This window comes from Erythrolamprus reginae, chromosome 1 (assembly GCF_031021105.1).
Source record: "Erythrolamprus reginae isolate rEryReg1 chromosome 1, rEryReg1.hap1, whole genome shotgun sequence".
NCBI classification, from domain to species: Eukaryota; Metazoa; Chordata; class Lepidosauria; order Squamata; family Dipsadidae; genus Erythrolamprus; species Erythrolamprus reginae.
This window is the reverse complement of record NC_091950.1, coordinates 28,350,835-28,639,192: the sequence shown is the minus strand read 5'-3', so window position 1 is coordinate 28,639,192 and position 288,358 is coordinate 28,350,835. Positions and strand designations below refer to the sequence as shown.

At 42.9% G+C, this 288,358-nt stretch overlaps 9 protein-coding genes and 1 long non-coding RNA gene across 25 annotated transcripts in view; 4 read left to right on the top strand and 6 right to left on the bottom strand.

The window, feature by feature from the left end:
- Nucleotides 1–55,337: 55,337 nt before the first annotated feature.
- Nucleotides 55,338–61,562, top strand: KLF2 (KLF transcription factor 2). 2 transcript variants are annotated; one of them, XM_070748400.1, is made up of 3 exons: nt 55,338–55,614; nt 58,316–59,159; nt 59,972–61,562. In XM_070748400.1, exons 1-3 carry the CDS (start codon nt 55,603–55,605, stop codon nt 60,145–60,147), a joined length of 1,032 nt encoding a protein of 343 aa, XP_070604501.1. In that variant the 5' UTR covers nt 55,338–55,602; the 3' UTR covers nt 60,148–61,562. The 2 variants fall into 2 exon arrangements, with proteins under 2 accessions (XP_070604501.1, XP_070604493.1); XM_070748392.1 differs by lacking the exon at nt 55,338–55,614 and adding an exon at nt 57,124–57,932.
- Nucleotides 61,563–72,290: 10,728 nt separating this feature from the next.
- On the bottom strand, nt 72,291–161,683 carry EPS15L1 (epidermal growth factor receptor pathway substrate 15 like 1). Of its 5 annotated transcripts, XM_070748452.1 has the most exons (25): nt 161,613–161,681; nt 148,880–148,921; nt 146,246–146,335; nt 143,137–143,184; nt 142,713–142,808; nt 142,449–142,505; nt 139,797–139,922; nt 138,700–138,759; nt 138,120–138,356; nt 136,056–136,213; nt 134,842–134,998; nt 130,054–130,139; nt 129,749–129,821; nt 125,782–125,943; nt 124,786–124,983; nt 121,697–121,861; nt 119,366–119,477; nt 119,047–119,097; nt 114,934–115,070; nt 111,615–111,678; nt 108,662–108,750; nt 106,077–106,124; nt 102,908–103,037; nt 86,595–86,800; nt 72,299–72,950 (listed from the first exon to the last, which is right to left on the bottom strand). In XM_070748452.1, the coding sequence occupies exons 1-25, from the start codon at nt 161,652–161,654 to the stop codon at nt 72,804–72,806; spliced, it is 2,781 nt and encodes a 926-aa protein (XP_070604553.1). In that variant the 5' UTR covers nt 161,655–161,681; the 3' UTR covers nt 72,299–72,803. The 5 variants fall into 5 exon arrangements, with proteins under 5 accessions (XP_070604524.1, XP_070604515.1, XP_070604544.1 ...); XM_070748423.1 differs by lacking the exons at nt 86,595–86,800; nt 106,077–106,124 and having other exon boundaries at nt 72,291–72,950; nt 161,613–161,683; XM_070748414.1 differs by lacking the exons at nt 86,595–86,800; nt 102,908–103,037; nt 106,077–106,124 and having other exon boundaries at nt 72,291–72,950.
- Nucleotides 161,684–163,728: 2,045 nt separating this feature from the next.
- On the bottom strand, nt 163,729–181,004 carry CALR3 (calreticulin 3). 2 transcript variants are annotated; one of them, XM_070748370.1, is made up of 9 exons: nt 180,858–181,004; nt 176,811–176,912; nt 174,337–174,540; nt 173,871–173,965; nt 173,173–173,382; nt 167,138–167,251; nt 165,939–166,082; nt 165,189–165,281; nt 163,729–164,007 (listed from the first exon to the last, which is right to left on the bottom strand). In XM_070748370.1, exons 1-9 carry the CDS (start codon nt 180,937–180,939, stop codon nt 163,870–163,872), a joined length of 1,182 nt encoding a protein of 393 aa, XP_070604471.1. In that variant the 5' UTR covers nt 180,940–181,004; the 3' UTR covers nt 163,729–163,869. The 2 variants fall into 2 exon arrangements, with proteins under 2 accessions (XP_070604471.1, XP_070604479.1); XM_070748378.1 differs by lacking the exon at nt 165,189–165,281.
- C1H19orf44 (chromosome 1 C19orf44 homolog) lies at nt 180,840–188,888 on the top strand. 2 transcript variants are annotated; one of them, XM_070748355.1, is made up of 8 exons: nt 180,840–180,925; nt 181,796–182,410; nt 183,350–183,635; nt 184,867–184,934; nt 185,237–185,669; nt 185,779–185,874; nt 186,293–186,459; nt 188,488–188,888. In XM_070748355.1, the coding sequence occupies exons 2-8, from the start codon at nt 181,874–181,876 to the stop codon at nt 188,569–188,571; spliced, it is 1,671 nt and encodes a 556-aa protein (XP_070604456.1). In that variant the 5' UTR covers nt 180,840–180,925; nt 181,796–181,873; the 3' UTR covers nt 188,572–188,888. The 2 variants fall into 2 exon arrangements, with proteins under 2 accessions (XP_070604456.1, XP_070604447.1); XM_070748346.1 differs by lacking the exon at nt 180,840–180,925 and adding an exon at nt 181,054–181,650.
- CHERP (calcium homeostasis endoplasmic reticulum protein) lies at nt 188,875–210,576 on the bottom strand. Of its 7 annotated transcripts, none has more exons than XM_070748308.1 (18): nt 210,444–210,576; nt 208,288–208,461; nt 207,324–207,505; nt 206,414–206,551; nt 204,717–204,868; nt 202,879–202,990; nt 202,693–202,782; nt 198,819–199,056; nt 196,126–196,304; nt 195,548–195,977; nt 194,353–194,591; nt 193,904–194,037; nt 193,037–193,123; nt 192,007–192,156; nt 191,191–191,301; nt 190,868–190,962; nt 189,972–190,157; nt 188,875–189,437 (listed from the first exon to the last, which is right to left on the bottom strand). In XM_070748308.1, exons 2-18 carry the CDS (start codon nt 208,388–208,390, stop codon nt 189,433–189,435), a joined length of 2,631 nt encoding a protein of 876 aa, XP_070604409.1. In that variant the 5' UTR covers nt 208,391–208,461; nt 210,444–210,576; the 3' UTR covers nt 188,875–189,432. The 7 variants fall into 7 exon arrangements, with proteins under 7 accessions (XP_070604409.1, XP_070604400.1, XP_070604391.1 ...); XM_070748299.1 differs by having other exon boundaries at nt 208,255–208,461; nt 210,444–210,463; XM_070748290.1 differs by lacking the exon at nt 210,444–210,576 and adding an exon at nt 209,595–209,862.
- A 2,028-nt stretch (nt 210,577–212,604) lies between these two features.
- On the bottom strand, nt 212,605–235,751 carry SLC35E1 (solute carrier family 35 member E1). Its single transcript, XM_070748251.1, has 6 exons — nt 235,224–235,751; nt 228,545–228,615; nt 227,828–227,965; nt 225,598–225,723; nt 221,129–221,374; nt 212,605–217,227 (listed from the first exon to the last, which is right to left on the bottom strand). The coding sequence occupies exons 1-6, from the start codon at nt 235,636–235,638 to the stop codon at nt 216,988–216,990; spliced, it is 1,236 nt and encodes a 411-aa protein (XP_070604352.1). The 5' UTR covers nt 235,639–235,751; the 3' UTR covers nt 212,605–216,987.
- Nucleotides 235,752–235,754: 3 nt separating this feature from the next.
- On the top strand, nt 235,755–248,482 carry LOC139165199 (uncharacterized). 3 transcript variants are annotated; one of them, XR_011558762.1, is made up of 4 exons: nt 235,755–235,875; nt 236,939–237,075; nt 237,851–237,917; nt 248,366–248,482. It is a non-coding gene; the product is annotated as an uncharacterized lncRNA (long non-coding RNA). The 3 variants fall into 3 exon arrangements; XR_011558761.1 differs by lacking the exon at nt 248,366–248,482 and adding an exon at nt 240,537–240,692; XR_011558760.1 differs by lacking the exon at nt 248,366–248,482 and having other exon boundaries at nt 237,851–238,032.
- Nucleotides 243,317–254,687, bottom strand: MED26 (mediator complex subunit 26). The gene is made up of 3 exons (XM_070748240.1): nt 254,218–254,687; nt 249,192–249,266; nt 243,317–246,165 (listed from the first exon to the last, which is right to left on the bottom strand). The coding sequence occupies exons 1-3, from the start codon at nt 254,290–254,292 to the stop codon at nt 244,483–244,485; spliced, it is 1,833 nt and encodes a 610-aa protein (XP_070604341.1). The 5' UTR covers nt 254,293–254,687; the 3' UTR covers nt 243,317–244,482.
- Nucleotides 254,688–264,771: 10,084 nt separating this feature from the next.
- On the bottom strand, nt 264,772–272,938 carry SMIM7 (small integral membrane protein 7). Its single transcript, XM_070748228.1, has 5 exons — nt 272,793–272,938; nt 272,283–272,324; nt 270,180–270,232; nt 266,681–266,771; nt 264,772–266,293 (listed from the first exon to the last, which is right to left on the bottom strand). Exons 1-5 carry the CDS (start codon nt 272,816–272,818, stop codon nt 266,278–266,280), a joined length of 228 nt encoding a protein of 75 aa, XP_070604329.1. The 5' UTR covers nt 272,819–272,938; the 3' UTR covers nt 264,772–266,277.
- Nucleotides 272,939–276,478: 3,540 nt separating this feature from the next.
- TMEM38A (transmembrane protein 38A) overlaps nt 276,479–288,358 on the top strand; it is a 21,027-nt gene continuing 9,147 nt past the window's right edge. Inside the window, exons 1-2 of the mRNA XM_070732882.1 lie at nt 276,479–276,672; nt 287,055–287,211. Coding sequence (XP_070588983.1) covers nt 276,549–276,672; nt 287,055–287,211 — 281 coding nt within the window. The 5' untranslated portion in view covers nt 276,479–276,548. The remainder of the gene's footprint in view (nt 276,673–287,054; nt 287,212–288,358) is intronic.

Genomic DNA, 288,358 nt, shown 5'->3' with positions numbered 1-288,358 from the left:
CCTCATTTAAAAAAAAAAAAACAGCCCAAAAAATGGCGATAGCATGCACAGGGCTGGAAATTTGGCTTCTGGCAGCGGGAGTGGACGCACGTCTGGCGTGAGGTTCGGTTTCCGCGCATGTGTGCAGAAGCGAAATCTCACGTGAGGACGCTTGCACGCCTGAGATTTTGGCAATTTTCGCCGATTTCTTTGCTTCCGTGCATGTGCAGAAGCAAAAAAAAGGCTGGAAATTGCTGAAATCTCACACATGTGAGATTTCGCTTGCTGCGCATGCGCAGAAGCCAAATCCGTGCAGGGGTTCATGTGTGCGCATCAGGCACGCTCAGATACGTGCGCATTGCCATTTCCCCTACCAGAATGGCAATCCCGACCATTCTGGGATCGGTCCATTACTGTGCTTATTTGTGTGTGTGTGTGTGTGTGTGTGTGTGTGTGTGTGTGTGTGTGTGTATCTATGCTAAAATCAATATGGCTTACAAAAAAGCCCATGTATCCAACTGATAGTTTGCTTAGTGTAGAGTGTAAATCCAATCAAAGCCATAGCTGAATTAATAACAATAATAATAATATTGTCTGGAACCAGCTCCCCCCGGAGATTAGAACTGCCCCCATCCTCCTTGCCTTCCGTAAACTCCTTAAAACTCACCTCTGCCGTCAGGCATGGGGGAATTGAGGCATTCCCTCTCCCTCCCCCGGGCCTATATAATTTATGTATGGTGTGACTGTGCACATGACTGGTTTAATAATGGGGTTTTTAAATGTTTTTTAAATTTATTAGATTTGCTATGAATTGTCTTATTGTATGCTGTGAGCCGCCCCGAGTCTGCGGAGAGGGGCGGCATTCAAATCTAATGAATGAATGAATGAGTGAATGAATGAATGAATGAATGAATGAATAATATATTAGATTTGTATGCCGCCCTCCTCCGAGGACTCTTTGAATTGCTTTGCGGGTGAAGGAGATCCTGAAATGGAAATATATATTTATTTATTTATTTGTTTGCTTGCCTGCTTGAATTCTGCCTTTACTGTTTTTAGAAATAACTCAAGGTGGTGAATGTGTCCAGCACACGCTCCTTCTCCTATTTTCCCCCCAGCAACAACCCTGTGAGGTGGGTTGGGATGAGACAGAGAGACTGGCCCGAAATCATCCAGCTGGCTTTCATGACTAAGGAAGGACTTGAATCCACTGTCTCCTGGCTCTCCAATATATAATTTGTGTGTGATTATAAATTCTAATTTTAAGCGTTGTTTTGCATAACACCATGTGTAATTAAATTAATAGTAATAGCTCTTAGACATGTACTGCTTCACAATGCTTTTCAGCCCGCTCGAAGCAGTTTACAGAGTCAGCCTATTGCCCCCAACAATCAGGGTCCTTATTTTTCCAACCCTGGAAGGATGGAAATCTGAGTCAATCTTCAGCTGGTCAGAATCAAACTATTGGCAGTGGGCAGAATTAGTTTGCTATACAGTGATCCCCCGATTATCGCGAGGGTTCCGTTCCAAGACCCCTTGCGATAATCGATTTTTCGGGATGTAGTGGTGCGGAAGTAAAAACACCATCTGCGCATGCGCGCCCCTTTTTCCATGGCCGCGCATGCGCAGATGGTGTTTTTACTTCCGCACCTGGGAAGACCCAGCAGCTGAGGAGCCGCCTGCCTGCCCGCTTGTCCGCCGCTTTTCCGCTTGTCCGCCGCTTGTCCACTTTTCCGCCCGCTGCTTTTTTGCCCGCCGCTTGTCCGCCGCTTTTCCGCTTGTCCGCCCGCCGCTTTTCTTGTCCGCCCGCCGCTTGTCCGCCGCTCTGGGAGTTGAAGACCCAGGGAAGGTTCCTTCGGCCGCCCACCAGCTGATCTGCTCGGCAGCGCAGTAGCAGCAAGGAGCCGAAGATGGGGTTTCCCCGTTGCCCACGCAAAGGGGAAACCCCATCTTCGGCTCCTCGCTGCTACTGCGCTGCCGAGCAGATCAGCTGGTGAGCGGCCGAAGGAACCTTCCCTGGGTGCCGCCCGCCGCTCGAGAGCAAGAGGGGGAGAGATAGAGAAAGAGAGAGAAGGAAAGAAAGAGATGAGAGAGGGAGGAAGAGAGTGTGAGAGAGGAAGAAGCAAGATAGAGAAAGAGAGAGAGAAAGAAAGATGAGAAAGGAAGGGAGTGACGTCATCGGGTGGAAAAATCGCGGTATAGCGTTTCGCAAAGATCGAGATCGCGAAACTCGGGGGATCACTGTACTGCATTCTAACCATTGCACCACCACAACTCTTAATAATTGAGTTTCCTACACACAGGGGTAGGCTGATGGGGGTTCACAGGGGTTTGGGAGAATCTCTAGCTAAAATTCTGTGCAGTTCGGAGAACCCCCAAATCCTACTACTGTCTAGCCCCACCCAGTGAAGGGCTACCAAAAATTTTACTACCACACTGTGGGCGTGGGTTATGCAGGACTCTCTGCATTTTTTTTCAACACCTTCTGCCACATGAAACCCAGTGGCTGATTAAGTCTCAAAGAGTTGGTCTTCTCTGGGTCCCGTCGACTAAACAATGTCGTCTGGTGGGGCCTTGGGGCAGAGCCTTCTCTGTGGCAGCCCCGGCCCTCTGGAATCAACTCCCCCCAGAGATTCGAACTGCCCCCATCCTCCTCGCCTTCCGCAAGACCCTGAAGACCTATCTATGTCGCCAGGCATGGGGCAACTAATGTATCCCTCTGACCATTAAGAGTTATGTGTGGTTGTGACTGTATAGTATTGATTGTTTTTTAAGATAGCGGGTTTTTAGTTATAGTTTTAACCATTAGATTTGTATCGTATTGTTTTATTGCTGTTTTGAGCCGCCCCGAAGCTTTGCAGAGGGGTTGCATACAAGTCTAATAAATTATTATTATTATTATTATTATTATTATTATTATTATTATTATTATGTCAATACAACACAGCAAAGGAGATCACTATGCTGGATTTCATATTTCATCACCAGTCAGGCGCTTCCCAAGCACCTAGGACTGCGTGATGTAGCGGCAAATTATGTTTGGCGATCCCAGTAAAGTGGCCTTTTGCAATTGACAGATGGAGATTTTGTCAATTCCAATGTTTTCGAATGTCCGCTGAGATCTTTGGTACTGCACCCAGCGTGCCAAGTACCACTGGAACCACTTTACTGGCTTATGCCAGAGTCGTTGCAGCTCAATTTTTAGATCTTCGTATTTCACTAATTTCTCTAGCTGCTTCTCCTCAATTCTGCTGTCTCCTGGGATTGCGATGTCGATGATCCATACTTACTTTTTCTCCACGATCACAATGTCTGGTGTGTTATGCTTCAGAATTCGGTCAGTCTGAAGTCGGAAGTCCCACAGTAGTTTTGCTTGCTCATTTTCGACCACTTTTTCGGGCTTATGATCCCACCAGTTCTTTGCCACTGGGAAATGGTAGTTTTGGCACAGGTTCCAGTGGATCATCTGTGCCACAGCATCATGTCTATGCTTGTAGTCAGTCTGTGTGATCTTTTTGCAGCAGCTGAGTATGTGATCAATTGTTTCATCTGTTTCTTTACAGAGTCTGCACTTTGGATCGTCTGTTGATTTTTCAATTCTGGCTTTGATAGTATTTGTTCTAATGGCCTGTTCTTGTGCCGCCAGTATTAGTCCTTCTGTCTATTATTATTATTATTATTATTATTATTATTATTATTATTGTCGTCATTGTCGTTGTTTGTTGTTTGTTGTTGTTATTGTTGTTATTGTTATGTCAGTACAACACAGCAAACGAGATCATTATTATTATTATTATTATTATCATCATCATCATCATCATCATCATCATCATCATCTTTCAGTGCAAATTGGGTGCTCTGGGGGGGAGCTCCATTTTTGCTACCCCACTGCATTTCCCCCCCCCCCAAGCAGCAGCCCACCCCTGGCCCCACCCCACCCACCCCTCCCCTCCAGGAGTCCCCACGTGGCCTGTTTTGGGTAGTCTTTGGTTTTAAGTACCATCTGTGTGATGTAAATTAGTGCTGGCTTTTGGGATACTGATAATCCCAGTGGCCAATAGAGGGCAGCAGAGACAACCACTTAAAATGGAATACTGTACTGTACAGTTAAAAGGTCTCCTTTTAAGTTTCCATGATTTCCTACTTTAAAAAAAAGAAAAGTTTTGCCAAATGAAAGCAGGTAGTTACATAAATCCAATATATATAACAGAGTCGGCCTATTCCAGGTCCAGTCAGCCAGACAATATCGACTGGCAGGGACTAGGGGAAGAGCCTTCTCTGTGGTGGCCCCAGCCCTCTGGAACAAACTCCATCCGGAGATACGTACCCCCCCTCCCCCCTGGTCTTTCACAAAGCCTTAAAAACCTACCTTTGCGGGCAGGCATGGGGGCCGTGAGTGATGAGACTGTCTCCGTCCGATATGAGATACAATTGGATTGGATGAATGTATGCAAGTGTTCATGGGGTCTTTTAACTGTTTGTTAGTAAATTTTTATATTTTAGAAATATTAGATTTCTTATATATTGTTATATTAATGTTGTACGCTGCCCTGAGTCGCCTCGAGAAGGGCGGCATAGAAATCTAATAAATATATAAATATTTAGGTCCCACAGAGTGGGTCTTCTTCGGGTCCCGTCAACCAAACAATGTCGCTTGGCGGGACCCAGAGGAAGAGCCTTCTCTGTGGCGGCCCCGACCCTCTGAAACCAACTCCCCCCAGAGATTAGAATTGCCCTCATCCTCCTTGCCTTTTGTAAGCTACTTAAAACCCACCTCTGCCGTCAGGCATGGGGGAATTGAGACCCTCTTCCCCCTAGGCCTTTACAATTCTATGCATGGTATGTATGTATGTTTGGTTTTTATATTAATGGGTTTTTAATCGTTTTTAACATCAGATTACTATTGTACATTGTTTTTATTATTGCTGTTAGCCGCCCTGAGTCTCCGGAGAGGGGCGGCATACAAATCCAATAAATGAATGAATAAAATAAAATAAAATAAAATAAAATAAAATAAAATAAAATAAAATAAAATAAAATAAAATAAAATAAAATAAAATAAAATAAAATAAAATAAAATAAAATAAAATAAAATAAAATAAAATAAAATAAAATAAAATAAAATAAAATAAAATAAAATAAAATAAAATAAAATAAAATAAAATAAAATAAAATAAAATAAAATAAAATAAAATAAAATAAAATAAAATAAAATAAAATAAAATAAAATAAAAAAAATAAAATAAAATAAAATAAAATAAAATAAAATAAAATAAAATAAAATAAAATAAAATAAAATAAAATAAAACAAACAAACAAACATAGAGAAAAAGATCAAAAAGAATATATATATATATAGAAAGTACCCAAGGGATCTATATGCAGTGTGAATAGACAGGTACCATGTAGGTTACAGATATCAAACTCTGCTCATAACGTTGCTGTCACAATAAATGCCCTTTTCCTGCAAAACAAAACAAAAAAACAACCCAGTTATAAATCCTGTCATGTGACTGTGGGACGCTGCAAAGGGTCATAAATCTGGGTTGCTTGCTGAGAGTGCAAAATTCAATCACATGACTGCAGATGACGCAACTGTCGGAACTTGGAATCCATGTCGCAAGGACCTTTGGGGGAATTCATTGGAATTTTGAACAGTGACTGGTCGTAAGTCGAGAACAATCCATATTAAAAATTTCAGGTGATTTTCTAATGACTTAATACCCACACCCATGTCCGTGCAATTTTTTGGCCAAAGACACAGGGATACATTTACTGCTTCCTTTGTGCTGGGATGTGAGGCAGTGAAAATATATACAGACCCCTCGCATCCTAGACACAAACTGTTTCAACTCCTACCCTCGAAACATCACTACAGAACATTGCCCACCAAGACAACTAGACACAAGAACATTTTTTCCCCAAACGCCATCACTCTGCTAAACAAATAATTCCCTCAACACTGTCAAACTATTTACTAAGTCTGCACTACTATTACTACTAGGTTTTTTCCATCATTCCTATCACCCTTTTCCTCCCACTTAGGACTGTATGGCTGTAACTTGTTGCTTGTATCCTTAAGATTTTTATTAATATTGATTGTTTCCTCATTGCTTATTTGACCCCTATGACAATCATTAAGTGTTATACCACATGAAACATAGAAGACTGACAGCAGAAAAGACCTCATGATCCATCTAGTCTGCCCTTATACTATTTTCTGTATTATATCTTAGGATGAATATATGTTTATCCCAGGCATGTTTAAATTCAGTTATTGTGGATTTACCAACCACGTCTGCTGGAAATTTGTTCCAAGCATCTACTACTCTTTCAGTAAAATAATATTTTCTCATGTTGCTTTTGATCTTTCCCCCAACTAACTTCAGGTTGTGTCCCCTTGTTCTTGTGTTCACTTTCCTATTAAAAAACACTTCCCTCCTGGACCTTATTTAACCCTTTAACATATTTAAATGTTTCGATCATGTCCCCCCTTTTCCTTCTATCCTCCAGACTATACAGATTGAGTTCATTAAGTCTTTCCTGATACGTTTTATGTTTAAGACCTTAAACCATTATTGTAGCCCGTCTTTGGACCCGTTCAATTTTGTCAATATCTTTTTGTAGGTGAGGTCTCCAGAACTGAACACAGCACTCTATATAGCGAGATCATAATCTCCCTCTGCCTGCTTGTTATACCTCTAGCTATGCAGCCAAGCATCCTACTTGCTTTCCCTACCGCCCGACCAACTGCTCACCCATTTTGAGATTGTCAGAAATCACTACCCCTAAATCCTTCTCTTCTGAAGTTTTTGCTAACACAGAACTGCCAATACAATACTCAGATTGAGGATTCCTTTTCCCCAAGTGCATTATTTTACATTTGGAAACATTAAACTGCAGTTTCCATTGCTTTGACCATTTATCTAGTAAAGCTAAATAATTTATCATATTACATGATTCTTGACAAATGTATATTTTTTCTTTTATATACACTGAGACATAGTTCCCTCTAAGCTGAGCAGTGAGCAATCGCTCACTTAAAAATCATCATCAACTCAGAGTTTTCCAAACCTGCCCAGAAGCCGAGAGGGAAAGAGTGAGAGGGAAGGAGAGAGAGAGGAAGAGAGGAAGAGAGAGAAACAGAGAGAAAAAAGAGAGGAAGGAAAAGAGAAAGAAAAAGAATGGGAGTAAGGAAGAGAGAAAGAAAATCAAAATCTAGTTTGAAACTAGCTCAACTATTTAAGTGGCATTTTGATATTGATAGAGTTGCCCTATTATGAGCTCACTGTTATAGAGACACAGTACAGTATTTTATTTTGAAATTCTCTGAGGCAAAACAGGGTGGGTTTTTTGTTTGTTTGTTTGTTTATTTATTTAATATTTCTGTGCCGCCCAGTCCCAAAGGGACTGCCGCTCAGACACTATACTTTTCCGCCCACCCCCCAAAAAATTAGAGGGAACACTGCACTGAGACCATATGTACCAAAGACAAATTGCTTGTGTGTCCAATCACAATAAAATTCTATTCTATTCTATCTATTCTATTTTTCCCTGATTTCCCTGTTCAGTCTTAAACAGGCTCCCCAATGATAACTTTGCTTCCCAGCCCCATTGGCCACCTGCTGAGAGACCAGATGGCCTAAAGCCTAAATCCTGCCCTACTATTAGACTAAAAACTGGATTAGCTGCTTTAAAATTGGAATACTGGATTTTGTTATGAATTTTGGATTGTAGCTTAATGCATTTATTTTATGCTGCTGGGTTACCGCATCCCTGAACTGGCAATAAGACTCCTGCCGTTCGCCGCTCCGATCTATTTGCATGAGTCAATCGTGTTGTTTTAAGGATTGGAGGATTTCTTTTGAAAAAACAGGTAGGAAAAGAAAACAAATAGAGCTCCATACAACAAAGAGAGCAGAGTGCTTTGAAATCTGCAAGATCCTATAAGCCTGATTGCTTTAATGGCCTCAGTCAGGTTCAATTTGTGATAAAAGCCTGGTCAGAGAATAGTTTGGGTTGATTTAATCCAGATTGCGAGAGCAACAGATTTGCAGCGTCTCAGGGACATTTGCTCCAAATACCGATACAAAATAAAAAAGCTTTGCAATTTATTCCGTAAGCAAATGTCAGTTATAAAACCCATTCCTTGGGGTCCCTATTCTTCTCCCTTGAGCCGGGGTGGTGCAGTGGTTAGAGTGCAGCACTGCAGGCTACACTTCAGCTAACTGCTAGCTGTAGTTCAGCAGTTCAAATCTCACCGCCATCTCAAGGTTGACTCAGCCTTCCATCCTTCCGAGGTGTGCAAAATGAGGACCCAGATTATTGGGTGCAATATGCTGATTCTGTAAACCATTTAGAGAGGGCTGTAAAAACACTATGAAGCGGTCTATACTGTAAATCTAAATTTATTTATTTATTATTTATTAAATTTGTATGCCGCCCCTCTCCGCAGACTCGGGGCGGCTCACAACAGCAACAGAAAACAATATATAATACAAATTCAATGATTAGAAAGCTAAAAACCAATAATTTGAAAAAAAATGCACACAACATACCATACATAAACAGCATCGGACCAGAATACCGCCGGGACCGCCTTCTGCCGCACGAATCCCAGCGACCGGTTAGGTCCCACAAAGTTGGCCTTCTCCGGGTCCCATCGACTAAACAATGTCGTTTAGCGGGACCCCGGGGAAGAGCCTTCTCTGTGGTGGCCCCGACCCTCTGGAACCAGCTTCCCCCGGAGATTAGAACTGCCCCCACCCTCCTTGCCTTTCGTAAAGTTCTTAAGACCCATCTCTGCCGTCAGGCATGGGGGAATTGACACATTTCCCCCGGGCCTATACAGTTTATACATGGAATGTTTGTGTGTGTGTTTGCTTTTAATAATGGGGTTTTTAGTGTTTTTTTAATTATTAGATTTGTTTTTTACATTGTTCTTGTTATTGTTGTGAGCCGCCCTGAGTCTACGGAGAGGGGCGGCATACAAATCTAATAGATAGATAGATAGATAGATAGATAGATAGATAGATAGATAGATAGATAGATAGATAGATAGATAGATAGATAGATAGATAGGCCTGGGGAAGATATTTCAGTTCCCCCATGCCTGATGGCAGAGGTGGGTTTTAAGGCGTTTGCGGAAGGCAAGGAAGGTCGGGGCAGTTCTAATCTCAGAGGGGACCAGGTTCCAGAGGGTCGGGGCCACCACAGAGAAGGTTCTTCCCCTGGGACCCACCAAACGACATTGTTTAGTCGACGGGACACGGAGAAGGCCAATTCTGTGGGACCTAATCGGTCGCTGGGATTCGTGTGGCAGAAGGCGGTCCCGGAGATAAATGCTACTGCTATTTCTAATCTCCTATGATTCAGCTATTTCATTTTACAAATGTTATTTGCATCCTTTTCAGCACAGACCCTGTTATCAAGCTGAATTTCGGTGTTGTGTGTAAAGAGAGAGTTAGCACTTGTCTGGCACTTTGGGGGCCAGTGAAAAGAAAATTTGATTTCCACCTTCAGGGTCCATCCCAAATTATTTCTGCCTTTGTCCTCCTTCGGAAAGAAATCAGTGCATTTTCCAATAGAGATTAAACTAAACTTGCAACAATTCAACCCAAGTCTATAGCAGCAAAATACAGGATGAACATCCACCCAATGCAAATGTACAAACAGGAGATAAGCAGTTAGTGAAGCAGAAAGGTTTTTCTAAAAAAAAGTTCTTTTTCTTGTTTTGGTGCAATTATTCGAAGTTCCTGGGGAGGGGGGGGGGGGAGGACATTTTCAAAAGATTGAACCGCACCCAAGACGGTGCTTTTTTCTTAGTAATTGATCAAAGAGTGGGAAAATCTAAAGCGTTTCTTCAGAGGGTGAGTGACTGTTTGAGGTGGGTTGAGGAAATACAGATTAATGTTATTCTTTAAATTGCTCACCACACTTTGCCCCTGCAAGGAATGTTGTTGACAATGCCTCAGGAGCAGGAAGTTGAATCTGCATGTACTTTATACCCTGCAAGAAACAATCAATGGAAACTAGACGATGAGAGAATAAACCTAGAACTGAGGAATACAGTGGTCCCTCGATTTCAGCAGGGGATGCGTTCTGAGACCGCCCGCGAAAGTCGAATTTCCGCAAAGTAGAAATGCGGAAGTAAATACACTATTTTTGGCTATGAACAGTATCCCAAGCCTTCCCTTAACACTTTAAACCCCTAAATTACAATTTACAGTACCCCCTAGCAACCATTTAGATTACTACTCACCATGTTTATTTATTAAAGTTTATTAAAAAAAATGTTTTTTAAAGGCAGACGAAAGTTTAGCAATGACATATGACGTCATCGGGCGGGAAAAACCATGGTATAGGGGGAAAAAACAGCGAAGTATTTTTTAATTAATATTTTTGAAAAACCGTGGTATAGATGTTTTGCGAAGTTAGAACCCGCGAAAATCGAGGGAAAATTGTACAATAGAACAGTGATGGCGAACCAGTGGTGGCACGCGGAGCCATATCTGCTGGCACACGAGTCGTTGCCCTAGCTCAGCTCCAATGTGCATGTAGGTGCCTGCCAGCTGATTTTTGGCTCGCACAGAGGGACCTTGGAGGTCTTTTAGTCCAGCCCCCTGCTTAGGCAGGAAACGCTACAGCAGTGATGGCTAACCTTTTTCTCGTCGTGTGACAGTGCATATGCACAGGGATCAGCACCCGTAATGCTATTTTATTTATTTATTTATTATTTAGATTTGTATGCCGCCCCTCTCCGCAGACTCGGGGCGGCTCACAACAAAGTGAAACAATTTACAACAAATCTAAATTACAGTTTAAAAATATTTTAAAACCCCCATTTTCTAAACAAACATACATACAGACATACCATTCATAAATTGTATATGCCCAGGGGTGATGACTCAGTTCCCCCATGCCTGACGACAAAGGTGGGTCTTAAGGAGCTTACGAAAGGCAAGGAGAGTAGGGGCAGTTCTAATCTCCAGGGGGAGTTGGTTCCAGAGGGTTGGGGCCGCCACAGAGAAGGCTCTTCCCCTGGGGCCCGCCAACCGACATTGTTTAGTTGACGGGACCCGGAGAAGGCCCACTCTGTGGGACCTAATCGGTCGCTGGGATTCGTGCGGCAGCAGGTGGTCTCGGAGATATTCTGGTCCAGTGCCATGAAGGGCTTTAAAGGTCATAACCAACACTTTGAATTGTGACCGGAAATTGATCGGCAACCAATGCAGACTGCGGAGTGTTGGTGAAACATGGGCATACCTAGGTAAGCCCAAGACGGCTCTCGCAGCTGCATTCTGCACGATCTGAAGTTTCCGAACACTTTTCAAAGGTAGCCCCATGTAGAGAGCATTACAGTAGTCGAACCTCGAGGTGATGAGGGCATGAGTGACGGTGAGCAGTGAGTCTCGGTCCAGATAGGGCCGCAACTGGTGCACCAGGCGAACCTGGGCAAACGCCCCCTCGCCACAGCTGAAAGATGGTTCTCTAATGTGAGCTGTGGATCGAGGAGGACGCCCAAGTTGCATACCCTCTCCGAGGGGATCAATAATCCCCCCCCCAGGGTAATGGAAGGACAGATGGAATTGTCCTTGGGAGGCAAAACCCACAGCCACTCCGTCTTATCCGGATGCGATGCGTGCATGACACCCCTTGTGAGCCCCAACCCCACGCATCTTAACACAGCTCCCCTTGCGCTTGCCGGCTCCCCCAAATGCATGACCCCCTCACAAAATACTGCCGTCTTTGGCGCTACCATGAACCCTCCATGGCTGTCACAAATATGTGTTTGGCAGACTTGCATGCACCTGGCGGTGTGAGATTTGGCTTCTGCGCATGCACAGCAAGTGAACCCTCATGGCAATTTTCGCTGACATTTTTACTTTCACGCATGCACAGAAGCAAAAAATTGGTGAAAATTGCTGAAATCTCACTCGCGTGAGTGTCTTCACACAAGATTTCACTTGTTGAGCATGCGCAGAAACCAAATCGGAAACGCACAGTTCTGGGAACAACCCGAAAAACACTACCAGAGCGTACCACATGACTGTTCCAGTAGCGGCCCATCTCTGCCCCACTCTGTTTTGGAACTAGGAAGCCTCCCTGCAGTCTCCTCCTGGGACCAAAAACGGGCTGTAGGGGGCGCTGCTCCCCCATGCCCTCTTTTGGGCCTAGCAGGCCTCCCTGCAGCCTCCTTGGACCAAAAACTGGTTGAAGGGGGCACTGCACCCTCATGCCCTCTTTTGGGCCTAGCAGGCCTCCCTGCAGCCTCCTTGGACCAAAAACGGGCTCTATGGAGCGCTGCTCCCCCATGCCCTCTTTTGGGCCTAGCAGGCTTCTCTGCAGCCTCCTTGGACCAAAAACTGGTTGTAGGGAGCACTGCACCCTCATGCCCTCTTTTGGGCCTAGCAGGCCTCCCTGCAGCCTCCTTGGACCAAAAACTGGTTGAAGGGGGCACTGCACCCTCATGCCCTCTTTTGGGCCTAGCAGGCCTCCCTGCAGCCTCCTTGGACCAAAAACGGGCTGTAGGGGGCGCTGCTCCCCCATGCCCTCTTTTGGGCCTAGCAGGCCTCCCTGCAGCCTCCTTGGACCAAAAACTGGTTGAAGGGGGCACTGCACCCTCATGCCCTCTTTTGGGCCTAGCAGGCCTCCCTGCAGCCTCCTTGGACCAAAAACGGGCTCTATGGAGCGCTGCTCCCCCATGCCCTCTTTTGGGCCTAGCAGGCTTCTCTGCAGCCTCCTTGGACCAAAAACTGGTTGTAGGGAGCACTGCACCCTCATGCCCTCTTTTGGGCCTAGCAGGCCTCCCTGCAGCCTCCTTGGACCAAAAACTGGTTGAAGGGGGCACTGCACCCTCATGCCCTCTTTTGGGCCTAGCAGGCCTCCCTGCAGCCTCCTTGGACCAAAAACGGGCTGTAGGGGGCGCTGCTCCCCCATGCCCTCTTTTGGGCCTAGCAGGCCTCCCTGCAGCCTCCTTGGACCAAAAACGGGTTGTAGGGGGCACTGCTCCCCCATGCCCTCTTTTGGGTCTAGCAGGCCTCCCTGCAGCCTCCTGAGACCAAAAACAGGCCACATCCGGTGCTCTGCCATTCCTCACAAATGCGTGCATGACTTTCCAACCCTGCACATACTGTTTCTGTGAGCAGTCCCGAGTCTGCGGAGAGGGGCGGCATACAAATCTAATTATTATTATTATTATTATTATTATTATTATTATTATTATTATTATTATTATTAATAATAATAATAATAAAACCCGCACATCTCCCACATGCGCACTGCCCTTAGCACATGTGCAGCAGATACCTGAATATCAGCTGGCCGGTGGGAGGTGCGCGCACATACATTGTGCAGCTGAGTTGGGTGACTGCTCACATGCTCACAGAGAGGCCCACCCATTGAGCCTGTCTTTCGTCACCCACAGGCTCCAGAGGCTTTCCTGAAGCCCGGGAATGGCAAAAAAACTTGCCCAACAGGCCTACTGTCCGGAGGCTTCAGTGAGGCCTAAGTGTATGTGGTGGGGGGCAGCACGGGTGGTGGTTGTGAATGCATGCATGTGGGGGAGAGCATTGCCTTATGGATGGGAGCACATGTGTGCTCACTATCGTGTGTGAGTGCGCCCTTTTGGCACCCGAACAAAAAAAGGTTCACCATCACTGGCATATGACATTTCCTACAGAACCTGGTTGTTTTGCATATTCCACTGAAGTGTGCAATACTGGTGCTAAGTCTTACTGTACTTATTTCATATTATTGTTTTAAGCAGTCGCGGTTGCCCTGATTCCCATAGAAACATAGAAACATAGAAGTCTGACGGCAGAAAAAGACCTCCAGGTCCATCTAGTCTGCCCTTATACTATTTTCTATATTTTATCTTAGGATGGATATATGTTTATCCCAGGCATGTTTAAATTATCTACCACGTCAGCTGGAAGTTTGTTCCAAGGATCTACTACTCTTTCAGTAAAATAATATTTTCTCATGTTGCTTTTGATCTTTCCCCCAACTAACTGCAGATTGTGTCCCCTTGTTCTTGTGTTCACTTTCCTATTAAAAACACTTCCCTCCTGGACCTTATTTAACCCTTTAATATATTTAAATGTTTCGATCATGTCCCCCCTTTTCCTTCTGTCCTCCAGACTATACAGATTGAGTTCATGAAGTCTTTCCTGATACGTTTTATGCTGAAGACCTTCCACCATTCTTGTAGCCCGTCTTTGGACCCGTTCAATTTTGTCAATATCTTTTTGTAGGTGAGGTCTCCAGAACTGAACACAGTACTCCAAATGTGGTCTCACCAGCACTCTATATAGCGGGATCATAATCTCCCTCTTCCTGCTTGTTATACCTCTAGCTATGCAGCCAAGCATCCTACTTGCTTTCCCTACCGCCTGACTGCACTGTTCACCCATTTTGAGCCTGTCAGAAATCACTACCCCTAAATCCTTCTCTTCTGAAGTATTTGCTAATACAGAACTGCCAATACAATGAAATCAATACTGTACAATGAAACTGCCATGAAATCTGAAATCTGTTTGGGTTAACACAAAACACTAAAATCACAAACCGCATTATGACTGACCATGTTTTGCGAGACCAGCAATGCAGCATGGCACGTAACCAGGAGGAGGATGGTTAGGTGGGAAGAGGAGAAAAAGGAAAGGTTACAGCAAAACAACGATAAATAACCTACTTCAAAACTCCCAGTAATAAAGCCAGCTAAACAATAGCTGCAACAACCCAGCCCTTTTTATTTTAAAGAATAGCGGCATTACACTTTGTAGCTAAAATTAAAAGCAAATTTAATCATAGGCTGATGGAATGGTTCCAACAACGGAGCGAACCACAGCCTATCAAATGCCAAATATAGAATCAAAGCGACTCTTCCCACTTCTGAATTAGTGTTCCCCCTCTGTTCTTGACTCAGCAGAAAGCTGGGTAAGCGTAAAGTGTGATGATAATAATAATAATAATAATAATAATAATAATAATAATAATAATAATAATACGAAATAAGTGAAATACGAAGATCTAAAAATCGAGCTGCAACGACTCTGGCATAAGCCCGTGAAAGTGGTCCCAGTGGTACCTGGCACGCTGGGCGCAGAGCCAAAGGATCTCAGCGGACATTTGAAAACCATCAGAATTGACAAAATCTCCATCTGTCAATTGCAAAAGGCCGCTTTGCTGGGATCGGCAAACATAATTCGCCGCTTCATCACGCAGTCCTAGGTGCTTGGAAAGCGCCCGACTGGTGATGAAATACGAAATCCAGCATAGTGATCTTGTTTGCTGTGTTGTATTGACATAATAATAATAATAATAATAATAATAATAATAATAATAATAATAATAATTTATTAGAATGGTATGCCGCCCCTCTCCGAAGATTTGGGGCAGCTCACCACATAACAATAGTACAATACATTAGAAATCTAATATTAAAATTTTAAAAGTCAGTTAAAAAACATTAATATAACATAATCAATATAATAAAATCACAACTATGCACTCGTACACACTCAACCCAATTAATCATACTACAGAGATCAGAAAAAACAACGAAGGGGGGAGGTAATCATCCCCACGTCTGGCGACAGAGGTGAGTCTTCAACATTTTACGGAAGGCAAGGGGGGTGGGGGCTGTTCGAATCTCTGGAGGGAGTTGATTCCAGAGGGCCGGGGCCTCCACAGAGAAGGCTCTTCCCCTGGGCCCCGCCAAATGACATTGTTTGGTTGACAGGACCCGGAGAAGGCCGACTCTGTGGGAACCAATCCCTACAGCCAATCCCTATCCTGTCTCTCTTGCCTCTGTTCCCCATGACTACAGTTGGCTGGGTGTATTTTGCACACCTTGAGGTTGTGCTGGATAATGTTGTAATAAATGGGGAAACAATCTTTTAGCATCAGTGCAGCAAGACAATTGAGTGGTGCCACTCATGGACTGACTATCATGGAAGGGTATTGCTGGGATATGTTTCTTTCACAAGAACAGATTTTTTTGTTCCGAACACCATCACTCTGCTAAACAAATAATTCCCTCTCCACTGTCTTCTCATCATTCCTATCACCCATCTCCTCCCACTTATGACTATATGACTATAACCTGTTGCTTGTTTCCTCACAATTTATATTAATATCAATTAGCATTTAGGATTAGCATTTAGACTTATATTCCGCTTCATAGTGCTTTTACGGTCCTCTCTAAGCGGTTTATAGAATCAGCCTCTTGCCCCCAGCAATCTGGGTCCTCATTTTACCCACCTCGGAAGGATGGAAGGCTGAGTCAACCTTGAGCCGGTGGTGAGCTTTGAACTGCTGAACTACAGTTAGCAGTAGTCTGCAGTGCTGCACTCTAAACACTGTGCCACCCCGGCTCTTTCCTGATTGTTTCCTGATTTCTTATTTGTACCCTGTGACAATCATTAAGTGTTGGACCTCATGTTCTTGATGAATGTATGGGGTTTTTTTATGTGCACTGAGAGCAAATGCACCAAAGACAAATTCCTTGTATCCAATCACATTTGGCCATTAAAGAATTCTATCCTGTCCTGTCCTGTCCTACCCTACTCTACTCTATTTCATGTTTACATATGAGAGAGATGTTTATAAAGCATCATTGTGGTTTCCGTTCAATGTTCTCAGTATAGGAATCTATGTTAAAACAGTCCTTAGATACTTGAGGGGTTGTCACGGAGAGGAGGGGGTCACGTCACACTATTTTCCAGGGCACCAGAGAGACACACCATGAGCAACGGATGGAAGCTGACCAAGGAGAGATTCAACCTGGAAAAAAGGAAGAGTGATCAACCAGTGGAACGGCTTGCCGGCGGAGGTTGTGAACACCTCAACACTAGACACATTCAAAAGAGATTGGACTGCCATTTGTCTGGGGTGGTGTAGGGTCTCCTGCTCAAGCAGGGGGTTGGACTAGATGACCTGCATGGTCCCTTACAACTCTAATAATAATTTTTTAAAAATATGATGTCATTACTATTATTTGCTACTTCACGGAGGGCGAGAAAGAGAAAGAGAGAAGTCCAGGAAGTGGAAGAGACCACTGTTTGGTTCAAGCCATAAAACACATTGGGTCTGTTTGGCACAATAGAGCAAGAATTCCCTTGTCGTGAGCCAATGCATTCTGCTCAAGAGAACCGCTTCCCTCCCCCTGTGGCAATGAGTCCTATAGGCTGTGCGATTGCAATTGTCCGAGCTCCGAGAGGTCACAAAAGGTGACCTCGCTTGTGCTTGTGCTGGCAGCTGAAGTATCCCTCACTGCTATCCTTTGCGCTATCAACAGGAAACATCTTTAGCAGGGCAGGAAGTAGCTCTTTGTCATTGGCCAGGAATGAAAACATGACGGGATTCAGTCGTCCTATCAGGGCAGATATATTTTAGGAGCTGTATATAAAGGGGGAAAGAGCTTTGGAGAATGAAGAGAGAGGGCTGGTGGATTGTGCTAATGCTTAGGGAAATAGCACTGCAATGAAACATTGCAGAGGTTCGTGTTAAAGATTTTTATATATGGATATCTATATTAAGATGCATATTATATTAGAAATATATATATACCCTGCTCAAAAAAAATAAAGGGAACACTAATGCAATGCAATATAACTCCAAGAAAATCAAACGTCTATGAAATCAAACTGTCCATTTAGGAAGCAACACTGATTGATAATCAATTTCACATGCTCTTGTGCACATTCAACTTTGTACAGAACAAAGTATTCAATGAGAATATTTCATTCATCCAGATCTAGGATGTGTTACTTGAATGTTCCCTTTATCTTTTTTGAGCAGTATATATTGAGGAATACAGATGTATTAGTGTTTTATCTACCATAAGGTGAAGGACTATAAAACAAAAAAGCAGATATTAGATACTTGTATGTATAAACATAAGAAATTACAAAATATATAAAAAACAAGCCATGAATGGAAAAATGTAAATCAGGATAGATACCGATAATAGAAAGCTGTAAAAGTGGTATTGTGATTTTTAAATGTAAAAAGAACTCAATTAATTTTTTTAAAAGAAACATTGCACCAGGTTTTCCATCACCCACAGGCCTTGAAAAAGCAAGTTAGGTATAGTCAGGGTATTCCACAGCTATATCTCATTTTCAGCAACAATATGACATCCACAGTTTGCTGAATCAAGATACCTTCCCACCAACTCTCTTATTTGAGTTGCACTCAGAGAATATAGATTACTTAAAGGCAAAGAAAAGACACACAAACCACCGGCAGTTTGTTTATATGTGGTTTTAGAAAGTTACTAAAAACCAGAATTCTATGGGATAAATTATGCATATATGAGCAATAGATTTCTGCATCTGAAAAATGAAAAGCTTTCAAAAACAGTTTGATCTGTTGGTTCCCTCTCTCATGGTAAGGCTGTTGTTTTACAGACTGTAAAAAAAACCCTAATCCCATCCCTTTTCCATTTGAGTGTTTTAAAAAGTTAGCTGTTCAAAACTGAATTCTCAGGACTTGGACTTGGAGAAGTTTGTCGGTGTAAAGCAGGTGCGTTGCAAAACTACTGATGTCCCTCTGCTACGTTGGAGGAATGATTTACATTTCCATGAATGGCATCTGATAAATAATCCTTTTTTAAAAATGTCTGCTTCTGGGTGTGTGGTTCTGCTCTGTCCTGCTATGGAACCTGTCTTGATTTTCTGGGTGTTTTTGAGTTTTTGGTGAAAAGAAAATGAATACCAGGCAAGCCCTCTTTCCTTTGACCTTGGCACACATCACTCAAAGCAGGGTTGCGCCACAGGCCTTGGTCTAAAGAGATTGTACCCATTTGTGCTGCTATCTGAAATATCAGTGGTGGGAACTCTAGCACATGTGGTTAAAGTCAGCAGCAGCTCCTAAGATTCTGAGAAGAGAATACTCTCATACGCCTATTGATGCAAACACCTCTTTTCTTTTTGGTTAAATGTTTTTTTTAATTTTCTTTCTTTTTTTCTTTTTAAAGTCCCCCTTATCTTCTCCCGTTATCAAGATGGGAGCGATAACAACCCATCTTACCGCTTTAGTCAGTTGACTTACAGTAAATGCCGCTGCTGCGCCAGGACTTGCTATAGACACCAGGGTTCTGCCTCCAGGAGTTTATTATTCATCTTCAGCTATTTTTTTTAAAAAATACTATCTTTAAATGCTGGTTTAAGTTTATTTATTTATTAATTTTATTTATTTATTAAATGTATGCCGCCCTTCTCCTCAGACTCAGAGCAGCTCACAACAAGGAAACTTCAGATCGTGCAGAATGCAGCTGCGAGAGCTATCATGGGCTTTCCCAAAAATGCCCATGTAACACCAACACTCCGCAGTCTGCATTGGTTGCCGATCAGTTTCCAGTCACAATTCAAAGTGTTGGTCATCACCTATAAAGCCCTTCATGGCACCGGACCAGGGTATATACGAAACCGCCTTCTGCTGCATGAATCCCAGCGACCGGTTAGGTCCCACAGAGTTGGCCTTCTCCGGGTCCCGTCAACAAAACAATGTCATTTGGCGGGGCCCAGGGGAAAAGCCTTCTCTGTGGCGGCCCCGGCCCTCTGGAACCAACTCCCCCCGGAGATTAGAATTGCCCCCAACCTACTTGCCTTTCGTAAGCTCCTTAAAACCCACCTCTGCCGTCAGGTATGGGGGAACTGAGATATTCTTTCCCCCTAGGCCTTTACAATTTATGCATGCTATGTTTGTTTGTAGGGATGTTTGGTTTTACAATAAGGGTTTTTTAGTTGTTTTAGTATTGGATTTATATGATGTTTTTTATTACTGTTGTTAGCCGCCCCGAGTCTACGGAGAGGGGCGGCATACAAATCCAATAAATAAATAAACAAGGAAAAATGCAAAACATCTAGAAATCTAAATTTAAAAACATCCTGAAACCCCAATTTCTAAAACCAGTCGCTCACATTCAGTCAATCATACATATAAATTCATTCAAGTTGAATATAGGTGTCTTCAACTGGATAGATGTAGTTCGGAAAACAGGGAACTTATAAGATTTCTCAAATTAAGCAATAATTCTGCAACTGACGCTTGCAGAAGGATTCAAGAACCTGACAACAATTTGCCACCTTGCCACCCCAGCCACCCATATTTTTAAAACAAAACCTTTGTTCTTGTTTTTAAATTAGGTTTTAAACGTCAAGGATGGATTTGATGAAGCTGATTAGGTAGCACTTGTAAATTGTTTTCATCTATTACCGATCAGCTTCTGAAACCCAGGGCTAAGCTACACTTCCTGCTTGCGTTAGTTTGAGAATGGGGCCCCTAACCGTTTTCAGGAGGGGAAGAAAGGAAAATGTCCTCAATCTCTCCCCCCCCCCTCCAACCACATGGCTGCCGGGAAGGGGACCTCCATCCACATTTCCTTGCTCTACACCAGAAAGAAATGTTTGCGGGTGGAGGGCCCCCAGTTTGTCAGTGCTGTGTCTCACGCCATCTTTTATAAAATGCTGTGATTCAGCTGCTTGGTGTGTGTTGTAGCAGGCTCAGTCTCACTCCTAGGCCTTCGTTATACAGTGATCCCTCGTTTATCGCGTTACGTTCCAGGACCACCCGCGATAAATGGAAATCCGCGAAGTAGGATTACTTCGCTACTTGCTACTTGCCCGCTTCCTCCAAAAGTCCAAGGCAGGTTCCTACCGTTCGCATTTCCCCCAAAGACAGTCGGGCAAGAGAGATTTATTTATTAGATTTGTATGCCGCCCTGAGTCTGCGGAGAGGGGCGGCATACAAAATCAATCAATCAATCAATCAATCAAACAAACAATCAATCAAACAATCAACAAACAAACAAACAAACAAACAAACAAACAAACTGTATGATGAGCCTTCTGCTTCCCCCTCGGTTCCACCACAGCCTCCCGACCCCTGGGCAGCCCTAGAATCCCATCTGCCAAGGCCTATCCCGCCCCCTCAGCCACTCACCTGCAACGGAGACCCATCACTGGCTCTGCACACCTCCTCTTCCCTCCTCCTCCTTGGAGCCACGCCCCCCTGCTTCATTCTGACGTGCCCACCCAGCTTCTGTGCGACACGCCTTCCACAACCCCCTCCTGCGATGCACCGAGTCCGCGAAAAGTGTGCGGAACGCAGCCACGTGAGCAGTCATAATAATAATAATAATAATAATTTATTAGATTTGTATGCCGCCCCTCTCTGAAGACTCAGGGCGGCTCACAACAACGATAAAAACAATATTATAATGGCACAAATCTAATATTAAAAAACTAAAAACCCTATTATAATTAAAAACCAAACAGCACATACATACCAAACATAAATTATAATAAGCCTGGGGGAAAGGTATAGGTGGGTCTTAAGTAGTTTACGGAAGACAAGGAGGATGGGAGCAGTTCTAATCTTCAGGGGGAGTTGATTCCAGAGGGCTGGGGCCGCCACAGAGAAGTCATGGGCTTACCCAGACATGTAACATATATCTCCAACTTTTGTAGAAGAGACTTCTTTATTGACCAATGTTCATTGGACAAGGAATTTGTCTCTGAGTGCTGTGGCTCTCAGTGTACAATGAACGCAAAGCAAGAGAATAATAGTATTCATAGTAATAATAGCAATAAGAGGCAGGAGTAAAGAAAGATAATAGGAAAGATAAGTGATGATGCTACAGCCATACCGCATGGGTAAATAGACACTGCTCAAAAAAATAAAGGGAACACTTAAATAACACAAAATAACTCCAAGTAAATCAAACTTCTGTGAAACTGTCCACTTAGGAAGCAACACTGATTGACAATTAATTTCACATGCTGTTGTGGAAATTGAATAGTTGTGCAAAGGAAATATTCAATGAGAATATTTCATTCATTCAGATCTAGGATGTGTTATTTGAGTGTACCCTTTATTTTTTTGAGCAGTATATAAAGGGAACACTTAAAAAACACAATATAACTCCAAGTAAATCCAACTTCTGTGAAATCAAACTGTCCACTTAGGAAGCAACACTGATCGACAATCAATTTCACATGCTGTTGTGCACATTCAACTTTGTACAGAACAAAGTATTCAATGAGAATATTTCATTCATTCAGATCTAGGATGTGTTGAGTGGTCCCTTTATTTTTTTGAGCAGTATGCATAGATGTTAGATAGCACTGTAAGAATTAAGTGGAAGAATTAAGTATTCAGCACCATGTATTGTTATATTACATTTATTATTCTTTATATTTTTCGCTTCTCTCTTCCTCGTGATCCATGCCCTCTTCCTTCACATATGTTGCTGTTTCGTTCTCATTTCTCTTGTCTTTTACAACCAAATCACAACAGTATACATCTTTCATATTTTTTCTTATTTAATTAGCATACTTTATTCTGGGCTCCACCTCTTATTGTTTTAACTTCTTGTTTCATTTTATTTCTTCTGATCCCTCCAGCACTTACTAGCAAATAGAGTTTTGGAAGGCACAGGCTTCTTTCTAACACACTTCGTCTTTTACACCCATCATCTTTTTACGTGTTAGCTTAAAACAATGACTCAACACCCCAACCCCAGTCTGTAGTCATTCAGCAAGTTGCACGATTTCCCCCAAAACTCACTCTTGGTTCTTCTGTTATCATAATTCATTGGAGCATAATATGAACAATCAGCAACTGGGGCCTTCCTACTTTCACATACACCTACAGCAATTGAGATGGCACAGATTTGTATTTTTGTCACAACTGTGGTCTTCTCATTCATAAATAAAGCTATCCCATATCCTTTCATGTATCCTTCAATTTGTAACAGGCAGAAGGGATACACATAGTCCTTGAGGTACAACTGCAACTGAGCCTGAAATTTATGTTGCTGAGCAAGACATTTGTTAAGTGAGTTTTGCCCCGTTTTATGACCTCTCTTGCCCCAGTTGTTAACAGTGGTTAAATTCCAAGTCACAATTTCCTACATGCCATCCAATCGTCACCAGATGGGCCTTATTGCCGATTGTTGCTGTATTTGGTCAATAAGAACATTTATATAATATTTGCTGGAATAATATACACTGGAGATTTCAGAGTATAAGACGCAACCATTCCTCCCCTAAAAGAGGCTGAAAATTTGGGTGCATCTTATATTCCAAATATAGTCTTTTCCAAGCTTTTTCCCCTGGCCCTAACAAGGTATTAATGATCCTCCTGGCTTGCAGAATTTTTTCATTCCTACTTCCTCCGAAGAAGTTTCTTTTCAGCCTTAAGTCTTTGCAGGCTTGCTTTCATTGCTACTCTCTCTGAAAAAGGTTTTTTTAACCCCTAACGAGGTGTTAGTAATCTTCCCAACTTGCAGCATTTTTTTTATTCCTATTCCCTCCAAAGTAATTTTTTCTAGCCCTTTGAAGACTTGTTTTCATTCCTACTCCCTTCAAATAAGATTTTTTCAGCCCTAAGCTTGGGATAAACTACTCAAGACTCACTTATACTGCCAGGCATGGGGGAGTTGAGACACCTTTCTCCCAGGCTTTTTTTAATACTTTGCTTTATGTTTGGTATGAATGTGCTGGGTTTTTTTTAAAAAAAAATAATGATAGGGTTTTATATGTTTTTTAATATTAGATTTGTTCCACAAATCTAATATTAGATTTGTATTGCTTTTATTACTGTTGTGAGCCGCCCCGAGTCTTCGGAGAGGGGCGGCATACAAACAAACAAACAAACAAACAAACAAACAAACAAAATAGTGTGCTGAAGCTGACCAGACTAATAGCAATAGCATTTAGACTTATATACTGCTTCGTAGTGTTTTTACAGCCCTCTCTTAGCAGTTTACACAATCAACACATTGGCCCCAATAATATACATTCTCATTTTACCCACCTCGGAAGGATGGAAGGCTGAGTCAACCTTGAGCCGGTGGTGAGATTTGAACTGCTGAAGTACAGTTAGCAGTTAACTGAAGTAGTCTGCAGTGCTGCACTCTAACCACTGTGCCACTCCGGCTCATCAGTCAACCACTGGATTATGGATGCTAGCCAGACGAATACCTGTTAAGTAGATGTTGTTTGCCTATTTTCCTTCCCCAAAACTAAGGTGCATCTTGAACTCCAGTGTGTTTTATACTCCAAAAAATACAGTAATCTATAGATCTTTAATGTAGAAAACTACTTTGCAAATGTTGCTCACATTCCACCAATTGAAATAGATGCAGTATACAGTGGTCCCTCGATTTTCGCGGGTTCGAACTTTGCAAAATGGCTATACCACGGTTTTTCAAAAATATTAATTAAAAAATACTTTGCGGGGTTTTTCCCCTATACCGCGGTTTTTCCCGCCCGATGACGTCATGTGTCATCGCCAAACTTTAGTCTGCCTTTAATAAATATTTTTTTAAATAAACTTTAATAAATAAACATGGTGAGTAATAATCTAAATAGTTGCTAAGGGAATGGGAAATTGTAATTTAGGGGTTTAAAATGTTAAGGGAAGGCTTGTGATACTGTTCATAGCAAAAAATAGTGTATTTACTTCCGCATCTCTGTTTCGCGGAAATTCGACTTTCGTGGGCGGTCTTGGAACGCGTCCCCCGCGAAAATCGAGGGAACACTGTATATCAATACAGGCATTCAAGGGCGGGAGAGGTGGAAATATCTGCGGAAGAGCCAGATTTTCTGCAATCCAGATTTTACAAATTTCACTTGGCTGAGAATTTCAGGAGCTGCCGGGTCAACTTATCTGAAGAGTGCCAAGTTGGCAAAAAGGTTGGGGTTTTTTTTGGAGAAACCCAGCAAATCTGGAGGGAAATATATGAACAAAAAACACATTCATCTCCGGGAATCCATGCTTCTGCCTCTCTGCGTAGCAAACCTGCAATATCTGTGATCTGCAGTGCACCGTTGCTGTACAGCGATCCATATCTCAGAAAGCAAAGGAAATTTAAAAAAAATAATTTTTTTTTTTAAAAACCCCAAGCTGAAGCCAAGTCATTTTCGCTTTGGGCACGTGGCTCCAGTTCCAAAACCACTCAACAGCCTCGCTAGAAAACTGCGGCTCTCCACCAACTATCTGAGGTTTACTGATACAACTGTTATGTTAATAACAAGTTTTTTTTTTAAAGGCAAACCACCGAAAGTTATGCACCAGCCCTGCCAGCATGCGGCCCAACTGAATTGTAAACTGTAAGCGACAACGGGTTTCTGAACCCTGAGAAAAAGGCCAAGCCTGAGAGCACAGGAAGGACACTGTAACTCACCCTGCGGAGCACATGTTGTATCCCAAAGCTCTGTTAGGTTAGTATCCCTCCTTTTTTTTGAATTTATAATAATATAATAATAATAATAACAGAGTTGGAAGGGACCTTGGAGGTCTTCTAGTCCAACCCCCTGCTTAGGCAGGAAACCTTACACTACTTCAGACAGATGGTTATCCAACTTCTGCTTAAAAACTTCCAGTGTTGGGGCATTCACAACTTCTGGAGGCAAGCTGTTCCACTGATCAACTGTTCAGACTGTCAGGAAATGTCTCCTTAGTTCTAAGTTGCTTCTTTCCTTGTTTAGTTTCCACCCATTGCTTCTTTAAAAAATTTTAAACATTAATTACATGCATTAAAATGAAACAGAGATAAATATTATACATGGCATGATGATGACCAGATTATCTCTGGGACCGCCTCCTGCCGCACGAATCCCAGCGACCAGTTAGGTCCCACAGAGTGGGCCTTCTCCGAGTCCGGTCAACTAAGCAATGTCGTTTGGTGGGACTTAGGGGAAGAGCCTTCTCTGTGGTGGCCCCGGCCCTCTGGAACCAACTCCCCCCCAGAGATTAGAATTTCCCCCTCCCTCCTCGCCTTTCGTAAGCTCCTTAAAACACACCTCTGCCATCAGGCATGGGGGAACTGAGATATTCTTTCCCCCTAGGCATTTACAATTTACGCATGGTATGTTTGTATGTATGTTTGGTTTTATAATAAGGGTTTTTTAGTTGTTTTAGTATTGGATTGTTACATGCTGTTTTTATCATTGTTGTTAGCCGCCCCGAGTCTGCGGAGAGGGGCGGCATACAAATCCAATAAATAAATAAAATAAAGAAATTAATAATAATAATAATAATAATAATAATAATAATAATAATTTATTAAATTTGTATGCCGCACCTCTCCGAAGACTCATATCATATATATTGTACTGTGACAGAAATGGAAGAAAAGAGGGAAGAAAGAAAGGTAGGAGATAGAAAAGATATAATGGGAAAGGGAGATTCGGGAAAGGAAAGAAGTAAAGGGGATTTAGAAAAAAAGAGGGGGAAAGAGAGAGGGGGTGCCTGCTATTTAGATGGCACTTCCGTTGTATATGACCTCTGATTTAGGTGTGTAGTTGGTGTAAGTTCCTTGTCGTGCCCCCAGGTGCTTTGAGAATAGCCTGACTCCTTTTTTGTGGCAACCCCTGAGATACTGGAACACTGTTATCATGTCTCCCCTGGTCCTTCTTTTCATCGCTTGTTAAAGAATGACTGAAACCCTAGCTGGTACCAGCAGAACAATTTCCTCCAATGCCCTATGATGCCCTTCTAGCCGCATGGCTGATCGGCACCACTGATCCCATGGGGAGGAACAGATGTTTCTGTGATAAACCATGCTAGTACATACACACAGAGAAAAAAACATGCGAAAAGTACAAGATGTCAGGGCCTGATCCCCTGTTATAAGAAGTCCTCACTTTATGACCATAATCAGTATGACCAGTAATAATAGAAAAGAAGGACCACGGGAGAGAGGATAGCAGTCCCCCAGTATCTCAGGGGTTGCCACAAAGAAGGAGTCAACCCAGTGAAGGGCTATCAAAATTTTTACTACCACACTGTGGGCGGGGCTTATGCAGGATGCCCTACATTTGCTTTCAACATCTTCCAGTGCAAATTGGGTGCTCTGGGGTGGAGCTCCATTTTTGCTACCCCACTGCGCCCAGGCAACAGCCCACCCCTGAGTCAGGCTATTCTCCAAAGCACCTGAGGGTAGAACGAGAAGCAATGGGTGGAAACTAAATAATGAGAGAAGCAACTTAGAAATAAGGAGAAATTTCCTGACAGTCAGAACGGTTGATCAGTGGAACAGCTTGCCTCCAGAAGTTGTGAATGCCCCAACACTGGAAGTTTTAAAGCAGATGTTGGATAACCATCTGTCTGAAGTAGTGTAGGATCTCCTGCCTAAGCAGGGGGTTGGACTAGAAGACCTCCAAGGTCCCTTCCAACTCTGTTGTTGTTGTTGTTGTTGTTGTTATTATTATTATTATTATTATTATTATTATTATTATTATTATTAATCAGTGATAGGCTGCTGCCCCCACGGGGGAAGGATGCAGTGGGGGTAGTACGTTTATGGACTATTTATTGAATACTTAATAGCTTTTTATTGTCCTTCCTTCTTTAATACTTTAGTGAATACTTTGGTGAAGCGGTAGAAGTGATGTGTCGGTCACAATTCAAAGTGTTGGTTATGACCTATAAAGCCCTACATGGCATCAGACCAGAATACTTACAGGACCGCCTTCTGCTGCACAAATCCCAGCGGCCGATTAGGTCCCACAGAGTTGGCCTTCTCCAGGTTCCGTCAACTAAACAATGTTGTCTGGCGGGACCTAGAGGAAGAGCCTTCTCTGTGGCAGCCCCGGCCCTCTGGAATCAACTCCCCCTGGAGATTCAAATTGCCCCCACCCTCCCCGTCTTCCGCAAGATGTTAAAGACTCACCTATGCCGCCAGGCATGGGGGGATTAACTCCCCCCTCTCTTTTGACTATAGCACTTGAAAATGGTATGACTCTACAGTATTGATTATTTTTAATATTAAGGGGTTTTAATTCTACTTTTATTAATTGGATTTGTATCATTGTTTACTGTACTTATTGTTGTTGTGAGCCAGCCTCAGTCTTCAGAAAGGGGCGGCATACAAATCTAATAAATTAAATTAAATGATCCTTAATTACTTTTAAAATAGGAAATAATTAAATAGTAAGTTTTTACCCATAAATGCTTTCATCATTTTAGTCATTATCTAGAACTGAACTTTTATAGCAATGAAAGAAAATTGAGCTACTTGCCTAATCTGTTATCATACTGAAGTTTGTGAGTTTGGTACAAAATCTTAAAATGTTACTGTGCTCCTCAACAAGTAATGTTGTCTATCGTTTGTCCTTTTTGTGGCTATTCAAGTAATGTGCCTTAATAAACTGAAAAAGAGTCCAAGCACCTATTTGAAAATTTATCTTGGTGAGTAAGCCATTCCCACTCAGTCACATGACCTTTAAGCCTGGTCACATGATACTCAAGCCACTCCCACATGGTCACATGGTTGGCAAGCAATAGCAGTGAGTATATTACTGTATTTTTATTGCCCTGTATGGCCACCTTAAAGGAGTTTTCTAAGCTGAAAAAGAAATGGATAACACTAAATTATCACAGATAATCCCCACTCGGTTAAAGTCCTTGGTATACTAATAACAAAAGATTTAACTGCCAGAGCCCACTGCAACAATATAGCCAAGAAGGCTTCAAGAGTTGTAAACCTAATCCTACGTAGCTTCTGCTCTGGCAATCTCACACTACTTACCAGAGCTTACAAAACTTTTGCTAGACCCATCCTCGAATACAGCTCATATGTTTGGAACCCATATCGCATCTCACACATTAACACCCTTGAAAATTTCCAAATGTCCAGAAGAGCCCTTCATTCCTCCACTCGAAATAGAATACCCTATGAGACTAGACTTTCAATCCTGGGCCTAGAAAGCCTAGAACTAAGACGCCTTAAACAAGATCTAAGTATTGCCCACAAGCTCATATGCTGCAAAGTCCTACCTGTCGGCGACTACTTCAGCTTCAACCACAACAACACAAGAGCACACAACAGATTTTAACTTAATATTAACCGCTCCAAACTTGACTGTAAAAAATATGACTTCAGTAACCGAGTTGTCGAAACATGGAACTCATTACCGGACTCCATAATGTCATTCCCAAACCCCCAACACTTTACCCTTAGATTATCTACGGTTGACCTATCCAGATTCCTATGAGGTCAGTAAGGTGCGAATACAAGTGCACTAGAGTGCCTTCCGTCCCCTGTCCTATTGCTCTCCTATATCTCCTATACCTTTCTTCTATTCCTATATCTCTTCCTCTATTCTTTCATCGATATGTTCTATTACTATACCTTCTTTTCTATTATTTCTTAGATATATTTTACTGCGAGTATCTCCTCTATAACCTTCGTCATGTATTTTACTATGTGTATATAGATATATACCCACTAAAACCCTCATTGTGTATTGGACAAATATAAACAAACAAACAAACAAATAATTGCCTACTGCTTTACAGGTTGCCCTACTAGGGTATAAGTTCTCGATTCAAGTTGGCTGACTTGCGTTGCTTTCCAAGCCACAATTTTGACTGTTCCAAAGATCAGCAGAAAATATTTTCCAGACAGTTTTCTTTACATTAAAACGATTTGTTTTTAACAAATGTTTTAGGAGCAAAGTCTAGGCCAGGAGGAGGCTTTCTGGCAGAGACCAAAAGTTGGCAATCTTTTCTTTTCCATTCGTTTTCTAGAGCGGCTTTTCTCCCCTGCCAAAATTCTTGCAAATCATACAGCAGGTTCCTCCCCTTGTACAAACCAACAGAAATATCCCAAATCTATTCCAACTCACTGCTCAGTTTCCAAAATATGTGAGTAGGCTCCCACTTGCTAAGCCAGGCCGAACAGAGGAGAGTAAGCTATTCGTCTCCAGACATCTTATAAACTTGGCTCCGTGAGCAGCCTTCTCCTCTTATCACAAATCCCCTTGAACATGTTGTTGGGGTGTGTGGTTTTTGTTTTGCTTTTTACACAGAAGAGGAAAATACACTGTGTACCATTTGATCTGGATGACATGTTTTCTTCTGCCAGCCACATTCCTGGCATTGTCAGGTGAACTCCAACCAAGCACATAACATAGGGTGTTTTAAAAACAGCAACACAGAGTTGAATACTTGACTTGCCCAAGTGTGATTTTTCTCAATTATTTTCTGTTACTCTCCCCGTCCCCCAAGGAAGAAGTAAACATTTCTCGCACTCCCAACTTTCCAATCTGGGCCGCAATGGAATTTTAATGTTAATATTTATTATTTTACTTATTATAAGCTGCAAGCAAACTATTGGCTGGGGAAGGCTGCTCTACCCACATTTTATTTATTTTTATTTTATTATTTATTTATTTTGTCAAGTACTTATTGGTAGTACAGTGTTCCTTCGATTTTCGCAGGTTCGAACTTCGCGAAACAGCTATACCACGGTTTTTCAAAAATATTAATTAAAAAATACTTTGCGTTTTTCCCCCTATACCACAGTTTTTCCCGCCTGATGACGTCATACGTCATGGCCAAACTTTCATCCGCTTTTAATAAATATTTTTTTTAATAAACTTTAATAAATAAACATGGTGAATAATAATCTAAATGGTTGCTAAGGGAATGAGAAATTGCAGTTTAGGGGTTTAAAGTGTTAAGGGAAGGCTTGTGATACTGTTCACAGCCAAAAATAGTGTACAGTGATCCCCCGATTATCGCGAGGGTTCCGTTCCAAGACCCCTCGCGATAATCGATTTCTCGCGATGTAGCGGTGCGGAAGTAAAAACACCATCTGCGCATGCGCGCCCCTTTTTCCATGGCCGCGCATGCGAAGATGGTGTTTTTACTTCCGCACCTGGGAAGACCCAGCAGCTGAGGAGCCGCCTGCCTGCCCGCTTGTCCGCCGCTTTTCCGCTTGTCCGCCGCTCTGGGAGTTGAAGACCCAGGGAAGGTTCCTTCGGCCGCCCACCAGCTGATCTGCTCGGCAGCGCAGTAGCAGCGAGGAGCCGAAGATGGGGTTTCCCCGTTGCCCACGCAAAGGGGAAACCCCATCTTCGGCTCCTCACTGCTACTGCGCTGCCGAGCAGATCAGCTGGTGGGCGGCCGAAGGAACCTTCCCTGGGTGCCACCCACCGCTCGAGAGCAAGAGGGGGAGAGATAGAGAAAGAGAGAGAAGGAAAGAAAGAGATGAGAGAGGGAGGAAGAGAGTGTGAGAGAGGAAGAAGCAAGATAGAGAAAGAGAGAGAGAAAGAAAGATGAGAAAGGAAGGGAGTGACGTCATTGGGTGGAAAAATCGCGATATAGCGTTTCGCAATGATCGAGATCGCGAAACTCGGGGGATCACTGTATTTACTTCTGCATCCCTACTTCGCGGAAATTCAATTTTCGCGGGCGGTCTCAGAACGCATCCCCCGCAAAAATCGAGGGAACACTGTATATAAAAATATAACAATGTTTATATATTATTATTATTATTATTATTATTATTATTATTATTATTTATTGGATTTGCATGTCGCCCCTCTCCGCAGACTCGGGGCGGCTAACAACAACAATAAAACAGTATATAACAAAATCCAATACTAAAAACAGTTAAAAACCCATTATATAAAAACCAATCATACATACAGACATACCATGCATAAAATTGTAAAGGCCTAGGGGGAAAGTATATCTCAGTCCCCCCCATGCCTGGCAGCAGAGATGGGTTTTAAGCAACTTTCGAAAGGCAAGGAGGGTGGGGGCAATTCTAATCTCCGGGGGGAGTTGGTTCCAGAGGGCTGGGGCCGCCACAGAGAAGGCTCTTCCCCTGGGTCCCGCCAAGCGACATTGTTTGGTTGACGGGACCCAGAGAAGATCCACTCTGTGGGACCTGACCGGTCGCTGGGATTCGTGCAGCAGAAGTATACATGATACTAGTAAGAAAGAAACACTAGGACAGGGGACGGAAAGCACACTGGTGCAATTATTCACGCCCCTAAGTGACCTCTTAGGAAATGGGAGAAATCAACAGTAGATAGTCTAAGGGTAAAGTTTGGAGGGGTTAGGTGATGATACTACAAAGAGTCAGGTAGTGAGTTCCATGCAACAACTACTCGGTTACTAAAGTGGTATTTGCTCCAGTCGAGTTTGGAGGGGTTGACTTTAAGATTATATCTGTTGTGTACTCATGTGTTGTTGTGGTTGAAGCTGAAGTAGTCATTGACAGGCAGGACGTTGTAGCAGATGATGAGTAAGTCACATTGAACTCAGTGGAGCCTGTTTTCTGTTAGGTAGGCATAGACTACCATGTTTAGGCCCCTCTTTTGACTAGGGGACAGGTCAGGTTAATCCAGCCGATATTTTGGGGTCATTTGCCTGGCCCAAAAGCACTGACTCTGCCGGGTACTCACAGCGAATGGTGTGGAAGGAGGTTTTTGGGTGCCAGTCAAAGCTTTCGCCCAGCTGCAGAGGATGCCCCTCCTTGTCCAGCAGCAGGTTCGCCACGCCATTCATGACTACTAGAATAGAATAGAATAGAATAGAATAGAATTCTTTATTGGCCAAGTGTGATTGGGCACAGAAGGAATTTTTCTTGGTGCATATGCTCTCAGTGTACATAAAAGAAAAGATACATTTGTCAAGAATCATGAGGTACAATACTTAATGATTGTCATAGGGGTCAAATAAACAATCGGTTTATTTATTTATTAGATTTGTATGCTGCCCCTCTCTGTAGACTCGGGGCGGTTCACAGCATACAATGAAACAATTCATAACAAATCTAATAAACTTAATAAACTTTAAAAAACCTCATTATTAAAACAGACATACACACAAACATACTATACATAAATTGTATAGGCCCGGTTTGTGTGTGTGCCTCAATTCTCCCATGCCTGATGGCAGAAGTGGGTTTTAAGGAATTTACGAAAGGCAAGGAGGGTGGGGGCAGTTCTAATCTCCGGAGGGAGCTGGTTCCAGAGAGTCGGGGCCACCACAGAGAAGGCTCTTCCCCTGGGACCCGCCAGACGACATTGTTTAGTCGACGGGACCCGGAGAAGGTCAACTGTGTGGGACCTAATCGGTCGCTGGGATTCGTGCGGCAGAAGGCGGTCCCGGAAATATTCTGTCTTCTTGGTCAGTTTCTACCCATTATCCCTTGTCTGGCCTGGTGCCCTCCTTCTGATCTGGGCACCCAAATATAAGGCCAACCTGGGGAGAGCTGTTTATTGCCTGAACTTGAACTTAGTAAGACGAAAGCCCCCTAGCTCAGCCTCCAGTTGAAAGAATTTCCACAGAGCAGGGAAGGATGTGATAAAAGAGACGATTTGTAGCTCAGGGTTGAACTATGGGGTTCTTGATGCTTCTTTTTCATGATGTTACCTAGTTTAGCAATAGGAGGTCATCAAGCTCAGCCAGCATCAAGGACCCCACAGTGAAGCATTTGGCTTTTCCCTGTAGCTTGACAAATTTCAGCTGGGCTCAGTAGCCCAAAGATATAAAGCAGCTTTGTAGGCGTTAACTACCAGCGTTAGAATCATAACAACAGGCAGGTCTGCCAGATTCCAGTTGTAAAAACCGAAGCCAACGAAAGCAAGGCAGAATTCACTCTGCAATGTTAAAATAATCATCAAGCAGAAAAGCAAATATTATGTCCATTAACTCTGGATAAAATATGCCCCGCCATGTCCCTCTCTCGTTCTCTCTCCCAACGTTTGAGAAAAGAATTATTTTGCACCTCGACGTTTGCCATTCCAGCCTCTCTCATAGGATTGCCACACGGAGGCTTCAGATACTATGCACCGAAAGCAGGAAAATGCAGGCTCTTCAAAGCACCCATGAAAGAGGAGCCCTTGTGTTTCAAGTCAAGGCCAAGTATTTATGCAGCTGGCACCGTTCAGTGCAGCCTCTACATGCCAAAATTGTGCTTGCGGTCGCCATTGTGTATAAAAATACTGCCGCCTGCTCCTGTTGCCTCTGTCTCCAATAGAACCCTCTGTAATTCTCTTTCCAAATAAAAGGGCAACCTATTCCTGGTGGTTTTCTGAGGCTTCCTGAGTTGTAAGGAGGGAAATTTCTGAAAGGCTAAAATTGGCTCCTTCCATCCCCATTCTCAAAGCAGCACAACTCTCTAGTCTGCCCCGTTCTGGGGCTGGTTTCTGTATTAGCCTGAAATTAAGCCATCCTGATGGCAGAAAGGCCCTTGGGGTTGTTCTTTCTAGGGGTCAAGAGGATTGGTGGACCCTGATCGTCACCTACATCCTCACACCTAAAGTACTGCATTCAATTTTGGTCACCCCACTACAAAAGGGACATTTAAAATATATATATATATATATATATATATTAAATTTTAAACCAAAAAAAAAAATACTTAAAGAAAAAGTGCCCAACACCAATAAACCCCACCACCATTTAGGGGATTAAATTATTTGCAATAAGTTTCAATTTCTTCCTTAGCTCCGGTTTACATTTCTTTACATACAAAAAGTGATTGGAATTTATTTTTCACATTGTCATTATAAATTCTACTTAAGATATAATTTTTCACCTTATTCCATCGTGCCATCAGCTTCTCCAATGTATTTTCATCAAAGTTATTTAATCTTATTTCCATAATTTCGAAGTGGATGTGGTCCACCATGTACCAGTACCAATTCTGGATTGTTCATTTATTGCTCTTCTTCCACCCTAATACTATTACTGCTTGAGCGCTTTCCAAAGCTGCTGTTTTGATTTCTTTAAATTCTCGTAATTCCCCATATTTAACTAGTGTTGCTAATTCTTTCGTGATTATCCAATTAATGTTTAGCATATTGTTAATTTCATTCTGTACTTCCTTCCAAAATTTTTGAACTTCAAAGGGACATTGAAATTCTAGAGAAAGTACAGAAAAGAGCAACCAGAATGATAAGGGGACTGGAAACCAAGACATTCCAAGAGAGGTTGCTGGAACTGGGCATGGATAATTTAGCAAAAAGGAGGGCCATAGGGGGCATGATAGCAGTACACAGATATTTGAAGGGTTGCCACAGAGAGGAGGGGGTCACACTATTTTCCAGGGCACCAGAGGGCTAGACCAGGAGCAACGGAGGGAAACTGAGAGGAGAGATTCAACCAGGAAATAAGGAAGAACTTCCTGACAGTGAGAACGATCAACCAGTGGAACAGCCTGCCAGTGGAGGTTGTGAATGCCCCATCACTCGACACATTCAAAAGAAAATTGGATTGCCATCTGGTTGGGGTGGTGTAGGGTTTCCTCCTTGAGCAGGGGGTTGGACTTGATGACCTGCAAGGTCCCTTTCAACTCTAATAACAAACAAACAAATAAATAAATAAAATAAATAAATCCAGCACATCCAGGAAATCATGGGTTGTTTGGTTGAAAAATCTGAAGGACTCCTAGTCCATAGGACGCTTAAATCAATCGATTTGAATTGGCCTGTTCTCTGGCATGACTGTGAAATTGTAGGTATGCGCTTTGATGTATTTGGAAAATGCAGGATGGAAACCACTTCGTTCATCAAAAACACAGCCAGTATTTTGTCCATGACATGGATTGGTACCCAGCCAGCTTTTTTCCAAGTCAGCTCTTTGAAAAAGAAAATCAGCTAATCTGTATATAACTTTCCATTTTGCATTTTGCAAGGGGGCCTCCCTTTCCTGCGGGAATTTTGCCAGAGGAATGTTTTTGACTCAACATCACGCCAGTCTTCCCAATCTCCTTGTTTGAACAGCATTTTGTAGTATTAAAGGTGGGAAGGGAGCTCAGGAGCTCATCTTATCAAAGAATGTATTCAATTCAGTTTTAGAGAATCAGGTTAAAACCAGAGTTATGACAGTGGGTCTCTTTCCTGTGGATTAACATGTTGTTTGGAAGAGCGTCAGAGATTTACAATCCTTGCTTTATAAAGAGTCAGAAAATAACAGCAACACCAATCCGATTATATTAGAGAGGCAGAGAAATTATGTAGCCTAACCTTGTTCAATGGGATTTCAAATCCCTTTCAAGAATAGAATAGAATGGAGTAGAATGGAATGGAATGGAATAGAATGGAGTGGAATGGAATAGAATGGAGTGGAGTAGAATGGAATGGAATAGAATGGAATGGAGTGGAATGGAGTAGAATGGAATGGAATGGAATAGAATGGAATGAAGTGGAGAATAGAATGGAATGGAGTGGAGTAGAATAGAATGGAATAGAATGGAATGGAGTGGAATGGAATAGAATGGAATAGAATAGAATAATTTATTGGCCAACTGTAATTGATTGGACACACAAGGAATTTGTCTTTGGTGCATATGTTCTCAGTGTACATAAAGAAAAAATAAAATATAGAATCAAGAATCATAAGATACAACACTTAGTGATAGTCATGGGACACTAATTCGGAATCAAATAATTCTAGGAAATAATAAAAACAATATAAGTTGTAAAGATACAAGCAAATTGGATATAGCCATAAGTGGGAAGAGATACTGTAAGTACTACTAAGGATAACAAGAATAATAGTAATACTGTACAGTCTTAGTAAATAGTTTATCAGTGTTGTGGGAATTAGTTTTTTAGCAGAGTGATGGTATTCTGGGAAGAAGAACTGTTCTTGTGTCTAGTTGTTCTGGTGTGCAGAGCCCTATAGTGTCATTTTGAGAGTAGAAGTTGAAGCAATTTGTGTCCAGGATGTGAGGGGTCTGTAAATATTTTCACAGCCCTGTTTTTGACTCGTGCAGTACACAGGTCCCCAATAGAAGGCAGGTTGGCAGCAATTGTTTTTTCTGCAGTTCTGATTGTCCTCTGAAGTCTGTGTCTGTCTTGTCGGGTTGCAGAACCAAACCAAACCAAGTTATAGAGGTGCAGATGTCATATTCAATAATTCCTCTGTAGCTGCATTACCTTGTCATTGTCCAGGTAGTCCTTGCCTTATGACCACAATACAGGCCAACATTTCTGTTGCTAGGTGAGTTTTGCCTCATTTTATGGTATTTCTTGCCACCGTTATTAAGTGTACCACTGCAATTGTTAAGACAGCAACACGGTTGTTTAAGTGAATCTGGCTTCCCCATTGATTTTGCATGTCAGAAGGTTGGAAAAGATGATCACAATACATTATATAGCATGCTGCAACTGTCATGAATATGAGTCAGTTGCCAGGCATCTGAATTTTAAACCATGGAAATGCTGAAATTGACTCATGAGTGTGAAAATCGATCAAGTTGTTAAGAAGTGTGCAGAGTGATCTCTGTTGTCAAAGATGCACAGGCACAAAGGAAACGTGGCATTCCTGCTGATAGCCCAGAGGATATGAGTAATGGTCCAGTCATATAAACCAGATACATTAAAGTGCATAAAATATTATTTACTTTGGCAAATATCTTAGTCAAGTTGAACAGTTCAGTCATACACAGTCAAATCAGTCAATAACTCTCCATTAACAATACTATAAGCCTTAGTTGTTCAGCTTACAAATACACAAGCCATCATTTGAACACAGTTCTTACTACAGCAATCACAGAGGAATAGCAGAGAGAGAGAATTATGCTTCTAGCTCCCTCTTATGGCAATCTGTAAAACTAACTCTTAAAGCTATAGTGTTTCAATACATTTAAGCATGCATTGTTAATTTGTTTTTATATATATTGCCAAACCCAACTAGTTTATTTATTTACAGTATTAGATTTGTATGCTGCCCCTCTCTGTAGACTAGGGGCGGCTAACAACAATAATAAAACAGCATAAGACAAATCTAATATTTAAAATAACTAAAAATCCTTATTAAAAGCTAAACATACACACAAACATACCATGCATAAATTGTATAGGCCTGGGGGAAAGGAATATCTCAATTCCCCCATGCCTGATGACAGAGGTGGGTTTTAAGAAGCTTAATAAAGGCGAGGGGGGGCAATTCTGATCTCTGGGGGGAGCTGGTTCCAGAGGGTCAGGGCCGCCACAGAGAAGGCTCTTCCCCTGGGTCCCGCCAAATGACATTGTTTAGTCGACGGGACCCGGAGAAGGCCAACTCTGTGGGACCTAACTGGTCACGGGGATTCGTGCGGCAGAAGGCGGTCCCAGAGATATTCTGGTCCGATGTCATGAGGGGCTTTATAGGTCATAACCAACACTTTGAATTGTGACCGGAAACTGATTGGCAACCAATGCAGACCTAGGTAGGTAGTTATGTAGATAGTACTAGCAACATTTTTTTCAGTGCTGTTGTAAGTGTGATCACTGTTATAAACTGAAGACTACCTATATTTAAAGTTGGACTTTAAAGAAGTACCATGTTTCCTTGAAAATAAGACCCTGTCTTATATTTTGAACCCTGAAATAAGTGCTTGGCCTTATTTTGGGGGAGGTCTTATTATTTTGGGATGCATGGAGCAAGACAGGGTTCCTCTTGCCATCTTACCTGATTTCCATCTCTGTCTCCCTAACTCTAACCAGAGGAAAAGGAAGGAAGTGGCTGCGCATGCGTCTAACTATTTTCAGGGAGGGATTATTTTCGGGGTGGGGGGTATTTGGGGGGAAGGGGTTATTTTTGGAGGAGGGCTTATTTTCAGCGGATGTCTTATTTTCGGGGAGCTTTGGTATTGGAGAAAGCTCCTGAGAATACCATGGACAGACAAGAAAACGACAGGTGTGTCATCAAACAAAATTCACTTGAGTTCTCACCTGAGCCACAAATGGACAGGCTCAACTTATCATCCTTCAGATACTATTATATGAAGAGCTAACTCTCTGAAAAAGGCTCTAATGCTGGGAAAGGGGGAAGAAAGGAAAGATAAGAGCACCCTGATTGAGACAAAAGTTCCAATCCTGTACAGATTTAAAAAGGAAGCCATTTGTAGCATGATAGAATCCTTTGCCAAGCTTTGCTTCTCTCCCTGCTGTACACTTCAAACAACTTTATTCTCTTGATTTAGTTACAGAGTTTTCTCTCTGGTTTTATGATTCCAAAACATAAATACTCATTGTCGAGTAAACCATTGGTCTAAAATATATCATGTCTTACAAAATAGCAACTGTGTACTGCATGAAGCATTCTTGGCATTCTGTTCCCTGGTTTCCAGATTTAATTCTACCAGCAGTGGATATTTGCTTTTCAGGACAGATTTTGTCCATATCACATACAGCACTATCTTGCACTTGTTTGGTTTGGGCTTAATATTTATCCAATTATGATTTATAAACCACAGTTAAGCAACTAGCAATTAACTAACAACTAACAATCTTTAACCTTAGATTGTCTATAGTTGAACCTCTCCCCTTTTCTAAGAGGTCTGTAAGGGGCGCGTAAGTGCACCATTGTGCCTACCATCCATGTCCTACTGTCCTATCATTACTTTCTACTTATGTTATGCTTATAACATAAGTTATAAGTTAATAGTTTATACAAACTATTATCCTATACTTGTTCAACAAATAGATAGATAGATAGAGATAGATAGATAGATAGATAGATAGATAGATAGATGATAGAACTAAAAGTTTAGTACAATATGTGAAACTAATATCAGTACACAAAAATAGATATTGGGAGATTGCAAGGACTGGGACAGGGACCCTGAAATAGTAAGGTGACCAATCGTCCTCTTTTAGGGAGGACAGTCCTTCTTTTGTAGGTTCTGTCCTTCCTCGAAAAGTGTCCTCCTACCTGTCCTCCTTTTTGATATTTTAAAACTAATCTGTTAATCTCTATATTCAGAGATGCTGCGCCAAACTGTTATGCGTCATGTTACTGTACAGTTCGGGAAAACGTGAGTATGAAACGCATGCGCAGGGCACAGGAGAACTTCATGTCTCATACTTGTCTCCCACCATTGCCTCTATATTATACTTCATGTTTACAGTACTTCTAATGGAAATACAAAATTATTTCTTTCTCAGTGCATATTATATTCAGGTAATTCACGTTTTATTAATTCATCAATTCAATTTTATACAGCCCTGTTTTCAACACAAGTGTAAAATAATGTAAATACAGATTTAGTAAAGTTTTATTGCTTTGGTTATTAAAGTTTTAGTTTTAATTATTAATTTTATTTATTCATAATGGCATAAACGTTTCATTTATTTACGTTGTACTTTTTCCTTCAATTTTTTCATCCTCCTTTTCATTGTAAAAAAATTGGTCACCTTACGAAATAGACACTATTGGAGGTTCAACAGGAACTAGCAGTTTGAATTCTATTGAAGGGCGATATTAATAACTTTTTCTGTACAGTGATTGTAAGCTGCTTTTATTGGTCCAAAAACGTCCGACAAAGAGACTCATGGTCAAATTCCCGCTGAGTCGCAAAGCTAACTGGGTGTCTTTGGACCGATGGTCACTATTTCCTACCGTTATTTACCTCCCAGTCAGGCTTGTTCAAGGAAAGAAAAATTCCAGAGGGGAAAGAGAATTACATCTCGCGGCTTAACCTCATGGAAGAAGGGAGGGATGAATAACTCAATAGAACGTTTGTCGCTTATTTGGGGCCCTCTGAATATTATACGTTTAAATGGAGTGAAAACAAGGAAGCGGAGGGGATGAGAAACGCTGCCGTTTCCTCAAAAGCCGCCTTTCGAAAAAACGTGAAGGGGGGCGGTGGAAAAAAGCAAGCCCCCCTTTCGCCGCCGTCACAAAGGCGGCCTTCATAAACGCAAGGCCCAGGTCGGACAGCAAAGGGCCCATTGAAGCAGGAGCCTTGGCTTCTAGTGTTACCAGAGAGAGGGTCCTCAATGGAGAAGCCACGGCCTTCTAGGCACCCGGTATGCTGGCTGCCTGCCCTCTGAGGCTTTCAAAGGATTTCTGTCAGGTCTCGAGCGCTTGCCAAGGTTTCTTTTTTTTTTTAAATTCCCCTCACCGTGCTGTGTTGTTATAGTACTCCAGATTTTGTGCGCCAGGACCGCGTGTTAGCAGGAAGCAGAGCCAAGCGGGCTTCCTGAACGCCTGGGAGAGGAAACGCTGCCATCAGCAGGGGAGGCCGTGGTTAAAAATAACTTGGGTATATAAAGGTTGCAGAGGTTCCCCTCACATTCGCTGGTGCGGCTGCCTTTGACTTACATGCGCGGCACAGGCTCCGGGCAGGAACCTCCAAGACGCAGGTGCTTGCAAGTGGGAGAAACCAATCGGCTGGGGATGCCCAAAGGAGCAAAAGGCCTGGCAGGGGTGCAGTTGCTTTGTACCCCTATTACATTACAGTAATACACACACACACACACACACACGACAGAAGGGGACCCCATTTCCCTCTCCTAAATTATTTGGCCTTTACAAAATTGAACGGGTCCAAAGACGGGCTACAAGAATGGTGGAAGGTCTTAAGCATAAAACGTATCAGGAAAGACTTAATGAACTCAATCTGTATAGTCTGGAGGACAGAAGGAAAAGGGGGGACATGATCGAAACATTTAAATATGTTAAAGGGTTAAATAAGGTTCAGGAGGGAAGATAAAATACAGGAAATAGTATAAGGGCAGACTAGATGGACCATGCGGTCTTTTTCTGCAGTCAGTCTTCTATGTTTCTATGTTTCTACAAGGCGTGAATTGTTCAAAATGGTGATTTTTCACAGCGCCACTCCCTGTGTAGCATGACTTTTTATTTATTTTTTATTCTTTTATTAGACAATAAATTGGCTTACATTATATGTAAGTCATCAGAGGGGCGGCATACAAATCTAATTTATTATTATTTGTTGTTAGCTGGCAGAACTATTATTATTATTATTATTATTATTATTACATTCAATAAAAAGAAAAGCTATACATAAATAGAACAAAGAAAGGAAAGAAAAGGGACAAAAGAAATGACATTAAAAACATTAGCATCACTTTTTTCCTCCCTCAACACCCTCCCCCAAAATACCTGGCCGTACATGGAGACATCTGCCCTTTTTTTTGGTATAAAGTGCTTATTTTTTATTTTTCTGTACCTCAAAATGTACATTAGTAAAAACATACATGTCATCAGAATCAATCATATCTGTAAATACACTCATACCTTATTATCTAACGGTGTGTTTGTTTATTTATTTATTTATTTATTTATTTATTGGACTTATATGCCGCTCTTCGCCGAGGACCTCATATAATTCGTCATTAAAAAATCTTGTGCAGCTATTGATTGATTGATTGATTGCATTTATATGCCGCTCACTCTGAAACGGACCCTGAGAGGCTTATAAATTAAGATACAGTTAAATTATATCTATCTGTAATTTAAAAAGAAAAAAACTAACCTTAATCTAAAACAGAAAAAGAAAAAATAAGACTAATACACCTAAATATAAAAATATGAAAAATTTGAATACATTGTTTACAATTTCTAAAAGTTCATATTCATACATCTTAACTCCTTTAAGTCTGGGTTGCATCATTTATCCAATACTGCCGCCATTTTGTAAGCCGTCCAGTAGTGTGGTGAGCGGCATATCTCTTTAATAAATAATGAATAAAATGAACTTTAAAAATACAGGTAGTTCACGAGATATGACCATGATTGGAATTAGAATTTTTATTGCTTTAAAAAAATGGTTGTTAAGAGAATTGCACTGACTCTGTTGTTCAGCAAATCAGGTGGTTGTTAAGCGAATCCAATGTGTTTCGTCTATTGAAAGCTGGCTGGGAATGTTGCAACTGATAATCACCTGATTCTGGGATCCCGTTAAAAATGATTGTAAATACATATTGGTTGGTTGCCAACCGTACGAATGTGATTTGTGGAGGCTGTGACAGTCAATCTTAAGGGCAAGGACAGGTCATAAGTCGCTTGGTGCATTTTATTTAATTTATTCAAATATTTCAAATATTATTTATATTATTTCAAATATTTCTACTCCAGAGAGAACTGGATATGAGATGCTCTGCGTGAAGCTGGGCTTAAGGCAGTGGTTCTCAACCTTTCTAATGCCATGACCCCTTAATACAGTTCCTCATGTTGTGGTGACCCCCAACCATAAGTCTAGCAATTCTCCCAACAGAACTTTAAGCTGATTGGCAGGAGGGTCAGAGGGATACACCCCCTGTAAATGCCTGATTGGTTGGATTGTAAACATATGCTCCAAGGCACCAGAATAGAAGCTTTAGTTCCTAACACCATGGGAAATTTGTCTTTTCCCATGGTCTTAGGCGACCCCTGGGAAATAGTTGTTTGGCCCCCAAAGGGGCTGCGACCCCCAGATTGAGAACCATTGGTTAAGGGAATAGTTGGCATGACTTCTAGGATCCTTCCCCCCACTGCCTGGCAGCATCTCTGCCTGGAGTACTGGATTCCATTGCTAGCTTGGTGCTTGGAGTCCCCAGATGGTTGATGTTGTGGTTAGCTCTGGCCCTGCTCCTGCCCTAAGGACTGTGGATGTGGGGGAGACATCCACATGCTGCAGGCCTGTTTTGCCCCCCCCCCGGTGGAATCTGCTGATGAAGGCTCCTCTGACCAAGAAGACATGAGTGACAGGGAGGAGGAGAGTGTGGCAGACAGCTCAGAAGGAGATCAATTATCTAGCTCCTCCTTGGATTCAGAACAAGAGTTAATGATACAGCCATGCATGCGGAGAGCAATGCATAGGCAGCAACAACTGAGAGATTATTATCAAAGAAAATGAGGCCACCTGTGGTTGGGTGGGGCTGTGGTAATTAGTGAGGCTGCTATAAACAGCAGCCTGTGGGTTTGGCCATTGTGGAGGATTATCTGATGGTTGTGTTTTGTGACTGCTTTGCTGACTTTGACCTTTGTGTGCTGATTTTCCCCCGCTTTGAAACTAAACCAGAGCCAAGTGTGTTTCACTTTGTGAAAGAAGAAGGACTGTGAATTGCCTCACAGCTGCAAGCTAAGTATCACAGAACTGATAAGGGACTTGTACAAATCACCAATTTGTTTGGAGACGAGTGCTCTTTGCTATACAAAAAGAGCGTTTAGTTTATTTGAATTTTCGGTATAAAGAACATCTTTTTGAATTTTCAAACGTGTGTGTGTCTGAAATTGTATCTGTGCATTTTCGGTAGGATTCTACCAGAGAGCTCGACAGAACAGTTGATAATGCCATCTATTGAAACCCCGGAAGTGCACTTTCCCATTAGAAACATCTGCCCTCAAGAAGGAGGTTCCATTTGAGATCTGCATTTTGAAGGACCCTTCAAAGGCCTGGATTTTGTTTTCCATTTGGCAAGCATTTGGCACGTTTTAACTTGTGAACCACTCAGAGGACTGGGGTATCGAGCAACTTACAAATTAAATATATAATTGGATAGGAAATTAATTTCATTTTAGTTTTGGTATGGCCCAGTGGTCCATACCAGTTCTGTGGGCCTGGTTTGGTGGTCGTGGCTTGGTGGGTGTGGCAAGGGAAGGATACTGCAAAATCTCCATTCCTAACACACACACACACCTGGGGTAAGCTAGAGGTGGTATTTGCCAGTTAGTCAAACTACTCAAAATTTCCACTACCAGTTCTCCAGAATGGTCAGAACCTATTGATTTCCCTCCTAGTATGGCCTCCATTTTGTTTTGATTTCCCATTTTATTTATTTTTATTTTTATTTATTTATTTATTTTGTCCAATACACAATGAGGGTTTTAGTGGGTATATATCTATATACACATAGTAAAATACATGATGAAGGTTATAGAGGAGATACTCGCAGTAAAATATATCTAAGAAATAATAGAAAAGAAGATATAGTAATAGAACATATCGATGAAAGAATAGAAGAAGAGATATAGGAATAGAAGAAAGGAATAGGACATATTTATTTATTTATTTATTATTTATTTATTATTTAGATTTGTATGCCGCCCCTCTCCGCAGACTCGGGGCGGCTCACAACAAAGTGAAACAATTTACAACAAATCTAAATTACAGTTTAAACATATTTTAAAAAACCCATTTTCTAAACAAACATACATACAGACATACCATTCATAAATTGTATATGCCCGGGGGAGATGTCTCAGTTCCCCCATGCCTGACGACAAATATAGATATAGGAGAGCAATAGGACAGGGGACGGAAGGCACTCTAGTGCACTTGTACTCACTCCTTACTGACCTCTTAGGAATCTGGTAGGTCAACCGTAGATAATCTAAGGGTAAAGTGTTGGGGGTTTGGGGAAGACACTACGGAGTCCTGTAATGAGTTCCACGCTTCGACAACTCGGTTGCTGAAGTCATATTTTTTACAGTCAAGCTTGGAGCGGTTAATATTAAGTTTAAATCTGTTGTGTGCTCTTGTGTTGTTGTGGTTGAAGCTGAAGTAGTCGCCGACAGGCAGGACGTTTTAGCATATTTCTTGGGATGTGACCCCCGCCCCCATTGAAAGGCCACCTACAGCATTCAACCTGAAAAATACCATGCCTCCCCACAATTAAAACACAGGAGCGTTAACGTGCTGGCAAGACATAAGCCTGAAATCTCCTGTGTGGGAACCTCTCATTCAAACAGGACTTGCTTTCCGGAATTGGTTTTTAATTGCTGCAATGAACTAAGGAATAGGAGTCTGCCCTGGGGCATTTATGAAGCAAGACTTCTGAGATAACCTGTCATCTCTTTCCAGAAGGAGGTCAAGACAATAGGATTTACATTTGCATATGATGTAATTAATCCCCTGGCTTCCAAAGCGCCAGAGAGCCATTGGCACCTTCCTTCTGCAAGCAAAGCTGCCTCTGATTCACACTTCCATGAATTCAGCCCAGGAATGCGGCAACCCCAGCAGGTGCTACAATTCAAAGACCGCTGGTTTCTGACTCAGCTTGGAGTGTGACACGGGGCCCTGCGTGACTAGAGATTATCTGGGGGAGAGCCAGCAGGACTTCAACGCTTCCCCCATTGGCAGCATTTGACCATCGGAGCAAGTAGAAGTTTAAGTTTATTGGATTTATATGCCGCCCCTCTCCGAGCACTTACAATATATACCATTGTACACTGTTTCATTGTCGCCGTTAGCCACCCCGAGTCTCTGGAGAGGGGCGGCATACAAATCCAATAAATAAATGAATGAATGAATGAATGAATGAATGAATGAATGAATGAATGAATAAATAAATAAATAAATAAATATAAAAAAGACAATATATAACAAAATCCAAATAATTAAAATTCAGTTACAACTAAAAAACTAAAGAACCAATTAAAATACATACGTAACCATTCAATCAACAAACAAACTATACATTCCTCAGCTGGGGGGAGAATCTAATAACCCCAAGCTTGGCAGCATAGGTGAGTCTTTAGACTCTTATGAAAGGCAAGGAGGGTGGGGGCAGTACGAATCTCTGGGGGGAGCTGATTCGAGAGAGCCGGGGCCCCCACAGAGAAGGCTCTTCCCCCTAGGCCCCGCCAAATGACATTGTTTAGTTGATGGGACCTGGAGAAGGCCGACTCTGTGGGACCTGACCGGTTGCTGGGATTCATATGGCAGAAGGTGATCCAGCAGGTATTCTGGTCCGATGCCATGAAGGACTTTATAGGTCATAACCAACACTTTGAATTGAGTCCGGAAACCAATTGGCAGCCAGTGCAGACCGCAGAGTGTTGGAGAGATGTGGACATGATGGGTAATCTTTGAAGAGGGGCGGAATACAAATCTAATAAATTATTATTATTGTTGTTGTTGTTGTTATTATTATTATTATTATTATTATTATTATTGCTCGCACGGCTGCATTCTGCACAATTTGTAGTTTCTGAACACTCTTCAATGGTAGCCCCATGTAGAGAGCATTGCAGTAGTCAAACCTCGAGGTGATAAGGGCATGAGTGACCATGAGTAGAGACTCCCTGTCGAGATAGGGCTGCAAGCCTTGAGTCACCAGCCAATTCTTCCTGTATCCATCCTTCTAGAACAGGGATCTCCAACTGTGACAACCTTTAAGCCAGCAATTCTGAGCGTTGAAGTCCGCCAGGCTTAAAGTTGCCAAGGAGACTCCTCTTTGAGAATACATCTGGGCATTTTATGATCCTCCTCCCCCAGGCCACATCCATCCCTCTGGCTATCCCTGTCTGATCCACAGGGATCAGAACGGGACAACTCTCCACAGCCAATCCATCATAGCCAATTCGCCATGGTCAACTCATTTTGAGACAATTCTCCATGGCCTACTGTGATGATTGTGAGTACAAGGACTGATCATAAATTCTTCCCCCCCAACTTGTGCCATTGTAACTTAGAAGGGTCATTAAATAAATGGATGTAAAGCCAAGGACTGCTTGTAATGTCACTAACTAACAGCTGATTGGCACTCCGGGTATATCTATGTGGGCCCTTATTGGTGTTTAGTTCATTAACCTGGACATTTAGAAGGGGGGAAATCCACTCTAGAAGGAATATGAAATACAGTGGTATCTCTACCTAAGAACCCCTCTACTTATGAACTTTTCTAGATAAGAACCGGGTGTTCCCTCCAAAACTAACTGGAAAAGGCAGGGAGAAGCCTCCATGGGGCCTCTCTAGGAATCTCCTGGGAGGAAACAGCCTCCACCCTCCCTGTGGTTTCCCCAATCACACACGTTATTTGCTTTTACATTGTTTCCTATGGGAAAAATTGCTTCTTCTTACAAACTTTTCTACTTAAGAACCTGGTCATGGAACGAATTAAGTTCGTAAGTAGAGGTACCACTGTACACTGCTAAAAAAAAAGAGAAGGGAACATTCAAAGACCACATCCTAGATCTGAATGAACAAAATATTCTCATTGAATACTTTGTTCTGTACAAAGTTGAATGTGCTGACGACAAAATGAAATTGATTGTCAATCAGTGTTGCTTCCTAAGTGGACAGTTTGATTTCCCAGAAGTTTGATTTACTTGGAGTTATATTCTGTTGTTTTAAGTGTTTCCTTAATTTTTTTGAATTGTATATAAAACAATAAATAAATACACTCCCAGGATCCCCCAGCCAGCTAGATCTGGAATCCAGGTCTTACGTATAGGAATTACAGCCAATTGGTTCAATTGCCTTATTGTGACCTTGCCAGAATTGCTGGCTATACTGGCTGGGGAATTCTGGGAGTTGAAGTCCATGTATCTTAAAATTGCTGCGATTGAGAAGCACTGATTGTAGGCAGTTCAAAGGCGCGGAACCCGCTTATGCTATTTGCTTATCTCATCTCTGCCCCTTGCAAGAACATCACAAATTCTCGCTAACTCCGGTGCCTGCATTGGTCTTCTGTTGGAAGAGAAAACTGAAAATCACCAAGTTTTCGTCACAGTGTAGAACAGAGAAAACTCAATCACAGGATACCAGTGACATTATGTATAAATACCCAGTAGGGAAACCATGATTCACGGGTATGATGTGCAATGTGAAGTTTCACTTTCATAGCATCCACATTTTTAAAAAATTGTTCATAAGAATTCTGATGAAGCCACCACAAGGCAACTTAACTACTGTATTTTTCAGAATATAAGATGCACCTTAGTGTTGGGAGAGGCAAATAGGGAGAGAAATAAATCTACCTACCAGCAGTGTTCCCTCTACTTTTTTGGGGGGGTGGGCGGAAAAGTATAGTGTCTGAGCGGCAGTCCCTTTGGGACTGGGCAGCACATAAATAATAAATAAATAAATAAACAAACCCCCCCCCCTCTTTTGCCTCAGAGAATTTCAAAATAAAATACTGTACTGTGTCTCTATAACAGTGAGCTCATAATAGGGCAACTCTATCAATACCAAAATGCCACTTAAATAGTTGAGCTAGTTTCAAACTAGATTTTGATTTTCTTTCTCTCTTCCTTACTCCCATTCTTTTTCTTTCTCTTTTCCTTCCTCTCTTTTTTCTATCTGTTTCTCTCTCTTCCTCTCTCTCTCCTTCCCTCTCACTCTTTCCCTCTCGGCTTCTGGGCAGGTTTGGAAAACTCTGAGTTGATGATGATTTTTAAGTGAGCGATTGCTCACTGCTCAGCTTAGAGGGAACTATGCCTACCAGATATTCAGCTGGTTAATGTCCTTAGTCTGGTCAGCTTCAGCACATCATTTTATCCCCTAATTAGGACTGAAAAAAACCTTTTTCCGATGGAATAGCAATGAAAACAAGCCTGCAGAGACTTAGGGCTGGAAAAAAACTTTGGAGTAGCAATGAAAAAAACTCTGTAAACTGGGAAGATCGTTAGCACTTTGTCAGGGCTGGGAGAAAAAATCTTCCCAAAAGCTACATTTGGAGCATAAGACACACCCAAATTTTCGGCCTCTTTTAGTGTGGGGGGGGGGAGGGGGGGAGGTGCGTCTTATATTTTTATTTATTTTATTTATTTATTTATTTATTCATTTGTCCAATACACAATACATATGGAAGAGAATAGACATGAAGTAATATATACACAGACAATATGTAAAAAGAGAGAAGATATATGAAAGGAAGAAAATAGATATGATATATGAGATAAAGGAAAGACAATTGGACAAGGGACGAAAGGCAGGCTAGTGCACTTAGGTACGCCCCTTACTGACCTCTTAGGAACCTGGAGAGGTCAATCGTGGATAGTCTAAGGGAGAAATGTTGGGGGTTAGGGGTTGACACTACTGAGTCCGGTAATGAGTTCCACACTTCAACAACTCGATTGTTAAAGTCATATTTTTTACAGTCAAGTTTGGAGCGGTTAATATTAAGTTTGAATCTGTTGCGTGCTCTTGTGTTGTTGCGGTTGAAGCTGAAGTAGTCATTGACTGGTAGGACGTTGCAGCATATGATCTTGTGGGCAATACTTAAATCGTGTTTTAGGCACCGTAGTTCTAAGCTTTCTAGACCCATATTCTGAAAAATATAGCAATTGGCTGTAATTTCTACAGTCCCAGATGTCATAATTGCATCCCCCCCTACAAGAACTGGAAAATGTTACCCAATTCTGTTTTATCCAATCCAGTATCAAGCCGCAATGTTGGTCTGACTCTCCTAATGCCTTAAGGCAGTGTTTCCCAACCTTGGCAGCTTGAAGATATTTGGACTTCAACTCCCAGAATTCCCCAGCCAGTGAATGCTGGCTGGGGAATTCTGGGAGTTGAAGTCCAAATATCTTCAAGTTGCCAAGGTTGGGAAACATTGCCTTAAGGGACATCATACCTGTCTCTCCTCTGTTCGTTCTGTCAGTTGACCGAATGTTTAAGACACCAGACTAGAACCCAGGAGACTGAGAGTTCTAACCCCACATTCGGCACGAAAGCCAAAGAGTGGGTGACTTTGGACCAATGACCAGGCGACGGTGAGTTCCAGTCCTGCCTCAGATATGAAAGCCGACTGGGTGACTTGGGGTCAATCACCAGAAGATGGTGAGTTGTAGTCCCGCCTTAGATATGAAGGGGGACGCAGCGGCTCAATCGAGACGTGGTAGCTGAGCGGCTTGTCTCTCAGAGCGGTTCGGCAGTTTGAATCCCTAGCGCCTTGTAACGGAGTGAGCTCCCGTTACTTGCCCCAGCCTCTGCCAACCTAGCAGTTTGAAAGCATGAAAAAATGCAAGTAGAAATATCAGGGCCTACCTTGCTGGAAACATAACAGCGTTCTGTGCGCCTTCAGCCTTTAGTCATGCCGGCCACATGATCAGAGAATCAGAGAGCGCTGACTTTCGGCTTAGAAACAGAGATGAGCACCGCCCCCTAGAGTCGGGAATGACTAGCACGTATGTGTGAGGGCAACCTTTACCTTAGATATGAAAGCCAGCTTTGGGACCAGTCACTTTCTCTTAGCCCATCCGGCCCCACAAAGTTCTTCTTGTGGGGAAAAATAGGAGGCGGAAAGGAGTATTGTGAGTGTGTTCGCCATCTTGAATTGTTTATAAAAATAATAAAGGAGGCAGGGGTGAAGTGCTCCCGGTTCGCTTGTGCCTGATAGTTGTTGGAGAGCCAGTCGCAAAGGCAATGCGAGACTCTGCTTACCATATTTTACACAGAGATTTTACCCACTGCATATGCGCAAAGCAGTCACCTCGAGGTTCGACTACTGTAACGCTCTCTACATGGGGCTACCTTTGAAAAGTGTTCGGAAACTTCAGATCGTGCAGAATGCAGCCGCGAGAGCAGTCATGGGCTTCCCGGGGGATGCCCATGTTACACCAACACTCCGCAGTCTGCATTGGTTGCTGATCAATTTCCGGTCACAATTCAAAGTGTTGGTTATGACCTTTAAAGCCCTTCATGGCATCGGACCAGAATATCTCCAAGACCGCCTTCTGCCGCATGAATCCCAGCGACCGATTAGGTCCCACAGAGTGGGCCTTCTCCAGGCCCCGTCAACTAAACAATGTTGGTTGGCGGGCCCCAGGGGAAGAGCCTTCTCTGTGTCGGCCCCAACTCTCTGGAACCAGCTCCCCCCATAGATTAGGATTGCCCCCACCCTCCTTGCCTTTCGGAAACTCCTTAAAACCCACCTCTGCCGTCAGGCATGGAGGAATTGAAACATCTCCCCCTTGCCCATGTATTTTTTGTGTATGATTCGATTGTGTGCTTGTTTTTTATATATTGGGGCTTTTTTGGATTTTTTAACTTAAAACTGTAGTTTAGATTGCAAAATATTAGATTTGTTACTATGTTTTGTTTCCCATTGTTGTGAGCCGCCCCGAGTCTACGGAGAGGGGCAGCATATAAATCCAATAAATCAAATCTAATCTAATCTAATCAAGAAAATATACAAAGACAACAGGGCTCTGAAAAATCAAATGCTGGAGACACAGAAGGGAGGAAAGACAAGAATCTTTATTACTTGGCTTGCGAGCTTCTTAAAGCAATCTGGCTGCTGACCACCATCGTGCTGTTTAAAACAGGATCGCTGAAACATTTATATCAAACGTTAGAAAAAGCAAAAAGTCATAACACTGCTATGAGGCCAACTCAAAATACAGACAAGAGTGCAAACAGCTGAATTCTCCAGAATGCTTCATTGGGAAAAATGGTAAATAAAGGCAAAAAAAAAAAGAGAGAGAGAGAGAAGGAAAAAAGTGAGTAATGCTAAAGCCATGGGATCTGCTCTTCATTACGGTCTTTGACGAATGTGGGAGTAGGCTTAAAGTAAGGTGCATAGGGATTATCAGGAATCTTCCAAGGGCTGCCAATATGAGGACACCAACAACAGTTGACATAGACGTGTAACAGCTATGTGAAAGGGCTGTTGTAGCTTATGGGCTGTCCAACGAAGCAAATATCAGAAGGGATTGTTTCAGAATCGCATAGTTGGATGGGACCTTGAAGGTTTTCTAGTCCAGCCCCTGCTCTGGCAGGAAACTCTCTACAATTTCAGATAAATAGTTCCCGGATTTCTTCTTAAAAACTTAGAATTAGAATTCTTGATTGGCCAAGTGTGATTGCACACATAAGGGATTTGTCTTTGGTGCATAGGCTCTCAGCATACATAAAAGAAAAATATACATTTGTCAAGAATCATGAGGTACAACACTTAATGGTTGTCATAGGGGTCAAATAAGCAATGAGGAACCCCCCCAGGTTGAGAATCACTGCTTTAGTAGACAGAGGCTTTTCTGTAGGCAGGAATCCAGGTTGAAAATCGTTTCTGCAGAAACATCTCTTAGATGGCACCAGGTCAGTCAATCACAGCCCAACCTACCTTACAAGGTTCCTGTTGAGGAGGGCAAAATGAGAATTTGTGTACCTGGATACCATTGGTGCTCCCTGCCCTGTGCATTCAACAGAAAGGCAAGAGATATAGATAGATTAGATGATAGATAGATAGATAGATAGATAGATGATAGATAGATAGATGATAGAGAGATGATAGATAGACAGATAAAATGATAGCTAGATAGATGATAGATAGATATGATAGCTAGATAGATGATAGATAGATAGATAGATGATAGATAGATAGAAAGATAGATAGATAGATAGAGAGATAGATGATAGATAGAGATAGATGATAGATAGATAGATAAATAGATAGATAGATGATAGATAGATAGATAGATAGATAGATGATAGATAGATGATAGATAGATAGATGATAGATAGAAAGATAGATAAATTATAGATAGATAGATGATAGATAGATGATAGACAGATGATAGATAGAGAGATAGATAGATAGATAAATGATAGATTGATGATAGATAGATGATAGAGAGATAGATGATAGATAGATAGCTAGATAAATGATAGCTAGATAGCTAGATAGATGATAGATATGATAGCTAGATAGATGATAGATAGATACATAGATACATAGATGATAGATAGATGAGATGATAGATGATAGATAGATAGATGATAGATAGATGATAGATAGATAGATAGATAGATGATAGATAGATAGATAAATGATAGCTAGATAGATAATAGATAGATGATAGATAGATGATAGATAGATGATAGATAGAGAGATAGATGATAGATAGATAGATAAATGATAGATAGATAGATAGATAGATATGATAGCTAGATAGATGATAGATAGATACATAGATACATAGATGATAGATAGATGAGATGATAGATGATAGATAGATAGATGATAGATGATAGATAGATAGATGATAGATAGATGATAGATAGATAGATAGATGATAGATAGATAGATGATAGATAGATGATAGATAGATAGATAGATAGATAGATGATAGATAGATGATAGACAGATGATAGATAGAGAGATAGATAGATAGATAAATGATAGATTGATGATAGATAGATGATAGAGAGATAGATGATAGATAGATAGCTAGATAAATGATAGATAGATAGCTAGATAGATGATAGATATGATAGCTAGATAGATGATAGATAGATACATAGATACATAGATGATAGATAGATGAGATGATAGATGATAGATAGATAGATGATAGATAGATGATAGATAGATAGATAGATGATAGATAGATAGATAAATGATAGCTAGATAGATAATAGATAGATGATAGATAGATGATAGATAGATGATAGATAGAGAGATAGATGATAGATAGATAGATAAATGATAGATAGATAGATATGATAGCTAGATAGATGATAGATAGATACATAGATACATAGATGATAGATGAGATGATAGATGATAGATAGATAGATAGATAGATGATAGATAGATAGATGATAGATAGATGATAGATAGATGATAGATAGATAGATAGATAGATAGATAGATGATAGATAGATAGATAGATGATAGATAGATGATAGATAGATAGATAGATAGATAGATAGATAGATAGATAGATAGATAGATAGATAGATAGATAGACCCAACACCGAAAATCATGTTATTTTGAGTTCACGGGCAAGGGACTTTTTTTTGCACCGGATGCTTCTGACATTTAGTTAGCTGCAGCTTTTGCAGAGGAGCTAAAACCGTGTTTTGCAACAGCGGCGATTATCTGCAGCTCGGGTTTAAGATGAGGGTGAAAGTTCGTTCTCCGGAGTTTGCGGGTTGGTTTCCGAAGGTTTCGTTACCGGGCTAGGCAAAACCTCTTCAGCGGATCGCACTAAAACTCCGCCGAAGATGTTACCTAGCCAGGTGTAACCAACCCACAAAGCTCGGAGGACGGACCTTCAGCACCACCGCCGTCCCTGGATCGTCTTTGCTCGAGAGAGAGAGTTGTGTGTATGTGTCCCCGTCCCCCCCCAGCAGCCGTTGCAAGGAATGGCCCAAGTGTGAGATGCTGGAGGCATGACTCACGGCGCTTTGTGTACTAGGCAACCGGGCGACTCCGCCCGAAGGCAATCAGTGCTCGCCAGTGAACTCTTCCACGCCAGCCTGACATCACCGCGGGGCAAGTTCACTCCGCGCGGGCGGGGGACGGGCGAGTTTGGCCGTTGCCTTGGAGACCGTGTTTTCGGCGGAGGCCGGAGCCGCGCCGGGGGTTTGCAACGTGGAGCTGGGGGGAAAACAAGGGACGGCGACGTGAAGGAATCGCCCGGCAGCTTCAGGAAAGCTCCCATCCATCCCAGGCGCTGCACACATCCACGCAAGCACACAAACATACACAGAGAATAGGGAGAAGGGTGGAGAGAGAGAAAGAGAGGGAGAGAGAAATAGGAAGAGGGAGGGAGAGGGAGGGGAGGGAAGGAAAGAGAGAGAGAGAGAGAATGGGGAGGGAGGGAGAGGGAGAGAAAGAGAGAGGGAGAGATATTTTATCCTAAGATAAAATACAGGAAATAGTACAAGGGCAGACTAGAACCAAGGTCTTCAAACTTGGCAACTTTAAGACTTGTGGACTCCAACTCCCCAAATCCTCCAGCCAGGAGGAGAGAGATAGAGAGAGAGAAAGAGAGAGGGAGAAAGAGGGATGGAGAGAGGGAGGCGGAGAGAGAAAGAGAGAGGGAGAGAAGAGGGATGGAGAGAGGGAGACGGAGAGAGAAAGAGAGAGGGAGAGAAGAGGGAGAGAGAGAAAGAGGGAGGGAGACGGAGAGAGAAAGAGAAGAGGGAGAGACAGAAAGAGAGAGGGAGAGAAGAGGGAGACGAGAGAGATAAAGAAAGGGAGAAAGAGGGATGGGAAGAGAAGGGGGCATCGTCCAGGGACGGAGGGAGGAGGAAAGGGACCGGGGACTCCGCTCGGTTAGGGGCAGGGAGGAAAGGCGGAGGAGAGAAGATGCAGGAGGAGCATCTGGGGGAAAGGCCAGCGAGAGAGAAGGCAGACGCAGGGGAGAACGGAGAAGCAACCCAGAGGAGCCATTCTTATCAGTGCCAATAAAGGCTCAGCCCACTAGTAGAATGAGATGGGGAGGGGAGGGAAGAGCACGTGCCCAACGCTTTTTTCGAAATGGAAACCCGCAAGAGCCCCCCCCCACTTTCCGCGCCGTTAAACGAAGCCCCTCGTCTGGGTGGGAGGCGGGAGCGCCCACAGAGCCTTGAAAATCGGGGACAGCGATTCCCCCGCCCCGCTTCGGCAAGGGGGCTCGACTAGATGCCCTTTCAGGTAACTTCCGATCCCTGTGCGGCTATAGAAGCGAGGTGGGGCAGGGGGTTAGAGTGCAGCGCTGCAGGGCTACTCCAGCTAACTGCCCAACTCTAGTTCAGCAGTTCGAGTCTCACCACCGGCTCAAGCCTTCCATCCTTCGGAGTTGGGCAAAACGAGGACCCAGAGTGTTGGGGGCAATGGGTGGACTCTGTAAACCGCTTAGAGAGGGCTGTCAAAGCACTACGAAGCGGCATATAAGTTTAAATGCTATTATTATTGTACGGTCCAATTCGTAGACGTCCAAGGGCTCCCTCCCCCCAACCTATTATCTATAGCAGTGTTTCCCAACCTTGACAACTTGAAGATATTTGGACTTCAACTCCCAGAATTCCCCAGCCAGCATTCGCTGGCTGGTGAATTCTGGAAGTTGAAGTCCAAATATCTTCAAGTTGTCACGGTTGGGACACACTGATCTATAGTTTGAGAACGTAACCCTTTTTCTCCAGGACAAAACTACCGTCTCGCCGTCTGAAAAAAGTTCTGGGGCGGGTGGGGAGGGAGGGAGGAGATAACGGAATATTCCCCGTTTCGACTCCCAGGCACAGATTTCGGGTCCGGATTGACATCCGCAGAGATTTGAGTTTGACAGACCGGCCCGATCCCTTCTTTCCTCTCTTCTAACTATCCCCCCCCCCACAAACCTCAGCCCGCGGGCCATATTTTGTCAGGCTGCCCCTCTCCGCACCCCCTTTTTGGCGCGCTGGCAAAACGTTCCTAGATCTGTAGCCTCGGATTTGGCCGGACGGGGCCTCGGGCAAGAATGAATAGCGGTGGCGGCCAGGCATCGCCTCGTACGAGGAGCTCAAACCGCCGCCTCAGCTTTCGAGGACCTGGAAGCGAGGAGGGGGATCATCTCGCCGCCCTTCCCTGTTCTCCCCTCCCCAAAAAAGTTCGCCTCCGTGACATCGCCGCCAAATCACAAATCACCTCAGCGCCCTTTTGTTTACACGCCGCCCGCTCGTTTTCGTTCTCTCCACAACCAAAACAAAACTCTCCCGCCTTTCTCTCTCCCCCCCCCCCCCCAAGCGTTTGCAAATCCAGTCCCGGCCCCATAATTAACATTCCGTTGTTCTGGCCCGTAGCTGAGAGTAGAAGGGGCGGTAAGGGTATCTTGACTCAGCCTTCCATGGTGGGTAAAATGAGGAGCCAGGTTGTTGGGGGGCAATAGGCTGATTCTGTAAAGCATTTAGAGAGGGCTGCAAAGTCTAAATGCTATTATAGGAAAGAAGCGAAGGAGAAGCCCCTTCCAAACCCCAAAGAGACCCATTGGCCGGGATTCCTCTCCCCGCTGAAACTTCGTTCTCTCCCCCCCCCTCCCTCCGGCTTCGTTTCAGGAACCCGATCCAGCCGTTTGAAGCCCCTCGAGACCTCATATTGAAGCGCGGAGGGCTTCCCCCCCCTTTGGGAGGAAAGGCAAGCGGGCGTTTGTTTGTTTGTTTATTAGATTTCCACGCCGCCCTTCAACCGTCCAACAAGCAGCTTTTATTCCATTTTTGCTCCAGGATTTAACCTCCCCAGGACTAGCTGGGTTCCCCTTTAACCCGGGAGGACACGATCACGCTTGCGACGTATCGGGGTCCCCTCTCCCCTCAGCGTTGTTTTTTTGGGGGAGGTTGAAAGACGTCACCTCTTGTCCCCCCCCCCCGCCACGTCAAAATGAAGCTTTCAAGCCGTTGCCGGGGGGATAAAGAGGATAATGGGGTGCCGGTACCTAGAGGCATTTGGGAGCGGTATCGCTTCACACGAGCTCCGAAAAACTTTTCGTTTCGTGGTATCTACATAGAAAACTCTTGCTGATTAACACCTAACACACACACCCTAAACCGGGTGGGGGAGTCTTCCCGTTGCTGAGTCCCGCGCAACTCGAGCCTTTGGTTCGCCCCACCACGGGCGACAAGATCCCGGTGATGCCGGGTAGGGATTAGCCACGGCCCGAAGACCAGCGGCCGGAGCGCCTTCCTCCGCTCCGTCCCAACTCTGGCGATACTCCTTTTATAGGGGAGCTAAATTTAGGCCTCCTCGAAGAGGCAGGAGTGATCTCTGTACGTCCCCCGAGCGCCCCCCCCCCTCGGAGACGTATTTCCTCCGGTCGCGCCATTGGCCTGCCCGCTAGCTCGGCGCGTCTTATAAGCTCTCCGCCGCCGGCCAGGCCTTCCACAGCGCTGCCGGGAAGAGAATTTGGAGAGGGCGATCCCGAGGCAGACATGGCTTTGCCGGCCTCCGGTTTACCGTCGTTCGCCTCTTTCCGCAAGGCGGACAGCCGCCCATTTTCCCAAGTGAGTTGGCTCCACAGATGGTGGGGAGCCGGGGGTGGGGGGAGGGGTGGGGGAACGGCGCGCGCTCTGCACACGCTCAGAGACTCCGCTGCTTCGGGGGAAAAGCTTTGGATTCCCTTCGCCTGGGGGGGGGAGTCCGTTGAAACCCGAGAGATGGCCCCGCTTAACTCTGAGGAGGGGTGACTCCCTTCGTGGGGGGGGGGGTTTCCTCTCGCAGGAGCGTGGTGGGTTTGTGGGAAGGCGCCCTCTGTCACTCCTTTGTGAGGTGAATTTTTGTGAGGTGAATTTTTTTTGGGGGGGGGGAGAGGAGGACCCTCCCTGGGTCAGGCCAGTGTCTCAGGTCAATCCACTAACTGCGGGCTGCTTCTTCTCTCCCCTCCCAGCAATGGTCCTGCGGCTTGGAAGCTGCGATGCCGGTCAGCCACTGCCCCTTGCCCGACCTGCGGTCCAGGATGGAAGGCATCCCCCCAATCAGGGACGAAGAGCTGAGCACCGTGTTGGATCTCGTCCTCTCCATGGGCAGCAGTGACAACAGCCTCTCGGACATGCCACGCGGAGATTACGCCAGGCCGGGCGATTATTTCTCCGTCAATTCCACGGGCTTCTACAGCCCAGTGGAGACTCGCACACCCGCGCCCTACAGCGCCCTTTACCCTTCCGAAGGGGAGCCCTCCGACTTGGACGTGGGGGATTTCCCCCAAGGGTATTACTTCGTGGGCATTGCCTCATGCTTCCAGGACAATATTAAACCGGAACCTGAAGTGGACGCTTACGAGGCTCTGCCAGGCCTGGGCCAGTCCCAGATTTGCACCAACATCAAGCGGGAGAACCCACCGACCCCCTGCATGCTGTCTGGCTCTCCCCAGCTGCCTTGTGCAGAGACCCCTCCCCTGAGCCCCGATGACCTGCTGATGGTCACCAAGCGCCAGGGACAGTTGATGCCTCTCTCCCAGCAGGGCTACTACCCAGACTTTCCCCAGCCTCAGTACCCCCAAGGACCCTCTCCTTATGGACTCTTTGACGAGAGCCTCCCCTGTCAGGCCTCCGCCTCCAGGACCCTCCTCACCCCACCTGCCTCCCCACTGGAAATGCTGGAACCCAAATCAAGGAGGGGACGCCGCTCTTCATCTCGCAAACGGACTGCCACGCACACGTGCACTTATGAGGGCTGCGGGAAAACCTACACCAAGAGCTCCCATCTCAAGGCGCACCTTCGAACACACACAGGTAAGGCATCGCTTTATTGCATCATAGGAGGGAAAGGGAAGGCAAGGATTTGAACCTAAGGGACTGAGAAGTAGTTTGGCCACGCATTTATTTCCATGAAGCTGGTAGGTTTAAAGGGAAGCTGCAGCTCACTTTTCAATTGGAAAGTTTCAGGGGAGTCGCTGCTCCATCGCCCCATTGCCCCCTGAGGTTTGCATACAATTCTGGAGAGGTGAACACAGAAGGAGGGATAGTTATGCTGGGATAGCTGAGGTCATAATGGGGTATTCCACCTGCCCTGTGGGAGTACATGGCAGGAGGGAGCACATCACAATGGTCAGGTGTGAGGTATACAGCTGTCAAAAAGCCACAGGGTTTTTTGACTTTTACAAAAAACGATGCTTTGGCTGCCTTTCCTACTTAGGATAAAAGAGCAAGGTAGATTTATTTATTCGATTTATTTATTCAATTTTTTAATGCCACCCTTCTCCTTAGACTCAGGGTGGCTTACAACATGTTAGCAATAGCACTTTTTAACAGAGCCGGCATATTGCCCCCACAATCCGGGTCCTCATTTTACCCACCTCGGAAGGATGGAAGGCTGAGTCAACCTTGAGCCGGTGGTGAGATTTGAACCGCTGACCTGCAGATCTAGCAGTCAGCTTTAGTGGCGTGCAGTACTGCACTCTACCCACTGTGCCACCTTGGCTCATTTACAGATATATTTAGAAGGCATATAAGTTTAATAAATTAAAGAGAGAGAGATTCCTTCAGAAGGAGGACCAAGTCTGGTGGTCACTCATATCATTTTTTCCCCTCTTCTCCCCAAACAGGTGAGAAACCCTACCACTGCAACTGGGAAGGGTGCGGATGGAAGTTTGCTCGCTCCGATGAACTGACCCGACATTATCGAAAACATACTGGCCATCGTCCATTTGAGTGCCACCTCTGCGACCGGTCTTTCTCCCGCTCTGATCACCTGGCATTGCATATGAAGAGACATCAGTAGCCTTCTAACAACTGTGGCTTGATGCCTGGTGATCAGAGTGGGGGCTGGACGGGGTGGAGGGGGGGGGAATCTAGTAGCTGGTACTACTATGTCCAGAAAATATACTTGGACTGAACCCTGACCCGAGGAAGCCAGCTGGTTTTGGTGCTTCCTAGAGAGCCAAGCACCCGACTGACTTGTTGTTTCCCCGTGGAAAAACAGGGCTTATTATTTATGGAGAAGGACTGCAGAAAGACCACCAGAGCACTTGGAAGAACTGCAAAAATTCCTTGACCCCGACCCTCACCCTACAACAAACAAACAAACAAAAAAAAAATCCTTGACCAACCCTCGCCCTACAATAATACCCCCACCAAAAAAATTCCTTGACTGACCCTTACCCAAAATGTCATTTGAAGCCAAAACCAAGGCTATCATACTTTGGTCTTATCATCAAAACCGACTCATATGAATTGTGCCGAGAATGATTTATAGGATGGAGAAGAGACCAAACTGGGTGACTGCAGCCCTGAGATATAAAGACAACCAGAGTACTTGGAACAACTGCAATGTCTGCAGCCTGACAATCAAATATGCATATTAGTTAAGCCAATAAAGTTAGAATTGTTATTTATGACTGTGAAAACTGGACTTCCAAAAAAAGAAAGCAGATAAAAGTGTGGACACTTTTAAACTGTGGTGCTGGACTTGACTATGCACACAAAAATAACAAAAAAAAACCAAGCAAAAAATTCCTTGGCCAATCCTCACCCTACGATTACTTGAAGTCAAAACCGCGGCTGTCATACTTTGGTCTTATCATCAGAACCGACTCACTTGAATTGAGCTGAGAATGATCGGCAAAAAAAGAAGGGAGCCACCCCAGCACCTGCTGGCTGGATACTATAAAAAATGACTTTGACTTGGCCGTGGCAGGCCTGAAGAATGCAGTACAAAACAAAATGATCCACAGATCACTTCTGGCCTGAGGATCGAAATGGCTGACGACAGAGAAGAGACAAAGGGCTGGCTATATGTAAATAACTGACCATGCCCCAAATATAAGCTGTATTTGAGGTTTACTGCAGCCTAAAAAAAACCAACCTTATTTTCTGAGACAGGACGTTCTCTCTGAGAACATGCCAAAACTATGCTGTACACTCAAAGTGTGCACTCAAGGTGCCTTAAACTATACTAGAACTACTGGGTTACAGGTTCTGTAAATAAACTTGTCTTTGAACCGGAATTGTATATTGTTTGTATATTGTCTTTGGACCAGAATTGTAAATAGTTCTATACTGAAGTTGGACTATAAACAGGAGATAAAATAGGTTTTTGCCCTCTCTGCCTATTCTTTTGTTTTAAATAAATGTTTTCTGAAAACTGTTTTTTTTTTTTTTAAAAAAGACTTTTTTAAAATAAAGAATTTGCATTGATGTGTCTTTCACCCTTATTTGCTGAAAGTCCGAGATGAACCAGATTTGCCTTAAAGCTGCTTTGTGGTTCTACCAATGTCTCAGCTGCACTGTAGGACGGAGCTCGGTAGCAAAACTCTCAAGTTCAAAAGCAATCAAGGCTATAATTTGAGTCTCATGTTTAGTTTACTTGATAGCTATTTTGGTAGCACCCTCAAAACTCTTCCAGATGTAGATACAACTGTGCCAGCAGTAAACCTGGTGGGCGGTTTTGCTTGGTTTTTAATTTTTTTTAACTTTAGAAAGTAAACAACTGCTTTTCAGTAATTATGGATTTTTAATGCACAATCTTTTAATGTGCCCTAAAATGCTTGGAGGCAGGATAATTAAGTCATAAAAATACACCTTTAAAACAAGCCCCGATTTTTAGAGCTCATAGGTGTTTTAATCTGTTTTTTAACTGGATGTTAGTTAACCAAAGTTGTATAACTAGTGGATGGCCACACAAATCAAACTGAACAAATAAGATACTATAACCATTATACAATGCTTCAAGCTCTAGTATTAGAAGAAAGTGCAATATTTATGGACTTTTCTCAGAATTCTCCAAGCTTCAATTTGCCCTCCTTTTCTACATATTTTTCCCTAAAATAAAACAATTAATTGCAACAGCTGATCTCTGGTCATATCTCGGGGGGGGGGGGGGTTGGGGGGAAGGGGGGGTTGAGCTTCTCCATCACCATTATGCTTGTTGAGATGGAATGTCCCAACATGCGTAATATTACACAAATCATTATCTACCTCAACATAGGAACAATACAGAGGCAAAACTATATCTGGGCTGCAAAAATCCAAATGACTGCAAGGTGGCAGCAAAGAGAGGTTCTGTAGCTCTCTGCTACCATCTGGTGCTATTCCAGCTTTTTGCTACCTAGATTTGGAAGTCAAAGGTAAAATAATTTCAGGATCCAAAAGAATGTGGTTCAACCAACCTATTGGTTCTTTGCTACTCTGTTGGATATGTTGTCCCATCAAAGCCAAGTTGTAATGCTGGGCTGGTAATGTTAGGAGTTACAGGACAATTAAAAGGACACTAGGTTGGGAAAGGTCTAGTCCATTGTATATGAAAGTCCTCACTACTATGCCTGAAGATTTTCTTGATATCCCACTCAGTGGTTCTACAGCCAAACTAAAGATAATATATATCTCTGATCCCAGGGATAAGGCATCCCGACTGGTTAAATATCTATTGTATTTCTCTTTTACGCTATTTGAATCCATAGTCAAGTAGGCAATAATTTCCCAACGCAGGGTTTCCAATTTGAGAGGGGAAAAATAGCTCTTTTACCCATTTTATCTACACTGAACATAATTTTATCAATTCCTTCCTCACCGTCCCCTTTAAAACAACAAACCAAAAAACTCTAAATTACATCATATTTTCTCATTAAGGAAACTGCAATATCCCTGAACATTTTTGTTGCCACTTTTTGCTATTTCTGCAATTTTCAGAGGATGTTTCTACACAATATTCCAAGTATGTTTGTACTACAATGCTGTATTGGCAATTCTAGTTCCATCATTACACCAATGCAAATTTGTCCTGTTCTCCCCCCCCCCCCAAACACACACACACACACACACACACACACAGCTGCTGCATTTGGGTTGACATTTCCACTGAATGTTCCACCATAACCACAAAAATCTTTCTTGGTTTAGTCATTTCTAGGTCAGATCTCCTCAATTAACGTCCCCAATACTTAAATGGTTAACTGGTAAAGATAGAAAAGGAAAACAAGTTTAAAATTTGCATGGAGGGATGGGCTGTTGTACACAACATTACTAAAATTAGCACTTCAATTACACACTTGCAGAAAATGACTGGGAAGTTATTTAAAGCAGCTGCAGAAATAACCCCTCTGCTCTGAACAATGAAATCCTGTCATTTCTTTAAAGTGGCAAAACAAAAGTAGATTTCCCTCTTGAAAACACTGCCTAGAGAAGAGATTGTGAATTCTCTCCATGAGATTTGAAACATTTTTAAAGTTCCTGTTGGTTAATGTGTTTTTAATTTTGAGATTTACAGTAAAGTTCAGACACAGATAAAGAGTTGACTAGCTTGTGTGAATCACCTCCTCAAACATATTTGATCTAATCATACTGGGATATAGGTTGATCTCTAAGGGTGCAGAATTTTGGAGTGAGCTTTCCATCTGGTGAGAAAAGGGACTTGTGGTCAAACAAGCCTCTTGAAAGAAGAAGTGTAATTTTTCAAGCACAAATATTGCTCTTGTAACACTCTCTGTGTATTACACCACTACATAAACCCCAAGCTGCTTTTGATGTCTTTGTGCCCCATAGTTGGTGAAAGAGGAGGTGGAGCTGAAACAATTGCAGTAATCGGAATGATCATTTTAGCATATCTTTCATACTTTCTGGAAGGGATTGTGCAATGCTTTCTTTCTGCAGTGAAAACATAGGACCTCCCGCCCACCATCAGAAAAACAGCAAATTCTTTGGAGTTGAAAGTTGACTTGCAATATTTCCCCTGACTCCCTGTTTCAATCATTTAAGTAGTGTTTTTCAATTTTAACAATCTTAAGATTGTGGACTTCAACTCCTAGGATTCCCTAGTCCACATTTTTTTAAAGTTGCTAAGGTTGAAAGACACTGGTTTAAACATTTAAAAACGTTTGTTAGACTAAGTGGGCAAACTTTGGGGCACATTTAATTTTGGGGAATAAGATGATGATGCAAAATGGTGATCCCCCTCACCAATGTCAAAAGCGCCAGAGTTTTAAGATTACTTTTTAAGGATTAGCTGGCTGGGGAATTCTGGGACTTAAAGTTCACAGAGCTCAAAGTTACCAAAGTTGGACATCCCTGTGTTATAGTGTAAGTACAGCATAGTTATTATAAGTATTTCTGTACTCTTTGGACACGCCAAGGCATATTATCCTGCTATCAGTGGAAGAGTACTCATTGTGTTTCACATTTTGGAAATAGGTATTTAAAAGGAAAAACTGGAATGTTGGGCCAATCAAGAGATTATCCACCTCCTATATTCAAAGCTACTTGGTAATTTGCCAATTACTACAGCACCAGTGTGTGCTGGCTGAATCCATGAGTGCCCACTTGGTGGGATTGTTTGACATGGGGCAGCATAAGAAAAATCTTGGGGGGAGGGGGAAGAGAAATTCAATGGAAAGACTAGAAAGAATGGTCTCCCAGACCCAGTCATCTGATGTAACCTCCTCCCATTAGTCATCATGCTGATGGGAGGGTCGGACAGAGCCTCACTTGGAACGTCGGAAAGGGCTAGGCCCTCTGCGCAAAACAGACACTTGAATGGCCTGCCTTGGCTAAATTTTTAGATCTTCCCCCCTGACCGATGAATGTTTTCAGTATAACAGTTGAATGATTGGTTTGATAGGTTCTCTTTTAATTAGAATTTTAATGATTGTTTTAATGTATTATTAATTGGATTCATATTATTGTTCTGTTTTTTTGTACATGCTGTGAGCCGCCCCAAGTCCTCAGAGAGAGGCAGCATACAAATCCAATAAAATAAATAAAATAAATAAATAAATCTGTCAGAACTCTGTTGAGGCTGACCCTCATACTTGTCTTGGGTGTGGGAGAGAACTCTGAGGAATCTGAGGCCCGAAAGAACCGCTTCTGATAGGGCGTGTTGTTGTAATCATCGTTTTTTAGGCACTGAACATTAGAATAGAATATTGCTGATAGCAGAAGGACCCACTCCTGAAGGAGGGCAGGATCTTCCATTTGTCCTTGGACTCAATGAGGATGAGCTGCTGACCCTTTAAGGCAAAAAAGCTGCTGACCCTTAAAGGCCACTTATGGAAGATGTCCGCCTGCCAATGCTGCAACCAAAGCATATCTTTGCTGAAGATGAGTGAAGTATGGGTGAAGAACAATGCCAATGTCAAGGCATGAACTGACCAGGCAGCAGCCTGATGAGTCTTTAAGAGAGGTTGCTCCATCCTCCTGTCCTCGGGGCTTGAGGAATTCATCAGCCACCAGCATGGAGGTACACAAATGGAGGAGCATGATAAGAGCATCCATGGTAGTGATGTGCCGGTGCCTGGAGGCTGTTGGGGCCTGGATGGGTGTCAACAAACTCAAACTCAACCCAGACAAGACGGAGTGGCTGTGGGTTTTGCCTCCCAAGGACAATTCTATCTGTCCGTCCATTACCCTGGGGGGGGGGGGAATTATTGACCCCCTCAGAGAGGGTCCGCAACTTGGGCGTCCTCCTTGATCCACAGCTCACGTTAGAAAAACACCTTTCAGCTGTGGCGAGGGGGGCGTTTGCCCAGGTTCGCCTGGTGCGCCAGTTGCGGCCCTATTTGGACCGGGAGTCATTGCTCACAGTCGCTCATGCCCTCATCACCTCGAGGCTCGACTACTGTAACGCTCTCTACATGGGGCTACCTTTGAAAAGTGTTCGGAAACTTCAGATTGTGCAGAATGCAGCTGCGAGAGCAATTATGGGCTTCTCCAAGTATGCCCATATCACTCCAACACTCCGCAGTCTGCATTGGCTGCCGATCAGTTTCCGGTCACAATTCAAAGTGTTGGTTATGACCTATAAAGCCCTTCATGGCACCGGACCAGAATATCTTCGGGACCGCCTCCTGCCGCACGAATCCCAGCGACCGGTTAGGTCCCACAGAGTTGGCCTTCTCCGGGTCCCGTCGACTAAACAATGTCGTCTGGCGGGACCCAGGGGAAGAGCCTTCTCTGTGGGGGCCCCGACCCTCTGGAACCAGCTCCCCCCTGAGATTAGGATTGCCCCCACCCTCCCTGCCTTTCGTAAACTCCTTAAGACCCACCTTTGCCGTCAGGCATGGGGGAACTAAAACACCTCCCCCTTGCCCATGTTGTTTTGTTGACTGTGTGCCTGTTTTTTTTATATATACTGTTTTTAGGAGATTATTAATTTAAATTGTAACTAGATGGGTGGGCATTGGATTTGGTATTATGTACTGTACTGTTTTTTTATTATTGTTGTGAGCCGCCCCGAGTTTGCGGAGAGGGGCGGCATATAAATCCAATAAACCTAAACCTAAACCGTAGGCCGTTGCAGAGACTCTGCCAATCCCTGCTGTACATTGAAGTACCTCTTGTCCAGTGACGATGGAATGGGGCCTGAAGCAAGAGGTAATGAACTGCATCCAAGAAGAGGGGAGGAGATGGGATAATGTCAAACTCAGCCATGGTTTCCATGAATAACAGATCAGTGATGGAACATGGGACAGCAGTGGAAGGTGGAGGAGGGTCGAGATTGGTGGAAGCCTTGGCCTTGAACAGAAGAGGCTTAAACAGGACTGGATGGAAGAGAGTTGATACCTGAGGCGGTTCAATAATGAGACCCTCATCCTCTGAAAGATCAAGACCCAGGAGACCCTCCTCCTCCAACACATCTGAGGCAGAACCAGCAGAGTGCTCCGAAGCTGCATAGCCAGAGGCCCTGACACTGGTACCTGGAGCAAACCTTTCCCGATCTTCCCCAAAGAGACAAGATCTGCCGGAATACACTGAGATGACCACCCCAACTGATGCATGCTCTCAGCAATGCACTTAATGAGGGCCACTGAGATCACAGCCTACATCTCAGCCGACATTGCCTGACCTTGGAGACCAGAAGGACTAGGTTGATCAGGGTCATGTGAACCTGCAGCAATAGTAGTGCCAGAGGCAGAAAATTCTGCTCTGGGAGGAATGGCAGGCTGAGATACTGAGGATGCCGCCAGAATCCGCCAGACCCCCAAGGGAACTATTTGGATCTGATGTTGGTCCAATCCATAAGGCATTGTAGACATATCTCTGCCAACAGGCTTGGAGCCACTGAAACTTCAATATCCACTCTTGGTTCATGAGTGAAGAATGATGGAATGAATGGGAATGATTTGTTTTTAAATATTTGGGTTTTTTAGAGTATAACATATTTATAAGGGAGACCTCAAAATGGCGACCCAGAAAAAAAAATGTCTCCCTGGGAGCCTTGCTAGGTGCGAATTGGAGCCGAGCAAAAAAAAAAAGCCAAAAGAAACTCCAGGCACCAAATTTCTTTTGAGGGGACTGATTGTTTCAATGAGCTGCTTGAATAAAAGAGCTTTTAAAAATGGCGCCCAATCATAAATAGCCTCCCAAATGATGCTCCCACGCCTGACCACAAGCCAAGCAATAACAAGCATAGCTCCAGTAATATAGACAGTACTCTGTCTGCCATCCCTAGCCAATTTAAACCTGGAGCTGTAAAACTCCAGTAAAATGGTCCTGTAAAATGGTTCTGCTGGGCTTTCATCACTCTTAGCTCTAGACCTATGAGCCAGCTGCAGCACATGTAGCCCTTCATGGCATCGCACCAGGATATCTGCGAGACCACCTTCTCCCGCACGAATCCCAGCGGCCGGTTAGGTCACAGAGTTGGTCTTCTCCGGGTCCCGTCGACTAAACAATGTCGTCTGGCGGGACCCAGGGGAAGAGCCTTCTCTGTGGTGGCTCCGACCCGCTGGAATCAGCTCCCTCCAGAGATTAGAACTGCCCCTACCATCCCTGCCTTTCGTAAACTCCTTAAAACCCACCTCTGTCGTCAAGCGTGGGGGAACTGAGACATCTCCCCCTGCCTATGTAGTTTTTGTGCATGATATGATTGTATGTATGTTTTTTATATTGGGGTTCCTTGCTTTTAGATTTTTAAATGTACAATTGTTATTTTAGATTCTAATTATTAGATTTGTCATTATATATTGTTATGATCACTGTTGTGAGCCGCCCCGAGTCTGCAGAGAGGGGCGGCATACAAATCTAATAAATAATAATAAATAATAATAATAATGTGTTGGGGATTGGGGAGTGTGGAAAAACTCCTTCAGCCACCTTTCAGCCTCCGATTGAAAGCACTTGGCTCCCTCCAACAAGCCACCTGATAAAAATATATCAGCTAATAATCGGAGCTTGAAAACTCTGATGGCAGCACAGAATAGAATTTTTTATTGGCCAAGTGTGATTGGACACACAAGGAATTTGTCTTTGGTGCATATGCTCTCAGAGTACATAAAAGAAAAGACACATTTGTCAATAATCATAATAGTAATAATAATAACAGAGTTGGAGGGGACCTTGGAGCTCTTATAGTCCAACCTCCTGCTTAGGCAGGAAACCTTATACTACTTCAGACATCTGCTTAAAAACTTCCAGTGTTGGGGCAATCACAATTTCTGCAGTCGTTCCACTGATCAACCGTTCTGACTGTCAGGAAATATCTCCTTAGTTCTAAGTTACTTCTCTCCTCGTTTAGTTTCCACCCATTGCTTCTTGTTCTGCCCCCAGGGACTTTGGAGAATAGCCTGAGTGTCTCTTCTTTGTGGCAACCCCTGAGATACTGGAACACTGCTATCATGTCTCCCCTGGTCCTTCTTTTCATTAAACTAGCCATGCCCAGTTCCTGCAACCCTGATTCATGTATTTTTTTAGACTCTAATCTCCTAATCATCTTTGTTGCTCTTCTCTGCACTTTTTCTAGACTCTCAATATCCTTTATGCTTCATGACGACCAAAACTACCTGAGGTACAACACTTAATGATTGTCATAGGGTACAAATAAGCAATCAGGAAACTATAATTATTAATAAAAATTGTAAGGCTACAAGCAACAAGTTACAGTCATGCAGTCATAAATGGGAGGAGATGGGTGATAGGAATGATAAGACTAATAATAATAGTACTGCAGCCCTAGTGAATAGTTTGACAGTGGTGAGGCAATAATTTATTTAGCAAAGTGATGGTGTTGGGGGAAAAGACTGTTCTTGTGTCCAGTTGTCTTGGTGTGCAGTGCTCTATAGTGTCGTTTTGAGGGTAGGAATTGAAACAATTTATACCCAGGATGCGAGGGGTCAGCAAATATTTTCATGGCCCTCTTTTTGCGTCATATAGTATACAGGTCCTGGGCAATATACAGCCCCTCGGGCATAATTAGAACCACCTACAGAGGAAAATACAATCGGCTTTATCCAACTCAAGCCTAAGCTCTGAACAATTAAGAAGAATAGCGATCCCAGCAGAGAGGCAATTGTTAGCAACTCATAGTTTGAAGAAAAAGGTGAAACAAATCAGTGACTGGGACACAAACAACAATTTCTCGATAGACAGAGAGCTAGGAACCACATATGTGTTCTTGTCTGTGGACTGAGGTCCCTGGCACACAAAAAGGAATAATTAGCTTAAAAGACTCAGTCCTATTGGATGAACGGACAAGGACAGCCCATGTCTAGATGCTAGCTCCACCCTCTCTGGAGAATAACAAGGAGAGGCTTAATGCTGTCACTAATGTCAAGGGTGGGAAAACCAGGAGATGAAGAATGGAAATAAAGAAACAATAGTCTCAAAAGGAAATTACAGCATGAATCCAAGGAGGATACCAAGCTGTGCTAGCAAATAATTTTATTCAGGCATAGATAGCTGAAAAATGTAGAGCTGGAAGAGCAATGCTACTGAGAAGATTCTTCAGGATTTTTTTTTTTGGAGGGGGGGGGGAAGGACAGAGAGGCATCTTGGAAGAATAGGTTTAATTCTCTGTGTATAGGTTTAATTCTCCATGTATCCAAGAAAGATGAACGCACAGTGGGATAAAGGGAATCAAGAAAATGAAGGCACATGAATTGGTTCTCTGCACAATTCAAACATCATAACAGAAGAGAGAAACTGTGCTTGGCCACCACATATTCACTCAGGTTGGCTTCTGCTCATGCGCAGCAAGCAGAATTTCATGTGAGGATGCATGCACAAGCAAGATTTCGGCAATGGTCGGTGATATTTTTGCTTCCGCGCATGCGCAGAAGAAAAATATTGGCGAAAATCGCTGAAATCTCGCTTCTGTGATCATCTTCACACAAGATTTCTCTTGCTGCACATGCGCAGAAGCCAAATCTCACGCAGGTGCATGTGCACACATTGGGGATGTGCAGCTGCATGTGCATCCCGAAAATTGCTATCAGAACTTGGCACCTGACAGTTTTAGTAGCGGCCCATGTCTGCTTAGGTTAAAGGGAAAATGAATGTGTTTTCAGAATGTCTCATAGGTATGACAACCACAGAGTCATTGCTAGCTGAGGTGGCACAGTGGCTAGAGTGCAGCACTGCAGGCTACTTCAGTTAAGTGCTAGCTGCAGTTCAGCAGTTCAAATCTCACCACCATCTCAAGGCTGACTCAGCCTTCCATCCTTCCGAGATAGTAAAATGAGGACCCAGATTGTTGGGGGCAATAGGCTGATTCTGTAAATCGCTTAGAGAGGGCTGTAAAAGCATTATGAAGTGGTACATAAGTCTAAATGCTATTGCTATTACAATTTGAGCTGTGGGAATGTGCTGTACTTGTCAGGTTTGAGAAGATGCCATCCTAACCAAAACCACAAAGACAGTTTTCTCTCACAAGTACACAACCAGGAAACATCACCTTGCCATGCCATAATCCAGAAGGTGTGGCACAAGAAATCAAGAACGGAAGACCAAGCAAGCAGAGCATAGTTTACCGTGGAAAAAATCCAGTGATTTGAAAGTGACTTATCTCCATGATAAATAATGCAATTCTTTTTGTGAAGTCAGGAATATTTTCTGAATAAGGCTATGAGCAGAGGAATGAGATGATCAACTGAGAACTGATTACTTTATAAAAACAAGGTAGTGGGTTATATACAGTAGCCATAAATCAAACTTTTAGCACAATCCCAATATTTCAATTCACAAGCCCCTTATCTCCCTTTGTGTGGACTCTCAAAGCCCAAATACATATGCAAGTTCACATGTAACCTTGAAAATTAGCTGAAGTCACCTCACAGAGTAAAGACCCATCTGGATCCTCACTAAATCATTGGGGACCAATAGTTAATAATAACAAGAGAGTTGGAAGGGACCTTGGAGGTCTTCTAGTCCAACCCCCTGCTTAGGCAGGAAACCCTACACTACTTCAGACAGATGATTATCCAACATCTTCTTAAAAACTTCCAGTGTTGGAGCATTCACAACAAAAACAGAAAGGGTGAAGTTAAAACAGAAGTTAAAAGAAAGTGTTCCATTTGCAAAGATAGCAGTCAGTTACGTACACCAATGGTTGCATTGGCATTTCTTCCTATTAACTGAATTCATGCCCCCCCCCACATCTTTCCCAACAACAAAACACATTTTAGAAAGACAGGCAAACACACACAAGGGCAGCCACAGTTCCAAAGATACCAAATTATTATTATTATTTTTCGTTTGTTTTCCAGGTAGTGTACACACAACGGCCCTGCCCTTAGCCGCAACAGTTTCCCCTGGTTTCAATATGATTTGGTATTGGTTAAAAGATGCTCTCGTATGTACAACAAAGCGTTTATGGTTAGAAGCGAAACTTCTTGTTCAACAGAGCGCACTTTTGGTTGTAGAGAGATCCAGGCTCAGAAGGTAACGGACTTTTACGCAACAGGTTTAATCAAAGGCATAAGGAGTCGCTTAATTTTGGCCTTCTCTCCTTACTAGCATCTCAGGAGAGAACTCATATGGAATCTTTTCTCTCTCTTTGACAAGTTGGCTTTCTGTAAATGGGGTAGGCTTTTTCACGGAGAAGCACCCTATCGTCTGAGGTTGCAACTTATGGTTCGGTGAAGGTCTACCCTCTAATTTATAAATATCTTGGGAGCGGGAGTTGTTTTCCTAAGACAAAGCACAAAATGCACAAGAAAGGAACTCTGATGACGAGTTGTATTTCAGGCCACTGACCAACAGAACAAAATTAAAAGTGACTTAACTACAGAATGAAAACAATCAATCTCTTTATGAAGATCACAGTTCTCCTTGAACCCAGAGGTGAGTGGCAGCTTCGGTGACTGCGCTGCCACTCCACACAAAACGGAGTTTCGAGAGGGAGCTCCGTTAATGCTACTGTTTTTCTGCAGCGCAACAAAAATCTGGCAGTTCAGTGTGACGGGGCTTCTGCAAGTTCTCTTACAAACAACATTTTCAGCCTAGAAAGTCTAACTTAATTTAAAAAAAACGAAACGAAGCGAAAAGACTGCCGTGAAGCCAAGCTCATCAAACGCAGTTTGTTCCTCAACAGTCAGCCCCACAGGTAGCTGGAAGTCGTGAAATAAAAATGGGTGGGGTGGGGTGGGGGTGGGAGGAGAAAAATGGCCCAAGGACATCGGGGATCTAGAACAGGTACCGAGAAACAGGTCTGCTTGATGGCCACCCTTGCTTTTAAGAAGTCGGCATGTCGGCCTTACTCAGTGCAATGGCCAACTCCAGGTCTTCCTGCTCTTGTCTTCGCAATCGCGCCATCCTTTCCTGCTCTGCCTTCTCACTCTCCCGTTTGGCCCACGCCAACTGCTGGTCCTCATTGCCAAGCTAAAAAAAGTAACAAAAATGAGACTCGGTTAACAAGATAGAGAGAAAAGGAAAAACCCAGTCCAGGTAGAAGCAGCAGCATTATCACTGGGGACGGATTCACCTCCCACAACCCTCCATACCTGACTTATAGGAACTAGCGGTGGGAAGGGGCCAAGAGTGGTCAGGAAACCTTTCTCTTGGCTTGTTCTACTCAAAATTCTCCACTCATCATTTCTCCTCCCTTCCCCCCCCCTTCTCTGTTCTTTCTAAAACATACATAATTATACATTTTCACCCAATCTATCATGAAATATCCTATTTTTGCAACTATTTTATACTGCTATTTATCAGTCTGTTTTTCCCTCATTTCTTTACACCCCCCCCCCTATTTCAGTGGGTCTCAACCTTTCTAATGCTGTGACCCCTTAAGATAGTTACTCATGTTGTGGTGGCCCCCAACCATAAGTCTAGCACCAATTTTCCCAACAGAGCTTTAAGCTGATTGGTAGGAAGGTCAGAGGGACACCCTTACTGTAAACACCTGATTGGTTGGATTGTAAAAATCTGTACCAAGGTGTCAGAATAGAAGCTTTAGTTCCCAACACCATGGGAAATTTGTCTTTCCCCATGGTCTTAGATGACCCCTTGAAATGGTTGTTTGACCCCCCAAAGGGGTCCCAATCCCCAGGTTGAGAACCACTGCTCTATATCAATCTTTTCCTTCTATCTTCTTTCTCCTTCCTACTTCCCTCCACTCCTTCTCTTCTCACCCATCATTTCTTCAAGGCATCGATTTAACAATTCCACCACCACCCCGTTCCTAGGACTTGCTTTCAGTTTAATCTTGCCTCTATCGCAGTTTATTCTGATCACCAAAACAAATGCTTGATATGGATAATCTAAGTACAGTGATACCTCGTATTACAAACTTAATTGGTTCCGGGACGAGGTTCTTAAGGTGAAAAGTTTGTAAGACGAAACAATGTTTCCCATAGGAATCAATGGAAAAGTGATTAATGCGTGCAAGCCCAAAATTCACCCTTTTGCCAGCTGAAGCACCCGTTTTTGCGCTGCTGGGATTCCCCTGAGCCTCCCCTCCCTGGGAAACCCCACCTCTGGACTTCTGTGTTTTTGCGATGCTGCAGGGGAATCCCAGCATTGCAAAAACGAGTGCTTCGCTGGCAACGGAAGTCCAGAGGTGGGGTTTCCCAGCGAAGGGATCTTCAGTGAAATCGCAGCATCCCAAAAACATCGAAATCCTCGAAACGCCACCTCCGGACCTCTGTGTTTTTGCGCTGCTGGGATTCCCCTGAGGCTCCCCTCGCTGGGAAATCCCACCTCCGGACTTCCGTTGCCAGCGAAACGCCCGTTTTTGCACTGCTGGGATTCCCCTGCTGGGATTCCCCTGCAGCATCACAAAAATACGGAAGTCCGGAGATGCGGTTTTCCAGCGGCGGCAGTGGGTTTGTAAGGTGAAAATAGTTTGTAAGATGAGGCAAAAAAATCTTAAGCCCTGGGTTTGTATCTCGAAAAGTTTGTATGACGAGGCGTTTGTAAGATGAGGTATCACTGTAATTGAATGTTCTCTTTCTGACCCGTTTCTCTATCATTAATCCAATTCACCCTGCAACCAATCAAACCAAAATGTTCTCCGGCCTGGGCTTTTTGACTGAACCCTCTTGCCTACCCATTTTTCATTTCCCCTTATGTCCCCAAACTCTTCTACATATTTTGCTTGATACTAGATCTCCATATCACCTCTGAATATTACTGTTTTTTTAATGTGGAAATTATGTTAAAATCCTGAACTATTATAAGTAAATAAAATAACTATTTTGCATAAAGTAACTTTGAATTATAATAGACTTAACAAACTATTTTAAAAAATTGCAAAACCCATCGTTTATATCTTACAACAGAGAAACCCAATAAGCACCCACATATCTAGGATCAGGCCAAAGGTTGCTCTTAACATTTAGGGCAGGATGGTCCATGGCTTGGGTGGCAATATTGTGCGTATGTTTGGTGTTCTAGCTGTAAGAGCCAGTTTGGTGCAGTGGTTAAGGTGCTGACCTAGAAACAGAAGACTGTGAGTTCTAGTCCCACTTTAGCCATGAAAGCCAGCTGGGTGACTTTGAGCCAATCATTGGAAGATTGAGAGTTCTAGTCTCACTTTTGACATGACTAGTAAGCTGGCTAGATGACTTGGGGCCAGTCACTCTCTCTAAGCCAGTGTTTCCCAACCTTGGCTACTTGAAGATATTTGGACTTCAACTCCCAGAATTCCCCAGCCAGCGAATGCTGGCTGGGGAATTCTGGGAGTTGAAGTCCAGATATCTTCAAGTTGCCAAGGTTGGGAAACACTGCTCTAAGTCCATCCCACAATGTTGTCGTTACGGGGAAAATAGGAGGAAGGAAGGAGTCATTTATCAAATATAAAAGGTGGGATAAAAATCTAACAAATATATAATAAACAAATATGGCTTGTTACAGTTACAGATGATAGGTGATTCCTATTGCAAAGTGTTAGTGGATTCTCATCAATCCTAACCAGAGAGGCTAAGAGCTACACTTAGGGACCCTGCAATTTTTCATCTCTGCTGCATGGGAAGTGCCCCAAAGGGTCTCTTTCAGGCTCAAAATCATATCTGATATGGGCTACAATGATGAGCATTGTTGCTGTCTTCATATTTCATTACAAGCTGGTATTAATGAAAGAAGAAAGAGAAAACGCACACAAAAGTAATTCTAAAAAGGATGCGTGATATAAAAGCTGAGATTTAAAAGGCTCTTCTGGACTTGGTTTTAAGTCTGCTCTCTGAAGAGATACTCTATTTGGCATGTAGAAGTCAAGTTCTGATGAAAGAAAGAAAGAAAGAAAGAAAGAAGGAAAGAAAGAAAGAAAGGAAACAAACAAACAAACAAACAAAAGAAAGGAAGGAAGGAAGGAAAGAAAGAACAGAAAAGAAAGAAAGGAAAGAAAGAATGGAAAGAAAGGAAAGAAAGAAAGAAAGGAAAGAAAGAAAGAACAGAAAGAAAGGAAAGAAAGAAAGAAAGAAAGAAAGGAAAGGAAAGAAAGAAAGGAAAGAAAGAAAGAAAAAATGGAAAGGAAGGAAAGAAAGAGAAAGAAAGAAAGAAAGAAAGAAAGAAAGAAAGAAAGAAAGAAAGAAAGAAAGAAATGGGGAGCATGAGATGAGAAATAGTTTACGGCCTGAGACCAAAATTCTGCCGGAAAGGAAGAACAGGGGATGGATGGATGAATAATCTGGCATAATAAAAGCAGCAGCAGCTCTGAGACAACCAGTGTAGTTCAGGGATTACATTTTTGATGAAACGAGGCCTTTTATTCACCATTGCCCTCAACTCAGTCACACCAATAATTTTCTCTCGGCTCAGTCTATCTCACAAGGGAAAAACTGTGGAGGAAAACTGGAAGAAGGAATGCTCCATATGTCACCTTTGTCTTTGGGAAGGCAGACTACTGTATAAATCTAACCGATACATACAAATAAATGAATGTTGCAATCCTTTGCTAACATACATTGAGGCCACCGCTAATTACAAGGTGAGGAGGGGTCCTTGGCACTTTCTGAATTTGGTTGTTTTCTTGCAAGAAAATAACCAAGCCCAGAGAGCAGCAAGGACTCCTCATGTCAACTCTGTGCCACAAATATTCTCCTTTATTGGTATTTAGAAGGTCTCAGGTCAAATGTGACAGAACTAAAATCATGTGTGTTGCATCCATCCCATGCATAAAAACCACCACTGAAGCTTCTAAGAAGAAACTTCCCGAAACCTGTCAATTTTCTACCCAGTTTAGTGAAAGAAGAGGAACCACTTATCCAGTGCCTCCTTTATATCTTGATATAAGACACACAACTGCTGGATAGTAAGATGACAGCATAAAGTTTTTAAAATGACCCCCTGAAATAAATAAACATAGAAACATAGAAGACTGACAGCAGAAAAAGACCTCATGGTCCATCTAGTCTGCCCTTATACTATTTTCTGTATTTTATCTTAGGATGGATATATGTTTATCTCAGGCATGTTTAAATTCCGTTACTGTGGATTTATCTACCACATTTGCTGGAAGTTTGTTCCAAGGATCTACTACTCTTTCAGTAAAATAATATTTTCTCATGTTGCTTTTGATCTTTCCCCCAACTAACTTCATATTGTGTCCCCTTGTTCTTGTGTTCACTTTCCTATATTTAACCCTTTAACATATTTAAAAATTTCGATCATGTCCCCCCTTTTCCTTCTGTTCTCCAGACTATACAGATTGAGTTAATTAAGTCTTTCCTGATACGTTTTATGCTTAAGACCTTCCACCATTCTTGTAGCCCGTCTTTGAACCCGTTCAATTTTGTCAATATCTTTTTGTAGGTGAGGTCTCCAGAACTGAACACAGTATTCCAAATGTGGTCTCACCAGCACTCTATATAGCGGGATAATAATCTCCCTCTTCCTGCTTGTTATACCTCTAGCTATGCAGCCAAGCATCCTACTTGCTTTCACTACCGCCTGACTGCACTGTTCACCCATTTTGAGACTGTCAGAAATCACTACCCCTAAATCCTTTTCTTCTGAAGTTTTTGCTAACACAGAACTGCCAATACAATACTCAGGTTGAGGATTCCTTTTCCCCAAGTGCATTATTTTACATTTGGAAATATTAAACTGCAGTTTCCATTGCTTTGACCATTTATCTAGTATAGCTAAATCATTTACCATATTACAGATGCCTCCAGGAATATCAACCGTATTGCACACTTTAGAGTCATCGTCAAATGGGCAAATCTTCCCTACCAAAGGTTTGCCTATTTGCCGATGACTCTAAAGTGTGCAATAAAATAAAATAAAACTACACTCTCCCTAAGTATTGTGGATGAAACTACTTTCAATTTTCCAGCTGGAAATAGCACTGAAATAGGAAGTACGGTAAGTAGGATCCTCTCCGGATCGGTCATCAGGACCAAAGTTTTTGCCTTCTGAGTTTTTAGAGAAGTTCCCTGAAATGGGCTCTAGCATGAGTCTGAAAGCTCAGAAGAAAAAACCTCTGGTCCCCGTGACCTACCCATAATGGATCCTGCAATTTTGTCCTAGGGCACATATTTCATTTGTATAGAACAGAGCTCTTCAAACTTGGCAATTTTAAAAGATAATGACAACAACAAAAAAGAACGACTCAACTCTTATTTTGCCTTAGTTTTCTCCAGTAAGAGGAAAAATATGCCATCAGAATGGGATGAAACCGCTGGATTAAAATTGGAATGGAATAGAAAAATAATCAGAACACCCATTTACTTGGAATGAGTTTAAAATTTCTAGGATCAAATGAACTGCATCTGAACAAACTGAGGTCTGCCCAAATCTTTATGTATCTCCTTTGAGAATAGCAATAGCATTTAGATTTATATATCGCTTCATAGTGCTTTTACAGCCCTCTCTAAGCAGTTTTACGAAATCAGCCGATTGCCTCCAACAATCTGGATCCTCATTTTACCCACCTCGGAAGGATGGAAGGCTGAGTCAACCTTGACCTGTGGTGAGATTTGAACTGCTGAACTACAGCTAGCAGTTAGCTGAAGTAGCATGCAGTGCTGCACTCTAACCACTGCAGTGCTGCACTCTAACCACTGTGCCAACCTTGTTGGTTAATTGTTCTGACTAATTTATTAGATGGCACGACTGTTAAATGGATACACTGCTGGCTCAATAAGAATTCACAAAGGATGACTCTCCTCCTTAAATTAGAAGGGAAAATCAGGCAAGATGTCACAAGGTGTAGCTCTAAATTATTATTATTATTATTATTATTATTATTATTATTATTATTATTATTAATTGGATTTGTATGCCGCCCCTATCCGCAGACTCGGGGCGGCATACAAATCCAATAAATAATAATAATAATAATAATAATAATAATAATAATAATAATAATAATAATAATAATATCCCTCCTCCTCCCATACCCACTGCCAATTTAGTCATTTGGATGAAGAAGGGTAAGGTACCCTTATTTAAATTTGCAGATGGATAAACTACGTGCTGTATACAAAGAGAAATAAAATTCAAAACTCTCTTGGTGGGTTAGAAAAAACTGAAACAGACAGAAATGCAAAACCATGCGCTTAGGTAACAAAATTCTTATGCAGAGGCATAGGATGGGGAGTACTACTTTGGCAAAATTATCTATGGGACAAGATATTGGAAAAATAACTATTCTACTTTATTCTGTACAGACCACACCTCCTCCTTGAATATTTCTAATTCTGAGCATCGGATTTGGAAATAAAAAGATTCAGATTACTGGATCAAATTCAGAGCAAGGATGTAAGGACAATGTATGGGGACTGGAGATTAAGTCCTCTTAAAGATTTAGAAGCTGAATGTGTTTAGCCCTGGGAAGCATATGTTAAGAGAAGATATAACAATATTCTAACAGTACCTAAAAGAAATCCATCACTTGTTTTCTAATATCCCAGACAGTGGAACTTGGAATAATGAGGTTATAGGAAAGAGTTTCTAGGTCAGGGATCTCCAACCTTACCAACTTTAAGACTTGTGAACTTCAATTCCCAGAGTTCCTCAGCCAGCTTTGCTGAGGAATTGAAGTCCACAAGTCCATAAGTCTTTCTGGGAATTGAAGTCCACAAGTCTTAATATTGCCAAGGTTGGAGACCCCTATTCTAGGCTGTGAGGTCTGCTCCTCCTAGTGGTCCTGCTGGATACTGCCCATCCATCAGGGTAGTACTGAATTGAACCCAGAGCAAAATAGCCCACCTTGGTGGGTGGACAGCTGACAAGGTTTTGTTGCAACCTATGGATCTACAATCAAATATGTTAAAATGCAGACATGACCTAGATGCTGCTTTTGATCCTGTGTGATGGCATTTGTCAATCCGAGAAATGAACCCTGCACCTGTGGGAATAACGCTAGGAAGATGAAAGGAAGGGGTTTCTAGCTAAACTTTTAGAATAAAACGTCACAAAATTAAACTTTCTAAGAGTACACTGAATTTAACAGTGGAAACAGTTACTCAGAAGAGGAGATTTCCTTCCTTGGAAGTATTTCAACAGAGGCTGGACAGCTGTCATGCAGCTTTAATTTCCATATCTGCACCATTCAGGAACTGTAGTAGCTGTGCATATTGCATGGCTAACTCTGCCCACAGGCAGGAGTTCGACCTGAGTGTCTCAAGGTTGGCTTAGCCTTCCATCCTTTCAAGATCAATAAAATGAAGACCAGAGTATTGGCGGCAATGTGCTGACTCTGTAAACTGCTTAGGGAGGGCAGGAAAACAATATGAACTGGCATATAAGTGCTGTTGCTATTGCTACGCTGCCTCTTCCAATTCTATAAATCTATGGTATTACTAAAACATTTTAAGTGCTTAAATAAATAAAAAAGGAATGAGAGGTTTCAAATAAAATCTTTAAACCAAAGAAACGGAAGTTGCCTTTTCCTGAGAATTAAAATCTGGACTCATTCAATCATGCTGAGCAACAGGTGGTTGAGAATAACTATTTATTCTCCCAAGGACAATTCCATCTGTCCGTCCATTACCCTGGGGGGGGGGAATTACTGACCCCCTCAGAGAGGGTCCGCAACTTGGGCGTCCTCCTCGATACACAGCTTACATTAGAGAACAATCTTTCAGCTGTGGCAAGGGGGGGCGTTGCGGACCTACCTGGACCGGGACTCACTACTCACAGTCACTCATGCCTTCATCACCTTGAGGTTCGACTAATGTAATGCTCTCTACATGGGGCTATCTTTGAAAAGTGTTCAGAAACTTCAGATCGTGCAGAATGCAGCTGCGAGAGCAATCATGGGCTTCCCTTCCCTTGTTACACCAACACTCCGCAGTCTGCATTGGTTGCCAATCGGTTTCCGGTCACAATTCAAAGTGTTGGTTATGACTTATAAAGCCCTTCATGGCATCGGACCAGAATATCTCCGGGACCGCCTTCTGCCGCACGAATCCCAGTGACCAGTTAGGTCCCACAGAGTTGGCCTTGTCCGGGTCCCGTCGACTAAACAATGTCGTCTGGCGAGACCCAGGGGAAGAGCCTTCTCTGTGGTGGCCCCGACCCTCTGGAACCAGCTCCCCCCGGAGATTAGGATTGCCCCCACCCTCCTTGCCTTTCGTAAACTCCTTAAAACCCACCTCTGCCGTCAGGCATGGGGGAATTGAGACATCTCCCCCTGGCCTATGTAGTTTATGCATGGTATGTTTGTGTGTATGTCTTGCTTTTAAATGAGGGGTTTTTAGATATTTTAATTATTAGATATGTTATTGTATATTGTTGTGAGCTGCCCCGAGTCTACAGAGAGGGGCAGCATACCAATCTAAATAATAATAATAATAATAATAATAATAATAATAATAATAATAATAATAATAATAATAATTTGGTCCTACAGTGCAAATTACAGAACTCATTATTGGGAAATACAGTAGTGTAGAAGGAATGGCAGAAGCTGGAGAAGTCAGTTTAGAATCCCTACATAGTCACAAACGAACTAAGTATTATCAGCTTTAAGTGCCATTGCCCCTTATCTAGTTCTAACCAGGTGCTGTTTGTTATGAGATGAATTCCTGCACATAAACCATTAGCAATAAATTAACTGAACTGAACTTTCACATATGGACCTGGTCTTTCAGGCGCCACAATGGTAGCCACCAGGATGAAAAGATTTAAAGTTGATTTATAAAGCCTATGAATGTTGGTAATGAATCCCATATCAAATAGTGCCCCACCTCAATTGTCCTTAGGATCTGGTTGTGTACTTTTCACTACAACTGCTGGATTAAAGGCCAGAATATGTCTGATTCCTCATGTAAATCTATCTAAGCCCAATACCTATCTCATCTCTTCTATAAATCCCTTATGCATTTCATATAATGAAGGATTCACTGCTTGTCTGCCTGAAATCACTTGCCAATTTTCTACACATAATTTAGTTTTTTTTCCTTGTAGGGAACTGGCCTGACCTCCTGATCAAATAGGGTATCCTATTACTTTGACTACATGTTTTCTATCTGTTAAGCAGCTTTGAAAAAATTTCCTCTATTTCCTTTCGCCAGCACAGTGTTTCCCAACCTTGGCAGCTTGAAGATATCTGGACTTCAACTCCCAGAAGTCCCCAGCCAGCATTCGCTGGCTGGGGAATTCTGGGAGTTGAAGTCCAGATATCTTCAAGCTGCCAAGGTCGAGAAACACTGCTCTAGCAAGGCTCTGTGCTTGACACCTGAAAAGAGAGGCATGTTGACAGCTCCAAAGGGTGTGGGAGAATCAGGAATGTACTGAAGCCCATCCCACCTAAAATTGCAAGCAATGGAAAGGTCAATAAGTCCCGGAGGGCTTTTCCCCAGCTTGGAGAAGGAGAAATCCTGCCAGTTGCTGGAGTCACAGCCTTTGCAAAGATTCGTTTTGCATCCTGCAGGTCCTGGATAACCCACAAGGCGTGACAGAAGTTAGCCTAGCCCTCTTCCAGCAGGGTCACCCTTCTCAAGCTGTGGTTGATGGACCTTAGGAGGAAGAGGTGAGGAGTCAAACCAAACATCAAGACAGCGGGAATGCAAAGCTCAGCCCACAAAAACAACATCCTCTATGCTTTCTCGGCGCTCGTATTTCAAAGTAACAGTAGAAGAAAAATCAGAAGCGTCCTTGCTGCTACAGATGCACGCATGCTATGCCCAAAACCGCACACACACGATATGTAAGTGAAATTCAGGGTTCAATGCAAGTAGGAATTAATTGTAAAAACAAAACAAAAAAAAAACCCCCACATGGCAAGCCAATATGATAATAGGGACCCTATTTGGACCGGGAGTCACTGCTCACAGTCGCTCATGCCCTCATCACCTCGAGGCTCGACTACTATAATGCTCTCTACATGGGGCTACCTTTGAAAAGTGTTCGGAAACTTCAGATCGTGCAGAATGCAGCTGCGAGAGCAATCATGGGCTTTCCCAAATATGCCCATGTTACACCAACACTCTGCAGTCTGCATTGGTTGCCGATCAGTTTCCGGTCACAATTCAAAGTGTTGGTTATGACCTATAAAGCCCTTCATGGCACCGGACCAGATTATCTCAGGGACCGCCTTCTGCTGCACGAATCCCAGCGACCAGTTAGGTCCCACAGAGTGGGTCTTCTCCGGGTCCTGTCAACTAAACAATGCCGCTTGGCAGGACCCAGGGGAAGAGCCTTCTCTGTGGCGGCCCCGGCCTTCTGGGGACCAACTCCCCCCAGAGATTAGAATTGCCCCCACCCTCCTTGCCTTTCGTAAGCTACTTAAAACCCACATTTGCCACCAGGCATGGGGGAATTGAGATACTCTTTCCCCCTAGGCCTTTACAATTTTATGCATGGTATATCTGTATGTATGTTTGGTTTTTATATTAATGGGTTTTTAATCGTTTTTATTATTGGATTATTATTGTACGCTGTCTTATTATTGCTGTTAGCCGCCCTGAGTCTCCGGAGAGGGGCAGCATACAAATCCAATAAGTAAGTAAGTAAGTAAGTAAGTAAGTAAGTAAGTAAGTAAGTAAGTAAGTAAGTAAGTAAGTAAGCAAGCAAGCAAGCAAATAAATAAATAAATAAATAAATAATTAGATTTTTAGCATAAGAGGTATAAAAGCACGTACGCCATTGCCCCATTCATGTACATGCACCCAGCCGGATGCAGGAATTATATAAAGCTTTAGGTTAAATGGAGTTAAAACATATTCCAGACCCTGGTGAACCCTTTCTGTATTCTCTGCAATGGACAGGCTGCAGGCAGGCAAGCATATGCAATGCCAAGAGAGAGAGAGAGAAAGAACTGACTGCTTCCACTGAAGGAATTTCACAAGCTATTTCTGAGAAGTGAGCAGGGCTTTGGGTGGAAAGGGTGACTCTGGCTCACACACCCCCATTCAAGGATCCAAGGCTTGTATGAGTTGCCATATCGAAGAGGGCAAACCAAATGGCAGATTCAACACCACAAACTCTTAGAAAGATTGCATAACCAGAAAGGAAACAGGATTTGTGCTTTTAAAAAAAGGGGGGAGGAAAAACAAATGTTCACAGGTGGATTGTGTAGCTCAATTTCTGCTGAGAAACTGAATGCCAAATAAGGAAAGCAAGAAGTGGAAAGACAAAATAAAACCAAAGATTGTGTTACTTAGGTTTTCCTGTTTATCACTTGAACTTCAATCATACCAGCATTCATCTAAAATCTAGTACTAGAAACCAGACCTTTAAATAACCGGATGTTAAACAGATACTCCAAATAGTCTCTATTTCTCAAGGGGTTTAAAAAAAAATCTAATTTCGTAGCTTTAAGGCAGATGTCTTTAAACTTGGCAACTTTAAGACTTGTGGACTTCAACTCCCAGAATTCTCCAGCCAGCATCGCTGGAGAATTCTGGGAGTTGAAGTCCACAAAAGTTGCCAAGTTTGGGGACCCCTGCTTTAAGACATATGGACTGCAACTCACAGAATTCTGGGTGTCGAAGTTCACACATCTTACACGTTGTAGTATAGAGCTTTGATTGCGTAATTGCAACCAATCTCCTGACTTTCAATCTGTCATATGGATGCCCCTGACACCACAGGGGTAACAGTGGGTATACTCTGCAGCTTGAAACAGATATAAGACCAGTTTGTACACCTGGTGGTCCTAACAATGCAGTAAGGTTACTTCTCCATATTTACTCTCAGTGCCTTATGGCTGAGTTCAATATGTTGATTATAAGTTCCCACTTCCACACTTCTAGATATTTTGTACATTTAATCCTACAACAATGGTGTTTGTTAATAATAATAATTAATAATAATAATAATAATAATAATAATAATAATTTATTAAATTTGTACGGCGCCCCTCTCCAAGGACTTGGGTTATTACTACTGTATTCTATTATTCCCATTCCTAAACATTACACTGTTGAGGCAGGTCACTTCATCTCAGCTTGTCCTTCTCTGAACAAGGAAGTCAGCCAGAAGTCGGGTTTTCTCTGTTCCCCTCAAAAGAATTGCCCCCGGAATTGGCACTTTCTAAATAAGTAGCACGATAACATTCTTAATTCTTAGCTGTCCCAGCAATTGGCTGTGGTACTTGGGCATCCTTCTGCTGCACGAATCCCAGCGACCAGTTAGGTCCCACAGAGTGGGTCTTCTCCAGGTCCCGTCAACTAAACAATTCCGCTTCGCGGGACCCAGGGGAAGAGCCTTCTCTGTGGCGGCCCCGGCCCTCTGGAACCAACTCCCCCCAGAGATTAGAATTGCCCCCACCCTCCTTGCCTTTCGTAAGCTACTTAAAAGCCACCTCTGCCGCCAGGCATGGGGGAATTGAGATACCCTTTCCCCCTAGGCCTTTACAATTTTATGCATGGTATGTCTGTATGTCTGTTTGGTTTTTATTATAATGGGTTTTGAATTGTTTTTAGTATTGGATTATTATTATATGCTGTCTTATTATTGCTGTTAGCCGCCCTGAGTCTCCGGAGAGGGGCGGCATACAAATGAAATAAATAAATAAATAAATAAATACATCAATCAATCAATCAATCCTGGGAGTTGTAGTTTAATCATTGCTTGGTGCACACAAGCAGGGGAAGGCTGTTTAAAAACTACCTATGTTCCCACATGGTTTCATTTCAGGGGTGAAATACTTGTACCCGGTTCGCTCGTGTCTTCTGGTTGTCGGAGAGCAGCGCGAGGTTCCGCCACCCACCCGGATGCTGCCATTTGGTTTCTTTTACCCTCTGCGCATGCACAGGATGCTTTGAGCATGCATAGGGGGTAACATAACTCAATTGCAGGTCCAGATGTGTTGGCGGAGCCTTGCACTTCCTTCGCAACTGGCGCTCCGATGACCAACAGGCACGAGCAAACCGGGAGCATTTCACACCTGCATTGTTTGACTATTTATTTCAGGTTTTATAATGTACGTGTCTACTAAATGTGTTAAAATAAAAGTCTGGTGCCTTTGCAAATTATTGGCGGAGATAAAATCCGGGTGGGCACCACTATTAGCCCCCATGTTCATTTGTGGAATACAGACAGGAAGTGCTTGGTTGCAAAAATGCTGAAAACGTTACAATAAGCAGCCTTTTATTTAACTTTTCTGGATTCCAAAAGTTCCCGAAGGAAGCTTCAGGATGTAGTCCCCTCTCAAAGAAGTCTGGAAATTTGGAAGAAAAAGCAGTATTCCACTAGACAAGCAAGCAAACAAACAAACCTCTCTAATTAGCAGCATCAAACTCAAGACTCTCTTTATTGGTATGTCAAGGTGTTGCAAAACAGAAGTAAATACAGAACTACATCAAGTGTGTGTGTGTGTGTGTGAGAGAGAGAGAGAGAGACAGCATGAAAGATTAAGACAGTGTTTCCCAACCTTGGCAACTTGAAGATATCTGGACTTCAACTCCCAGAATTCCCCAGCCAGCATTCGCTGGCTGGGGAATTCTGGGAGTTGAAGTCCAAGTATCTTCAAGTTGTCAAGGTTGGGAAACACTGGATTAAGACACAAAAAGCTGTGGAAAAGAAAAGGAGAAGAGGGGCAGTTGAAACAGAAAAGAGAGCCCAGAGGCAACTGCTGTTAGCAGCTTAGAAAAAGCAGCTGTTGATGCAGAGAGAAGGAACTTAACTTACAGAGCTGAAGTCAGCAAACCCCCGGGAAGAGTCTTTAGGAGGTTTACGTGAAGAGGAAGGAGCAAACAGGACTCTTCCACTAAATAGGTCCCCAAACCCCTTTTTACTCTGAAACGGGTCACTGCTGTCAGCCCCGAATGGCTGAAATGGATCGGGGGGCTTGGCAAAATCGGAAGACCCGACTTGGCTTACAGGAGGACTTTTACCTGGAAAGGGTTGAGAGAGAGAGGGGGGAAAAAAAAGGAGAAGGAAGGAAAGAACAAAAAAAAGGAAGAAAGGGAAAGATTACTTACCATAGGAAAAAAAAAATATCTAACTCTTACCCAGGAAGGTAAAACGTCCACCACTGGCACCATTTTGCCCTACGAGTGAGTTCATGAGTGGCTAAAATTGAGAGAGGCAGGTGGGGGGCATTTGCGTAGCCAGGTTTAAACGAGACCTTGCTTTTAATAACTCTCCCCAATATGTCTGCGTTACTCAAAACCAAGGAAGACCCAAGAGTATTTAAAAGTTTTAGCCCAATCGATAGACTTTTTTCCTCTTGCCTAAGAAGAACAAATGCTTGCTGAATGCTCGCTTTATTTTGGGATTTTTTAAAAAAAATGGTTTAATACTGTCATTGCTTTATTCTTTTTTTGAATGATTATTTATATTGCTATTATTATATTATATTCTTTCTATTACTGTACATCGCCCAGATTCCACAAGGAGTTGGGCGGCTTATATGTCTAATAAATTAAATTAATTTAAAAAAAAAAATCTTATACCATCTGGTATCTTTCAGGGACTGCTTAGGAATTCTGGGACCGGCAAGGGGACGTAAGATTGAGGAAGGCTAGACCTTACCAATATATATAAGTCCCAGTGGGTATGGCTAGCTGATGAGGCCGAAATAAGGCCGAAATACATCTATCCTAGTCTCCCTTAATTTTCAAATTCAGCAAAAAAAAAAAAAAAAGTGACACATACAGATAGAATTGTCGGCTATCAACAAAATTAACTGCCTTGGAAATGGCCCTGAGTTGGGCCGAGAGGCAAATAAGGAGCTGTGATGCTCCTTCAATACACCAGGATGATTCCACACAAAAATATGTAACCCTTCCCTGGTGCAGAGCTGAAGGGATTGGATACTGTAGCCTAGAGGATAATTCTCTGCCTTACAAGGCAAAGGTTGCAGGTTCAAGTCCCAGTGGGTATGGCTAGCTGATGAGGCCAAAATAAGGCCGAAATAGATCTATCCTAGTCTCCCTTAATTTTCAAATTCAGCAAAAAAACAAAAAACAAAAAAACCCTAACATGTGACATATATATATATATATACAGTATATATATATATATATATATATATGTGGAATCCCCCCCCCCCCAACAGATGCAGTTCAAAGAAAACTCGAATAATTTTCGTATGATGATCATTACAAGTGGGCTGCTGTCAAGAATTTGGAAAAACACACACATACTTCGCCGTGCTGATATTTTAAGTACTTCTCTTGTTATCACTGCTTCATGTATTTTCTCTTTCCCCTTCCCTCCCCCCTCTCCCCCCCCAAGTAAAACAGGTCCCTGGGCTAAAAACCGCAAGATTTTCAGCAGTTGCCTAAGTGGTGAACACAAACCACACTGAGGGCTCACTTCAACAAAATGACGATAAACAGCAGTTTTCAATGCAAGGGGAGGGGAAAAAATTAAAACAAGCACCAGCAGTACCCTGTGTCCCCCCCCTCCCCTGTAGCTTTGAGGAAAGACCCACGGGGGCGATGAGGAGGGCCTTCTTCCCATCTGTTTGGGGCTAGAGGAGGAATGCACGGGGCCTTCGGCTAATCTCAGAAGAGCTGCTCGGAGCACCTTCCATGACGGTTCAAACCCCAGGCTCAAAGCGGGAGGCACGTGCAGAGTGGCTTTGCGGCAGCTGCCGCAGCAGAGATTCGCTCAACTTCCCTTTTCTATTCCAGCGAAGCTGCCTTCGATCCAAGTGAGGCCATTGGGGTGAGCTTCCACCCTGCGTTTTCTGCTCGGGCGGGCAAGGGGCTCTCTAGAAGACCCGTTGTACCTACCTGAACGGTCTTCTCGATGCACTGGAAGGAGAGTCCAACATGGGTAATAAACCAATCCTATTGGTAGAGACTGAGTTATAATTAGCATAAAATTAGCTACCGCCCCCTTACTGCTCCCATGAGCCCCAGTTTTAAAAACGAGGAAAAGGTGTAAGAGGATAACCAAATTTTATTAATACAATTAACTGTAACTTCCCATCTCCGACGTTTCTGAACTTCAACTAGTCGGGTGGGTTTGGACTCTCCTTCCAGTGCATCGAGAAGACCGTTCAGGTAGGTACAACGGGTCTTCTCCACTGCATCTGGAAGGAGAGTCCAACATGGGATATACCAAAGATTTACTGCCCATGGGAGGGAGAAGGTCTGAACTGGGACGTTGGAGATGCACACACTTTCTGTAGCACCCGTCTACCGAACGCTGCCTCAGCAGACGCAAATGAGTCCAACTTGTAGTGCTTAATAAATGTCGTAGGTGCCGCCCAGGTAGCAGCTCTGCAAATGTCCTCTATAGAGGCCTGTGTCGTCCAGGCCGCCGATGTGGCTGCACTTCTGGTTGAATGAGCTGTTAAGCCCTGCGGAGGATCGTGACCTCCCGCTCTGTAGGCTTCCATGATGCATTCCTTTAGCCAACGGCTTATCGATTTGGAAGATAGTCCAAGTCCCATCCTGTGTTGTGCAAAGGAGACAAACAAGGTCTCTGACCTCCTGAATTCTGCAGTTCTCCTGATATAAATCTTTATAGCTCGCCGTACATCGACCTTATGCCATCTTAATTCGGATGGATGGTCTCCATGTGCGCAGAAGTCCGGTAATATAAGTTCCTGTTTCCTGTGAAATAGGGTATTCACCTTGGGAACAAACGATGGATCCAGACGGAGCACCACTCTGTCCGGGTAAAATATACATAAGTCCGGTCTTACTGAGAGTGCTGAAATCTCTGACACCCTGCGTGCCGATGTGACCGCTACTAAGAAGGCTGTCTTCAGTGAAAGGAGCCTAAGTGGAATTGATCTCAAAGGCTCAAAAGGTGGTTTTGTCAAGGCCTTGAGTACGAGTGATAGGTCCCAAGAGGGAAATCTGCGTACCGGTGGTGTATGTGCGTTTGAGGCTCCCCGTATAAAGTCTCTTACCCACGCGTGGTGAGCTAGCGAACGAGCCTCTGGTATCTGAATCATGGTAGACAGTGCTGCCACCTGTCTCCTCAACGTGTTAGGAGCTAGGCCCCGGTCTATTCCTGCTTGCAGGAATTCCAGCACCGTGATTACCGATGCTCCCGTGGGATTCTTGCCCTCCTTGTCACAAAAGGTACAGAAGGCCGCCCAAGTGGCCTGGTATATCCTGGAGGTCGAGGGACGTCGAGCAGCCTGAATGGTATCGATGACCTTCTCCGGCAGGTCTTGATGTCTCAATCTGTGCCTTTCAAGTGCCAGACGGTTAGTTGTAGCCACTGAGGATCCGGGTGTAACAGGTTCCCCTGGCTGAGACTGATGATGTTGTCTGGCATCCTCCACGGCGGTTCCAATGACAGAGCCATCAGGTCGGCAAACCACGGCCGGCGTGGCCAGTGTGGCGCCACCATCAGGACCTCTGCTCTTTCCTGGAGAATCTTTTCTATGACCTTTGGTATCAGGTTCACTGGGGGAAATGCGTATAGTAGTCCTGTCGGCCAAGCTGACCGTAGGGCATTGACCCCTTCTGCTCTCGGCTCCGGAAAACGTGAGTAGAACCTTGGGGTCTGCGTATTCCGGTGAGTGGCGAACAGGTCCACAGATGGAGTCCCAAACCTTTGCGATATCTGCTGGAAAAGGGCCGGGTCCAGCCTCCACTCTGATGGGTCCAGGGTAGCCCTGCTGAGCCAGTCCGCCTGGGTGTTGGTGGTCCCGGCTATGTGCTCTGCGGACAAGGACGCTAGGTGAAGTTCGGCCCAATTGAAAAGTTTCGCCGTCTCGTCCATGAGGCGGCGCGACCTGGTACCCCCCTGATGGTTCAGGTGGGCTCTGGTCGCCACATTGTCCGTAAGCACTAGTATGTGTTTGTCCTGGACAATAGTTTGGAAGGTTTGGAGAGCCAGGAAGACCGCTCTTAGTTCGAGGAAGTTGATGTTTACAGGTGTCAATTCCTCTACTGACCACTTGCCTTGCGCCATGTGGGGGCCGATGTGAGCTCCCCAACCGTAAAGGCTGGCATCTGTAGTGAGGGTCATCTTGTCTTGTGTTTGAAAGGAGGAACCTCTGAGTAATGCGGTTGATGTCCACCATCTCAGGGAAACCCTGACTTGTTGTGGGATACGTGTCTGCCGGTGTGAGTGACTCACCTTGGCCCTTTGTGCCGGTAGTAGAAACCACTGTAGGTCTCGGATATGGTGCCTGGCCCAAGGTACAATCCCTATAGTCGAGACTAGAGTTCCCAACACCTTTGACAACAGTGACATGGGAACCCGTCTGCTTTGGTTGAGTTCGGCCATCAACCGTCGTATATTTGCGATTCTTTCTGGGGAGAGTGATACTGAGCTCGTCAAGGTGTCTATGACCGCTCCCAGATGTAAAAGGTTGGTATTGGGGACCAATTGGCTCTTTTCCAGATTGATGGTAAAGCCATGATCCTCCAAGGTTCGTATGGTCAGGTTCAGGTCCTTGGTTGCCTGCGCTGACGACCTGGACAGTATGATGATATCGTCCAGGTACGCCATCAGTCTGATGGATTGAGATCGCAGGTGTGCCGTCAGGGCGTCCAGGAGCTTGGTAAAAGTCCGTGGGGCTGACGAAAGGCCAAATGGCATGGCCTTGTATTGGAAGTGCATCCCTTCTGAACAAAACCGTAGGTACTTCCGGTGTGCTGTGTGTATGGGGACGTGAAGGTAAGCTTCCTTTAAGTCGATAGACGTTAGCAGGTCGTGTGATCTGATGGAGGTCAAAATGGTTTGCAGCGAATGCATGCGAAATCGCCGGTACTTTATGAAGAGGTTGAGTTGTTTTAGGTTGAGAATCAACCTGCAGCCTCCCGAGGCTTTGGGGACAATGAAGATTCTTGAGTAAAATCCTTTCCCCTGCTCGTGTTGTGGAACCGGTTCTATTGCTTGAATTTCCAGCAAATGAGCGATCTCGTTTTGTAGTCGCTGCTTGTCTTGCGGTTTCCTGAGTTGTGGGCAGTGTATAAACCGGCTGGGGGGTAAACCCACAAATTCCAGGCATAGTCCCCCTGCCACCGTGGCCCTGACCCATTGGTCTGTGGTGGTGGCGTACCAAGAGGCGTGGAAGTGCTGGAGCTTCCCGCCGAGAGGGAACTGGGTGGCAGAGTCACTTTGAGCGGCGGTAGCCTCTCTGGTTATTCCCTCGAAAGGGCCGTCTCGAACCCTGGTAGCCTCTGGATCGATCTTGGAATGACCCCCGGTCGCTTCTGAAGGTTTGGCTGGAGTACTGACCCTGTGTGTACGGTCTCTGACTCTGGCCTGCTCCTGCCGTGTTGTCCCAGCGGGGCGTTTGGCGCCTTGAATATGGCGCTGACCTCCGGTCTTGCCGCCTGCCTGCTCTGGGTAGGACCTTCCTCTTGTCCTTGTCCTCAATGAGGACCTTGTCCAGAATATCCCCAAAGAGCATAGATCCCTGAAATGGGGCTGATGCTAGTCTCCATTTGGACTTCAGATCAGCAGGCCAATGACGGAGCCACAGGAGACGGCGGGCCGCAAGTGAGGTGGCCATGCCCCTGCTGGAAAACTTTGCAGCGTGTAGCGTGGCATCTGCGGAGAATTCTGCCGCGGCTCGCAGTTTAGCTAGATCCTGGCGTAGTCTGCCGTCCTCCGGTCCCATGCGAGATTGCATCTCTTGTATCCACCGGAGGGAAGCTCTGTTGATAAACGAAGCAGCCGCTGCTGCCCTGAATCCCCATCCCGCCATCTGGTGTCCCTTCTTCAGGAGTATCTCTGCCTTCCGGTCCTCCGGTTTTAGGCTCTCTCCTGTTTCGGAGGGCACCAGGGCGCTGGAGACCAAAGTCACTACCGGTTGGTCGATGGGCGGGAACTCCAGAAGTTTCTCCACTTCCTCGTCGAACGTGTAAAATCGACGTTCCAGATTGGATGGGCCTTGAGCCGCCGCTGGGTATTGCCAAGGGCGCTTGGCTCCTTGCAGAAATATATTTGATGCCGGGAAATGCTCAGACTCAGGCTGGGATTCCTGTAGCAAAGCATCCGGGGTCTTTTCTGGATCCTCCGGTGTCTTGGTTGTACCTGGTAGGTTCATTACCTGTTTAGCCTTAAACAACAGAGTCCTGAACAAGGCTGGCTTAAACAGGCCTACCGGTTGGGGTTGCTCGGGAGTTGTTTCATCCTCAGAGAGCTCATACTCCCTATCACTGTCCTCTCCCATAAGTGGTTCCTCAGATAAGGACCCCAAGCCTGAGGGGGGCGGTGCTGACCAGACCTGTCCTGGTTGAGGTGGCTGCTGAGCATATCTGTTGGCCCCGGCTGTTATGCCCTGGGAATAGACGTTTGCAATAAGGTCCTGCAAGTCTGGTGGCATGTCCTGCCAGGTGCTTGCCTGTGCCCTCAGTCCCGCCGCTGTGGGGGTGAATGTGGCTGTTGGACCCATGGAACTCCTTCCAGTCTGGCTAGCTGACCCTGGTCTGTTCCATGAGGGGCCTGGGGAAGACATGGTGTGAGGCAATATAGCTGAGTGCCTATCTGGTGACCAGTCCCCTTCAGGTAGGCCAAAACTGAGCGTGGTGGCTTGCTCTGGTGTTGCCTGCCTCTGGCCCAGTGGTACTGTAGATGGGGAGGCCTGTAAGGCTGCTTCCAGCTTCTTTTCCAGGGCCTTAATGCGTTTTTCGGCCTCCCTTATGGATGAGGCCGAAGCAGAGGCCTGTGAAGTTTTAGACTTCTCTTTAGCCTTCCCCTTGGGCTTTTCTTTAGCCATAGTAGGGGAGGTAGCCCGCTCGGTTCCCACTTGTTCTTCCATGTACTCACAGTAGTAGTAACTGAAGAATCCTTTGGGCCTGCAGGCTCGTGCACAATAATTTTGCTGGCTCAGAGTCAAGAAGAAAAATGGCCACCGTCTTTCTGGCCAATTGCACATGCGCACTGGGCATATAGCCTCTTCGCGCCACCAGCTGTCGGAGGACTTCCGGCTCCCGCTCTTTGGGTTGCACAAGTAGCAACCAAGATGGCGGCCCCCATGCCTTTCGCGGCTTTTCCACCCTTCCGGGGGGGGCGCGGGGGGGAGCGCTGCGGCTTCCAGCCCCCAACGTGGCCATAGCAGCCGTCCGCTGCCTCTCCGGTGACCTCGGCACCGATCCCGGCCATCCGAGCGTGCTCTACTCGCCCTGCGGCTTCCTAGCCGGCGGCGGCGGCGGCGGCAGCTTGTTCGGCGGCCGCCGAACAGCTGAGAGGCGCAGCTCCGCTCTCCGCTGGGAGCCTCGCTACAGCGCCTTCAGGCTACCCAGTGGAGGGGGCGGACCCCTCCACCTTCAGCCGACAGCCCTGGTCTGACCACGGAGGTCAGGGACCCCAGGCTGGGTGCTCCTCTACGGGGTGTTCCCACGGAGGGAATACAAAACCCCTAAGGAGTATCGTTGGGGGTGCTGCCCACGGAGGGCAGGGACCCCTTCTCCTGTTCATCTGTCTTCTGTGTTCCTTCTTCCTGAAAGACAAAGCACAAGATTAAACAGGTCAATTTCAATTAATTTATTACAATTTCAATGTTATATATATAAAAAAATTACTAAAACAATAAAACTCCTCAGGAGTAAAACTCAGTATGTCTCTACTCTTAGACTGAGTTTTTAAAACTGGGGCTCATGGGAGCAGTAAGGGGGCGGTAGCTAATTTTATGCTAATTATAACTCAGTCTCTACCAATAGGATTGGTTTATTACCCATGTTGGACTCTCCTTCCAGATGCAGTGGAGAACTCTGTGGTTTCTTCCCCAAAATCTTCAATCTTAGATTGTCTACTGTTGACCTCTCCCCCTTTCCAAGCGGTCTGTAAGGGGCGTGCATAAGCGCACCATTGTGCCTACCTTCCCTGTCCTAATGCCCTATTGTCTTTTTTTTATCATTACTTTCTATGCTATGTTTATATAATATAGAATCTATCCTATACTTAATTGACAAAAATAGATTTAAATTAATTTAAATTAATTTAAATAAATAAATAAATGATCCATCCATCCCATGGCCTGCTTCTAGATGGCACACGGCAGCATCGGAAGTCTGTTTCATCCAAAAGCAGGCCTCCTGCTACAAAACCGAACACATCTTTGGAAGAAGTGTGTCAAGAAGCTCTGGTGGTTCAGAGAGGGATGGCTAAATTTTCAGCCTGCCTCAAACTTTTGGGGAAGCTAAGACAAGTTAGTCTACAGAGAGGGACGGCATACAAATCTAATAAATGAATGAAAGAAAGAAAGAAAGAAAGAAAGAAAGAAAGAAGGAAGGAAGGAAGGAAGGAAGGATGGAAGGAAGGAAGGAAGGAAGGAAGGAAGAAAGAAAGAAAGAAAGAAAGAAAGAAAGAAAGTAAGTAAGTAAGTCTTGGTACAACTCGTGCCCAATCGCCCAGAAGTCTTAAAATGATTTGAATTTGATTATATTTATAGGCTGTCCCAACTCCTGATGAACTCTGGGTGACGAGGAAGATAATAATAAAGAAGGTCAGGAGACAGATCTCGGTTAAAAAAGACTCTTCTGTTTTCTCCACCCCATCTCAAAAAGAAAAGAAAAAAAAGCTATTTTCTCAAACCCCCCCATGTACTTTTGGGAACTTCAATCTACATTTGGGTTTGCCTGAGAAAGCACAGAACAGGTCACAGTCTACACAAGGAACAGTGGGACATGCAGAGGGAGAAATCAGCGCGGGTACATCATCTGCACGTGGGAAGGAAGGAAGGAAGGAAGGAAGGAAGGAAGGAAGGAAGGAAGGAAGGCCTGAATAATTCCAGGTAAGCTGCAACCTACTACACTTATGCTCTGCCCTTCGCTCAAAGCTGACTTGCCAATGGATATTTTTCTAAGGGGAAAACTACCTGAATCTGAAAGAGCGCTGCACTAGCCCCCTACCTCTGGCCCACCCAGAAATAGTTTGAAGTGGCAAATGTGTGCAGGCGAAGACCACAATCGGATTTGCGTTGAGTTAGGCCAGTGATGGCGAACTTTTTTTCCCTTGGGTGCTGAAAGAGTGTGCACCTGCACTATCGCGCACACTCATAACTCAGTGCCTGGAGAGGGAGAAGACAGTTTTCCCTGCCCACCGGAGACCCTCTGGAGGCCGGAAATGGCCTGTTTCCCAACTTCTGGTGGGCCCAGTAGGCTCGTGTTTCACCCTCCCCAGGCCCCAAAGGCTTCCCTGGAGCTGGAGAAGGGGAAAAAGGCCCTCCCCCATTCCCCCGGAGGGTCTCTGGAAGCTAAAAACGCCCTCCCAGAGCCTCTGTGCGAGCACAAAATCAGCTGGCCGGCACACACATGCATGTTGAAGCTGAGCTAGGGCAACCACTCGCGTGCCAGCAAATATGGCTCCATGTATCACCTGTGGCCCCCCCATGCCAGAGGTTCGCTATCGCTAAAATAATAGAAACATAGAAGTCTGACGGCAGAAAAAGACCTCATGGTCCATCTAGTCTGCCCTTATACTACTTCCTGTATTTTATCTTACAATGGATATATGTTTATCCCAGGCATGTTTAAATTCAGTTACTGTGGATTTACCAACCACGTCTGCTGGAAGTTTGTTCCAATGATCTACTACTCTTTCAGTAAAATAATATTTTCTCAGGTTGCTTTTGATCTTTCCCCCAACTAACTTCAGATTGTGTCCCCTTGTTCTTGTGTTCACTTTCCTATTAAAAACACTTCCCTCCTGAACCTTATTTAACCCTTTGACATATTTAAATGTTTCGATCATGTCCCCAATTTTCCTTCTGTCCTCCAGACTATACAGATTGAGTTCATGAAGTCTTTCCTGATACGTTTTATGCTTAAGATCTTCCACCATTCTTGTAGCCCGTCTTTGGACCCGTTCAATTTGATCAAGATCTTTTTGTAGGTGAGGTCTCCAGAACTGAACACAGTCTTCCAAATGTGGTCTCACCAGCACTCTCTATAGCGGGATCACAATCTCCCTCTTCCTGCTTGTTATACCTCTAGCTATGCAGCCAAGCATCCTACTTGCTTTTCCTACCGCCCGACCACACTGCTCACCCATTTTGAGACTGTCAGAAATCACTACCCCTAAATCCTCCTCTTCTGAGGTTTTTGCTAACACAGAACTACCAATACAATAATATCAAGAGGGGGTAAAAATGTCATTGATGCCATTGCTGAGATGGCCAGAGAGGCATCCACTGATCATTTTCAGTGAGAAAGGGCTTTTTTCACCAGCACGGCTGTTCTCCCTCTTCAAAGGGCGCAAGGCAGAACTGTGACTGCATGGCTCCCTCCCCAGAGACTCTGACGCTGATGGGCGCAAGTTGCCCCCATCCTGCCAGATCTCACGGCAGCCTTCAGGTGGGGTTTCCTGCCTATAGTCAAAGAAAAAAAAGAAAAGAAAAAAATTGCAATGCCCTCAGCTTTGCAAACCCGTCCCGGGCAGCCCATCAAAGTACCTGCTGCAAATGCTGGATGTGAAGCTGAACGTGACCACAAGCGGCTCTGTTCGGCTCAATTCAGCTCCATCGGAAAGTTCTCTATGCAATCTAGGAATGGAGAACTTCCTGACGGAGCTGAGCTGAGCTCTTTGTGGGTATGTTTAGCTCCCCCAGCATTTGCAGATACAGTGACATCTTGTCTTACAAACCCCTCGTCATACAAACTTTTCGAGATACAAACCCGGGCTTTAAGATTTTTTTTGCCTATTCTTCCAAACTATTTTCACCTTACAAACCCAAGCTGCCGCCACTGGGATGCCCCGCCTCCAGACTTCTGTTGCCAGCCAAGCGTTCGTTTTTGTGCAGCTGGGATTCCCTTGAGGTTTCCCTCCATGGGAAACACCACCTCCGGACTTCCGCGTTTTTTGCGATGCTGCAGGAGAATCCCAGCAGCGCAAAAACGGGCGCTTTGCTGGCAATGGAAGTCCGGAGGTGGTTTCGAGGACTTCTGTGTTTTTGCGATGCTGCAATTTCGCTGAGGCTCCCCTCACTGGAAACCCCACCTCCGGACTTCCGTTGCCAGCGAAGCATCCATTTTTGCGCTGCTGGGATTCCCCTGCTGGGATTCCCCTGCAGCATCACAAAAACACGGAAGTCCGGAGGTGGGGTTTCCCATGGAGGGAAGCCTCAGGGGAATCCCAGGAGCGCAAAAACAGGTGCTTCAGCTGGCAAAAGGGGTGAGTTTTGGGCTTGCACACATTAATCGCTTTTACATTGATTCCTATGGGAAACATTGTTTCATCTTACAAACGTTTCACCTTACAAACCTTGTCCTGGAACCAATTAAGTTCGTAAGACAAGGTATCACTCTACTTTGATGGGCTCCTTGAGACAGGTTTGCAAGACGCAGGGCACTGCTGGATTCTTTCCCCTTTTCCCTCCCCCTCCCCCCCAACCTTTTTTTGTCTTCTAGACAGCCCAAAACAGGGCAAGCATGAATTTCCCATCAAGCATGCAATCTCTTCTCTCTCCATGTGCAGCCACACTAACCTCTCCAATTTGTAAGGGGTGAAGTGGGGCTAGAATGCTCCCCCAGCGCATAACGAACAATCCCAGACATTTTTTTTTTAAAGAATTCCCCCTGCCATTAAAACAAGGCTAGAGTACAAGTGGATCCCATGAAGCCTGAAAGCTAGATACCACCTTGGAAAGATCAGTAGCTCACAAATGAAAGGTATAATTTAAGTGTCCAAGTAGGTCAACCCAGCTCCCATAAGTCGCCTGGTGATGCATCATGGATTTTTTTGAATATCGCAGCCACAAGAAATGGCTTCCAGTGATGTGAAAAAAACGAGTTTGGGTCCTGAATTCAGAAGCAGAGGCGTTAACCACCGAGGCAAGCAATGGTGCCATCTCTGCAGTTCTCACCAAAGCAAACTTTTCACATTAGTGGAACAGGCTGATGATGTATCTATGCACGCGGGCATTTATTTGTCGTTTGAGGATTCCGTTTCAAAGATGTGCCAACTCTTGCCTCATGTTGGGTCTCTGAAATTTGATTTCCAACATGCAAACATGCACGAGCCTCTTTCTTTTCAACGCTGGTGGCTCAGCGGAGTTAAAGGTCTACAAACAGCCACTGTAATTTCAGGTCGGAGAGAGCACCTGATCCCAAACTGCAATCTCAGCATAACAAATTAATCAGCTAAGCTTACTTAAATTACGGACTCTGAAAACACATCTTAACAGATTAGAAAGCTTAGCTTGCAAATTCCCTTTGAGCCCCTGAAAGCACTTTTACTAGAGCACTGCTTGATATGTCTGATAACATACAGAGAAACACCTCATCCAGGAGAAAACAGCCTCGTTTCTCTTTCCGGCTCATCACCAGAATCTTGCAAGTCTGTTCATCCTATACATCTAGTTCTAGAATCTGCAGAGGAGAAAAATGGCTCTGTTCTCATCCTACTGATAAAAGAGCATCAGCATCTTTGAGAAAAGACTTGCTTCATCTCAAACCGTGCTCGATTACAATTCTGAGAAGCCTCAGCCAAGGTGGTTTTTAAATTAGACTGTGATTGATCTATCAATTAGAAACATAGAAACATAGAAGATTGGCGGCAGAAAAAGACCTCATGGCCCATCTAGTCTGCCCTTATACTATTTCCTGTATTTTATCTTACGATGGATATATGTTTATCCCAGGCATGTTACTGTGGATTTACCAACCACGTCTACTGGAAGTTTGTTCCAAGCATCTAATAGTCTTTTGGTCAAATAATATTTTCTCACGTTGCTTCTGATCTTTCCCCCAACTAACCTCAGATGGTGCCCCCTTGATCTTGTGTTTCGATCATGTCCCCCCTTTTCCTTCTGTCCTCCAGACTATACAGATTGAGTTCATTAAGTCTTTCCTGATACGTTTTATGCTTAAGACCTTCCACCATTTTTGTAGCCCGTCTTTTGAAAGTCATCTAATTTCCTTGCAATGGCTGGACACTGGCTCACAACCAGAGAGCATTCTTGTCTGTGCTCAAAATGTTCCCTGTTTCATTGTCCCTCTTGGCTTTGAGAGAACCCCTTGCAGCTTCTCTAGCATCGTGTCTCTATAACAAAGCGAGGCACTTGCAGCCCAAAGATGCTGAACCAAACCCACCTGGGAAAGAAAGAAAGGGTGGGAATTGTACAAAATTGTGCCTTTGTGCACAACAGCCATTCCACCCAGAAGCCTGAACAGCTTCTTCGAAAACCCCGATTGAGCACCTGATCTATCACATCTCTTGTGGACTTTGCTCAGAAAGGGAAAAAAGCAGGCAAGCCTGCAGCAATGTGAAAGTAATTCCTGGAGGAAGTACATGAGGTCATCTTTCTTGTGCCCAGAAAATATAATCGGAGCAAAGATTCACCAGGTTTTTTTAAAAAAAAAAAAAGATATATTTTTTTTAAACAACCATCTGGAGGAGGCCTCATGAATGTTTTGAAACAATGGCAAGTTTTCTGCACCATTATTTTTCCTTGCAGGCTTATAAGAACACCGGCACTCTAACTCTTTGTGTGTCAACAGGAGAATGTGCTTTCTGATATTGCTGGCGAGCCCTGCTAGTCAAACCGTGTTAAGAGGATGTGAGTCTGGGTGGGGCTGATGCAGCTGGTCTCAGGATCGAAGAACCTACCAAGGCTACACTAAACTGACTTGCAATCACTGACACCCACACAGACATTTCCTGTACTTAGAAAAAAAAAAATCTGTTTCTCTCTTTTGAGGCTCAACAACTTTTACCTAGAAGCTAGATAGCGGTGAGCACTGAAAGATCCCTTATCAGCAGTTGGGTTCCTTTTTTTGTGTTTTTGCACTAATAATCTGTTTGAACTCTTAAGGAGAGGTCTTAACTGACAGTTTTTGGCAGAAATTTAATGAAGGGAGGGGGGGAAAGGGGAGGGGAGTTTTGATGCCCCAAATGACTGAAATGAGCAACCCTGGTGGGGAAATGCTTTGAGATTCTTCATATTAATATGATACCAGTTACACGACTCCTTTCTGGACACTTGAGCAACATAGCATAGCACTGTCTGCAACCTGCGTTAGACCCTTTTGCAGTAAGGTGAGAAGAAGTCTGTGGCGGTCAATGAATCATCTCCAGATTCGGAGAGGTCGGGGAAGCACCATCAGTTCTTACTCATGTCCCTTGCTGGACAAATTGGGAGAATCCAGGATCTCTTTAGCCAAGCCTAAAGCCAAAGAAGTACAGTGGTATCTCTACTTAATGTTGTGGTTAGCTCTGGCCCAGCTCTTGCCCCAAGGACTGTGGATGTGGGGGAGACATCCACATGCTGCAGGCCTGTTTTGCCCCCGGTGGAATCTGCTGATGAAGGCTCCTCTGACCAAGAAGACATGAGTGACAGGGAGGAGGAGAGTGTGGCAGACAGCTCAGAAGGAGATCAATTATCTAGCTCCTCCTTGGATTCAGAACAAGAGTTAATGATACAGCCACGCATGCGGAGAGCGATGCATAGGCAGCAACAACTGAGAGATTATTATCAAAGAAAATGAGGCCACCTGTGGTTGGGTGGGGCTGTGGTCATTAGTGAGGCTGCTATAAATAGCAGCCTGTGGGTTTGGCCATTGTGGAGGATTATCTGATCATTGTGTTTCGTGACTGCTTTACTGACTTTGACTTTTTGTGTGCTGATTTTTCCCCGCTTTGAAACTAAACCAGGGCAAAGTGTGTTTCACTTTGTGGAAGAAGAAGGACTGTGAATTGCCTCACAGCTGCAAGCTAAGTATCTCAGAACTGATAAGGGACTTCTACAAATTACCAGTTTGGTTGGAGACAAGTGCTCTTTGCTATACCAAAAGAGGGCTTGGTTTAAGTGACTTTTCATTATAAAGAACATTGTTTTGAATTTTCAAATGTGTGTGTGTCTGAAATTTGTACCTGTGAATTTTTGGGAGGAGTCTGCCAGAGAGCCCGACAGAACACTTAAGAACTTAATTTGTTCTGTGACCAGGTTCTTAAGTAGAAAAGTTCTTAAGTAGAAGCAATTTTAAATAAAAATAATGCCGGCAAACCTCATTAGGAAAGAAATAAAAGCTCGGAATTTGGGTGGGAGGAGGGGGAGGAAGAAGAGGAGGAGGAGAGTCGCGGCCGACGGAAGAAGGTGAGGTGAGGGCCACCTTTTGCCTTTCCGTACCCAGACGCTCCAGGAGAGAACCTCGCAGTGGGTATATGGGAGGCAGTGTGAGGCAGTCACCACTGCAAAGTGGTTCATTCCCTCTCCAAGTGCCCAGAGAAAGGAAAACGCTCCGTTCGGTCTGGGCTGCCAAAGCCTCCTTAAGTGCCACCGAAAGGCTCATCTGGCAGCCCAGAAAAGCCTGAGATGGCCGGGATTAAAGGGTAAATGGCAGGAAACTGGCTGGGCCTTCGTGTTGCTCTCTAATTTCCTGGGAAATTTTTCCGGGCTTGGAAAATGGTTCTTGAGTTAGAAAAGTTCTTAAGTAGAGGTGTTCTTAAGTAGAGGTACCACTGTACTTATCGATATAGGATAGGAGAACGTGCCAGCCTGATAACATTTCTAAGGGGGATTTTGAATTTTGTGTGTGTGTGTGTGTGTATGCACGCTTGCACTCGTGGGCATGTAAAACAAGATCACCCCAGAGAGAAACATTTGCATGTCATAAAATAATTTTGTGACTTTTCCTGTCGGTGTCGTGCAGGATGAGGGGAGGGTGGGGGGGAAGCAAAGCAAGGGACGAAAGAGAGCAGCTAGCAACTTCGTACAACGCTCGGCCTTTTCAAGTCAGGGTGGAAGAAACAATCACAACATTAAAACCCAACTTTATTTGATTTCTATTCGCCTATTTACTTGGGAAACTTGGGCAGTGAAAACTCAAGCCACCCAACACAGAAACGAATAAGGCAGCTTCCAGAAACCTTGCAATTATTCCCGCAGAGGAACAGAAAGAGCGAAAGGGACAGAAACGGCGAAAGGGAATCAAAGCAAACAAGTGAAAGTATAAGGGCAGGAGGGGGGTTGGCAGAGAGAGAGAAAAGCTACTCCCTGGGGGAAAAAATTGCTTTATAGGAAACTCAGGGAATTTCACCACCCGCTAACCCTCGGAGGGGGAAAAAAAAAAACACCGGCCAACCCGTTGCTGTCATTGGTGAGCAAGCATCCCAAAAGAAATATAACTCACCACTGGGTGGCTCGGGCCTGGGAGGCATATTTTTCTTCGGCGGGAGGGCGGGAGTCTCTGCTTTAGTCTTAAAAGGATCGTCAGAGAATCCAGCTCCTCCAAAGGAGGAGAATGGATCAGAAGCTGGAGGCTGCGTGAGAGAGAGCTGCATTTAGACCATTGCACAGAGAAGCCAAGGGAAAATAAAAACAACGACAATAACCAAGGCGAGGATGCCAAAGACGGGGTAGAGGGGCAGGCTCGGTTGCAAACTTGTTGAGAGGCGAAGGGGTGGGGGAGAAGGACCTTGGGAAGACAACAGAGAAGCTGACAAAAGAAACCATCTGCAACCATCTACTCAGCTGCTTTGGGTGCAATATCAATGTTGGTTTTAAAAGACACCTGTTTAAAATGGTATCAGATCCCATAACTTCGCCCAGAGGCGACTGAAGCAGCAGTTGTACTTTTAAGCTCCCAGTGACCGGCCAGGTCCCACAGAGTCGGCCTTCTCCAGGTCCCGTTAACTAGACCAGTGTTTCCCAACCTTGGCAAACTTGAAGAAATCTGGACTTCAACTCCCAGAATGAATTCTGGGAGTTGAAAATCCAGATCTCTTCAAGTTGCCAAGGTTGGGAAACACTGAACTAGACTATGTTGCTTGGCAGGGCCTAGGGGAAGGGCCTTCTCTGTGTGGGGCCCTGCTCTCTGGAATCGGCTCCCCCCAGGGATTCGTACTGCCCCCATTCTCCTCGCCTTGCATAAGAACTTGAAAACCCATCTAGGCTGCCAGGCTTGGGGTCACTAGACCTTAGCTTCCGGCCAACGAGTGCGATATATGCTTGTTGTCCAATGCGAATGAATGATTTTTAAAGTAGTTAATTATATTAATTGGATTTTAGATTTTGATATTGTATACTTTTTTATTATTATTATTATGTTGCGAGCTGCCCCGAGTCCTCGGAGAGGGGCGACATACAAATCTGATAAATAAATAAATAAACGAAATAAAATTTTGAGAATCACTGGATACATGCGTACACACGCACACACCAAAAGAAACATTGCTTCTTAAGTGAACTAATATAGTCGCGTCCACATCCAAATACAGTGATCCCTCGAGTTTCGCGATCTCGATCTTCGCGAAACGCTATATCGCGATTTAAAAAAAAAATTAATTAAAAAAAACCACTTCCGCGTTTGGCTTCGGGACTCAGCTGGGAAGCGGCGCGGCTGTTTTAAAAGGTCGCAGCCGGCCTGGGGGGCTTCCCAGCACCCCCCCAAACCCCCAACCCGGGTTCGGGGGGGGGGTTGCTGGGAAGCCCCCCAGGCCGGCTGCGACCCTTTAAAACAGCCGCGCCACTTCCCAGCTGAGTCCTGAAGCCAAACGCCAAAGGCGAACTTCCGCGTTTGGCTTCAGGACTCAGCTGGGAAGCGGCGCGGCTGTTTTAAAAGGTCACAGCCGGCCTGGGGGGCTTCCCAGCACCCCCCCGAACCTCCAACCTGCATGCGCAGATGGTGTTTTTACTTCCGCAACCCTACATCGCGAAAAATCGATTATCGCGAGGGGTCTTGGAACGGAACCCTCGCGATAATAGAGGGATCACTGTATTGGGGGGGGAGGGGAGGGGGAGAAGCAAAACTAGACATATAACAACTGCAAAGGATTGGTCATTAGTGGGGAAACAATCCTACACTCGGACACAAGTTGCCATTGCACACAATGTGAAGCTGTGCTTGGGTTCCCCGGGTGGGAGGAGGTCCAGTAAAAGCGATCTTGTGCTGGGATCTCCAACCTTGGCAACTTTTAAGACTTATGGATTTAAAAGTCTTAAAGGTTGCTAAGGTTGGAGAGCCCTAATCCAGAGTGGACTATCCTGGCATTTAGTGTAGGAAGAAATTCGGAAGTCACTAACTTGGATTCGTGACCCGGGAATGGGTTTATCTGAGGAATTGCCTCTCCCTTACATCAGCCCATCCCAACCAGATAGCAGTGGTTCTCAAGCTGGGGGTCAGGATCCCTTGGAGGGTTGAATGACCATTTCACAGGAGTCGCCTAAGACCAGGGGAAAAGACAAATTTCCCGTGGTGTTAGGAACTAAAGCTTCTATTCTGGCGCCTTGGAACATATTTTTACAATATGACCAATCAGGCGTTTACAGTACGGGTGTCCCCCTGACCTCCCAGCCAATCAGCTTAAAGCTCTCTTGGGAGAATTGGCGCTAGACTTATGGTTGGGGGTCACCACAACATGAGGGACTGTATTAAGGGGATGCGGCATTAGACAGGTTGAGAACCACCGAGATAGGGCATGCCATGAGGACTACCTACATGGATGGATCCCAGGATGTGGTCTTCTCTGCTGCGGCCTTACAGAACAATTCCCTGCCCCCAAATCTACATTAGAGATCACGACCCCGGAATATTGCAACCGTCATAAATATGAACCGGTTGTCAAAAATCCAAATGTGAAATCACGTGAACACGAGGAGGCTGGAATGGTCATTAAGTGTAAAAATAATAGAAACATAGAAGACTGACAGCAGAAAAAGACCTCATGGTCCATCTAGTCTGCCCTTATACTATTTTCTGTATTTTATTTTAGGATGGATATATGTTTATCTCAGGCATGTTTAAATAGAGTTACTGTGGATTTATCTACCACGTCTGCTGGAAGTTTGTTCCAAGGATCTACTACTCTTTCAGTAAAATAATATTTTCTCAGGTTGCTTTTGATCTTTCCCCCAACTAACTTCAGATTGTGTCCCCTTGTTCTTGTGTTCACTTTCCTATTAAAAACACTTCCCTCCTGGACCTTATTTAACCCTTTAACATATTTAAATGTTTTGATCATGTCCCCCCTTTTCCTTCTGTCCTCCAGACTATACAGATTGAGTTCATTAAGTCTTTCCTGATACGTTTTATGCTTAAGACCTTCCACCATTCTTGTAAGTCACTTTTTTTAATGTTGATGTAACTTCAACCAGTTACTAAACAAACTGTTGTAAATTGAGGACTATCTGTACTAGGTTCTAGGGTGAACTCTCTCTTGTCATCAGACAATGTGTTTTGACTGTTTTTAGCGCCTCTAGCCAAACTACTGACCCTCCCACCTCCAGGACTGGTGCAGCAGCTTACATAGGAATGCCAGAAATTACACAATGACAACAACAGAGAGGAAGGAGCTACTTGCCTTCTCATACGTCCTGCTCCTAAGTCTTCTAGAGACATCTGTTTGCGACTAAGAGAAATAGGGATATTGACTAGATGGATCCCCTCTCACCTGAGATTATGCTTTACTATCAACTCTAAAGAGCAGCAGTGAAGTAGAAACATAGAAACATAGAAGTCTGACGGCAGATAAAGACCTCATGGTCCATCTAGTCTGCCCTTATACTATTTTCTGTATTTTATCTTAGGATGGATATATGTTTATCCCAGGCATGTTTAAATTCAGTTACTGTGGATTTATCTACCACGTCTGCTGGAAGTTTGTTCCAAGGATCTACTACTCTTTCAGTAAAATAATATTTTCTCATGTTGCTTTTGATCTTTCCCCCAACTAACTTCAGTAGGATCTCGGAAAGCTGCTATAGAATATCTGGACAAAAGATCCAACGAACCCGAGACCATTTGCAATGAAAACATGAACCTCACGCTGAGTTATGGGTTGTTGTTTTTTTCCCCACCGAAAATATCCTTGAAGGGTAATCTTGTTTGTTCTGGTTCTTGAGCCACCAGCCCATACATTTATAGTGTATGTTTATGACTATTGTAGATTTGCAGAAAGAAAAGAAGAGTTTGGGTAGGATTAAAAAGAATATGAACACCTTGAGGTGGAAAAACAGTGCTGCCATCTAGCGGGATAAAGGGCCTTTCATGAAAAATGTTCTAAACATGTAAAAGTGTTTCTCTAAACCAGGGGTCTCCAACCTTGGCAACTTTAAGACTTGTGGATTTCATAAAAACATAGAAGACTGACAGCAGAAAAAGACCTCATGGTCCATCTAGTCTGCCCTTATACTATTCCCTGTATTTTATCTTAGGATGGATCTATGTTTATCCCAGGCATGTTTAAATTCAGTTACTGTGGATTTACCAACCTCGTCTGCTGGAAGTTTGCTCCAAGCATCTACTACTCTTTCAGCAAAATAATATTTTCTCATGTTGCTTCTGATCTTTCCCCCAACTAACCTCAGATTCTGCCCCCTTGTTCTTGTGTTCGCTTTCCTATTAAAAACACTTCCCTCCTGGACTTTATTTAACCCTTTAATATATTTAAATGCTTCAATCATGTCCCCCCTTTTCCTTCTGTCCTCCAGACTATACAGATTGAGTTCATGAAGTCTTTCCTGATAAGTTTTATGCTTAAGACCTTCCACCATTTTTGTAGCCCGTCTTTGGACCCGTTCAATTTTATCAATATCTCTTTGTAGGTGAGGTCTCCAGAACTGAACCCAGTATTCCAAATGTGGTCTCACCAGCGCTCTATACAGGGGGATCATATATTTTTCGGAGTTTCCCTTTCCCTGTAACCTAAAAGAGGCTGAAAATTTGGGTGCGTCTTATACTCCAAATGTAGCTTTTAGTAAGCTTTTTTTCAACTCTGCCAAGGTGCTAATGTGATCTTCTCTGCTTTGCTACCTAAGTGATCTGCTAGCCCTTTGCCTGCTTTTTCTATTGCTGCTCTTTCTGACAGTCAGCTGAGTCTTTTTTCAGCCCTAACAAGATGCTAACGAATGAAGCAATCTTCATGCTTTGGTAGTCAAACCATCTCCCCTTTGCCTGCTTTTCTCATTGTTTCTCAAATTTGTGGTTTTATTAGTTGTGTTTTAGCCAAGTGTGTGTATTGCCTACTGTCTGTCCTTGCTAGTTTTATATGCCTTGCTGTTATGCCCTTTGTTAAAAGGGCATTATAAATAAACATTTATTATTATTATTATTATTATTATTATTATTATTATTATTATTATTATTACTATTATTATTACTATTATTATCAGTATCATCTCTCTAAAGAGAGAGAGAGAGAGAGAGAGAGAAGAGGTGTTTTAGAAGCTGTTTTTTATCCCCAACCAGGGTATAAAAACCAAGCATGTGCGCTGAAAACCAGCAAGCTAATGTGCTGAAGCTGACCACACTAAGGACTAGCCAGATGAATGCCTAGTAGGCAGATTACTTTTTCCCTATTTTCCTCCCCCAAAACTAAAGTGTGTCTTATACTCTGGTGCGTCTTATGCTCCAAATAATACGGTATACAGTGTCCCCTCGATTTTTGCGGGTTCGAACTTCGCAAAAAGTCTATACCACGGTTTTTCAAAAATATTAATTAAAAAAATACTTCGCGGGTTTTTCCCCCATACCACGTTTTTCTCCACCCAATGACGTCATATGTCATCGCCAAACTTTCGTCTGCTTTTAATAAATATTTTTTTTAATAAATTTTAATAAATAAACATGGTGAGTAATAATCTAAATGGTTGCCAAGGGAATGGAAAATTGCAATTTAGGGGTTTAAAGTGCTGAGGGAAGGTTTGTGATACTGTTCATAGCCAAAAATAGTGTATTTACTTCCGCATCTGTAATTCGCGGAAATTTGACTTTCACGGGCGGTCTTGGAACGCATTCCCCGCGAAAAGCGAGGGAACACTGTATTCTCTTCCTTTGGAGTCCTTCAGTCTCGAGGCCTGTTTCCTCTTTTATTCCGAGCCACCGCTGCCGAAAGCAACCTTCCCATTTCTCTTAGCAAACAAGAAGAACCTTCTGAGAGAAATTTACCTTTGACATTCGACTGAAATCTGCAAATCCTTCACTACTTTGGGTACTGAAGGTGCTGCTACCAAAGGCGTCTAATGTCCCAAAAGGATCTGAAAGCAAACATCAACAGTGCAATGATTCTGGGTTTGAATGATCAAAATGCAGAATGAATCCTGACAAATCTGTCCCTCGGCCGAGGACATCTGGCCAGATCAGGAGGCTTGCAATGCAGGAGAAACATGATCACAGGTAAACCTTTCCCTGGAGGCTTTGTTAGGATCGCCAAAATTCATTTTTCGATTTATGCAACTACTGTGCTTCCCCAAAAATAAGACCGGGTCTTATTTTCTTTTGAGCCCCAAAAGAAGCATGGCACACCGCTCACCTTCCTGCTCTGTTGCGACCATGAGCAAGTGAATTCTGCTGCCCATGGTTGCTGGTGCTGCCATACTACCCCATCTCATAGCTGCGAAACCATGAGCAACCAGACGGAATAGGTGAGTGGACGGCTGTGCAGCCTATTAAGTAGGGCTTATTTTGGTGTGTGTGTGTGTGTGTTGCAGAGCTTATTATTAAGCGCACATGTAAAAACATACTACCGTGTTTCCCCGAAAATAAGACACTGTCTTATATTAATTTTGGCTCCAAAAGTTGTGCTACGTCTTATTTTCAGGGGCTGCCTTATATTTCTCAGATAAGACAAATTCACAGGCAGAAAAGCTGACACCCCCAAGGAAAGTGTACTGTACGGTACACTGATTACGGTACGGTACCTGTCAGTATGGCACCCACACACACAAACGACGGCACTTATATGGTACAACAGCATACTCCGGCTATTGCAGCGTCCGGCCACCAGAGGAACTACAGTCTATGCCAGTGATGGCGAACCTATGACACGCGTGTCAGCACTGACACGCGTAGCCATTTTAGGTGACACGCGGGAGAGCAGAGCGCAGCCTCGCCCGCACGCTGCCTTTGGCAGCACAAGCATACCTGTCCGGCCAGGGGAAGAATCGCCCCGGCCGGACGTCAGTTTCAGCTGGGGCGGGGCGAGAACACCGCCTCCTACCTGGTCGCGTCTGCGCAGAGCGCAGGCTCGCCCACACGCTGCCTTTGGCAGCACAGGCATGCCTGTTCGGCCGGGGGAAGAATCGCCCCGGCCGGACGTTTCAGCTGGTGGGAGGGTGGCGGCAGCGGGCAGTACCCGTGGGGAGGCGCCAGGGTGGTCAGCTGTGAGGCGGAGCTCCGGAACAGAGGCACCGACGCCGGGGGCTGGACATGCTGGAATTGCGTGCCTGGCACTTACCTGCTGGCTGGGCTGGGACGGAGGCTTCAGCCCCACGTCCATGCCCAGCGCAACGCCAGCATGTACGGCGTCTAGCAACATGTCTAGCCGCCGCCGTCGGTGCCTCGGTTCCGGAGCTCTGCCTCACAGCTGATCACCCTGCTGCCGCTGCTGAGAGAAAAAGAGAAGGAGAGAGGGGGGAGAGAAAGAGATAGCAAGAGCGGGACAGAGAAAGAGAGAGTGGGGATAGCAACAGAGGGAGAGAGAGAAAGAGAGAGGGGGAAGAGAGAGAGAAAGAGAGATAGCAAGAGAGGGAGAGAGGGAGAGGGGGTTAGCAAGAGAGGGAGAGAGAGAAAGAGAGAGGGGGATAGCAACAGAGGGAGAGAGAGAAAGAGAGAGGGGGAGAGAGAGAGAAAGAGAGAGGGAGAGGGGAGGAGAGAAAGAGAAAGAAAGAGATTGCAAGAGAGGGAGAGAGAAAGAGAGGGAGAGGGGGGAGAGAAAGAGATAGCAAGAGAGGGAGAGAGGGGGTTAGCAAGAGAGGGAGAGAGAGAAAGAGAGAGGGGGATAGCAACAGAGGGAGAGAGAGAAAGAGAGAGGGGGAGAGAGAGAGAAAGAGAGAGGGAGAGGGGAGGAGAGAAAGAGAAAGAAAGAGATTGCAAGAGAGGGAGAGGGAGAGAAAGAGATAGTAAGAGAAGGAGAGAGAGGGGGAGAGAAAGAGAGAAAGCAAAAAAAGAGAGAGAAAGAGAGATAGCAAGAGAGAAAGAGAGGGAGAGAGAGGGGGAGAGAGAAAGAGAGAAAGACAGCAAGAGAGAGAGAGAAAGCAAGAGAGAGAGAGAAAGAGGGGGGAAGGAGGGTGAGGGAAAGACATTGAGGGAGGGAAGGAGGGAGAGAGAAGGAGGGCAAAAAAGGGAGGAAGGAAGGGAGAAACAAAGAGAGATGGATAGAGAGGGGGAAAGAAAGAGGAAGGAAGGGAGAGAGAATGAGGGAGAGAGAGAAATAGAGCGAAAGGGAGGAAGAGAGATATTTTTTTGACCAAACTTTTTTTGCCCCCCCCCCCCCCCCCACCGCTCAATGTTCCCCAGGATTTTGTAAATTTGAATAATGTGCCGCGGCTCAAAAAAGGTTGGGAAACACTGATTTAAACTATAAATATCACAAAATTATGTTTTTTTCTCAAGGTGACACACCACCCAAGTTATGCTTGGTTTTTTGGCGAATTTTGACACACCAAGCTCAAAAGGTTGCCCATCACTGGTCTATGCACTGTAGTGGAGACTGTAATGGCGGTGAGACAGCAGCAGACTGTGTCTGCTGTACTGGACGGTACAAAGCGATGGAAGGGGCCAGCAAGGGACGCCACATTATTACGGTACCGCTATGAACAGCTTTGAATGGTACCGTATGTTTTTCCACCGTACCGTATGTAAACTTGACTACGCCTTATTTTCGGGGGGTGCCTTATACTGTATTACCAAATTCTGCAAAACCTCTGACATGCCTTACTTTCGGGGTAGTCTTATTTTCAGGGAAACAGGGTATTTTGGGGACAGGTATTATTTTCAGGGAAGATAAGTTGAATGGAAGTGGATGGTTGTAAACATGGACGATGGGAAATACCGAAGCAATAAACGATGAATCCCAACTTGTCGAGCAGAAGGGGAAAGGGGGAAACACTTCTATTCCTACCTGGCCCTTTCGAAGAAGACATGCTCAGAGTTAGGAAAGGGTCACTGTTCTCAAAGAGGTTTGGCTGAAACGGAGAGCAGAAAGAAAAAAACACATTAAAGGAAGCTGGCTTGCTAGAGATAGGGAAGAGAACCATGTTACAGGAAGTCCTCACTTTTTATAGTTTATTATTTATTTATTAATCAAATTTGTATGCCGCCCCTCTCCGTAGACTCGGGGCAGCATACAAATTTATAATGCCAATTAGGATCCATAATTTCCATCACCAAGAGACACGGTCACAAAGAGCGACGTTTGAGTGTTCTGCCTACGTGACGGCAGTTCTGGCACTACCAACTGCCTCCGTTAAAACAATTCTCCGGTACCGGAAAGAAACAATGTCGCAGGATCACTTGAGACCTCCTGCCAGCTTCCCCCCGTTGACGTTTGCTTGCCAGAAGCTGGTAGTGAAGGTTATAAATGATGATCACGTAACCACGAGATCCTGTGATGCTCTAATTGGGAGCTGGATGCCAAGTGACCGAATCGCAACCCACTTTGTGACTGTATGACTGTAACTTATTGCTTGTATTCTTAAGATTTTTATTAACATTGATTGTTTCCTCATTGCTTATTTGACCCCTATGATAATCATTAACTGTTGTACCTCATGATTCTTGACAAATGTATCTTTTTCTTTTATGTACACTGAGAGCATATGCACCAAAGACAAATTCCCAGGTATGCCCATGTTACACCAACACTCCGCAGTCTGCACTGGTTGCCGATCAATTTCCGGTCACAATTTAAAGTGTTGGTTATGACCTATAAAGCCCTTCGTGGCATTGGATCAGAATATCTCTGGGACCGCCTTCTGCCGCATGAATCCCAGCGACCGATTAGGTCCCACAGAGTTGGCCTTCTCCGGGTCCCGTCGACTAAACAATGTTGTCTGGCGGGTCCCAGGGGAAGCGCCTTCTCTGGAACCAGCTCCCCCCGGAGATTAGAACTGCCCCCACCCTCTTTGCCTTCCGTAAACTCCTTAAAACTCACCTCTGCCATCAGGCATGGGGGAATTGAGGCACACACACACACCCCGGGCCTATACAAATTATGTATAGTATGTCTGTGTGTATGTCTGGTTTAATAATGGTTTTTTTTAATGTTTTTTTTTAAATTTATTAGATTTGTTATGAATTGTTTTATTGTATGTTGTGAGCTGCCCCGAGTCTATGGAGGGGGGCGGCATACAAATCTAAATAATAATAATAATAATAATAATAATAATAATAATAATAATAATAATAATAATAATAATAATAAATTCTTTGTGTCCAATCACACTTGGCCAATAAAGAATTCTGTTCTATTCTATTCTAAAAAAAAAACTTTAGGAAGCAAGCTGTTCCGCTGTTTAGAAGATTCCTCCTTATCCCTATGTAAAGTTTCCAAGAATTGCATCTTATTTTATCCTCATGTGCTCTGAGAATAAACCCACATTCTCTTCCCTGTGACAGCCCTTCTTGCATCAGTAATCTGGTTTATCCCACCTCGCCTCATCCCTCCCTTCTTTAGGCTAAATATATCAAGTTCCTTTAACTGTTTTTTTTACAGAATTTGTCTTCCAAGCTATTCCTCACCTTTGTCACTCTTCTCTCTCTTCCCTCCCATTTCAGATTTCAAACATACACACAGTTGCTAAGAGATAATAAGCATTTTAGTTCAGGCTGAAGGAAACAAATGGCAGACCAGCAAAGGAGTGTCAATCAAACAGTCTCGAAATATTGTAAGGCTTGTCCCGAGTAGACTTCCCTTTCGGAAGAAGCACACAGAAGGCTGCTCAAGATCGAGTCCAAAGTCAGGAGAGCCAAACATGATTTGTCAGCTGGTTTGAGAATCCGTTCTTCAGATTTCTCACAGTCAGGACATGCAATGGCCTGTTGGACACAGAGGACCTGATAGTTGCTTCCAACAAGGAAATGTGGGTCACAGCTGCCTCTTAAAGTAAAGCTCCAGCCAGCTGTATTTAATTAAGGCGAGCATTCCCTTGTTGGCAAGCAGCCTCGCTGAGCATCTCTGCTCTCTCTCTTTCTCTCTCTCCTTGCAGAGTTCTGGGGCTTTCAAGCCACATCGCATCATCTGACAGCTGCAGCTGTACTGATGCTGTCTGTGTTTGATCAGCTTCAGAAGACTCCTCGCTTGATGTCTCTTGAGGCTGACATTCCACCGATTAAGCTGAAGCACCTTCTTGATAATCAGAGCTATCTACATCATGGGTCATAACTGTTTCCAGTTCCTCAGCATTCTTTTGCATTGTGGTGGCCAAAACTGGACAATGCATTTCAGGCGTGGTCTGCTGATCTGTGCAGCAGAGAATGGTACGTTTACTCCCCACTATCTTGATTTTCCGGTTACAATTCAAAGTGTTGGTCATGACCTTTAAAGCCCTACATGGCATTGAGCCGGGGTGGCACAGCAGGTAGAGTGCTGTACTGCAGGCCACTGAAGCTGACTGTAGATCTGAAGGTCAGCGGTTCAAATCTCATCACCGGCTCAAGGTTGACTCAGCCTTCCATCCTTCCGAGGTGGGTAAAATGAGGACCCGGATTGTGGGGGCAATAAGCTGGCTCTGTTAAAAAGTGCTATTGCTAACATGTTGTAAGCCGCCCTGAGTCTAAGGAGAAGGGCGGCATAAAAATCGAATAAATAAATAAATAAATAAATTGGACCAGAGTACCTCCGGAACCGCCTGCTACCGCACAAATCCCAGCGGCCGATAAGGTCCCACAGAGTTGGCCTTCTCCGGGTCCCGTCGACTAAACAATGTTGTCTGGCGGGCCCCAGGGGAAGAGCCTTCTCTATGGCAGCCCCGGCCCTCTGGAATCAACTCCCCCCGGAAATTAGAACTGCCCCCACCATCCTTGTCTTTCATAAACTACTTAAGACCCACCTATACTGCCAGGCATGGGGGATTTGAGACATCTTTCCCCCAGGCTCATTATAATTTATGTTTGGTATGTATCTGCTGTTTGGTTTTTAATTATGATAGGGTTTTTAGTTATTTTTAATATTAGATTTGTGCCATTATAATATTGTTTTTATTGTTGTTGTGAGCCGCCCCGAGTCTTCGGAGAGGGGCGGCATACAAATCTAATAAATTGAATTGAATTGAATTGAATTTTCATATGAATAACTGCTTTATAGTTTAACTTAATACTTTCATGTTCTAAAATTTTAGCTATACAATTGCAGGCTACATTAATCTTGCTTTGTTGTTAACCATTTAACTACAGTGAGTCAAAAATCTAAAGAATAACTAGAATAAACCAAACCTTCTTACTTTAGGGGGCAGCGTAGAATTTTGCAAGAAAGGGTCTGAAATGAACGGATCACTTTTTTCAGCCTTTTTAAAGAAATCCTCAGGCACAGATGTCCGGAACGGGTCACTTTCTTTAAATGGATCGCCTCCAAATGGATCTGATGTAAGACAGTTAAAGGTAGAAGATTAACAGGAGATTAAGACAAATCAAGGACAGGAAGGCTGATTTTAACTGAACGTCAGAAAAGCATTTCTAAGAATCAGAAACAGCAAAACCCACTAGCCTAAGAAGTAGAGGGCTTCCCTTCACTTAGATGTGTTCAGAGGACCGAGGACTGTCTATCTGGAATACTTTAACTCATTTGTAGACTTCAACTCCCAGAATTCCTCAGGCAGCTTTTGGGATTCTGGGAGTTGAAGTCCACAAGTCTTAAAGTTGCGAAGGTTGGATACTGCACTATAACTTACATTTCGGAAGAAGAAATTGGACTACATTGCTTTTCCAAGTGTATGACTCTACAAATTTAATAGCGATTTTAGTGCTAACTATTTATATACCGTATTTTTCGCTCTATAAGACGCACCTGCTGATAAGACGCACCTAGATTTTAGAGGAGGAAAATAGAAAAAAAATATTTTGAGCCAAAAAAGATATAACGATATTTATATACAGGATACTAGTAAGAAAGACTATAAAAAATTTAAATATTTTAAATAATATTTAAGACAAAATAACAATTGGCTCAACAATTCAGGCTTATAGTCTCTCAGATTTATTTTAAAATAGGCAGAGGGTCGAGGGGGGAAAAACCTCAATGGTGAAGCTGTGCCCCAAATGTACCCCAGCACTTCTACATGACACCCAAAGGACAAGGGGCTAAGTGTGCAAAAATTGATCCAACCTCGCAGCAGCAGCAGCAGTCGGGATTTGGAAAAAAGAACTCAAAGACTCAAAGGCTTCCGCTCCCTTGCAGCCTCTCACCTCTTGATGCCTTTATCCATGAGGCTGAGCTCCCCGGGAGTTGCGCAGACCTCAGCCATGCCTCCGCCTCCGCTAAGCGACCTCTTCCCCAGCCCTGAACCACGGCAATTACCGCCCTCCGCTTTGAACCCCGCCCACCCGGTCCTCCTCTTCACCTTCCCAGCGGCTGCGAAATGGAGGCGCTGCGTTTGCGAGATAGACGCGGACGGTCCGGGGGGCGGAAAAGAGGGAAAAAACGGCTTAAAAAGTTCAGCAAGTGATTCGCATTTGTGGACGCGTGACACGAAAAGAGTTAAAAGTTATGAGCAAGGGACCGCCTGCCGGTCTTTTCAGCTGTACCTGCGAACACGCCTCATGTACTTGCCTTTTTAAATATTACAAATAAAAAACCCGGTCAGGAAAAGCAATTCCAGACCATTATTTTTTTAAAGATGTGAACCCGAAATGGTCGGTGATTGGCTATTTTTATTGGGGGGGAGGGAGGCAAGAGCACTAAGAAACTACCCTCTGCTCCAGCGCCTCCACCCCCCCCTGCATCTTCGCTCCATAAGACGGGGCTGATTTTTCATCCTACTTTGGGAGGAAAAAAACTGCGTCTTATGGAGCGAAAAATACGGTATTCAACTTACATGCTGCCCATCTTATTTGGAAGTGAGACTGGGGAGCTCACAATAATTAGAAACTAATAAAAATATTAAAATATTAAAGCAATAGAGAGCAACATGAATTAAAAATGACAGAGATGGGGAGGAAGGAAGGAAGATTTTTTTGGGGTGGGGGGGTTGGGGTCCTGTTTTAATTTATTAACCTAGAAGTATAAAACTGGTGGCCGGAGAGCTGAATGTGTCACGCACAGGCCACACCAACCCCAGATCCGTGAAGAGGAAAAACGTTACAAAAAATCATGTGACGGCAATGTGACGTTGTGAGTTTTGACACCCATGCATTAACCACTTCCAGAGTGTGGCCCCAAGACAGTTGGCAGAGCCAAGTCTTCAGTCTCTTTTGAAGGCCTAAAAGGATGGATGTGGATTTCATGGGGGGGAAGAAGGGGCCCCACAATGTTCCAAAGGGCAGGCACCACCGCAGAAAAGGCTCTTCTCCTGAATAACTCCTACTATTCTAACTATTTTGCTTTGTTAGTATGCATTACAGCCAATTTTAATCACCATGCATGGACCTATTAACTATAATGATTATGTTCTGGTTTCTGGTAGAAGTTTAGCTATTAACTCTTACTAAATGCAGTATTTCATAAACAAAGAAACTCCATCTTTATTTCTCTTCCCTTCCGTATTCAAAATACAGTTCATACTAGCACATTCCTCTTTCTCCTGTTATCTTTCTTAATTGCATTCCTCATACATTCCTCCCAGCCTTCTCCATTTACCAAGATTTATGTACTCACAGCATGATTCAAAAACAGCAGAAATGACTGTAAAATAACACAGAATGCATTTGCTTGCTTGGGAGCTGAACGGAAACACCTTTCATTTTAGCCCTACAACATTGAAACTCCACCCTTCTTCCCCACTGACCCCCTGACGTACCAAATACATCAGTATTTAACCCATTCCTCCCCTTAATATCTTCTTCCAAACACCTGTTCCTTACATTTTTGGACCCTTCTGAATTTAGGATTGACCCGGCGAACGTCTGACTCTTCCTCGCTAGATTCTGGACTCATAGCCACATCCTGTGGCTGGCCTCCCACCTGTTCTACTACCTGTAACCCCGGGCCCACCACTAATTCATAAACACTATCTGTATCAGAGTCCTCAAATTTTTCATCATCCTCCAACTGACCAGGAGTATGTACAACAGATTATATGGTTTCTCTTGACCAGCTTTTGTTGGTCGGAGGCCAGTGATGGTGAACCTATGGCACAGGTGCCACAGGTGGCATGCAGAGCAATATTTGCTGGCACACAAGCCATTGCCTTAGCTCAGCTCCAACGTGCATGTGTAGGTCAGCCAGCTGATTTTTGGCTCACACAGAAGCTCTGGGAGGGTGTTTTTGGCTTCCAGAGAGCCTCCGGGGGTATGAAAGAGGGCGTTTTTACCCTCCCGCAGTTCCAGTGAAGCCTTTGGAGCCTGGGGAGGGTGAAATACAAGCCTACTGGGCCCACCAGAAGTTAGGAGACAGGCCGTTTCCGGCTTCTAGAGCAGCTCTGGGGGTTGGGGGAAGCTGTTTTCGCCCTCCCCGGGCATTGAATTATGGATGTGGGCACTCATGCATGCACAATAGCATGTGCGCATGCTCTTTCGGCACCCAAGGAAAACAAGGTTCACCATCACTGGTCTAGACACATCGCATCCAGAGACAAAAACTCTTAACTTTTGAAGCAGGGATCTTCAAACTTTTTAAACAGGGGGTGAATTCACAGTCCCTCAGAGTGTTGGGGGAGCAGATGTGGACTGGGGGAGTGTGGCTAGGTCATGTTATTGGGTGGATGTGGCTAGGTCATGTGACTAAGTTAACAGTCCATTAAACAGTGCACACATATTAATCTTGAATTTGTTTTGCTCCTGGGGGTGTTTTATTTGCTTTTGTTTGCATGTTGCTCTTTTATTGACTTTTATTTTTACTAGATCATTTTTTCAACTGCTGAAGAGTCTAGTGGTTTACTTCAGGAAACTCAATTTTGTAACGATTCTTTTCAGCCCCAAAGAGCTTGAGAAATTTTGCTCTGTCTCTCTTTTCTCTCTCTCTACCTTTCTCTCTCTTTCTCTCCCTCCCTCTCTCTTTTTCTTTCTCTATCTTCTGGAGGCAGGGGTGGTGAAAAACAGGCCCGTTTTTCTCTTGTCTCCGGAACATCTCTGCAGGCCAAAAATGGGCTAAAACAGCCCAGTTTTTTGGGCCCAAAACAGGCTAAATTGGCCCTTATTCACCTCCACCGCTTTCAGAACTTCTCTGTATGCAAAAAGTGTTGGACTTACCTTCCAGTTCCAGCCCCTAGCCTCGCAAAGGTAAGTCCTGCACCTGGTTAAAGGGTGAGGGGCCCAGGACGATGGGCAGAGCAGCTTTGTGATCCTACGTGGGCTGGACTAATGGCTTTGGCTGGCTGTATTAGGCCCGTGGGCCGTAGTTTGAAGACCCTTGTTTTAAAGTACTAAATAAATAATATGAACCTTTAAAATGTTTGTCTTACCAGCTGCTGCAGGAGGCTGTTCGGCGAAGGGGTCATTCTGAAAAGGATCACCTGTATGAAGAAAGGAAACCGCAAATAAAAGCTATGGAAATCAGCACTAAGATAAAACAGGAAGTAGAAAACAAAGTTTTGAAGTACATTTCTTCATCAAGAGAAATGTTCTTGTTTTGCTTCTGAAATATACTGAGAATGAGACTGACTTGCAGATTCAAGGAAGACTCTTAACAATCGGCTGCTCCTTCCGTCTTCTTTGTCTGGGGCAGCGTTTAAAGAGCCAAACACACACACACACAAACAGACCCGTTCTATGAAAACTTACTGCCTTTGAAGGGATCTGCTCCTTTGAAGGGATCTTCAGTTTGAAAAGGGTCCGTCTGCAACTCCTGGGCATTATTGCTGAAAAGCAGGGCTTTGTTCTTGAATGGATCATCCTGGAATCAAAAAACGTGATTACAAAGGTCAGATGGCCAGCAGGCAAAGGTGCGAGCCTCAATCAAGGCGACCAAGATAAACATCCCTTAAGATGACACTCTTCAATAGTTTCAAGATTAGCTCAATTTACAGATTACAGATTACTAGGGTTGGAAGGAATTTTGCAGGTCCTCTAGCCCAGGAGTAGGCAAAGTTGGCTCTTCTATGACATATGGACTTCAACTCCCAGAATACCTGAACTAGCATTATTATGTATTAATATGTGTTGACAAATCTAATAATTTTAAATCCAAAATAGCAATTGTACATTTTTTTTAAAAAATATAAAAACAAGGAACCCCAATATAAAAAACATACATACAGTCATATCATGCACTAAAACTACATAGGCAGGGGGAAATGTCTCAGTTCCCCCACGCTTGACGACAGAGGTGGGTTTTGAGGAATTTACGAAAGGCAAGGAGGGTAGGAGCAGTTCTAATCTCTGGAGGGAGCTGATTCCAGAGGGTCAGAGCTGCCACAGAGAAGGCTCTTCCCCTGGGTCCCGCCAGACGATATTGTTTAGTCGACGGGACCCAGAGAAGGCCAACTCTGTGGGACTTGACTGGTCGCTGGGATTCGTGCGGCAGAAGGTGGTCTCGTAGGTATCCTGGTCCGGTGCCATGAAGGGCTTTATAGATAATAACCAACACTTTGAATTGTGACCGGAAACTGATCGGCAACCAGTGCAGACTGCGGAGTGTTGGTGTGACATGGGCATACCTAGGGAAGCCCATGACTGCTCTCACAGCTGCATTCTGCACGATCTGAAGTTTCTGAACACTTTTCAAAGGTAGCCCCATGTAGAGAGCGTTACAGTAGTCGAACCTCGAGGTGATGAGGGCATGAGTGACTGTGAGCACTGCAGTGAGTCCCGGTCCAGATAGGGCCGCAACTGGTGCACCAGGTGAACCTGGTCAAACGCCCCACCGGCTTCAGAAACATTGCCAGCCTCCCGTTGCCAGGTAATCCCCAAGACACTAGCGTACCTGGACTGATGCTGATGAATCTCAGCGGAGTCAGAATTGGCTAGTAATATTTGGATGGAGATCACTAGGAAATTTGGGACTTGTGAGCAGGTCAAAAAACATCCCCAAACAATGGCAAATCATTGCCAGGGAAACAAGATTGGCCTATCTGTGGAATCACCAGGAGAAAACTTAAAATGTAAAGGTTTCATTACCATCACTATCTTAGGATGGAAAAGAGGTTGAAAAACACCAGATGAGAATGGAGCAGAGGGTAGAAATGAATGGCGTTAAAGCCAAACATAGAAAGAGAATGCTTTTTTCTATTATGAGGGTGAAGTTTGGCCGATCAGTTTCCGGTCACAATTCAAAGTGTTGGTTATGACCTATAAAGCCCTTCATGGCACCGGACCAGATTATCTCCGGGACCGCCTTCTGCCGCACGAATCCCAGATACCGATTAGGTCCCACAGAGTGGGCCTTCTCCGGGTCCCGTCAACTAAACAATGTCGTTTGGCGGGACCCAGGGGAAGAGCCTTCTCTGTGGCGGCCCCGGCCCTCTGGAACCAACTCCCCCCAGAGATCAGAATTGCCCCCACCCTCCTCGCCTTTCGTAAGCTCCTTAAAACCCACCTCTGCCGTCAGGCATGGGGGAACTGAGATATTCTTTCCCCCTAGGCCTCTACAATTTATGCATGGTATGTCTGTATGTATGTCTGGTTTTATAATAAGGGTTTTTTAGTTGTTTTAGTATTGGATTGCTACATGCTGTTTTTATCACTGTTGTTAGCCGCCCTGAGTCCACGGAGAGGGGCGACATACAAATCTAATCAATCAATCAATCAATAAATTAAAATAAAATAAATAAATAAATAAAACAAATAAAACAAATAAAACAAATAAAACAAATAAAACAAATAAATAAATAAACTTTCTGAGCTTGTTCTGAAGAACACTGGCACTGACATCCACTAAACTGCGCTGATGATGTTACCTAGCCTGGTAACAAAACGTTCAGAAACCCACAAACTCAGAGGCTGAACCTCTATCCTCATCGTAAACCCGAGCTACGGACATTCGCTACTATTGTAAATTTTTCTACTCCTCTCATTCTTTTACACACATTTTTCCTACTCCCGTCTCTCCAACACGTTTCTCCACACATAGGGCCATGCACACATGCACTCCAGCTATTCTACGCAATTTCTCACCAAAGTCCCAAACCCGCCCCGTTCTTTTTGGACGTTTCCCTCATTCAGATCTGCCAGGTTAGTCATGCTGCCACTGTGAAGTCCATTTAAAGCTTCGTTGTATTGTTCGATGCTCTGGTTGGTTTCCTGAAGGGTCTCTTGAAGCCGAGATAACTTACTCCTTGCCTGTAAGAGGAAAGAGAGAACCATGGTTAGAAAGAGTCCACTGATTAAAAACTTTCAACTTCCCAGCTACAGACCTAAAGTCATAGAACAGAAACTGGAAGGAGCCATTGTCCAAACCTAGTGGCAGCCTTGAAGATGCTCCAAAATGGCTCCAGGATTGACAGGCATCTCAGAGTTTCATTTGCATTGCGACTGTTGCTTTGCAATTAAAGCAGAGGTCATCGGTCCAGAATTTAATTGAATTAAATTCTGGACCGATGATCTCTGCTTGAATGTATCAAGTAAAGGTGAATCCACCACTTCCCTAAATAAATAGTTTTACTACCCTGTTTCCCTGAAAATACAACCTACCCTGAAAACAAGCCCTAGCCCACTTTTTCACGCCTGTGCTTAATATAAGCCCTAACTAGTGTTGGGAGAACCGAACCCGCAAAATTTGGACTTGTACCAAACTTTGCACAATTCGGTATACTGAATCCGATCCCGAATTTTTGCAAAAGTTCGACAAAAGTTTGGGTTAGGGACACAAGGAGCGCCCCGGCTGTTCCGGAAGGTGACAGCTGGGCGGCGGCGCTTCCTGGCGCTTTCCTAAGTGCCGAACTCAAAAGTTCGGCAAAAGTTTGGGTTCGGGTGCCAAACCTGAACTTTTTAAAAAAAATTGGGTGCCGAACCCGAACTTTGTTGGGTTTGCCCAACACAAGCCCTAACCCAAAAATAAGCCCTAGTTAAGCCCTTCCCACCATCTGTTTGTACAAGAGGAGGGTAAGGTGCAGGTGTAAAAATCAAGCTAAGTTGGGGAATGGTGCCCCACACCTGCTTACCTAAGGAACGCTGCAGCCAGGCCTCCTACATCCTGACACCTGTTGTGCCACTGCCTGAGTTCTTCTGCAGCCGCTTGTAGCCATTCATGGCCATATCCCCCGTGACGCATTGCGCCAGTGCTGCCATTCACATGCGCAATGGCACAACACACCATACAGCCTCCTGCTGCAAGTGCCAATGTGATGAGCCATGCATGTCTGACCGCGAGTGGTCACAGAAGTCAGACAGCGCCCGACAGGTTGTCGGGACATTGGAGGGGTAGCTGTGGTGGTCCTAAGGCAATGATGGCGAACCTTTTTTCTTTCGGATGCCAAAAGCATGCACACGTGTCCTATCGCACATGCATGATTGTCCACATCCATAATTCAATGCCTGGAGAGTGCAAAAACGGCCTTCCCTGACCCCGGACACCCTCTGGAGGCTAGAAATGGCCCATTTCCAGGCTTCTAGTGAGCTCAGTAAGCTACTCTGGAGTCTGAGAAAGGTGAAAATGCTTTCTCCCACCTCCCCGGAGGCCCTCTGGAAGCCTGAAACAAACTCCCAGAGGCTCCGTGTGAATCAAAAATCAGCTGGTTGTCACCATATGCACATTGGAGCTAAGCTAGGGCAGCGGCTTGCATGCTGGCAAATATGGCTCCGCGTGCCACCTGTGACACTCGTGCCATAGGTTTGCCATCACTGTCCTAAGGTAAGCAGGTAAGACATCCACCTTCCCCTCCAAATAAGACCTGGTGCTTTATTTGGGTCTGAAAAGAAAATAAGACTGGGTCCTATTTTTGGGGAAACGCAGTACCAAGTTGTATTTACTTTTACATGCAGTAGGTTTTCTTATCATCTTAAAAGGTAAGAGGTCCAAATTTTTGTACCTCAACTCACCATTCATTTAATGACAATGTGAAGTTACAATGGTCACTGAAAAAGTGATGTGTGACCCATTCTCGTACTTATAACCATAGCAGAATCCTCATAGTCACGTGATCGAAATTTGGACACAACCGCAGGTATTTACGATAGTTGCAGCACTTAATAATTACAATTATAACTATAATTATAATTACAACAACTGTTAACATTTTTTTTAAAAACTGGGAGTTTCTCATTGCCCTGTTTAGCAATGGAAATTCTGATGCCAATTGTGTTCATAAATTGATGACTGCCTCTTCTTAAAAATAAGGCTGAAGCATACACGTTTTTTTTCTGCTCTGATCTCATGCTACAATTTTCAAAAACTGACATCAGAAAAGATTTCACAATATTTAGAACAGCTCTTAGTATAAAACTGGGAGTATATTTTTGTTAACTTCCACTGAAATCTGGTGTTAGGTTGAAAAACAACTGCAATTAAAACCAAAGCAGGCAGATAAGGGACTGTTGCCTTTACAAAAACAAACAAACAAAGCCAAAAACCCAGTGGAAAGGGACTTTGGCTTTCAGAAAGGGAAAACCTCTAATGAACGACAAAATTAAGCCCATCTCCTCAAAGAATAACAATGTCAGCGTGGTAAATTCTAGTATCCTGAACCAACAAAACAGATTTGATTGGCTATAGTCAGCCTTCGAGCCAAAAACAGAAACATAGAAACAAAGAAGATTGACGGCAGAAAAAGACCTCATGGTCCATCTAGTCTGCCCTTATGCTATTTCCTGTATTTTATCTTACAATGGATATATGTTTATCCCAGGCATGTTTAAATTCAGTTACTGTGGATTTACCAACCACGTCTGCTGGAAGTTTGTTCCAAGCATCTACTACTCTTTCAGTAAAATAATATTTTCTCACTTTGCTTCTGATCTTTCCCCCAACTAACCTCAGATTGTGCCCCTTTGTTCTTGTGTTCACTTTCCTATTAAAAACATTTCCCTCCTGGACCTTATTCAACCCTTTAACATATTTAAATGTTTCGATCATGTCCCCTGTTTCCCTTCTGTCCTCCAGACTACACAGATTAAGTTCATTAAGTCTTTCCTGGTAAGTTTTATGCTTAAGACCTTCCACCATTTTTGTAGCCCATCTTTGGACCCGTTCAATTTTATCAATATCTTTTTGTAGGGGGTGGGGGATGGGGAAGACAAGAATCTATTATCAGAAATGTTCACATTACCTGGTTAATTTCTTCCTGAGTGGATTTTAAAGATTTAATTATTGTTTCCAGTTGTACTTTCCCAGCCTGGATGCTCTGCTCCAACTGGGTCTCTTCCTGCTGAAGCCGATTCAACTCAGTCTTTGCTCTACTGATGTCATCTTCTTGAGACTTTAAATCTGATTCTTGGGACTGAATCTGCATTTTTAATGATGTGATCTAAAACAAAGATTTCAACTCAGATTTTGGTAACAGGAAAGGTTTTTTTTTGTTTTTTTTTAACAAAATTGGTGTGAATGTGGAAAACCAGCTGCTAATTCCCATCTCAGCATCTTATAGCCAACTCAGACCACCCACTAAATATGGAGGGTTGGTTTAGTCGGGTAGATGAGAAGATGCTGTCTCTGTTAAAAAGTGCTATTGCTAACATGTTGTAAGTCGCCCTGAGTCTAAGGAGAAGGGCGGCATAAAAATCAAATAAATAAATAATAACAAATAAGATATATTTCTATGCCATAAATTTATTCACGTAGATTTATGTATAAACTTTGATCAAGTTTAACAAATGTTAGTCAAGCTCTTTGAAAATGGTATCCTCATGACTCAACTTAAGAGGTATGTTCGGTAAGTTCTCTGAACTTTTCTCTTGTTCTTTGAAGAAATATTTTACATTCTAGAATAGAATAGAATAGAATTTTATTGGCCAAGTGTGATTGGACACACAAGGAATTTGTGTTGGTGCATATGCTCTCAGCGTAAATAAAATAAAATATACATTTGTCAAGAATCATGTAGTACGACACTTAATGATTGTCATAGGGGTCAAATAAGCAATGAAGAAGCAATATTAATAAAAATCTTAGGATATAAGCAACAAGTTACAGTCATACAGTCAACATGGGAGGAAATGGGTGATAGGAATGATGAGAAAAAATAGTAGAATAGAAGTGCAGATTTAGTAGAAATAGGGAATAAAAAGAATTGAAAATGGATTTCAGCCCACTCTTTCACACTCACCACTTGTGACTCCTCCTGGCACTTCTGCCTTACATCATTTAACATATCTTTCAGCTTTGCCTTTTGTTGATCCATCTCATCTAGGCGATCTTGAGCATCTTGCTTTTGAGCCTCCAGTTCTTGCAGGCTGCTGGTTTCCCGGTCTAAATCATTTTGCAGTTCCTGGGGAATGTTAAACACAGCTCTCTCTCTATATATATACAGGACATGAGCCTGTAGTCTAATGGCTAAGGCCTCTGCCTTACAAGGCAGAGGCCCTAGGTTCAAATCCCAGTAAGGGTGTGGCTACCTGATGAAGGCAAATAAGCCCGAAATAGATCTATTAGTAGTCTCCCTTCCTTTTCATTATCAGCAAAATATGTTACATATATATATGTGTGTGTGTGTGTGTGTGTGTGTTTATTAATTCATTAAATAATACATACATACAAACGTATATTTCTGTTGAATCATATAATTTTTCCCTGATACAAGCTGAAAGGAGGAGAGCCTGTGTTCTAGAGCAGTGATTTTCAACCTTTTTTGAGCCGCGGCACATTTTTTACATTTACAAAATCCTGGGGCACACCACCAACCAAAATGACACAAATTAAATAAATAAATAAATAAATAAATACATACATACATACATACATACATACATACATACATAACCCCCTCATATATACAATCCCATGTAACATCCCCTTATAAATACAGTCAATCATCAATCATCCCTACTCAAATTTATATCTCATTTCTGGGTACTTCTCCTGTCTTTCCCCCTTTTCTCTCTCATGTTTGTCATTTCTCTCTCTTCCTCCCTTTTTCCCTCATTCCTTTTCCCTCTCACTTCTCCTCTTTTTTCATCCCTGTCTCTCTCCCCCCCTTATGTGTGTGTGTGTATACACACTGGAACCATTTCCAAAACCAGTTGAGGGCTGGGGTTTTTTCTCTTTTATTCTTTTCAAAAAGAGGTGTGGGCTGGGGGGCATTTCTTATTATTTGGGTGCTTTTTACCATATGCTTCAAGAATCACCCCTCTCTCTCTCTTTTGTTTCTCTCTCCTCTCATTCTCTGCCTCAATCATTTCTCCTTTTTTCTCCCCTTTTTGTTCTCATTTCTCTCTCCTTTCCTCTCCCTATCTGTCTCTCTTGCTTTCTCTCTCTCTTGCTATCTCTTTTTCTCTTATTTTCTCTCTCTCTCTCTCTTGTTCTCTCTTATTTTCTTTCTCTCTCTCTTGTTCTTTCTCTCTCTCTCTTTCTCTCTCCCTCCCTCTTTCTCTCTTTTTCTCACTTTCTCTCTTGTTTTCTCTCTCTCTCTTGCTTTCTCTCTCTCTCTTGTTTTCTTTCTCACACTCTTTCTCTCTCTTGTTCTCTCTCTTGCTATCTCTTTCTCTCCCCCCTTTCTCTCTCTCTCTTTCTCACTTTCTCTCTATCTTGCTGTCTGTTGCTGTCACTCACTCTCGTTCTCTCTCCGTTCTTCTCAGCGGAGGCTGGCGAAGGTGATATTCAATGTCGGGAGCGTGCGGGCGGTTGCGCGTGCTCCCTACCCCCCTGCTAGCCGCTCGGAATATTCAAAATAAGAAAAGCCTTCACCGGCGAAGGTTTTTCTTATTTTGAATATTCCGAGCGGCTAGCAGGGGGGTAGGGAGCGCGCGCAACCGCCCGCGCGCTCCCGACATTGAATATTACCTTCGCTGGCCTCCGCTGAGAACGGAGAGAGAACGAGAGTTGGGCCATTTTTTGTCTCCTGCGTTCTGGGTGCGGGAGGAGCCACGCCGAAAGGCAGGAGACAGCGGAGGAGGAGAGGGGGCGGGCGGGGGGGCAGTGCCGAAAGGCCGAGGGGGCCGGAGGCACCGTGGGGAGGCAGGGGCGGCCGCGGCTCCCTTCCCTTCTGCTGCCGGCGCCTCCCCGCCCCCCCGCGGGCTGGCAGGGAGATGAGGAGCGCGCTTTCGGGGAAGCGACGGTGCTTTGGGGAAGCGACGAGAAGCCATGGGCGCGAGGGGGCCGACTTTCAAAGCAACCTTTGCCGGCCTCCCGTGGGAGGGTGCCAATAGCGGCGGCGGCGGGGGGGCAATAGCGGGGGGGGGCGAACCGCCTCGCGGCACACCTGGCCTTACACACAGACTCTCCAGGTTCAAATCCCGGTAAGGGTATGACTAGATAATGAGAGCAAAATAAGCTTGGAATACATCTATACTAGTCTCCCTTCCTAAACCCACTTAATTATCACAAAGTGCCAATATGGCAATTTAACCTGAATAATGAGTATTTACTATCTAAAATAATGATAAACAACAAAGAGTTCAGCCAATTGTTCTAATGAAAACTTGATAAATGAACATTTTAGGCCCTTTCATTTTTCCCTGCTTTTGAAATATTAAAGAAACATAGAAGATTGACAGCAGAAAAAGACCTCATGGTCCATCTAGTCTGCCCTTATACTATTTCCTGTATTTTATTTTAGGATGGATATATGTTTATCCCAGGCATGTTTAAATTCAGTTACTGTAGATTTACCAACCACAATAGCAACAATAAAAAAAGAAAAACTTTTGAAATATCATTTCTCTTTTTCTTTCCCTCTCTCTTCCACCCTTCTTTCCCTCCCTCCCTCTTCCCCTATATCTCTTTCTCTCTCAATTGCTCTCTTTCTCTTCTTTTCTCTTTCCCTCCCTCCTCCTGCCTGTTTCTCTTCCTCTTCCTCTCTCTCTCTCTGTTTCTCTCTTTCCCTCCCTTTCTCTTTCTGTCTCTTCCCTGGGGAGGAGGGGAAGGTATCCTTGAGCTGGTGCTGGGTGGTGAGAATCTGATATCTGGGGGCTGAAAATCAAGGTTCACGTGCTATCGGACTTATCATTGTTTGGGACATTGCAGCTGGGAATGAAAATAATTACCAGCTGATAAAATAAAAGACTTTGCACTGTATTATTGATCAGGAAACCTAGGTCAGAACACAAATTCCTCTTCCACATGTGTTATAAAACTGTCTGTCATTTATCATTTTCGAAGCCTTGTTCAATTGGATCACTGAAAGAACTTTAAAAAAAGAGATCAACTGCCAGGGTATCCGGGCTTATTCCCCAGCAACTCCTACAAAATCTTTTCCGTTGCCAATGCTAAAACACTGCAGTCACCTACACAATGAGAGAAAAGGGATTATTTAGAGTCCTCCCTTAAATCTAGGGAATGCTATTTGATATATGTGTTCTGATAGATAGCAGGATAACTAGTTGGATTCTAGAGTAAAGAAACAAATAAATAAATAAAATCTTATATTCTTTCTTTTTTTCTGAAAAATGTGTACAGGAGAAGAGAGAAAGTGGGAAACCCTTTTAAGAGAACAGAGACATCTCCCCCTTGCCTATGTAATTTTTTGCATGATATAACTGTGTGTATGTATTTTATCTATCTTTAAAACTGTTATTTTAGATTTTAATTATTAGATTTGTTACCATGTATTGTTTTTATCACTGTTGTGAGCCGCCCCGAGTCTACGGAGAGGGGCGGCATACAAATCTAATAAATAATAATAATAATAATAATAATAATAATAATAATAATAATAATAATAAAAATCCATCCTCAAGCCCTTGGTGGAAAAACTGTTTTTCTGTGAAGAAAATTATTATTATTATTATTTTTCTTTCCTTATTTGTCAAGTATGTATTGGTGGTATATAAAGAAATAACACTGTTTATACACATGATATTGTTTTACATCGTGTATATCATTATATATATCAAGCATATCAAGATCATGATATTATATTGGTACTAATAAGAGAAAAATGGTTTTTCTTGGGTAGAGGATTTAGTTCGTCTTATAACTCTTGGGTAAAGTATTTAGTTCATCTTATAGCTTTTAAACTGTGGTTCTGATAAGAGACAAAGAGACAGACAGACGGACGCATGGACGGACAGACAGACAGAGCCATTCACAGCATAGAAATAGAAATCCAATTAATAATAAATAAATAATAGAATTACCTGAACTTCATTGGTTTTCTGCCGGATAGCTCCTTCTCTTTCTCGGATGTCTTGCTCCAGAGAATATTTCTCTCTACAGTGTAAACAAAATTAAAAAAATAAAAAACCATGGCATACGTATTTGATTTTCTTCATCTAGCTCAGCGATCCCCAAACCACGGGCTGCAGCTCAAGGTTGATTCAGCCTTCTATCTTTCCGAGGTTGGAAAAATGAGGAACTACATCAGAGGCGGATTCCTCCCAGTTCGGACTGGTTCTATAAAACCATTAATAATTTGGCGGCCTGGGTTGCTGGAACTGTTTACCGTTGTAGCTGTGCAATCTCTTGGCTGATATCGTCCAGTTCTTTCACACCAGTGAACTCTCCTGACCCAACAGAACTCGAGCTGTCCTGTTAGAAAGTAAACAGTCCCATTAAAGCAGCCAAATCCCCTGTCACACCCAGCTTCACAAGCCCATACGTTTTGGACATTTAAGTACTTTTGAATCAAGCACAGGGCAGGTTCCTTGCACTCCCACTCTACAAATGCACAACTGCAGCCCATGTGGCATATGGGATGGGATATAGAGCAACTCTTAAATCACGCAGATACCCAGCTGGTGAATCACCTTGCAAAAATCCAAAGTTTCAAGCAGCAGAAATAGCAAAAAAGAAAAAGAAAAGCCTGACAAGACAAGGATGAATACAGTATAAAAAAGAAGAGAAAAAAAACCCCCACGCAATGGATGCCGGCAAAAGAAAACCCATCTGAATCAAGATCCACTTTTATCCATTTTGAGCTGTTTTTAGGAATTCTTTATAGAGAGAACAGCAGAATTCTTTCTTATCAGCCACCCCCCCCCCCCCCACACACACACACCGAAAGCCCCTGTGTCTGCAACATGTGGGGAAGCTCCACAAAGCTGCTTAGGTGGAAACAAAAGGTGTTTTGCATGGACAAAGCAAATGCCACCTGAGGTTTGATGGGGAGGGGCTGCGTTCCTCAGAGCGCCCCCCGTTTACTCACACGGCGCATTTCTGTGAGTGTCGAGATCTCGGTTCCTACAGAGGCCAAGTAGCCTGAGAGAGTCTAGAGGAAAAAAAGGACAGAGGGGCAGGAGCTCAGGCCAAAGTCAGTGAAACAAGAGGACTTGGAACAGCCTTGCACAGAACCAGAGAGAAGAGGAAACAAGAGAACAGGAGAAGGGACAAGCAAGAGGGTGAATTCACGGCATCTGGGCCAGGGTGATTTAGAGCAGGGGTCTCCAACCTTGTCAACTTTAAGACTTGCGGACTTGAAGTCCACAAGTCTTAAAGCCAGCTTTGCTGGCTGAGAAATTCTGGGAGTTGAAGTCCACAAGTCTTAAAGCAAGATTTACTGGCTGAGGAATTCTGGGAGTTGAAGTCCACAAGTCTTAAAGCCAGCTTTACTGGCTGAGGAATTCTGGGAGTTGAAGTCCACAAGTCTTAAAGCCAGCTTTACTGGCTGAGGAATTCTGGGAGTTGAAGTCCACAAGTCTTAAAGCCAGCTTTGCTGACTGAGGAATTCTGGGAGTTGAAGTCCACAAGTCTTAAACCCAGCTTTGCTGACTGAGGAATTCTGGGAGTTGAAGTCCACAAGTCTTAAAGCCAGCTTTACTGGCTGAGGAATTCTGGGAGTTAAAGTCCACAAGTCTTAAAGCCAGCTTTACTGGCTGAGGAATTCTGGGAGTTAAAGTCCACAAGTCTTAAGGTTGACAAGGTTGGAGACCCCTGATTTAGAGACAGCAGTTCGCGAGTGTCAGCTTTTGAATTGCTGAAGCCTGGCCTTTGGACATCATTATACATGTATGTGTACTTAAGGCAACCCATTCTTCTTTCTACACATGAATCCCAGCGGCTGTTAGGTCCCACAGAGTTGGCCTTCTCCAGGTCCCGTCAACCAGACAATGTCGCTTGGAGGGGCCTAGGGGAAGAGCCTTCTCTGTGGGAGCCCTGACCCTCTGGAATCAGCTCCCCCCAGAGATTCGTACTGCCCCCACCCTCCTCGACTTCCGCAAGAGTCTTAAGACTCATCTATGTCGCCAGGCCTGGGGCAATTAAATCTGCCACCCCCCCCCCCGACTAATAATTGTGATACATGGTGTGATTGTACTATTTGATTGAGTAATACAGTACATAGGGGTTTTAGCTATAATTTTTAATGTACAGTGGTCCCCCGATTATCACGAGGGTTCCGTTCCAGGACCCCTCGCAATGATCGGTTTTTCGCGAAGTAGCGCTGCGGAAGTAAAAACACCATCTGCGTATGCGCAGATGGTGTTTTTACTTCCGCCGCAGCAGCGAGGAGCCGAAGATTGGGGTTTCCCCGCCGCCCACGCAAACTCCTCGCTGCTGCCGCGCCCGCCGCTTGTCCGCCGCCTGCCTGCCCGCGCGCCCGCCCTTCGCCCGCCCACGCCGTTCGCTCGCACCGCTTCCCAGCTGAGTCCTGAAGCGAACTTCCGGAAGTTCGCCTTTGACGTTTGGCTTCGGGACTCAGTTGGGAAGCCGCGCGGCTGTTTTAAAACGTCGCCGCCGGCATGGGGGGCTTACTAGCAGCCCCCCAAACCTGGGTTGGGGGTCCGGGGGGTGCTGGCAAGCCCCCCATGCCGGCGGCAACGTTTTAAAACAGCCGTGCGGCTTCCCAACTGAGTCCCGAAGCCAAACGCGGAAGTTCGCCTTTGACGTTTGGCTTCGGGACTCAGTTGGGAAGCCGCACGGCTGTTTTAAAACGTCGCCGCCGGCATGGGGGGCTTCCTAGCAGCCCCCCAAACCCGGGTTGGGGTTCCGGGGGGTGCTGGCAAGCCTCCCATGCCGGCGGCGACGTTTTAAAACAGCCGCGCGGCTTCCCAACTGAGTCCCGAAGCCAAACGCGGAAGTTCGCCTTTGACGTTTGGCTTCGGGACTCAGTTGGGAAGCCGCGCGGCTGTTTTAAAACGTCGCCGCTGGCATGGGGGGCTTGCCAGCACCCCCCCGAACCCGGGTGGCCGGGCGAAGGGTGGGCGAGCGGCGAACGGCGGGCGAGCGGGTGCTGGGGGGGGCTTCTCGCCCTCCCGCCAGCAAGAGGGGGAAGACCCAGGGAAGCCGCCCAGCAGCTGATCTGCCCGGTGCCATCTACGCATGCGTGGCCATAGAAAAAAGGGCGCGCATGCGCAGATGGTGTTTTTACTTCCGGGTTGAAAAATCGCGATATAGCCGTTCGCAATGATCGGGATCGCGATACCCGGGGGATCACTGTATTAGTACTATATGCCGTATTTTTATACTGTATTTACTCTGTGAGCCGCCCCGAGTTTTCGGAGAAAGGCGGCATACAAATCTAATTAATAATAATAATAATAATAATAATAATAATAATAATAATAATGATGATGATGATGATGATGATATAGGCTTGTGCCATTTCCCTTCCCCTCAGGAGAGCCTGATGAAGCTGCCACCGCTTCCGCCTCTGCCGCCTCCTCAACTGACCTGCAGAACTCCCTGCCACTTTGCTGAGAGGCTGGGAAACAAATAAGACCATGAGTAAAATTGAATCCGAGTCACTCATCCTTCCCTCAATGGACTCCGCCATTAAAACATTACAAATATCGGCCTCGGTTCCAAATCAGCCAATGGCTGCCCGCTCAGTGAGGCTTGCTGGCAGCTGATTGGGCACAGGGGCCAAAGGAGGCGGGCAGGAAAGAGAGTGGGGATACCCACTTCCCAACCTCCCTTCCACCATACAACCTAAAGGTTTCTGGGTAGTGTAGTTGGGTAGCGGAGGTCCTGAAGTGGCCACAACTTTTCTAAATTTTACTCTTAAGGAGCCTGGGCATTCTGTAAATTAAGCCATTTGCGAGTTTATGGTTCAATAATTGTTGCCCTATATGAATGATGGCGAATCTTTTTTTCCTTGGGTGTCGAAAGAGAGTGCGGGCAGACTATCACACATGCGTGAGTGCCCACAGCCATAATTCAATGCCTGGAGAGGGCGAAAACAGCTTTCCCCGCCTCCTGGAGGCCGGAAACGACCTGTTTCCCAACTTCTGGTGGGCCCAGTAGGCTCATGTTTTGACCTCCCCAGGCTCCAAAGGCTTCCCTGGAGCTGGGAAAGGGTAAAAACACCCTCCCCCATGCCCCCAGTAGACTATCGGGCAGCCAAAACCACCCTCCCAGAGCCTCTGTACAAGTTAAAAATCAGCTGGCCAGCACAGAAATGCATGTTGGACCTGAGCTAGGGCAACGGCTCGCTTGCCAGCAGATATGGCTCCACGTGCTACCTGTGGCACCCATGCCATAGGTTCACCATCATTGCCCTATTTTTTCCTATTTTTCTCATTTGAAGGTTACAAATGAACAGACCAAAGACCTTCAACAGTATATAGATTTGAAACAAAAACATTGGCAATGGACCAGATTACCTCTGGAACCGCCTGCTACTGCACGAATCCCAGCGACCGATAAGGTCCCACAGAGTTGGCCTTCTCCGGGTCCCGTCGACTAAACAATGTCGTTTGGTGGGCCCCAGGGGAAGAGCCTTCTCTGTGGCGGCCCCGGCCCTCTGGAATCAACTCCCCCCAGAGATTAGAACTGCCCCCACCCTCCCTGTCTTTCGTAAACTACTCAAGACTCATTTATACCGCCAGGCATGGGGGTGTTGAGATAGCTCTTCCCCCTAGGCCATTACAAGTTATGCATGGTATGTTTGTGTGTATGTTTGGTTTTATAATAGGGGTTTTTAGTTGTTTTTATTATTGGATTGTACATGTTGTGTTTATTATTGTGGTTAGCCGCCCCGATTCTTTGGAAAGGGGCGGCATACAAATCCAATAAATAATAATAATAATAATAATAATAATAATAATAATAATAATAATAATAATTATTATTATTATTATTATTATTATTATTATTATTATTATTATTATAACAGGGCTACCTTTCTGGCTCCAAATATTGTCCCGTGTTTTTGGCAGCAGGAAGGAAAAAACCATTTAACAGTAAATAGGTTCAAGAACTTTTTCCCCCTGCAACCTTATCAGTTGCCAGAGGGGAAAAGCAAGCGAGGTCCTTAATGAGAGTGTCAGAATAGATGTCTGTGCTATGAGCTCACCTGGACAGGAGTAGTCCTTTCGGAAGGAGGGATCATATCTGGGAGCAGCACCTGTGGCGGGTCAATGCCTTTGCTGACCTTCTGCTGGATGAGGTACATGGCGAGTGCAAACTGATCTTTGTTGAGCTTCCCCATTTGCCTTGTGTCGGCCAATGCCCTGCCGGAAAAACAACAACAATAGACTGCTTGCAGAGACCGCTCAATAGACAATTGCTGTTCAAGAGATGCAGAGTACAGTGGTACCTCTACCTAAGAATGCCTCTACTTACGAACTTTTCTAGATAAGAACCGGGTGTTCAAGATTTTTTTGCCTCTTCTCAAGAACCATTTTCCACTTACACACCCGAGCCTCCGAAACTTTAACCAGAAAAGCCTCTGTGGGGCCTCTCTAGGAATCTCCTGGGAGGAAACAGGAAAAGGCGGGGAGAAGCCTTTGTGGGGCCTCTCTAGGAATCTCCTGGAAGGAAACAGGGCTCGAAAAGCCAGGGAGAAGCCTTCGTGGGGCCTCTCTAGGAATCTCTTGGGAGGAAAGAGGGCCTCCACCCTCCCTGTGGTTTCCCTAATCGCACGGATTATTTGCTTTATGGGAAAAATTGCTTCTTCTTACAAACTTTTCTACTTAAGAACCTGGTCACGGAAAGAATTAAGTTCATAAGTAGAGGTCCCACAGAGTTGGCCTTCTCCGGGTCCCGTCGACTAAGCAATGTCGTTTGGCGGGACCCAGGAGAAGAGCCTTCTCTGTGGCGGCCCCGACCCTCTGGAACCAGCTCCCCCCAGATATCGAGTTGCCCCCTCCTTGCTTTTCACAATCTCCTTAAAACCCACCTCTGTCATCAGGCATGGGGGAATTGAAATTTCCCTTCCCCCTAGGCTTATAGAATTTATGCATGGTATGCTTGTATGTATGAGTGGTTCTTTAAATTGGGGTTTTTAGACTGTTTTAATATTAGATTTGTTTACATTGTCTTTTTATATTGTTGTTAGCCGCCCCGAGTCTTCGGAGAGGGGCGGCATAAAAATCTAATAAATACAAAATACAAATATACAAATACCACTGTATCTAAGAGGCTTTCAGCTGATTCCATAGCTTGTTCAATCTCAAGACAGCAATTCCTGTGCTTTCCATAAACCAATAAAAAGGACAATTTTACACAATTTTACTTTTTGATTGGGAAACCTCATCTCGCAAGAGAGAAGGGAAGGAAAATTCGTACCATATGTGTGCTAAGAGGTTCTGGGAAAGCCCCGAGTGCATGAAAATATCCTTCACTTCCAGGCCGCTCACAAAGCCATCCAGGTCCAGATCTGTCTTCAGAAATATTTCATCATAGCGAATCTTGTCAGTCAATGGCACCACCCAGTTTGCAGACGGCTGAATTAAGAACAGAGCCTCTTAAACTGGCTGATTTTGCAGAGGGAAGGGTCATGTAAGAGGTTACATCCTAGACAAAAAGCATCCCACTGCCCACTTTCTCCAAAGTTACTTGGGCAGAAAAATTGTCCCGCTGTGGGCTGTACGTCACTACTCCTTCCAGCTTCCCCAGTATCTTCACAAATACAAGTTTATCTAAAAATTAAGCTCATTGTTTTAACCAACTTTGGTTTCAATCATTCAGAATAAAGGTCCTGGAAAGAGGCTTCTTTGCTGTTCAATCCCAGAAATCATCCATCGTGAGCAATTTGGAAGCATTGCAAGCACTCTGCTAAGAGGTTTCTTTTAAGTTACACTGATAATGAGTTAAAGAGTTAAAAAGGCCAGCATTTAAAGCCAGAAAGGCTAGCTACAGGTGGCATCCTTAGAAAGATCTCAAATGATGGCCAATCTACCAGTCACTTGTGGAGGCATTATGTTCAAATAACGTAATTTGCTTCTCAGTGCTTCTGTTGTCTATGAAAGAAGAGTTTTGTCCATTATTTTGGAAGTTTTTCAGATAACCAACTAATCCTTTCTGAAGTAGGATACTGAGTTAAATTGTTGTGGAATCAAATTTGGCACAAATGTTATATTAAATAGGGAAATCTGTACTGAACTTTTAGTCAGATCTCCCATACTTACATGTCACAATTATAAAGATCTAAACCAGGGGTGTCAAACTCGATTTCATTGAGGGACACATCGGGGTTGGATTTGATCTTGGGGAAGGGGGCAGGAGGGAGGGGAGGCATGGCCAGCTTGACCTCACTCATTCCAGGATCTGTGTGTGGTGGCCCAAGCACTTTGCCAGCAAAAGTGGACTCCTGAGCTCTGCTTTCATTGGCAAAGGCACCGCAGGCTGCTTCTTCATAGAAACATAGGAACATAGAAGACTGACGGCAGAAAAAGACCTCACGGTCCATTTAGTCTGCCCTTATACTATTTCTTGTATTTTATCTTAGGATGGATATATGTTTATCCCAGGCACGTTTAAATTCAGTTACTGTGGATTTACCGACCACGTCTGCTGGAAGTTTGTTCCAAGCATCTACTACCCTTTCAGTAAAATAATATTTTCTCACATTACTTCTAATCTTTCCCCCAACTAACCTCAGATTGTGTCCCCTTGTTCTTGTGTTCACTTTCCTATTAAAAGCACTTCTCTGCTGAACCTTATTTAACCCTTTAACATATTTAAATGTTTCGATCATGTCCCCCCTTTTCATTCTGTCCTCCAGACTATACAGATTGAATTCTTAAGTCTTTCCTGATAAGTTTTATGCTTAAGGCCTTCCACCACTTTCGTAGCCCGTCTTTGGACCCGTTCAATTTTATCAATATCTTTTTGTAGGTGAGGTCTCCAGAACTGAACACAGTATTCCAAATGTGGTCTCACCAGCGCTCTATACAGCGGGATCACAATCTCCCTCCTCCTGCTTGTTATACCTCTAGCTATGCAGCCAAACATTCTACTTACTTTCCCTACCGCCTGACTGCACTGTTCACCCATTTTGAGACTGTGAGAAATCACTACCCCTAAATCCTTCACTGTTTCCAGGGCAGGCCCGTGGGCCATAGAAACATAGAAACATAGAAGTCTGACGGCACAAAAAGACCTCATGGTCCATCTAGTCTGCCCTTAGACTATTTTCTGTATTTTATCTTAGGATGGATCTATGTTTATCCCAGGCATGTTTAAATTCAGTGACTGTGGATCTTCACTTTGACACCCCTGTCCTAGACACAAACCTTCCTACATACACACACACAAACACACTCCCAATTTAAAAAAGAAAAAGAAAAGAGGGGGCACGGCTCACCTTTGCGCAATAGCCTGGCGTTCTGTGCCAGAGGCAAAACCTACCTGTGTTTGCTTCAGGCTGTGTTTGGGAGATAAGCTTCCGGTGCTGTTGAGGCTGTTGATGCTGCCGTGCGACGGAGTGGACCGCAAACTGTCTTTGGGGGGAGGACTGGCTGGAAGAACTGGCACTGCCCCAGGGAAGATTGGCACTTTCTTCCGCTTGGAAGGTGGAACAAGAGATGGGGGCAACACAGAGGGGACGGGTTCCTTCTCAAGGGCACGATAGACCAGGTGCATCGCCTGCAAGGCCCAGAGGGAAAAGACGTCTGCAGAGGGCAACAAGGAGGAGGAGGAGGAAGAGGAGGAGGAGGAGGAGGAAGGGAAGATGGCGGAGAGGTAGTGCCAAGCATGAGAGAGCAGGTCAGGCAAGGGCTGGAGGGAGGGAGGCTGGACTAACAGAGGTGGAGAGAACCCTGGGAAAAAGGAAAACTAGCCAAGGAGTTGGATAGTGTGGATTCCTACTGTGATCTACCTCTTCTATGCAAATGAAGGCTTGGGACATAACATTGTCCCTGACCTGAAAAGCGAGGAACTCAGGAATCCCCTTCGGTTTACATGACAAGAGCAAGCGGAGGGAACTTACCACGGCAAACTCATCTCGGTCAAGGTGGCCGTCTTTATCGATATCACTGAGATCCCACACCTACAATCATTTGGACACAAAGGCAAGAGGGAAAAGGGTGTGTCAGAAGAGTCCTTGAAAGGAATGTTGTCATTTTAGAAAGACATTTAATTATGGTTTGTCGTGGATAATCCCAGATTTTTTATTCAGCTGCTTAATTCTTTTTCTACCCCTCCCTCATATGCAAGTCTAATAATTACTTGACCATAGCCTAATTAACAAATTAAAAACTTAAATCGCTGATTAACAACAAAACATAAGGCAAGAAGTATGGCAAATAGATTTTAAAAGCACATGCAAAAGAGTGAGAAAGACTAATATTTGAGCAATCTTATTTTGAATACAGTTAGAAACATAGAAACATAGACGTCTGACGGCAGAAAAAGACCTCATGGTCCATCTAGTCTGCCCTTATACTATTTTCTGTATTTTATCTTAGGATGGATATATGTTTATCCCAGGCATGTTTAAATTCAGTTACTGTGGATTTATCTACCACGTCTGCTGGAAGTTTGTTCCAAGGATCTACTACTCTTTCAGTAAAATAATATTTTCTCATGTTGCTTTTGATCTTTCCCCCAACTAACTTCAGATTGTGTCCCCTTGTTCTTGTGTTCACTTTCCTATTAAAAACACTTCCCTCCTGGACCTTATTTAACCCTTTAACATATTTAAATGTTTCGATCATGTCCCCCCCTTTTCCTTCTGTCCTCCAGACTATACAGATTGAGTTCATGAAGTCTTTCCTGATACGTTTTATGCTTAAGACCTTCCACCATTCTTGTAGCCCGTCTTTGGACCCGTTCAATTTTGTCAATATCTTTTTGTAGGTGAGGTCTTTCAGTGGAGTGTTTCTCAGTTCTCTCATTCTTTAAGGCAGCAAGATAAATAAATCGGAATCGAACTTGAAGAGCCTAGGTTGCTTGAAATTCTGGGAAGGATCCAATTTTGCTGTACCTTAGTACAAATATTTGCCTCAATTGAAAGCACCAGAAGGCCAAAGTAATGCACTCAGATCATGGGGATGGAGAGGGAAAAAAAGGCAGAATTTTGCTTACCCTTCCCAAGACATCAAGAGGTAGTTTGGAGTTCATCAATACTGGCTTCACTTTATCTCCCGAAAGCAAACCATTGACTGGTAAAAGGCTTTCAAAAATGCCATCAAACTTGGCTCTTTCTTCTACCTAGTTAAGAAAGAACAGACCAAATTTGGCTTATATTGAGGTGTAAGCTAATGTTTTCTAAAGACTACAACACATTACTATCTTGAATTCCACTTTCTATTTCCATATTAAATGCCATATTTTGGAGTATAAGATGGACCCTTTCCCCCCTCCTAAGAAAGGCTGAAAATTTGGGTGCGTCTTAAACGCCAAATGTAGCTTTTTTGAAGCTTTTCCCCCCCAGCCCTAACAAGGTGCTAACAAACTTCCTGGCTCTTAGGATTTTTTCATTGCTGCTCCCTCCAAAAAAGATTTTTTCCCAGCCCTAAATCTTTGCAGGTTTGTTTTCATTGCTACTCCCTCCGAAGATATTTTTCAACCCTAACCAGGGGATAAAATAATGTGCTGAATCTGACCAGGCTAAGGATGCTAGCCAGATGAATCCCCACTATTCCCCCAAAACTAAGGTGTGCATTATACTCCTGTACGTGTTATACTTTGGAAAATACGGTAATGCTTTTCTATGGGCAAGTACTAGAGGCTATTAATAAAAAGAAATGTTACATAGCTGTCTTCTTCCACCAGAAATCCTTTGTGGAAGGAGAAAATGTGAAAGAAGCAGAAGGAAAACACAAGAGTTTCAAATGGAAGATAATATTGTTTGGACTTCCTGTAATTTTACAAAGAAAGAGGGTGACTGCATACTTAAAAGTCTCACCTGGAAACACCAAAGAAATAATACTACAGGTAATTTATCATTTAACAACCCCCACTGGGACCAGCCACTTGGTCATTAAGCAAAGCAGTTGCTGAGTGAAACTGTGACTGTGCTTATGATCTTATTTCAGCTTTCCTATGCTTTACAGACCTTGCAAAGGTTGTAAATGGAAGGACTGGTCGCAAAGTCATTTTTTCATCATTGGGGTAACTGTAAATATTTTCTAAATGAGGCAGTCCTTAAATGAGGACTAACTATAAAGAATGTTTGTAAGTTCCCTGCAATTATTGTTAAAGGTTTTGTAAATGTTGCATACATTCCGTGGTAAATGTTGCACGTAAGTGGCATTACACAACTAGGAAAATAACATATTTTCGTAGTATAAGATGCACCTTTTTCCTCCCTAAAAGAGGCTAATAATTTGGATGATTCTTATACTCTGAATGTAGCTTTATTTTCAGCCCTAACTAGTTGCTAACAATCTTGCCAGCTCTTGCCTTGCAGGCTCTTTCATTGTTTCTCTCTGCAAATAATGTTTTCCAAGCCCGAAATCTTTGCAGGGTTTTTTTTCCATTGCTCTACTTGCTCCGAATGTTTTTTCCCCATCCCTAATGAGGTGCTAACAATGTCCCCAGCTCTTAGCTGCTTGCAAGCTCTTTCATTGTTATTCTCTGCAAATAATTTTTTCCAAGGCCTAAGTCTGCAAAGGGCTTTTTTTCCCCCTCTTTCTTTTTTGCAGCTTGGAAGCTGTTTCATTGTTACTCTCTCTGAATAAGTTTTTTTTTAAGCCCTAACCAGGGGATAAATTAATGTGCTGAAACTGACCAGAAAGGATGCTATCCAGATGAATATTTAGTAGGCAGATTTTTTCCCTTATTTTCCTCCCCCAAAACTGTTGTGGTTGGCTCTGGCCCAGCTCCTGCCCCAGGGAATGTGGAGGTGGAGGCAGAGGAAACGTCAACATGTCCTAGGCCTGTTTTGTTGCTGGCAGAGTCAGGGAGTGCAGTTTCCTCGGACGAAGAAGGTGGGGGTGACTTGGAAGAGGGGGGCTTGGCACACAGCCCAGGAAGCCAATCTCCATTATCTTCGGTAGATTCGATTGAGGAAGTGTTAGACCCACGCAGGCACAGACTTATGCATCAAAGAGACCAATTGAGGAAATATTACAGGAGATAAGAGAGGCCACCTATGTTTGGGTGGGGCTCCAGTAATTAGAGCTGCTGCTATAAATAGCAGCGTGCTAGTTTGGCCGTTGTGGAAGATTATCTGATTGCAGTTCTTCAGGATCGTGCCTCGCTGTGTCTGAACTTTCTTTGTGGATTTTTCACGCCTTTGACACCAAAGCAGAGTAAAGTGTGTGTGTGCTTCACTTCGTGGGAAGAAGGAGGGTTGTGACATTTCTTCACAGCTACTAGCTAAGTACTTAAGGGACTTGTACAGCTGACAAGGTTGTTTTGGGGAAGAGTGCTCTTTGCAATACAAAAAGGGTGCTTTGTTTCTTTTGAATTTTGCGATAAAGGACATTGTTTTGAATTTTCAAACGTGTGTGTGTCTGAAATTTGTACCCGTGAATTTTCGGGAGGCTTCTACCAGAGAGCCCGGCAGAAGAAAAACTAAGGTGTGTCTTATACTCCGGTGCATCTTATACTCCAAAACTACAGTAGTAAATTCAACTTCATGCTGCTTACAGTAATTTACACAAAACTCGGTGTCAATCATTCATACTAATAAAAAAGTAGAGTTCAATTGAGACATAAAGTTAAAAAGTTATAAAGGGTCTCCTTACTGGACAAGTGTGGCCAACTCATATTTTTCTCTTGGACACTTACTCTGACAGCCCAATGAGCATCCGTGGAAGCAAGCAGCAGGGGGCTTGTACTGTCGTGCTGCAACAACAAATACAGTACATCAAAGTACTTCCTATGGTTTTCTTTGAAATATAGAAATACTTAACAGAAGCAGCTAAACCCCAAGTCATAAAGTTTATCAGCCATATTTAAGAAACCAAAAACTCTTAATTCTGAATCTGTCAGACACCACATGTTCCTGTAAAAAAAAAAAAGCCTTTTTCAAGTTGATTATTAACAACTTACAAATTTTGGAGGAGGTAACGTCAAATTTAAATTGCTGAGAACGACATCGTGACCGCTCTGGGCACAGGCAATTAGCCGCATGGCAATGAAGAATCCCTGAACGAGACAGAAAAGCATGGAGAATGAAGGGGAAAAAGCCCTCTGTTCACAAGCCCAATGTCTACCTTTATTTTCATGAAAAAGAACATTCTTCAATAGACTGTCTAGCTCTCTCACAAGACTGGTGGACCTTCAGTGACAGCATTGTCTCGATATTCAGGCAGAACTAGACCTAATTGTGTGTTCCACTCTTTCAAACAGACATTTGCACTGGAGATGAGGCCCTAGTTTCGACCCAGACTCTTTAGGCTTAGCTATTTCAAAGGAGAGGTTTCAACAGATGGAGGTGGCTTTATCTCAAAATTGATGTACAGTACTCACATACCTGTTTATCCAGAAATCCTTTGCCCTCTGGATCTGCCAAATCCCATATCTATGAATATACAAAATTACATGCTGACATCATTCAATTTTAATCAAAAACCCTTTCAAAACAGAGACAGAAAGTAACCCGCCTCTTCAAATCTGCTGCTCCTAGACAGGAAGTACTGCATCCAATGTTGTATTGTTTTCTTCTGCTTTTATTCTTATATACAGTCACAATCATAATTCACTGAATGAAATTAATGAGACCTATAGCATCTAGAAGGCAGGAGGTACAGAAGAATTTCTCATGTCTTTATCTTTCCTAATATACACTGCTCAAAAAAATTAAAGGGAACATTTAAACAACACAATATAACTCCAAGTAAATCAAACTGTCCACTTAGGAAGCAACACTGCTTGACAATCAATTTCACATGCTGTTGTGTACATTCAACTTTGTACAGAACAAAGTATTCAATGAGAATATTTCATTCACTCAGATCTAAGATGTGTTATCTCAGTGCTCTCTTTATTTTTTTGAGCAGTATATTTCAGATTATTCTTAAAGCCTTTATATTTGCTTAGCATCATTCCAGATATACAGGGCTGTTGTAATCATAGGTTTATAAGCACTGAAATTTGGAAATAAGACATTACTGGAGAGTGATGTTTTAAACCTAATTATGTGCTGAATAAAATCTTAATTCTTCTTCTATGGAAAGGTAGCAAAGTCTAGGCTGAGTAAGCATTCTGCAGAATCCATGACCACGGGGGAAAGCAATTAAAACCTATAGCTAACTTCCATGCAAACTCGAAAACTTAGAATATCATGCAAAAGTTCATTTATTTCAGTAATGTAACTTAAAAGGTGAAACATAATGTAACCTAAAAGGTGAGACTCATTACATGCAAGGCAGGATAGTTCAAGCCTAGATTTGCCATAATTGTGATGATTATGGGGTACAGCTCGTGAAAACCCCAAATCCACCATCTCAGAATATTAGAATATGTGATCATTAAAAAAAGAATTGTACATAAACAATATCAGACTTCCGAAAAATACCTCTGAAAAGTATAAAAGAAAAATTGTACATAAATAATATCGGATCTCTGAAATGTGTATATATTTAATACTTAGTTTGGGCCCCTTTTGCAGCAATTACTGCCTCAATGCGGCATGGCATGGAAGCTATAAGCCTCTGGCACTGCTGAAATATTATGGAAGACCAGGATGCTTCAATAGTGGCCTTTAGCTCTTCTGCATTGTTCGGTCTCATCTTTCTCATCTTTCTCTTGGCAATGCCCCATAGATTCTCTATGGGGTTCAGGTCACGTAATATTCTAATTTTTGGAGGTGGTTTTGGGGTTTTCATGAGCTGTACCCCATAATCATTGCAATTATGACAAATCATGGCTTGAACTATCTTGCCTTGCATGTTATGAATATCTCTCATATATTAAATTTCACCTTTTAAGTTACATTCCTGAAATAAATGAACATTTGCACGATATTCTGATTTTTCGAGTTTCATCTGTATATTTTAAAGACAAAAAGTAGAAATGGATGAATCACTATGACTCACACATGACAGGGAGAAATTTGGTGTTTAATAATAAATAACAGCAAGCACTGGTTTTCAACCATGGCAAGTTGAAGAATGTGTGGGCTTCAACTCCCAGGATTCCCCAGGGCTGAGTGTTGGAAGTCCACATAACTTCAAGCTGCCACGGTTGAGAAAAACTGGCAAATAGTATTTGTGATGCATTTATTATTCAATTTTGATGTTGCTGATCTCTCCCACAAGGCGACTCTTAGAGTTAAGACTTTTTCAAATGGATTCTCTTTCATCTTCTTACATTTGTCATAGCAGAAAGCAGCAGCCGAAGCCAGAAAAGCAGCATCAGGGATTCAGGCAGTCATTTCAGGAGTAGATTCCTCCCGGTTCGGACCAAATCGCCTGAACCATTAGTGATCCACTAGTGACATAATATTGGCATCACGGATCTGGTTCTGTCGGTATCGGTCTGTATCCGCTGCCGTATTTTTTTCCTGAATTTTTCTGTGTTTGAACGTCTTCTGCTCGTTCTGCGCTTGGGAAAAAAGCCCTCTTGCTTGCCCCTGGGTTAATACTGACCTTTATTTCTTTGCCCGAAGCACAGCTGATCAACTGCTCAGCTGTGTTTCGGGCTGAATCCACCTTCTGAGCATATGCGGAAGTGAACTTGCACGAGGGGTGTTGTGGTTAGCTCTGGCCCAGCTCCTGCCCCAAGGAATGTGCAGGTGGATGTGGGGGAGACATCCACATGCCGCAGGCCTGTTTTGCTCCCGATGGAATCTGCCGATGAAGCCTCCTCTGACCAAGGAAGCGTGAGTGACAGGGAAGAGGGGAGTTTGGCAGACAGCCGAGGAGGAGATCAATCATCTGTATCATCCTTAGAGTCTAGACAAGAATTAATGACACATCCACGCATGCGTAGAGTGATGCATAGGAGACAACAACTGAAGGATTATTACAAGAGAAAAGGAGGCCACCTGTGGTTGGGTAGGGCTCCAGTAATTAGGGCTGCTGCTATAAATAGCAGCGTGTGGGTTTGGCCGTTGTGGAAGAGTATCTGATCGCAGTTCTTCAGGAATTGTGTGTTGCTGTTTTCGGGACTTTGTTGATTTTTCACGCCTTTGAAACCAATGCAGAGCAACGAGTATGTGTGTGTGTGTGTGTCTCACTTCATTGGAAGAAGGAGTGTGAAGTTTCTTCACAGCTGCTAGCTAAGTACTTAATGACTGCTTAAGGGAAATTGTACAGACTACCCGGTTGTTTTGGGACGAGTGCTCTTTGTGAATTTTGTGATAAAGAACATTGTTTTGAATTTTCAAATGTGTGTGTGTGTGAAATTTGTACCCTTGAAATATTCGGGAGGCTCCTACCAGAGAGCCCGGCAGAACAAGGGGACAGATGTGTGCATGAAACGTTGCAACGTGAACCGGTGGCTAAGGTAAGTGGAACCCACCGCCGAGTCATTTGCGTCAGGTGGTTCCAACGATTGTCTCTGAATAATGTACATTTGCAACTGGCTTCCCTGACATGCGTTTTCCTCTGGCATTAGAACAGAGAAGATGCCTGACTTACTTTCCCCAGGATAGCATCGGCAAGACCAGACTTTTTGAGAAACAGAGCAGCATCACTGGACCCGACTCTACCAGTGCAAGCTGGATCCACCTGCAAAGAAAATATTATCTTTTCAGCAAACCCCCAAAAAGGAAAGGAAACAAGACACTTTTATCTCACTTCATCACTATGGGCCAACTCCTAAAATGGGGACTACTATATAAATGTTTTAAATAAAATAAATAATCAAGCTCTACATCCTATTTCCCACTGAAATTAGGCCTCTGGTGGCTTGTCCTGCTCTTAAAATAGCAGTAGCAATAGCATCTAGACTTATATACAGTACAGTGATCCCCCGAGTTTCGCGATCTTGATCATTGCGAAACGCTATATCGCGATTTTTCCACCCGATGACGTCACTCCCTTCCTTTCTCATCTTTCTTTCTCTCTCTCTTTCTCTATCTTGCTTCTTCCTCTCTCACACTCTCTTCCTCCCTCTCTCATCTCTTTCTTTCCTTCTCTCTCTTTCTCTATCTCTCCCCCTCTTGCTCTCGAGCGGCAAGCGAGCAGCCAGGCGGGCGGGTGAACGGGCAAGCGGAGCGGCCGGGCGGGTGAACGGGCAAGCGGCAAGCGATCTTGGGGTTTCCCCTTTGCCTGGGCGGCGGGAAGACCCAGGGAAGGTTCCTTTGGCCGCCCAACAGCTGATCTGCTCCGCAGCGCGGCAGCAGCGAGGAGCCGAAGACGGGGCAACAGGGAAACCCCATCTTCGGCTCCTCGCTGCTGCCGCGCTGCGGAGCAGATCAGCTGTTGGGCGGCCAAAGGAACCTTCCCTGGGTCTTCCCCGCCGCCCACACGCAAACTCCACCATCTGTGCATGTGCGGCCATGGAAAAAGGGGCGCGCATGCGCAGATGGTGTTTTTACTTCCGCACCACTACATCCCGAAGAATCGATTATCGCGAGGGGTCTTGGAACGGAACCCTCGCGATAATCGGGGGATCACTGTACCACTTTATAGCCCACTTTAAATGATTTACAGAGTGGGCATATTGCCCCCAACGATCTGAGGCCTCATTTTACCAATCTTAGAAGGATGGAAAGCTGAATCAACCTTGAGCCTGATGAGATTTGAACTGCCAAATATGCAGGCTTCCAGCAGTCAACAGAAGTACCCTGCAGTACTGTACTCTAATCACTGCACCACCATGTCTCCTTAAGAAGGGTGCTTTTATCCACTATCCTTTTCAATTTAGCTTTTAGCCTCATCCATTTGGATGATTAAAGATTCTGATGATATTAACAACATCATAATGCTGAGTACAACATAGATCTTTGTTGACATGATGTAAATCACCTAATCTTATTTCTTTAATGCAAAAGTTTGGCATTGTATCTGATTATTTTATAAATTGCAATAACTCTGGTTTGGTGCCAAAAGTTGTAATATCTCAACTGACAAAGCTTGCTGAGTTGTTTACACTGTTGTTTGAAATTGAAGTAAATTTATTTTGATTTGGAAAATGCAGGTATTACAAAATTTCCCACATGTTGGATTAAAACACGAATTTTGCTGAAAATATGGAATTAGAAATGCTAATTTGTAGGGTCTGAGCTTGCCTTATTGTTACTGCGTTTTGATCTTAAGTTAACAAGGTTGGATCTGTTGCAGGTGTACGTGTTCTAGATTTGAGTTTTCAACGTAGAAGGAGACTGTAGGGGACCTCTTCCTTCATGCCCTATAAGCTCCAATCCTCAGGCTCAGCTGGGCTTACAGTGCACCCCCCCTGCAGTCATTTTGTGAATTAAATGCCCCCTCCCCTGTCATTTGTGAATTAAATATTTCCCCTTTTTTGGCGGAACCCTGAACATATCTCAAAATTCCAAATGCATCCACTAGCCAAATGGTTTGAACACAAATGATATATCAAAAGTTATGGATATCTTGTGTATAGAATAAATGTTCTGTACAGTATTGGAAGAACAGACCTATAATGGACTAACGTAGCTAGACTGTTTTCCTACCACAGTGAATCAAGGAAGAGGGTTTAACAGGTAATTTGGTTATCTTTTGAACAACTTCATCTATGCCTGTGTAAATTCAAGCAACTTTTTAATTTATACTTTGTGACCTATTGACAGGGCTTCATCAGAGCATGAGCATAACATGCGATTACATTCTATCATATGTGACATGAAGATAAAATTCATTATAATTCTGATGTCCCAATGCATCAACAGCTTACTGATGTACTGTATGTTATTCTTGCTTGGTTTACCAGATAATGCTATTTGCTTAGCATACTGCTTGTTCTTGGTTTCTTTTGGGAACTAATTTAAATAGAGCAAACCATGATCCTCATTTCACTTTAAAAGAGTTTTGTTAGCCGAGTTCAAGATTCAAGAAAAAACTACAAACAGCCACCCAGACTCCTGAATTTGAGACAGGCAACTATATAAATCGACACCATAATAATACATAAATCAATGCTGGCTTTTTGTAATATGAAATGAACTTGTAAATTTCGGATTCCCTTTCTAACAGACCAGCACAATGTCTACAAAGCACACGTGCCGGGTGCCCGTATTAGCCAATAAATAAGAAAAAAGGCAGGGTTTCAAAAGAGAGAAAATAAAAGAAGAAATTTAGCACACTTGCCTGCTTGTAATATGTCTCATAGAGAGGGTTACTGGCGGAGAGCTAGAAAAAAAAGGGAGAAATGCAAGGTGAAAATTGTTGTTGTTGTTATAGTAGTAATTCTTGTTGTTGTTGTTGTTGTTGTTATTATTATTATTATTATTATTATTATTATTATTTATTAGACTTGTATGCCGCCCCTCTCTGGAGACTACACATAGCCAGGTCTATTCATCATAAGCTTTCCGGAAATGAGATAGTTAGTGGCGGACAAGTGCCCATGCCACGCAGTTCCATTTGCACGCCTCCCCTTTGCACAACTGAGGATGCACACGTGCTCTTCCATCTCTTCCATGGCCCGGTTGCAAAAGGCTCAAAGCCTGGTAGTGGGCCACAGGCCAGGTACCACTGCTTTAATAAGTCCGGCTCTATTTCTGCTTGGGACTAGTGCCACCCCCACACATCATTTTACCTGAAGAAATGGCTAAGTTTACAGCATAGAAACATAGAAACATAGAGAAGTCTGACGGCAGAAAAAGACCTCATGGTCCATCTAGTCTGCCCTTATACTATTTTCTGCATTTTATCTTAGGATGGATATATGTTTATCCCAGGCATGTTTAAATTCAGTTACTGTGGATTTACCAACCACGTCTGCTGGAAGTTTGTTCCAAGGATCTACTACTCTTTCAGTAAAATAATATTTTCTCATGTTGCTTTTGATCTTTCCCCCAACTAACTTCAGATTATGTCCCCTTGTTCTTGTGTTCACTTTCCTATTAAAAACACTTCCCTCCTGGACCTTATTTAACCCTTTAATATATTTAAATGTTTCGATCATGTCCCCCCTTTTCCTTCTGTCCTCCAGACTATACAGATTGAGTTCATTAAGTCTTTCCTGATACATTTTATACAGCGATGGCAAATCTTTTTTTCCTCAGGTGCCGAGAGCGTGGGCAAGTGCCCACACCCATGATTTAATGCCTGGGAAGGACGAAAACAGTTTCCCTCACCCCCCCAGAGGCCCTCTGGAGTCCAGAAATAGCCTGTTTCCCAATTTCTGGTGGTCCCAGTCGGCTCGTGTTTCGCCCTCCCCAGGCTCTAAAGCAGTGATGGTGAGCCTATGGCATAGGTGCCACAGGTGGCACACGGAGCCATATCTGCTGGCACTTGTGCCGTTGCCCTAGCTCAGCTCCAACATGCATGTGTGTGCCAGCCAGCTGATTTTTGTCTCACATAGAGGCTCTGGGAGAACCTTTTTGGCTTCCAGAGAGCCTCCAGGGGGATGGGCAGGGCGTTTTTACCCTCCTCCGGCTCCAGGGAAACCTTTGGAGCCTGGGGAGGGCAAAACACGAGCCTACTGGGCCCCCAGAAGTTGGGAAACAGGCGGCTTCTGGACTCCAGAGGGCCTACAGGGGACAGGAGAAGCTGTTTTTGCCCTCCCCAGGCATTGAATTATGGTTGTGGGCACTCGTGCATGCGTGATAGTACACATGCACACTCTTTCGGCACCCTATGAAAAAAAGGTTCGCCATCACTGCTCTAAAGGCTTCCCTGGAGCTGACGGAGGGTATAAACACCCTCCCCTATTCCCCCGGAGGCTCTTTGGAAGTCAAAAACGCCCTCCCAGTGTCTCTGTGTAAGCCAAAAATAAGCTGATCAGCACACACATGCATGTTGGAGCTGAGCTCAGGCAATAGCTTGTGTGCCTGTAGATATAGCTCCGCATTCTACCTGTGGCACCCGTGCCACGGGTTCGCAATCAGTGGCTTAGTACAAGTGAAGCAGTGGAAGTGATGTGCCGGTGTCTGGACGCTGTTGGGGACTGGATGGGTGTCAACAGACTCAAACTCAACCCTGATAAGACGGAGTGCCTGTGGGTTTTGCCACCCAAGGACAATTCCATCTGTCCGTCCATTACCCTGGGGGGGGGGAGAATCATTAACCCCCTCAGAGAGGGTCCGCAACTTGGCGTCCTCCTCGATCCACAGCTCACATTAGAGAAACATCTTTCAGCTGTGGCGAGGGGGGCCTTTGCCCAGGTTCGCCTGGTGCACCAGTTGTGGCCCTATTTGGACCGGGAGTCACTGCTCACTGTCACTCATGCCCTCATCACCTCAAGGCTCGACTACTGTAACGCTCTCTACATGGGGCTACCTTTGAAAAGTGTTCGGAAACTCCAGATCGTGCAGAATGCAGCTGCGAGAGCTATCATGGGCTTTCCTAAATATGCCCATGTTACTCCAACACTCCGCAATCTGCATTGGTTGCTGATCGGTTTCCGGTCACAATTCAAAGTGTTGGTTATGACCTATAAAGCCCTTCATGGCATCAGATCAGAATATCTCCGGGACTGCCTTCTGCCGCATGAATCCCAGCGACCAGTTAGGTCCCACAGAGTTGGCCTTCTCCGGGTCCCGTTGACTAAACAATGTTGTTTGGCGGGGGCCAGGGGAAGAGCCTTCTCTGTGGCGGCCCCGACCCTATGGAACCAACTCCCCCCAGATATCAGAGTTGCCCCCACCCTCCTTGCCTTTCGTAAGCTCTTAAAAACCCACCTCTGTCGTCAGGCATGGGGGAATTGAAATATCCCCTTCCCCTAGGCTTATAAAATTTATGTATGGTATGACTGTATGTATGACTGGTCTCTTAAATTGGGGTTTTTAGCTTTTTTAATATTAGATTTGTTTACGTTGTCTTTTTACTGTTGTTAGCTGCCCCGAGTCTACGGAGAGGGGCGGCATACAAATCTAATAAATACAAATACAAAATACAAATAGGGAGAGGTATGAATAAAGTTAAAAGGACTTGCGTAGGAATGGCATCAGATCATTTGTAGCCAGCCGGAACACACGGCCTAAAGAAGCCACCTACCACCTCCCCTTCTCATTTACTGACTGCAATAACATTTCATTCGCTTGTCCTCCAAAAGAATTATCAATGGACAAACATTTCTTTCTTTTAAACAGGCTCAAGGACAGTTCAGTTGTTATAAAGGGCCTCCCACTGCTCTCTAGTTTGAGGTCAGTCTAAATAACACCCAAAGGCAATATTTGGCTTTCTCCGAGAAAGCATACAGGAATTGCATGGTATACGTTCAGTAGTGGATGATAAATGCAGATAACGTTAAAAAAAATACGTTGCCGCATATTGTTTGTCATTTGTTTCAGTTAATTTATAATGGGGGAAAAAAAGATAGGTACCTCGGTTGAGCTTAACAAAGATAAACTGAGGCAACAAAAGCATTAAGGAGCATCACTTAGAAACTGAACTAACAACTTTTTTTTTTCCACAAGATCAGGAGTAAGCCCTGAAACTAAGCACGGGAACAGAATGCTATGGAAACAAGAGAGAAAGAACAGGGACGTTTCACTCTCTCTTGTCCTCAATATACAGTGCTGGAATACCATTATCACATGGTTTAATTTAATTTAATTTAATTTATTTGACTTATATGCCACCCAATTTATTTGACTTGTATGTCGCCCAATCCTGTGGGACTCGGTTGAGGTAAAGGGCAAAATTGCCACAGAATTTTACCTCAGCGCTCATTCTGATCTTCTCCCAAACAATGAATAAGTTTTATTCATCACTTCTATTCTGCTTTCTGCACAATTGGTTGTTTAATATAGGGCTCTCCAACCTTGGCAACTTTAAGACTTGTGGACTTCAACTCCCAGAATTCCTCAGCCAGCTTTGAAGGAATTCCTCAGCCAGCTTCAGGAATTCTGGGAGTTGAAGTCCACAAGTCTTAAAATTGACAAGGTTGGAGAGCCCTGGACTTCAACTCCCAGAATTCCTCAGCCAGCTTTGAAGGAATTCCTCAGCCAGCTTCAGGAATTCTGGGAGTTGAAGTCCACAAGTCTTAAAATTGACAAGGTTGGAGAGCCCTGGACTTCAACTCCCAGAATTCCTCAGCCAGCTTTGAAGGAATTCCTCAGCCAGCTTCAGGAATTCTGGGAGTTGAAGTCCACAAGTCTTAAAATTGACAAGGTTGGAGAGCCCTGGATTAGTACGTCACTTCAAGTTAGTTCTTGACTTATGGCCATAATTGAGGCCAAGATTTTTACTGCTAAGCAAGACAACTGTCGTGAGGTTTTGCCCTATTTTGCAACCTTTCTTGCCTCGGTTGTTAAGTGAATCACAGCAGTTGCTAAGTTAGTAACCCCTGTTATTGGATGAATCTGGTTTCTCCATTTATTTCGCTTACCAGAAGGTCACAAAAGGTGGTCACATGACCCTGGGACACTGCAACTGTCATAAATATGAGTAATATTCTATTTTCTACTATTCTCTGCAATTCTCTATGGATTTCATACTCATGAGACCATCTGCTAAAAATTAAGGAACATTTATAGAGCACTGCACAGCAAGACAGCTAGACCCAAGAACAGTTTTTTCCCAAACGCTATCACTCTGCTAAACAAATAATTCCCTCACCACTGTCAAACTATTCACTAAGGCTACTACCACTACTACTTTTAGTCTTCTCATCGTTCCTATCATCCATCTCCTCCCACTTATGACTGTAATAATTAATAATAATAATAATAATTATTATTATTATTATTATTATTATTATTATTATTATTATTATTATTTATTAGATTTGTATGCCGCCCCTCTCCGAAGACCTGTTGCTTGTATCCTTACGATTTATATTAATATGGCTTATTTCCCGATTGCTTATTTGTACCCTATGACAATCATTACGTGTTGCACCTCATGATTATTGACAAATGTATCTTTGCTTTTATGTACACTGAGAGCATATGCACCAGACAAATTCCTTGTATGTCCAACCACACTTGTCCAATAAAGAATTCTAGGTCCCACAGAGTGGGCCTTCTCCGGGTCCCATCAACTAAACAATGTCGGTTGGCGGGCCCCAGGGAAAGAGCCTTCTCTGTGGCGGCACCGACTCTCTGGAACCAACTCCCCCCAGAGATTAGAACTGCCCCTACTCTTCCTGCCTTCCGTAAACTCCTTAAAACCCACCTTTGCCGTCAGGCATGGGGGAATTGAAACACCTCCCCCGGGCATGTTCAATTTATACATGGTATGCTTGTGTGTGTGTGTGTTAGTATATGGGGTTCTTTTAAATCTTTAAATATTTTAAAGTTATTTGGATTATTTATGATTTGTTCTATCTTGCTGTGAGCCGCCCCGAGTCTTCGGAGAGGGGCGGCATACAAATCTAAATAATAAATAAATAAATATTCCATTCCATTCCATTCTATTCTCCTCTACTTTAATTACCCAGTATCTGAATTTTAATTATATGACCACAGAGATGCTGCAATTGTCGTAAGTTGCAAATACAGTGATCCCTCGAGTATCGCGAGGGTTACGTTCCAAGACCCCTCGCGATACTCGATTTTTCGCAATATAGTGGTGCGGAAGTAAAAACACCATCTGCGCATGCGTGCCCTCGCGCATGTGCAGATGGTGTTTTTCACTTCCGCACTTGGGAAGACCCCCGACCAACAGCTGAGGACCCGCCTGCCCGCCGCCGCGCCGCTCGTGCCGGGAACCAAACAGCCTGAGTTGCTCCCGGATTCTCCTCCGACCTGCCCTCAACTTACCTTCCAGCTGATGCTTCGATCCTTGGAAGAGGCCAGAGCGCCTTTCTGCACCACACTCTCCGCTTCGGTTCCTTTCCGGAAGATGGAAGTTTCTCTCCTTCCATCCTTTCTAGCAATACAATACTCGATGGTTTTAACCATCCTTTCTAGCAATACAATACTGTACTCGATGGTTTTAACCATCAAGTATTGTATTGCTAGAAAGGATGGAAGGAGAGAAACTTCCATCTTCCGGAAAGGAACCGAAGCGGAGAGTGTGGTGCAGAAAGGCGCTCTGGCCTCTTCCAAGGATCGAAGCATCAGCTGGAAGGTAAGTTGAGGGCAGGTCGGAGGAGAATCCGGGAGCAACTCAGGCTGTTTGGTTCCCGGCACGAGCGGCGCGGCAGCCGCGTTCCTCATGCCGCCGTTGCTGGCGCGGGCGCCACTTGCGAGGCCGCTGCGTTGCTCCCGTTTGTGCGGCCGCCGCGCCGCCGTTGCTAGCGCGGCCGCCGCTTGTGAGGCCGCCGTGTTGCTCCTGTTTGTGCGGCCGCCGCGCCGCCGTTGCTGGCGTGGCCGCCGCTTGTGAGGCCGCCGCGTTGCTCCCGTTTGTGCGGCCGCCGCGCTGCTCCCGTTTGTGCGGCCGCCGCGCCGCCGTTGCTGGCGCGGCCGCCGCTTGTGAGGCCGCCGCGTTGCTCCCATTTGTGCGGCCGCCGCGCCGCCATTGCTGGCGTGGCCGCCGCTTGTGAGGCCGCCGCGTTGCTCCCGTTTGTGCGGCCGCCGCGCCGCTGTTGCTGGCGTGGCCGCCGCTTGTGAGGCCGCCGCGTTGCTCCCGTTTGTGCGGCCGCCGCGCTGCTCCCGTTTGTGCGGCCGCCGCGCCGCCGTTGCTGGCGCGGCCGCCGCTTGTGAGGCCGCCGCGTTGCTCCCATTTGTGCGGCCGCCGCGCCGCCATTGCTGGCGTGGCCGCCGCTTGTGAGGCCGCCGCGTTGCTCCCATTTGTCCGGACGCCGCGCCGCCGTTGCTGGCGCGGCCGCAGCTTGTGAGGCCACCGCGTTGCTCCCCTTTGTCCGGATGCCGCGCCGCCGTTGCTGGCGCGGCCGCCGCTTGTGAGGCCGCCGCGTTGTTCCCCTTTGTCCGGACGCCGCGCCGCCGTTGCTGGCGCGGCCGCAGCTTGTGAGGCCACCGCGTTGCTCCCCTTTGTCCGGATGCCGCGCCGCCGTTGCTGGCGCGGCCGCCGCTTGTGAGGCCGCCGCGTTGTTCCCCTTTGTCCGGACGCCGCAGCGCCGTTGCTGGTGCGGCCGCCGCTTGTGAGGCCGCCGCGTTGCTCCCGTTTGTCCGGCCGCCGCTTGTCCGCGCGCCCGCCCTTCGCCTGCCCACGCCGTTGCTCGCGGAAGCAGCGCTGGGGTTTCCCCGCCGCCCACGCAAAGGGGAAACCCCGGCAAGAGGGGGAAGACCCAGGGAAGCCGCCCAGCAGCTGATCTGCCCGGCGGGGAAGCAAACTCCACCATCTACGCATGCGTGGCCATAGGGAAAAAAAAGGGCGCACATGCGCAGATGGTGTTGTTTACTTCCGGGTTGAAAAATCGCGATATAGCGTTTCGCAATAATCGAGATCGCGAAACTCGAGGGATCACTGTAGTCATAAAGTCAGTGGCACAGAACTTGAAATGGTCACTAAATGAATACTTGCATGTCAAGGACTACATATATATATATACACATAGGCCTCCCTTCTAGAAACCATCTATCTATAGTTGACTTCTGTTCTAATCAGCTTCAGACAGCCTCGCCAATTATTAGCGATGATGGGAGTTGTGTCGAGATATGCCCTACTGGAAAATTTCAAGAACGTCGATTCAGGCTTAATTTGAATGCCTTTCTTTTATTCTTTTTTGACTGTCTGAAAGGCAAAAACAGAACTCACAGTGTCTAAGGTAGTCATAAAGAGCTGTGCAGCTGTCTTTACGATTCCTTTAGCATCCAATGGGAAAAATAAAGGCTAACCACATGTCATGAATACCCATTCTGTTATTACAGAACTGTGGCCTACCATTTGGTTTTAACGCTATGCAAAATCACCAACAGTGTTCCCTCTGGTTTTCCAGCAAGAGACAGAAATCCAAATTTTATCTGCCTTGAAGGGTGGGAAAGATATGCAAGGTCAAAAGAGATACTCTTTGCTCAAGACCAACAATAAACTGTAACTAACAGCTCTGATGCATGGGCAGCCCAGTACAAGGGGTTTTTTTTCAAACTTTTTAAAAAATTGTCACTTACAAATTAATATGCCTGTACCTTAAAATATTAAAATAAAATACATAGATATATTTTAATCAATAATATTTATTTATTTATTTATTTATTAGATTTATATGCCGCCGCTCTCCGAAGACTCGGGGCGGCTAACAACAATAAAAAAGACAATATAAACAAATCTAATATTAAAAATAATCTAAAAGACCCCAAATTAAAGAACCAATCATACATACAAACATACCATGTATAAATTCTATAAGCCTAGGGGGGAAGGGAAAATTTCAATTCCCCCATGCCTGACGACAGAGGTGGGTTTTAAGGAGCTTGCGAAAGGGAAGGAGGGTGGGGGCAACTCTGATATCTGGGGGGAGTTGGTTCCAGAGAGTCAGGGCCGCCACAGAGAAGGCTCTTCCCCTGGGTCCCGCCAGACGACATTGTTTAGTCGACGGGACCAGGAGAAGGCCAACTCTGTGGGACCTAACTGGTCGCTGGGATTCGTGCGGCAGAAGGCGGTCCCGGAGATAGCCCAGTACAAGTTGTCATCCTGGTGTTCAGCAAACCAATTCTATTTCCCAGAATGAGCATGCGATGCCTTTGGCAATGTATAGAAGCTGCGATAGTTCACAGAAAAGCTATCCACAAACAGCCTCTGTAACAACTGCTACTCAACAGAGCCTAGATCAGGAGTTTCCAACCTTTTCTATACCCCAGATCCTTACAGCGCTTCTGATATACAGTAGTCCCTCGCTATACCTACTGCGGCTTCACTTCATCGCGGGTTTCTGAGGAAGCCGATCGGCAGATTTAAACAGCCCGCCAAACTCGATCGGCAGGTTTTTCAAAAAATAAATAAATCTAAAATTGTAAATACTGTATTTAAATACTGTATCTAAAATAAATACTGTGTGGGAAGGGTTTATAAACACTTAAAACAATGAAAACTACCAAACAATTACAATATAAATACTTAAATAAGTACTATCAGTCGATAAATTCCCCATCGCGGATTTCACCTATCGCGGCCAGGTCTGGAACGTAACACCAGCGATAGGTGAGGGACTACTGTATTCTCTCAACCTTTACAAAAGTAAATAACTATATGCATATAATGATCCATGTACACTATAATTTTGAAACTTCTAAACACAATTTTTCGCACCCCGTGGAATATCGTCTTGCACCCCCAGAGGGTGCAAGCACCCCTGGTTGGGAACCCCGGGATTAGGGGGTTCCCACCATCACTCTACGAAAAAAATATTTCCCTCAACACTGTCAGACTTTTTACTAAATTTGCACTTCTAGTTTTTTCTCATCATTCCTATCATCCTTTTCCTCTCACTTAGGACTGTGTGAATGTAACTTGTTGCTTGAATCCTTAAGATTTTTATTAATATTGATTGTTTCTTCATTGCTTATTTGACCCCTATGACAATCATTAAGTGTTGTACCCCATGATTCTTGACAAATGTATCTTTTTCTTTTATGTATGCTGAGAGCATATGCACCAAGCAACGAGTCTACGGAGAGGGGCAGCATACAAATCTAATAAATAAATAAATAAATAAATAAATAAATAAATGAATGAATGAATGAATGATAAATAAATAAATAAACAAACAAACAAACAAACAAACAAATAAATAAATCCTTGTTTGTCCAATCACACTTGGCCAATAAAAATTCTATTCTATTCTATTCTAGATAAAAACTCTTCTTTATCTCTATAATTGGCAGAATCTAGACAGAGCATCAATACATTCAGCATCTGTGTGTAAACATCTGGTGGAACACTATCAGAATGTAAGAAAATGCTTTCTACAATCTATTATCAGGTAGATGAAAAACATTTGTAATGTCTGGTCTAATTAGGAACAACATCTCAGATTATCACCAATTTTCATAATGTCGGAAAATAATGGAGGTCTACATTAAGACTCAAAGGATTCAAGGAGGAGAGTATTTTGCCTGGGCCTCTTCCTCTCTACAGCCTTGGAATTTACAAGCCAGAATGAGATGCACCCAAAGCTTCCAGAAGTGCTTGGCTTCAAAGATGCCCTTTCTGAAAAGAGCAATTTATAACTGACTGGTTGTGCTTGACATCTGGGCTATGCGTGGTTCTGGGCTTTTCTGCAAGCAGAGCCAACATGGAGATGCCTTTCTCTGCTAGACAGCAGCCATTAACTTTGCAGGAATACAAATTAGCCTGGGCAGAAGCAGCACTCAGGGTTCTAAGGACTTTGGGTCCGTGTCCAAAAAAAGGAGCCTGGAAAACAGCACTTGGCTTCAGGCCTATGATTCTCACTTGAACCAGAATAAGCTCAGAAGGGATGCTCTTAGCAACATTATTTATTAACATGCATGCGACCAATCTCTATTTATACAGAGATCGCTGGATTTTCTTTTCCTATGCATAGACCTCCGAATCAACTTCTCCCCAAGAGAAAGATGTCAATATTTCTTTTTTCTGAGTACTCATGACACATTCCATAGACCAGAGATCTCTCTGCCATTTTTCTTTGTGGCTGAATGTTTACTGTGTACTATTTCATTTGGGAGGGAGAAAGTCTCATTAATGCTCAGCTACATCCTTAGAATAATTAAGCAACCTGTTTACAAACATGGCTACATTTTTGCTCAAGGGGTCCTTGGTTAACAAATAATTATCCCTAGTTCCTAGTTTTTGCTAGAAACTGCTCTAAATCAGCAATAGTGGGGCTGGTACACAAACTTCTGGATTTAACCAAGGAAGAAAGAACACATCAACCCAGATTATGTTTCCCCATGTAACCCTACCAGTCATTTATGAGAGTTTATCATTCGGAGTTGCACAAAACTCCACCCTTATTGTGACAGATCTTATCCGGTAGGTCAGCCAGCTCAGTGTCAGAGGCCTTTGTGTATTCTCTCCAGCCTTGCACTAATTTCCATGTCTTGCGACATTCCTCCAATCTGGTAAGGAAATTCCTCCGTGGCAGAAGCTGCCTAAGGAACTGAAACATCCCTTGAACTTCAGCGCAGAAGAATACAGTCAGCTTCAAAGAGGCCACAGCCATTTTTAATGGCATCATCTGAATTAGGTTGCAGATTATGAGGCCATCAAAAAAGTTATCTTCAACTATTGCAGGTTACAGACGATCTTCTCCAAAAAAGCTCTCTCAGTGCCACTTCTACAAATACATTCAGTTCTTACTTTATGGGCTAACCTGGCTTTAAAATTTGGTGGCAATGTGTAGTTTTTTACCAAATAACTTTATGATTTTTGGCCTTCTTTTACAAAACGTATAGAATTCTTTATTGGCCAAGTGTGATTGGACACACAAGGAATTTGTGCATATGGTCTCAGTGTAAATAAAACAAAATATACATTTGTCAAGATCATGAGGTACAGCACTTAATGATTGTCATGGGGATCATATAAGCAATATTTGTATATTTATATCAATAATATTTATTCTTATTCTTATTCTTATTTAGATTTGTATGCTGCCCTTCTCTGAAGACTCTGCTATCATTTGACAATGTGATCCTCAGATATGTTTTAATTGCTTATATATCATTGTTAAATGGTTTGTTATTCAGTAAGAAATGTAAGTCCTAAAAATCCTCATACTCCCCCAGTTGGCTACTAAAAAACGCCGGAGAAAGCAGAGCATAAGCTGTAAGATCTACAGCCTGGCTACACCCATCTTTATCTGGAAATGATTTTTATTTGGCTTAATTTCTAGATTTCTATCAACAAGCTTTGTGAGATTTTCCCAGAAGAAAAAAGACGCCGCTTGTTTGAACTGGTCCCATTTCAGCCTTTCAGTTTTGTACTGGTCTTCCCAAATTTCCCAGTGTTTATAAACTGAATCAATTCTCAATGTTTAGCTTTAGATGGGTCTGTATCTCTGTAAACATCCAAGCATCATCTGGATCCCACTTTTCTGGGGAAATGTACTTCTGTGGCTAGATTTGGCAGTGCTGAAAATTCTTCAGCACCTATTCAAGAGACTCTCCAAACACATGCACACCCACTCCTTTTTTTTCTGATATAAATTTTTTATTTTCTCCAACATAAAATAAAAACAACGCATAACTTCAAGCACAGCATCAGTGCTTATAATTAAACATATAATTTTCTTTTTTCTTATAGTCATTCAATGGAAGCTCTTCTATCTCTTTCCTCCTCTAAAGAGCTTGGTTGTTGGTTGATTGATTGATTGATTGATTGATTGATTGATTGATTGGATTTTTAAGCTCCCCCTTTCCGAGGACTCTGTACAGCATTATAAATTGTGAAATCTCTAAGAAAGCATCTAACAATAAAACAGTGCAACAACCTATACGTTCGTAAAAACTCACTAATTCGCATCTTAATTTTAACACGCACACCCACTCCTATACACCAGGCAAAGGCGACGTATTTGGGCAACGCCGGTTCTTCAATCAAATCCCGGCCTAGGACTTGCAGCCCCTTTTTCCTCTTCCTTCGCCGTAGGATCCCCCAAGCCCGCTGTATATAAGGTTTCTTTCCAACAGCCCTGCCAAGTAGGCCAGGCTGGGTCAATTAGGGAATCAAAGAAGGGGGCTTCTCGGTTTGGTTCTGAAAGGTGGCGACGGGACCCTCCAGGGCAGCCCAGCTGTCTCTTCTCCGGGGCTGAGTTGCCTGACTCTCTCTTTCCGCCGCCGAGGACGGACGGCCTTCCCCGTTAATAACCCGATGGTCCGTCTCTTTCCCCGGGAAGGGGGAAAAAACGGACACCGCTTCCCCGCCCGAGAGACCACCTCCCATCAAGGTCGCGTGTTTTGCGGGGAGGAGGCGGATGCCTTCCCCTCCCCTGCTTCTGAGTGACGCCGGCTTTCTCGGATAGCGGACGCTCTGCCTCTTTTCTCCCTCCCGCCGCCATTCTCCCGGCGGCTCACCCCTCCGCCGCCCTTCCTCTCGGTCCCCCTACCTGCGCGCCGCCACCGCCGCCGAGGGGGCCGAGCGCCGCCATCTTCCTCCTCCTCCTCCTCCTCCTGGGAGGGGAGCGGCCAGAGAGGGACGGGGCGTGGCCACGAGAAGTACAACAGCGGCGGCGGCGGTGAGCGCCCCCAAGTGACCAAGCGAGGAAGCGCTGAAAAGAATCCCTGTCGCGGTGTCGCCACTTCGAAGGTCCGCGGAACATGCTGCCGGCGGCCCCCTTGACCTGCTTTCCTACTGGGAGGCGAGGCTTGGCTTCCTCGGCACCATTCTTGCCGCTGCTGCCTCGGAAGACTTCTGAGGCTAGAAAGCGACATTTCCCCCCCCCCCGCTTCCTCTTTTGGGAAAATCTTTTGGGGGTAATAGGGAGGTATTAATTCCAATATATTATTATTATTATTATTATTATTATTATTATTATTATTATTATTATTATTATTATTATTATTTAGATTTGTATGCCGCCCCTCTCCGGAGACTCGGAGCGGCTTACATATATATTGTGCCATGGTCAGACCACACCTGGGGTATTGCATTCAGTTCTGGTCACCACACTTCAAAAGAGACATACAGACTCTGGAAAGGGTCCAGAAAGAGCAACCAAGATGATAAGGGGACTAGAGACCAAGACATATGAAGAGAGGTTGCAGGAACTGGGCATGGATAGTCTAGCGCAGGGGTAGGCAAACTTGGCTCTTCTGTGACAGGTGGACTTCAATTCCCAGAATTCCTCAGCCAGCATGATTGGCTAAGGAACTCTGGGAGTTGAAGTCCACGAGTCATAGAAGAGCCCACTTTGCCTACCCCTGGTCTAGTGAAAAGAAGGGCCAGAGGGGACATGATAGCAGTATACAGATATCTGAGGGGTTGCCACAGAGAGGAGGGGGTCACACTATTCTCTGGAGCACCAGAGGGCCAGACGAGGAACAATGGATGGAAGCTGACCAAGGAGAGATTCAACCTGGAAATAAGGAAGAACTTCCTGATGGACAGAGCGATCGACCAGTGGAACGGCCTGCCAGCGGAGGTTGTGAATGCCCCAACTCTTGACATATTCAAGAAGAAATTGGACTGCCCTCTGGCTGGGGTGGTGTAGGGTTTCCTGCTTGAGCAGGGGGTTGGACTTGATGACCTACAAGATCCCTTTCAAATAGATAGATAGATAGATAGATAGATAGATAGATAGATAGATAGATAGATAGATAGATAGATAGATAGATAGATAGATAGATAGATAGATAGATAATACAGTTCACACTGAAACAACATCGCCAAAAAGGCTTGAAGAGTTGTTAACTTAATTTTACGTAGCTTCTGCTCCGGTAATCTCACACTACTAACAAGAGCATACAAAACTTTTGCCAGACCATCCTTGAATACGGCTCATCTGTCTGGAACTCACACCGCATTTCGGACGTAAACACTCTTGAAAATATCCAGAGATACTTTACTAGAAGAACCCCCCACTCCTCCACTCACAACAGAATATCCTACACAACCAGATTTACAATCTTACGTTTAGAAAGCTTAGAACTACATCCCCTTAAACACGACCTAACCATAGCCCATAAAATCATCTGCTACAATGTCCTTCCTGTCAACGGCTACTTTAGCTTCAATGACAACAACATATGAGCACATAAGATACAAACTCAAAGTAAACCGCTCCAAACCAGACTGCAGGAAATACGACTTTAGTAACTGAGTGGTTGACACATGGAACTCACTACCAGACTCTGTAGTATCATCACCTAACCCCCAAAACTTTACCCTTAGACTATCCACTGTTGACCTCTCCCGATTCCTAAGAGGTCAATAAGGGGCGTGAATAAGTGCACCAGCATGCCTACCGTCCCCTGTCCTAATGTTTCTCTCTTACTAGTATCATGAACATAAACATTGTCATATCTTTGTATACTACCAATACGTACTTGACAAACTAAATAAATAAAATAAATAAATAAAAATTCAGAAATGGTAATGAGACCCACCCACCCCCTTTCCTCATGCAACCCGGAGTCCTGGAGATAATTCGGGAGAGTTAATTCCCCTTTGCAAAGATGGATGGTTGGACTTGAAGGAGAGAAAGAAACGAAATCGTTATGGACTTTTTTTGTCAACAATTTACTTTATTCAAAAAAAGCTCTTTTGATATCATTTTCAGAGAAACCAAACAGTTTCTTCCAAGGCATCTATTTATACAAACATGGTCTCCGGCCCTTAATTTAAATTCTGAGCGGGAAAAAAAGTCAGAGCTCCTCCTTCTGCGCTACAATTCTCTCAGATTTGTTCTTTTGAGGTGATTTCTTTTTTGGCTTCGGGGTCTTTCTCTTTTTCCCTTTCTTTTCTTCCTTTATTTCTTTCTCACTCATTGTCTGTTCCGGCTCCTGGAAATTTTAAATAGAAAATGAAAGGTCACCTTAGGAAACCTGTTGTTCTGTCGGACTCTCAAAAATTCACAGGTACAAATTTCAGACATACACACGTTTGAAAATTCAAAACAATGCTCTTTATAATGAAAATTCACTTAAACCAAGCCCTCTTTTGGTATAGCAAAGAGCACTCGTCTCCAAACAAATTGGTAATTTGTACAAGTCCATTATCAGTTCTGTGATACTTAGCTTGCAGCTGTGAGGCAATTCACAGTCCTTCTTCTTTCACAAAGTGAAACACACTTTGCTCTGGTTTAGTTTCAAAACGGGGAAAAATCAGCACACAAAAGATCAAAGTCAGTAAAGCAGTCACGAAACACAACAATCAGATAATCCTCCACAATGGCCAAACCCACAGGCTGCTATTTATAGCAGCCTCACTAATTACCACAGCCCCCTCCAACCACAGGTAGCCTCATTTTCTTTGATAATAATCTCTCAGTTGTTCTTGCCTATGCATCGCTCTCCACATGTGTGGCTGTATCATTAACTCTTGTTCCGAATCCAAGGAGGAGCTAGATAATTGACCTCCTTCTGAGCTGTCTGCCACACTCTCCTCCTCCCTGTCACTCATGTCTTTTTGGTCAGAGGAGCCTTCATCAGCAGATTCCACCGGGGGAAAAACAGGCCTGCAGCATGTGGATGTCTCCCCCACATCCACAGTCTTTGGGGCAGGAGCTGGGCCAGAGCTAACCACAACACCTGTTGTCATCTCAGATATCCAACTGAGCAAATCTACTCCCTTGCGGGAATTTTCCTTGGATCTGCTTCCTCCCAGCTAGCCTAACACGACAACTGGAAGAACAAACTGCAGGTGGCTCCAGTTCCAATGTCAGGTGCAGCAGCTGCTGTCATTGGACAGAGCAAAGATGCTCCACCTTTGTATTCTCATCCAGGTGAGAAGACACTCAGCATCCCATCTAGGTGTATTGAGAAAGTTATCTCAAACAGTCTTACTGTGTGGCTGTGGCTATTTTGGAAATGCACCTGCAGAGCAGCGGTAGACTCCCTCTTCCAATGTCAACCATCCAAACAAAAAGAGTTCTTTGAGAAAAAGGATCAAGTAATAGAAGAACAATACAACCACAAAGGGAATCTATGCTTTGGTTACATTTTAGAGAAGAGATCATCCTTACCTTCGTTTTGCCCCATGTTTCCTCACCAAATGTTGTCGCATACTTTTCATCATCGGTGATCAAGAAATTATCAAAAATAGTTCCAGATCTTACCTGCAATTAAGAAATACAATAGTGTGTATTTATATACCGTATTTTTCAGAGTATAAGGTGCACTGGAGTATAAGACTCACCTTAGTTTTGGGGGAGGAAAATAGGAAAAAAATAATCTGGCTAGTCTTTAGTTTGCTGGTTTTGAGCCCACATGCTTGCTTTTTATCCCCTGGTTGGGGATAAAAAACAGTTTCTAAAACACTTCACTTCTCTCTCTCTTCAGAGAGAAACTGAGAAAATCAGGCAAAGGGACAATAGCTTTGCTAGCAAAGCGCAAAAGATCACTTCACTCATTTGCACCTCCTAAGGGCTAAAAAAAGGCTCAGATGATTGTGGGGGAGGGAGGAGCAGTAATGAAAGAAGTAGGGAAAGGGAAGATTGCTTAGCTAGCAAAGCACAAAAGATTGTGTTAGCACCTCGTTAGTGCTAAAAAAAAAAGCTTAGTAAAAGCTACATTCACAATATAAGACGCACCCAAATTTTCAGACTCTTTTAGGTGGGAAAGGTGCATCTTATACTCTGAAAGGTACAGTAGATTTGAATCAATAGCTCTGTGTTGCTAATAAATTTTCTCATGCAAACACAGGAGTCTGTTCACTTCAACCAATGAGGACAACACAGTAATTAACGTACGAACCAGGAAGAGGCCCAACTGACCTGCCAAAGATCTAGACCAATGACGCTGATGTTCTCATAGACAGAAAGGCTTGGGTCTGGCACATGCTCAGGATTTGCAATCTGGGGATGGGGCCAAATGCCTTTGTAGTTGGGGTTTGGGATTTTCCTGGGCCGCCAGTTCCCCTGAAATAAACCAAATATTCTCAGTTTTAGATTCCAAGGGAAACATAAAATCAAGAGAAAAACTCAAAAATGAAGGTATAGAAATAGACTGGCTACCATACTATCAAATACAAAGTAGATACAAAAAATATTTAATAGAATATGGAATATGCAAAAAACCTTACGAAATAGACAAAATTTTAACAGGCCCCGATAAAAAAATTATTACTAAAATATATAATTATTTATTAAATTATGAAAATATAGAAGAAATAGTCAAACAGAATATGATAGCATGGATGACAAATTTTGGTTATTCAATTCAAATAGATGATTGGGAAAAATTATGGAAAGTAAATTATAAAATTACATTATCTATACCATATAAAGAAAATTTATATAAAATGTTTTACCGATGGCATTATGCACCAGCACGCTTAGCTAAAATACACCCGAGTATAAGTAATAAATGCTGGAAGTGTAAAACAGCCACAGGAACATATTATCATATCTGGTGGTTATGCCCACAAAAAAAATTGGATTAGAATTCAGGGCTGGTTGAAAGAAATATTGGAATATAAATTAGAAACAAATGTTAGAAAGAAATGTATTTATTGGGGATAATCAGAGGTCAACACAGCAAAGAAGACTATTATTTAATAACACATATACTAACATCAGCAAGATTGGCATTCGCACAAAATTGGAAACAAGAAAAGATACCAAATGAGATGGTGATCAACAAAATGTTAGACTGCGCTAAATTAACATATGAATTACAAGATGAACAAAATAAGAACTACTATAGAGTGTGGGAGAAACTGTATAACTGGATAAGAGGAAAAAATAAATAAAACAAGAAAAGGAATTAGTATTAAGGAAATATAATGGGGGGGAAACAGAATTGTTAAATATTCATTATTATGTATAACAGATAAGTATAAATGTTTAATGTTGTTTGTATGTTTGTCGATATAAAAAAATAATAAAAAAAAATATTCTCAGTTTACGGCTATCCAAATAGCCACCCAATTCCTCAAAGTTCACTTCAAAACAAGGGAAAAGTGGCACCGTACTCTGTAGAGAGGATTCTTGAGCAGAGGAGGTTGCCAGGTGTCCTGTGTTGCATCATCCCAGTCTTTAGGTTTTTCAGCGCTGTTGTCCACAATGTATTCGTCGATATCCCAATCCTATCACAGGGATTGAAAAAAAGGAAAAAAAGAAAGCAAAATGACAACTCCTGACTAGCAGGTAAAACCCACTAGCTTTATGGGGAAAACAATATATAGTATGATTAGTATTTAGTATAGTAAATCAACCCTGGTATATATCACAGTACACTGTCATCCTGTCAACCTTGTGCTATAGTTCAGAGAAGAAGCCCACTCAGAAATATTGGCTCAAGCTTTATTGTAAAGTTGCATTTTAAAAATATTTATTTATTTATTTATTCATTTGTCCAATACACAAATACATAGGAAGAAAAATAGACATGTAGTAATATATATAAGGGTAAAAGTGAACTTAGAGGAGAGGATATATGAAAGAAAGAGAATATATATGATAAGTGAGAGAAAGGAAAGACAATTGGACAGGGGACGAAAGGCACACCAGTGCACTTATGTACGCCCCTTACTGGCCTCTTAGGAACCTAGAGAGGTCAATCGTGGAGAGTCTAAGGGAGAAATGTTGGGGGTTAGGGGTTGACACTATTGAGTCCGGTAATGAGTTCCACGCTTCAATAACTTGATTGTTGAAATCATATTTTTTACAGTCAAGTTTGGAGCGGTTCATATTAAGTTTGAATCTGTTGTGTGCTCTTGTGTTGTTGCGGTTGAAGCTGAAGTAGTCATTGCGGTAGGACATTGCAGCATATGATCTTGTGGGCAATACTCAAATCGTGTTTTAGGCACTGTAGTTCTAGGCTTTCTAGGCCCAGTATTGTTAGTCTATTTTCATAGGATATTCTGTTTCGAGTGGAGGAGTGAAGGGCTCTTTTGGTGAAATATCTTTGGGCATTTTCAAGGGTGTTGATGTCTGAGATGTGGTATGGGTTCCAGACAGATGAGCAGTAGTCTAGGATGGGTCTGGCAAAAGTTTTGTAGGCTCTTCTGAGTAGTGTGAGATTGCCTGAGCAGAAGCTGCGTAGGATATGCATGTCTGGAAGTACATCTTTCATCCCTCTGCTTTACATTCTGAAAAACTAGGAAGGGTCCATTTTTTGAAGTGTTTGCCATGCCCACATTCCTTTCCTCAGCTGCCATTTGTCTGACCATTGTCTAATCGGTGGTTTTTTCTCCTATCTTCCAAGATTATTTCCATATCCCATTTCACATCCCATGAAAAAAGAGAAATCTCTAATCCTTGGACATTCATTCCAACAGGATACTCAGCATTGAGTTTTTCCCGCTTCCTTGCTCACAATTTTTTGTATTTGAAGTCTGAGCAGTTTCTAAAAGAATGATACCTAATTCTTATTTAATAGGCTTTGAAGGATTGAAAAAAAAGTGTTCTCTTTGATGTAGGGTTACAATATCAGGCTAGAATCCAAGAGGCTTTGAGTTCTAGTCCCACTGTATACATTAAGCTAGGCTTGCTAACTTTAGACCAGTCATTCTCTCTCAGCCCTAGGGGGAAAAAAGCAAGAACAAACTACTTCTGAAAATTATGGTCAAGTAAACACCAAAGACTTTTGCCAGGTAGATACCAGATGTGGTATTCAGCTGGTTCAGAACGGTTCCGGTAAACCAGTAGTGGCAACCTGGGAGTAGGAGTGGGCTTGCACCCACTCACCTGCACCTGCTCAGGTGTTATGCTGTCCTATTTAGCCATGTTTTCAAGCCACGTGCATGCATGCAAGCCCCTCTCGCATGAGTAAGGGAAGCCGCATGCATGCGCAGAAGGTGTGTAAATGAGCGAGCGCTCTCTGGGCAAACCAGTAGGAAAATTATGAGAATCCCTCCACTGGTAGTTACCAGTAATCATGACCAGCTTGAAGGCATGTGTATGCACACTCCTACACACAGGACTGAAAATGAAATGTGTAGGGAAATTCAAGAGAAAAGGGCAAGATAAATGCTATGAAATGGATTTAGTAATAATAAATGAAGAAAAATAGAACTATTGTGGCTCCCATCCATTACAGATCACCATATAGCAGTATTTCCCAACCTTGGCAACTTGAAGATATCTGGACTTCAACTCCTTCCTGGAGTCCACGTTTCGGCTGGCCAGGAAGGACGTCTCCGTGACATCAAAGCTCCGCCCCTGGAATTCCCTATTGGGATTCCCCACCTCAGTTTGAGCCTCCCGACCGGCCGACAGCTCCACAGCTCTTCTGCAAAGGTGACAGCCGGGCGGCGGCGCTCCTCAAAGGCCTCCCGAACCCGAACTCGAACTTTTGCCAAACTTCCGGGTTCGGCGTTCGTGGCGGCGGGTTCGTAAGGTGAAAAAAGTTCATAAGAAGAGACAAAAAAATTCTGAACCCTGGGTTCGTATCTCGAAAAGTTCGTATGACGAGGGGTTCATATCACGAGGTACTACTGTATTTGTTTTTCATATTTTACCATTATTCGCCCATCTCAGTTATTAAGTGAGTTATTTATTGGCTATTTAAGATGTGATCACCCATAGTATAAAATCCATCACAGTACAGGACTTAGCTATTTGCAAAACCTCGCTCATTTCATAGAATCATAGAGTTGGAAGGGACCTCCAGGGTCATCGGGTCCAACCCCCTGCTCAATGCAGCATTCACTAAACCATCCCAGAAAGATCTAGTCTCTGTTTTTGAAGACCTCCAGTGAAGACCTCCTGTGGGAAACTGTTCCACTGGTTTACCACCCTGACCCTTAGAAAGTTCTTTCTGATATCTAATCTAAATCTACTCCCTTGCAGTTTCATTCCATTGTTTCTAGTCCTTCCATGTGCTAATGACAGCCCTTCAGATATTTGTAGAAGCTATCTCCTCTCAGTCTTCTCCTTTTCCATTGTTTCTGCCTACCCTGGAACAATGGACAAAGAATGGGTGTACTGTGGCTCCCAGCAGCGCCATCTGATGGGAAAGAGGTGACATGCTTTCTCAGCTGAAGTGCCTGTCCCTCTGCAAAAGTATCTTCCAGGTGGTTTGAACAGCCCTCAACCTGCTGTCCTTTTAATTAAGCCTGAAGGCCTTCCACGGGCTCTGGAATAGGTAGGGATATCTGCCCATCTTGAATGAGATCATTTTAATGGCTGGGATAGGATTGCTCTCTCGCTATAGCTTCCTTGCATTATTAATTTTTTATTGTTTTATAGATAAGATGTGTTTTACAGAGTAATTGTGGGTTTAATTCTAAATAAATCAATAAGCATACTTAAGCATTTAAACGTAAGTAAAATGAACATAACGGTCTTTTTCACAACTTTCCAAATTACAACAGGAAGGAGGCCAGGCTACAACTCTGGAAGAATTACATTGCATAATATAAAGGCAACCACTGAGAAGGGCGGATGGTCTAATCCAGGGGTCCCCAAACTTTTTACACAGGGGGCCAGTTCACGGTCCCTCGGACTGTTGGAGGGCCGGACTATAAAAAAAACTATGAACAAATTCCTATGCACACTGAACATACCTTGTTTTAAAGTAAAAAAACAAAATGGGAATGTACTATTTAGAGGGGGGGAAAGGTCTGAAATTCATATATGTTTATGTTTTGTTTTTAATTTTCTTTTGTTGACATCTGATTGGCTATACAAGGTTTTCTTGGCTTATGAAAAATGTATAAAGAAAGAAGGAAGCACTTTGGCATAATGGTTAATAAGTTAGAAATATAATTGGTGTTGCACTTTTTGAAGGAACATTAAGGAGGAAATTTAATTAAAAGAAAATGAATGTAACTGGATGACAAAATTAGAAAAAAAACTTTTGCAACTTTTTGATGATTGATATAAGTTACTAACAAAATACTGCATTTTATTCATGGAAAATTAGATGGTACACTGTGTTGTTTGAATGTATGTTGAGAGAAAAATTTTAAAAAATTACCACCACCACCCAAAACAGTCCTTCCTTTCTCTGTCCCTCCATTCATTTCATTCTTCCTTCCTACCTTCCTTCCTTTCTTCCTTGTTCCCTCCATTTCTCCTTCCTTCCCTCCTTAATTCCTCTCCACTTCTCCTTCCCTCCCTCTCTTTCCCTTTTCTTTCTTTCTCTCTCTCTTTTCCCTGTGCTCTTGTCACTCACCGGCGGGCCGGATAAATGGCCTCAGTGGGCCGCATGTGGCCCGCGGGCTGTAGTTTGGGGACCGCTGGTCTAATCCTATCATCTATGCCCCTCCACATCATTGCTGGTACAGAAATACTATTTCAGATTTCATGCATCTTCCCCGCAGATAGGATGCAGTTGCCCACCAACGCCAGCACAAAGAAATGGGAAGGGGCTTATTAGCAGCTGCCCAGTCTTCTTTTGCAAGCCCCTCCACAAAGGACAAAACCTATAAGGCCTGCTACATGCTTTTCCTACAAGACAAGTTACGCACTGGCTTTTCCCATTCACCACTTGTGCACCTTTTTCTATAGGGAAGGAAATAGTGGTTTCCCAGGTCCTAAAAAAGGATATTAGTGAGTGAGTCTTTCAAGGAGTGGGTGGGTGTGGCTGCCATATCATGTTAGGATAGGATTTAATATCTGGACTTCTAACATAAATGTCTTATACACTTTTACTCCATTAGCCAGGAACAGGACTGCACGTAGGTCACAAAGTGAGTCTGCATTTCTGGTGAGATCTGCTTGGAAGTGACTGGCCACAAAGCAGTTCAAGGCATCTCTCCTCGAATAACAAGAATGTGCCAGCAGGATGAGAACTGTGTGATAAAAGGATGCATGTTTACATTTCCTGGGGCACACCGGACGAAAGCAGCAATAAAAGACCTTGCTTTGTGGTAAACAGGAGATAACCATATTCACAACAAAGGTCCCAGGAAATTGACCATAAGAGACATTTGTTCAGTAGAAACTAGTTACGTGCCATATGTAGATAGGAAGGACTCGGAAGTTGTATCATATCTTAGAGTTATGTTATTGGATGTTTGTATATCACTTGACATATACGTATAACCTTACCTGATTTGCATATTCCCCCCAATAAAAGGAAGTGCACGGCCCAAAACTGTGTCATTTCACCCGGAGAGAAATGTGTCCAGGTTTTCTTTCTAGGATTCGAATTCGTGAGTGACCCGACGCGTCTGGGTTGCCCTAAGTCCCTCTGAAGACCCTGTTCCCCACAGGGACTTTGCGGCATCCGCAGGTGGGCCTTTTCTTCCCTAACTCCTCAATTTGCATATTACTTAACCTACCAAGCAAGTGGATGTCTGGATCTGATTCCTAGAGCAGACCTTTCACCTATATAATCTATTAATAAAATATACAATATGATTCGATACAATATCAATATGAAACAAACCCCAGTGGATGGAGTTTTTATCAAATTTGCAGTTAACACAGAATTTGGAAAACTAAAGGGGGAGGGTGGACATCTGATTTTGACAGAATGACCACTAACTGACGTCAACAATAATTTGGAGAGACAAATTCAAAGGACAGCAATGGTACATACATAGCAAAAAGATCTCAGGATTGTAGATCATCAATCATATCAAAAAGATCTAAGGATTGTTCAGTCCCTCACAATCTGAACCAAAGAGTGTGATGTACAGTTTCTATCTCATGAGAAGTAGTAACTTGACTCTCTGCAACAATAATATAAGGTCATTTGACACACTGAGTCCAGTTGTGGATGCTGTACTTTCAAAAATGGAATGGACTTGGTGAAGAACAAAAAAAATTTGGTCACTATCTCCTAGATGGGAACACTGAAAGTACTTTCAGCCTGAGGGGACTTAATAACATTTTTTAAACCTTCAAAAGGCTACCTCTAAGATGAAAAATGCTTATGCTCTGCTCTCATAAAGCCCTACATCACAGGGGAACAGTATTTGATCAAACGTTAGGACAACTATTTTAATCATAAGATCCATACACTCTCCTTGTGGCTAGTCATTTGCTGGGTATGCCTTGCTCTGGATTTTTCCCATTGGACAAGTGATTGTCCACTTCCACCCTATAATATCACCTCTGGCTTTGTGTCCTCTGGATCATCCATGTCAGCTTCATCATCCCAATTCTCTGGTTTCTTCACTGCTGGATCATTTATTCTCCTTGGTGGCAAGAAGTCCCAGTCATCCTCTAAAATGCCGGATGCCACCATTTTATTATCAATTTTCACTTCATAAGTGTGATCTGATTTTAAAACCAGTGTATATAGGTGTGTGAATCCATCCACCTAAATAAAATGTGGGAAAAGATAAATACTGGTTTGTTTCAACATCTTTAGTAAAACTAATTTCAGACAGATGGCCATAATAGTGTGCAACCACATAAGTCTAGTAAATGTGTAAAGTATTAACACAACAGTGTTTGTTCTCTGTAAATGTGCATAAGTTTATCTTATAGAAATTTTAACCAAATATCACCTGCATTGTTTGCTGTACAAAATATCACTTATGTATGGTTTTGCCTACTAATGCATATTGCAGTAAAAAAGTATTTTTGAGTCATGCATGATTCCTTAAAATTATATGAGCATATGAACAAACGTTTTCTTGGCAACAAATTATTTTCTCCCATAACTATTTTTCAAATTTTCCAGTTTATCTTACAAGCTTGGTATTCTCTAATTATGATTAACTGACATTTTTTATCTTACTTTAATGGCTCAAGATCATAATATTATGGATTACTTTTTATTATCGTGGTTTTTTAAAAACTTACTTTGCAGCGAATTTGTTTCTTAACAGGATAAACTTTGTTCTTGTAGTTTAAAATGATATGGACTTTCTTTGTATCAGAACCACATATATCAGGCCCTGAAACAGATAATAAAGTTTGCTTTTTGTGTGTTATATAAAGTACAGAAAATACCTCAGATTATTTCAGATTGATAAAATCTTTGACTTTCTAAATAATGAAACTTTCTACCTATCTCCAGTAATAACTGCAGATAAAAATGTAAGAATCACAACTATCAGGATCTTCTGTGAAAAAAGCTCCTAATACAAAAGCTAAAAGGGAGGTCTGGAAGTATTTTAGCCAAATTTATCTTAGATGAATTTTAATGAGTAATTATAGCTTTATACCTTTGTCTAGGAGTCCTCTTTATTAACTTTGGGCCTCAGTGCAAAAAGTTAGTGCCAATTTTGTCACACAATTTTAGGCAAGTTTATCACAAGCAACTCACCAAACATGATGTAGTAAAGAGATTCCCCACTCATATTCTTTTGGTTCAGATTGGAAGGAAATAATTTCACATAACCACCACCGCAGTCCATTTTTTGTTCATGCTTTACTGTATACTGAATTACCAATGATTTCCCCTTATTGCTGAATGGTTTAAATCGTGATGAGATGGCATAAAACTTTGAATTTTCACTTGTTTGCAGACCTAGAGTATGAGAAATCATTTCACACAGGCACCAAAATTGTAAATAGAATTGCCAAAGTGCTTTGATTATCATAATAATTAGAAAACAATAAAAGTATGGAGGAGTGTGATTACTATAAAATTTGGGGAAAGTTTTATGAATGGTTGGAAACTAAAAATAATTGAGAAGTATTTTCTTTTAATTACTTTTGAAGAAATACGTGATGATTTAATTTTAATCTATTAAAGACCCAGATGACGAAATAAGGCTTGGTGGCAGCATTGGATAAGGAGTTAACACAGAGATGAAAGGATTAAATTAGATACTGAGTTAAGATGTTAAGATGTTTATGTTTTATTATAAATAGAAAAAGGGAATATAAGGGATAGATTTCATAATATTGTTATTTGTAGATGAAGCATATCTCATGTGTGGTTAATTTTAATTAATTTAGCAAAGAAGAGGATAAAAAGTACATATTGAAAGCATTATTAGCATTTTTTCTCTCTCTGAATGTTTAACGTATCTAAGAAATATTATTAATTATTATTTTAAGCATTGATTCTGTGTTTTTTATTGCTCATGTTGTTTTATTGTATGTTGAAAGAAAAATAAAGAAAAATTTTATACCCCCCACAAAAAAGAAAACAATAAAAGCATAACAGTTGTCCCAGCCGTGAGGAAGGGAAAGAGAGCACAAATAATCACATTTCAGACACTTATATTGGAAATGGAGAATAAATCTTTTTAAACCTTCAAGTTCTATGTTATGATAATATAGTATCTTTATCTAGATAACAATACAAACTCTGAGCAGGATGAGGCAATAAAAATGAAGAGAGGGAAGATAGGTATTGAAACAGAATAACAGAATAAGATTAACAGTTGGAAGGGACTTTGTACTGTAGTTCATCTAGTGCAGGCGGTAGGCAAAATTGGCTCTTCTATGACATGTGGAGTTCAACTCCCAGAATTCCTGAGCTAGCATGATTGGCTCAGGAATTCTGGGAGTTGAAGTCCACATGTCATAGAAGAGCCAAGTTTGCCTACCCCTGATCTAGTGTAACACACACACACACCCCAAGCAGGAGATCCTACATCGTTTCTGACAAATGGCAGTCCAATATCTTAAAAGCTTCCAGTGATGAAGCTCCCACAACTACCAAAGAAAAGCTGTTCTATTGGTTGATTGTTCCATCAGAAAACTTCTCCTTATTTCCAGGTTGAATCTCTCCTTGATCAGTTTCTATCCATTATTCCATGTCTGACTTTCGAGTGCCTTGGAATATAGCTTGACCCCTTCCTCTCTGTGGCAGCCCCTCAAATATTGGAACACTGTTATCATGTCTCCCCTGGTCCTTCTCTTCACTAGACTAGCCATGCCCAGTTCCTGTAACCATCCTTTATATGTTTTGGTCTCCAGTCCCCTAATCATCTTAGTTGCTCTTCTCCGCACTCTTTCTAGAGCAGAGGTCTTCAAAGTTGGCAACTTTAAGACTTGTGGACTTCAGTTCCCAGAATTCTGGGAGTTGAAGTCCACAAGTCTTAAAGTTGCCCCGTTTGAAGACCCCTGTTCCAGAGTCTCAATATCTTTTTTATAGTGGTGACCAAAATTGGATGCAGTATTCTAGGTGTGGCCTTACTAAGGTTTTATAGAGTGATATTAGTAGTTCACTTGATGTAGATTGTATCCCTCTGCTAATGCAATTTATGATTGCATTGACTTTTTTAGCTGCCGCCACACATGGTTGGCTCATATTTAGCTGGTTGTCCACTAAGACTCCAAGATCCCTCTCACAGTTCCTCCTATTAAGCCTGATTCCACTCAGTCTATATTGTGGTTTTTCTTGCCCAAGTATAAGACTTTACTTTTCCTACATTGAATTTTATTTTGTTAGATAAGTTGGAAAGGACCTTACAGTCTTCTAATCTGACCCCATGCTTAAGTAGGAAACCCTATAACATTTCGGACAACGATTGCCCATATCCAATCTCTTTAAAAACTTCCACTGTTGGAGTATCTACAACTTCTGGAGGCAAGTCATTCAAGCTAGCCCCGTTTGTGTACATGGAACATGCCCAATACTATAATTCTGAAATTAGCAGAAATGACCTCTGACTTAAAACCAAGGACAGGTGGGGAGAAGACAAAACCATACTCTAATGAGTGGCTCTTAGTAATTATAATCTCAGTGTGAACTTAAAAAAAGAAATCTTCTAAGGACCAGAAACCATACCCAAATGATGAACATCCATAGAAATAATTATGAATTTCATATTAACTCCAAACCTTTGTCTGCTTCACGATCACCATAAAAATTTCCAGCTGTCAACCTAAATTTTCCATAGTCAGAATTATGCTGAGAGACTACCCATCTCTCCTTCCATTTTGCTGTTAACAAAAATGAAAATATTTGTCACCAAATGGAACTGTTGGTAATGGCAAGAACCAGAAAAAAACCCAGAGACAGATGAAAAGTACAGTAAACGTAATACATAAAGGGCAGAGGGCTAATGATAGGTGAAAAAGTTGGAGTGGATAGATAACACATACATATGATCGAAAGTATTACATACAAGTGCATATGGCACCTATCCATGCAGACTGAATTCAATATCCAAACTGAATTCAAGAAGAATGCTGTCAATTCAGACTTTAGTTGCTTAATTATCCTAAATCGGATGTATTCTACTCTTTTTTTCCCTTTTAGCTTTTTAATTGACTCAATTAGCAAACGATTAACCACTTAGACAAAGCTAAATGCAAAAACGCTTAGGGATTCCTGAAAGTTGGACCTTTGGACATGTCGGCCTTCAGCGGATACACAGAAATAAACCATATTTACACACAATTCGAGAGACAATTAAAAAAACTATGCAGGAAACAAAAAGACTAAAACATATCCTCTCAGCAGCAAACACCCAGATAAATAAGGATTAACCCTCATAAATATAAAATAATACCTAAACAAGGAACTATTAAAGGGAAATCAACACCCCACCCTCCTTGCCTTTCGTAAACTCCTTAAAACTCACCACTGCCGTCAGGCATGGGGGAACTGAGACAATCTCCCCTTGGCCTATGTAGTTTTATGTATGGTATGTTTGTGTGTATGCTTTTTAAATAATGGGTTTTTTAGATTTTTAATATTAGATTTGTTATTGTATATTGTTTTATTGCTGCTGTGAGCCGTCCCGAGTCTGCGCAGAGGGGCGGCACACAAATCTAATAAATAAATAAAATAAATCCTCTCCAGCAGCCAACACCCAGATAAACTGGGATTAACTCCAGACAAACAATTAAGCAGAAAACCACATCCCCCTCAACACTGACAGGGAAAGCTACTGAGCAAACCCCACGTTCACTGCACTGTTGTTGTCTAGGTGGATAATGAAATGTCTCCAAGCAAACCACCAAGCTCAGAGAGCAGTAAAGACTCCACTGCTGTATCATCTTAAAGATCTAGGTGAGGAAAAGTATTTACGCAATGATTGATTTTTCTTTTGTTTGGGGGATTTATCTATACAGTAATACCTCGTCTTACAAACCTAATTGGTTACGGAAGGAGGTTCGTAAGGCGAAAAATTCGTAACATGAAACAATGTTTCCCATAGGAAACAATGTAAAAGCGATTAATGCGTGCAAGAGGGGAAAAAAATGGCAAAATGGCGCTCCGCTGGGCGCCGCCGCCTGGCTGTCACCTTTTAAAACAGCTGGGGGGCTTCTCGGCGTTCTCCCAAATCCGAACCCGAACTTTTCAGGTTCGGGAGGCCACCAAGAAGCGCCGCCACCCGCCTGTCACCTTCTGAAACAGCCGGGGGGCTTCTCGGCGTTCTCCTGAACGCCGAACCCAGAAGTTCGGCAAAAGTTCGGGTTTCGGTTCGGATTCCGGAGGCCGCCGAGAAGCACCCAGTTGTTTCAGAAGGTTACATCCGGGCAGCGGTGCCCGGCGGAGCGCCGTTTTTGCAATCAGCGGTGGCGTTTTCAGCCGATCTGGAGGCTGAAACGGAGGTGGGGAATCCCAATAGGGAATTCCATGGGCGGAGCTTTGACGTCATGAAGACGTCCTTCCTGGTCGGCTGAAACGTAGACTCCAATGGCTTCATTTACAGGAGCAGGGTGTTTAAAAACCAAATTCTCCTAATAATGAAATTATGGTATTATTTCATCCCTGTTGAATGTCTTTCCTTTTCAGAATATGCTTAACGTGTAAAAGGCTATGGCTGAGTTCCTATGGCATACAACTCAGGTCAGCAAAGTGCTAGTACAGATAATCCTCAATTTACAAGAGTTCATTTAATAATAATAATTTAATAATTTATTAGATTTGTATGCCGCCGCTCTCCAAAGACTTGGAGCGGCTCACAACAGCTACAATAGCACTGAAAAAAGTGACTTATGACAATTTTTCACTCTTATTGACCATTGCAATATCTCTACAAGTCACGTGATTTATATTTGTGTAGTTCATATTTATGACAGTTGCAATATCCCATGGTCATGTTGACACCCTTTTGCAACCTTCTGACAAAATCAACCTGGAAGCCAGATTCACTTTATCAACCATGTTACTAATTCAACAACTGCTGCAAATGTGACAAGAAAAGTCTGTAAAATGAGGCAAAATTAACTTTGACAAATGTCTCATTTAGCAACATAAATTTTAGGCTCAATTGTGGTCATATGTAGAGGAATATTCCTCTACATCAGTGATTTTCAACCTTTTTTGAGCCATGGCACATTTTTTACATTTACAAAATCCTGGGGCACATTGAGTTGGGGGGGGGGACGGTTAAAAAAAGTTTGGCCAATTTTTTTCTCTCTCTCTTCCTCCCTTCCGCTCTATTTCTCTCTCCCTCCCTCTTTCTCTCCCTTCTTTTTTTTCTCTCTCTCCATCCCTTTCTCTCTTCCTTCCTTCCTCTTTTTTGCTCTCTTTCTCCCTACCTCCTTCTATGTCTTTATCTCTCTCACCTTCCCTCCCTCTCTTTCTCTCTCTTGCTCTCTTGCTCTCTCTCTTGCTTGCTTTCTCTCTCTTGTTCTCTTTCTCCCTCTCTTTCTTTCTCTTGCTTTCTTTCTCTCTCTCTTTCTTCCTTTCTTTCTCTCCCTCTTGTTTTCTTTCTCTCTTGCTTTCTTTCTCTCTCTCTCTTTCTTTCTCTCTTTCTTTCTCTCTCTGAGCTTCGCGGCACACCTGACCATGTCTCACGGCACATTAGTGTGCCGCAGCACACTGGTTGAAAAACACTGCTCTACATGACCACAATTGAGCCTAATATATATATATACACACACACTGCTCAAAAAAACAAAGGGAACACTCAAAGAATACATCCTAGATCTGAATGAAATATTCTCATTGAATACTTTGTTCTGTACAAAATTGAATGTGCCCAACAGCATGTGAAATTGATTGTCAATCAGTGTTACTTCCTAAGTGGACAGTTTGATTTCATAGAAGTTTGATTTACTTGGAGTTATATTGTATGGTTTAAATGTTCCCTTTATTTTTTTGAGCAGTGTATAATGTATGTATGTATGTACAAATACATATGTACAGTACATACATACATGCATATATATCAAGAATTGTCCTAAAAATGTGAGTTCCAGGTATATTTATAAATGAAGAGGCAACAGCCATTGCTTAAAAATGTTTAAAAATTATTTAAAACTACTAAAATTACTTAGCTTTCATTAGTCCTCTATTAACTTCGTCAGAGTATTAAAATCCCCATTGAAGACATAGTTTATATTATATAATGCTGCTCAATGACGCAGGCAATGAGCAAATTGAGCAGCATTATATAAGCTCAACAATGTCTTCAATGGGATTTTAATACTCTGACAAAATTAGTAGAGGACTAACGAAAGCTAAGTAATTTTAGTAGTTTTAAATAAATTTTAAACCTTCCGGAGATTGTGATGGCTGTTGCCTGTTCATTTATATACACTGCTCAAAAAAAATAAAAAAAAATAAAGGGAACATTCAAATAACACATCCTAGATCTGATGAGAATATTTCATTTGCACTATTCCATCTGAACAACATGTGTAATTGATTGTCAATCAATGTTGCTTCCTAAGTGAACAGTTTGATTTCACAGAAGTTTGATTTATTTGAAGTTATATTCTGTTTTTTTAAGTGTTCCCTTTATTTTTTTGAGCAGTATAATTTCGGTTGGGTTTTTATGGCTCAACACATCGCCCGAACTCGACTCCTCAGCTCATTTGTGGTCCAAATGGGCAACCCTAAAAATGGCTTTAAAGGAATCATTTCGACCGAGTCACTTGCCGGCCTGACCCCGCCCCTTGCCCCGCCCTTGCTGCTGCTGCCGCCACCTCCGTCCAAAAACTGCTCCCGGAAATAGACCGTGCCGTGGATTGGCAGAGCTAAAGCCAGAATCAAGGTGAGCGATCCCATCGAGAGAGAGCAGAGAACAACTACTGATGAGGCAACGGCTGCCGGTTCCACGCGCACTCAGAAACGTTCCCTCGCTCCTAATTGCTTATTTTCCCGCCTTTTCCGTGGGGGGGCGGGATGTTCTTTGTGTGTCGTTAGACGTCCTTTCTCTGATTGGTCTTTTGCCTTCGAGCGCCGCCCTTCGCTAATTATTAGCATATAATCAGAGGTCTTGGCAAATTGAAGTTTTGTGGACTTCAACTCCCAGAATTCCTCCAGCAAAGCTTTCAGGCGTCCTTTTCCTGATTGGTATTTTGTCTTCGAGCGCCGCCCCACGCTAACTACTAGCATATAATCAGAGGTCTTGGCAAATCGAAGTCTTGTGGACTTCAACTCCCAGAATTCTTCATCCAGCAAAGCTTTTCTCAACATTTGCTTTGCTGGCTAAGGCATCCTGGGAGTTGAAGTCCACAAGTCTTAAATTTGCCAAGATTGAGCGAGGTGGTTCTTACGCGACACTCTGATTCGCTATCGGTTTTCAACTTCCCGGCCAACGAGGCTGTGGACGAATCAGGATCGAGGATATTGGTATGTGCGGTCGCTAAACAACGCAGCGCTGGGCCGAGGAGAAGGACGCCTTCCTGCAGGGCTATGTTGAGGGGTGGCCGGCAGGAATTTACTCGGGCCGAGGCCCTCCTGGCGATGAAGTGGGTCGACGCGAAAGGAAAGCAGGTGATGGTGACGAGGGCTGTTTTACCTAATGTCCCATAAATAAGCACACACCGTGTTTCGGTTCTAAGTCTAAAATCTTAATTTTTAATTTATTTAATTTTAATTTAATTTTTAAATGTACTAGCTTTTAAACTTGATTTTATAGGAGCAAAAAGGGTTTGACAAGAGCAAGCCGGCCACCCGGGACTCCAGTAGCAGCACTCTCTCTCTTACCTTGATTCCCATGGACAGTGACCTGAGTAACCCCCCCAGTTGGAAGAGTCCTTGCATGGGAAGGGAAGAAACAGAAAATGGGGGTCCTGCTGACATCAGCCGACTGGCACAGCCTGGCAGCCGGTTCCTCAAACAGAAGCCACAGAAGGTGGAGATGGGCATCCAGCCAGCCGGGCTCAGTCCTGTCAGGAGATTGGGACTAGGTGCTAACTCCAAGGGAAGATCAAATGCCATCCTCCGAAAGTTGGCCCAAATAGAGAACAAGATCCAGAGCCGGAAGACTAAACAAAGCATGGAGCAGATGCCTGTGATGGACGTTGAACTCTCACTGAGTGAATCTAGTAAGGATTTGGAATTGAGGACAGAGGGTCTGAAATTCCTGAAGAAGACAGCTAGGCTGAAGGAGGGTGGCAAGGCTCAAATGAAAAATGTGACTCTTGCAAACGTAACCGGAGATAGCGAGGAATATGCAGATAGATGCAGACAAGAGGTTCCCCAGAAATCCAAAGGACAGGAAGATAAATTCAAATTCCAACCCAACGGAAAGGTAACTTGAGTTCTTTTTATCTTGATTTGGACTGATAGCTGTTGGTGAAGAGAAACTCGACCCAACTTGCATCTCCATGTTTATTTTTCTCAACGTTGGATCTTGTTGGCAAGTACAGGTAGTCCTCCCCGTAATTGAGCCCAAATTTTTCGTTGCTAAGTTGAAAAATTTGTTCAGTGGTATTTGTCTCATTTTATGAATTTTCTTGCCATGTTTGTTAAGTGAATCACTGCAGCAGTTAAATTAGTAACATGGTTGTTAAGTGAAGCTGGTTTCCCCATTGGCTTTGCTTGTCAGAAAGGGGATCATATGACCCCAGGATATTGCAACTGTCATAAATGTGAGTTACTTTTCAAGCATCCAAATGTAAATCATAACCATGGAGATGCTGCAACAGTCATAAGTGTGAAAGATGGTCATAAGTCACTTTTTAAAGTGCTGTTGTAATTTCAAATGGTCACTAAGTGAACTGTTGTAAATTGAGAACTATCTGTATGTGGTTTGTACTTAGGAAACCTATGGTCTGACTCATCCATTTCATGGCTCAGAAAACTTTCTCTAGACCTGTGAATTTGGAACATTTGAACATAATGTTTGGAAAGCTGATGATCCAAAGGCATGAAGCCACATATTATTAAAAATGAAATGTTATCAGTAAGCATTAGCTGCTTCAGAGAAGAGCTTTTTGTCCCAGTTGTCTTCAGATACAAGTCTAAGCAAACTCATCAACATCTATAATGTTCACAGATCCTTTTATGTTTTGTTTCATCTAAAAAAAACTTATATTGCAAATTAATTATATTGAAGACATTTATTTTGGAAATATGGAAAATGTTTAGTTCTTTCAATATTATAGAAAGCCAAAATTTGTAAAATTACTGATCTTTCCTTCCCTCCCTGCTTGTTTCCCTTCATTTGCATTAATTCATCCTGGTCCAGTTGCTACAAGAGACATTTTCCGGTTCAAGATATTTGCCTGAAGAAAGTCAAGAGAACAGACCTCTACATCATTCTCCCTATTCACCAGACAGGGATAAAAGAACAAGCCATGTAGCTTCTTGTCCTTCTTCTCCATCTTTGAAATACAGTCTAGCAGATTCAATATCCCATAATAGGAACTCCAACTACCAGAATAAATCTCTTTCTGAACGGAGTATTATCCAATCCTTGGATGAGTTGTTCTCAGAGGTGGCTGATGTACACAATGATATTTCCAGCAACAGTGGTGAGTTAAACAGATCACTTTGTGATGCTGTGCTCTTTAGGAGTAAAAACCTATTGTGTTCCTGAAATTGCTGAATTGTAATTTACTATATTTAGATTCAGCCAACCTTGGAAGACTACCAAGTTCCTATTTGCGTTTACTATACAAAAAGTAAATAGACCAGTAAACCCATCAATTGCCCAGAGTCTCTGGAGAAATAGCACAATTGACCTTTAGAATTATTTCTTTTAGGAAAAGGGGCATCTCAAAGTAAAAGATAAGCAATCATTTTTTAAAAGAATGGGAATGGTTTGATGTTTTTCTCCAAAGGTTGTCCTTGGAGAAACAAGTTCTGATCGTCCTTGGATAGTTTACATCCATTTGTTCAGCAATTGTTCAATTACGGGCAGTGCTGAAAAAATGACATATGACCACAGCACCTCTGTGCTTGCGTGATCACAGCCCATGCAATTAGAAAGATAATCCAGGGAGCCATGCTCAGGTAATCACCAATTGAAGCTTTGCTTGCTTCCCACAAGCAAAGTGTATGGGTTAAGCCCCCCCTGAATTTTCTACACATGCAGCATGCCATACTCTCCATGGAGAAACTTTCATGCATTTGCATGGTGCTATACTTTCCATCTCATGGCCTTCCTGTGCTTACATGACACTATAGCATTCCTTCCCTGGTCTCACTTAACTTGTGTGTAGCCTACGCCTAAGCTCTCCCAACCCCATGCTCCTTACTCGGATTCCTGATACTTCCCACTTAACAATTCATGCTTCTTGGGGTTACAACTGGGACTGCTTAGATTGTCACTAAATTGATGTGATCATATAAAACCATGCTTTACAACCCTATCACTTATGGACAGCAATCCTGGTCCCATCATAACCTGAGAACTAGGTGTACTAAGAATTATGAAAATAACATGAATTTTATGCAATATATTTTCTGGGACTAGTAACATTTTCAGAACTGTATTCAGATCTCAGAATACTACAATAAATTATTAGCATTGCAGTTAAATCTTACACGTAATTTGGCCTTGATCTTCCCTCCTGTTATTAAGCTGTGACTAATAAGTTGGCTATAGATGCTTCAGCAGGAAAAAAGCAAATGTTGAAATGTTTTTGGTGGAAATCGTGACAAATTTGGCCAGATATCAACAAATAAATTTTGTCCCTCTCATAAGATAGGATATGAATTCTATCACTAGATTACCCTAACTGATCTTTCTTGTTGCTATAGATTTCAGAATGAATATATTGAGTCTGGATGAACTGGAACCCTGTCAGAAAACAGAATTAAAAGAAGAGGTAAAACAACTCTTGTGTTTTCAATAGGAACTAATCTATGCATCGGTATTGAATTCCGTTATCCTAGACTTTCCTTATTAAGGAAGCAAAGATTCTGGACTGTTGGGTCATAATTGTTTTCTGCTAATGCGATAAGAAAAAAAAGCAGTCTTGTTATTCTGACTCAAAAAGATGAAGGAATCTGTAACATGTTCATTTATCCCAAGATAAATATTGCAAGGAAGTGTGTTCTTTTTAGCTTGCTTCGCTTCCATTTTGTGCTGCAGTCTTGATTCATGCTGATAGAAAAACATCTTTCTCAGGTAATACAAGCAGCTGAGAAGTCAAACAAGAACCTAGGAGGAACTGTTCAGTCGGCTGCTAATCCTCAAAGCGTCTTTAAAATCTCAGCTGTGTCCTTGGAGGAAGAAGAAAACCTGGAAGAAACTGAGATATCTGAGCAACTAAGCAGCATTTCCGCTGGATGTTCCCCCTGCAAGGAGGAAAGCCTCAACAATTCCGAATATTCTGACGATTTTGAGCCCTCGTCATATTGTCCCATGTCTAAGGAAGCAGGAGAATCGACTTGTGAGAATCGACTTGTGGATGCCTCAGTTCATTCCATCCAATCTAATTTACCTTCTCCCTGCTGCCCTTCTGTGGCACGCAAGGGCAACAGAGCCATAAAGAAGATAGAGGTGAAAGAAGTGGCTGTTCAGACGGGTTCCTTCTCGCTTGCTTATCACAGGTTACAATGTAAGTCAGTCAACATGCCGTGGATTAATTTACAGATTTTGTTTTTTAGAAATGGTGCAGTTGCCTCAGCCCCTCTGCCCTAAAGTGTCTTCTTTTCCCTGCCTCATAGATGATGTTCCTGCTGTTTTTGACCATACAATGCAGCAAAGCTCTGCTGAAGCTCCGTGCATCAGTGGCCCTAAATTGAACATGGAAGTCATAGAAGGTAATACCTCTCGGACACCTGATGAGCACCATCCCTTACTTTAGTTAACTTTTACAGGGAGGCACCTCATTATGGAACTGCTACCGTTCCTCATGATTGGCCATTGTCATTTAACTAATTTGTAACGTAAATGAAGTTCATTTTAAAACCCTCATCTGTCAGCCTGGTGCATTTTGCAACCGATTATACCTGAAATCCTCTTTAAGTAAAGTTAGATGGAATTGAACCAAAGCTTGTAAAGTCTGAACTCCACTGAGACACATTTCCTTCTTAAGGGGTGTTCCCATCTGTAATGATTGTCAGAAGCAAAAACATCTTAGATTTAAAGCACATCTGGATCAAACTGCTTTTCATGACAGACCTAGTTATAGCCAGTCAGAGCAATTTTAACTATTCTTATATCTTTTGTCTTCTGCAGCTCTGTCTGTGTACAATCCATCTATCTCTGCTTTGAATAACATGTTAAAGCAAAACTTGCTGCTTATTCAGCAGTCGATAGAGATCAATCGACATCTTCATGCCTCCTTTGTGGCATCGCTGGAAGAGGAGGAATACCGCTATCATACCTTGGAAGAAGCCAAAATGGTAAATTTTGTAATCTCTAGGTTATATGCACTTAAAAATCACCCACTTTGCAGCTTTTCAAAGCTAAATTTAGTTTTATTTTTGCATTCTGAATCTGTGACATTAAAGATACAGAAATGGAGTCTTAAATAAAAATGTAAACAATGCTGCAGATACTTAAGTCCTCCACTATCATTCATTCTTGAGATTTAAGGGCTGATCTAGAAAGGTTTGTGTATCCTACATCTAGTACATAGGATATGTGTGGGAAAAGTTTTATATAGTAAAGGAATGCCTTTCTTAAGTGTCTTATAATTTAGGTGAATTAACTTACTTGCTGCATCAATCATAAAACAACACCTCTATTTTGGCTTTTGAGAACCACTGACAGGCCAACAAGCTTCAGTAACAATAGCTTCAATTTTTAAATGGTAAATTTTAACCAACTGAAAGCTTTTAAATCTATACTATCAACAGAAGTTATTTCCAATGTCTGTTTTGGTTTGGTTAAAAATCAAATCAATTTTTTTGTGTACGTAACAAAACAAAAATCTAGGGAAAAGGTATGAGTGTGTGTTAAATTGTTCCAAATGATTTAATATTAACAAATATTGCTCATTTTTTACATTGCACTTGTAGTCTCCATATTCCAATGTTCATTAATATGTAGCAACTAAGGCTGCTACTTCAATCAAATCTAGTTAAAATTTTATTTTATTTTATACAAACCATCTGTATTATTATTATTTTTTTAAATGTAGGGAGAGAGTATATTCATGCACAAGGCTACAAAAGAGTGAATTCGTAGGAAATCCAAGCTAGAGGACCAGAGGGTAAAAATTCTGGTGTTAATAATGGACTAGATGAAGTCTGACATTTTCTTAGTGGATGGTTTGTCTAGGTCAGTGTTTCTCAACTCCAGCAACGGGGTTAAGGTGTGTGTACTTCAACTCTCACAATTCCTGAGCCAACATCTTAACAGTCACTGAGGGTAAAAAACAACTGATCTAAATATTGGTTTAGTTGTTCTGAAAAAAAGTTTTGAAAAGTAAAAATCTCATCTCAAGGCACATTTTTAGATTAGGGATTGGCAACCCATGTGGTGGAAATATGGGATCTCCCCATGGCCCCATTTGCCATCTCCAGAAAGGATGAAGTTAACCAGTTTGCCTTACACCAGTAGCAGCCAAATAAATGAAACCAAACCATGCAAGTCATGACCTTTATGCACTCCCAATAAGAAAAATGTATTTTAAAGCTTTCACTTAGGAGGGACAAGTGTCCTCTGTAGTAGCTACTATGGCAATCACAGGACTACTGGAATATAGAATTTGGTTTCAGGCTGTACCTTGGTAATCCCTCACCTTGATTACTGCAATACATTAGGCGTGCGTCTGCCTCTGAGGTAGTATGGAAATTTCTGAGCACAATAGAGCAGTTGAAATTAAAGTGTCATCATTTCATATTTAATTCATTTTACACGATCTTCCTTGGGTCAAAAATTAATTTCTGGTTCCAATTCCAAGTGCTGTTGTCCTATAGGAACAATAGAAATGTTCCCAAATTTCCTAGCCAAACTTTTCTTTGGAAGAAAAGTTTTCTTTGGATAAGTTGAGATAAATGACTGACCAGAAGCTTTGGAATGTACTATCCAGCAAGGCACTTGGGACACACCTCTTTCCAGTGCAAAGACATTGTGTTACACTTGAATATTTAAAAAAAGTACTGATAATTTACATTGGAACAAGAATGTTACTGATAGTCTCTCATTATGTTGTTAGAGTTTTAGATCCTGTATACCTTTCATTAATTTTATATTTGTGGTTTCAAAGTGCTGCAATCTTAGTTTTGAAGATTGGCAGAATTTTTTTTTTAAAAAAATACATTGATCTAGTTTTATGCTTTGATACTAAAGATGATTCTAGGATTGATACAGCTGCAGCATCAATACTTCTACAGAAAAATCATAATTCCAAGTGCCCTGATTCAGCATAAAAAAAGCTGTGGGCATGGAGTGGTTTGGTAAAATATCTTATTTGTGTCTTGCAGTATATTCAAAAGCACAAGCCTCTGCCTTTGACCATGGAACAAGCCTTGCAAGAGCTGAAAGAATATGAACAAATGGCTTCTTAGGCTCATTAGTCCTTTTCAGACCCAACAGACAGCACCAGTTTTAGAAAGAGGCTAAAGAAGTTGTTTCTTCAGTCAAGCACAAAGTCTTGGGAATCACAACTTGAAATATGTATTCAACTGGATTTTTGAAGAGAAACATCAACAGAGATAAGGAAATGACTCTTCTATATCGCATTTTGATGCAATTATGCAGTGCTGCAAATTAAAGTCAATCTCTAAACTTTCCTCTGCATGAAACGAGTAGTATCAAAAGAGACTGAGAAAATACTCTGTTGCTGCATCGCCTTTTAATAAATCTCATCCTTATATAGAAAAAAGTTTTTATTGGAAGGCAACAGTAAATACAAGATGGTAGCTGACTCATGACAGAAGGGAGTTGAAAGATGAATAAATTTCACAGCTACAGTAAGTCAGTCTAAAACAGTTGCTACCTTATGTCAAAATGGATGGCTGTGAAAGAACAATTCTATCAGGCAGGGAGGAAATTGGTTCTTTCAGTTTGCTCAGGGCAAGCCTCAGGTGGGCACCCACAGTTACAAAAGATGTTTTCAGAAGGGCTTCTAGGAATGCTTTGTGTTTTGAAACAAAGAAATGCGATGGTGCTACAGATGAGTCAGTCTACAGCACTCCTCTTAATTCTTAAAAGGATATATACAAAAATATAAAAGGCCTGAATATTTTTTTTTCTTGTTACAAATCCTTAAGCATCTAGAAGTAACTATTGAGTGGTTAAGCCCTCTGTTCTGGATGGAGCTGTGATGTCTGCAGAGGGGTATCTTGGGGATTTAGAATGTACAGTAGATTCTTGATTCATTTGCCCAGTACTTGGTAGCTATCTGGCTTCCTCCACTTGAAACACCATTAGCCTTTAGGAGAAAAATATAATTGTCAGAAAAATTTAAATTGTGATTCGGGGAGCTTGAAAACTCTTCTGAAATGATCAACCCCTTATGCGCTAAAAAAAACACCCTCTCACATTTGAAGTTTTGATTTCAAAATATTTGGATACCTGCACATGCTAGAAATTTATATAGTCAATCCAAAGGGAAAGATTTGCTATTGGTTTGCACTGCCCCCAATTTCAACACATGCAGTTGTTACTGGGCATTTTTCAAATGCACCCAGGGTTAGTCCAAACATTAAGAATTTAACATTATTCTTAGAAAGGTAGATACTTCCTTTTTATTCTTTTAAATATGCATACACTACATTCAAAAACACAAAAGATGATTCGCAGCAGCACCTTACCGTGCTGCTTGTTAAGCATTTGTACTAAAAGCAGACAACACATCTTCCTAAAACAAGAATTCCCTTTTAACCAAAAACCTGCTAACCTTAAGGAAACTCTCCAAAAGTTTATTTGCCCTGATTATTGTTAACCTGCTCCACTGGGCACTTACTTTCATCTCTGGCCTTCATACGAGCAATAAAGGAATAGCTTTTGTTCCTGCGATAATTCTCATAGGGATCATCTAGGGATACTCCCACACCCTTATACTGATCCCATTTGTCTCTGATATCCCCTCCTTTAATAGGGTCCTGGATCCCTTGCTCCTTGGCACCCAAGCCCCCAGATCCACTCCATCCTGAAAAACACAGAACAGCATGATCAAGCACACAAAAATGTTCCAGTTGCCAACCAACAGAATCATGTTTATGTGTTCACTTCCAGTCATCCCAGACCAATTTTGCTCGCTCCATGTAAAGATCTGCCTCAGGAAAATTCTTCCAGAAGAGGAAATCCTGTATAAAGAAGTAGATTCAGGACCCTGGATAAATATTGCACAAAGTAGGCTAGGAAAATAGTTGGAAGACTTAGGCTTTTTGCAAGGCTAGAATAAGACTGCAATTCTTGCCATATAGAGACATTACTGGCAAAATGCAGCCAATTCTAATGTGCAAAGGAATGATTCAGATGGACCTAGATTCATGCATCCATGACAGTCAACAGGATACGCAAACCATTCAACCCTTCCCCCCCAAAGCATGTTGGAATCTCCCGTATCAAATATAGTGTGTGGTTTTCTTACAGAATTAAAAGGACTAAAAATTTCAAGTTACAAAAGGTTTGAAAACGGCAGCTGAAGATTGAGCATGTTGTGCAAATCTTGGGTCAAAGAAATTCAATACTCCTGTTCCCAACTCGATTTCATGTATGGGTACATTGGCCGAGAATTCTGGGAGCTGAAACCTCAACACACATGTGGGAAAGCAGTGATTGCTGCGTACAGGGAACAAATTTCGAATGCTGCCTGAAAGATATTGCAGGCTGAGAGAAATAGGTGGTCTTCCTTACCCATTTTCACTAGCATCTGATGTCCTTTATTCTCCTCTCCAAGTCTGGATTCTGGTATGGGAGGTCCTGAGCTGGAGCCCAATCCAGCTGCAGAGCTACATCAGTAAAGCAGAATGCAGTAAATCAGACATTTTATATATTCTTTGCTAACACTTGCTGAAGAATGACTAACGCAGACAGCAACTGTGGCAACGGCAAAGAATCCACATAGGATTTTTTTAAAAATACAGTTTTAACTACTGTGTTAGAGAGTTCCTCAAACATTTCAGCCTTTGGCCCCCTTCTGACCAAAATCTTTGCAGAATGAACAAGTCAAATCTTACGGAGGTGTCTGACTTCGAGATCGAGACCGGCGCCGCCTACTAGGGGAGTAGGATTTTGATCGGGACCTGGAGCGGGATCGACTTCGTGAAGAGCGGGATCTGCTCCTACTCCTACAAAATAAACAGGTGAAAATTAGGTTCCATTCTGTAGACCAGGGGTCCCCAACCTTGAGCCTGGTGGACTTCAACTCCCACAATTGGAGTTGATGTCCTCCAGGCTTAAAATTGCCAAGGTTGAAGACCCCTGCTATAAACTACAAACGTACATTGTATGTTTCCTGATTCCTCCCTGCCAGTAAGGAAAACCTTCCCCTTGGAGCTGTCGACTGATACTAGGGAAGTAATCAGAAGGTATCTGTCAGGTATGAAAGACCAGATCTACACTTGGAAGGTTCAATGAAATTGATTTATTCCTAAAAAAAATACGAACAGTGAAGGCCCCTGAACAGAAGGGGAAAATGGAAGCAGAATGCTCTGTCCCATAATTGGGTAGACCAGGTTGCCATGATACACCAGTCCCTAAGAAAAAGCACTTGATGAAGAGAACCCGTGGCTCAGAGATTAATACATCTACCTAACATGCAAACATTCTGGGTTCTGATGAGAGCCAAATAGCCTGAAATAAATCTATATTAGTCTCCCTTTATTTCTTTGTAGGTAAAACATAAATTTAACACAAGAGCTACAACTTACACAAACACCACTTCTGTAGTTTTCCAACAATAACATTCAAGTACAAAATGGCCATCGCTAGCCAAGTAGAAAAATCTTCCCAACAGTCTTTCTAAACCTAGTTTCCTCCCCCATGTATTTTACCTGGATTGAGATCGGGAGTAGGACCTTGATCTGGAGCAGGATCGAGAGCGAGACCTTGAATATGAGCCAGAGGATTTTGAAGACCTTGAATTGGAGCGGGAAGAAGACTGTCCTCTGCTTTTAGACCTGCTGCGGGATTGTGAAGGGCCACTGCACCGGAAAAAGGAGGAAGTAAAAATACCTCTTTAACCGATACTGGAAAAAGCAGCCTGCAGGTGTATGTAGCAACATGAATATCAGAAGTGGATCTGAATTTAAAATTTGATCCAGGCCTGATGCACATTCATAGGCCAGGCCAAAAAAAAAAAAAGTTTTGGAAGGTGAAATACTTGATACCTTTCACAATCCTGTAAACTTTGTTAAAATGAGGGGTTTGCATGCCAAGTGTTGCCAGCCTAAAATAAGATCACATATACTGTATAGCAGTAGCATTTAGACTTATATACAGCTTCAGAGTGCTTTACATCCCTTTCTAAGCAGTTTACAGAGTCAGCATATATTGCCCCCAACAATCTGGGTCCTCATTTTACCCACCTTGGAAGGATGGAAGGCTGAGTCAACCTTGAGCCTGGTGAGATCTGAACTGCCAAACTGCTCGTACTGAGCAGAGGTAGCCTGCACTACTGCACACTCTCTGCCACCATGGCTCCTTTTTTATGTTTGAGAAAGTATTTATGATTGAGACATATTCTGCCTATCTGTAACTAAATTTGGACCTATGCAAAAACAGAAGTTTCTGCATTTAGGCATCACATGTAGAGTACAGTACAGTAGAGCAGAGCAAAACAGAACAGAACAGAATAACAAAGTTGGAAGGGATTTTGGAGGTTTTCTAGTCCAACCCCCTGCTCAGACAGGAAACCCTGTACCACTTCAGACAAATGGTTATCCAAAATCTTAAAAACTTCCAATGTTGGAGCATTCACAACTTACTACTGTACTGTACTATACTGTACTGACAGTGTTGAAAATTCAACCTTGTCTATGAGATTTTGTACTTTCAGTAGGATAGCATGAATGAAACCGCTACCTGTTTCTTTTCTCTTGCCCTTTGCGGCGGCGGGCTCGCATCTTTGCTCTAAAGAACTCATACAGTCCATTCTGCTCCCAGCCCTCACTGAAATAAGAAAACAAGTAGACAAAGGGGAACGGGGAGAGAAAAATCAGACTGACTGTTTGTTGATCAACTGTATTGGCTGCCCATTTTACCATAGAGTAACTGGGTGACTTGCAGTATTAAAAAAATACAACTATATAAATGGAATGCTACAAAGCTATAAAATATAAAATACCAAATAAGATAGTTAACAAATGGGCGGAGGGGAGGTAGGATCTGATGTTAATCTATAAGCCACCTCCAATTCAAAGTCCTTCCTTTAGAGCCCCAAGCCAACTATGCAACGTCAATAGCGCTTAGACTTATATACCACTCCACAGTGCTTTTACAGCTCTAAGCGGTTTACAGAGTCAGTCTATTGCCCCCAACAATCTGGCTCCTCAGAAAGATGGAAGGCTGAGTCAATTTTAAAGCCTGGTGAGGTTTGATTTGCCAAATTTCAAGCAGTCAGCAGAAGTAGCCTGCAGTACTGCATTCTAACCACTGCACCACCACAGCAGAACCAGGTCTTTAGGCTTTTAAGGAAGGTCAGGAGGATTGGAGCAGACCTGACGCTAGGGGGTCAAAATGTTCTAGAGGGCAGGTGCAAAAGCAAAGAAGGCCCTTGTGGACCTCACCGGACTCTACTTCTGTAAAGATGAAAGTTCATGGCATTTCCTGCTATAATCTGAAAACACCAACGGTCTAGAAATTCTCCAGATTTGGAGCAGTCAGAAATTAAAACCATCAAGAAGACTGCAGTATCGGTAGAACACTTAGGCCTAGCTCAATCTCTTTTACCTGTTCCTTGGCCTGTCATGGGATGGGGGACTATAAAAGGCTTCAACTGCAGCCAATAATCTCTCACTGGGAGGCATTGGAGGGGGCAGGCGGATGTCCTTGGGATCCAATGGCTTGTACTCGTGATCTTCCAGCTAAAAGAAGAAAAATAAAATCAGACTCAAATGAGGCACTTACAAAAACTGGACCCTTAAAAAAACAAGACCTTGTAATATGAATGGAGCTAAACTTCCGGTAACTGCCTCAAGGAGAAGTCACAAATGGAAACGAGTTACCTGGCGTTAAAAGAAGTTAGGTTCCTAACCCTGATTAGTTATCAGCTCAGATCCTTTGCCTCTCCTGCAACCATTCAGGAGAAGCATTCATATGCTTGGGACAATACAGAGGTTTCCCTTGGAGAGCCCATACATAATCCAGTCCTTCCCAAATCAACTACTGAAAGCATTTACTTTGACAAGAGGAGCCATGAGTCCAGCAGGGAGATCAAAGTAAGGGACGTTTGGCACCAGGCTGGGGTCGTCGTGGTTAACGTGAGGAGGCCCCTGCCTGCGCATGTGAGGTGGCTGTCCATTGAAGCCATGGGGAGGAGGTCCAAAGTCAGGATGCTGTGGCCCACCCCACGGAGGGTGCTCGCTTATTCCAGGATGTGGCATGCGGTGCCCTGGGTGGTGGTGAGGGGGTCCAATTTCTGGAAAGGAATACGAGGTTCAAACTTGAAATGAGTCAAGGCAGCCTTCTGAAAATGAACTTGTGCAAATAACAAGTCAGAGAACAGAAAACAGACAGGAATCCCTTTTAGTCCAGAAACAAGATTAGAAAATGGAGATACAGTGGTACCTCTACCCACAAATGCCTCTCCTTATTTATTTATTTATTATTTATTTATTAGTTGGACTTGTATTTATTAGTTGGACTTGAACTTTTCTAGATAACAACCAGGTGTTCAAGATTTTTTTGTCTCTTCTCAAGAACCATTTTCCACTTACAAACCCGAGCCTCCAAAATTTTGCTCGTGTCTCGGCTCGTAACTTGGAATACTCGCATGTGGAGCAGCTTGTATCTAGAGGTACTACTGTATTGCCCCCAACAATTAGGCTCCTCATTTTACCCACCTCAGAAGGATGGAAGGCTGAGTCAACCTTGAGCCGGTGGGGAGGTTTGAACTGCCAAATTGCTGTCATCTGGCAGTCTGCAGAGTAGCCTGCAGTACTGCACTCTAACCATTGTGCTACCATGGTTCAGGTGCTGCTTGTAAGCAGACTGAGGATTTCTCAAATAGGCCAAAAATGTTAAAGGATCCCTTCTGACGGAAACCGAATGCCATACCAGTACAGTGGTACCTCGACATACGAGTTTAATTCGTGACAGAGCCGACCTCGTATGTCGATCAATTTGTATCTCGAACCAATGCATTTAGATTCGGCTTTTCGCGCCGATAACTGGAAAAAATGGAATTCTTGCGCCACCTAGTGGACGCTCGGCTCGTATCCCGAATTTGAGCTCGGGTGTCAAACAGAAATTTTGCTCACGTCTCAGCTCGTAACTTGGAATACTCGCATGTGGAGCAGCTCGTATCTAGAGGTACTACTGTATAGCGATCGAGACTACAACCCCCTGTTCTCCCCAGCCCTACTGTCCACTCACCCTGAGGGAAATCCCCCTGAGGATAGTCAAAGCGATGTGGATAAGGAGGCCGTTCGAAGGGATGCCGCGGGGGGAAGTCATCCTGCATGAAGCGAGGTGGGAAGCGGTTGAAGTTATGTGGGTGAGGAGGCTGGTTGAATTGAGGGTGCTGTTGGTGAGGGGGGAAAGGCCCTCTAAAGTGAGGTGGGCGCTGCATACGGAAAGGGGGCTCTCTCTGGCCCCCGGCCCATGGCGGCTGCTCGTGCTGGTTGTTCCAGGGGGCTTCAAACTGATTATTCCAAGATGGGTCTGGCTGGTTGTTCCAGGGGGCTTCACGCTGATTGTTCCAGCCGGGCTCCCTCTGTTCATTCCACATCCCCTCGTGGTTACTGTTCCATGGAGGACAGTGGGGAGGGCCCTGGTGGTGTGGGAAGGGAGGCTGATCGGGGGGCTGCAGAAAGAAAGACAGAGTTAAGTTGACTGGGGGGGAAGGGCTGCTCAGAAAACCAGGAGCTTGACTAGATGCTGCTTCACCACAAGCGATCTTAACGTCCAGAAATACTTCCCACTCGATAACATCCCAGACCTTCTACTAGTACCTGCTGTTGGCCCCAAGGTGTTACAGGATGCGGCTGATCAAACCAGGGTGGCTTATTGGGAGGAATGTGCTCATGAGGCCCAGGTCCACGAGGCCCAGTTGCAGCAGGATCAGGAGGCCCAGCTCCGGTGGCTTCGTATTCTGTGGAGCCTGCAAGGGGCAGTTGAGCCTTCCCTTCATCTGAAAACAAAGCCCAATATGAGCAAAGAGAGCCTCTTCCGTGTGCAGGGCATAATAGCAGTAGCTTAGCAACAGCATTTATTTATTTATTTATTTATTTATTTGTTTGTTTGTTTGTTTATTTATTTATTTATTTGATTTGTATGCCGCCCCTCTCCGTAGACTCGGGGCGGCTAACAACAGTGATAAAAAACAGCATGTAACAATCCAATATTAAAACAACTAAAAAAAACCCCTTATTATAATTATTTAGATTTATATACCGCTTCACAGTGGTTTTACAGCCCTCTCTAATCAGCATATTGCCCAACAATCTGGGCCTTTATTTTACCCACCTCAGAAGGATAGAAGGCTGAGTCAACCTTGAGCCGGTGGTGAGATTTGAACTGCTGAACTACAGCTAGCAGTTAGCTGAAGTAACATGCAGTGCTGCACTCTAACCACTGCGCCACCCCAGCTCTCAGCCCAGTGGAGATCGCTTAAGGCAGACGTCTCCAACTTTGGTAACTTTAAGACTTGTGGACTTCAACTCCCAGAATTCCTCAGCCAGCAAAGCAAAGCTGGAAGAGGAATTCTGGGAGTTGAAGTCCACAAGTCTTAAAGTTGCCGAGGTTGGAGACCCCTGGCTTAGGGCATTGCCTCAAAGATTTGCTCAAGGCCGTTTGTTTTAATGAATAATCCCATCTAATGAAGTCTAGTCCTTAATATTCAGAATGTCCGCAAACTGCATCCCCAAAGTTCTAAGACAGCCAAACCGGAGTGTTGAGCGGTGTTTCTTAACCTTGGCAGCTTGAAGAGATGCGGCCCAAACTGGGCTTGGGAAATCTGGGAGTTGAAGTCCGTGCCTCTTCCAAGTTGCCAAGGTTGAAAAACCCAGGATTAGAAGCTGTTATCTAGAGCAGGGATGTCAAACTCGATTTCATTGCGGCCATTGTGTTTGACCTCGGGAGATGGTGTTCTATTCCCAGGCTTCCAGATTGAAGCCAATGGCTAAAACCCGTTATTTTCAACTTTAAATTACACTCCTTATTTGAAAACACAGCACTACAAGCAGAAAGCAGTGTTTTAAAATGTTCAGGGAGTGTTTTTTCACTGTGGCGAAATGATCAGATTAGGTGGCGGGAAAGGCGCCAACTTCGGCCTAATGGCATTCCAATGAGATAAGAAAGGGAATGAAGCATAAAAGATAAAAATCAGCTCACCAATTTTCTAACAGTAATACAGCATCTGGCAAAGCGTTTTTAGCAAGGCAGAAATCAGGGGGTTGGGGGGTTGGGGGGGCATTTTCAAGCACCCCAAACGCTGAAACCCCACCCCAAATTTCCCAAGATCCTTTGCTTTTATACTTGCTGGGAGTGGCATCAAACCCCAAGAGTTAAAGCTGGAAGCTTATTTCCTTTTATAATACAAGTCTGTTGTCTTCTCAGTAGCAACCTCCTGTATCTAGCATCCAAGAGTGGGTCATCCACTATAGTATCTTCTTCATCCTCTGACTGGGACCAATTCCCCATTGATATATCAGCCTCCCCTGGTGGTTCCAAGGGTTCACCCAGGTCTATTTCTCCCTCACTCTTTGCATCAGCTGGCAAACCCACTGGTCCAGGGTATCCAGAAGGGCCTGACTCATCCTCCTCAGAATCTGACATTACCAGAGGTGGACAAGGAGCGCACACAACAGGGCGGGGGGGGGGGCGGGGGGGGGGGCTAGGACTCATGTTCAGAGTGCCTCTGGTGGCCTGAGTGCTCTGCCAGAAAAAATGGGCCCCTGGGCCTGCTCCCCGCCCCTCAAGTTTTGTTTTTGCTGGCAGAAGGCCTTCATGGCATCGGACCAGGTTATCTCCGGGACCGCCTTCTGCCGCACGAATCCCAGCAACCAATTAGGTCCCACAGAGTGGGCCTTCTCCGGGTCCCGTCAACTAAACAATGTCGTTTGGCGGGACCCAGGGGAAGAGCCTTCTCTGTGGCGGCCCCGGCCCTCTGGAACCAACTCCCCCCAGAGATTAGAATAGCCCCCACCCTTCTTGCCTTTCGCAAGCTTCTTAAAACCCACCTTTGTCGTCAGGCATGGGGGAATTAAGATATTCTTTCCCCCTCGGCTTCCACAATTTATGTATGGTACGTTTGTATGTATGATTGGTTTTTAAAATAAGGGTTTTTAGCTTCTTTAGTATTGGATTGTCGCACGTTGTTTTTATTACTGTTGTTAGCCGCCCCGAGTCTACGGAGAGGGGCAGCATTCAAATCCAATAAAATGAAAATGAAATGAAATGAGAAGGCTGTCATGGCTGAAAATAGAACCTGGGACAACTGCGCATGGTCCTCCCAAGCTCCTTTTTCGCTGGCCGAGGCACAGCAGGCTGGTCCTTTGCTGTTTCCAGGGTGGCCCCACGGGCCAGATCTAACCCCCCCCCCAACCCCACAGTCTGTATCCGCCCAGTGGGCCTTGAGTTTGATAGCCCTGCCCTAGAGGCTCAGCAGAAACCGAATCCCTCCGTCCTCTCCGAAGAGCTGTACCTGTTTGCGCAATAGAAGTAGCTGGAGGTGGAGCTAAGGCTGCAGGAGCCGTTTTCCCCTCACTTTCCAGTGCGGGGATTTGCAACTGTGGTGGTGGCGGGGGCTGCTGCTGTTGCTGCTGCTGCTGCGTGAGGCTGCTGACAAACTCCTCATGCTGAGTTTTCAAATTCTGAATCTGCTGCTGAAAGGCAACCTGAATTGGCTGCACAACATTGGCATATTCTGTGATCAGAGTAGCCTGCAAAGGGGAAGGGGGAGAGAGGGTTGCGAAAGGAAAGATGTTTTAAGGTACCGATACCATAACTGAGAGCCCTGCCAATGCTAAGTACCTTTCTCTGCCTCCTATGGCTCTTTTCATCTAATGCCCGTAATCAGATCAATTATCAAGCTAGCACCTGGGTTTGTGTAATACACTCAGCCCAATTAGTTAGTTTTAGTATTTCGATAGCATAACTTATTAAATCCACTTTGTCTTTTCACTATAATTTTCAGTTCAATGTAACTTGTAAATTAAAATAATTTACATGTTAGACTCCAAAGTTAACACTCTACAAAGTCTTCCAAGCTGAATTTTTTATGGATTCACTCCCACAGATGGAATCTTGCCAAACCGAACCACTCTACTATCTGCATCTACCAGCGGAGGGCTACGAGCCAAAACGCTAAATTGTGCTTGCCGTCACGGCTCATAAGTGCTTGCAGGGCCAGCGCGATTTTCCTTCTGCACGTGGAAATAGCACAATCGCGCATGGAGCTGCAGGTGCGCCCATTTCGGCGAGGATTTTTTTTGCTTCCGCGCATGCCGAAACACAGGCACACCTGTGGCTCTGTGCATGATTTTGCTGCCTCCACAGGTGCAGAAGCAAAATCATGCTGGCCCTGTAAGCACTTATGAGCTGCGGCAGCGAGCTCAATTTAGCGTTCCGGCTCGTAACCCACCGCTGGCATCTACCATACACTTTGAGAACCATTAGGGACAGGCTGTCTTCACCTTCTTTCCTCCTGTATAAAATATTTGGACTAAGCGGGCTCTTATTCCTCCGGAATGTACCCTGTCCCTTCTGGAAATCCAGCGTATTACATTCCATCAAAGGCAAACGCACACAAGATTGTTACTAGAGAGCCTTTATCGGCATCAACATTTTAGTCTGCATAATTTATTTATTTATCTATCTATTTGATTTTTTATGCCGCTGTTCTCCTTAGATTCAGGGCGGCTTACAACATGTTAGCAATAACACTTTTTAACAGAGCCAGCATGTTACCCCCACAATCTGGGTCCTCATTTTACCCACTTTGGAAGGATGGAAGGCTGAGTCAACCTTGAGCCGGTGAGGAGATTTGAACCGCTGACCTGCAGATCTACAGTCAGCTTCAGTGGCCTGCAGTACAGCACTCTACCTGCTGCGCCATCCCGGCTCAATAGCTGCTGTGTTTTTGTTTGTGTGTTTCTGCTTTACCCTCATGAGCATTTGCATATATGTGTGCTGGGAAGCACAGGGCAGGCTGCATATGTTCTGGCCCAGATCGCATGGACAACGGAAGGCATCTTCAAATGGAGAAATCAACAGTATTCCAATCTCTCCCCAACAGCCTCCATCCATCTTAAGGATGCATCGCACCATGCTTTTCTCCACAAACCAAGTCTGATGTAACCCTCCATTTTGTATTTCTTTAGCAAACCTCCTTTGCCATATTAATATGGTTCGGTTACGTTTTTGGAGTTATCCTACCAGTAAAAAGGAGGTCCAAGCCACTTCATGTGATTTGTATCCAACAATCCGTTGGGTTGGGAAAAATGAAAAGGGATTAGTTCAGTTACTAAGTTAATTTCATTTTTTTTAAAATGCAGCTTACATGTCTGTATATTGATAGTATACTGAAATAAAGGAAACAGGTTTTATTCCCTCAACACTGTCAGACTTTCTACTAAATCTGCACTTCTATTCTACCAGTTTTTCTCATCATTCCTATCACCCATTTCCTCCCATGTTGACTGTATGACTGTAACTTGTTGCGTATATCCTAAGATTTTTATTAATATTGCTTCTTCACTGCTTATTTGACCCCTATGACAATCATTAAGTGTTGTACCACATGATTCTTGACAAATGTATATTTTATTTTATGTACGTTGAGAGCATATGCACCAAGACAAATTCCTTGTGTGTCCAATCACACTTGGTCAATAAAAAATTCTATTCTATTCTATTCTATTCTAACAACAATCTCAAGTCTATAAATTTCCGGTAATTTTCTGACAGTTGGAACAATTAATCAGTGGAACAACTTGCCTCCAGAAATTATGGGTGCTCCAATACTGAAAGTTTTTAAGAAGAGACCAGATACCATTTGTAATGGTGAATCTTTTTCCCTTGGGGGCTGAGTGTGGTGCGTGCTATCACACATGCGTAAATGCCCGCACCCATCATTCAATGTCTGAGGAGGGCAAAAACAGCTGGCTGGCACACACATGCATGTTGGAGCTGAGCTAGGGCAACGGCCCATGTGCCAGCCGATATGGGTCCATATGCTAGCTGTGGCACCCGTGCCATAGATTCGCCATCACTGGTATAGGGTTTCCTGCTTGAGAAGGGGGTTGGACTAGAAGACCTCTAAAGTCCCTTCAAACTCTGTTATTCTACCTGACAGAAGGCTGGCAAGATCCCAGGCCTTTCAAGTAGTGATATTACACAATGTAATTATTACTTAGCCACTATCAGCAACTATGTTCTGAAAAATGTATTTTTCTTTGTGAGCCACAATGAAACCTAAGAGATTGTAGCAGGTTTCGCTTAGATGAGCAGCAGACGTAATTTGGCCGAAGACATGAGAGCAGAGGGAAGATACTACTGGTTCAAAAGAATGTAAGAACATAAGAAGAGCCACGCTGAATCGGGCCAAAGCTCATCGAGTCCAGCATTCTGTGTCACACAGTGGGCCACCAATTGTCCGTGGGGATCTTAAGTAGAAAGAGAAGGCAAAACCCTCCCTTTCCCTTGACCCCCAACAAATGGTACTCAAAGGAATCCTGCCTGCCTCAACCAACATAGAGGCAGCACATGGACATCCGTTTCAATAACCACTAATACACTTGGCATCAATGAATCTGTCTAATCCTGCCTTAAAGCTATCCAGACTGACAGCTGTCCCGACCTCTTCTGGAAGTGAATTCCATAAACCAGTGACCCGTTTATGGTTCAAACTGGTTTGGGCAAACAGGATGCTCCGACAATCAGTTAGGAGCAAACCGGTTTGCTCCGATGATCAGGTGGTGCTACCTGGCCAGCCCTGTGCTCTATGGACCTGTCTCTTCTCAGCTGATTCCTGCAGCAGAGGCTCAGCTGTGTGTCTCCCCAGCAGCAGCGCGGAAGGTAAGTTTTTGTAAAACTGCACAGGTGAGCACAGTATGGGTCAGGCATGTGCAAGCGCAAAGCACGCACGTGCAAACTGTGCCATCACCAAATTGGTTGTTAAACCGTCAGGATCCCACCACTACTGATAATTATTGGCTATCACAGTACAGTATATATAAAATTGGGTTGCTTAATGTACAGTCAAGAGCCTGTGAACAGTAGCTGCCTAGAGTTCAACTTCTGTGAGAAATCCAGAGCAATAGTTGCAGTGAGCAGCAATAGGATGCCTTAATGCAATAATTTCACCAAGAATTCATTCCTATCTCAAAATTTTCTAGCACTACTTAATTTTTCAAACTGGCTATTAACATTCCTTACATTGTAAATCAAAAAAGATGGGGTTCTTTTAAAACAAAGAATGAATGTAGACCTGAGGTCAACAGCCGGCTCAGACTAAACCTAACCCAGCACCCTTTCTACCAAGCCTTTCCTTGCTAAAATCTAGGGCTAGGACTTACCTGATACTGCCCGAGTCCAAGGGCTGGACTCTGGAGCTGCTGGATAATCGATTCATCAAAGTAGCCATTTTTCTCCCACAGCTGAAGGAGCTGTGGGAAATCAAGAGGAAGAGAAAGGCTGTTACTTGGCAGGCCGGACTTCAGGCAAGCGCTTGGCTGCCCCTGAAGTAAAGCCGAACTGCTCACCCTGGCAATCTTCTGTTGTTTGTCCTCCTCCACAGCCAGGAAGCTAGTGCAGTAAATGGGCACCACCACTTTTTGCAGGGCTGCCAGGAGATCACGTTGTTGCTTCCGCTGGCTGAAAGCAAGGCAAGGACAAGGGCAGTGTTAGAGGAGGAGATTATTTTAAGTATGCAGAGTTCTTGACCTGGACAACTAAAGCATTTCAAGGCATGTGCACGCTTACTACATCCTAGGTTCCTCTATATGTCTGTCAAGCAAATATAATACAGATGCAAAGCCTCCCCCCCCCCTACACCTATATCAAATTTATTTATTTATTTATTTATTTATTTATTTATTAGATTTGTATGCCGCCCCTCTCCGTAGACTCGGCTCACAACAATAACAAGAACAATGTAAGAACAAATCTAATAATTTAAAAACACTAAAAACCCCATTATTAAAAGCAAACAAACACACAAACATACCATGTAGAAACTGTATAAGCCCAGGGGAGATACAGTGAACCCTCGAGTTTCGCGTCCTCGAGCATCGCGAAAGGGCTATTTCGCGAGTTTTCAACCCGGAAGTAAACTCCACCATCTGCGCATGCGTGCCTTTTTTCTATGGCCACGCATGCGTAGATGGTGGAGTTCCCCAGCTGGGAAGCTGGGCGGCTTCCCTGGGTCTTCCCCCTCTTGCCCCGGTAAGACCCCAGCGGCAGCGCGAGCAACGGCGTGGGCGGGCGGGCGGCACACGCGGGGACACCCCAGCTCCGCTCCCCAGCTGGGAAGCGGCCCCAGCAACAGCGTGGGCGGGCGGGCGGTGCGCGCGCGCTTGGGGAAACCCCAGCTCCGCTCCCCAGCTGGGAAGCGGCCCCAGCAACAGCGTGGGTGGGCGGGCGGTGCGCGCGTGCTTGGGGACACCCCAGCTCCGCTCCCCAGCTGGGAAGCGGCCCCAGCAACAGCGTGGGCGGGCGGGCGGCACGCGCGCGGGGAAACCCCAGGCGCGAGCAACGGGGTGGGCGGGCGAAGGGTGGGCGGCGGTGGAAGTAAAAACACCATCTGCGCATGCGCAGATGGTGTTTTTACTTCCGCACCGCTACTTCGCGAAAAATCGATCATCGCTTGGGGTCCTGGAACGGAACCCTCGCGATGATCGAGGGACCACTGTATGTCACTTCCCCCATGCCTGACGGCAGAGATGGGTCTTAAGAACTTTACGAAAGGCAAGGAGGGTGGGGGCAGTTCTGATCTCTGGGGGGAGCTGGTTCCAGAGGGTCGTGGCCGCCACAGAGAAGGCCAAACGACATTGTTTAGTCGACGGGACCCGGAGAAGGCCCACTCTGTGGGACCTAACCGGTCACTGGGATTCGTGTGGCAGAAGGCAGTCCCGGAGGTATTCTGGTCCGATGCCATGAAGAGAAAGGGGCAATTTGATTCCCTATTTTTCATAATTTGTTGAAGTTTTTCAGCCAAAATATTTTTTACTTAATATTTGGCATTTAAAATAGGAGTTTTAGTTACCATTTCAGATTGCTTTACAAATGATTAGTAGAATTATTTAAGTCAGGGGTGTCAAAGTGGTGGCCCACAGGCCAGATCCATCACACATAGGCTATGCCCACCCCAGCTCCATGAATGGAAAGAACGTTGCAAAATGTCACATGACTGAACAAGTTTGATACGCGTGACCTAAGTGAACTATGGAGTATATGTCTTTAAATTCTCCACAGTGCCAGTATGACATGCAGAATAGTAACTCCTGGAAACTATCTTTCAAAGTGCAACTGAGCAAGCATTCCTCATCCATTCCTTTGCCCTGGGAACCTAAGAATGGGCCCAGAAAGATCCACTTCTCACCAATGGTGGAGGACGTCGTTAATCAGATAGATTAAATGTAGTCGCAGCTCAAAATGTGCCCCCTCGGCAGTGATCTGATTGCGCAGGTGCTCAGCCATTAGTTCACAATGCTGGGGAGACTTGGCATTACTGAACATCCAGTTCTTTCCAGCCTGAGAATATAAAAAGGTGTGAAAGTTTGCCAACTTTTAAATAAAAGTTCATGTTCATTAAAAAGATCAGGCGCAACCCCCATGCCACCCCACCCCAAGGATGGAGTTCAAAAATGTTACAAACTTATTTGATGCTCCTATACACAAGAATCTGGTCTAGTAACGGTCAAGGCAAATTGGTGCTAGATAAAGATTGATGGAATTCAAGGGGGACTTTCACTGGATTTAGGTCTCTTGTGTGAGTGGTGTGACTTCAAACAGATGATGTTTTTGACCCCATCAAGGTTATGATTTTTGGGACTGTGATTTTTGCTACTAAGCAATGCAATTGTTAAAAAATGACTGCATTGCTTACCAGCAGCAATTTCTGCAGTCCTGTGCTGCAGGAGCATGATGGTACAGTGGTTAGAGTGCAGTCCTTCAGGCTACCTCTGCTGGTCACCAACTGCCAGCAGTTTGGGCAGATCGAATCTCACCAGGCTCAAGGCTGACTCAGCCTTCCATCTTTCCGAGGTGGATAACCCAGATTGTTGGGGGCAATATATTCTGACTCTGTAAACCGCTTAGAGAAGGCTATAAAGCACGGTGAAGAGGTAGTCTAAATGCTATTCCTAATTTTAACCAACTCCCACAGTTATTAGTCTACGTGGGAAATTTTCTACTGGCCTCTCATAGCTAAAGCCACTGGGGAAGCAGTCAGGAAGTTGCAAACTGCACACAGGAAAGTGGCTGCTACCGGGTGGGGGAGGATGTGGCCATGGAGGTCAGGGAGAGCACATGAAAAGCACAAGGAGGGTGTATGAAGGTGCAAAGAATGGTTATCTTTTATGCTAATAACTATATCATGAACCCCTGACAATACAGCAGTCATAGTGGTCCAGACAGTAGAAATCAAAGACTGAAATTACAAGTTATAACAAATAATTGGAGATCATTACATGGATTCATACTTCACCCAAGAATTCACTTTCTTATCTAATGAGTTAATAATAATAATAATAATAATAATAATAATAATAATAATAATAATTTATTAGATTTGTATGCTGCCCCTCTCCGAAGACTCGGGGCGGCTGTATCAGAACGTTGTGAGCTATTTCAATTTGAATGTAGTAGTTTGTCAGTCTTAGCTCAATTTTAATAACTTTTCCAGTTTTGTAGATATCTGCTCAAGATACAGACCCACTTCACTGTTCTACTGTTAGTACTCCACATATCTTAAAGCTATGGTGGAAACGCTGCTCTGGAGCAGGAGTTTCCAACGTTAGCAACTTTAAGCCTAGAGGACTTCAACTCCCAGAATTCTCTAGCCAGCTTTGCTTTGCTGGCTGGGGAATTGTGGGAGTTGAGGTCCGCCAAACTTAGAGTTGCCAAGGTTGGAGACCCCTACTCTAGAGAATAATCAAAATAGATGGAACTTGATTTCTAACTCTTACTAATATTTAAAGGGAATTTCATGACCATTGGGGAATCTTCTTCAAACATGTAATAAACGTTTTATCTTTGTACCAGATACCACTTTGCTCTGAATTTGCCATTACTTACGGAGATAGCATCTTTGGTGCACGTGTCAATGATTGGTTGTAGCAAGTTATCAAACTCATTCATGTCCAGTTGGGTTTCTTCCAAGACTTTCTGCATTTGTTGCTCAATGCCCACAGCTATTGCAGAGGTGATCTGCTCCTAAAACCGAGAATTGAAGAGGACAACTCAAATCACCATGTAGCAGAATCTCTAAATTTTCCTACTTAGAAATCATGTTTACTGTAACACTTCTGACATTTAATGATCCATAAGCAGAGGCAGTCCTTTCTTTTAAACTACAATTTGCTCTTCTTAAGCTGTAAAGTTGCTAAAAATACTCCTTTTCTTTCCCTCAAAGAAAGCAATTTGACTGCCCAAAACCAAATCACAAAGGAAGAATCCACCCAAACAAGAACACCAGAAAAAGTACTCCATTTAGGTTCTTGGTAGATTCAGCCCCCATACTTTAAGAAAAGTCTTTGGAGAGGGTGTAAGAAAAACAAGATAATACTTGGTAACAATTCTTCAGCATCGTTGAAATAGCCTGTATTCTAAACATATTGGGCAATATACTTCTGAATGAATCATTTTCATATCTTTCTTAACATATTCAGCATATTCCACAGGAAATTTTTTGTATTTGTTGTATGCCACACTGGGGAAGAGCAGCTTATAAATTTAAGCACATAAGTAAGTTAGTTAGTTAGTTAGTTAGTTAGTTAGTTAGTAAGTAAGTAAGTAAGTAAGTAAGTAAGTAAGTAAGTAAGTAAGTAAGTAAGTAAATAAATTTAAGCAAATAAATACAATATTTGCCAAGTACATTACAACTTTGATGTAGAGTTATATCAGAACATAGATTGGCATGATTCATGATGGCTTGCCCAAACCATTCCCAAGTCTCAGATCAACAATACTTTTGTCAAATCCATACCTGTCTCAGGGCAAGAAGGTGCTGCTCCTGTTGCTGCAGATTCCATTGGCTTTGCTGGATCAATTCCTCCATTGAAGGAGTCCCCTGAGGAGTGGCAATAGGGGCAGCAGGAGCCAAAGTTGGCTGGGGAATCGGCTGAATTGGTGGGGCAGCCTCAATATCTTGACCTTGTTTGCACAATACTATAAAAGAGGAGCACAGAAGACCCGTAAGATAGCCATGTCTGAATATTGGACCATATACTCTTCCCTAATTTTCAAAACCCAACAAACATTTGGCAAACAGCATGGTGCAGGTGGAAAATTTCTCATCCCGATAAGGGAAACTACTTTCTCTAGAAGTAAGGATCTAGAGAGTGGTTTTTAAAAATGGCTTCTTGGAAATGAGGATTCCTGGGTTCTTTTCCCTACCTTTTGCTAGTCAGCAAAAGCTGTACTTATTATTGATTTTTATGCCCAAGTAATTCTGAAGTTATCCAAAAAAATTGGGATCTTCAGCTAAAATATTAACAGGTAGACAGCAGTTTTGCTCTAAAATGATCTGGATCAATTTCAATATATGCAAGTGACATACTTGCTTTTTTTCTACAACCTTCAGCAATCCCCAAGTATGTTTAAGCTTCAGAATGAAGGGGGAAAATCCAAGCAGCTCTTCAAATTAAGATACATAGCAAATAAAAAACCAAGACAAGAGTATCTAGCTTCTTAGATTACATCTAGCTTGAATGCTACATTTTAAAAAAATTAATGGTCTCCTAACGGTTTAATTGAATGCAGCAAATTTCATCTGTTCTCCCCAAAAATATTATGGAGCATCCCAGTGGGCAGAAAAGAGGCAATGTAACTAACCCAAGAACTAATGTCAAATAATACAACAATTTTATAGTCTCTTGACATTGCTGATATGGTATGTTTTGAATAGTTGATATTACCGACAGCAAATTCTCTTGCCACCTTCAACTCACACTGTTGCTGCTCCAGAGCCAGCTTGTATTTGTAATAGCCATAGAAATCTCCTCCAAATAGAAATGAGAACTTAGGATTTTCCTTTTGCTTCTCCATTGTCATCTTTTCAAACTCAGGGCCATTCCGTGCCACAAACTGGGCCAGTTTGTCAATGACATTGCGTAGTTCTTGATCTGTGAAAAAGGAGGAGTAAGAGTAAGAAAAGATATCACTGTGCGTTTATAAATTAAGAAATCACCTCTACTTAATCACCATAGATATAAAACATGATTTAAGGAGTACTATGGGCAATCACCAAAACAGGAAACATACCAATTGTACAATTACAAAAAAACCTATCCTAAATAATCTGACAGTGTGCTGCCTAAAGTGGCCAGATTGATTCTACAGTAGGTCATATATTTTTAAAAAAAATCTAAATACGAGGGTCTATTTCACATATGTACTTTCAGATTCTATCCTCCTTGCTTCATTTCACCTTTTATCAAAAAGACTTTTTTAGATTTAGATTTTGTAATTTTACATCTTTTCTGATCAACCTTTCTTACAAGAATAAACATGCTGATTGTTTCAAACCATCAAGTGTTGGCTACTCTGGCACATCGAGAGCTAAGGACCATTCAAACTACTCATCCCTTTTATACCAAGAAAACAAAATGCAGCTGAACAGCTGGCATAGAAAGGATGAACTATTCTGGTGTTCTGCTCAAGCAGGTCACCTCTCCATCATACCATCTGGCACCTGTCAATCCTGCCAGCGCTGCATTGTGTGTGCAGGTGGGCATAAAAGTTACCAGGTTTTTGAAAGCTAGGGGAAAGAATTTAAGGCAGCCTGGCTCTAAGGTTAATGTTATGTTCAAACATTGTTTATTATTTATTTATTAGTAAAATTTATATGCCACCCAACCCCAGTGGATTTTGGGCGGCTCAGAATAGTAACAAGAATTAAAAAGCAGTGTAAAAATGGATTAAATATCAACACCAATGAAAATATAAAAGCATACTAACAGCCCCTTTCCCATTTTCAGTTGGTGGAAGCCTCCTGCCCTTGGCAAGCACAGTCAACTGGGCCGAACTTTCCCCTCGAGGCCCCTGAGCATGTGCGGAGTGCCTCTAAACCCCTTTGAAGCCTAGTTTCTACAACAAGCCAAAAGTCACGACGTCGTTATGAAGCACCCTCCCCACCATTAAGGCAGGTTTGCAGATAGTCGAAGCTGCCCTGGCTTATTACACACAGACACACACACAACAGACACACACCGCGACTTTGTGCCCCGCCACCCTCTGAGGTGTCATAGGGACTCACCTTCAGGCGGGGGCAACAGCGGCGGGGGCGGAATCTCCATGGCGGTAAAAGAAAGGGGGGGGAGGGCAACCACTCAAAGAGCGCCTTCGGTCACGCTAGGCCCCGCCAGCCGCCGAGCGCTCCTCTATCGTAAAAGAAGGCCCGCTTGCGACGTCACTTCCTCCTCCTCTTCCGCGCGAGGTCACTCTTGACGGCTTCGTCGCCATGGAGATTTCCGACTCCTCCCCCCCCGCGTTGAGGGCGGAGTCAAGTTTTCCCTTACGGGCGAAGCGGGCGAGCTTTTTGCCTGGCCAATCAAGCGGCTTCGGGTTTTGAGCTCGCGGATGGGGCGGCGGGGAGGAATCGCCGCTTCATTCATAGAAAGCGGCGGTTAGAACGCCTCGCGCGGTTCTCTGAGGGGATTTGAGCAACGTGCTTTTTTTGGGCGATTAAATATTGCAAGTTTCTCCCGCCCCGTTAAGTTTCACATCCGCCTTGAGAGGTTGGCGGAATTCCTCTAGTTTAGTGAGACGAAACTATTCGCCCCGCTATTTACACACGCACACGCGTATTTGTATTGGCCGCTTGTTGACTCGCGGTGCCTCAGAAAAAAAATAACCCAATATACAAACAATTCCCTCCCCGTCAATCAATTTGTCAAGCTACTTCTTCGCCTTCTGGCTTCCCCATGCCCGTTGGCAAAGCCAGGTCTTCTAGGTCTTTGGGAAAGGGATGGTCCTTTGAGAGCGGTATGCAACGGAATTCCCTTTTAATGTATGCCTAGTAGTGTGCATTCAACGCGAAAATAAAGTTATTCTATTCTATATCAGCATTCCAGTTAACATCCGAGAAATAAATCAGAGTCCAAACCTTGGTCTTCTTCCAAGTTCCAATTTCTCAACAGAGCCACGTTGAATATGGACTAGTCGACTGGATACGAGTTTTTCTACAGTTCACCCAGGTTAAGGTTCATCCCCACACCCACAAGTTCATCACATGGACCACTCCGGTCCAGGATCCTCCCATGTTCTTCCAGCTGGTGCTAAACAAAAGATGACCTTGAATGTCTGGAAGGAATTTGTTGTGGCTAGTACTTTTCCTTCTCATGCAATCACCCCTCCCCAATCCCCACAGTACTACTGTATTCTACTTGTTTTTATTTATTTATTTATTTATTTAGTCCAATACACAATGAGGGTTTTTTTTAGTATTATTGCTATTACTATTCTATTCATGTCAAAATAGGGGCCAGTCTACTCTCCACAAGGATGCTGTTCCAAAGGAAGGAAGCCATCATGAAGGCTCTTACTCTGGGTCCCACCAGGTGGACCTTAGGAGAGGGGTCCTGCAACATTCCCTGCCTTCCTGCTCTGGTGGGTCCGCTAGATTTAACCAGGAAGAGTGTCTTATCTGCACATTATACAATTTGCAAACTGCTCATTTCATCCACAGAGCCAAGAAAACATGATTATTTTTCTGTCGTGTTAAACAATTACATTTTTGCCAATATCCTTGCGCCTAAATGCTTTTTTTTCCTTTTGAACTGGAGGTTTGGTGGAATGTAATTCATCCTTTGTTATTAAAAGGCTGCAGTAACAAGTTCAGAAAGATGTCGCTGTAAAGTTGCTCACTTTTCCTCCTAGCCAAGTGGGCATTCTTGCTCTCAGAACGATGGACTCTGTTTGCGGATGGGGGCCATTAATGGTCAGATGAAAGCTTTCAATTTGTTTACACAACCGATAGGCCTTGATGGGAAGACCTGATATTGTCATTGCACTTCTCTTCAGTGTTGTTTTAGATTTGGCTCCCATCCGAGATAGAATTCTTTATTGGCCAAGTGTGATTGGACACACAAGGAATTTGTCTTTGGTGCATATGCTCTCAGTGTACATGAAAGAAAAAGATACATTTGTCAAGAATCATTAGGTACAACACTTAATGATTGTCATAGGGTCAAATAAGCAATCGGGAAACTATCAATATTAATAAAAATCTTTAGACAAGCAATGTTACAGTCATAGAGCCATATGTGGGAGGAGATGGGTGATAAGAATGATGAGAAAAAAAATACTAATAATAGTAATTTATTGGGATTTTTTTCTTGCCACAGTAATGCCCAAACCTGTGGCATATATTAAATCTGTAATAAAATGAGCTGAAGAAGCCAGGCATGGTGGCTTCAAAAAGAGTGAAGGTCCATAAGTCATGTTCTGTCTGGGTCACTCCAGAAGCCAATACCAACCCAAAAAGAGAAGCCAGACACACTGGTAAAAGGCAAAGGCAGTTTATATAATTCAAGGAAAACACAGGTAACAGAAAATGTCCTTACAAACAGGAAAAACGCTGGAACTTCAAATATATACACGAAGGGAATAGTCCATGAAGCAATACCAGATTCTTGCTGCCAAGACGAAGCTGTAGATAGCAAACAGACGCCTCCCACGAGTCTTCCAGACTGTGAGGCCACAAGCCAAGATCAGAGACGCTGAGAATCAAAAGAAGTCACCGTAACTCCAATTGATAACACTCCACATGGCTTCAAGGCCTTGCCTGCCTTTTAAACCCTGCTGATGAGGACCACACCCAAACCCAGCTGTTTCTAATTCAATGGTGATAATATTTCTTTAACTGTTCCTTTCGTTGCTCTGAACGTCTCTGTCTCATGTCAACGACAGCTTGTGCGTCATCACCTAATGACTCCAAGCTACTGGCTGGGGAGAGCCCCCCCCCCCCCGGGGCTCTCATGCTGTTCTCCTTCATCCCATTCCTGACTCTCCTCTCCCCCGTCCGACTGTTCAGCCCCCTCCCCTGCGCTGTCATCCTTCTCCGGGCATGGAGCCAGCAGAGATACAGCTGGTCCCTGAGCAGCCTCAGGCTGAATCACAACAAGTCATAAGACAATTCAGTATTTTTAATGGTGGGAATTTTGATTGGCTCATGTGTCTTGGTACTGGTGGAAAAGAGAAATAAGTTGTCTACAATCTTTAGAAAAAAAATGCTGTTATTTTAAACATAAATCCAAACCAGAAAGTTTTAACTTTGCAGAATTCAGCTTTTATTTACATATTCAAATTTAAAAAGCATAATTACAACACACTTTGTTTTATCCAATTTTCAAATGTGCAGACTAAAAAAATCATGGTTCCTGTACACTACAAATAAAACCTGAAAAAAGTTCACCTTACTTAGGACAGGAGTGACTGCATTTATTTATAATATATACATCCACACCTATCAAATTAAAATTTCCTTTTTCAGACACTGTCAATGCCATATACAAACCACCGAGAAATGCCCCTCTGAGAGGCAAGTGACTGACTACACAAATCTAAACATTTATTTGGAAACAGGCAGGTCCATCTTGCCAGTTTGAAAAGAACAGACTTTCAAAATATTCAGACTCGAAACTGAAGCTGTCTCAGAGAGGCTCCATGTGCCCTTTCCTAAGTTGCCCCATTTCATAAATGAATTTAACTTTTTGAAAAGGTGCCTCCCGTGGCAGGAAAGGCTCAGAAATGTTTTAAGACACAGAAAACAGCAACCAACTTGCCATGCTGACTAATATGCAGTTTGAACCTAACCCGTATGTTCATACAAAGGAAATGTTTCAGCAAAAAGATGCTCCGACAAGATACTAAAGGGCATGCCCAGAATGTGTTGACTCTGCTCTAGTTCTTTTGTTGTTCTTCATGCTCTTCTTTGCATTATGGTTCTAAAAGCAACTGAAAAGGAAAACTCTTCAAAACTTTTAAGGAATTTGTCCTTTACTAAATTCAAATATTCTTGAACTCTGTACCATAGCTTTCTCCAATCTCTTTTATTTTCAAATCTCATAATTTCTAGTTATCATTGGAATTGGGCCATGTTTGCTGGGATTATGTGAAGTAATATCTAACAAATTTGGAAGACACCAGACTGAATGAACCTGGAATACTTTGCTCATCACTACTTTCTAGTATCCAAATTTTGTCAGTCCACTTCTGCAGGTAACAGAAGCCGTCATCCAAGACCTTCATTTGACTATCCAAGGATGTACATAAAAAAGAAAAGGCAGGGACATAGGTAAATAGTCCTTAGCATGAGTTTTTCAAGCACCAATTGTGTCCTGTTTATTGAGAGACAAAACATTACTTATTTACAAGAATAAGTTGCTTGTTGAGTCTTAGATCTAAAAGTCAAATTTTACAACTTTTACAGTTATAAAGTTTGTAACTTTTACAAGCCTGTTCTTTGTCCTAGTTGATTGTTTTGATTTGGGGAAATTACAGAAATTTTACAACACACTCAAAGCCAAGTACACACCGAGATTTCCAATTACATATATACAAGTACATGTGCACCCCTTCCCCGAGCATACACACATACATACATGCGCTGTTATCCTTCCAATCATCTCCTCCCAAGACAAATAAGTATGAGACAAGATGGGACACCTAAAATGAATATATCAAGCCGGTCCAGAATAAACATAATACTCCAAATATTGAATTTCACTGGGAATGGGGTTTTTTTTGGGGGGGGGGCAGAACGTAATGTATGTGCTCTCATCACATGTATAGCAAAGTCCTACTTCATGCTGCTCCCTTCTTTTGACTCTAATTGGGCTACAACTGCTCAAAACTAAAATATTACATTAGGACTACACTAATTACGATCAGCATCCTGTTACTAAGACAAGATTCCCAAAGTCTCTCATTGCTTCAGAGAATCTAGGCCAGAGGTCTTCAAACTTGGCAACTTTGACTTGTGGACTTCAACTCCCAGAATTCTCCAGAAAGAGGAAGAAAGAAGAGAAGAGAGTTAGGAGAGACAGCAGGAGAAGGAGAAAAGAGGAGAAGAAAAGGAGGGGAAGTAGGTATAGAAAGAGGAAGAGGAAGGGTTGTATGAGATAGGGAGGGAGGTAAAAAAAGCAACCTCGAACTAACAATGCATGAAAAATGTACAGAATATATGTGTAAAGATTCTGTAAAAGAAAGAAATGAGCTGATAAATATGTGACAATGTCTGTATGGGAATAAAAAAAACATTTTCCAAGAAAAAAGAAGTTGGCCAAATTTGAAGACCTCTCTGATCTAGGCAGAAGGAAGAGAAAATGAATCTCTGTCCAACCTGACAGTGTGAAAGGATACAAGGGGAAGATATGTGACAACATACTATAACTTACTGGCTCTTACTGTTTTATAGTGTATTTTGGACATACCTAGTTCATTCAGTCACCTATGTCTCAACAAGCCTCTTAAAAATTAAAATTATTATAGGGTTTGCATCGTTACACCACCAATGAGACTGGAATGTTTAATTGATACTAGAAGGCGGCAGATTTATGTTCCCAACTGAATTATCAAAAGATAGGAACCTGCTCTTCACTGGTCCTAAACTGGGTGAGATCGCAAATCTTTATATTCTTTTCACCTAAATTTATTTTTAAAAATCCCACAAAGTAGACTCACTCTCTTTGGACAAACGCACTTTTAGTATGGAAGTTAGTTCACACACACACACGTAAGAATAATGTCCACTTTTAAATTTTGGCATCTTATGTCCTTCACAAAAATGTATTAGCTAATTTTTTAATATAAATCTAACACACACGCGCACACACCCAATTTTTGACTCTGGTCTCCTGTTCAAATTGTACTGAAATGATTTTCATTTTGTTTCCATTTTAGTGGCCAGGCATGCTCATGTAAAGTCCAAGTCTGGTGGTTTTATTCTTCTACAGCACGCAACTTAAAAAGAGAAAAGCACGTTCCCACTTTGTTCTGTTAGCCATTTCTTTTCATTCCTTTAGTATTATAAAAAGAGAGGGATGTTGGTAGAGAGACATCCCTGTCTTTCTGCTCTAAGAAGAAGGCAGGAGAGATGAAGCCTAAATAACTTAGAAGGAAAATGGCGCCCTCTTAGCATTGTCATCCTATTCCTTTTGAAATCCTCTAGGGACAAATCAAGACCAGAGTAACTGGCCCCTCTACCAGTCCCTTCAACCTCCCCATATTGTAGCCTTCAGGAGGGGCCTTATTACACAATGCAAAGCTTCCTTGCCAATTGCATACAGCACGGCTGGCTTCTTCTCATCCAGAGCTGCATTTTCTTTTTCACACATTGTTAGAGAACTCAACGTGTGTTTAGCTTCCCTTTGCTCAAGGAGCGTGCAGTTTTAAGAAAATCAAATATACACCCTAAAATGGTGTGTGCATATTTTCCTTCCCACCATCGGCAGGGTCCAGTCGAATTGTAAAAACAAACAGGCCAAGGTATTTAGCTCCTATCTAAGACTTGCTTTCTTCTATAAACTAAGGGCCACTGTCTTACCTGGGCAACCCAGAAACATGATTTAAAACTCACAAGAGCATATTGGACATATCAGAGATTCTGCTGAAAATCACAGTTAGAGAAAGAGCTAGTTGCTCCAGTTTCAGTACCCAGGAAAAGAAATGTCATCCACACCAGGAAAGAAAGAAAGATTATTTAAGAGACAACATAAACAATCCAGTGCACAAATTATGCCCAAATCTGACATCAGGAGAGACCAATACTCACAGTGGTTCTTTTTTTTTTAATGATCCTTGTAAACTAGGAGAGCAGAGCCCTCAGAAAGTAATTCCTGAAGCTGCATGATATTAATATGAAACTTTGCCCTATGGAGCAAATTGTATGCTACACGGATCTCTTTGCTTCACCTTTTTGTATAAGCAGGGGGGGAAAAAACCCAAACAAAAAAAAGGCTTTGAGACCATAATTGAAATAGGAGTGGGAGAGGCGGGATTTCAGAGCCATACTTGCTACACAGTGCTAGCAGCAAATTCCTGCTATTACATGATTTGTTTTTCTTTTTGTTTTTAGAATAAATCCATTCATTCTTTCACCTGGAAACTGCTCCCTGTTCTTCTTCACTTTTGGAAATCCCCCTCGTAATGCTACAAACCAAGGCAGCAGATGAGCAGCCTCCTTATAGAGTACAACAAACCACCTCCTCTTTTCCAAAAGAAAAGAGGGTCCGAGAAAAAGAGTTGTTTCTGTTCCATTTTGAAAATAACTGAAAATGAATGGCAAAGTAAGGCAGAATGCAACTCAAAAAGATCGAAAACCAGGAGTGAACAGAAGAAAAACTGGCCACGTTTGTGCTACCATGGACAATCAACATGTTCGGGGGCATCTGGCGATCACAGAGACTCAGAGGCTACAGATTGGGGCTTCTGCATGGCCAAATTTTACCCGATGAAACCCACCCTAGTGGTTTCTTCCACTAGTAACTATTGCTTGGCATGCAGTACCCTCTTCTATAGCATTTATCCCTCCATGGGATAAATATGCACATACCCCGGCTATTCCTTGAGACTAAACAGTCACACGAGTGGAAGGGAAAAATTCCATGTGAACAGTTCACATTGTTTCAGCAACGAATACGCCCTCGCTAAATATCATAGCGGCTGGAGCTATAGAGCGTTGGATAGTTCTGCCGGGAATACTGGAAGTGATCTGCGAGGACATTGCCTCTGCTGCTACCATACTGGAAATCTCCATGATGTGCGAAGGAGGCAAGTCCATTCTGAGACTTTTCCGAGGGACTCCAGCGCCGATCCAGGCTTGTTAGATCTCCCGTCGTGACAGGAAGGAGCTGCTTTTTGGCTTCCCGGTTTGCATCGTATTTGGTCTGTAAGATAATTGTATTATCAGCTGCAGAAATCAGAATCTCTAACAAAGTATAAACAGTGTAATGACAAAGGGATGCATTGACTACCTTGAGAAATATTAAATGAGAAACTGTTCAATTGTTCTTTACATTTATTAATGAGAAAGCACTAACTGCTCCCATTGACGATGGACAGAATAGAATAGAATTTTTATTGGCCAAGTGTGATTGGACACACCAGGAATTTGTCTTGGTGCATATGCTCTCAGCGTACATAAAATAAAATATACATTTGTCAAGAATCATGTGGTACAACACTTAATGATTGTCATAGGGGTCAAATAAGCAATGAAGAAGCAATATTAATAAAAAATCTTAGGATATAAGCAACAAGTTACAGTCATACAGTCAACATGGGAGGAAATGAGTGAAAGGAATGATGAGAAAAACTAGTAGAATAGAAGTGCAGATTTAGTAGAAAGTCTGACAGTGTTGAGGGAATTATTTGTTTAGTAGAGTGATGGCGTTCGGAAAAAAACTGTTCTTGTGTCTAGTTGTCTTGGTGTGCAGTGCTCTGTAGCGATGTTTTGAGGGTGGACAGGATTAAGAAGTTCACCTCAGAATGTAAAGGATTGAGTAAGGTGTCCGCGTGGTAGACACTATTGTGGGCTTCCATCATGGCAAAAGGATGGACCTATATCTGAGGAGCAACAGAGACGTATTGCCTTTGGAGTCTTGGAGCAAATTAAGAAGTCCTAACAGGCCAAGATGCAAACCCAAGCCTGATTGGTCACTTCATTTGACTTCTAGAGTCTCAAATGAAGCCCCTCCCCACTATTACATCATAAACTGAGCTCGTCAATATTCTTATAAGAGAATAAACCAGGCTGATTTCACTTGGATGGATGGGATCAGTGAAGCAAAGTGGGTGTGGCGAAATCAACATCCACAGAGGTAGGATTTTTTTTGTCATTTTGAGAGGAAAGCAGAGTTCTGAACTATAACTTGTTATATAAGTTCTTTTGTTTTGGTGTGGTGGGCTGCTAAGATTATAGGCCGCTAGGGAAACTCTCAAAGCACATTTAGGTTATACAGCAGTCATGGCAAACCTTTTTTCCCTTGGGTGCTGAAAGAGAGTGGGTATGCACGAGTGCCCACACCCATAATTTAATGCCTGGGGAGAGCAAAAACAGCTTCCCCTATCTCCTGGAGGCTGGAAATGGCCTGTTTCTCAACTTTTGGTGGGCCCAGTAGGCTTGTGTTTCATCCTCCCGGGCTCCAAAGGCTTTCCTGGAGCCAGGGGATCATAAAAATCTGCTCTCCGCGCCCCGGAGGTTCTCTGGAAGCCAAAAAACGCCCTCCCAGAGCCTCTGTGCAAGCCAAAAATCAGTTGGCTGGCACACATATACATATTGGAGCTGAGCTTGGGCAACAGCTCGCGTGCCAGCAGATATGGCTCCGTGGGCCACCTGTGGCACCTGTGCCATAGATTCGCCATCGGTGTTATACAGTGTCAAAGTTTCTTTGTGATATTTAGAAACGACGTATCACCTCCTTCACATTAAATTCAACTACCAACCTCAGATCAGAGGATAGACTCTTAAAGGCCATTTCAGCTCTCAAGACTGGAGAACCCTTATTTCATTGATTATTTTGTCATACTCATTTTATATTACAACCACTAGTCACGAGTAATTTTATACGGTATTTAAAATTGTTGCATATTTATACTGTAGCTTGTAAGGAATCAACCTAACTTTTGGGTTGTCTTTACAATATTTGTCAGAATTAACTTTGTCTTTGTCGTCGTAAAAGCTTAAGGCATACATTGTTTAGTTTTCCATCTCAAAACTGTGGAGAACCAGGTTGTTGATTTTGCACCACTGAAATCTGGCAATGTTGAGGACTGATAGAAGAGAATATTTGTAGCTCAAGACTGAATTGTGCAGGTCTCTGCTGCTAATCTGAGTTTGGTTGTTTTCTTGGCCTTTCATTACCAAACGAGGTAAACATCATCTATGAGGATGTCACCTGCTTTGATAATGAAACTGCAAGAAAATAACCCGTCTCAGAGAATAACCAAGGGCCCCGTGTGTTGAGGAGTTTCAAAAAAGAGGACTATGCACTACTTGTGGCTCTGTAGCTTTATACACACAACACTTAAGGTAGAGCTTCGTTCACAGAATATTTCATTTGAGAAATCAAGAGATAAGAATCCACAAAGACAGAAATATACCCCTTTCTTAAGACATTAACGAACGTCAAAAGTTAAATGAAAGCCATTCTGTTCATTTTAAGGAAACAGGAAATGAATCCTGACCTAGCCCCACCATCTAAAAAGTTAAACCTCAGTTATGATTGATAAAATTGAACAGGTCCAAAGCCGGGCTACAAAAATGATAGAAGGTCTTAAGCATAAAACTTATCAGGAAAGACTTAATGAACTCAATCTGTTTAGTCTGGAGGACAGAAGGGAAAGGGGGGGGACATGATCGAAACATTTAAATGTGTTAAAGGGTTAAATAAGGTTCAGGAGGGAAGTGTTTTTAATAGGAAAGTGAACACAAGACAAGTGGTCACAATCTGAGGTTAGTTGGGGGAAAGATCAGAAGCAACGGGAGAAAATATTATTTTACTGAAAGAGTAGTAGATGCTTGGAACAAACTTCCAGCAGACATGGCTGGTAAATCCACAGCAACTGAATTTAAGTATTCTGAGCAGAGACAGGTTACAAGCGGTGTGCCACAAGGGTCTGTTCTGGGTCCTATTCTTTTTAATATGTTTGTGAGTGACATAGGGGAAGGTCTGGTAGGGAAGGTTTGCCTATTTGCCGATGACTCTAAAGTGTGCAATAGGGTTGATATTCCTGGAGGGGTCTGTAATATGGTAAATGATTTAGCTTTACTAGATAAATGGTCAAAGCAATGGAAACTGCAGTTTAATGTTTCCAAATGTAAAATAATGCACTTGGGGAAAAGGAATCCTCAATCTGAGTATTGCATTGGCAGTTCTGTGTTAGCAAAAACTTCAGAAGAGAAGGATTTAGGGGTAGTGATTTCTGACAGTCTCAAAATGGGTGAGCAGTGTGGTCAGGCGGTAGGAAAAGCAAGTAGAATGCTTGGCTGCATAGCTAGAGGTATAACAAGCAGGAAGAGGGAGATTGTGATCCCCTTATACAGAGCGCTGGTGAGACCACATTTGGAGTACTGTGTTCAGTTCTGGAGACCTCACCTACAAAAAGATATTGACAAAATTGAACGGGTCCAAAGACGGGCTACAAGAATGGTGGAAGGTCTTAAGCATAAAACGTATCAGGAAAGACTAAATGAACTCAATCTATATAGTCTGGAAGACAGAAGGAAAAGGGGGGACGTGATCGAAACATTTAAATATTTTAAAGGGTTAAATAGGGTTCAGGAGGGAAGTGTTTTTAATAGGAAAGTGAACACAAGAACAAGGGGACACAATCTGAAGTTAGTTGGGGGAAAGATCAAAGGCAACATGAGAAAATATTATTTTATTGAAAGAGTAGTAGATCCTAGGAACAAACTTCCAGCAGACGTGGTTGGTAAATCCACAGTAACCGAATTTAAACATGCCTGGGATAAACATATATCCATTGTAAGATAAAATACAGGAAATAGTATTAGGGCAGACTAGATGGACCATGAGGTCTTTTTCTGCCGTCAGTCTTCTATGTTTCTATGTTTCTAAACATGCCTGGGATAAACATAGATCCATCCTAAGATAAAATAAAGGAAATAGTATAAGGGCAGACTAGATGGATCATGAGGTCTTTTTCTGCCATCAATCTTCTATGTTTAATTCCGCCAACCAGGGTTCAAAGAATGCTTCAACTACATTCATTTTTTATTCACTGTTTGGCATGAGATGAAAGGAAGATTTTCCAATGGCTACGTACCTTGTTGTACAAAAACACTCCCAGGATAGCAGTCATCATGCCCAGAACATTGGTGGAGGTGACAGGGTTGCGAAGCATGACCAGGGAGACGCTAATGACCATGATCCTTTTTGTGGCATTTGCAACAGAATAACTCAAAGGGCTGATGAGGTTCAGGATGCTGAAGGCAATGACATTCTGGGCAAAGTTGCAGAATCCGCTGATGGCCAAGAGAAGGATGGTCCATGGCCAATGAGCCATAGAGCTCTGTGGGAGAAACAGTCTATGAGACATCAGCTCACTTAAAAGAAACAGAACACACTGGCTGTGGTAATTGGTTGGGTGTAACTTAATATTTCTCTAATTAAGCACAAGGATTCCTAGCTTTCAATTCCAAACATTGTTAAAGATATAAATATACTTTGGAGTAGGCCTGTACATGATGCACCCATCTGCAAGTCCTTATATAAAATGTATAAAACCAGTGCGCCCTGCACTGGTTTGCCGATCAGTTTCCAGTCACAATTTAAAGTGCTGGTAATGACCTATAAAACCCTACATGGCATCGGACCAGAATACCTCCGGGACCGCCTTCTGCCGCACGAATCCCAGCAGCCAATTAGGTCCCACAGAGTTGGCCTTCTCTGGGTCCCGTCAACTAAACAATGCCGTTTGGTGGGACCCAGGGGAAGGGCTTTCTCTGTGGTGGCCCCAGCCCTCTGGAATCAACTCCCCCTGGAGATTCGAATTGCCCCCACTCTTCCCGCCTTCCGCAAGCTGCTGAAGACCTATCTATGATGCAAGGCATGGGGGGAATAACTATCTTGTCTCCCGAGCACCACCTTTTTTCTGACTATAATATATGAGAATGGTATGATTGTGTAGTAATGATCGTTTTTTAATATTTATAGGTTTTAAATTGTTTTTAACTTATATTGGATTTGTCCTTTGTATATTGTATTGCTGTTGTTGTGAGCCGTCCCAAGTCTTCGGAGAGAGGCGGCATACAAATCTAATAAAACTTAAACTTAATATTTCCCCAGTATCATGTTATTAAAGTAGCTTTTTGCCTGTGAATCCAAGTTGCTAAATATTATGTCACTAGTTGTTGACATAAAACTATTTTTATATGCACCATAATCATTGTACTTGTCGAGTAAAGAATTATCAGTTCTGACATATGCTTAGATAGAAATGTCCTTTATGTTTTAACATAAAAGTATATTTTAGTAAAAGCATTAATAAAAGATCCGTGACAATTGAAGCATCAGCTTGAAAGTTGATATATTAAACTAAAACAGTCCTGTGGGAAAGTTTTGCTTTCATGTGGTTAGAACAAATCAAATACAGTGGTACCTCTACTTACGAACTTAATTCGTTCCGTGACCAGGTTCTTATGTAGAAAAGTTTCTAAGAAGAACCAATTTTTCCCATAGGAATCAATGTAAAAGTAAATAATGTGTGTGATTGGGGAAACCACAGGGAGGGTGGAGGCCCTGTTTCCTCCCAGGAGATTCCTAGAGAGGCCCCATGGAGGCTTCTCCCTGCCTTTTCCGGCCCTGTTTCCTCCCAGGAGATTCCTAGAGAGGCCCCAGGGAAGCTTCTCCCTGCCTTTTCTGGTTACAGTTTCAGAGGCTCGGGTTCGTAAGTGGGAAATGGTTCTTGAGAAGAGGCAAAAAAATCTTGAACACCCGGTTCTTATCTAGAAATGTTCGTAAGTAGAAGCGTTTGTAGGTAGAGGTACCACTGTACTCTTTTTCCTATAATATACTGAAATCTTGCTGGGTTACTCTGTTACAGGTGATAGTAATTTAATGATCAAAGTTATGTGGCGTTGAACAAGTGATAGTTATGAACAGTCTTTATATGTCACCTAGCCACCTAGGATCACCTAGTCACCATTTGCAACCTATTTTCCTGGCTTCCTACCAAGTCAATCAGGAAGCCAACAGGGGGTAACAAAAGGTGACCACATGATGATCTCACTTAATAACCTGTGGTGATTCACTTAATGACTGTAACTGGATCTACCAGAATTTCTGTTGCTAAACTCCAGTCATGTGACATGTTTTACAACTATGCTGCAGCAACAGAAATTCTGATTCCATTTACATTCTTTAATCAAGGACTGCTATTAATATCAGAGAAATAAGACCATTTTTTCAAAGAAAGTTGAAAAAAGATTTAATTTTATTTTTGAATAACTAACTCCTTTAGAATTACTTAACCTGTTAGCATACTGTGCAGAATTTACCAGATGTAGCTGAGACTCTAAGTGCAAAGTAATGGAAAGACTCTATTTTAAAGGATGAAAAAGTGATCAAGATTTTGCAATAATTTCTAAACTGGAATGGGCAACAGGGCACTATTTGGATACAATAGTCAAAAATTCTTACTAACTACACTGGGTACAGTTTATTTACTTATAGCCACCTATCTGCTAGGCAACTACACTATAATTTAGCAGCAATTATCTTAGTGGCCACCTATTTGCTTAAAAAACCAGTAGAACAGTGAAAAGTTTAATTTAATATAATTTTGGTAAGGAATTACTTAGGAATAAGATTTAAATATTTCTTCCCTCAAAGACTTCAACAGTCTTTCGATTTCAACAAACCACTTGAGATTGGCTAGCGCTAGCCTATCACTTCACCAAAGTTAATACCATAAAATACCAAAGTCCAAAAAGGTGAAAACTCAAAGGGTATGAGCAAAAAATACATTTTGACCTCCCTCATAAAGTACAGTAATAAAGGCACTTCCCTCAACTCCAGCTACAATTTATTATGCATCCTGCCACAAGAAAGGCAAGATTATTTGTGATATAATACCCGTGCCTTTAGCAGGGTCTGCAAAAGTGCCTAGTTACCTAAGCCAGGGTAGGCAAACTTGCTCTTCTATGACTTGTGGACTTCAACTTCCAGAATTCCTGAGCCAATCATGCTATTTCAGGAATTCTGGGAGTTGAAGTCCATGTGTCACAGAAGAGCCAACTTTGCCTACCCCTGACCTAAGCTGATGATCATCATGAAGAAATCCTATTTTGTGCAGCCACTAAGAGTATAAAATGGCTTGCTGGCACATAATCAAAAGATATAACTCTCTCAGGGAGAATAGAATAGAATAGAATTAGAATTTTATTGACCAAGTGTGATTGGACACACAAATAATTTGTCTTTGGTGCATATGCAAGGAGAAGTATAGCTGAGTATCATCAGCATACTAGACAGTGACTATCTCCAAACCCAGCAGCTCACATAAATATTAGCATAGAATAACAAAGTTGGAAGGGACCTTGGAGGTCTTCGAGTCCAACTGCTTAGGCAGGAAACCCTACACCACTTCAGACAAATGTCCAACATCTTTTTAAAAACTTCCAGGGTTGGAGCATTCATAACTTCTGGAGGCAATACTGTTCCACTGATTAATTGTTCTAACTGTCATTAAATAGGATTAAACTTTGGCTGATTTGCAAGACAATCCCAGGGATTGAGCCACAGTCTCTCATAAGACTGCTTGGTAGTGCCCTGAAGTGAAAGAGTGGAATTACTGAAAACTGTACCTCTAAATTTCAGCTTTTTCACCCCGTTGAACTATTAGCCACACAGTTCTTTTATATATATATATTATGGCATCAGCGGTTGTCGAACATTTGTTCTATCATTCAATTAATCTAAAGTCAGATTGATTTGATCTTAATTTTGTGTCTCGGATTGATTTTAGGAACATCTGGTTTATTTACTACCATTATCTTTTTTTCTTGTATCGACCCAGTCATAGAATTTCTTCCAAATTTTATAGTATTTCGATTCTTCTTTGTTTTTAAGTTTTGGGGTTAATCTGTCCATTTCTGCACAGTCGTATTTTTTTTTAAATCATTTCAGCTTTTTCAATATTTCCAGCAGGTCGGCATGACCAGTAGTATGAAAAGCCACCAAAAATGAGGCTACAGGAGCATCAACAGGATTGCATTTTCCTTCTCTCTTTCTCCCAGCAATGGTTTACTTTTTATTGCAGATTTCATTATTTATTTTCACGTTAACAACATACCGAATAAGGTACAACACATGTATCCATTTCAATAATTGAAAAAAAAACCATCTTGTCCTGAATCCTTCCATCTCTACACTATTTTCTACTACTGGCTGAGCTATTCCATCTAAGTGCCCGTCTTCTTGTCTACCAGATTACAAACTCTACTGAAGAACATAGGCTCAAAAAATGTCTACAAATTTCAAGAATTCTGTCAACCCAACATTCAGTTCAGTTTTGGAGCTCTTGTGCTTTTATTGCTAATATGCTCAGAGTCCTTATTGATGATCAAAATCTGGCTGTAAGCAGCAAAGCTGTAAACAGCTAAGACAAATATAAGGGAGGGCTGGGATGGGAAGCATGATAAGAAATATCACCCAAAAAGCAATGGGAGCCTCCTGACCCCCAACCATACTTCAAGCCAAAGGCCTTTTTCTACAGGCTTAGTGAACACTTACCAAGTCATTTTCTACCAGGAATGAAGATAGATCGACCAGTACCCATGTTGGGATCATGAAAAACACAGCATGGCACCCGAGGATGTTCAACAGACGGAGGTGGTGTATTCGTGAATCTCTTAAAACCTGTAAGAACGAAGAATTCAGACATGGCTCCTCATTCAAGGATCGTTTCTTTTAATTGCTTTTCTTCCCGTAAACTGAAATGCAATTGCTGTGTCTCAAACACACAACTTCTTTACCTGTGTGCAACTGAACACAGTGGCAGTGATTAAGAAACATAGAAACATAGAAAAAAGACCTCATGGCCCATCCAGTCTGCCCTTATACTATTTCTTATACTTCATCTTAGGATGGATCTATGTTTATCCCAGGCATGTTTAAATTCAGATACTGTGGATTTACCAACCACATCTGCTGGAAGTTTGTTCCAAGCATCTACTACTCTTTCAGTAAAATAATATTTTCTCCCGTTGCTTCTGATCTTTCCCCCAACTAACCTCAGATTGTGCCCCCTTGTTCTTGTGTTCCCTTTCCTATTAAAAGCACTTCCCTCCTGAACCCTATTTAACCCTTTAACACATTTAAATGTTTCGATCCTGTCCCCCCTTTCCCTTCTGTCCTCCAGACTATACAGATTGAGTTCATTAAGTCTTTCCCGATTAAGCCAGTTTTTTCCTAATTAGATGACCTACAGATACATTTTTTATTCATTCATTGGATTTATATGTCGCCCCTCTCCCAAGACTCGAGGCGGCTTACAACATTTATTTATTTATTTCATTTATTTGTTCATTCATTCATTCATTGGATTGACATGCCGCCCCTCTCCCAAGACTCAGGGCGGATTACAACATATAAAAGAAACAGTGTAAACATCCTAATCCAATTAATTTAAAACTAGTTAATCTAAACCCCCAGTAACATTCTCATTCACACAACAAGTCAGCCAGGGGGCTAGAGTCTAATGGCCCCAAGCCTGGTGACATAGATGAGCCTTCAGACTCTTGCAGAAGGCGAGGAGGGTGGGGGAAATGTGAACCTCTGGGGGGAGCTGATTCCATCTCATCTCTCAGAATTCCCAGCTTTCATAGCTGTTGGGCAATGTTAAGATTGTAGAAAGAGTGCAGAGAAGAACAACAAAGATGACAAGGGGACTAAAGCATATGATGAACGGTTGTGGGAACTGGGATGTCCAGTCTAATGAGAAGGACAAGGGATGAAAGGTTAGCAGCTTTCCAACATTAATTAATTATTTATTTTATTTTATTTTATTTATTTATTTATTTATTTGATTTTTATGCCGCCCTTCTCCTTAGACTCAGGGCGGCTTACAACATGTTAGCAATAGTGCTTCTTAACAGAGCCAGCCTATTGCCCCCACAGCCCGGGTCCTCATTTTACCCACCTCAGAAGGATGGAAGGCTGAGTCAACCTTGAGCCGGTGATGAGATTTGAACTGCTAACCTTCAGATCTACAGTCAGCTTCAGTGGCCTGCAGTACAGCACTCTACCTGCTGTGCCACCCCGGCTCTCTACTACTCTTTCAGTAAAATAATATTTTCTCATGTTGCTTTTGATCTTTCCCCCAACTAACTTCAGATTGTGTCCCCTTGTTCTTGTGTTCACTTTCCTATTAAAAACACTTCCCTCCTGGACCTTATTTAACCCTTTAACATATTTAACATATTTAAATGTTTCGATCATGTGTTTCGATCATGTCCCCCCTTTTCCTTCTGTGCTCCAGACTATACAGATTGAGTTCATTGAGTCTTTCCTGATACATTTTATGCTTAAGACCTTCCACCATTCTTGTAGCCCGTCTTTGGACCCGTTCAATTTGGTTATTTTCTTACAATGATGTGTGAATAAGGACATTGTGTTAAGGCATGTAATTTGAACATAATATTGTGGTTTGTAAACCCAGGTTTAGCATGTTATGAACATAAACTACCAGCTGACTTAAGGAAACGGTCCCCTACTCTCCATTTCAGTTTTCCATCTATAAATTGGTTAACAATTGCAGCTAAGACTTTGTGTACCACTAAGAAACTATTGAGTTTCTACACCATTACACACAGCATTAGAGAATATGAAATCTGAAATGTGAATATACTGCGTGCTTGTTACAAAGACCGTAACATAACCATTAGTGCAGTGATATCAAGCATATTTGCAAATGTGTGCCCAAGTGCAAAAATATACATGAAAACAAATAAACACAGGGTACCTTTTTAGAGAAAATATTCTGAAGTGAGAAGCAGAGAGTTGCAGCCAGGGCACTGATAAGCCCCCAAGTATCAAATGAGAGTTCTGTAACTGTAGCCAGCAGGACTCCACCAATAATAGGGATAAGGGATAAATAGACCTGATGGAAGAAAAGAAAAAGAATGCAAGTAAATAAAAAATATATAAGTAAACTGGATCACATACATTTTGAAATTATGGAAATAAGATTAAATAATTTTGATAAGAATAAATTGGAGAAGCTGATGGTGCGATGGAACAAGGTAAAAGAGTATATGTTAAGTAGAATCTGTGATGTAAATATGAAAAATAAATTGCAATCACTCTTTTAGTAATACTTGATCAAGATAGAGCCAAGGAATAATAGATAAACAATTAATATTTTTTTTCTTGAATCCTCTTGTATGGGTGGTGGGGGTGATGGGGGGGGTGTTGTTGTTAGGTGATGGGCACATGCACTGTGCACTGTTATATGTTTGTTTTATGTAAACTTTTAAAAATCAATAAAAAATTATTTAAAAAAAAAAACTGATACGAGACAGCAACTGTTTCCCAAGTTCAGGTGCTACAGAAAGTTTACAGTAAGCCGCACAAAACTCACTTTCCAAACGTGTTCTTTTTCCAGATAAACATTTCAATGGAACAACTGCAGAGAAGCATGAAATATTTCACTCCCTTGACTACTCTTTATTTCTCTTACCTTGGTTGTCTGCTTTTCCTTCATGATGATTCTTGACAGGAGAACAACCCAAATTGGCATTGTTGCTTTCACTGGAAAGGGGAGGAAGGGCAGAGAATTAATCTGAGGACAGAGGCCAACATAGAAACATAGAAGTCTGACGGCAGAAAAAGGCCTCATGGTCCATCTAGTCTGCCCTTATACTATTTTCTGTATTTTATCTTAGGATGGATATATGTTTATCCCAGGCATGTTTAAATTCAGTTGCTGTGGATTTACCAACCACGTCTGCTGGACGTTTGTTCCAAGGATCTACTACTCTTTTAGTAAAATAATATTTTCTCATGTTGCTTTTGATCTTTCCCCCAACTAACTTCAGATTGTGTCCCCTTGTTCTTGTGTTCACTTTCCTATTAAAAACACTTCCCTCCTGGACCTTATTTAACCCTTTAACATATTTAAATGTTTCGATCATGTCCCCCCTTTCCCTTCTGTCCTCCAGACTATACAGATTGAGTTCATTAAGTCTTTCCTGATACGTTTTATGCTTAAGACCTTCCACCATTCTTGTAGCTCGTCTTTGGACAAGTTCAATTTTGTCAATATCTTTTTGTAGGTGAGGTCTCCAGAACTGAACACAGTCTTCCAAATGTGGTCCCACCAGCATTCTATATAGCGGGATCATAACCTCCCTCTTCCTGCTTGTTATACCTCTAGCTATGCAGCCAAGCATCCTACGTGCTTTCCCTACCGCCTGACTTCACTGTTCACCCATTTTGAGAGTGCCAGAAATCACTACCCCTAAATCCTTCTCTTCTGAAATTTTTGCTAACACAGAACTGCCAATACAATACTCAGATTGAGGATTCCTTTTCCCCAAGTGCATCATTTTACATTTGGAAACATTAAACTGCAGTTTCCATTGCTTTGACCATTCATCTAGTAAAGCTAAATCATTTATCATATTACAGACGCCTCCAGGAATATCAACCCTATTGCACACTTTAGAGTCATCGGCAAATAGGCAAACCTTCCCTACGAAACCTTCCCCTATGTACTCACAAACATATTAAAAAGAATAGGACCCAGAACAGACCCTTGTGGCACACCGCTTGTAACCTGTCTCTGCTCAGAATACTCGCCATTAACAATAACTCTCTGATGTCTACGCTTCAGCCAGCTGCAAATCCATTAAACTATCCAAGGATTAAGTCCAATCTTCACTAATTTATCTATCGGCTCTTTATGTGGAACCGTATCAAAGGCTTTGCTGAAGTCCAGATAGGCAATTTTGGGGGCAGAATCCTTTTTTTCAGGGAAATAAATTTACTTGAGGAATAAACTCTTTTACTCCTTCAGCTTCTCCTGTGGCCCCCTGGAGAAGAATGTGAAACTGTACAAAATGCACAGGGAAGAATGAATTATACCCCTCATTCCTCCTCCCCCATTTTATACTGACATAATATCTTCTCTGTGGTGGCTCTGGACCACTGGAATCATCTCCCCCTAGAGATTTGCACTGTTTCCACTCTCCTGGCCTTTCGGAAGGTGTTAAAGACAGACTTGGGGCTGTTGAATTTAGACACTGTTCCAGCCCATGTTGTGACAGAGTCAAAGATGAATGTGAGTGAATGGTTTCAAATGATATGGGATTTTTAGGTTTGGTAAATTAGTTTTTAGCATGTTTAAGGGATTTAGTTATAAAACCTTTAGTTTTAATTTTTGATTTCCTACTGTTTTATTTGTATTCGTCTATTTTATGTTGTAAGCTGCCCTGACTCTCCGGAGAAGAGGGGCCTCGAAATTAATCAACCAACCAACCAACCAACCAACCAACCAACCAACCAACCAACCAACCAACCAAATAAATAAATAAATAAATAAATAAATAAATAAATAAATAAATATTCAAATGAAGATTATTTCATTATTAGACAGCACAACCCTCAGTTTTCCCTGCCTCTGCTTCCTTCTTAAGAACTGATAGGCATTCTGGTTGAACCAGATTATTGGCAGTAAAACCTTTTTTTATTTAAACAATACCATACCTTCCAGGCACGCTTTTTCTTCCTCAATATACACAAGGACATTCTCCTGAACTTGTGCCAACATTCTACACGTAGAAGGAAGCAGCCTGATAATCTAATGAAAACTGATACCTCCATACAGAGAAAACCTTCCTTCTACCACTTTTTTAAATTATTATTATTTATTATTATTTATTAGATTTGTATTATTATTTATTAGATTTGTATTATTATTTATTAGATTGGTATTATTATTTATTAGATTGGTATTATTATTTATTAGATTGGTATTATTATTTATTAGATTGGTATTATTATTTATTAGATTGGTATTATTATTTATTAGATTGGTATTATTATTTATTAGATTTGTATGCCGCCCCGAGTCTCTCCAAAGACTCGGGGCGGCTCACAACAACATAAACAGTGTACAAATCCAATTTTAAAAAAATACAATTTAAAACCCTTATAATAAAATAATCACACAATCCAATCAAACCAAACCATACACCAACCTGGACAACTGGTGTGTGTGTTAATTTCCCCATGCCTGGCGGCAAAGATGAGTTTTTAATAACATACGAAAGGCGAGGAGGATGGGGGCATTCCTAATCTCTGAGGGGAGTTGGTTCCAGAGGGCCGGGGCCGCCACAGAGAAGGATCTTCCCCTGGGTCTCGCCAAACGACATTGTTTAGTCGACGGGACCTGGGGAAGGCCAACTCTGTTGGACCTAATCAGCCGCTGGGATTCGTGCGGCAGAAGATGTATTCTGGTCCGATGCCATGTAGGGCTTTATAGGTCATAGCCAACACTTTGAATTGTGCCTGAAAATTGATCGGCAGCCAATGCAGGCCGCAGAGTGTTGATGAGACATAGGCATATCTGGGGAGGCCCATGATTGCTCTCGTGGCCGCATTCTGCACGATCTGAAGTTTCCGAACAGTCTTCAAAGGTAGCCCCATGTAGAGAGTGTTGCAGTAGTCGAACCTCGAGGTGATGAGGGCATGAGTGACTGTGAGCAGTAAGTCCCAGTCCAGATAGGGCCGCAACTGGTGCACCAGGCGAACCTGGGTAAACGCCCCCCTCGCCACAGCCGAAAGATGGTGCTCTAATGTTAGCTGTGGATCAAGGCAGACGCCCAAGTTGCAGACCCTCTCTAAAGGGGCTCAATAATTCCCCCCCCCCCCACAAGGTGATGGACAGACAGATGGAATTGTCCTTGGGAGGCAAAACCCACAGCTACTCTGTCTTGTTAGGCTTGAGTTTGCAACTCCACTTGTGAACCAAAGTAGCACTGAACTAGGAGAGAAATACAAGTAGTCCTTGACTTACAACAGTTTGTTTAATGACCTTTCGACATTACAACGCTGCTGAAAAAAAGTGACTAATGACCATTTTTCACACTTACAATGACTGCAACATCCCCATGATCATGCGGTCAAAATTCAGACGCTTGCAACTGGTTCATATTTACAACGGTTGCAGTGTCATGCTTCCAATGTACCATTGTTAAGTTTTTTGCAACCTTCTGAAAAGCAAAGTCAATAGGGAAGTTAGAGTCTCTTAAAACTTCACCTAAAGATTCATCTAAGCTTAGCAATCACATAACTAATCTAACAATGCAGTCATTCTCTTAGCAACAGTGGCAGGAAAGGTTGGAAAAACGGATCAACGTTTGCTTAACCAACAAAAATTGGGGGCTCAATTGTGGTCATAAGTCGAGGACTACCTGTAACCAAGATTCCAACGCATCCTTAGTCTCAAGTGTTCACTGGGCAATATTGGGCCAATCAGTTCCTCTTAACCCACTTTACCTGAGGCAGTTGTGGGGATAACAGGAGACAGCATAATGCACTGTGACCCCTTGTGATTGGCAGTCATAGATTGTGGACTGGCACCAAAGTCATCCGGCTTTTCTATCTAGCCCACCCTTAGCCCTAGGCCAGTGATGGCAAACCTATGGCACAGGTGCCACAGGTGGCACGCAGAGCCATATCTGCTGGCACGCAAGCTGTTGCCTAGTTCAGCTCCCACATGCATGTGTGTGCTGGCCAGCTGATTTTTGGCTCACACAGAGGCTCTGGGAAGGCATGTTTGGCTTCCAGAGAGCCTCTGTGGGGTGGAGAAGGGCATTTTTACCCTCCTCTGGCTCCAGAGAAGTCTTTGGAGCCTGGGGAGGGCAAAAACACGAGCCTATTGGGCCTACTAGAAGTTGGGAAACAGGCCATTTCCAGCCACCAGAGAGCCTCTGGGAGGTGAGAGATGCTGTTTTCGCCTTCCCCAGGCAATGAATTATGGATGTGGACACTCGCGCATGCACAATAGCACGTACACACACTCTTTTGGCACCTGAGGGAAAAAAGGTTTGCTATCACTGTGGCCTACTGTGACTTTGAGCCACTCATTCTATCAGCTCAACATGCCACACAAGGTTATTCCTGGGGGAAAAACAGGAAGAAATGCTACCACTAGGTATGCTATAAGATTTGGCAATAGCCTTTGAGGTTACCAGCATCTAGATCAACAATACCAGGTTTGCATCTCCAGAAAGAGGCCCAATAAATTGATAAAAGGCCCCATTGACATTGATTGATGTGGCTGTCCACGCCAGATACAGGAAGGACCCCCAGACTGTGAATCTTTGCTTTCAGGGAGAATACAACCTCATCCAGCCTAGCCTTATCTCTTGAATCTTGAAGTTCAGCCCCTGGATCAGCAACAACTCCATCCTGTCTGGATTCAGCTTTACCTTGTTCTCTCACATTCAGTCTTTTATAGCCAGGAGACTTGCAGAAGTTCTCAAGACATTCTGAGCTCCCAGGAAAAGAGAAGTATAGCTGAGTATCGTCAGCATACTGACAGGGGACTACCTCCAAACCCAGCAGCTCACACAAATATTAGAATAGAGTAACAAAGTTGGAAGGGACCTTGGAGATCATCTATTCCAACCCGCTGCTTGGGCAGGAAACCCTACACTTCAGACAGATGGATATCCAACCGCTTCTTAGAAACTGGAGCATTCACAATTTCTGGAGGCAATGCTGTCGGTAGGTCGAGACCAATGCGCCAGATAGTAACATCTGAGAAACAAAGGACAGTTGGAAGAAGTGCTTCTTTCTTTCTCAGTTACTCAATCCGAGGCCCAGGGGGTGAAGGGGGAAAAACCACCGTTATTTCCACCGCAAGCATTATCCGCAGGTGATGTTTCACAATCCCTCCTCCTATCTACAAAGCCGGAAACAAGTGAAGTGCATCTCCCCACCACAGCACTTTTCCTTTCAAACCTGAGAGCATGGACCAGAACAGAGGTGTACAAAACTTGGCAACTTGAAGACTTGTGGACTTCAACTCTCAGAATTCTCCAGCCATCATAGCTACAGACATCTTAGCAACTGACAAATATTTACAGCAGTTGTAAATGCATGCCAGTTGCTGAAGCGCCTGAATTTTGGTTTCATGGCCATGGGGAAATTGCAGTGGCCATAGGTGCAAGGTGCCAATTAGTCTCCAGGCACAATTCAAAGTGCTGGTTCTGACCCACAAAGCCCTACTGGCGTACGACCAGACTACCTACAGGACTGTCTTCTGCCTCATATATCCCAGCAGCTGGTTAGATCCCACAGTGTCGGCCTTCTCCAGGTCCCATCGGCCAGACAATGTCATCTGGCGGGGCCTAGGGGACGAGCCTTCTCTGTGGTGGCCCCGACCCTCTGGAACAAACTCCCTCCAGAGATACGTACTGCCCCCTCCCTCCTGGTCTTGATTGTCTCTGGCCGATGTGTATGACCGAATTGGATGAATGTGGATGACTGTATATGCGGTTTTTTGAATTTTTATTAATTTTGTATAATTCTTTTTCAAAAAACCCAATTAGATTTCTTCACATAAATTGTCTGCATTTACAATGTTGTACGCTGCCCTGAGTCGCTTCGAGAAGGGTGGCATAGAAATCTAACAAATAAATTAATAAGGGCTGGTTGTAAGTCACTTTTAAATCACTGTCCTAACTGTAAAGAGTTATTAAACGAATGTTGGCTGGCTGGAGAATTCTGGGAGTGAAGTCCCCAAGTAATAATAACAACAACAACAATAATAACAATAATAATAATAACAACAACAAAACAACAATAACAACAACAACAGAGTTGGAAGGGACCTTGGAGGTCTTCTAGTCCAACCCCCGCTTAGCAGGAAACCCTACACTACTTCAGACAGATGGTTATCCAACACCTGCTTAAAAATTTCCAGTGTTGGGCATTCACAACTTCTGGAGGCAGGCTGTTCCACTGATCAACCGTTCTGACTGTCAGGAAATTTCTCCTTAGTTCTAAGTTACTTCTCTCCTTGTTTAGTTTCCACCCATTGCTTCTTGTTCTACCCTCAGGTGCTTTGGAGAATAGCCTGACTCCTCCTTTGTGGCAACCCCTGAGATACTGGAACACTGCTATCATATCACCCCTAATCCTTCTCCTCAAGCTAGCCATGCCCAGTTTCTGCAACCGTTCTTCATGTTTTAGCCTCCAGTCCCCTAATCATCTTTGTTGCTCTTCTCTGCACTCTTTTGCAGAGTCTCAATATCCTTTTTTGCATTTTTTAAGTGGCCACGTTGAAGGACCCTTAGACCAAGAGCCTCCCTCCCTCCCCGTTTCCCACCCACCCCCGTCCATCATACCGGTGTGAGCGTAGGAAACCGGGACGCGCCAAAGGGAGACGTGAGCCGAGACGGAGGCCAAGTACTTGCCAAAAGCCAAGGGGAGGATGAGGCGCGGGTAGGCGCGGGGGGGCAGCTGGGTGGGGCTGGCGGCGGGCACGCGCCAGGCCCGCAGCAACGGGGGCAGGAGCGCCACCAGGCCCAGCACATGGCAGAGGGAGACGGTGACCGGCCGCGGGAAGTCGCCCAGGAGCACCTTGTTCACCACATTCCCGCCGGCGCTCAGCGCGTACCATGCCAGGCAGAGGGCGGGCACGCGGAAGAGCCCCGAGGAACCGCGAGGGGGCGCGCCAGAGGGCGAGGAGGGGGGCACGGGAGGGGGCAGGAGAAGGAGGCCGGGAGGCGGCGGAGGCGGCGGCGGAGGCGGCGACACCATCCTCGGGGTCGGGGGGGAAAAAAGAAGGGCTGCCCCGGCGCCTCTGCAGCTTTGCCTTTTCTTTTTTTTTACTTCCCCCTCGGCCGCGTCATTTCCGCACAGCCGGCGGAAGCGGCGTGCCATAGCGACGGAAGCCGGGGAGACGGCTTACGTCCAATTTCGGAAAAAAGCGAAGTCCTCAGCGGGTGGCCCTGGCAACGGGGGAAGGAGCCGCCGCCTGGTTTCGCTTTCTTTGCGGTGAGCGGCACTGGAGGAGGGGGGCGGGGCAGGGAGGAGGAGCGAGAAAGGACTAAGGTTCAGGTTTTTTAAAATTATATATCGTGGGAGCTTCATCACTGGGAACTTTCAAGAAAAGACTCGAGTTCCATCTGTCACAACTGGTACAGGCCGTAGGGGTAGGCAAAGTGGGCTCTTCTATGACACGTGGACTTCAACTCCCAGAATTCCTGAGCCAATCATGCTAGCTCAGGAATTCTGGGAGTTGAAGTCGGCATGTCATAGAAGAGCCCACTTTGCCTACCCCTAGTGTAAGGGTCTCCTACTTGGGTGCGGGGGTTGGACTAAAGCAAAAATGGAGCTTACATATAGCAGATCAGGGTTTCCCAACCTTGGCAACTTGAAGATATCTGGACTTCAACTCCCATAAGTCCCCAGCCAGCATTTGCTGGCTGGGGACTTCTGGGAGTTGAAGTCCAGATATCTTCAAGTTGCCAAGGTTGGGAAACACTGTCATAGATAATGTATATTTTTGAGTGCCTGTGTATATGTATGTACCCATATACATATAGGATGAAATAGTATATTTTGGATGGTCAGTAATAGTAAATATCTTGTATCTCTTTGAGGCAAGGAGAGGCCAGGCACCAGAACCCAAACCCTTGATGTGAGTGACATCAAGTTTGCCACCTTTAAGCCAATCACATGATCAAGCCATTCCTATCCAGTCATATGGTTCATAAGCCACTCCCACCTAGTCACATGACCATCAAGCCATGCTTACAAAATAAGCCACACCCACTGTAAAAAATGGTGTGGCTCTTCACTGCCTACATGGTCCCGTCCAACTCTGTCAATCGATTAAGTAGTATCACCGATAAAATTAGACTCATTTCCCCCCCCCTAGAATAACATATGGAGAGGGGCACAGGCTCCATCTCTTCCAAGCCCCGAGCCCCACGTTGCTCATTTATTCACGCCTGCACTTGCATACAGTAGTCGTCCACTTAACAAGAGTTCACTTAGTGACCATTCAAAGTTACAACGGCACTGAAAATAGTGACTTGTGCCCATTTTTCCACAGGACAGTTGCAGCATTTCCCCCATGGTCACGTGATTTACATTCGGATGCTTGACAACTGACTCACACTTAGGATGGTTGCAAGTGGTCCAGGGGTCATGTGATCCTGTTGCAAACTTCTGACAAGCCAACTCGATGAGGTAACCGGATTCACTTAAAACCACGCTTAACAACTGCAGTGATTCACTTAACAAATATGGCAAGAAAAAAAGATAAATGTGGCAAAACATTTCTCACTTAGCAACATAAATTTTGGGCTCATTTCTGGTCATAAGTTGAGGAATGGCTGTATTTCTGCATACTATCAGGTGCTGCACAAATGCAATCTCAAAGTGTCAATCTTAATGCTACTGATAGGACTCATTCTGGAAACTAAGGTACAGTATCTCTAAAGTGAGAAGCTAACGGGCTGACAGTGCTCAGTAAGCTCACTTATCCCCGAATAATGTACATTACCATTGAAGCAGATCTCACAAAATAAAGTTCCAAACATGAAATTACAGACATCTGGTATTGAGGATTCCACTAGGATGTTCTGCACAAAGCAGAAAAAGGTATTCTGTTAAAACTCAGGACTAAATACAATAATCCCAAGTTTGCTGAATTCTGCAGAATAAAATTCAGAATTTCTTGAGTGCCTTGTTCCATCCTCAAGCAACATTTCTTCATATCATAGTCAGAATACTTATATTGGCAATGTAGATGTCAAAATATTTTAAAATGTTTTGCACACGTAAACTTTTCATGTTTCTGTCAAAGTAAACTGGGCCTAAGAAATGCATTTGCCATAGCAATACAATTCAGCATGTTATTTGAATTAGCTTTAAGTGTTTATGTTCTCAAACATAAAAGCATAATTACAATAAGCCTATAACTTATGCTTGCCCCTTCTTTTCTTTCTCATGCCATCTGCAGTAGAGTGAATGGTGTCTCCCAAATGATGACTTGGTGAAGATCCTGAAGCCCTCAACATGCCTTTAAAGTCAGTTTGCAGGCTAACTCCTTCTAAATTGTCTTAATTTTACTTTGCTAAATTGCCTATTTTTCTTTTGCTTTAATGAATTAGGTACAGCTAACCTATTTTAATTTTTTTAAAAGGTTTCTATTATTATTATTGTATGCCGTCCCTCTCCGAAGACTCGGGGTGGCTCACAACAATAGTAAAAGAATAGTAAAACAAATCTAATATTAAAAGAAATATATATATATATATAAAACCCCAAAAGTTAAAAAACCATGCAACACATACATACCAATCATAAAATATAGGAGCCTGGGGGAGGTGTCTCAGTTCCCCCATGCCTGGCGATATAGGTGGGTCTTGAGTAATTTGCGAAAGACAAGGAGGGTGGGGGCCATTCTGACCTCCGGGGGGAGTTGATTCCAGAGGGCCGGGGCCACCACAGAGAAGGCTCTTCCCCTGGGGCCTGCCAGACGACATCGTTTAGTCGACGGGACCCGGAGAAGGCTAACTCTGTGGGACCTTATCGGCCGCTGGGATTCGTGCGGTAGAAGGTGGTTCCGGAGGTATTCTGGTGCAATGCCATGTACAACTTTAAAGGTCATTACTAACACTTTGAATTGTGACCGGAAACTGATCGGCAGCCAGTGCAGGCCACGGAGTGTTGTAGAAATGTGGGCGAATCAATGGTGCAGATTTGTGGGCTCAGGCCAGATTTCTTTTTTTAACATATTGTACACACTTCTATTATTTAAATTGGCTTTTCCTTGTTTTCCCATTTTGTTTTATTAATTTGTTTTTGGAAAAACATATATAAACATTGACAAAATAAAGTGACATACACAATGTTTATTCCTTCAGTCCCACCTCACCAAGACAAAGTTCTGGCTAAGAAACTGTGACTGCCCAAATGTCTCCCAGTAAATTAGAATCTTTTTTTCCCCCCTATCACAATCCAATGCCAGCAGCCCTTGCTACACTGGTTTACTAAAAAAAAAATCAGCCTATGTACAAAACCTAAACATGAGTTTAAAGAAAATAAATTTAAAATTAGCTATAGGCAAACAGAATCACAGACCAAGTGAAGTAAAATACTCTTCCAATGGTATTGGTTTTATAACAAGGGTTTTAGCTGTTTTTAGTATTGGATTTTTACATTCTGTTTTTGTCACTGTTGTTAGCCGCCCCGAGTCCACGGAGAGGGGCGGCATACAAATCCAATAAATAATAATAATAATAATAATAATAATAATAATAATAATCATCATCATCATCATCATCATCCGCGGATCAGAAGTACCACCTCAGAACTATCACATTACATAGTAAACCACATCAATGTGTCAATGTGATGACCAAACCTAGAAACTAAATCATTTTAAGAAAAAAAAAAGCCTTAATATCCACTCCATATTCAATATTAGTCACTGGGTGAGGCTCTTATCTATTTATGATTCACAGTATCATTCAAATCTTGAAGTAAGGGTTAACAAGGTTGGTTATTTCTTAGATTTAGATTTATTGGATTTATATGCTGCCCCTCTCCGCAAACTCGGGGCGGCTCTTCGGGCATCTGAAACAAAATTTGGAATATCCACAAGATGTTTCCCAGAACACTCTTATCTCATCCTTTCTCCCCCATATATATGAGAGGGTGAAATAGGAACTAGAAGAGGTTACAGGCAGAAGGTACCGGAAGTAGTTTGTTTTTTTTTCACACTGATTCTCATCAGGCCATTGTGGAATTTTTACAGCAGCATTTAAAATACCAGGAATTGACAGCCACAAAAACAGCTGAGATACCAACTCAAGTCATTGCTCCCAGTATAATTATACCAGTCTTCTTTGTTTGCTCATTGGGCATCAGATTACTGCGCTGAGTAACTAACCCACAGGTAGTGCTAAGACTGTTAGGCATCTTGTGCAATCACACCCAATTATAGTGGAGCTACTGGTAGCAGGAGTAGCATATACTGTATACCGAGAGAAGGCTGTGCTAGTCAGCAAAGGTTAAAAGATCTTATCGGGTCCCACGGTCATATATTTCTTTTTCTGTTTCTCCTGTAGTAGTTTTAAGTTTTTGTTTTTAAAAAATCAGAAAATTCCAGGAAAGCTTCATTTATTGAATTCTTGCATAGAAATTGATGCCGTAAATAATGGGAAGAAATAAGAAAACAATGTTTTGACAAAAGATTTAGAGCTTACTTTTCCATGACTGCAATTGCTTGAAAAAAGCAACCACCTCGGAATGTTTTTATGGATGAAACTGGCTAGAATAAGTCAGACTGGTACATAGGATGGTTAAAAAAAAACAACTGTGAAGACTACGGAGGCAGTGAATCCAGATTACTCTCAGCAGCCACAGTCAATGATGTGGAATACTGAGAACGGTATCTGAATGTCACAAATTCCCCTTGCTACCATACATAAAACACCTTTTACTGTATGAACTAGAACTATATACACTCCACTGAAATGTGTCTGTTTTGGGAAATGCTTGTAGCTTAATTTATAGAGACTGCACATCTGTTGTCTAGATCTTGGAAGAGCATGGAAAGTTTTTTTTTAAAGGCTAATACTGTATACTGGAAAAACTAAGTCCAACCAGTCCAAACAGCAAATCAACACATGCCCTTCCAGGTGCAGCGGACTGCAACACCCACAAAATTGGAGTTGTGACATCAACCCTGTCATGCTAACTTAAGACCAAGAAAAGTTATACAGAACACAACAGCAAGCATAGATTTCAAGCCTTCCGAGAGCCTTCAATTTATGAATGAACGTTGTTTTTTAAAAAAAAAAATAAATCTGTTGGGCTGAAGTTCGACATTTGCTTGATTGCAATTTTACTTGCTTTTTTCTCCTGACAAAAAGTCAAAGATTTTGCAATAATATACCCCGATTGTCATCCAATTGAAGAAGTTATGTGAGTAAATATTCCAGGATGCAGGTAGTCCTTGACTTACAATACTTCATTTAGCGACCATTCAAAGTTACAATGGTGCTGAAAAAGTGACTTATGACGGATTTTCAGTTACCACCTTTGCAGCATAACCGTGGTCATGTAATCAAAATTAAGATGCTTAGCAATAGATTCATATTTATGACCATTCCCCGGGGCCATGTGATCCCTTTTGCAAACTTCTGACAAGCTAAGCCAATGGGGAAGCCAGGGTCACTTAACAACTACATTAACAACTGCAGTGATTGACTTAGCAAATGTGGCAAATCATAACATGGGGTAAAGTTCACTTAACAACTATTTTACTTAGCAACAGAAATGTTGAGCTCAATTGTGGTCGTAATTTGAGGACTACCTGTAGTTTAAATCTAAAGACACACTTTGTTTTGACACTGCAGTGGAAATGCTGTGCCTCAAAGGTATTACTGGACTAAAACTGCCACAATTTCTAGGAATTGGTAATGAGTGCACAGTGCACAGTACAACAAGGATCTCAAATATAATTAAATTATCTAGCACTTTTCAATTGCAAAACATTTTGCAAATTAAAATACAGGTAGTCTTTGACTTAGAGCCATAATTGGGCCTAGACCATCCACTAAGCCAGTGTTTCCCAACCTTGGCAACTTGAAGATATCTGGACTTCAACTCCCAGAATTCCCCAGCCAGCAAATGCTGGCTGGGGAATTCTGGGAGTTGAAGTCCAGATATCTTCAAGTTGCCAAGGTTGGGAAAACACTACACTAAGCAATGCAATTGAGTTGTCCAGTTTTATAATTTTTAGTATGTCTGTCAAATGAATCACTAGTTATTAAGCCAATCCATCTTAAAAACTGTTTGTTGGAAGCCCCCTGGGAAGAAGGTTGCAATGGTGATCATGTGACTTCAAACACTAGTCCTTGCACCTACGGCAGTGATGACGAACCTTTTTTCCCTTGGGTGCCGAAAGAGCATGGGGAAGGTGAAAACAGTGTCCCCCCGCCCCCCGGGGGCCGAAAATGGCCTGTTCCCCAATTTCTGGTGGGCCCAATAGGCTCGTGTTTTGCCCTCCCCAGGCCCCAAAGGCTTCCCTGGAGCTGGAGGGGGGTAAAAACGCCCTACTCCACCCCCACCCCCAGAAGCCAAAAACGCCCTCCCAGAGCCTTTGTGCTAGCAAAAAATCAGGTGGCTGGCACATGCATGCACGTTGGAGCTGAGTTAGGGATATGGCTCCATGTGCCACCTCTGGCACCCGTGCCATAGATTCGCCATCACTGACCTACGGCCACTGAAGTGTCCCCGTGATCATGTGATCAAAATTCAGACAAGTAGCAACTGGCAACTATTTACAGCAGTTGTAAATGCATGCCAGTTGCTGAAGCGCCTGAATTTTGGGTGTATGACCATGGGGAAAATGCAGTGGCCATAGGTGCAAGAACTGTATTTGTATTTATTAGATTTGTATGCCGCCCCTCTCCGAAGACTCGGGGCAGCTAACAACAATATAAAAAGACAATGTAAACAAATCTAATATTAAAAACAATCTAAAAAACCCCAATTTAAAGAACCACTCATACATACAAGCATACCATGTATAAATTCTATAAGCCTAGGGGGAAGGGAATTTCAATTATCCCATGCCTGAGGACAGAAGTGGGTTTTAATGAGCTTGCGAAAGGCAAGGAGGGTGGGGGCAACTCTGATATCTGGGGGAAGCTGGTTCCAGAGGGTCGGGGCCGTCACAGAGAAGGCTCTTCTCCTGGGTCCCGCCAAGCGACATTACTTAGTTGACGGGACCAGGAGAAGGCCAACTCTGTGGGACCTAACCGGTCGCTGGGATTCATGCGGCAGAAGGCGGTCCTGGTTGTAAGTCACTTTTAAAATCACTGTCATAACTATGAAGAGTCATTAAACCAATGTTGCAAGTCAAGACATACCTGTATAAAACAAGTCATGTTTATTTTTCCTGGATATTGAGAGAAAGAATATTTCTAAGCATTGTCTGCAGCTGAGGTTCTTCTGTTGAGGACTGAAGACAATAACCAAACCGGGCATTTGAGTGGATTGTTAGAATCATGCTCAAAAAACATGCAGGACCAGGACAAAGACTAAATTTGATTTAATTTAAAGGTACACTTAATTAAATCTGAATTAATTAAATGCAATTAATATTACACTCCATATATTTCATAACTCTTCTCCCACCGATACACTAAACAATTCAACGGCTCTTTTGAAGAGAGTTCTGGGAGCTTTAGCCAAGGCAGAAGTGGGAGGAGAGGATATACAGGGCCCCATGGCCTCAAGTTATGTATCTCTAGTCACAGACTTGGTGGGTGCAGAAAACATACATTTTATAAATTTAATCTTTTAATTGTCCAGCAGGAGACAAGGAGAACTCCGCTTCCACTCGCAACCCCATTTGATAAACCCTCATCTGTACCTGGCCATTTTTGAAATATTAGAAAGTGACAGTGTATTTTGTGCAAATTTTTTTTTTATTTCCACATTTATATCACAATGTGTCCACTGAAAGGACCAATAGCAAAGTTGCTCCCTTCTGTGCCCAAGAACACAGAAGTCTATTTACTGTACATTCACTAAGGCTGTTTTTGCAAGTCGCTTTTGTGATGGATATCCATAAGGCAAACAATATCTAAAGGAATGGTAACAAGTATATTTCCAGCATACAAACAGGCTTCTGTCTCCCCCTTCACAGGACATTTACAAACTAGTAGCACCCTCGGTACAAGTTGGAATTTTCTTTGTTTAACAGGGGGGAAAAAAACACGAAACCCCCACACACCTTCCGCCCCCTCCCCACGCGCTTTCCCGTAGAAAATCTACAGAAAGAGGGTTAACGTGCTTAGGCTGGTGGTGGTGGTGCTGGGAGAACTGTGAACACTTTTTGCAGCATTTCATGGATCTGAATTGAAACTGAAACCAGACTACGCCCTATGAAAGTCTATGGAATGCTGAGCCGAAGGTGGCCATCTCTCCCCTACCCCCATCTCTCTGGCCCTTCCTGCACCGCAGAGCCCATATCATTGCAAGTCACATCTCCACATCAGGGGGACACTTGAAGAGAGATGCAACGTAAAGAAGAACTACCTAGGGGTTTTGCACAGTTTTATGTTTAAAAACCTCTTACTGCCGTATTATTTCTTTTAAAAGAAAATCAAGACAAATAAATAGACTCAACTACTCTTGTGTTAAATGTTTCATTTCCACAATGACCCGCCTGTACCTGCCTGACCTTGGATTTCCGGCATTGAACAAATAGCTGGAAACGGTTTTCACCTTTGGAAAATGAACACATCTGTTTCGCTTTGTTTCCTAACAGCTGGCTTGCTAGAGTTCAGGACTCTACTTGGTGTATTTTTTTAAAAAAATCAAACCTTTTGTTATGCCTCCCTTTTGCAATTTTGTTAGTAAACTGGTAGCAGCACTTCACAAAAAAAGGAAAAAAAAATAACAGGAAAGAAGAAACTGCCAGCGTCCAGCTCTCTCTGACACACCCTCTCTGATTTTGTGAGCCTCTTTCGGCGTGATGGGGGGTAGATGGGGGGATGGCACAGCACCTGGCCACTTTCCTAACCTGCCAGTGTAAAAAAAGAAAAGAAAAGCATCTTAGCAAAACTGTACTCAGTCTAGGCAGACGTAAGGCAGGATGTTCAGGCGCCCTTCATCCCCGTGTGGATCGAGCGATATGCATTGCGTCCAATCATACCAGTTACCCTGTGTATCATAACATCCATTCACGCCAGGCCAGTGTTGGCTGCATATCCTGTCAAGGTCATCCTGTGTCACCTCCCGTGTTACCCCAGGCAAGTCTGCAGGTTTGCTGTGTGGAGCCAGGACGTGGGTTTTCCGGGCTTCTCTCCTAGTGCTTTCCTCCTGCTTTAAATATTCAGACATGAAGTAGTGAGCCCCCGGAGTCTGCACCCCTGAGGAGGACAGCAAACTACTCTGCCTGTTTAAATAGGACTGGATTATTTCGTTCCGGGACAACTCTTTCCAATTCGTCTGTTCAAAGGGACTCTGCAGAGGCGGCTTCGGGTCCTGCTTGTCTGTGCCTGTCCTGTGCTGCTCAGCAAGAGCAGGAAGCTCCACCTGCAAAGAGTCCCTCTGTGCTAAAGTCTTGATCTCGCCCGTCATGGGGTCAAAAGTCAGCCGGCGCTCTTTTTTTAACCGCACGGGCTTGACCCCGCCTTCCACCAGCTGCCCGTCCATGTTGGCCGTGTGGTCTTTGGGCCGGTATTTTTTCTTCTTCTTGCTGTCAGACCCTGAAGCAGCGCTGTCACTGTCCATCCTCGAAGCATCCGGGGATAAATCAATCAAGGGTGCCAAGGACTCTACCGAATGGGAGCCTGCTCCGCTGCCGGGAGAGGCTCCTGCACTGAGCTGAAGTTGGCCCTCGGGCACTCTCGGCTGCTCCTGATCGTGAAGGGAGGATGCTTCAGGGTCCGCTTGATGAGATGCCTCCAGTCTCTTTGCTAGAGCTGGCTGCGGTGACAGCTGTACTAGAGAGGGGGGAGGTGGCGATAAGGGCACTGGGACATCCGGAAGAGGGGGCCTTGGGCATGGGGCAAGCGTCAAGTTCTTGGGAGAGTACGTGGTATGTTGCCGAGCAAACGTTTCCAACCTGACATTCCTGGGACTGAATGAGGAGCAACGGGGACTCCTCGGTTGGCTGGCAACAGCCTCCTCTGCTTTTTCATGCTGCTGCTGCTGCTGCAGCACTGCCGCTTTCAGGAGTAAGGACGTCCCGGACGTTTTGAAGAGTCCCGGAGAGCTGGTGTGAGGCCTCACTGCGTTGATGGGGATCTTGCTGGGCTTGTCATTTTCACTCACCTCCTCCCTGTTGCCTTCTGGCCCCGGGAGAAGGCTCACATCCGGAGGGCTAGGAAAGCTCTCTGGGCTTCCACCGATCCCATTGGTGGGAGGTGGAGAAGAGTTTTGTAATACTTCATAACTGGCTTTGGAAACTTTTGGCAGCGGCAGAGGAAGACCATCCTTGGGCTCACTTTGCCTCTTCCTGTTCCCTGGCTTTGGAGAGTGCAGCTTTTGGACATCGTTTCGATTCTTCACATCTTGGATGGGTTTGGATCCAATCACAGCCCCAGGAGAGGATTCCACTCGGCAGTTGTGAGCCCCGCCGTTGGCTGATCCAGGGGGATTTGGCAATCCTCTCAAGGTGGCTTCGTTCTGTGAAACGGGCTCAATCAGCTTCTGCCAATTCCGCAACAGTTTTTTGGCCCGTTTAGCAAGCTCCTCATTCTTGGTTTTCTTCCTCACGTCGTTGATGAGCTTCCCCAGCCGTGTTTCCTACGGTGTTTTTTTTTAAAAGAACAAAACAAAGAAAATTATTTTAAAAGACATCTCTCATCAAATATCAGGAATGGAGAAACTCCTTTTTTATCTCTCTCTCAATGGGCCTGTATGTTCTGACAAGGCCCAGAGGAGGAAAAGGATTATAGGGCAATTCAAGAGCTGACTCTGAGTCTCGTTTCTTAATCGCAGTCAGAAAAGGCTGAAAAGTACAATGAAGGAGCAAAGAACTTGTGAGGTGGGAAAATATCCAGAAAATTGATTGCAGATTTTGCTAAAAAAAATGTTTCTATTTTGAGAAATGGCTCCTTTTGCTAAAGTTAATTTGTAATCCCCAAAATGTAAATCAAATATGGCAGCTATATTTTGATACAATTCTAATCAACTACAGCCTCAGATTGTGTTTTTCATATGATTCTTCATATGATTTTTCATATGATTCTAATATGGTAAACTAAGAACACTAGAACCATTTAAATAGCAATAGCACTTAGACTTATATATCGCTTCACAGTGCTTTCCAGCCTTCTCTAAGCAGTTTACAGAGTCAGGATACTTTAACCATGAGGGCACACATGTGCAGTGCTTAAAACCAGCTTTCGCACATGCACAAAAGAAAAAACAGCTTCTGTGCATGTGCAGAAACAAAAAACAAGATGGCCGCAATTACGGTGACGCCAAGAGAACCAGTTCAGGGGTATGGCAGGCCTGAGTTACTGCCGGTTCTAGCAACCCAGGTCGCCAAATTACTACAGGTTCCATAGAACTGATCCAAACCCATCTAGTGCCGTATAATGATTTAAGATATTGGACTAGAGCAGAGACCCAGCTTTCAATCTAGCCACAACTACAGAAGGTTTCTGGGTGACTTTAAGCTAGTCACTCACTCTTAGTCCAGCCCATTTCAAAAACCTACCGTATCATTATTGGGGGTGGGGGAGAGAAAGAGCTATTGCTATATACAGCGCGCTATGGACTTTTAAAATCAAATAAATTATCATCTTTCTAAAACTGTTGTATTTCCAAATATATACATTAAATCTAATAAATATTTGGATTTAAATTTTTGACATTTATGATATAAATGCTATCATGTGGTTTGTTTGTTTTTTCAAAAACTCTAGACTTATTTTAATATTACCCCGAAAAAATATTTTGTATAGCATTTGAATCAAAACTATGTTTAGTAAAAAATCAAATTGATAGGTAAAGCAAAAGAATGTTCTTTGGTTAATCAACCCCCCCCCCCGAATCTATAATCATGTGTAACATGAATACATACATAAATTAAATGTTGCAGAATATCCCTATAAAGACCGACCCCATCCAAATATACCTTGAAATGGCAGAATAAATCAAGCTGAATCAAAATCAACAAAGGAAATGAAAGCCATCCTGCACTTAATAAGTCAGGGCAAGCAGAGAATAATCTCAACTGCAAATGAAATTTGTAGCATAAACCAGTTAAAAATTACACTCCCTCTTTTTGACCGATGCTGGCAGAGAAAGCTGGGGGCAGCTTCCACGGAATTCCACAGGCTACAGCAATAGGTGAGCTGTTAACAAGTTCAGGCAAGTTGTCAATAATAATCCTTTTTATGAGTCAATTTTTTTATCACAAGGAGAGTTTAAAATCCACGAACTGTCACAGAATATGGACATTTGATGGTGTGCAACTTTACCCAGTTCACTAAGGTTCAAAATGACCTATTTGCAAATGCTCACAAACATAAACTGCAAAAGCTTGATGTGAATCTGTCCTTGCTTGTTGCATTTCCTTTTAGATGACTCTTATCAAGTTACATTTGGTTAAGATAATAACTTTGGCCAAAATATGACAGGTAATGAATTTAAGTGTCTGTCTTCTCAGGGGATCGAATCTTAGCAGACAAGAAGTGAAAGCGGTGCTTTATTTCTTGTGAGGTAGTTTGCTTAAATTATGTTTATTATTCTTGTTTATATTATTCTTATTTCTACTTGTTTTTATGCATTTGCTTATATTAAATCAGACTGGGGAGTTTCCAAAGCCTTGAATAATTAAAAATATTTATAGTATTTATCCATTCCATATTTATATTTATACGTTCCAAGCACATCCTGATAAGTTCCTAGCACAATTGTCTGGATTAAAAGGTTCACATTTTTATCAACCACAATAATTCACTACTGGGATGTTCTTCTCTCCTTTAATCAACAGATGGACAGAAGAAGGTGGGGAACAAAAGCCATGCAATCAAACAAAAAAAGTTCTGCCTTATTCAGTATGGTATATACACATCCAGTCGGCAGACATTACAAAATTCTGAAAACTGAAAATTAGTAAACACATATTTATGGGGAATTACAAAAAGTAGTAGTTGGTTTAAATCTGCTTATGCTGGGCTCATCTTATTGTGAAGAAAAAGAATCTGAAAAAGGAATTTAAAAAAAAAGAGGCGAAACCACCATAATTCTTGGATGAACAGCTTCCTCTGCCCTCCCATGTTGGAGGAGACTACAGAATGTCAGTCAAAATAGAGACTGGGAATACAAGATTGTGCAATTGCTGGGACCCCTGGAGCTTCTTTGGATTTCAGAGACAGACCAGTAGAATCCAGTTGTTTGCTGTTGTTCTTGTGTCAAAACAGTGAGAGCCCATTTCTCTCAATCACAAAGTATTATCCAGCCTAACAAGAAGTTGAATGTAAGTTTTCAAACTGGAATAAGCGGCATATAACAAAATAGGATAAAAATCCTATTTTTATCAACTGCCATACAAAAAAACGTGTCCAAACGTGTCCCTTAGATTTTGAAACCATGATGTTCTTCTGGCTGGACCTTGTTTGCTTTCAATCTTTCCTGGGAAGATTAAATGAAGTATGCCGTATTTTTCCAGATATCACATCACATGTCCTTCTACAACCTCCTGTAACTCCTCCTACAACTTCAAATACCATGCCTACTACTTCTGGCATTTTCTAGTATTCTATGCAGGGTTTTTTTTTTCCTTATCGGGAAAAATAATATTTGCTGTAGGAACAAACCTCAAGTGCCTCTTTGGTGATGGGGTATTTCTCCAAGCTGGAGATCACTTCCAGTACTGCCACCATATTATGTATCTGTGGAAAAAGACAAACAGAAAGTAAGTATCCTTATGCTTTAACTACTATACCATGTAATGTCACAGTAGACCAGAAGTCTTCAAAATTGGCAGCTTTAAGACTTGTGGACTTCAACTTACAGAATGAAGTTGGCTGGAGAATTCTGGGAGTTAAAGTCCAAAAGTCTTAGAGTTACCAAGTTTGGAAACCCCTACACTAGACAGTAGAGCTGCCTATGTCAGTGGACTCCCTGGAATTCCCTACATGAGAATTGAAATATTTGAAGCAGGCAGCGTCAAAAGATGATGCTTTTCCTGCTGAAAATATATTTCCCTGGAACTCTTTTTTTCCACTTAGGGTTTCCTACTTTTTTTAATAAGTGAAAACATTTCTAATTCTCTGGGTTTCTTTGGCGTTATACTGTAGACACATGACTTAAATAGATTCCAGTATGCTGCCTCCTGTTTTCTGATACTCTAAATTTTATTATTGTCAGAATTGGGATTTTATTCTCAAACTTAGTTATATAAAGCAGCTTAATTATTCTACATGAAAAATGGCTTGAAGGGGTGTCCAATAAATAAAGCACAGAACTCGATTTGCCATAAATAAGATGCCCTTGGTCCATAGCATTGGCTCCAAAAATTAAGGTGTCGTGATTATGATCATTTCCCTGGACATACTAGATGCCATGACACCATCTCAGTGACCTACATTATGAAGCTGTACCTTCTTAATATTGCATGCCATTATCAGGACATGTTCATACACACATATGTAACTAAACACATTTCCACATTTCCATTATTTTTATCTTCTTCATGGCTTGCAACACAAATCTGCAGTGGATACGCTTTCAATTAATAGTAGCAATCCCTAGTAGGAGTAAAGCAATTGGAGCATTAAAAAAAAGGTGCCCTTCAACTATTCTGCCCCTTAAAACGCTTATGAAAAAGATAGCTACAGAAGAGAGTATTGCGAAGTTACTAACATAAAAAGTAATTTAAATGAAGTAATAATCTATGGCTGGCAATAGCAAGGCACTTTTATTAAGACCAACTAAAAACACCTAAGTTCATCAGCGATTCACATTTTTTATAAATAATTCTACTACTATAGTATATAAAGATTGTAGGTATCTTAGAGATTGTATAGCACAACCTAATGTTCAGTAAAGAGAATCACACAATTCTTTTACATTTACCAAACCGTTGCCTAAGAAGGCAACAAGGCAAAAAACATAAACAAGAGTCTGAAGTATACTACTTTTTTTAATGTATATATCATCTATTTTATAAAAGCGTGGTTTAAAATTTTTAAAGGAGAAATCATCAGCTGGGAATGAGGCTGAATGGGAAAAGACAAGGAAATAAATGTGTTTTAACACAATTATTCTGCCTTATATAGTGAGGCTGGGTCATCTCAATCCACCAGAAAAGGGCTGCAAGGTATCATTTCAAATTGCCTGAAGGCAAAAGTTACTACACAGGGACAAAAGGTGTGTCTAGACCAATGGTGTTTAAGTCTGATCCATGAGGCTGGCCTGGAAATAGCAAAGGACCAGCCCACAGACCTCCTGCAGCAAAGTGCTGCAGGAGGCTGTGCAGGCTGAAAATGGAGTACAGTGCGGCCACGTATGGCCCGTGCCCCATTTTAGCTGGCAGAGTGCTATAGAAGCATTCCAAGCCAAATACGTGGTATTGTGCAGTCACACACACTCCCACCATACCCTGTTTTGGCCAGCAAAGAACTTCAAGCTATCCAGGCTGAAAACAGGGCACAGGGGGTAGGAAGTGTGGCACCCTGCTAGCCATTTTGGCCAGCAGGATGCTACAGGAGGTGTCCATCTTATCCCCACCCCCATCCCAAGGAGAACAACAATGCTGATATGGCCCTTGTAGAAATCCAGTTTGACACACATGGTCTAAGCATACTTTCCACAATACTAAAATCATCATATATCAACCTATCCGCAAAAGAAGTTTAATGCCTGTAAAAAAGACAAATGAAAATCAGTAGTATAGCATTTAAGGTATTCTCGGAAGAGGACCGAGAAAATCAGGTTTACAGATAATCCATATCGTACAACAACTGAGCCCAACATTTCTGTGGTTAAATAAGACATTGGTTAAGTAAGTTTTGACTCATTTTATGACCTTTCTTGCCATAGCTGTTAAGTGTAAATACAGCTGTTAAGTTAGTAATAAGGGTGTTAAGTGACTGGCTTCTTCATTGATTTCGCTTGCAGGAAAGGTAGCAAAGGGTGGTCACATGATCCTAGGACACTGCAACCATCATAAATATGTGTTAGTTGCCAAGCATTTAAATTTTGATCAAGCGATCATGGGGAATGTTGCAACGGTTGTAAGTGCGAAAAATTGTCATGTCACTTTTTTCAGCGCCACTGTATCTTTGAATGGTCACTAAATGGTCAAGTGTAAGTTGAGGGCTACCTGCAGTTCTCTTTTACCATGAAAGCCTATTGAGTAATTTTGGCCTGTCACTCTCTCTCAATCCAGCCAACTCACGTTGTTGTAATAAGAAAAAAAACCTGGAGGGAGCACTATGTATGCTATGCACGCTCTACATTCGTAGAAATAGTCACTTTATATCAGTGTAAAGTTACATGGCATGTAAACAGTCCTGTTGTAGAAGAGCCAATTGACTCTTGCAGGCTTCCCTTAAGCTTTCATTCTGAGGAACAGTGTAGCATAAATTTAAAAAAGTCAATAGTCCTAGATTTGAAAGAAAAAAATGGCATAACTTCCTGATGTATCTAAAGAATACATATGTCTGATAAAGCATATACTATCCTCCAAACATTTGAAGGATAAGTCACATACTTTAAATAAGAAACCAAAACCTACGTGAACATGCAAATATATTCAGACTTTTTTGAGAGAAAGCGTAAGGGAAGCCTGCAAGAGTCAACTGGCTCTTCTACAACAGGACTATTTACATGCCATGTATCTTCACCCTGATATAAAGTGCTATCTCCATATACTTAGAGTGTAGTAGAGAAAAGCACATCCAGACTATCTCTTTTACTTACTCACAGTGATTCTAAAGAACTCATAAACACAGTCTCTCTCCTTATGGCAGCTGAAGGAACAACTGCCAAAGAAGAGTGAGTAGTAATGTAAGGGCCTGATCTGAAATATGGCAAATGATAAAACTCTCAAGAATTATTAACAAAGGCCAGCACTGTAGTTTTAACTTAGTATAATCATTCAGCTTAATATAATCATCAGTATAAATGTTCTGAATGTTATGCCTATAGATTTTTGAGAATAATTTGTTTCCTTAGCTCTCATATATGTGAGTCTTTTACTTGGGATGTTTCCATGTAGTTAAACATAATTTTATGTGCTTTCCATTGGGCCTTATTTTTTGCAAATTATATGCATGATATACCAGATGAGTAATTTACAACAGTTACCGTAGTTACCCATTAGAGCTACTGCTCTGTTAGACAAAACATTTTAAGTAAAAGATAATATTTTTTTAAATTTTCTAGAAAGTATAATAAAAATAAATAAACTCATTATAATAAGTTGATATTGAATAAGAAGTCCAAAGATTCAGGATAATGAGGCTTTACTTAAATAATATCCATCTCACACCTCAAAAACAGGGTTATAAGAGCAGCATAGAAAGGAATAGTTGCAAAAAATACAGGCTGGATGTGAAGGAATTAGGAGATGCCGCAAGCTGAAGTAATAAATAATTTTATAAATTTCAATGGAGTACAGCTCAAGACCCTGCTCTACAAATATTCTGGGACTGGGAGAATGAGAACAAAAATGCAGTAAAATTTCCCCGCTCGGACCCATGGAATATGATTGTACAAAGCAGATTCACACATAGCTAATACATGGTGGATTAGGGATAATGCACAAAAGCAAAGCAAGGAAAGGCAAAGGTACTCTTATATTAGTACAGAACATATAGATGCTCAGAGAAAGAGGTCAGATGAAGTACTGTATTTCAAAAAGCCCTTAAAACAAAATAATATTAGCCCAAACCATCGCAAGTCACCCTCCTCAGCCCCAGCAAATAAATACCAAATTATTGCTCACTGGCAGACCATCACTGTCTATCTCTGAGCTATACTACACAACTTATGCTATTCTGAAGAAGCAAAAAAGAAGGGGAGGGGGGAGAGGGAAAAATAGTGTCAGACAAAAAAACACTACAGATTTGGATAACTGAGGGAAGAGAATGAGAATACAGTAAATAATCAGCAAAGAACTAAAAACAAGCTTCAGGCAGCGCTAATTATTGGGCATTATAGAATACAGTTGGGAAGATGATAAAAGATCCAGAGACTCCAGAAGAGGACTATAGACAATCCTTTTCATGTAGTACCTACTTTTTGGCAAAATATGGGAGGAGGGAGGCGAATTGCTCCAGCAGCCACGCAAATGGAGGAACAGAGAGAGAGAAAGAAAGCAACAAGAAGAGTAGTGTTCAGATTCCAAACCTTCCTGCCACCAACCCTATCCGATGCATAATTTGTGTAGATGTTTCCCAAACTTGGTAACTTGAAGACATCTGGACTTTAACTCCCAGAATTCCCCAGCCAGCATTTGCTGGCTGGGGAATTCTGGGAGTTGAAGTCCAGACAACTTCAAGTTGCCAAGATTGGGAAACACTGGTAGATAAAAGAAATCTACAGACTGACTGTCTCTCTCAGACCCCCCTCCCCCCCCAAAGAGATACATACACCTCCAACTACAGGAATCCTATCTCTAAGCAGGATAGAAGATGGTTCTCCTTCTCCCTAGTGTCTTTTGACCAAGACTTCTTACACATGTGGTGGACCACAATCCACCATACTTTCAAGTCAGCATGGCTCATGTCACCTGGGACTGAACAGGGACTGTTGAAGGAACAGAAAAACAAGGCAAGTAGTTTGAGACAAGCTGGAGAGATCCATCCTTTTGGACCTATCAGGCTTTTTACTCACATTGCTGTTGGGGTCGATGGCCTGCAGCAGCCGGTCCCTGATCTGCTGCGGGGACGGTCCCGGAGCCGCTGTCATTGCCTCCCTGGGGGGAGGAAGAGCCCCGGGCCCAGCAGATTGGGGGCGAGAGGAGGCCCCACCGCCCTCCCCTCCTCCCTCCCTCCCTCGGTTTCTCACTCGCCGGCCTCGCCGCGGGGCAACCGGAGCCGCATGTTCCGCTGGGCTCAAGCGCCCCACCAGTCAGGGGGAAGGAGGCTCTCGCGACCGCCCTCGGGAAGCACGGGGAGAAAACAGCCTCGGCCGACACGTCCTGGACCCACCGGGGCCGCCGCTCGGCGCCGCTCGGCTCCACCGAGGAGACGGAGGAGGAGGCCGAGCTCAACTGTGGCCAGGAGCCAGCCCCGCGCAGTGCATCCTGGGACACGCCCGACGCTGACGGCGCCCGACGCACGGACGCAGAACGTCGCGTCTGTGACGTCACGACGCAGGGCGTCGGGTACTCCCGCCAAGAGCATTGATCTGCTTGGGAGGGAGGGAAGGAGAGAGAGTGAGAATTCGGCCTTCTGTTCGTTCCGTGCGTGTCCGCGATAGGTACTCGCAGGCGGGAAAAGTCGGAGCCATCCGCGCCTGCGCAGAAGATCCCGCGGAGATGACTGGAGAGAGAGGTAGAGGGAGATAGAGCCCCGAGCGGCGGCGGAAAGCTTTAGAAACGGCAAAAGGCGGGAAAAGAGCCGTTCCTGTCACTAGCGCATTGGTAGAATAGAATAGAATTATTTATTGTCCAAGTGTGATTGCACACGCAAGGAATTTGTCCTTGGTGCATGTTCCTTCAGTGTACATAAAAGAAAAAGATACATTTGTCAAGAATCATGAGGTACAACACTTAATGATAGTCATAGGGGTCAAGTAAACAATTATTTTAATTATAGTCCATTTGCAAAGTACGAATATATGTTTCTGTCTTCGCGCTTCACAGTCGTTATTGTCACATCTTATTTCTCTCATCTTGCTAGTAATGAAACCAATCCTCACTTTTATTTACAAATTGGGTTACAAATGATAATTCTGGAGGGATAAAACGGGCATCTCTTCTGAGGGACGGCTATATAATTTGATCATTATTTAGCCCTAGTACGAGATCATCTTGGAAGGTGGAGAACGATTTCTCCTCAAGATTCCCCCCCCCCCCCCTTAGTGGGCACCGTTACCACAGAAGACTACAATTCCCAACGGGCATTCGTTTAAAGAATCCCAAGTTTGAATGGAGCTGTCACTTTAATACGTTTTTTTGTTCCAGGCCAGCTATTCAGACGCGCACGTTGTTGATCTACACACACAATTTCCCCAAGTAATGGAAGCAGACAAGTTATCTAAGTGAGCAAAAAGATAACCAAAATGATGCTGCAATCCTTGATTCTGAATAGTTTTCCAATATGCTGGCTCTGTTAAAAAGTGCTATTGCTAACATGCTGTTATGCCCTTTGTTAAAAGGGCATTATAAATAAATGTTTATTATTAAAAGCGAAAATAGGTGAAAAGGACAAAACAATGAGCTATGGAGAAAAGCACTTTCATATTCCTTCCAGTTTACACATACAGTTCCTTATATTTTTGTAACTTAAAGGTATTGGGCATTGGTCAGCTGATTTTCAGCCACCCTGTGTTGGATTATTGGTATTATTTGGAAAACAGTTTGAGGAAAGAATGTAATACTGTATGGCAGTTCTTGATAATTGAAATTCATTTATTTATTATTTATTAATTAGATTTGTATGCCATCCCTCTCCAAGGACTCTTGGTACTTTTATCCAACAGTCATTACTTTGATCTTTTGGATTTGGGCGCCTCATTGTTTCAGCCACTTGCCATTCCATATTTATGCACCTTTGCATTTAAAAGCATTGTATGCAGCATTAAATTGAATGAAGACATCATGTAGTTCATTAAGCTTATTACACATCACAATTACCAGAAATGTCATTTGCTAGACAAGTCGGTAAACATTTTACATTCTGCTCAGAAACAGAGTCTGTTTCAGTTATTCGTTGACTTCAGTATATTTGAGATATACAGTACTTTCAACACAGCACGTTTACCATAATCATTCAGATAATGGCAGATTTCTCAAAATATAGATGCACCATAACTCTCTAATTCAGTATTAGAGTGTATTGTTCTCTATTAGTGAAACCACCAATATGATAAAAAGTAAAATGTGGGCCTAGCCTTGGTGTTGCAGTGGTTAGAGGGCAATACTACAAGCTACCTCTACTTCTGCTGCCAGCAATTTGGCAGATTGAATCTCAGTAGGCTCAAGGTTGACTCAGCCTTCTATCTTCCAAGGTCAGTAAAATGAGGACCCAGATTGTTTGAGACAAGATGCTGATTCTCTGTAAATTACTTAGACAGGGCTGTAAAGCATTGAAGTGGTATATAAGTCTAAATCAGTGAAGGACTGCTACCAGAATGGTAAGGTGCTCCATTCTGGTAGGGATTTTGAGAATGCGTGTGCAGCTGCGTGCTCCTGACACATGCATGTCCCTGTGCGAAATTTCGCTTCTGCGCATGCGCAAGTAAAATCTTATGGGAAGATGCGCAAGTGAGGTTTTGGTGATTTTCGGTGATTTTTTGCTTCCATGCATGCGCGGAAGCAAAAGTATCAAAATCTCACTTGTGCACGACTTTCCTTGCTATGCAGAAACAAAATTTCACGCCGATGGGCGCATGCACATGCCCGCGACAGAATCAGAGGGCACAGTGGTAGCGCCAAAGATAGCAAGCCTTCCCTGGTCTAAATGCTATTGGTATTTGGAGTACATTGTACAGGTCTCAAGACTACAACTGAGCCTCAAGTTTATGTTGCTAAGTTAAACTTTTTAAAATGAATTTTGCCCAGTTTTATGACTTTTCTTGTCATAATTTCAGTAAATCATTGCAGTTGTTTGAACTTGTAAATAAATGGTTGTAAGCTGTATGAAAATGAAAAATAGGGGATATCTAGATATCCAGGATGGCTGCTTAGGAACATTTCATGATAAATATTTATAAGGATAGTAAGAGAGAATACAAAAAAGAGGAATTGAAACATTAAGCAAGAATTATTTGGTATATCAGGTAACATATAAAAAAAAGTCTTTGAAAAAAAGGGAGTTTCCTGGATGCATCTCTCCAATGTTCTTCTCAATGTGCGGAAATGACAGCTGTCTTCTTCCAGGATTTCCCCCTAATTCCCCAGTTTATTTCAGAGCTGCAGATCAAAATTATTCACTTAGCATCAAAAAACACCTTCCATGCTACTTATTTTTAAAGAAGACTCAGATGTGTTTATCTACTTCTACTTTCTCACTTTCCTACTTTGATTTTTCTGGAGCTCAATCCTTGTTTATCAGCTAGGATTTGATCAAGGTGTGTGTGTGTGTGTGTGTAAAACATTTTTGCTGAAAAAGAAGGGAGAGACTAGTATAGAGCTATTTCAAACAATTTTGCTCTCATCAGCTAGCCATAACCTTAGCAGGATTTGAATCTGGGCAGTCTGCCTGTAAGGCAATAGCTTTAACCTCTAGGCCACAAGTTCTCCTTGACAAAAAAAAACATATGTATATATATAAGGCTGATTATTATACAATGCCATTACTGTATTATATAATGCCATGGCATAGTAATAATGCACAGTTTTGTGCCTTGTATTTGTACGAATGAAAATTTATTTATGAAAGTTTGAATATGTGAGACTCATGAAGAAAAAAGAACAGAATTTTCCCTAGGAAGATATCAGTCTATGAACCATATGGAAAGGTTCCAGAATGAAGACACAATAAAAGGCAGTTTTCAACACAACAGACAATTCCTATGTGGATTGGGTAAGGCAATGTCTGTGGAGATGCTCAGTCATCCAGGTCAAAGGTGCTTTTTCAAAAGGCATCTGAACTTCCTTGAAGAGGTCTCACCGAATCAGAACTAAAGAGCTTGGATGAAAAGTGAAACGTCTTCAGGGAAAAAATGAAGTCCAGTTGCTTTTTGAAAAAGCACTTTTGGGATAAGGCGCCACTAAGTATGGGTACATTGGAGTAGGACTAGTCAAACTTTTCTGAACTGGGTCAAGCCTCCTTATAAGGTACAATGTATGAAAAATTAGGGGAAATTGTGAGCTCCACTGATTCACACACACACACTCAGAGTTCTCCAATTTAAACTGATGTTTATTTTTAGTATTTTTAAATAAATATCAAGAGACTAAAATAATGGAAATGGGCTGGTTACATAGCAAGAAGAACTGGTGGCAGTGGGCCAAGGCATAGAATGGATGAATCCATAAAATGGATCCCAGTTAATAAAAAAAGTGTCCAAGAAAGAGAACTTAAAACAAGATGGATCAATGACATTAGCACATATTGCAGGTTCAATTGGCAAAAAACAAACAAACCTCCGGACCGTATTGGTTGGAAACATGAAAGAAGCCTTCATCCTGCCATGGATAGACCATGGCTAGAATGATGAAATGAATTAAGTAAATTATGCTTATTCCTATTGTACAGAAGCCCCAGTTTAACAAATTGATAATTTACATGCAGAGTGTTTTACAGTTACTTAACTATCTTGCCTGCTTGTTTGCTCCCTCCCTCCCTTATCTCATGCAGTTGCTACTTATCAAACTTGGTTATTGTACAGTAGTTTCAAGTTGCTTTTAGCCCAGGGAGGCGATAAAAAAGTGGGAATAACCCTTTCCTCAACTTCTTAGAGTAGAAATCCATCATGCTGGTTGAATTCCTTACTGACTTCTGGTCTTCTTTTTTTGGGTAAATGCAGCAATTTTGCTTGCCCTTACTGGGTTCTACCGTGCATTCTTCCTTCCTCCAGGGATCTTCTGTCTGAATAAGATGTCTGCTTTTTCCAGTAACTTCAGTCCTAGCTCCTAAATTCAGTTTGTCTCTGGTCCATACTGCACAATAGCACTTAGACTTATATACCACTTCACAGTGCTTTCACGGCCCTCTCTAAGCTTTTTACAGAGTCAGCATATTGTCCCCAACAATCTGTGTCTTCATTTTACCCACCTCGGAAGGATGGAAGGCTGAGTCAATGGTGAGTCTGGTGAGATTTGATTTGCCAAATTGCAGTCAGCAGAAGTAGCCTGCAGTACTAACCACTGTGCCATCTCAGCAAACCGCATTAAACAATCTCCCTTATTGTTTAATAAATCTGCTATTATAGGGAGTCCTTGATTTACAACCATTCATTTAGTGGTTAAAGTTACAACAGCATTGAAACATTGTGACCATTGCAACATCTCCATGGGCATGTGATCAAAATTTGGGCCCTAGGTAATGGGTATATATATTTATGACAGCTGCACTGTCCCAGGGTCATGTGATCACCATTTGCAACCTTCCCAGCTGGCTTCCAATAAGTAAAGTCAATGGGGAAAGTGAGACTCACTTAATAACTGCCTGATTCACTTGACTGCAGTAAGTTGCTTAACCACTGGGACAAAAAAACGGTCATAAAATGGGGCACAACCAGTGATGGGCTACCAAAATTTTTACTACCACACTGGGCGTGGTTTATGCATTTTGTTTCAACATCTTTCAGTGCAAATTCATTCATTCATTCATTCATTCATTCATTCATTCATTCATTCATTCATTCATTAGATTTCTATGCCGCCCTTCTCAAGGCGACTCAGGGCGGCGTACAACAATTGGGTGTTCTGGGGTGCAGCTGCATTTTCGCTACCCCACTGCGTTCCTCCCTGTCCAGGCAGTATAAAGTGCATGTACTATATAAAGTGCATGTACACAAATGCACGCACAGCTCTTCTAAAATTATACACATTCAACCTCGTTTACTGTCATAGGAAAAACATACCCAGAGCCCAGAAGGGAAAAAAAGAAAAAAAAATATCAAAATTTTGCTACCGGTACTGCATACCTGACCATACCCGTAGGAGCCCACCACTGGGCACAACTCACTGACTTAGCAAGTGAGGAAATTTTGGGCTCAGTTGTGTTTGTGAGTAGACAACTACCTGTACACAACATGCAGACTGCTTGCTCACAGATGTCTTAAGCAGGCATGAAGTTTCTAAGTGTCTACATGAGACTTTGCATGGAGTTTGAAATAAACAAAAATCTTAACCTTGGGATCAAATTGCAACTGCCATCTCAATTAAGGCAACACACTGTGTTCCAGAGAGCAAGAACATTTCGTTTCTCAGCAATAGCACCCATCCGTGAAAAATCCCCCCCCCCCCCAAATCCAGTTGGCTCCATCACCTTTAGGAAACTTCATTATGCAGAAGCACGTTTATTTATGATCTGTCATAATTAGACTCTTTACTGTTATTTCCCTGGTTATAAAAATTTATTAAAAGCATGGGAATGATTAGAGTCATTATATAGAAGGCAGGGGGAAAAAAGTACTTCCAGACTTGCTTTTTGAAAAAAAAGGTTGGCAGCCTATTTGAGAATTCCGCTAATCAGTTATAATTTAAGGGCAGTACACAGCTGTATAACTCAATTGTAAAAGGCAGATGGGGTTTATGAGAGATCTCGCTGAGAAATAAATCTACTGTTCTTATTTACCTTAGGACGAAGTTTGAGGCTCTCTGTTTAGAATTTTGCTGATAGAAAAAAGTAGGCCAAAACAGAATTTAGAAGACTGAATTAAAACGTCTGGGAATGAAGCATAAGACCAAACTCAGCCATAAACAGTGATTAATCGCCTTTTACTACTTTATGTAGCACTAGCAAAGATAAAATTACGTAATGATCCTTATACCTTTTGCATTAAAATGTTACTATTACAGCATGACGTTTTACCTTACATTATGTGCTGACTTTGCAACTATCTAGACCCTGTCCCTTCGGATTTATTTATTGAAAACATTTATTATTTATTGATTTATTTGATTTGATTTGATTTGTATGCCGCCCCTCTCCGCAGACTCGGGACGGCTAACAACAATGATAAAAAACAACATGTAACAATCCAATTTAATAAAACAACTAAAAACCCTTATAAAACCCAAACATACACACAAACATACCATACATAACTTGTAATAGCCTCGGGGAAGGAATATCCTAACTCCCCCATGCCTGGTGACAAATGTGGTTCTTGAGTAATTTGCGAAAGACAAGGAGGGTGGGGGCCGTTCTAATCTCTGGGGGGAGTTGATTCCAGAGGGCCGGGGCCGCCACAGAGAAGGCTCTTCCCCTAGGGCCCGCCAAACGACATTGGTCAACGGGACCCGGAGAAGGCCAACTCTGTGGGACCTTATTGGCCGCTGGGATTCGTGCGGCCGCCTAATTTATAACTGGGTGTTTCCCAATCAATTATCCCTATTTATTTAATATATTTAGATATCATCTATGCAGTGGGCACGGTTTTCAACAGACTCAGGCCTACAATCTTGGCATGCTATGGTCTGTGGGGTTCCTAAGAGTCAGACATGGTTTAATGACTTAACAACACATTTAATATGCTCCTTACATTTTGACAATTCAATAATTATAAAATGTTTGGTAAAATTAAGTTTAAATTGAGTTAAATTAAAATCATACAACACAGCTATGACAATGATCACTTATTCACCCAAAGCCCTCCTGAATAATTTTAAGCCACTTCTAGAAGGCTACTGTGAGAATGACCTTGAGAGATAAGGAGAAGAGAAGCTGCTGAGGGAATGATCAGAGAAAGGAGGGAGCCCATTGCTAAGTAACAAGGAGAGAAAGAAATTTAGAAAATATCCATCCTAAGGTATTAGGTAGTAAAAACAGATGGCAGGAGATCTTTTAATGTAGCCTTACAATAAACTAGAATTAGCTTGACTTATCTTTTTGTCTGGCCTACTTGGGAAGCTGTCAACAATTACATAATGACAATGATTTTGCCTCCAAGAAGAAATTCCAGAGGCCAGGGGCCATCACAAACATGTAATTATTTGCCCTGTAATGACTATATACACTGCTCAAAAAATAAAGGGGACACTTAAACAACACAATATAACTTCAAGTGAATTAAACTTCCGTGAAATCAAACTGTCCACTTAGGAAGCAACACTGATTGACAATAAATTTCACATGTCAGCACATTCAGCTTTGTACAGAACAAAGTATTCAAATAATATTTCATTCATTCGATCTAGGATGTGTTCTTTGAGTGTTCCCTTTATTTTTATGAGTTTATTTTTATACCAAGAGTTAAAATAGGACATATCCCTGAAATAGAGCACCAAGCTTACCTGTCAAGAGGGCCAAAGTTTTATGATTATTTTATTCAATTATTGCATGCAATCCACAGTTGCTTTTTTCAAAAAAGATGGTTGGCTATTCAATTTGATCAATAAATGAAGTTTTAGGGTTTTTTTAACATTTAAACACTTTTCCATAGAAGCAGAAAAACAATGAGCGGTTTAAGACACCCAAATGCAATTTAGCTGAATACTGGAACCTTCTCTTCTTTTTGGAAAAGGACCTTCTGGGACAACCATGACCTGGATTACTGAGAATCTCTACAGACTAATACCTTTTCAACTTTCTCTGAAGTCAAATGAAAACAATTGAATGCTTTATTTTCAGCAATTACTTCTGAAATAAATAACACTAAGCACTTACCTGTTTATTTAACATTTGAAGTATTTGCCCCAAGAAATGCCTACCCGTAGTACTCATGGAGTACAGAACATAAGAAGCTATCATAAGATTCAGCTAGACCTATGTATTCTGTCCTTCTCAGTAAAGATTACACATTTTTTCCTGCCTGTATCTGACAGAAAAATCTAAATATGAATTACTTTAATTTAAAAGTAAATAAATATTTTAAAAATCACAGTGGAAGCTCTGAAAAAACTTGTTTCCAGAAGCTCCATAGACAAAAAACCTCTATAAAGAAGCAAATATTAAGCAATTAATATTCTGCTTGCATGCCAAATCCCTTTTGCTCTGAGTTGTTTTTCTAATGCTGATTGTCTCTCTGGTGATTACTAACTTGAATCTATAGGGGTTGACATTAAATTATATTTACCAAATACCTTAATCTGGTTCTTGGTTTAGGAATAATTCAGAGTAACCTTAATAGTGATCATGAGTTATTTAGTAAAAATATTTGAATTGGATTCCAATGGATTTTTAAGATTTCAGGACCTGTGGTAGAAATTATTCATTCCCTCAACTGCCATTTACTTTTCTATCTTATGAGAAATCTGAAGAAAGTTCTCTCAGGAGCTCAGCTCTTAACAATAATTTTTATTTCAAAGTTGATAGTTTCACTGTTGATATGGTCTGCTTTCCATAATCAGAATGGTTCCTAATTTTTGTGTCTACAAGCTGAATATCAACTGTTGTATTAACTCTGTCCAAAGGTTGTCCCGAAGGTGTTTTTCAAAAGGCAACTAAACTTGGTTTTTTCCTTGGAAAAAGTTTTGCTTCTCATCTGAGAAGCTTCTTCAGTTTTACTTCTTATCTGAGAAGCAAAATGTTTTCATGAAAAAAACCCCAAAGCAAGTCCAGTAGCTTTTTGAAAAGCATCTTTGGGACAACTATGATGTGGATTATTGAGAATCTCTAGGTATCTTCATCAAATGGATGTTAAGCACTTCCATAGAATTCTAAAAATTAGCAAAGTATACAGTGTTCCCTCGATTTTCGCGGGTTCGAACTTTGCGAAGTCTATACCACGGTTTTTCAAAAATATTAATTAAAAAATACTTTGCAGTTTCCCCCCCTATACCATGGTTTTTCCCGCTTGATGACGTCATGTCACTGCCAAACATTTGTCCGCCTTTAATAAATATTTTTAAAATAAACTTTAATAAATAAATACGATGAGTAATAATCTAAGTGGTTGCTAAGGGAATGGGAAATCACAATTTAGGGGTTTAAAGTGTTAAGGGAAGGCTTGTGATACTGTTCATGGCCAAAAATAGTATATTTACTTCCGCATCTCTACTTCGCGGAAATTTGACTTTCGCGGGCAGTCTCGGAACGCATCCCCCGCGAAAAGTGAGGGAACACTGTATTGCTTAAATCCATATTTTAGAAAGCAACATGTCATCTCACCTATACCAGCTTTCTGAGTTTATTTGAATTCATGCTATTAGTATTGAGTGTTCTTATAAAGAATATAAACACCATAAAAGGAATACAAATAATAATTAACCACAACTCTGCTTTTTAAGAGCAGCTTTCCCCCTTTTCTGAATCCTGCATATTGCAGTTACAAAAGGTGAGGAATTGCTGCCTTCACCTTTCCTATGAGGCTGATAGGGCAGGGACAAGAATTAAGGCCCAGTCTGATGAAATAATTTACTTAGTAAGGATGTCTCATTCATCCCACCATTTAATAGTCAGAAGGGAAGCGAAAACGATCTCCATTTGCTGACCAGCCGTGTTATCGTCTGTCAAAATGCAATATTTTATTAGTTCTATTATTTGTAAACTAGCCAAAATAGCATTATCTCCACATTTTTTTTCACTCAATTTTTTGGAAAGCTCCATGAGATTAGTTCCCTTACGTTTGCGCTAATTCCTGCTGAAAGAAAAAAATGACTTCAGTATAGAAAAGTATACAGTTGTTTATTTCACGAGAACTTTGACAATCTCTTCATACACACAGTAAGATCTCCATGTATTCAATAGAAAGGTGATTTCACAGATTCACTTCCCAGGGATATCCTCCCATTTTAGAATCATTATAGACCAAACTGCTTTAGATATCAACATCCCCTCAGATATTTGTGCTGGCTAACAACGTGCGTCTACTCCAATTAACTGTTACTCGGTATAAAATCGGCTAGTCTCCTTTGGCAGAGAGTCATACACGTCTTGGAGAGTTCATAACTTTCCACTCAAACTGCTCTTGGGCATCAACTTATTTTCTGCATCACTCTTTCCTGATCAGGAACACATAAATGTAAATTGTTTTCCGGTCAGCAAAAAGTGGAATGCAGATTCTTAAATACTATATAGGTAGTCCTTGACTTACAACTATTCATTGAGTGACCATTCAAAATGACAATGGCACTGAAAATGGTGGCTTATGGTTTTTCACTCTTATGACCATTGCAGCATCCTTGTGGTCACGTCCAAATTCCGGACACTTGGCAACTGGCCTGCATTTAAGATGAAAGTGTCCCATCTTTTGTGTGATCATCTTTTGTGAACTGACATATTCAATGGGGAAACAGATTCACTTAAACAGTATGACTAACAACTGTAGCAATTCAGCTAACAACTGTGGCAAGAAAGATTGTAAAATGGGGCAAAACTCACTTAACTGTCTTGTTTAGCAATGGAAATTCGGGCCCAATTGTGATAATAAATGAAGGACTACCTGCATGGTGTTACTTTAAAACAGAGGTCTTCAAACTTGGCAACTTTAAGACTTGTGGACTTCAACTCCCAGACTTCTCCAGACTTTAATTCCCCCAATTCCCCAGTAATCCTTGCTGGGAATTGAACTTGTTGTGATTTGAATTCCCAGAATTCTTCAGCCAGCCTTGCTGGGAGTTGAAGTCTAACCACTTTAAATTTGCTAAGATTGAGAAATACTGCTTTAAGGCAAAGAGGACTATAGCTCCCCCCCCTCCCCGTTTTATACTCAAGGCAAAATTATTTTATCATGTTCTTCTATCTAAAAACTATTTTTTTAGTAGTGCTAAAGGCTAAATTTAAATCCAATGACTGATAAAGCATGCACTTCAATCCCATTTTAGTACTTGTGTGGACGTTTCAACATACATTTCTTCATATCTTCATATAAAAGCTTTGTTCTCCATGGTTGTCATACCTGTAAGCATAACCCAAGTACCCCTTCATAGGGCTTGAAAGTTCATTTGTTCATTAACCAAATAACAAAAGAAATAAAAACTAAGGGAAAAAACAAGAACGGGGGAAAGGAGGGAATGGTGAATGTTCCTTTGATATTTGTAGTAAAAATAAGCCAGAACTCGATACTAAAATGATGCCAAATCTTTTACTTAGAAGTATTTTATATTTCCAGTGGGAAGTCATCTGCAAATTGCCAAAGGTTAATGGGTCTTGTTGTCAGTTCAGTCAAAGTTGTTTAAGATCCAAACAGCCTAATGAAAAACAAAAGGAAAGTTAATGACTAATTTTTATCAATTATTCTTATAATAAACCCGCAAGGCAAAACCAAGCTTATATATTGTCCTTTTATACTGTCCAATAAGTTAAATCCATTGAAACATATTATGAAATATCCTCATTATCTAAGGAACAGTGAAAACAATAAATGAACAATGTGAACTTTGAATAATTGAAGCTCATATTTTATAGCCAGTATATTACTACAGCAGTATCAATTCAGGATTCCACCTTTTCCATGTTTAAATGCTGATACTATAGTTAGAAGAATACCATATATTATGTAACTGTGCACACTAAGCAATAAAAAGACAAGGGAAGGAAGACGTAATAAACATGACACCTTCGCTTGGATTACTTACACAATCATGCAAAACATCATGAAAATATTCCACAGCGCGATGAAGATCCGGAAGTATCTTAAGCTCAAGAGAAACTCCCTGATATTATCACCTAGAAGTTGGGAAGTAAATGAAATTGCATTTATACCAAAAATTATCCCTTCTTTCATCCACACTCCTTTCAGTGTACACTTAGCAATAATTTATTCAGTCATTAATTCAGGTACCATCTGACTCCAGACTGACTTAAACAATTGGAGTTATTTCTATGATTTCCAACAATTAATAAGGAACCTTTTATTTTTAATGAGGCAAGAAAACAAGGAATAGAATAGAAAAGAATAACAGTTGGAAGAGACCTTGGAGGTCTTCTAGTCCAACTCCCTGCTTAGGCAGGAAATCCTATACTACTTCAGACAAATGGTTATCCAACATCTTCTTAAAAACTTCCAGTGTTGGAGCATTCACAACTTCTGGAGGCAAGCTGTTCCACGGATTAATTGTTCTAACTGTCAGGAAATTTATCCTTAGTTCTAAGTTGCTTTTCTCCTTGATTAGTTTCCACCCACGGCTTCTTGTTCTACACTCTGGTGCTTTGGAAAATAGGTTGATGCCCTCTTCTTTGTGACAGCCCCTGAATTATTGGAACACTGCTATCATGTGTCCCCTAGTCCTTCTTTTCATTAAACTAGACATACCCAGTTTATTTATTTATTTATTTATTTATTGGATTTGTATGCCGCCCCTCTCCTGCGACCGTTCTTATAAAACTTATAAAAGAGTCTTTCTAATTCAAGCAAGTTGTAATTGAGCCTGTGAACCAGCAGGATAGAAGACTGCATGAAAAGAACTATGCAGAGCCTCACAATGCCCATATGCAGTCCTATATTTGTGAATGGCTGGCATGTTGATATTCTACCAGAAGACATTCAATATCTTCCTTTGTATGCCTATGACTTGTCTGCGTGGCTAAGAAATCTCCATATACAATATTTACAGAATATGTATGAGAGAAGAGGAAAGATGATGTCAGGCCAAAGGATGGTCACTTAACAATGTATCCTTTGGTTTAGGTTTGTGACGGGAATTCTCTATAAATGATTGAAAATCAACTTTGATGACTGCTTATCCTGGCTAGAATTGAGATTCAGTATCTGAGTGACTATATATTTTCTGAACTTTCAGTTTGCTCGTTGTGCTGTTTTTTGCACTCCGGAGTTTCAAGAATCTTCCCTTAACACTCTGAAATGCAAAAAAACAGCACAACAGCAAAACTGAAGTGTGTTTTCCCGAACTTCAGGTTTGCCTGTTTGAGCATTTTTTTCACCTACCAGGCTTTAGAAAGGCCTGTGCATATGCACGGGGGGGCAGTCAATGTTCCTTCTAAGGCGATGCGGCCGCGCACCCAAAAACTACAACTCGCACATCCTTTTCCAAGGCCATGCAACGGAGCTGGGCATTGGAGTTGGGGGTGGGGAACGATGAAGGTTTTTTCTTATTTTGAATGTTGTCTACGCGTGTGCGCGCGCTCCCCATTTCCCTGCCAGCCCGCTGGGGGGGGGGCAGCAGGGAGGCCACAACTGAGAGGCTCAGCACTGGCCCATCCGCGGCGGGCAGGGGTGGCCGCGCCTCCCTTTCCTTCTCCCAACGCCAGCGGCCGTCGCCGGCAGTAGACATAGGCGATGGGAGAAAGAAAGGGAGGCGCGGCCACCTCCAGGCCCCTCGTGCCTCTGGCCTCTCGCCACTGCCCCCTGCCCGCCTGATCCGCCCCTCTCTCCAGCTTTCTCCTCCTCCGCCTCCCGCCTTGGGGCACGGCTCCTCCTGCAGTGGTGGCTGCAGCAGCAGTGGCGGCTGCGGATTCTCCTCCTCATCTGCATTCCCAGTGAGGGGGCTGTGAGAGAGTTTTCTCCAAACGCTTCGGGAACGCCCACCCTGCAGCCTCTTTGCTGGGAGCGCTTTTGTCCCAGGCTGTCAGCGAAGGGGCTGCAGGAAAGGCGGGGCAGGCATTCCTGAAGCACTTGAAGAAAGCACTCTCGCAGCCGCTTCGCTGACAGAGAGAGAAAGAGAGAGCGAGAGAGCAACAGACCGAGACAAAGAAAGAGAGGGAGAGAGAAAGTGAGAAAAAGAGAGACAGAAAGAGAGAAAGAGAGTGAAACAAGAGAGAAAGAAAGCAAGAGAAAGAAAGAAAACAAGAGAGAGAAAGAGAAAGAAAGCAAGAGAGAGAAAGAAAACAAGAGAGAAAGAGAGAGAGAGAGAACAAGAGAGAAAGAGAGAGCAACATAGACCAAGATAGAAAGAGAGGGGGAGAGAGAAAATGAGAAAAAGAGAGAGAGCAAGAGTGGGAGAGAGAAAGAGAGAGAAAGAAAGCAAGAGAGAGAAAGAAAGAGAAGAGGAAGGGAGAGAGAGAAAGAAAGCAAGAGAGTGAGAGAGAAAGAAAGCAAGAGAGAGAAGAGAGGAAGGAAGAGAGAAAGTGAGGAGAGGAAGAAAGAGAGAGAGGAGTGGAAGAAAGGGAGAGAAATGATAGAAAAACGGGGAGAAAAAAAGAGAAATAAAATGATTGAGGCAGAGAATGAGAGGAAAGAGAGAAACAGAGAGAGGTGACTTGATTTAAAGCATAAAGCACCCAAATAATCACAGAAAAAACCCCCCCAGCCCTCACCTGTTTTTGATATGTTTATGATATGTACTGTATGGTTTTATGAGTTTGCATTATGAATTTAAAATATACTTGGAATTGTAGAAGATTGATGAAAGTTAATAATAGTAAATGCTAAGTGCCTGAAAATTAATTGAGCTTGGAAATATTGAATGAAATTATAGAAAAGTATAATTTATGGAAATATGTTAATTGATGCATTGGTGTTCAGGTAGATTTTCATAGTATTACTAATTATTATAATACTATGATAAATATTTAAGAAATGAAGATTTTTAAACATGGATTTATTAATAGTTGTGTTTTTGGTTTTGCTGGTTGTTTTAGTTTTAATAGATTTTGGTTTTGTTTTATTATTAATTATTTTTAATAAAAAAGAAGGGAATTTATTTCTTATTTATTTATTTGTTTATTTATTTATTTATTTTTATTTATTTTTATTTAATTTTATTCATTCATTCATTCATTCATTCATTCATACATACATACATACATACATACATACATACATACATACATACTTACTTCTATGTCGCTCATACACTATATTTTTCCGCCCATACCGAAAAAAAGTTAAAAGGAACATTGGGGGCAGTACAGGGTGTGTGTGCATGCGTGGGTGGGTGGGTGGGGGAGTGGTGTGGACACATGCACGTATGATAGCACACCCACACAAACCCTTTTGGCACGTGAATCAAAAAAGGTTCACCATCACTGATCTAGAATGTTTTATTTCTATTTCATATTTTCCTATGCAATATCTCAAAACAAAACTAAAAAATTAATTGCAACTATTTTGGAGACACACAAAGATTTTTTTTAAAAAACACCCTTCAGTACAAGGGCCTTACTTAGAATTTTTACCTGTTGTTGGTTCTCTTCCTTCTTCACCAAAGCTCTGACTCTCTTTCTTCTTCCTGGAAGGCAGACAAAGAAAGATTTGCTTTCAAAATCCCAGAGCATAATATAGTACAGTATTTCATAATTTAAGACAAACAGCAATATGTTAAAATGGACAATGACAGAAGAAATTCTGCTGACTTCTACTAACCAAGGTAACCGATGGATTACTACAGCAATTTGCTGAACCCCAGAAAGAAAACAAGGAAGTTTCCAGGCTCACTTGAAAAAAATTCAGAAATAATTAGCCATACAGAAAAAATGCTGGACGAGATGAATGCAATCTAGGCAAGACACAATAGGAATCTTCTTGCAGCAATTAAGGGAAACTTCCATGATTTAAACCAGGAGTCACCAACCTTTTGCACCTAAGGGACCACTAAATTCATAATTTTAAATCACATGGACTATAATATGATCTGCCTAATAACCAACTGGGTGGGCAGGGCTAGGTGGTCGTGACCGGATGGGTAAAGCCAACTCAATGTCACTCACATTGAGCTTCTACTCGCCCCTCCCCGCTACTCCTCCCCTGCCCATCCGGGCTTCTTATGGCCCCAACAGGAAGCAGTTGTTGGAGCTAAGTAGCCACCATGAGAAAGAGTTGCAAAACATCTGACTCAGTTCAAATTGGATCTGACTGAGAAGGAGGCTCACCTCATTGAGGACAATGAGCACAGGCTTTCCAAGCAGAGGGAAGATTTGCGGGAGTACAAGGCAGATACCAGCACCTGGAGGTTCAGCGTGCTGAGATAGTCAGCCAGTTCCAGGACATGATGCAGTCCCACCAGCGGCTCTTCCCTCCAGCCTTCACCCAAAGCCCCACACCAGGAGGCCAAAGCAGACCCCAAGCCAGAAACTCTGCCCTCTCCAACCCACACAAAAAGACCCAGAAGAGGAGACCCTGCAGCAACACAAACCTCCACTGCACATATCCAGCCCATAGTTTGAGGACCCCTGATTTAGTGCAATATAAAAAATGCAAATAATTTTCATGCAGACCACCAAAATTTTCTCACAGACTACCAGGGATCCATGGACCACCAGTTGGTGACTACTGATTTAAACAGCACTTGCAGCTCCTTCACCCACTGCTATAATATTCAGCTTATGATATTCTTAAAGAACCACAAATTTGGCCAGAGTAGTAAACAGACTATATTTCCTATACGCCTAACAACATAGGAACTGTCTTACATATAGGTCTCAGGTCTTTTGTAAAATTGGTAAGTATTCTAATTGGAAGTAAAGATAATTGAACCTTCTGACTGCAAGTTCCTCACTTTACATTTGAATCTAGGCAGCTGTGGCTGATCCTCAAAAGCTTAGCAAAGTTGCACTGCTCAAAATAAATAAATAAAGGACACAATATAACTCCAGGTAAATCAAACTTCTGTGAAATCAAACTGTCCACTTAGGAAGCAACTCTGATTGACAATCAATTCCACATGTCAGCACATTCAACTTTGTACAGAGCAAAGTATTCAATGAGAATATTTCATTCATTCAGATCTAGGATGTGTTCTTTGAGTGTTCCCTTTATTTTTTTTAAGTGTATTTAACAAGAAATCTCAGGGTTTCATGCTATCTCACCAGTTTAGTTGCACAGGTTATCATTTAAAATGAGGCAAACACAACATGTATTTCTCTGTGATTGAAAAATCAAAACAGCCAACCATGCTTATATTTTGCAAAAGAAAACATAGCGGTGGGATGTGTTTAGTCAGCAGATTGGGGGAGGAGTCACAGGAGCATAGTTGACATTTTAAAATGAAGCTCTCTGGTGTGCAGAAAGTTGTCTCCTACCAAATCCATCCAATAAACTACCCTCTCTAAAGAACGTCAACTGTCCAGAAAGGAGGTTTTGCCCATTTTCCCGAAACAGATCTCATAGTCTCGAACCAGGAGTTTTTTCGGTGACCAAAATCACACATCGTAATCTTTGAAATCAAAAGCTTTCCCCAAAGAAACCTCTTCCTGCGGGAAGTACAAAACCTCAATTTTTACTGTTCTAGGAATTCCTGTTTTCCCAATGAAGCAAATCCTGCTCCCCTACCCAATACTTACAGCCTGAAATTTAACACTGCTCCAGCATTGACCAGCAGAGTCCTATGTGGCAGAAGAAGAAGGAAAAAATAAGAATATTTTTTAAATTTATTTTGTTAAGTACGTATTGTATATATATATATACATGATGATACTAGTAAGAGAGAGACATGGGGGCAAGAAACTGCCTACAAGTTAAGGACAACTGCTTCCTCCATGCCTTTCTTATTTATTTATTTATTTATTATTTGGATTTGTATGCCGCCCCTCTCCGAAGACTCTTGACGCATGCCCATCCCAATGACTACTTTGGTGGGATTTTTTTGCATTTTTAAAAGCTGCAGGGCAGACACAAGACATTTAGCCAAAGCAATTTGGAGTATTCTGCTGCCCCTTGTCCCACGTTTACACAACCTTTGAACTCCACGGACTCGCGGAGTCGAATTTACCAAACAGGAAAACAGCTATGCCTCCCCCCCTTTGATAAAACCGGTTGCTTGGCAACAAGCTACCTCGTTCTCTCCCCCTTACCCGAACAACAGCAAATCCCCCAACATCCTGCTACTTCCGCTCTGCTACTGCTATCGGAACGGAAATATACCCCGGCTGACACGCAGCAGCTCAGCAGCCAATAAACATCACGACTTCATCCTTGCCTTTCCATCCCTCGGCCACCAGGTGGCACTCGCCCGCTATGTTGTGTAAGGAGAAAGGCTGTGGTAGGTTACAAGCGGCTGATGACGTTTGTCAGCAAACCCCGCCCACCGATTTAAAGCGCCGGGATTAGGTCTTTATCCTGGGAACGAAGACTGACGTTCGCTCTCTAGTGGGTTTCTTTTTTCTTCTTCGCTTTATTGGTTTCGTTCCTGTTGTATCAGGTTCCCTCGCCCCCCACCCACTCCGAAGTAAGAAATGTAAGGCGATATCTATTTTTAGCAAAAAGTCGGAGGGAAGAACAGAAATTGTGACGTTATAGAAAAATAATTTATTTATTTATTTATTTATTATTTAGATTTGTATGCCGCCCCTCTCCGCAGACTCGGGGCGGCTCACAGCAAAGTGAAAAAACAATCTACAATAAATCTAAATTACTATTTAAAAAACATTTTAAAAACCCCATTTTCTAAACAAGCATACATACAGACATACCATTCATAAATTGTAAATGCCCGGGGGAGATTATATAGATTAAACTGAAGGTTCTTCAGAATAGAGTAGAACAGAACAAAATAGAATGAATGGAATGGAACAGAATGGAATAGAGTGGAATAATAGAATAGAAACATAGAATAGAATAGAATATTTTTAAATAGTTTTTATTAAATATAAACGTTAAAAATACATTTAAAACATTGAACCACAAACTTCAAAACAAACCTATACAAACATCACATATAAAGAAAAATAAAAACATTCTAACCCTTTCTTTTACAGTAAATAAAGTAATAGAATAGAATAGGAAAGAATTCAATTCTTTATTGGCCAAGTTTGAATGGACACACAATAATTTGTCTTTGGTGCATAAAACAAAAAATACATTTGTCAGGAATCATGAGGTACAACATTTAATGATTGTCATAGGGGTCAAATAAGCGATCAGGAAATAATCAATATTAATAAAAATCTTAAGGATGCAAGCAACAAGTTACAGTCATAGAGTCATAAGTGGGAGGAGATGGGTGATAGGAATGATGGGCTTTGCCGTTTGTGTTTGTTTTTGGTCATCCATATTTGCTGGGAAATAGCATAGCATAGCATGGAATAGAATAGCATAGAATAAAATAGAATAGAATAGAATAGCATTTGAGAATAGCATAGCATAGCATTGAATTGAATTGAATTCTTTATTGGCCAAATGTGCTTGGACACACAAGGAATTTGTCTTTAAAACATCTCTTGCATTAATCTAGGGATTTCAAGGTTGTGAAGAAGTGGGCTCTTGGTCATGATGTATAGATGAACCTGCATGCTCAGAGGCAGTCTACCTTTATGTGCAAAGTGCATGTTGGGTTTATCCTTTTTGCCTCCCAAGGCCTTTATGGGCAAGCCTCCCATAAAAGCCTCCTAAGGCTTTTAAGAGCTAGGGTGGCACAGTGGTTAGAGTGCAGCACTGCAGGCTACTACAGCTAACTACCAGCTATAGTTCAGCAGTTCAAATCTCACCACTGGCTCAAGGTTGATTCAGCCTTCCATCTTTTCGAGGTGGGTAAAATGAGGACCCAGATTGTTGGGGGCAATAGGCTGACTCTATAAACCGCTTAGAGAGGGCTGTGAAAGCATTGTGGAGCGGTATAGTAAGTCCAAATGCAATTGCTATGCTAAACGCAAACAAATTCCAAGAAGGAAACAAAAAAGACCAATGCATCACCTCACCAACTCATCCCAAAGGTGCTTTTCAAAAGGCAACTTGGCTTTCTTAGTTCCACCACCCCTCTCCCAGAAACATTTCACTTCTCATCCAAAAAGCTTCTTCAGTTCAGGTGTTGAACTGAAAAAAGGTTCGTGGATGAGAAGCAATAGCAATAGAATTTAGACTTATAATAGCACTTCACAGTGCTTTACTGACCTCTCTAAGTGGTTTACAGAGAGTCACCATATTGCCCCCAACAATCTGGGTCCTCATTTTACCAACCTTGGAAGGCTGGAAGGCTGAGTCAACCTTGAGCCTACTGAGATTCGATCTGCCAAACTGCTGGCAGAAATAGCCTGCAGTACTGCAATCTAATCACTACTCCACCGAAATGTCCTCAAGGGAAAAAAAAAAGCAAGTCTTTTGAAAAGCACCTTTGGGACAACCATGACCTGGATGATTGAGAATCTCCATAGACAACTCACCCAGCAGCACCCAGATAAACAGAGAGGAACACCAAGATCAACATTAGATCAACAATTGAGAAGCAAGCAATGCTCCAATGAAGGCACAGAGTCAGGCAAACTGTAAACAATATAGTCCAATCAAAAAATCATCTCCACTGACAGGGCAGGACACTAGAATATAAAATGAGAGCCAACCCCCACTCCTTACCAGCACACTGATCATGTTATCTAGTTTGGTAATGAAAGGTCTGCAAAAAAACAACCAAGCTCAGAAAGCACCAAGGACCTCACAGTTCAAACCTGAATTACAAATATTCTCTTCTATCGGCAGTCATCTCGTTGTGTGTAACATGGAGTAAGAGGAAATTCTGCATAGATAGATGACCTGTCTGTGCCAGAAACTCGGGAGCAAATGTCTACTTTTAAGCATTTCAAATGGGGGGTCAACAGAAGAGACCCTGGCTGGCAATTTGCTCAAAGAGGCCAGAACGCACAGAGGTCGCGGTCAAGATTCACAGTGTAGTTTAAGGGTCCTCAAACTTGGCAACTTTAAGACTTGTGGACTGCAACTCCTAGAATTCCCCAGCCAGGGGAATAGCTATGCTATTCTCAAATGCTATTCTATTCTATTCTATTCTATTCTATGCTGTGCTATTCTCAAATGCTATTCTATTCTATGCTATGCTATTCTATGCTATTATATTCTATGCTTTGCTATGTTATTCTATGCTGTGCTATTTCCCAGCAACTATGGATCACCAAAAACAAACACAGACGGCAAAGCTCATCATTTTCTGATTGCTTATTTGCCCCCCTATGACAATCATTAATCATCAAAGACAAATTCCTCATATGTCCAGTCACACTTGGCCAATAAAGAATTCTATTCTATTCTATTCCATTACATTCTATTCCATTCCATTCTGCCTTTTAATGAAATGATTTTTATTTTACTTTTAATCTTCGGCAAGTGCCACCCTCACCCTGGCAACCGGTTGTTGCATTCGCTTCGGGGAGTTGGAGGTTTTAGCTGCGGAGTCCCGCATTTCGTCTCTGAGGTCCGGCCCTAACTGGACCACCGTTGCCCTCTTTTCCAGTATAAAACCATTAAGCACCCACTGCCGTCGGTGTATTTGCCTGCACCTGTAAAGGAGAAACGAGATCGGCCTCGTTTAGCCAAGCGCGCAAGGTGCCGGAGATGGGGCAGACCGTCTTCCCGGGCGGGAGGGAAAGGAATCGCACTCTGCACATGCTCGGCTGCCCGCGGCCGCGCCCTCCTTCCCCTCCTCCCCCCGGAGGTGCCCGCAAGCCGCAGGCCAAGTAGGGAAGGCGGCGGGGCGTCTCCATCCTTCTCTCCCCCGCCCTCAGTTTTGGGCGGCCGCTGCGTCCCCTGCCCTGGCAGACGGCGGTTGCTACCAGCCTCGGCCGCTGGGCGCTCGCTTTCCGCCCGCTCGCTTTCGCCTTCCCACCATGGACCTGATCGGGGCCCTGGATCTGGGCGACTTGGCGGCCGCCTTCGCCCGCCTGCCCGTCTTCCCCATCTTCGACCTGGGCTACTTCATCGTCTCCCTCCTCTACCTCAAGTATGAGAAAGGTAAGCGGGGGACGAGAACCGGCTCCTGCCCTTCGCCCTTCCCGGTGGCAAGGGCAGGCACCTCCTCCCCCACCTTCCCCCTTTTTTCCCACGGCTAGGAAATCCGTTTTCGCGTGGTGAGAAATTTCCTACCATTATTATTATTATTATTATTATTTGCTCACTGACCTGCTTCGGGGAGCTTTCTTCATGGTGTGTTGTTAGTATTAACACTGATGAATAGAGGGTATTTATGTCATTGATTGACTGGTTGGTTGATTTATTGGTTGATTTGATTTGATTTATATTTCTACCTACCTATCTATCTATCTATCTATCTATCTATCTATCTATCTATCTTTATATTTCCATATCTCTCTCTCTCTCTCTCTCTCTCTCTCTCCCTACCTACCTATTTATGTTTATATTTATATTCTGTCTGTCTGTCTGTCTGTCTGTCTGTCTATCTATCTATCTATCTATCTATCTATCTATCTATCTATCTATCTATCTATCTATATTTATTCTCTCTCTCTCTGTTTATATTTATATCTTTGTCTCTCTCTATATATATCTATTTATAAGCCACCCCTCTCCTGATGGCATACAATAGTTACACCATTGATGAATAAATAGTATTTATTGCTCCAGACCCATGTTGTCCTTGTAATGTCAACAGAAAAAGGCTTCTATGGCCGATCCTCATGTTCCGTGCCTCCACCCCTCTATCACCCCCTCTGCCCTAGACCCAGCGGCAGGTGTTCTTCCTCTATAGGTTGACTTGGCTTCCTCCAGGATGGGCTTGTTCCAAATGAGTGGATGGGCAATGACTTGAGGCCAAAAGCTTTCTCTCTCTTTCCCCCCACCCTCCCGGTGCCCCAGTGATGAGGATATTCTGGGACCAGAATTACAGTGGCTGTGTATATAACACTAAAAACGTTTCGGAGCTTGGGGCCATCAGCCTAGATTTAAAAGGGCTAAAGATGGAGTTGCGGGAGGGGAAGAGGGCAGGGAAAAGTCTTGTAAAAATGACCAGAGCTTCACAGTCAACCAGAAATGACCTCCCTTCTTCCTTGGAGAGGGCTAAGTGAGGTAATCCAGTGTAGTGGTTTTCCTCTCCAGCAGATTTGGATTTATTAGTGTTGAAAAGGCGAGAGAGATGCGTGACCAATGCTGAATGGCCCCAAATTTTGCCTCCCCTATTGGAAGAGAGAAGAGAAAGTGAACAAACGCAAAGTGAACGAATCGTCTCAACATCCAGTTCTCTGGTTGATGAATTGGCAGCTAGGAAGGGGTCATAGCTGGCAGTTTGTCGAGCTCACAAATGGCACCTACAACTGAGTCCCCTTGGCCAAGATTTTAAAAGTACAGTGGTGCCTCTACTTAAGAACTTAATTCATTCCGTGACCAGGTTCTTAAGTAGAAAAGTTTGTAAGTAGAAGCAATTTTTCCCATAGGAATCAATGTAAAAGCAAATAATGCATGCAAACCCATTAGGAAAGAAATAAAAGCTCGGAATTTGGGTGGGACGAGGAGGAGGAAGAAGAGGAGGAGGAGGAAGAGGAGGAGGAGGAAGAAGAGGAGGAGGAGGAAGAGGAGGAAGAGGAAGAAGAGGAGGAGGACAGTCACTACCCAGAGCGAAGGGAGCATTTCTTTTCTCTGGGCGCTGGCAGAGGTTTATTCCCTCTCCAAGCACCCAGAGAAAGGAAAATGCTCCGTTCGCTCTGGATTGCCAAAGCTTCCTTAAGTGCCCCTGAAAGGCTCCTCTGGCAGCCCACAAAAGCCCGAGATGGCCGGGATTAAAGTGGAAATGGCAGGAAACTGGCCGGGCCTTCGTGCTGCTCTCAAATTTCCTTGGAAATTTTTCTGGGCTTGGGTTCTTAAGTAGAAAATGGTTCTTAAGAAGAGGCAAAAAAATCTTGAACATCCGGTTCTTATCTAGAAAAGTTCTTAAGTAGAGGTACCACTGTATTGCTTTAACAGCAGGAGAAAATTTAAGAGGCCTGATTCAAAAGGCAGTTCTAAAAATAAGACATGAGCAAGTGGGAATATTCTCTTCTCTTCTCATCCTCACCAAAGGGATGGATGTCTGTCCGAAACTTGAGCCCTTGAATCTGAGGCCTCTGGCTTGATGGATGGATGCAGTTGCTGACCTTCTGGAAAAGGACACGCTGGGTTCCTGCCCAGGAAGGTTTAAAAATGGGTGGAATTGCCTGGCTCTTTAATATTTCAGGAGAAGGAATTTCCGGGAGGGAGAGAAAGGGATTGGACCCCAAGGATCATCCAATCATGGATTCGGACAGAAAGCAAAGCAACTTGCCAAAGGTTTTTCCAGCCTTCTCTGGTTTTTCCACACTTGCTGAGCTCAAAATCTGGCATTTTGAGAGTTGAAAAGTCACAAATATTGATACTGGCTTACTGGTCCTTATCGTTAACAAGAGAACTTGTAAGGTCATAGAGGGAAAAGTGGTAAAAAGAATAAGTTCGGATTATTAATAGTAATATGTTTTGGAAATTATATTTAAAAATAACCAACTGGCCAAAAGTCATTTCTCTACCCTGGTCAAGCTTACAGACTTGATTGGTAAATTCAACTGCAGAATTATTGCTTTAGTGTTGACATTGTATTCATTTAGATTACCGCATTTTTCGGAATATAAGAGTATAAGAGGCACCTTAGCTTTTGGGGTGGAAAATAGGGGAAAGAATCTGCTTACCAGGTATTCATCTGGCTAGCGTCCTTAGTTTGGACAGCTTCAGCACATAATTTTATCCCCTGGTTAGGGCTTTAAAAAAACCTTTATTCAAAGAGAGTAACAATGAAAGAGCTTGCAAGCCGGTAAGAGCTGGGAACATTGTTAACACCTGGTTAGGGCTGGAAAGAAACATTTGGAGCAAGTAGAGAATGAAAAACCTACAAAGACTTAGGGCTTAGAAAACATTCTTTGCAGGGAGAAACAATGAAAGAGCCTGCAAGGTAAGAGCTAGGAAGATCGTTAGCACCTGGTTAGGGCTGGGGGGAAAAAGGTTACATTCAAAGTATAACATGCACCCAAATTATCAGCCTCTTTTAGGGAGGAAAAAGGTGTGTCTTATACTCCGAAAAATACGGTATATCATTTGGACCTTACATTATTTGGGAGTGGAAGGGCCTTCTCTGTGGCAGCTCTGACCCTTTGGAACCTACTGCCTCCGGAGATCTGCACTATTTTATTTATTTGTTAGATTTGTATGCCGCCCCTCTCCGTAGACTCAGGGCGGCTAACAACAACAATAAAAACAGCATATGACAAATCTAATATTTAAAATAATTTTAAAACCCTTATTAAAAGCCAAACATACAAACAAACATACCATGCGTAAATTGTATAGGCCTGGGGGGAAAGGAATATCTCAATTCCCCCATGCCTGACGACAGAGGTGGGTTTTAAGGAGCTTACGAAAGGCGAGGAGGGTGGGGGCAATTCTGATCTCTGGGGGGAGCTGGTTCCAGAGGGTCGGGGCCGCCACAGAGAAGGCTCTTCCCCTGGGTCTCGCCAAACGACGTTGTTTAGTCGATGGGACCCGGAGAAGGCCAACTCTGTGGGACTACCTGGTCGCTGAGATTCGTGTGGCAGAAGGTGGTCACGGAGATATTCTGGTCCGATGCCATGAAGGGCTATCCTATCTATCCATACTATCCCTACCCTACCAGCCTTCCGGAAAGCCGTTAAGACCTGGCTCTTCCAGCGGGCCTGAGACCAGGAATGACTGAGTGTTTGTATGTTATTTTAGGGCTGTTATTTGTTTCTATTGTCTTATTTCTGATGTTTTTGATATTGTAACTTTTTATACTACAGTATTTTAAATGTTGTTCCCCACCCAGAGTCTACTGAAGTTGGGCGGCATATAAATCCTGTTAAAGATAAAGTCATTTCTGGCCTACAGAGGGCTTCCCGGAGGCTGGGGAAGGCCTTTCTCGCTCTCCCCAGGCTCCTAAAAAGGCTCTTAAGGCTCCATTTCCCGCGAGCTCCGCGCGCACGTATCTGAGTGAGATTTTGCTTTTGCGTGCACACAGGAAGCAAAATTTCATGAGGGGACACATGTGCATGTGAGATATTTATTTATTCATTCATTCATTCATTCATTCATTCATTCATTTATTTATTAACATAGAAACATAGAAGATTGACGGCAGAAAAAGACCTCCTGGCCCATCTAGTCTGCCCTTATACTATTTCCTGTATTTTATCTTAGGATGGATATATGTTTATCCCAGGCATGTTTAAATTCAGTTACTGTGGATTTACCAACCACATCTGCTGGAAGTTTGTTCCAAGGATCTACTTACTCTTTCAGTAAAATAATATTTTCTCATGTTGCTTTTGATCTTTCCCCCAACTAACTTCAGATTGTGTCCCCTTGTTCTTGTGTTCACTTTCCTATTAAAAACACTTCCCTCCTGAATCTTATTTAACCCTTTAACATATTTATTGATTGATTGATTTGATTTGATTTGATTTGTGTGCCGCCCCTCTCTGTAGACTCGGGGCGAGTCTTTGCTTCCACACCTGCACAAAAGTGAATAATTGCTGAAATCTCGCACCCGTGCATGTCCCCTTACGAGATTTTGCACATAAGCAAGATCTTGCTCGGATACACGCATGTCCGGGGACGTCCATTTTTCCCTACCGGAGCTATGGTGTGGCCCCTACCGGTAGCAGCCCACTACTGGTCAAGTGATAATGCTTTGATGATGTGAATTTGATGTCCCTGCTCTAGAAAACTCTCCAGAATCTTCAAGCCACTTTCAGAAGTTCTGCCTGTTATGTAACATTCAATTCTTTTGCAGAAGTGGCTCACTTCCCTCAGTTCACCTTCCCTGAAAGTCATTTCACTAATTATGCCAGCAATAGCATCTCTGGCTTCTTGGTGGCTCCTCTCTGCCACCAGTTGCTAATTCCTTTCTGCAATTAATAGTATGGGCTCACGCGCAGCTGCTTCATCTCAGCATGGAGGGCAGAGAGGGAATTATTTAGGCCATCCACCAGGGCCTGATTTGCCTCAGACAATATGCATTGATTGTTTTACTCACTCTTGATGAAGTTAAACAGTCAGGCGTAGATTCCCATTCCTGCTGCTACTGTTGCGTTGCGTTCTCTTTCGTTACACACATACAAGTATCTATCTATCTATCTATCTATCTATCTATCTATCTATCTATCTATCTATCTATCTATCTATCTATCTATCTATCTATCGATCTACCGATCGATCGATCGATCGATCGATCTATCTATCTATCTATCTATCGATCTACCGATCTACCGATCTACCTACCTACCGATCTACCGATCTACCTACCTATCTACCTACCCATCTACCTACCTACCTACCTACCCATTTACCTACCTACCCATCTACCTACCTACCTACCAATCGATCTACCGATCTACCTATCTATCTATCTACCGATCTACCTATCTACCTATCTATCTATCTACCGATCTACCTATCTATCTATCTACCGATCTACCTATCTATCTACCTACCTACCTACCTACCTACCTACCGACCGACCGACCGACCGACCGACCGACCGACCGATCTACCTACCTACCTACCTACCTACCTACCTATCTATCTATCTATCTATCTATCTATCTATCTATCTACTTACCTCCCTCCCTCCCTCCCTCCCTTCCTATCTTTCTATCTATCTATCTATTTGATTTCTATGCCGCCCTTCTCGAGATGACTCATGGTGGCGTACAACATTAAATATATAAGAAATCTAAATAACTTTACAAATTATGAAAATTGACTGAAAACCCACATTTTAAAAGATCCCATATACACTCACACACATTCATCCAGTCCAGTCCAATCCAATCCAATCATATCTAGTAAGGGAACAGAGACAGTCTCATCACTCATGGCCCCCATCACTCGCGGCCCCCATGCCCGCTGGCAGAGATAGGTTTTTAAGCTTGACGAAAGACCAGTAGGGGGGCGGCGGTACATATCTCCGGAGGGAGTTCATTCCAGAGGGCTGGGGCCACCACAGAAAAGGCTCTTTCCCTAGGCCCTGCCAGTCGATATTGTTTGGTCGATGGGACCTGGAGAAGGCCGACTGTAGGACCTAATTGGCCGCTGGGATACAAAAGGCAGAAGACGGTCCTGAAGATAATCTGGTCCTAAGCCATGTAGGCAGGGGTGGGCAGCAGGCAGGACAGGATGGAACGCAGTTCCACCGGTGGAAATGAAGATGCGTGTGCAGCTTCAGCTGATCGGCGGCTGTCACTTCCGGGATTACTGGTCTCGGCTGAGCTCTCCTTTTTCCCCCTGCTGTTGCTGCTGCGTCTGCGCTCCTTGCTTTTTTCCTCTTTCCTCCTTCCTGGCCTCGGATGAGCTTCCCTCTCTCCTGCCCGGCTCCCCTCCAGCCTCAGGCGGCCACCTCCCACCTGAGGTGCAAGCAGAAGACATGGGTGAAAGCGGCGCTGGCAGCACCCGTTAACCTAGCTACCCAGCCTGAGGCGTGGGGGGCAACCTTTAAAGCCCTACATGGCATTGGGCCAGAATACATCCGGAACCGCCTTCTACCGCACGAATCCCAGTGGCCGATAAGGTCCCATAGAGTTGGCCTTCTCCGGGTCCCATCGACCAAACAATGTCATTTGGCGGGCCCCAGGGGAAGAGCCTTCTCTGTGGCGGCCCTGGCCCTCTGGAATCAACTCCCCCCAGAGATTAGAACGGCCCCCACCCTCCTTGTCTTTCGCAAATTACTCAAGACCCACCTTTGTCGCCAGTTAGGATATTCCTTCCCCTAGGCCATTATAAGTTATGTATGGTATGTTTGTGTGTATGTTTGGTTTTTATAATAAGGGTTTTTAGTTGTTTTATTAAATTGGATTGTTACATGTTGTTTTTTATCATTGTTGTTAGCCGCCCCGAGTCTGCGGAGAGGGGCGGCATACAAATCCAATAAATAATAATAATAATAATAATAATAATAATAATAATAAAGAGCACGGGAATCACAAAGCAAATTGTCACCCCAGCGAGCGACACTGGTAAGGTTGTAAGTCGAGGACTTAACAATTCACTTGAAAGATGATGATTGTTCAAGCCACTCCTACCTGATCACAGGGCCGGCAAGCCACTCCTACCCAGTCACATGACCATTAAGCCACACCCACAAAGTAAGCCACACCCACAGTGTGGCAGTAAAAATTTTGGCTGCCCATTACTGCATGTAGGGCTTTGTAGGTCATAAACACCACTTTGAATTGGGCCCGGAGACCAATTGGCAGCCAGTGCAGCTCATGGAGCTGGTTTTTACTTCTGCGCAGGAAGTAAAATCTCACGAGGGGACATGGACGCGGGATTTTGGCGGGTTTTTTGGTTCCGTGCATGCGCAGAAGCAAAACATTGCCCAAATCTTACGAGCATTTCTCCTCACCAGATGTTGCTTCCTGCTCATGCGCAAAAACAAAAACATGCTAGGACAATCACATGCGCACACAGGAGAAGTGAAGCTGCGCATGCAGCTCAATTTTTTGCTACCAGTGTGGCATCCTTCACCGTTCTGGTAGCAACCATCTACTGTAAACAATGCAGGGAAAATTTCCCACAAGCAAACTTTTAGTACCAGAATTAGTAACAACACACTATAGTACTATCTACTAAGATGTATTATCTAACATAGTACATCTACTAGTAACAGAACATAGAAAACTTATGGCCTTTACTTGACTCCCTTTGCCCCAAAGCCCTTGGCACAATTTCCAGACAAATTCCAAATCGTTGTTGCTAAATTTAACTGTGACAAAAGGGGAGAAAAAACAGGTTTAGAAACCTAGAAGATTGATGGAAGAAAAAGACCTCATGGTCCATCTAGTCTGCCCTTATAGTATTAGAAACATAGAAACATAGAAATCTGATGGCAGAAAAAGACCTCATGGTCCATCTAGTCTGCCCTTATACTATTTTCTGTATTTTATCTTAGGATGGATATATATTTATCCCAGGCATGTTTAAATTCAGTTACTGTGGATTTATTTACCACGTCTGCTGGAAGTTTGTTCCAAGGATCTACTACTCTTTCAGTAAAACAATATTTTCTCATGTTGCTTTTGATCTTTCCCCCAACTAACTTCAGATTGTGTCCCCTTGTTCTTGTGTTCACTTTCCTATTAAAAACACTTCCCTCCTGGACCTTATTTAACCCTTTAATATATTTAAATGTTTCGATCATGTCCCCCCTTTTCCTTCTGTCCTCCAGACTATACAGATTGAGTTCATTAAGTCTTTCCTGATACGTTTTATGCTGAAGACCTTCCACCATTCTTGTAGCCTGTCTTTGGACCCGTTCAATTTTGTCAATATCTTTTTGTAGGTGAGGTCTCCAGAACTGAACACAGTATTCCAAATGTGGTCTCCAAATTGTTGTGAGCCGCCCCGAGTCTGCGGAGAGGGGCGGCATACAAATCTAAATAATAAAATAATAAATAAATAATAAATAAACCCTTTAACATATTTAAATGTTTCGATCATGTCCCCCTTTTCTGTTCTGTGTATATAGATTGCAACATCTACAGAATTATTTAGCCAGTAGATAGCAGTGTTCAGTTTGCATCTATGGTTATAATCTATGGTTCCCTTTATGTTATGTGGTGATTTTTCTGTGGCAGTTAAAAACATGAACAGACTTTGAAGGGACCTAGGAGGTCTTCTAGTACAACTCTCTGCTCAATTTATTCAGAATTACAGAGCTTGAAGGGATTAACATTAGAGAGCAGGTTGACTGTCCGGATATACAGAGCTACGCAGGAGGACTTGACAAGATACCAGAATTTATAGTGTGGCAATTTATGAACCAGTGCAGAGAAATAAGGAAGACACTAAAGATAATAAAAATATCTTCTGTCTTAGTCTTCTATTTACAGGAACAAACTTTTCTTTAGCTATATGCAGTAAATCTTACTTACATGTAGATACTAAACCAATTCAGGTTTCTCTGTATCAACACTACAGCTCAAACTCAATAATTAACTCACACTCAAAACTGCTCTAGCCAGCCAACATAAACAGCCAAAAGCTAACAGCTAACAAGCATTGTAAAGTTGCTTTGCATTTTATAATGCTCTGGTCCAATCAGGTTGCAGTTTACACCCTATGACTCAGCATTCAACATGCTTACATCCTTCTTTTACCTTATATGATAACATAATGGAATGTCACCTAGGATTGAACTAATCCTTGACATTGACATTTGTACATCTTTCTTTCTCTCTCTCTCTCCCTGTCCCCCACCCTGCTTTAAGAGAGTGGCCCAATCCACTTGCCAAAATATGATAAGACCAGCCTACCTCACAGGGTTCTTGGTTCCACCCAAACATGGCTGGCAAACCCAACGGTTTGCAGCCAAACCTGGTTCCTTAATTTTTCTGAGGCAACTTTCCTGTGGCAGTTGATCAGCAGCCAATGAAAACATGCCAGCTACATTTGTCACAAGTTTCCATGCAAAGGAACTACCTGTCTTTTCACCAGCCAATCAAAACATGCCTCCTATGGTTTTCACCAGGGAATCCTAAGTTTTTGACTAACTTTTACCTGTCACAGGTGTAACATCTATATAATATAAGTATATCATAAGGGCTTTATTCGTTTGGAACGTGGTGTCAGATTTTCAAAGCAATCGGTGAAGGACTTTTCAAGATTAACCCTCCCTAACAAAGATACATTTACATTTTTATTAATATAGATTTAGGAATTGGGGGGGATTTTTTTGCAAATTCTGAAACGTGAAACCATTTTTCAGAGGTTGCAATTCCATGCTCAGTCCTTAGTTTCCTGAGGCTTTGGATTTTAAATAACACTTTTATCTCTAGTAAGAAAAAGGCTTGAAGGAATATAGAGATGGTTGGCAGCCCAGAGTGGGATGGAGCGGGAGGAGGAGAAAGAGGGGATGGTTTTGTGGGAGTGGCAGGCATACGTCAGAACCTGGCCGCGACCCTCGCATGAGGGTGTGTGCGTAAGCCCCTGTGAAGCTCATTCGTGTGGGGCTGTACATCTACGTGGACCAGCCAACCACTCACGTGGCCTGGTTGTAAATAGACCGGTAGTGGGTTGCAGCCCACAGGTTGGGGATCCCTGACTTAGACAAGGGAGATCAAACATTTTAAAGCTCATCCAGAGCAACGAGATACAACATTCAAAAGTGGCTCAGAAAGATTCCTGCCTGAAGTAGGAACTCTCCTGCTGGAGAGAAAGGTGATTAAATATCTCCTGAAAAGTACCTGACAGACTTCACTACAGAAGTAAGAAACCAGATGTGAGGGACTGAAGTAAGTTGTTTCAAGGTTTTTTCAACTCAGGACAGCTGGATATGAACCCACAGTTTTCTCCTTCTATCTCTACAGGTGCGGTGGAACTGTCCCGGAACAGCCCTTTGGCCTCTTGGGTCTGTGCTATGCTGTATTGCTTTGGTAGCTATATCCTTGCTGATCTCCTACTCGGAGAATCCCCTATTGATTACTTCAGCAACAATGCCAACATACTTCTAGCCACAGCTGTCTGGTAAGGCCACTTTCTGTGACTAATAATAATAATAATAATGATAATAATAATTTATTAGATTTGTATGCTGCCCCTCTCCGAGGACTCGGAGCAGCTCACAGCAACAATAAAATACAATAGAATACAAATCCGATATAAACTCTATTTAAAAACCTGTATTGTCAAAAACTAGCAATTCTAAAACAGTCCAAACAGACTAAGGTTAGGCTCCAGTGTAGAGCCAGGATTTAGGAATACAACAAGAGCGATTATATATAGTGATGGGCGAACTGAACCCGCACAATTCGGGTCCGTACCGAATTTTGCGGTGTTCGGTATGCCGAACACGAACCCAAATTTTTTCCAAACTTCGAGCAAAGTTCGGGGTCGTGTTCGGCGTTCGGAGTGTTGATGTCACCGGCAGGTTGCTAAGGACGCCAAGGTGATCACTTCCTGGATTCCATGGAATCCAGGAAGTGATCACCTTGGCGTCCTTAGCAACCTGCTGGAGACATCAAAGCTCCGCCCCCGGAATCTCTTTGTGGTAGGGATTCCCCGTTCGGGTTTGAGTTCGGGTTCGGCCGAATTTTGCGTAAGGTTTGTGTGAACTTGCCAAACCCAAACACCGTTGGGTTCGCCCATCACTAATTACATACTGCCCCTAGTGCTTTGCAGCATTCTCTGAGGGTTTATACAATATCATATAATATAACAGTTTAATTAATTAATTAATTAATTAATTGGACTTCTATGTCACCCCTCTCCGAGGACTCGGGGCGACTCACAACATATAAAAACAATACAACATCACAATCCAATAAATTTAAAAATAGTTAATCTAAAACCCCAATAATATTAAAACCAGTCACTATATTTTACACAGCAAACATACATTACATTTGTTTGGCCAGAGGCTAGGATCTAATGGCCCCAAGCCTGGAGGCATAGATGAGTCTTGAGACTCTTGAGGAAGGTGAGGAGGGTGGGGGAGGTATGGATCTTGGGGGGGAGCTGATTCTAGAGGGCCGGAGCCACACAGGGGTGTTGATTTCCTTAGGCCACACCCTCCCTCATTACACAAATACACATCACCTGATATGCTTTTGCCAAATAAGCATTCACGTTTATACAGGTTGGAGGTGGTAAATATGCATAACAAGGATGGTAG

Coding starts and splice junctions, on each gene's coding strand:
- KLF2 (XM_070748392.1), top strand. CDS start 57,861: ATGGCTTTGCCGGCCTCCGGTTTACCGTCGTTCGCCTCTTTCCGCAAG. Junction 57,933..58,315: donor ACAGCCGCCCATTTTCCCAA/GTGAGTTGGCTC, acceptor CTCCCCTCCCAG/CAATGGTCCTGCGGCTTGGA. Junction 59,160..59,971: donor GCACCTTCGAACACACACAG/GTAAGGCATCGC, acceptor CTCCCCAAACAG/GTGAGAAACCCTACCACTGC.
- EPS15L1 (XM_070748452.1), bottom strand. CDS start 161,654: ATGGCGGCGCTCGGCCCCCTCGGCGGCGGTGGCGGCGCGCAG. Junction 124,984..125,781: donor GCCAGGAGGAGTCACAAGTG/GTGAGTGTGAAA, acceptor TCTTTGTTTTAG/ATCACATCATTAAAAATGCA. Junction 72,951..86,594: donor GGTTTGCTGACTTCAGCTCT/GTAAGTTAAGTT, acceptor TACTTTTTTTAG/CTTGGCAATGAGGACCAGCA.
- CALR3 (XM_070748370.1), bottom strand. CDS start 180,939: ATGGGATCGCTCACCTTGATTCTGGCTTTAGCTCTGCCAATCCACGGC. Junction 173,383..173,870: donor AGAAACAAATTCGCTGCAAA/GTAAGTTTTTAA, acceptor CATTTTATTTAG/GTGGATGGATTCACACACCT. Junction 164,008..165,188: donor AAACATGGGGCAAAACGAAG/GTAAGGATGATC, acceptor TAAAATTTCCAG/GAGCCGGAACAGACAATGAG.
- C1H19orf44 (XM_070748346.1), top strand. CDS start 181,570: ATGTTGAGGGGTGGCCGGCAGGAATTTACTCGGGCCGAGGCCCTCCTG. Junction 182,411..183,349: donor AATTCCAACCCAACGGAAAG/GTAACTTGAGTT, acceptor ATCCTGGTCCAG/TTGCTACAAGAGACATTTTC. Junction 183,636..184,866: donor TGATATTTCCAGCAACAGTG/GTGAGTTAAACA, acceptor TTGTTGCTATAG/ATTTCAGAATGAATATATTG.
- CHERP (XM_070748281.1), bottom strand. CDS start 209,634: ATGGAGATTCCGCCCCCGCCGCTGTTGCCCCCGCCTGAAG. Junction 208,462..209,594: donor GCTGTTGCCCCCGCCTGAAG/GTGAGTCCCTAT, acceptor CCTTTTTCACAG/ATCAAGAACTACGCAATGTC. Junction 204,869..206,413: donor GCACCAAAGATGCTATCTCC/GTAAGTAATGGC, acceptor TTATATTCTCAG/GCTGGAAAGAACTGGATGTT.
- SLC35E1 (XM_070748251.1), bottom strand. CDS start 235,638: ATGGTGTCGCCGCCTCCGCCGCCGCCTCCGCCGCCTCCCGGCCTCCTT. Junction 227,966..228,544: donor AGGAAAAGCAGACAACCAAG/GTAAGAGAAATA, acceptor TTCTTCCATCAG/GTCTATTTATCCCTTATCCC. Junction 225,724..227,827: donor AGAATATTTTCTCTAAAAAG/GTACCCTGTGTT, acceptor TCGTTCTTACAG/GTTTTAAGAGATTCACGAAT.
- MED26 (XM_070748240.1), bottom strand. CDS start 254,292: ATGACAGCGGCTCCGGGACCGTCCCCGCAGCAGATCAGGGACCGGCTG. Junction 249,267..254,217: donor CCATCGACCCCAACAGCAAT/GTGAGTAAAAAG, acceptor CTTTTTCCACAG/ATACATAATATGGTGGCAGT. Junction 246,166..249,191: donor TCACCAAAGAGGCACTTGAG/GTTTGTTCCTAC, acceptor AAAACACCGTAG/GAAACACGGCTGGGGAAGCT.
- SMIM7 (XM_070748228.1), bottom strand. CDS start 272,818: ATGTTGGGGGATTTGCTGTTGTTCGG. Junction 270,233..272,282: donor GCAGTGTTAAATTTCAGGCT/GTAAGTATTGGG, acceptor TCTGCCTTCCAG/GAAGAAGAAAGAGAGTCAGA. Junction 266,772..270,179: donor AGGAAGAGAACCAACAACAG/GTAAAAATTCTA, acceptor CCCAACTTCTAG/GTGATAATATCAGGGAGTTT.